This window comes from Callospermophilus lateralis, chromosome 1 (assembly GCF_048772815.1).
Source record: "Callospermophilus lateralis isolate mCalLat2 chromosome 1, mCalLat2.hap1, whole genome shotgun sequence".
In the NCBI taxonomy this organism is placed as follows: domain Eukaryota; kingdom Metazoa; phylum Chordata; class Mammalia; order Rodentia; family Sciuridae; genus Callospermophilus; species Callospermophilus lateralis.
Window position 1 is genome coordinate 224,330,506 of NC_135305.1, and position 264,631 is coordinate 224,595,136.

Genomic DNA, 264,631 nt, shown 5'->3' on the forward strand with positions numbered 1-264,631 from the left:
CCTCACACCAAGAGGGCTGGACTGGGGCTGCAGGAGAGGAGGAGGGCGGCTGGCGTGGCCAGGCTGGGGCCTCAGGGAAGAGGGTGGAAAGCAGAAGTGGTGAGGGGCCCCTGCAGGAAGGAGGGGCTCCCGGGGCTCGGGAATGCCTGGACTTTCCAGAATGGGGAGAAACAGGAAGTGGCTCCCGGCCCCTGCGGCTCCCCCCTGGCTGGGCCAGAAGTGCTCACCTGCCCCGCCTCACCTGGGGAACAGGCCAAGAGCTGCCTGCCAGCCCCAGCTCCTGCCCTCCCTGCCTCTGTCCCCCGGGGACTCAGAGTGGACAAAACCTCAAGTCCATCCTGCTGCCCAGGCGGGGCACTGAGGCTTGGGCGGGGCTCCTGCGTGGGGAAGCTGTGGCCTGACGCCTCCTTATCAGGCTGTTTGAGATGAAAGCTGAGCAGGGGCTCAGGGGCCAGTGCTCGCCTGGGAGGCACAGGCCCTGGGTTCCCTCCCAAGCACTGAAAATAGAAAAATAAAGACCACCAGGCCCCCTGCAGGTAGGAGTCTGGCACGCTGGCAGGGACCTAATGGGACTGCCCCGTCCTGGGTACGGGGAAGGTGCAGAGATGTGGACTCACTTTCCTGAGCACCAGAGCTCAGTCCCCACTGCTCTCCAGGCTGCGGTGACTCCTCGGAAACCCCCGGCTGACTAACTCCCCAGACATCCAGGACTTGGCAGGTTCCTGCCTGCTGCGAGGGCTGGACCTGCCCCAGCCTGGGCAGACATGCCACAGAGGCCCCGTGCTTTCCTGAGGGAGACGTGCAGGGTGGGCTCTGGACAGCCTGGGCCTTGGTTCCCCCGGGAAGAGCAGGGGATGTCAGCCTCCACCCACGGGCCCCAGGCAGGCACTGGCTGGCTCCTGCGGGGGCCTCGGGACCCCACAGGACTGTGGAAGTGGGAGGAGATGGGGACACCAGGAGACACCCCACATCCCCAGGTGGGCCCAGCACCCTGAGTCCTGAGTGCCGGGCCCCTCAGTACAGCTGCTGTCATTGGCTTTGGAACTGTACCCCCGCGCAGGGGGCCCCAGAGTCCATCCCAGCACCGCAAAAAAGAAGAAGGGAAAAGGAGACAGAGAGAAAGACAGTTTCAAGATCACAGCCCAAACTGCTGACGTCTGCGCATCCCCAGGTGGAGCCCCCGTCCCTCACTCCCTTCTGGCCCTCGTTTCCTCTGCTGCCTCCTGTCTTTCTGGTTTGATCACCAAGGACCCTTGGCCTGAATCCTGCAGGTCACACGAGTTTTGCTTTGATTTTCTCATTCTTTGGGTGGTGCATGATAGTTGGTACCTAATGATGGAAACCGTTCAGTATCTGGACAGGCACACCATATGACGACATAATGTGGCCCGTTTTCCTCTCAGCCCTGCCCTCCGTCCCGCCTCCCCGCCTCGCCCCTGTCTTTCACTGACCGCTCTTTGATTGCCGCCAGGTCCCTACCCCACTTTTCTTTTCCTTTTCCCTCTCTAGCTTCCACCTATGAAGGAAAGAAAACATGTGGCCCTTGGTCTTTGGAGTTTGGCTTATTTTGCTTAATATAATGTTCTCTAGTTCCGTCCATTTTCCCGCCAATGACTCGAATTCATTTTCCTTTATGGATGATAAAACTCCATCGTGGGTCTACACCACGTTCCCTTCGTCCATTCATCCGTGGGTGGACTCCTGGGCTGGTTCCACAGTTTGGCTGTTGTGAGTGGTGCTGCTATACACATGGGTGTGCGTGGGTCACTGTAGTGTGAGGACTAATTCTTCACGGTAAACGCCAAGGAGAGGCACGGTTGGGCCATGGTGGCCCATGCCTGGTCTTTTGAGGAGCCTCCATGTTCATTTACATAGTGGTTGTACTAATTTACAGTCCCTCTAACAGAGTAAAAGTGTCCCAGCATGGCAGCCACACCTGTAATCCCAGCAGCTCAGGAGGCTGAGGCAGGAGGATTTCAAGTTCACACGCAACCTCAGCATCAGTGAGACGCTAAGCAACTCAGTGAGACCCTGTCTCTAAATAAAATAAAAAACAGGGGGAGCTGGGGATGTGGCTCAGGCTGTAGCACGCTCGCCTGGCATGCGTGCGGCCCGGGTTCGATCCTCAGCACCACATACAAACAGAGATGTGTCCGCCGAAAACTAAAAAATAAATATTAAAAAATTCTCTCTCTCTCTCTCTCTCTCTTAAAAAAAAATTCTCTCTCTCTCTCTCTTAAAAAAAATAAAATGGGGGCTGGGGATGTGGCTCAAGCGGTAGCACTCTTGCCTGGCATGTGTGCGGCCCGGGTTCGATCCTCAGCACCACATACAGACAAAGATGTTGTGTCCGCCAAATACTAAAAAATAAATATTAAAAATAAAATAAAATAAAATTGTTTTCTCCACCCTTTAACAAAAATAAAAAATAAAATAAAAAACAGGGCGGGGATGTGGCTCAGTAGTCCGAGGGCCCCTGAGTTCAATCTCCAGCACCCCCAAAAAAGTGTCCCTTTTTAAAAAAAATTCTTTTGTAGTTGTAGATGGCCAGCATGCCTTTATTTTATTTATTTATTTATTTTTAATGCAGTACTGAGAATTGAACCCAGGGCCTTACACATGCTAGACAAGGGCTCCACACTGAGCCACAACCCCAGCCCCCAAAACTGCCCCTTTTCTTCATGTGCTCTGGAGCATTTACTATTGTTTGTATTCTTTTTTTTTTTTTTTTTAACTTTTTAAACTTTTTTTGGTAGTTGTGGATGGACAGCATGCCTTTATTTTATTTTATTTATTTATTTATTTTAATGTGGTGTTGAGGATCAAACCCAGTGCCTCCCACTGCAAGGCAAGCGTTTCACCACTGATGTACAGCCCCAGCTCTATTGTCTGTGTTCTGGATGACTGCCATTCTGACTGACGTGACATGAGATCATGAATTCTGTGTTTGATTTTTTTTTGAACTGGGGATTGAACCCAGAGGTGCTTAACCACTGAGCCACACCCTCAATCCTTTTCATTTTTTGAGGAAGGCCTCACTAAATTGCTGAGGCTGGCCTTGGACTAGAGACCCTCCTGCCTCAGCCTCTAGAGCCGCTGGGATGACAGGTGTGAGCCATGGTACCCCGCTCCGTGTAGTTTTGATTTGCATTTCCCTAATTGCTAACGATGTTGAACACTTTTAAAAAAATATTTGTTGGCCATTGTATTTCTTCTTTTGAGAACTGTCTGTTTAACTAATTTGCACACTTATCAATTTGGTTTTCTTTTTCTTTTTTTTTTAAAGAGAGAGGGGGAGAGAGAGAGAGAGAATTTTTAATACTTATTTTTTTTTAGTTATCAGCTGACACAACATCTTTGTTTGTATGTGGTGCTGAGGATTGAACCAGGGCTGCACGCATGCCAGGCGAGCGCACTACCGCTTGAGCCACATCCCCAGCCCCGGTTATTTGGTTTTCTGGTATTAAGATTTTGTTCTTTATATATTTGGATATTAATATTGTCAGAAGAGTAGCTGGCAAAGATTTTCTCCCTCTCTGTAGGTTGTCTCTTTACATTTTTAACTGTTTCCTTTGTTGTGCAAAAACTTTTTAATTTGATGCTGTCCTATTTATTAACTCTTGGCATTATCTTCTGAGGTTTGGGGTTCCTATTGAGAAAGTTGTTGGAAGCAAGGTGTGGTGGTGTATGACTGTCTTCTCAGCAACTCAGGAGGCTGAGGCAGGAGGGTTCAAAGCCAGACTGAGCAATTTAGCAAGGCCCTGAGCAATTTAGCAAGACCCTGTCTCTAAATAAAAAAGGGCTGGGGATGTGGCTCAGTGGTTAAGCCCCTGGGTTCAATCCCCAGTACAAAAATAAAAATCGTTGCCTGTGCCTATGCTGGAGGGTTGACCCTATGTTTTCTTCTAAGAGTTGCGTAGTTTCTGGTCTAATTCCAAAGTCTTTGATCCATTTTGAGTCGATTTCTGGGCAGGGTGAGAGATAAGGGTAGGGTTTCATTCTTCTACACACAAATGACCAGTTTTCCCAGCACCATTTGTTAAAAAGGTTATCTTTCCGCCAGTGGATGTTTTTGGCGCTGTTGTTCAGGATCAGATGGCTGGAGATGTGTTTATCCATGAACCTGAGAGGTCTTTCCATATTCTTGTATCTTCTTCAATTTCTTTCTTCAAGGTTCTATGTTTTCATTGTAGAAAACCTTCTTGGTTAGATCTATTCCTAGGTGTTTAATTTTTTTTTTTTTTTTTGAAGCTATCATGAATGAAATTGTTTTCCTGATTCCATTTTCAGCAGATTCATTGTTGGTTTTTAGGAAAGCTGTTGTTTTTTGTATGCTGATTTTGTTACCTGCTTCTTTGCTGAGTTTATTAGCTCCAGAAGTCTTAGGGTGGAGCTCTTTGGGTCTTCAAGTATAGGATCATATCATCTGCAAACCATGATATTTTTTTAACATATTTTTTAGGTGTAGTTGGACACAATGCCTTTATTTACTTATTTCTATATGGTGCTGAGGATTGAACCCAGGGCCTCACACGTGCTAGGTGAGCGCTCTACGGCTGAGCTACCACCCCAGCCAAACCATGATAATTTGACTTCTTCCCTTCCTATTTTTATCCTTTTACTTCCTTCTCTTGCCTACTTGGCCTGGCTAGACTCTCTAGTACTATACTGGATAAGAGTGGAGAAAGTGGACATCCTTGTCTTGTTCCAGAAAATGCTTCTGTTTTTCCCCATCCACTAAGACTGGGACTGGGGATGGGGCACAGGGACGCTCTACCACTGAGCTGCACCTCCAGCCATTTTTTTAAAATACTTCATTTTTTAGTTACAGTTAGACAGGATACCTTCATTTTATTTGTGGTGCTGAGGATTGAACCCAGGTCCCCACACGTGCTAGGCGAGCCCTACGCTGAGCCACAACCCTACCTCCAGGCATTTTTATTTTTTATGTTGAGACAGGGTCTTGTTGAGTCACCCTGGCCTTTAACTTGAACCCTCTCTCCTGGGCCTCCCCTCGTCACTGGGATCCCAGGCCAGACCAGGGCTCTGAACAGCTCAGAACTTGAGCTTCAGGATCCTCTCCAGGACGCAGCCATCCCTGAAGCCCTAGGCAGACTCCATCCTCTCCGGACTGGGTCAAGCATGTGGCAGTGCCTGGCACCGGCTCTCAGTCCCCCGACGGCGGCTTCCTCTGGCCCGGCTCCTCAGCTCCAGGCCGGCGCCCAGCAGCACCCACAACCTCTCAATGACTCCCCAGGCCCACGCCAGGGAACCCATCTCGGGGGCTGGATGGGTGCAGGGGCCTTTGGCTGGTGGTCCCTGAAACCCAGCTGTGGGGGCGCCTCCCACACGGATCTGCTGAATGGGCCGTGTCGCCCCCGTGGGTCCACTTCCCGCTGGAGTCCAGAACGCTGCCAGGACCACCTGGGCCCCGACCCGACCGGGTCCCCCACTCCTCCTTGCAGCGGAGCAAATGCCGACAGTCGTCTTCAGGCCCCTGGAAGGCTCGGTGCAGGGGAGCCAGAGGTTTATGGCCCTGCCGAAAAGATGCTGCTCCCTGAGGTGGCGCTGGCACTTAGGGACCCCGATGGCGTCCCCGGGTGGGCGCCTGGCACTGTACCTGGGGAGGGAGGCAGACGGCCAACAGGACTACGGGGCGAGGCAGTCAAGGTGGAGGGCAGAGCCGGCGGCCCGGGTGCGAGGGCCGTGCCGGGCGGGGCAGAGGCTGGAGCCCCCGCGCCCCGAGCTCTAGCAGTGGCCTCTGGGCCGCAAACCCGGGCGGCGGGATTCGCACTCAGGGCTCGAGGCCCCGCCCCTTCACCGGCCCCGCCCCTGGATCAGCCCACGTGCCCCGCCCCGCGGCGTGACCGGAAGTGCGCGGGTCCCAAAGATGGCGCCTGGAACCCGGAAGTGAGCGGCGGCCACTCAGAGGCTCGGGGAAACTGAGGCGTCGCGGGCTCCGCCCGGCCGCACTCGGGTCCGAGGTGAGGCGTCCGGCCGCGATCCCCGCCCCGGCCCCGCCGCGACCCGCGCCCGGCCAAGCGCGCTCCGCCCCGCGCGGCCCCGCGCTCCCCGCGTCCCGGGCCGGGAGCCAGAGGGGCCGGGGTCCCCGGGGCCGGGGGCTGCGCGGCGGTGACCCCCGTCCGGCCCCGCCCTCCGCGCGTCCCGGCCCCGCCCTGCGCCGCGACCCTGGATCCCTCCTCTCCACCTCCTCTTCCTGCGAGTGAAGTTTGACGCTGCGCCGCGCCGCGACCCGGTCCCCGGGGCGAACCCGGACCCTGCTCCCCGCCGCGAACTTTGACCCCGACCTTCTGCAACCCTTCAACCTCTTTCCCGCCCTTGTCGGTGCATCCCAAGCCCAGGCTCCGTGTTGACCCCTGACCTTCCCTTTCCTGGCGGCCCTTGTCACCGAGTCCTCCAGGTGGCCCTGAATCCGCTTTTCCCCAGCATCCTGACCCCTCTCTTCTTGTTTCTCTTAATTCTGGGTGCCTGGTGACCCCAAATTCTTGGTCTGGATGAGCTCTTTTCTCTACCAGCCCCATGACCCCAGGATTGTGCCCCCTCCTGCCCAGACCCAGACAGTCTTCCTGGGAGGGGGTCCTCAGCCCTCTAGTAGGGGCAGGCACACCTCTTCTTGGGTTTCCTTGGGTGGGTCCCCTGTTTGGATGGGGGTCACTGGTGTTAGCTGATCCCCAGGACAGCCTTACTGTGTCTGTCTGTGTGTGGGGATGTGTCTCCCCCAGAAACTGGGGGACTCCAAGGACCAGGGAGGTGGTGGGCAGAGATGTGAGATGAGCCAAGGGAGGGTGTGGGTGGACGAGGCAGGGGCGGCCTGGCAGGTAGGTCCTGCCCGGGTAGAGCTCTCTTCCCACCCCTCCAAGCTCTGGGAATGAGGCCACTGGGGCCTGGGGCCCAATCCAGACTGGCCTGGCTGCCCAGAGCCTTCAGAGATGTACAGATGTCTCCCTAAGTGACGTGATGAACATTCTGGAAAGAAAAAGGGTCTGTAAACTGTGTAGCTGGGGCATCCCCCAGCTCTGCTTCCTGGAATGCCTGTGGGTCTTGCCTGCTCCAAGTGTTCTTCCTGCTCAGGGATGTTTGGTGCTGTCTGTGCCCTGTGCCCTGTGAGTCGGTGCCTGGCCCTGAAGCCAGTTGGCCTTAGTGCTTGCTGGGAGATAGGGACAGTGAGGTTTTCCAGTATGGCAAGGGGGCAGTCTTGGGCTGATCTGAGTTTGGAACCTAGTTGACCCGCTGTCAGGTGAGGTGTCAGACTCTGGAACTTGGCATGGTGAGGGCCCTGCCTGTGACAGGTGTTAAGACTCCAGAGAGACTGAGGCAGGGCCTGAGAACCTGTAGGTTCCCTTCAGGTTGAGGCAGCTGTGTGCACCCTGTTGGGGACTGGCTTCAGAGTAGTAGGCCCTGGGCCCCAAGGAGGCTGGCAGCCCCACCCCTACTTCCCCAGTGCCCTCTTTCTCATAGGCTTCCTGATTGTCCTCGCCCTGGATTTTCCCAGGGGAGGCCCCAGAGGCAGGAGGAGTTGTCTGCCCTGGGTATCTGCAGAGACCTTTCAGAGAAAGCTGGAATGTGAGATCTGTACCACTGGTGGGTGGGACGGCTGAGGCAGGGGCTGATCATGGGGCCTCCGTTTGCAGGAGGGCTGGGCAGCCTGTGTCCCACCTGGGGATTCCAGTAGAAGTCTGCTCCCGCATACCTACCTGGAACAGCAGGGCCCCAGCAGGGAGAAGGGCTGTGGCAGAAGGGGGTGGGATCCCCAGGGCCTGGACTAGGGGCTGGGCTGGGTGGGGCCCCAGGTATATAGGAGACAGGAGCATCCTGCAGGTTTTCCAGCCACTTGACTAGGGCCTATCTCAGCTCTCCAGCCTGCTGGGGAAACTGAGAGGCAGAAGGTCTCTGCTGGCCATAGGCCACAATCCTGCCCCCTCCATGTGGCCAGCTTGCCCTTGCCCAGAGTCCCAGCAGTGTTACAGACGCCCCTCCTGCAGGGCCCACAGGAAATGCTGACAAAGCTCCCAGATAAAGAGGCAACTGTGTTGACCAGCATGCCTGGTCCCCAGGCTCCCATCAAGGGGTAGGGCCAGCTTCTTCCCGTTTTCTGGGGGGCATAACGTGATCTGAAATTGTAAACACACTGGAAGGTGGTATGCTGGACTGTGGAGGTGCCCCTGGCACCAGCCAGCCCAGGTCTGTGTACCTCTGTGGGGCACGTGTGTCTGAGTGCCTGTTCGCATGTGCATGTGCATTCTGTGAGGGATCGGGTCTGTGAGTGTGGGTTGCGTGTATAAGTGTGTTGCTCGTGTGTATGATTCACATGGGCAGGCTTGGAGCAACACTAGGCACTCTTCCCACAGCTGAGGGCCGTGTGGTCAGATGGCATGTTGGAGGGCGGGTGTGGTCTGAGGGTGAAGACACCAGACTGCCCCTGCCTGGCCCTGTGGGTAGGCCTCCCTGGCCTGTCTCTGGGGACGCTTGCTCCCATCCCCAGGTCAGACCCCCAGGTTACTCTCAGTGGATACTGCCCCTCTGTGGGTCCCCCTTTCCTTCTCACCCAGGAGGCATGGTCGCCTGTCCTGGGACTGCGATACAGGTGGGGACAGACCTGGCTCCAGCCAAGAGTCGATTTCAGTTCTCCTCATCTGCACGCCCAGAGCTCGCTGGGCGCTCTGGGAAGGTCAGACCCGCTGTTTGAGCTCTGTAGCATGATAAATCTCAAAGGCGTGCTCAGTGAGATTCAGAAGCAAAGTCAGTCACAGTGTGTGACTCTGCAGGCGGGAAATATCCAGAACAGGTGAATCCAGAGATGGGGAGGGGATCATGGGTGCAGGGGAGGGATGGGGTGACTGCTCTTAGGGACAAAGATTCCTTTTGGGGTGATGGAATGTTCTGGACCTAGATAGATGGGATTACTGTACAACATTCTAAGTTAGAAGGTGCTAAAACCCAGTGAGTTGTAGACTCTACAGGCAAATTTTTTGGTATGTGCAACTTCAGAAATAAGCCCCATTCATATGTTGTGACCAGAGGGCTGGAATTGGGCCACCACCTGACCCTGCAGCCAGCTCACACCAGGGATCTGGATACTTGGTTAGAACCTTGCCCTGGACCCCCAGGAGGCCAGAGATGGAGGGTCACCCCGGCCCCAGCTGTCCCCCAGGATGCTTCTGCTTCAGGGGACAAGGAGTGCCTCCTGCAGCAACTGACCTGGGGCTTAGGACTCTTAGTGAGGGGTGCCTGCCTTGGGCTCCTGCATTCAGGCACTGGCCTCAAAGAAGGCTGGGAGGCCCCTCTCTCAAAACTGGCCCACCCCAAGCCAGAACAATCCCTAAGTGAAACCAAAAGAGGTGGCGCCTCGGCCTTTGACCCGGGCCCTGCTGCATTTCGAAAGTGAGGTACACCGGGTTCCAGAAGGCGAGTCACTCTGGTTTCCTGGGAGGGCCACGCCCCACCAGGGCTGAAGGCCGGCCATGGGCTGGGGACCAGTGAGGGTCGGCAATAGGCCGTAAACTTTTATGGAACTGACTCACTGTTGCCGGGTGGAGCGGCCAGGGCAGGTGAGCCGACAAGTGAAGGAGAAAGTCCCTGCCCTGGGCAGTGGCCTGGCACTGGCTTGCCGTCCATCCCTGTGCTGCCCGTCCTGCCTGGTGCCAGAGGCTTCTCCCTTTGCAGGTCAGGTAAGCTGAGGGAGGGCTTGCCTACTTGGCAGCAGTTGCCCTGGCCACAGGTCAATCCTGGGCTCTTAGGTGCTGGTCCTGGGGCAGCAGGGCAGGACACTCAAGAGTTTGCTCACCACCACAGCAGCATTCTAAGTTAGAAGGTGCTAAAACCCAGTGAGTTGTGAAGGCCAGGGGTTCCATGGCAGTGGTCAGTGTCTACATCTGGAGGGCTCCTCAGGGCCTTTTCAGAGTGACTGGATTGTATTTGGTTGGGCCACAGAGGACTCTGTCCTGGTAGCTGTGAAGTGGGGTGTCTGGCGTCCCTGTTGCCCTGGCCTGGGATGGGTCTGCACAAAGTGCTGGCAGTGCTGGGTGAGGAAACCTGTTGGTGTCACCTGGGTAAAGGTGATGGCCAGGGGCATTTTGTGGGGGACTTGTCAGATTCAGGAAATTACTGGCCCCACAGTGCTTACTCCTACCTGAGCCCCTGCAGATGCTGGGGTCTCGGGGACGGCATTGGGGTGTGCCAGGTCATAGCCAGGGGCTGGGCATCTGTGCCCTGGCTCCATGGGGACCTGGCGGGAGGCAGCTGGCACTGGTTGGGGGGCTGGGCATGGCTGCCCTAGTGGCCTACTCTGAACAGCCAGGTAGGCCACACTCAAACCTAGACACATGGTTTCTCTGGAAAATCCCGGGTCACTTTCCCCTGTGGGAAGCCTCTGCTTGCCACCTCTCCCATGTGACCCATGCTTGCCCCAGGCTGACCCCACCCAGCTCCCTCCAAGAAGATGCTCTGGGACCTTGAGGCCTCCAGCTGCCTAAAGGGAGCAGGACCATGTCCCATAACATGTCACTTGTGCTCACCACCCTCGAGTCCCGTGCGGCCTGGCCGGTCATTTGGAAGCCTTGGTTTTGGTGCCTATGGCTTTTCTCTGGCCTGAGATCATGTGGCTGGTGCTGTGTGGTGCTTGGATTCTGGGGCTGGCCTCAGAGGTGCCCTGTCCGAATCCCTGGGGCCTGTGAATGTGGCCCTTTCTAGGCAAAGGGGGCTCTGCAGATGGGGTCAACTTAGGGCTCCTGGAGCATCTGAGTGACCCATGGCATCCTGCGGGTTCTACAGTCCCAGACCTCACCACCTGGAGGCAGAAGGGACCTGGCAGGGGACAAGTCAGAGACCGTGAGTGTGGGGCTGAGAGGAGAGGCAGTGTGAGGAGAGCTGTGCAGCCTCAGGAGGCTGCAGCCACCTGCTGTAGTCTGTAGTGGCCTGGGCTCCCTGGGAGATGAGAGCCCAGGCCACAGCCCCTGGTGTCATCTGTCTCCTGTGGGCGAGGGTGCCAGCCAGGAGGGCACATGTGTGGCTGAGGCTGCTAAGTTTGTGGTCACTTGTCAACGCAGGGTGAGACAGATCTAGGCTCTGTTGAACACCCTGGGCTCCTGCTGCTGTGTTTCGGTGCTGCTGGGAGCGCGTGTAGGCCTGGGATCTGGTCTCCTCGCGCTGGCTGGCCCTGCAACAGCCCTGAGCTTGGAGTGAGCCTCCTTCCTCCTCCAGAACATCCAGTGCCCTTTAGGCTGGGATGAAGTTCCCTGGAAATGTTCTCAGCACCAGGGTTGGACTGAAGGAGCCCGGGGACAGTGGTGACCATTGGTCACTCACTAAGGCCCATGTAGCCTGGCTATGGGAGCCCCAGCCTCTGTTCTTCTCAAAATTCTCCAAAAGATGCCAACAGTAGGTCGGTAGCAGCCAGGATGGGGTGGCAGAAATGCCTCTCCTCATAGGCCTTAGACAGACAAGGCCATGTAGTTTCAAAGGTCCATGACGTGGGAGTGGTATAGCTTACAATCCATTCAGGAAAAGGCAGCTGGGGTCAGAGAAGACCACCAGCTCAGAGTGTCAGATGCCCCTTAGAGATGACGCATCAGCACCAGACCTGAGCAGGTGCTTCCCTGACGAGGACACATGCATCAAAGACGCCTGGCCGCTGTAGGGGGCTGTTCTCACACGTCCCTGTGCAGAGAGGGTCACAAGTTCACGCACGTGCAGGCACTGCGTGTTCAGCTGGGGGCAGGAGTTAAGGCTGAGCCATACCTGGGAGTGGACAGAACCTAGTCTTGCACTCCCTGAGATTGAGGAGCCCCAGGCCAGGGGCATGGAGGTCTGTATGACTTGTCACCCACTGTAAATGTGGGTGCATCTTGCTCTGTGCAGCCCCTCCTCACCACATGACTGCGAGGGCACTATTCTGTGGGGGCTAGTTGGCTGGCACGTGCACGCCATGGCCAGCTGGTCCCCAGGTCACTGCCTCTGGAGCCTCTGGAGCCTGTCTCAGGGCCTCCTTTTCTGCATTGGTGCATTGCTCTAGGCATTGTCCCGGTCCCTCTGCACCTGCTAGGGTCTGGCATCTGGCCCTGGCTGCTCAGATGTAGCTCTCCTCAGGTGTCAGCATCTGTGGTATCTGGGGCTGAGTGTGGACAGCATCCCATACTTGCTCTGGCCTGGGTGAGGGGCTCTGGGAACAGTGGCCCAGTCTGGGGTAGCGTGTGATGGCATCTCAGCCCCTTTTCCTGACCTGGTTGCTACTCCAGCTCTCGGCATTAGGCTGGGGGACAGGCCATCGGGGGCCCTCACCAGGCCTCCCACTTGCAGTCCACTTCCTGGGCATTCATTTGGCCTCATGTGGACTGTGCCAGGCCCTGGCTGTGGAGTCAGCCAAGGGGCCCTGCCAGTTCCCCGTCTGTGAAGCCCTCGACAGGTCACACGTGGGGCTGCAGGCAGTGAGGCCTTGTGCTCACAGCTGCTGGGTGTGTCGGCCAAGCCATGCAGCTGGCATCAGAGCAGCATCTTCTTGCCGCCTTGGGCTGGCAGTCCTGCTGATTACCGAGATGGCTGGTCTGGTCCTCCCCACCCTCCTGGAGTAGGTGCATGTTCCCCCATCCCAGAGCCAGCCCTGTGGACCAGAAGCCTGGCAGTTGAGATGCCCACCTGGGGTTCTTCCCCTGCCCCTCTGCCTCTTGGAAGGTTCTGGAAGGGATAGATGGGGAATTCTGCTGTAAATGAGGGTGTACTGTGACCCCTTGAGTGCCCCCCTGGGTGGGCAGAGGAGGCTGTGAGGGACTGTAGCTGTTGGTCCCCAGGACCCTGGGAGTGGGCAGAATGCAGCAGGGGGGTGTCCTAGGGAGCCCCCAGCCAGGCCAGCCTTTCACTGTGGAAGAATCACCTGAGCTCAGCCAGGGTGGGGGCACCTGGGATGCAGTCCTGCTGGCTGGCCTGGCAGCAGCAGGCCTCTCCACAGAGGCGTGGCCTGGCCCAGGCTTCCTTGGAGGCCTGTAGGGCAGAACTGGACGTTGAAGAAAGGAGCCCACTTCTGGGACCCCTCCCTGCCTCCTGTTCCTCAGAGGGCCCACCTGATCTCATCCTGAAGGGATGGGCCTCCCCTAGCTCCAGTCTTCCCAGCCTCGCTGTGCCCATGCTGGGACTTGGTGGCCTCTGCCTGTGTTGGCACCCGGTGCTGTTGCATTCCACATGCCTCCTGGGGCTCTGGAAGCCCAAGGTCACAACCGGGGCCGTCACGTCCCGGAGCACCCTGGTCCTTGAACACTCCCAGCCACAGGGCTCCCAGGGAATGGGCTGAGGGTCAGGGCTGGCTTGTGCTGGAGCTTGGGCCCTCCCACCTGAGTGTCCCCGGCTGCTGTCACAGAGGTTCGGATCAACAGGAATTTACCCTCTTCTTAGCCTGGAGTCCAGAAGTCTGAGACCCAGGTCTGTGCAGGGCCAGGCTCCCTTAGGGAGGGTCCTTCCTGCTTCTCCCAGCGCCTTAGTTTGTGTCCTCTCACCCCAGTTTCTGCCTCTGTCTTCAAGTGCCCTTCTCTGAATTCATGTCCAAGCCTCTTGTCTTATAAGAACACAAGTCAGGCTGGGGGTGTGGCTCAGTGGAGAGCACTCGCCTCGCATGGCGCTGCCAACCAGAAGCCAAACAAGCACAAGCCACTCCAGGATGATGCACCTTAGCCAGCTGTAACTGCCAAGACCCTGTTCCAAATGGGGTCCCACAGTTGCCAAGTGGACAGGAATTATGGCCACCCCAGTGCCTTCTCTGTTCCCTCCCCACCATGGGGACCAGCCCTCCAAGCCCTCCCTGTCACTTGCCAGTCTCTCTGGGTCTGCTTCTGGCCCTATGGGTCAGCACAAACGTGCCCCTAGGCACATGTGCGGCCCTCACACACCTCAGGCCCAGCTGGGAGAACCCCAGCCCTGGTGCTCAGTACATTTGGACTCTGGAACGTGGGTGGAGGGTAGCAGTCACCGTGTTCATGCTGAGCCCTGCAGCTGGCCCAGGGTACACCTGGTGGGTTGGTCTGCAGAACCCTCACCTGGGTCAGAAGAGGCCAGCATCAGATTGCCAGCCCCAGTGCCCCTGTGTGTCAGATGAGGCTTGGTCAGCTCTGGGAGGTCCTGGGTAGGGCTGAGGGTGAGAGTGGCCTCTCTTTACCCATCCACTTTATTCTCAGGATCTACCTTATGTGGCTGGGAGATGGGTTTTGGGTCCAGAGAAGTGTGACCCCTGATTCTTCAGCCCAGTAGGCTGAGGAGGTGGATCACAATGGAGGCCAGCATGGGTGACTTAGCGAGTCTGTCTCAGAATAAAAAGGGCTGCTGAAATGTAGGCCCCATCCCTGGGGAGCACCCTGCAAAGGTACCCAGTCTGCTGTGTCCGGCACCTGCCAGGTCCACCTGGCAGAGGGCCCAGTTGAAGGGATGAGGGCAGGGGCAGAGCAGTCTCCAGCCCAGCTCCACCTGCCACCACTGGTGGTTCCAGTCAGAGTCGCCTCGCTGCCTGGTTAGGCCTGCTGTTAGGCAGAGAGGCAGGCCCCATGGCCTTGTTCATTGATGGGCAGCTCCAGGGGGACCTTGGGGAGGACATGCCCACTGCCAGCACTTGGGCTCCTGGGGGTACTTGTTGGTTGGATTTGTTGGTATCGTTGGCCCTGAGGTACCCTTGGAAAGGCCTGGCCCTGGTGGCACCCTTCTGTGAGGACATGGCTCTGCCAGGACCAGGATGGGCCTCTGGGGAAACAGAAGCCCAGAAAGAAGGGGCTGGTACTCAGTGGTGTGCAGGGCAGGGGGGGATACCTTTCTGGGGCTGGGGATCAGAGATACCGGTGGCAGTTGGTGAGTGTGCCGTGGTGTGCCTAGCCAGCCTCCCTCAGCCAGGTGAAGACTTAGGGCTGTCCAGGGCTGCAGCTTCTCCCACGGTCAGCAGAGGGGCTGGAGACGCGCTGTGGACCTGTGCCCAGCACCCTCGGCACTGTGTGGGTCAGGCAGCTGTGGCTATGCTGGGCCCTGGAGTGTGTGCAGAGGGACCAATGAGGCCCTTCTGAGTTGTGGTGTAGGTGGCCTGTGTAACTGTGCACAGGCTGTAGGGACATGGATCCCCGAGGGTTCCCCAGGGCTTGGACTTCTCTCAGAGCATGGTGCTCCCCAGAGCCTTCCGCAGCGTGCTTCAGGGGGCTCTTCTGGAACCTGCACCTTCCTAGATGATGGGAGCAGACAGTTCTCAGTTCTGGGCACTGCCTCTCAGGGGTCTGCGTTGGAGCCAGACCCCATCCACGCTGGTGGGCGCGCACACTCCCTTCTGCCAGTGTTGGCATTCTGGTTGACTGACTGTGCTGTGGGCTAACCCTGGACTCCCGTGCCAGGGGACCGGTGAGAGGAGCGCACACATGCTTCCCACGGGAGCGTCTGGTGAGGTGGGGTGTTCCTGCCAGGAGGACATCTCGGGGCTGCGTCTCGGGCTCCTGTGTGCTGCCCTGTGTGATTGCTGCTTGGTCGATGGTGTCTGAGGCCAGGGCCAAGGATGGTGGGCTGGAGGGAGCTGGGCATGGCCCAGGCAAAGCAGGTTTCACTCTTATTGCTGGTTGCCCGCCCCTACTGTTCTCATCCCAGCTTCTGAGGAGGAAAAAGCGCTGCTCTGAGAGGCTTCATCTCTGCCCCCATGTGGGGCAGGCCGTCTCTAGTGACTGTATCTCTGCATGGTGTCTCCCAGCCTCAGGCCTGCTCCTTCTGTGTCAGGACGTCCACCTGTCTCTCCGTTCTGAAGCGCCCAGCTCAGGGGAGGCTGTGAGCCTGGCTGCCTTGTCCTGCATTCTCCTGAGTTGTCCTGGGCTGGCTCCTGTGGCCCTGCAGCCCTAGAGAAAGGAGAGTGCAGGGGACCCAGGTGCACCCACCCTGTGGGCCTGGTGACTCCTTAATGAGCCTGTGGAGCTGCTGACACCCTCGGGGGGAGGAGGCTGGGCCTGGCTGGTTGTGTGGCTTGCAGCAGGCAGGTTCTCTGGGTAGCTCCCTGCTAACCTTTTTAGCAACCTCGAGATGTCACGTAGAGGTCTCGGGGCAGGAGTGGGCAGCGCCAGCTGACCCAGGAGGAGCCTCCCCACAGCCAGGTTCTTGCTGCCTGGCCTCAGTGAGGCGGGCAGGATGGGTCACTAGATAGAACTGTGGTCTTTCTGGAAAGACCCTTGGGGCCGGGTGTGGCACGCACCTGTCACCCCATGACTGGGGAGGCAGAGGCAGGAGGACGGCAAGTTCCGTGACAGCCTGGGGAACTTAGCCAGACTGTCTCAAAGTCGACAGGACTGGGTGTGGCTCAGGGGAGAGCCCTGGGTTACGTTCCTAGTACTGGGAAACTAAGAAGCAGAAAAACGAAGGAAGGGTCCCTCTGATGCACCCTTCCCTTTTCATCCTTGGGAACTGCCCATCACGGAGAGACTGCCCAGGGACCTGTCCCTGAAGGCCTGGGCGCCCCCCACGGCCACCCAGCACGTTACGACCATCTGTCTGGGGGAAGGTGGTCTCAGCCATGCAGCTGATGAAAGGGGTCCCAGGATGCTAGGGTGTCAGGGCCAGTGTCCTCCTGGGTCCACCAAGGGCCCTTGCCCTGCAGCACTCCTTGCAGGGGCCAGGCTCTCCCTGTAGCCCTTCAAGAGCTGTCTGTCAAGTGCTCACCACAGACCAGGCGTCTGCCCGCCCAGGGCCTAGCCTCAGGAGAGATAGGCAGTCACCCAGTGGACACAGTAGTCCTCCTGGAGGCTGGGAACGTGGCCGGGCGTGCCCTGAGGATGGGAGGGGCATGCCCTTCCGTGGGAAGGGGGCCAGCAGGCTGTCTCTACAGTGGGTTTGGGGACCCTGAGCAGCTGGATATGACCAGCCCAGGATTTTCAGGAACCCAGGCTAGTGGCTGGTCAATCTCAGGCCAGGCCAGGCTGAGTGGCCACTGATACCCGTGTGAAGAAGAGCAACTGGAAATGTGTGGGATGGCTCCTGGGGCCCTGTGGAAGGGGACCTGGAAAGGAGACCTTCCCTGTCCCCTGGTCAGCATCTCCCCATTTCCGTTGGTCTGACATTAGCACCTCCTCTGCCATCTCCAGGGGTCCAGGCTGTCTCTGTGGGGCCACCTCACTCAAGAAGTAGACAGATGTCTCATCGTGTCCCTGGCTTGTGCGCCTTTCTGGTCAGTCTCCTACTGGGGACAGAACCCTGTGGTTGAGGCCTCCCTGAAGCCTTGGCTATTCAGAGGAGGCCTCTGTGTAGAGGGACAGCAGCATTCTGTCTCCATGGCCTGGCATCCTGATGCCTGCGAGGGTCAGAGGTGCCCCTCCTGCACTAGATGGTCCTGGACAGCCAAGTGGGGCCCTGATCAGGTTTCTGGATTCTGTAGGACCCTGCCCCGTGTGGGCCTAGCCTTGTGAAATCACCGGCTTTTCCCACTGCCTGGTGCTGGGGTCCCGGGGATGTTCATTCAGTGGCTGCAGAAGCTTGAGAGTGCAGTGGTGGGTGTGAGCCGTCCTGAGCTTTTGCAGTGGTGGGTGTGAGCCGTCCTGAGCTTTTGCAGTGGTGGGTGAGCTGTCTTGAGAGTGCAGTGGAGGGTGATGAGCCCTCCTGAGTGTTCAGTGGTGGGTGTGAGCCGTCCTGAGCTTTTGCAGTGGTGGGTGAGCTGTCTTGAGAGTGCAGTGGTGGGTGATGAGCCCTCCTGAGTGTTCAGTGGTGGGTGTGAGCCATCCTGAGATTTTGCAGTGGTGGCTGATGAGCCCTCCTGAGCTTGTGCAGATGCCAGGTCATGGCTGAAAGGTGATCCATGGGCTGTGCATGGCCAGATCCCTTTCACAATGTGTCCCTTGGTCCCTCTGTGTCCACCATGGGTCCCAGGGTCCCTCTGTGTCCACCATGCTCCTTACCCTGCACCTCTTCCTACAGTGGCCTAGGTCACTCTCCTGGGCTGGTTTCTTCAGGCAGCAGATGTAGGCCATTGGCCACCTCATCCTGTGGTCTCTATGGGGACTACAGAACAGGTGGCTTGCAGCAGTGGATGGCCACCAGCCCTGAGAGCCCTTACGGGCCAGTCAGCAGTCTCCGCATGTGTCTGTCACTCCTTACCCAGGGCTTCTGCCTCTGAGTGCAGCTTTGGGGACTGGTCAGGGCTCCACCGAGGGGACTTTGTGTCCTTATCAGAAAGCGTTAGGGAGTCGGTCTGTGTGGTCAGAGGGTGGTGTGAGGATGTGGGTGCAGGCAGCCACAGGCCCCCCTTGCAGAGAGGCACTGGTTGGAGCTCAGAGGGCAGGGCTGGCAGCAGGTCACTGGGTCTCCTGCTGCCCCCTCCTTGCACCCCTCTTTTTGGATGGGAGCCATGGTGGTTCCTCTGTACTCAGAGAAGCAGCCTGGCCTCAAGGGCAGAAGCACCCCTGTAGACTCTGGGTCCGTCCCCCCCCGGAGCCCCAGCTGGGCCACAGGCCTGTCCAGAGGTGAGGAGGCTCGTCGTGTTCCTTTCGACTAGAACACTCAGGGTCCCTGGGGGAAGTGGGCTGCGTGAAATGACCACACAAGAGTCAGAGAGACCTTTTTCTTTGGGTCCTGCGATGGCTCCTCTTACCTTAAGGGTCCGTGGAAAGAGAGAGCGGGACACGTGTTGAGCCCTTTTATTGAGGAGAAGCCATTCTAATGAGGCCAGAGTCAGGTTTCGGGGGCTGATCTAGCTTCGTGATGTCCACTGACTGACATCAGGCTGACTGACACCTGGGTAGGCCACCCCAAGGGCAGAGCAGGAGAAGGGGACACACAAAGGGCATTTCCATGGAATATTCTGTGCCAAACAGGGCACAGGGGTAACATCACAAAGGAACAGGTGGGCATAGGTCAGTCCATGGGGCGACACGCCTACGTCTGGAGATGTGTCCTCAACCTCCGGGACCAGGGCAGTGTCCAGGTCACTATAGTGATGGTCAGAGCCTCTCCGCTCAGGGAAGGAGAATGCAAAATTATTCAGACTGGTGCCCACAGAGGCTGGCTGGAAGTGCCCACGTGGGGACACCATGTGACCTGTCCCGGGGCTCCCAGCTTCACACTGAGGTCTGGCTGGCCAGGAGAGCCCACAGGGTGTAGGAGCAAGGCTGCAGGCAGGTGCCAGTCGTGGTCCTGAGTGGTCCCTCGTCCCATGTTCTTTCCTTTTGCCTCATCTGGAAACTGGATTTCAGAAGGAAGCTAAGAACCCCTCCAGCTGTGAGCTGAGATCTGATCTGAGGTGCCCCCACGTGGGGACCAGGATCAACCTGTGCGCTCCTGACCTGAGGCGGGCACCTGACATAGACCGCAGGCTGAGAACAGGCTGAGTCCTGCTGGCCTCAGGCCTGGCTCTGTGGCCCAGGTGGTCTCTGTCCCCAAGGCTTGCACACTGCAGCTGCTGCCTGGAGCCCTGCCGGAGTTTGGTCTGGTGGCATCTATACACCCAGGGACTTGGCATGTCCTCGCAGTGCCATGAGGGGAGGGGGCGAAGACTGTAAGAAGGGGGTCCAGTGGGTGTAGGACCTTGGAGCCAGGAGCAGACAGGGACAAGCCCGAGCCTACCCTGGAGGGAGCGGGAGGGGCGGGGGGCTGCAGAGGGCCTGGGAGACACTAGCAGGGACTGGGGCCAGGGCCCTGCCCAGTGCCTCTGGAAGGAGCAATTGGGGAGAGAGGCCTGGGGCACTGGGACCTGTTGGTGAGGTGGGAAGGATGGGCACCACCCTGGCTAAGGTGGCCTGTGGGGAACCTGGGCACAGTGTTACCCACCCCCTGTCCCTCCCAAGCCCTGCACCCATGTCCATATCCTGTGCTGGCCTCTCCTGTCACTGTGTCACACACTGTGGCCTTGTCTGGCTCTCACTGAGCACGAGGTTCTCAGCTGCCTCTGTGCTGCAGCTGTGTCACCTTGCTCCCGCCGGTGGCTGTGACGCTTCAGGTGGATGCCTGTGCTGCTGTCTGTCTGAGCGCCCGCTGGCCGTGCAGCCCTCCTCAGGCTGGTGTGTGCACGCCTCTGTGTGCACCTGCCTTCCCGTCTCCGATGTGTGCTGGGGGGAGCCGCTAGGTCTGCTGGCACCTACTTCTCCTTTTGAGGTGCTGTGGGCTATTCTCCAAGGGCTGTGCCATTTTGCACTCACCTACAGTCTGTGGTGCCCAGTGGCTGTCTGGTCACATGGCCACGTTGCACCTCTCCCTGGACTCCCGCTCCAGCCCAGGTCTGGACTCCCTTCATGGTTAGAGAAGCCAGCTGGGGTCCCCAGATCACACACCTCCTTCATCGTGCCCCCTCCGGCTAAGTCTGAAGTCTTCCCTGCAGGTGACAAGGGCTCTTTCTTGTAACAGTATCCTTGAGCCTTGGCTGGCAGCGTGGGGCCTGAGACGCCTAGGGCTGCACTTGGAATGGGCATCCACCGGGCCTGGTGGCTGGGGTGGGTGGGCAGGGCTCTAACACCACCAGGGGGTGCCACTAGGTGCACTTCGGCCGGTGGAAAGGGTGCCGGGGAGCAGGCCCTGCTTGCTGCTGGGCCCTTGGATACAACCCACGTGCCCTAAGGACCACCTGAGGTCACTTGTGCACTGCCCAGGTGCCCCCTCCCCTGCAGTCCATAGCTGTCCTTGGAGCCAGTAAGCACCCCCACGTGTGGAAAGGGTCAGCTTGGGATTCTGCAGAGAGGGGTGCTGGCTGGCCTGCTCCTTGAAGCCCAGTGCCCTCCACAGCAACTGAGCCCTGATGAATGTAGATCCTGCCCAGGGGCCAGCACCCCCCGTGAGAGGGAAGCCAGCCAGCATGGTCGTGTCCGGACCTTGGGGAAGGATGCCTGCAGCAGCTGGAGTGTCTGGCAGCCTTGCCTACCTGCCCCCACACAGACCATTTCCCGGTGGGAAAACTGAGGCCCAGCAGAGCTTGGGTGCCAAGTCGTCTGAGGTTGGGTGGCCAGAGTCCTGATGGGGATGGCCAGGACCCTAGCTCACAAAGCATCCCTGTGTTCCTTGTGGGAGACGGTCACTGCTTAGGGCCCACAGGCGAGGAGGGCCTCCCAGAGTCCAGGCATTTGGCCACAGGAGGAAGTGACATCTCCACAGCAGGACTGAGCAGAGCAGAGGGTCGGCTGGCCTGGGGCTGGGACAGAGCACACATCCCTGTGCTTCCTGGCAGGCTGTGGGCCTTTCCCTGCTGTCCCCTGTGCTTGGAGCACAGCAGAAGGCAGCACCCCTCCCCCAGGGGGTTGCGTAAGCTGCTGCATGTGGCTGGACAGGGCTTACTGGAAGTCCTGCGGATTTCTTCACTCCAGAGCTTGGCCTCCGTGTGGCTGCCCTCCCCTTCCTGCCTGCCTGGGTGATTAAGGCTCCAGGCTGCTTGCCCATAGAGCACGCCCGCTGCCCTGCAGGCTGCCCTGGGGTCCCTGCTGTCTCCCAAAGGGGGGCTCTTGGCCCTTTAGTGGGACCAGCCAGGAGCCCCCTAGGAGAGTCAGATTTGTCCTCAGGCATCTGACAGCGTGGGAACTCAAGGTCCACCTGCCATCCAGACCATGGACATTTTCAGTGTTGTCACTAGTGCACCCTGACCTCAAAACCAGATCTGGGGCTCTTCCCAGATCAGCTGGGCCCCTCAGTACCCCCAGGAGTCCCCCTGGCGGTCTCATGTGGTGGCTGAGGGGCAGTGTTCCTCTGCAGCCTTGCGGACTGGAGGAGGGCTGTGAGCAGCAGGGAAGGTGGGTGGGGCGAGCCCAGCGGGAGGAGCCCCTGGAGGCTCCAGTGCCCAGCCCAGCAGCTCCCAGCCGCAGCCTGGCCTGCAGGTTGGGAGGGAGCAGTGAGTCTCAGGACAGCCTCAGGAAGAAGCCTCACTTCTTTCTCCACAGGACGTGATGCCGCCACCACGGAGCAAGAAGCCCAGATAGGTGCCTTGTGGCCCTGGGTCTCCCAGCCCTCACCTGCTGCCACCTGATGCTTGCAGTGGGGCCTGTCATGGATGGGGAGTGCCCTCAGCACGAGCCCCCGCCAGCGGGCAGCCTCCTCTGTCCCACGTCCCCACTGCAGGTGAGCCCCAGCACCCTGACCTCCTGGACTGCTTGAGCAGGACTCATTGGACACTGCGAGGTGAATGCTGACCGAGGTGGCCTTCATGTGGGACGCTGCACTGGGCAACCTGTCCATGACCCTGACCTCAATCTTCTCAGTCGGGAGCCTGGCTCCCCAGTTCCCCCGTGTCAGGAGAGGGTCCTGTGTGAGGGTAAGGGGTCTGCCCTGGCCTCCAGCTGTGTGCCTCCTGCTGGCCTCCAGCCTGCTGGGCAAGTGCTGTGCCTCCAGCCACACCCAGGCCCCCCCTCTGCTGGGGACTGAAACGGGGGCTCTTCCACTGAGCCACACCCAGCCCTTTTCCTTTTGCTTTGGGCTGGGGTCTCCCTAAGTGGCCCAGGCTAGCCTGGACCTCGCCCTCCTCCTGCTTCGGCCTCCCCAGTCTCTGGGTTTATATGTGTGGGCCATGGCATCCTAGACGTTTTCTTTCAAAACAGTTACTGGCCCTTTGGGAGAGCCGTTCCACGCTGCCCCTGCCCTGTCTGGCTGTCCCTTCCAGGGCAGCTCAAGTTGACCTGTGGGAGCCAGAGTGGATCACTTCATTGTTTTTTTCTTTCAATTTAATAGACAATTTCTTAAGCAGTGTTTGGTTTACAGGAACATTGTTCAGAAAGCCCTGTGTCCCTGTCACTGCGTCCTGTGTGAGTGTGGCAAGCCTGTCAGAACTGACGGGTCAAGGCTAATACACTGTCATGAACTCAAGTCAGAAGCCTACCTGAAGGTGACTCTGTGTTGGAGAGTCTGTGGCCTTGACATGGGAGTACCCCACAGTTTCCACGCCCTAGAAGTCCTCCAGGCTCTGCCTGCTGCCCTGCCCCGCCCCCCTGCTGGGCCGGGGGCACACTTCTGCCCTCTCCAGGATGTCAGGCTGGAGTTTTCTTTCCAGCACCACACACCATCCCCTGTTCTGGGTGGACCTCTGCAGACTCAGTTGCCCACCCAAGGACATCTTGTTGCTTCCAGTGTTTGGCCACTAAAGTGTCCCAAGACACAGAACACCAGGGTTCAGCTCTGCCCCTCATGTCAGAGCTGTGGGAAGTGCCAGGGTCCCTGGGAGGGAAGGGCCCTGAGCAGGGCTGGGGACTCACAGGGAGCTGGGAGTGGCCAGAGGCCCAGGTGGGGTGTGACTTGGGAGGCTGCCCCAGAGCGGGCAGGTGCCTCTGGCTGGGGCTGTTATGGGATCCACTCTTTAGTAAAACCTCACTACTTCCTTCTGCTGGGGTGGGCCAAGGCTGGTGCTTGTCCACCCAGAGCCAGCCTGACACAGATGGGGCTCTGGACATTGCTCCAGAGGACACAGGAGGTGAGGAAGGTTGGGCAGGAGGACGCAGCAAGAACAAGCCAGCTGTGGTTCCCGCAGAGCCAGGACACGGCTGCCTGTGTTCCAGAGCGTGGGAGGAGGTGCGGGCACCAGGGTTCCCCAGACCTGCTCTGGAAAGGCTTCAGGGGCCCACGAGCCCTCACCCTACACAGCTGTGCCACACCTCACCCTGCTGAGGCTGAATGTGGAGCTACGTTGCATAAAGACCCTGTGCACATCCCTGGGAGAGGAGCCGACTCTTCCGGAATGAAGGGCTGGGCTGGTGTCCCGCGCCTGCAGCCCAGGGCGACGTGCTCTGTGCCCAGCTCCTCTCTGTCCTCCCCTCCTGGGAAGCTGTTGAGCACCCACCTCCGCCTCCCTCAGCTGCCCACTAGTCTTGGCCATGGACACCTCCTCCTGGTGATTCCTCATCTGCACAGCCATCATTCGCTTAATTATTTCCCTGCTGCTAAGCCTTTGGGGAGAGGCCAGCTTTCCTCTGCTATGAACAGTGCTGCCGTATTTTCTGCCCCCTCATGGATTACTTCGGGTGGGGGGGTTGTATCCAAAATAGGATTCCTGGGTCAGAAGGAGAGCTGGCATTGTGTAGAGGATGGAGCTGTCCCTGCTGCCATGTGCCCTTTACTGTCTGAGCAGCTGTCAGGACTCAGAAATGCATCTGGGCAGGGCGGGGACGCAGTCCCTGGTGTGAGGTGTGGATGGAACCCTGACTGTCCCCAGCCCCCAGAGAGAAGGCTCCCTGGTGCTCTCCAAGCTTGGGCCAGCTATAGGCCATGCTGGGGACCTGGCCTGCCCTTCCTGCTTCAGAGAAAGCCAGACTGCCCTTCCCACTCCAGTAGAAAATCCCTGGACAAATTCTAATTGGAGCACAGCTGCCCAACTCTGGCCAGTTACACCCCAGGGCCTGCCCTCTGAAGATGGAGCCACCCCTGGTACCAGCACAAAGTTCCCAAGAAAGCTCTGATTGGCCAGCTATGTGGAGTCACCCTGTAAGGAGGATCAGGTGCCCCTGACTGGACAGAGGTTGGGGGCCTGGGTGGACAAGCCATTACTATCCCTCACCAGGTGGCGGCCCAGAGCCCGTGCTGCCTAGGGGTCCTCTGGTCCTGGGGCTCCTTCAGGGCAGCCTAGGCATAGGTGGAGCCTGCTGGGAGAGCTGGGCCTCAGTCCTCTCGCCCCTGCTTACCTGCCAGATGGCTCACTGTACTTCATCTTGAAGGCCACAAGTATGCTCTGGAAAGTTCGGCCTTGGGAAGGCCGGGCTGGGGCAGAAGGCGGAAGGCACTAGGCCAGGGCTCTGGGGAGAGGTGGGCTTGCCAGCAGACCCCACCTGGTCATGTGGCCCTGCCTCCTTCCCTTGTGGTCTTGAGGAGGGTAGGTACTGGAGCTGGAAGCCTAGGAGCCCCGGGCCCTGTGCTGGAGAGACGCTTCACTGTCCATTCTGATAGACTGCCTCGGCAGCCATGGAGCCCTGGAAGCCCAGAGGTCCGCTGTGGCTGGGCTGGGCTGGCTGGGCTGCTGGGGTCCTGCTCTGGAGGCTGGCAGACCCCAGGAGGTTGGGGCTGGGGTAGTGAGGATGCAAAGCTGGTGAGGGAGGCCGTGCAGCCGCCTGGGCTGGTGCCAACTAGCACCCTGGTACCAAGTCTGAGTGGACGCGGCTGGGCCCAGGGAACTGTCCAGCTCCACCGGGGTCTGGGGGAGGGCTTCCTTGCCAGGAGTGTGGCAAACAACCCCCTGCCCTGGTAGCTGATGTGACCCTCAGACCTGGCTGTGACAATAAGAGGGTGCCCAGCCAGTGGCCTCTCCTCAGTGACCACGGGGAATTCCCATCTGCCAGTCAAAAGAAGCCAGGGCCTCAGTAGGGGCTAACCCTGGGACACTACTGCGTGGCCCCCACACCTTGGGGAAGGCCTCGGTACCCCATGAGGCCCTGCTTTCACCTTGGATGGGGCTGAGCTAGGCACACACTCTGCCCCGGATCTCATCCACAGTCCCCCGCCACTCCAGGGGCCCTGGACTTGGTGGGGGAGCTCCCTGGGCGGGTGCCCTGGGCTCTCTTTCAGACAGGAAACCGAGGCCCGGTGAGGCTATAGTGCCTGGGTGGCCAGCAGGGAAGCCCTGGTTCCACCCCTTGTTCTGACCATGGCAGCAGCTGTGGCAGGGTGAGGCTGGGGTCTGGCCTCCCCTTCCTGCCTGTGCCTGATTCCACTCTCACTTCCAGAACCCCCTCCTGCACTATCCCTACCCCTGGTGGAACAGCTTCCCACAGGCACCGTATCCAGCCTTCTCCAGTGAAAGCCAGTAAGTGTCTGAGCCCTGGTCCTCACCCACCTGCCCTTGGGCCGCACTGGTTGCCCAAGGCTCTATTGAAATTAGAGCTCACAGCCCAGGTGTATGGGCCTGGCCAGCTCTGACCTGCGGGCTGGGCCTGGATGCGTAGGGCCGCAGAGGTGGTATTTACCTGAGGCCTGTACTGTGACCAGCTGGGGAGCATTAGGAAGACCTAGCCTAGGCCTAGTGGTGAGAGTGGGGAACCAGGCAGGGCTCTTGTGCAGAGGCTGGTCAGAAACTGGGAGGTGAGTAGAACCAGGAGGGAACCTTTCTCCAAAAGGCCACGGCTGAACTGGGTTTTGAAGGATCAGTAGGAGTTTGCCAGGGGAGTGGGCCTGAAAGTGGGCCTATTCATAGCAAGAACATTTGGGGATTCTAGAATACTTTGGAGTGAGCATGCTTGTCATCCCAGCAGCTTGGGAGGCTGGGGCAGGAGAATCGCCAGTTCGAGGTCAGTCTCAGCAAATTACTGAGGCCCTAAGCAACTTAGAGAGATCCTGTCTCAGAATGGGCTGTGATGTGGCTCAGTGGTCAAGCACCCCCAGGTTTGGTGATGACCCTGGAGTGGCTGGGGCAGGACGGGTGGGGTGGTTCCAAGGCACGGGGGAGGTGAGGGGCTCCTTTCATGCTCGTTTTCCAGGGGTGAGGGGTGGCAGTCCTGGGAGCCAAGGGGGCCCCAGAACTTGGGAGCTGGGAACAGGAAGGCTGAGGGGCACTGACCTCTTCCTCCCTGTCCCCAGCTCTGCACAGCCCACCTGAGGCTCAGCCTCCCAGCTGGGGTGGCCACGTTGGCCCTGCTACTCCTCATTTTGGGGTGAAAGGGCAGAAAGGTGTGGGGACAGTGACAGGATCCCACCTTGGAGGAAGGTGCTCCTGGGTCTCCGGGCTGTGCTTCTGTCTGCCCTGTCAGGGTGTAAGTTGGGCGTGAGGCCAGGGAGTCGTGTGCAAAGGGCCAGCAGAGCTTTCAGTGGGCTCTCCGACCTGCCTGCTCATGCAGGGCGGTCACCATCAGGAGTGGGTGCCGCACAGTGTCTGCCGGGAGCTGCTGCAGACATGCTGCTGAGCTCCAGTGTGGGGAGAGGAGGGAACCCCAGTGGTGAGCCCAGCAGACCGCCACGCCCCGCGGTCACCTCCTCCCATCTCTCTTTCCAGTCAGTTCATGAGCCCCACCTCCTTTGGCAGCCAGCCCTGCCCGGACACCAGCTACCCTACTGTGGCCACCGCCCCCAGCTTCCTGCCAAAGAGCAGCGACTTGCCTCAGGTAAGAGCCACAAACTCATCTGTGGCTGGTGTCCGAGGGCATCTCACTGGGACACTGTGGCCATAGGTCCTCCCAGAGACCCGATGACCTGGACTTGGCCGGGGGCCCCTGGTGCTGGTCAGGTGCTGCTAGCAGCAGGAGGTGTAGCTTGATTTCTGGGAGCAGCCTTGACTGCTGTGGGCAGGAGGAGCAACCTGCCTGGCCCTGGGGGCGTCACCTTGGGTCTGCGCACCAGTGTGCTGGGAGGCACTTCTTCAAGGCAGGGAGCTGTGCCAGATAGGGCACTGGATAGATTGCCTCCCCACAGAGGTGGCCCCCCGCCTGTCTAGCCCCACCTCACTGCTAAGCAGCAGCTCTGGGGGTGCAGCATGCCAGGTGACCCCCACAGGGAGCCCTGTGCTGGACTGCGAGCCAGCTTGTGCTTGCAGTGAGGGACCAAGGGGTGGCGGCGCTGCGGGATACTGGTGGCTTGGTGGGCCCAGCACGTGGGGCACACCTGTCTCCCCAGCTGCTGGGGGGCGGGGGCAGGAGTACCAGTTCCAGGGCAGCCTGGAAAGGGCTGGGTGGCGCAGTGTGGGGCTGCTCGTCTGGCGTGGGAGGGCCCTGGGGGCATCACGTCCACACCAGAAGGAACCAGCTGCGTCCTGGGGTGCCTTGGCTTGGCATCTGGTTTGGGAACCAGGCACGTTGGCTCCATCTCTGTCTGTGTCTCTCTGGATCTCTGTCTCTTCTCCGTGTCTGTCTGTCTGTTTCTGCTTGTCTCTCTCTGTCCATTTCTCCATGTCCTTCATTTCTTTGTCCCTGCCTCTCTCCCAGCCCTGCCAGGAGTGCAGGAGCCTGGGGTGGCTGTGCCCCTCTGGCTGCTGCACGTGTGAGCCTTGCTCATCTCAGCATGTGGTCTGGCAAGTGTGGGCCAGTGCCCGCCCCTTAGAGGGGGCCGTGCCATCCCGCCTATCCCGTGCATTGCGTGCCTACTGCACCCGAGGCCTGCTGGCGTGCTGGGGCTGGCACCCTGGTTGGGTCAGGTTGGACACAGGCCTCCCTGGGAGAGAGCCACACGCCTGGTCCCCGCCAGCCTCTCCCCTCCCAGGACCCCAGGCCTGTTGGCTGGGCCTCCGTCCTGTGATGCAGGAAGTTTAGCCTTGCCACACCACAGCCCCTGCTGCTGGCACACGGGGTGGCTGGCAGAGGAGCCCCGTCCTCCTTCCAGTGCAGAGGGCTCTGAGGTGGGATCAGGGGAGGCCCTGAGCTGGGGTCACCCAGGGTCACCTCAGGGTCCTCCTGAGAGGAGGCCGGAGGGTGAGAGGGAGCCTGGAAGACGCTGGGCTGCTGGCTCTGGAGCTGGAGAAGGGACCGGGGCTGCAGGGCCTCAGGAGCTGGAAGAGAGGGACGTGACTCTCCCTGGGCTTCGGGAGGGCCAGCCTGCACACCTGGTTCTGGCCAGGGTGGCCAGGTCGGCTGCGACCAGAGCTGAGACATTGCAGGTGCTTGTTGGCCGCTGTGGCACCTGCAGGGCTCTGCCTGGCAGCAAGAAGAAACTGGGCCTCCACACGGCTGGCGGCCAGCTGCTCTGCTCCAGGAATGGCTGCCACCGTCCTGCAGCTCAGAAGGAGCTGGGGCAGCGTGGAGCAGGGCTGGGTCCAGGATGGAACGACCAGGCTTTTCCTTGACAGCTGCCAGCCCTGGGTCTCCTGGCAGCTGGAACAAAGGAGAAAGGAGGCGAGCCCTGGGACCCCTGGCCTGTGGGAGAGAGCCCGCCCCTCTGTTGCTGAGTCCTCCCATGTGTCCTCCCTGTCCTGAGCTGGTTAGTCTGGGCTCCGGCCTCCCTGCCTGGATTCTGCAGAGCTGCCCGCTGGGTCCAGTACCAGAGGACTGGCTGCAGGAGGGGCTCTCTGGAGAGCTGGGCTCTGGCACACGGCGGCTCAGTGTGGGAGAGGCTTCCTGACCAACCGTGGAGTAAGACAGTCCAGATTCATGGAAATGTTGCAGGAACCGAGTCCCTGAGCACCGCCTCCCTCAGCCTCCCCCTGAGAGATGGCCTCAGGGCCGGGCCACCCTGGCACAGCACTGGTGCCCAGATGCCACCTGGCTCCTGTGGATGTCCTGCTGAACCTCACCAGCTGTTTGTGGACGCCCTTGTGCTGCGAGTGCTTGCCCCACGATGAGCTGGAGGTTCTGCAGTGCAGGCAGGAGTCCTGCAGCTGTGGTGGTGGGTCCTCCTGGGGACCCAGTTTGGAGGCCCCATGCGGACATCTCTGATGCTGAGGACCAGGCGCGACACTTGGCTAGGGGGTGTCTGCGGGCTCCTACGCGGGGAGCATGGGTGGTCCCCTGGATGCACAGCCTGGGCACCGTAGGAGCCTGCGTGGACCCGCCGTGCAGTGTGGCTGGGTGGCCGCCTCGTGCCTGCTCCTTCGTATTTGGAATTCTCTGTGGGGACAGGTGTCCCTTCTCCCTGCTGCTTAGTGTTCTTCTCATTGGGAGGCTCATGGGTGTTTATGCAATGCGTGGGTCACTGTAGATGGTGCAGTGACCAAGGCATGGCCGTGCTACAGGGCCACCAGAACGTTGGGGCCTGTCCTGAGAGCCGCTGCCCCCCTACTGCCCTGGGGGGGCACTACTGGACCGCCCACTAAGCCAACCTTGGAGAGGGGCTCCTTTCCTTACTAAGCCATCTGTCTCTAGGGTGGCATGGGGCCACCAGGCTTGCATGTCCCTGGGCAGTGGCCTGGAGCAGCTCTAGGGCTCCCCGAGGACTGCCCTACAGGGCTACAGGTGTGTGGGAGTACTGGACTGGTGGCTTTGCTTCCGTGGTTTTTATAAATTGAGATGATTCACAAAACAGAAAAGGCATCATCTCACCGGGCATGGTGGTGCGTGTCTGTCATCCCAACAGCTCTGGAGGCTGAGGCAGGAGGATCACGAGTTCAAGGCCAGCCTCAGCAAAAGCAAGGCACTAAGCAACTCAGTGAGACCCTGTCTCTAAATACAAAATAGGGCTGGGGAAGTGGCTTAGTGGCCGAGTGCCCCTCAGTTCAATCTCCAGTACCCCTCAAAAAAAAAAAAAAGAAAGAAAAGAAAAGAAGAGACACGACACCATGTCCGAGTGCCCAGCTCTGTGGTTCTTACTACATCCCCTGAGCTATGTACCCATCACACCAGCTCCAGGACGTCACCGGCTCGTGGCCCGGTGGCACTCCAGGTGAGCGAGGCCGCACCGTGTCCACCTGTCTGTGTGGGCTGTGCTGGCGTCCACCATCTCTGAAGCTCACTCGAGTGGAGTGGCTGCTGTGGTGAGCGCTGCTGCTGGGCGGAGCGGGGCTGGACAGTAGCTGGACATGTGTTCCAGATGAGGCTGGGTTGGATTGGGGTGCACTTGAGGACACACTGGGGCCAGCGGCGTCTGGAGCCCCGCTGGCCTGCTCCTCGTGCTGAGTGGGCTCTGTGCAGGCTCCCCCGGCCCCTCCTCTGGTCCCTCATCACCCGCTGCATTCCCCAGACCCACCCTTGGGCACTGCTGCCTCGAGGTCCCCGGGGTCCTGACTGCAGGCCACGGTTGTCGCCCCAGTGCCCACCCCACAGACACCCTGCAGTTCCAGGGTGGGTGCTTCTGGACCCCTCCTCCCAAAGCCACCTGGACCCCCACATCTGTGCCCTTCCCCCATATGGCCACTGGCCCTCCATCTGTGAGGACGCCTCCCAGGAGTGGTCAGCAGGCTGGGCCTGCACCCAGTGTCCCTCCGTGTTGCAGGACTGTCAGGAGGGTGTTTGTCCAGGGGCAGTGTGCTGTTGCCAGCCTGGGGGCTTCTGGGAAGCCAGGGATGAGCTCACCCCCGGGAGAGTGCCGCCTGAGCTGCCAGCCCCCACCACCACAGCAGCTGGCCTCCACTCTCCTGCTCTGCAGACGCAGCGCAGCAGGTCAGAGGCTTGGCCCACCCACGGCCAGCTTCCCAGTTACCGGCAATGGGTGGAAGGAGAGGGAGAGACAGGGAGAGGGAATCCTTACAGGAAGCCCGTAGTTCCCCAGCCACTCAGGTTGAGAAGACCCACCTCTGCCCTGTGGCCTGAGGAAACCCGGGAGCTGGAGGCTTCAAGGACCCCGGCAAGCAGATCTTCAGGGAGGGGGACCCCGCAAAAGCTGCTGGCCAGGGAGTGGCTGCAGGAAGGCAGGCCCTGGCTACAGCGTTAGACACACAGTGGCTGAGGCTGGGCCCGCCCCAGGCCTCTGGGCCCTGCAGGACTGTGCACAGACAGAGCAGAGTGTCCTGGGACTGCTGTCCCACAACGCCGGGGCCTTGCAGTCCTGGAGGCTGGTCTGGTGTCCAGTGTGTGTAGGGCCATGCTCCCTGCAGAGTCCACCTGTGTCTCTAGCTCCCGGGAGCACCAGCTGTCCCTTGGCTTTGGCCACTCGTCCCCAGCCTCTGTTGTCACTCAGCCACCTCCTCCATGCTCTGCTGTCTGTGTCCCTATGTCTCATGCGGACACCTGTCCTCAGATGAGGGCCCACCCTAATTGATGTGACCTCATTCTCATCAGTCACTTCTGTACAGACCCATTTCCAAATGAGGCACAGGATCAAAGGTGTCATTTTGGGAGACACAATCCCCACTCCACAGGAAGCCAGAGCTCTTCCCAGACATCCGAAGCAATGCCCCAGCAGCCTTCTCTGACCCGCGGCTTCCCAACTTGAGGGACAGAGCAGTCCCCTGCTCAGTCTGCTGCTGTGACTTGGAAGCTCACCCACTGCAGGGCTCTTCCAAGGGCCCAGCCAGGGCCACCATGCCCTTCCAGGGCTCAGTGAGGGCAAGAGGTGAGGAGGAGGCCCAGGACCTGGCAGGGGTCGGGTGGCCCCGGGCCTGTGTCCACATGGTCTAAGGATCAGTCTGTCCCACAGCATGGACACAGCCAGACAGGGCACAGCCCACCCAACCAGGTGCCACTGAACAGGTCCTCTGCCTGTCCCTGACACTCAGTCATCGTGCCTCCCTCCTCAACATCCACTCCAGGCCCAGTGTCCCTGGCACCAGCCACCTGTCATCCCAGCTGCAGTCTGCACCCCTGCAGCCCCTTGTCGCCATGCCCACCTGCCCCCAGGGCCCCTTTCCCAGTGGCTGCAGTGCTCTGGTGCCGGGTGGGCTCCGTTCCTGGTGTGGAACTAGTGGGCCCAGGCAGCTGTGGCCCTGTTCTTAACACTGCGCCAAGCCCTGGGCACAGATGTCCTCTGGTCCACACCGCCACACCTTCCTCAGGAAGTCAGGGGCAGTCTGGAGGCTGAGAGTGAGCAGAGAGGCTGGGGTGGAGTGGGTGATGGTCCCCAGGTAGGAGACCCCCTCTTGCTGCCCCTGGAAAATGAATCCCTGTAGCCTGAGTGCCCGTCCCCTGAGTGCCCACTCATTCTGGCCCTCACCTCCTCTACTGCACAGCAAGTTTCTGGAGACGGGAGTGGGGGCTGGGGTCAGAGTTCAGGTGGTCTGTAGGTGTCTCACAGCATGCATGCTGGTCAGCCTGATTTTAGTCTGCACTATACTTTGTGTGTCTTTTTATTTTAGTTTCCTAGTAACCCATTTAAAAATGAGAATCCATATAACTGCTGGATGTATTGGCAAAGCCTGTGATCCCAGCCACTCAGGAGGCTGAGGCAGGAGGATCTCAAGTTCGAGGCCAGCCTGAGCAACTTAGCAAGGCCCTTAGTGAGACCCTGTTGCAAAATAAAAAAACAAAAAGGGCTGGTGGTGTAGCTCAGTGGTAAAGTGCCCCTGGATTCAATCCCCAGTATTGGGGGCAAAAATTCACATTAAGTTCATCCTTTTAAAGTTCGATCATGGAGTTTTGCAATCACCGTGTCTATCTAATTCCAAACATTCCGCCAACCCAGAAGGAAGCCCTGTTTCCACGAGCAGTTACCCCATCCCCACCCAGCCCAGTACCCACAGGTCCACGTCCCGACTCTGGACTCCTGTCCTGGACGTCTCCTGTCACTGGGTCACACGCATGAGGTCCTCAGGTCCATGTAAGCTGTCCCCTCGCTCCTGCCTGGCTGAGGCCGCCCCGGGTGGCTGGGCTGGGCTGTTGGCATGTGTGGTCAGGGGAGCTGCTGTGCCTTGGACACTGGGCGTCCAGCCTGTGTGCGACCTGCCTCCCTCCTCTCAGGCTCCCTCCCGGGGTTCAGCTGCAGGTTGCACGTCGCTCTGTTGGGCTGGGTGTGGGCTGGTGGCCCCCAGTGGCTGGCTGCCCACACCCTGCCAGCCACGCGTGGCGTGGGTCCTTCTGCCAGCTGCTGGCCCTGGCTGTCATGCACTGTCTAGATCTAGCCACCCTGGGGCTGTGAGGTGGGGGCCCTTGCCCCAGCTGGTCTGCCGGCGTGGCCGAGGGGTGGTGACCTCGGTCTACGCTGTCTGCTGCTGGGCATTGAAGGTCTCAGGGTCTAGAACTGACAGCCCTTTGGGGGCCCTTGTGGGTGCTGCCTCTGGGGCCTCCTGGTTCCCTTGGAGCCCTGGGAGTGGCCCCACCACCTGGGCTCCATAGGCATCTGGGGGCACTGCTTCCCCGTGGGCCCCTCACCGTACAGGAGGGGGCAGTCTGGCACAGGCACGTGGGACTGCATCTGCTCCAGCTACTGAAATCCACAGTGGAGGCAGCCTCGCTCTGTCCCTCTAGTCCTGGGTCTTCAGCACCCAGCTCCGGTGCCATCAGGAATGCCCACGCAGGGCCTCATCCAGGTGCCTGCTATGATGCCCTGCCACCTTACAGTCTGGACCAGGGTCCCTGGCTGGGCAGGCAGAAGGATATTCCTCTGTTCAGAGTTCTCCTTCAGATTAGCTCTCCACCGCAGCTGAAACCCTCCTCTCGGCCACCACTGTTCCTGCAGGCTGTGCTGGGCACGGGGTGCAGGCCAGAGGGCAGGCCTGGTGGGGCCCAGGCTTGTGCCCACCCCCAGCTGTCGGGCAGCAGCCCTGTGCCCTGTCCTGCCTGTGGCCTCTAGCATGCCCCTCTAGGAACTGCTCTCCAAGAGGCAGCACACATCAGCAGCAGATGGAGAGGAGCTCCCGTGTGGGCAGGGGGTGTGTGGGGAGCGCAGGGGCTGGACCTCCGTTCCCAGAACCCTTGCCTCCCAGCAACTCTTGTGAGGACCCCAGAGCAGCAGCTGGCCCTGGCCAGGCCCAGGGAGCAGGCAGAACAGAACCTGGCACCTTAGCAACCTGGGGAAACAGACCTGTGCCCACTCGCCTTTGCCCCCACCCCAGTGCCCCAGAGGAGCCAGGCTAGGCTGGCAGGGCGCACCCAGACCAGGCAGCCCTGCGTTGTTGACAGCCCGTCTGTGGCTGGATTACGCCCCGTACAGTAATTCTCCTCGCTCTGCCAGTAATTGCCCTGACTTACCAGGCAGGCATCATTTCCTGAAAGTCAGCCGGCCTTAGAGGAAGTAGGCGCGAGGCCGTGACTAACCCAACATGCAAATGCAGCCGGCCTGAGACAGCGCAGTCCTCCCTCCGCCCCCGTCCGCCTGGGACGGACCAGTGCCGGGGCTGCCTCCACGGTCATGAGGGAGACTCTTAGGCGGCTCCTCCAGGGGACCCATCCAGCGGCCGGCACAGCCACGCTTCCCAGCCATGTCCCAACTGCGCTTCTGCCTACAGTTTGCAGCTCTCAGCGAGGTAACACTCCTGCTCCCTCGGGCGAATGGTGCCGGGGCTCAGGTGGGGGCCTGGAGAGTGAGACCCCACCTGTCCCTCCAAATGTCCCAAAGGGTAGGAGCACCCAGGCTGTGAGTGGCCCTTGGCCCTGCTGTTGTTCTTTGGCAGCGAGCGCGGATCTGAGAGGGTTCCTGGGAGAGCTCTGGGACCCCGGCAGGCCAGGCCAGAGCAGACACAGGAGGGGCTCAGTCCAGCCCCAGGGAGGGCCCCAGAGCCAGAGCTCCTGGGCTGGCGGGGCTGCCGTCCATCTATCCCTTTCCCGGCCCAGGGTGGGACTAGTATCAGAACCTCTTGTGGACCAGGGTGGGTACAATTTGAGACTGGCTCTGCTTGACTGGGTAGAGCCAGGTCCCCATCCTTCCCTTAGGCTCCCTGTGAATCTGGCAGGGCTGGGGCAGCACCTGTTTCTGGGGTCATTTCTGGGCTCAGCTTCCTGGACCAGGAGGGGGTGTGTCTAGTGTTCTGAATGTCCCCCCTGCAGCCTGGGAGACCCAGCCCGGGTCCTGCCTCCTTCCTGCCCACTCCAGGGGTCCTGGAATGCAGAGACTAAGACCATCCAGGTAGCCCCAGGCCCTCGTGGATCCTCACTGTTGGGCGTGGCCGCCAGCCGGCTCCCTCCTCCCTAAGGGAGGAGTACTGAGCACAGACATCGGAGGGCAGCCTGCGGGAGGCTCAGGACTCCCCGTCAGTGGGGCACACAGCACAGGCTGAGGTCACAGATGGTGGACGGGCAGGGCTGGGACAAGCACCAGGTGGACGGGCACTTGGGGAAGACTGGGGAGCAGCGGGGCAGCGAGGTGGGACCAGGCACTAGCCTTTGTGGAGTTCAGGGAACTCCCAGACCCACGTCCAGACAGAAGTAGGGCATGGGTGCCTATGGGGAGGGGTCTCTCTTAACCCCTCTTAGCCCACTCGTGGGACCAGACAGTGGATGAGACCTGGAGGGACCCTGGGCCTGTCTCTCCCCACCCCTGGGAAGTAGGGCCCAGTGCTCCAGGTGCCTGGTGGGGTATCCTGCTCTGGAAGGGGAAGGAAGGTGAGGGTGTGGGCTGGAGGCTGTGTCCAGGGCGCAGGAGAGCAGGCGTGGGCTCCGAGTTATGCAGGGGCCATGCCCCACACGCATGGTGACATGCCGTGCCCTCGTCACACTAGTGACCTACATAGATACGCTGTATCGTTGACAATTAGAGCCCACACTTCACCCAGGTTCCTCTGCTTCCCCTAGTGTCCTTCTCCTGCACTGGGACCCGATCAGGACCCCGTGTGTCACCGTCACCACACCCCCTCTGGGCTCCCTGGACAGTGTTGAGAGGAGTGGTGAGGCTTCATGGGCTGCCCCTCAGCTGGGACTGTCAGTTCTTGTTCTGTGACGGGGTGGGGCCACATGAGGACGCTCCAGGAGGGCCTGCCTCCGCCCCCTCCAGGTCTGTGCCCTCAACAGGCCCTGGCTGCTGCCCTGGCCTTGGTCTCCTGCCGAGTTGGGGCGTCTCCCCTTCCCCCACTGGAGGGCCCCTGAGTGCAGCCCACAGGGCATGAGAGCTCTGCTCTGTGTCCTGCAGACCCTTGTCAGGCCGGGCACGACCACCCCTCCCAGCCCTGAAGCAGGCTCCATGGTGGCAGCTCTCAGCCCCTGTGGCCACCTCCTGGACCCCCACCGGGCAGTGTCTACCTGCAGTGGGGTGTCCCTATTCCAGGCCCACCAAAGCCCCAGAGCTGGGGACAGGACAAGCTCCCTGGCATTGTCCCCTTCACCTGGACTCGGGCTGTCATGCCCAGAGATGGTCTGGGATAAGACTAGGGGATGGGTGGCCTGGGTCAGATAGGCTGGACCCACTGTCACCAAGTGGCCTCACGGGAGCAGCCAGTTCCTGAGACAGGGTCTGCGTGACTTGCTGATCCGTTGGGTCCCCAGCCTGGCGCTATGGGGCAGTGGACATCCCCCTTTGCTCCCGCTGCTATCCTCGGGCTCTTGGGCTGCTCTGCCTTCCAGAGCCCCCGCTCAGGCCCCTGAGGGCAGGAAGGGCCCCGGTCCTGCAGGCAGCTGCCTGCCTTCCCGCCAGCGCGCTGGGTTCTCCTCCAGGGACTTTCCTGCCAGTGGGCCGGGGGCGGGGGGGAGCCCGTGCTGAGGGTCTCGGATCTGCCCTCAGCCCCACCTCCTGCCCAGGGGGTTTAGGCTGGGCATGGAGGAGGAGTGGGGTGTGCAGAGCCCCCACCCCATCAGCTCAGCCAAGGGTGGCCTTGTCAGGACTTGCTCCCTGCGCTGGGCGGGAGGCAGCCTTGTGGCCCATAGCAAGCAGTGCCCCTCCTGCTTCCCAGGCGTCATTGGTGCTTCTGTCCACGGGGGACCAGGGGTCCTGGGGCAGGTAAGAGGAGGCCAATCCAGCCCTCCAAGGGGTCCCAGGGACGTTGCCAGCATGCTGGTGGCTGTGGGTGGCCCTGTGCGTCCATGGGTGCCCACAGGACTCCAATCTGTGTGTCCTGTTGGCTTGAGCAGCTGTCCTCAGGAGACCCTAGCCAGAGCCCAGCAGAGACCAGGTAGGGCCTGACCTGTCACAACGGGGACTGACAGGGCACACCTTGAGGAGGTCACCGACACTTGGGTCCCACCCCCACTCCTGCCTTCAGGAATCGGGATCTGAATGTCAGGCACATCACGTGGGGTGAGCCAGGGTGGCCCTCGGCAGGGAAGAGAGACCAGGCGTCTCCTGTCCTCTGTGCCCTCTGAGGGGCGGGGATGCTGGCCCAGCTAAGCCCTTGATGCCAGTCTGAGACCCCGGACCTGTGTCCTCTGGTCACTCCATCCTCCAGTGTCTGCCCGTTGATGGAACAGAGCTGACCTGGTCCCAGGAATGCTTCCCCAGAGCCCAGACCCCCATCTCAGCTGACAGGGCGACATTCTCTGGGCTTCTCAGTGGCCCCAGCCTGCCCTGCACCCTGCGGGCCTGCCCCCTCCCTAGCCTGCTGTCAGGGCTGAGTGTGGGGTCTTAGCAGCCCCCTGGGTCCCAGCCCTGCTGAAGAAGTGCTGCTGGCCCAGGGCAAGGCAGCAGGGCCTGGAGGTGCTGGGAGCGGGCACATGCCCTCCTCCTGAGCCAGGCTCTTGGGGTGCTGCCCTGGACCCAGGGCCTTGTCTGCAAAACAGGGAGGGGCAATGTGAGCGCCCCTGCGTTTGGGGCCCCTGGGCTGGGGCAGGCTCCCCGAGTGTCCCAGGTGCTAGTGGGGTGGTGGCAGGTGGCGGTGAAGACAGGCTACAGTGAGAGACTGCAGCACCCTCCGCTGGGTCTGCACCCCATCTCTTCACAGGTTGTAAATGACACAGTTCAACTCAGTGTGGCAGACGCCAGCCACAGGTGGCACCACCTGCACAGCAAGGGTCCCTTGGCCCCTCCCCACCCTGCCTGGCCTTTTACTTTAGTTTGAGACAAGTTCTTTCCAAGTTGCCAGGGCTGGCCTTGAACTTGCCATCCTGCCGCCTCCGCCCCCCGAGTGGCCGGGTCGGCAGGAAGAGCCAGGCTTCTTTTCCTGAGATGCCATCCGTCTGTGTGTGATCCACTCATTTCAAGGGCGCGGGTCAGTGGTGTCAGTCTGTCCTGATCGTGCAACCATGAGTTCTGGAGCGTTCCGTCACCCCAGTAGGAAACCCGATACCCTCGAGCAGCCCCCCTTGCCCCCGGCATTCCAGCCCTGCAACTGCAGGTCCGCGTCGTCTCTGGACCCTCCTGTCACGGGGCCACACACTTGGCCTCGTGTGACTGGCTCTCGTTGAGCACAAGGTCCTTGGGTCCCTCCACACTGCAGCTGTGTCACCTCGCTCCTGCTCGAGGCTGAGGGACTCTGCCCATGATGGACGTCTGTGTCCTCTGTTCGTTGGGCACACCTGGTGCTCCTCACCGGGCTTGTCTTCCAGGACGCCTCGTACCTCGAGGACCTGTCCAACGCCTCCCTCTTCTCCTCGTCCGTGGACTCCCTGTCCGACATCGCAGACACCCCCGACTTCCTGCCAGCAGACAGCCTCAGCCAGGTGCCCACCATCTGGGATGTGAACACCACCTCGTCCACCCACGACAAGGTCAGTGCCGGACTCCTCGAGCCCCTCGCCCCGCCCCAGGGCTGGGGCACCCTCTCCTCCCCTGCTCTGTCCCTGGAGACAGGCTCCTGCACGTGGATGTGAAGAGGGAGTCTGGATAGTGATTCTCACTCAGGGGACTCTGGGACCTCCAGAGACATTTGACTGTCACCCTGGGGAGCTACTGGTGTTGCTGGGTAGAGGTCAGGAACGCTGCTCAGCACCCTGCAGTGCCCAGGATACCCACCCCAGAGAACTCTCTGGCCCCTGATTTTAGTGGTGCCCAAAGGACCACACCCATCCAGCCCTTTCTAAGGTATTTGGCAAGAAAGAAGCTTCTAGACTGGGAGGGCAAGTTAGGAATGTGTCTGGGGGGCCTGAAGTGGAGGCTCCGACACCAGCCCCGCCCCTGGATGCTGACAGGCTGGGGCCAGTAAGGGGGACAGGCGGCTCCGAGAGCACCTGGCACTGACCCCACCCTCTACAACCATGTGGGGCCACTCAGGCCTGCTTCCCCTTGGGACCTGTGCCCAGCAGGCCTTGCCCACCCCTGGGGACCTGGCTGGCCTTCAGTGGGTGGCACAAGGCCATCTGTAGCCTAGTATGGCAGAGCTGCCCACCTGGGCTGCAGCGTGACCAGTCTTCTGGGAACCCGCGCAGGGTCTGCCTGGCTTTGTGTGGAGTAAAGAGAGCCAGAGGTTGAGTGGGAACTGTGACTCTCTGGACTTCCTTCACTTTTTCTTAAAAATCTCTGGTCGGGGCCGTACGGTGGCAGAGGTTGAGTGGGAACTGTGACTCTCTGGTCTTCCTTCACCTTTTCTTAAAAATCTCTGGTCGGGGCCGTACGGTGGCAGAGGTTGAGTGGGAACTGTGACTCTCTGGTCTTCCTTCACTTTTTCTTAAAAATCTCTGGTCGGGGCCGTACGGTGGCAGAGGTTGAGTGGGAACTGTGACTCTCTGGTCTTCCTTCACTTTTTCTTAAAAATCTCTGGTCGGGGCCGTACGGTGGCAGAGGTTGAGTGGGAACTGTGACTCTCTGGACTTCCTTCACCTTTTCTTAAAAATCTCTGGTCGGGGCCGTACGGTGGCAGAGGTTGAGTGGGAACTGTGACTCTCTGGTCTTCCTTCACCTTCTCTTAAAAATCTCTGGTCGGGGCCGTACGGTGGCAGAGGTTGAGTGGGAACTGTGACTCTCTGGTCTTCCTTCACCTTCTCTTAAAAATCTCTGGTCGGGGCCGTACGGTGGCAGAGGTTGAGTGGGAACTGTGACTCTCTGGTCTTCCTTCACCTTTTCTTAAAAATCTCTGGTCGGGGCCGTACGGTGGCAGAGGTTGAGTGGGAACTGTGACTCTCTGGTCTTCCTTCACCTTCTCTTAAAAACCTCTGGCCGGGCCGTACGGTGGCAGGGGCTATCACCCAGTCCTCGAGAGCAGAGGCCAGCCTGGGCAATCTGGGAGACCCTGTCTCAAAATGAAATACAGAGGATGGGCTGGGCCCGTGGGTCCCTGGAGAGGGCTCGCCAGCAGCGCGAGGCCCTGGGCGCCACCCTCGGCCCTGCAGATGTTAGAAGATCTGGGTGTCCCTCACCTCCGGGAAAACCAGGCTGTGAGAGTCGGCGCCTGGATGGGACCCAGGACCCTTCTTCCCCCATGAGCCTCCAGCTCTTCGTGGCCCTGGGGCTGGGGCAGCTCAGGGGCCAAGCCTGCTGGGTCCTAAGGTCAGGTGTGCTAGGGGTCGGCGTTGGCGGTCACTCCTGTTGGCTCTGTTGGCTCGCACACACGGTGTCCAGGCTGGGCTCACTGTGGCTGAGGTGAGAGCAAGGGTGCTTTAGAACCACACAGGCTCTTCTCGGGTCCTCTGCTCCTGGCTGTGTTCTGGGCCCACTGGGCTCAGTGTAGTGCTCTGCACAGTGGCCGCCACGCTGCTCGCCCAGGGTGGGCAGGTCAGGACAGGGTCCTCTCCCAGACCATTCACAACTCTGGTCAGTTCTCAGGCCCTGAGGAGGCCGTGAGTGACACACAGTCCAGAGGCCAGGCCTGGCTGCCAGCCCAGAGTCAGTGCCCCCTGGCCAGCTTTGCTGCCCTGCCCTCTGTCCATCAAGATGCAACTCAAAAAAAATGGGAGTTCATATCCCACTTGAATCAAAGTGTGAAATATGATATATCAAGAACTATGTAATGTTTTGAACAACCTACAATAAAAATTAATTTAAAAAAAAAAAGATGCAACTCAGGCAGTTTATCTGCCTCTCCAAAGTGAACCGTGGTCTGGTCATCCCTTCACCCTGGCCACTGCACAACGGGGCATTTCAATCTATTCACCCACAGAGAACCTGCTGTACCCCTCAAATACCATATCAAATGGCCTCCTGTACAGTCCTGCCAGGCTAGTATCACCAGTGACCTTGCCCAGGGGCCCAGCCGACATGCCGTGCAGCCCCGAGTTTTGTCTCATCTTCTTCCTGGAGAGGAGCGCCCCCCTCCCAGTGTCCCCTGTGCCCCTGTGGGCCTGTGTACCACCATGGTCTGATATGCACAAGGCCTCAAGCCACCAGACCCTGCCCAGCCTGTCAGCTATCCCACCAGCTCCTGTGAGACCAGGGCTAGGGCCGTTGTCCATGAAAACTAGTAAGTACCTTTCCCAGGTGGCAGGAGGAGGCAGAGCACTGGCCTAGAGGGTCCTTCGGGGCCAGGGTGGCCAAGGCCCAGCCCTTCAGGAGGCTCAGCTGACACCCTGTCTACCCTCCAGCTGCTCCTGCACAGTGGGCCCTTTTCAGGCCTCGAGGACCCCGTGACCTCCCTCCCTGTCACTCCGCTTCTCGTCAGCTACCAGGTGAGCCAGGCAGGCCAGGCCGGGGCTCCCTCTCTCCCCTTCCCAGATCTCCCGGGCACCCACCTAGGCAGGGATCTCAAAACCTCAGGCAACTCTGCAGTCAGTGCCCACTTTACAGATGAGGAAACTGAAGCCCAGGTGAGGTGCCACCTGGGGGTAAGGTCAGGCCACCCCCACCAGGCCATTGGGTGGCTTTGAGCCGCCAGGCTGCTATCCCCAGGGGAGGCTAGGCCAGATGTGGCAGCATGGGGCCTCTGGACTCTCATATGCACCTGCAGTCACAGAGCCAGCCCGAGGAGGAGGACGAGGCGGACGAAGAAGAGGAGGAGGCCGAAGAGCTGGGTCACGCAGAGACCTACGCAGACTATGTGCCGTCCAAATGTGAGTGGCTCGGCTGGGTTGGAGCACTCGGACACCCTCAGCCCCAGGACAAGACCCTGTGGACCCCAACTAGGGGTTGTGGGCCCAGGGCCACAGCCACAGGGCAAGGGCCAAAGTGCACCTGGTCCCCTTGCCCCAGGGGATTGGTGAGACTTTCCTGTCCCCAGCCTACTCTCCAGCCACTGAGGCCCGAGCCTGACTGCCCCTTGCCCCTTCCAGCCAAGCTCGGGAAGCAGCACCCAGACCGTGTGGTGGAGACCAGCACACTGTCTAGTGTCCCTCCACCGGACATCACCTACACCCTGGCACTGCCCACCGCAGACAGTGGGGCCCTGTCTGCCCTGCAGCTGGAGGCCATCACCTATGCCTGCCAGGTGACTCCCCAGACCCAGCTGCTGGGGGAGGGCTGGCCCAGGAGGGAAGCCCAGGCTCTAACCGCCATCCCGCCGCAGCAACACGAGGTCCTGCTGCCCAGCGGGCAACGCGCAGGATTCCTAATTGGAGACGGGGCTGGCGTGGGCAAGGGCCGGACAGTGGCTGGTATCATCGTGGAGAACTACCTGCGTGGCAGGAAGAAGGCCCTATGGTGAGCGCCTGCTCCGAGAGGGCAGGGAGTGGGCGGGGAGGGGGCAGGGACCGTCCCTGACCCGGCTGCCACCCCAGGTTCAGTGTCTCCAACGACCTCAAGTATGACGCAGAGCGGGACCTGCGGGACATTGAGGCTCCGGGCATCGCCGTGCACGCGCTGAGCAAGGTGCGGGGGGCGCAAGCCCACGCTGGAAGGGCGGGGGTCGCGGGGAGCAGCCCATTCCACAGGGGAACCCAAGCCGAGAAGGCCGTGGATCCCCACGCATGCACCTGCGCCTGTTGCAGATCAAGTATGGCGACAACACCACCTCAGAGGGCGTCCTCTTCGCCACCTACTCCGCCCTGATCGGGGAGAGCCAGGCTGGTGGGCAGCACCGCACGCGTCTGCGGCAGATTCTCCAGTGGTGCGGGCAGGCCTTTGAGGGCGTGGTATCCTGCAGGCATTACCAGGGCCAGCCTCCAGACCCCGCAGGCCTGGACTTCCCAGCAGGAGCAGGATTCCACAGCTCACCCTTGCCCCCCACCCCTGCCGAGACCTGGCCTGGCACTGGCCAGCCAAACAGTGACCGGAGACTCTGTGTTGGTGTTTGTGATGAGTCCTGAGGCGATGGCGGCCTCTGTGCAGCCTGCAGGCATGCAGGTGGTTCCCAGAGTCCCCGCCATCCTAGAGACAGGCCTGGAGCAGAGGCTGTGCCTTGCTGGGAGCCGTCAAGGGCCAGGGGGGCAGGCCCACAGGGTCACCTTATTTCGCATCAGTACCCGGGTTGAATCCAGAGGGTTGCCGCTGAGCTGCACCCCAGTCCTCTTGTTATCTCATTGTTTTGAGACAGGGAGCCTAGTGTGGTGGCCACGCCTGTCACAGTGACCAGGGGGGCTGAGGCAGGAGGACCCCACGTTCAAGCCCAGCCTTGGCGGCTTCATGAGACCTGGTCTCAGATTTAGATGGAAAAAAAAAAAAAATGAAACAGATCTCAGGATGTAGCTCAGAGGTGCAGTGGCCCTGGTTCTAACCCAGGTACAAAACGGGAAACCGAACTGCACCCAGGACGCAGAGGTGAGCACCTCGCCATCCCCGACCGACGGCAGCCGGGCCTGTGTGCCTGCCTGCACTTCCCCAGGCCTGCTGGAAGCTGTCACCCAGCAGCTGACAGATATGGCTCTGCCTGGCTCCCAGTTCCCAGGCCCGAGGGCTTTTGGCCTGGGCTGCCCACACCCCTTCTGGAACGCTCCTTAACCCTCGCCCACCCCAGATTGTGTTTGACGAGTGCCACAAGGCCAAGAACGCCAGCTCCACCAAGATGGGCAAGGCCGTGCTGGACCTGCAGAACAAGCTGCCTCTGGCCAGAGTGGTCTACGCCAGCGCTACAGGTGGAGCGTGGGGCCCCCGCCAGTCTTGGGGCAGCGGCAAGCCGGGTGGGCTGGCTGGGGCACAGGCTGGGCATGCTGCCCACAGTTCCTCAGGCCCAGCCACACCCAGCTTCTCCAGGCCTGGGGCAAAGGCTCTTGCTGTCCCTCGGCCACCATACCATCAGGGCCTCCCCTCTGCCAGCTGGCTCTGCCCAGTCTCAGCAGGCGCCCCAGGTCCCCTCACCCGGCCCTCCCTCCCTCCCGTGGTCATACCCGAGCCCCTGCACCCCACTGGCTTCTAGCTATCCCCTCCTGGATGGTCAGGAGGAGCTGATGGCTCCCCTCCCCAGGTGCCTCTGAGCCGCGAAACATGATCTACATGAGCCGCCTGGGCATTTGGGGTGAAGGCACGCCCTTCCGGACCTTTGAGGAATTCCTGCACGCCATTGAGAAGAGGTGAGCGCCTTCCGGGTGCTTGGTGGAGGCAGCTCCCTGGCCTCAGGCCTGTGTCCTGTGTTAAGGCACGAATCAGACCTTCCTCTGCCCAGTTCCCGCCAGGCCCTGGCCCTGCACAGCCTCTCTGCCTCCTCCAGGCAGGCTCCTGGGGACCCACAGGCCTAGCTGCAGGTCTGCCCGGGCTGGCCACACTCTCTGTGTACCTGCTCTTTCCCGTCCCAGTTTCCACCCCTCCCTAGAGTCACTCCATCTTCTGGTGGGACATGGTGCTGAGGAGGCCATGCCTGTCCCCAGGGGTGTAGGTGCCATGGAGATCGTAGCCATGGACATGAAGGTCAGCGGCATGTACATCGCACGCCAGCTCAGCTTCTCTGGAGTCACCTTCCGTATCGAGGAGATCCCGCTGCCCCCAGCCTTTGAGCATGTCTACAACCGCGCAGCCCTGTTGGTGAGCCAGGCCCCTCTGGGGCAGGGGTGGGCCTGATGCGGGGACCCTCCGTGTGTCTCCTCGGAGCTCTGGGCCCATCAGGGAAGCCCAGGCCTTCGTCCTGCTCCCCTGTTGGGAATGTCCTGTGGCTGTGACACAAGGGTGTCAGCCGGAGCCCCTGCCACCTTCCCAGGGTTCAGGAGCACTTTGTCCCAGGTGGTGGCTTGTTGGTGGCTGTGTCTGGATGAGTTCCATTCCTTAATGGCCTGGGCATAAACCCTTAACCATGCCCTGCTTGTGCCAGGTGACTTCTTTAGGTCAGACAATCCCAGGGTCCCCTTCTGCACTGCAGATGTGGGGTGGGGTCATCCTCTGGTGGCATCCTAGGCGCTGTAGGCCATTCCAGGCCAGGAGCTTCCAGGTGTCCCCAGAGGTGTCCTGGTGTCCTCTGGGGCTAAGGCATCAAGAGTGGCCTGGGGATGACCTCAGAGGCGGGCCTCAGCTGCCCCCGCCCTCCCCTGGGCTCTGTACCGCTGCAGCCCCAGCCCTGCTCCCCAGCCCGCTCCTTGAGCTCTGCCCGGCCTGTGCTGGCTCCTGGCCTCTTCCTGTGCAGATGATATGCCCTCTGTGCAGGCAGGCCTAGGCTCAGGACGCTCCTTGTCCTTGCAGTGGGCCGAGGCCCTGGGCGTGTTCCAGCAGGCGGCCGACTGGGTGGGCCTAGAGTCGCGCAAGTCCCTGTGGGGCCAGTTCTGGTCGGCCCACCAGCGCTTCTTCAAGTATCTGTGTGTCGCTGCCAAGGTGCGCCGGCTGGTAGAGCTGGCCCGCGAGGAGCTGGCCCGAGACAAGGTGTGCTGGCCCGGCCACTGTCCCCGCTGCTCACTCCTGCCCTGGACTCCTCTCACCCTCCCGAGAGCTGCTGGGGCATCAGCTGCATCGTGGGTGTGGCCATCAGAGGGGACCAGACTCTGTGGTCCATCCCGGTCACGCAGGCCCAAGGGTGGTGGGGTCTGAAATGTGCTGCTGAGGTAGATGGACTGGGCAGGGTCTGCAGGAAGGGACTTCTAGGCTGTGACTTTGTGGTAGGCAGGCTGGCCAGTCCTGAGATAAGAAGACTGCGGATCCCTTGCCCATCACTGCCCCTGGGGAGACTCCTGGCCACAGGGGAAGAGTGTGGATGGGAATGGCAGTCTCCCCACGCCCAGCTCAGAGCCACTGTCCCTGCAGTGTGTGGTCATCGGGCTACAGTCAACAGGCGAGGCGCGGACCCGTGAGGTGCTGGACGAGAACGAGGGGCACTTGGACTGCTTTGTGTCCGCTGCTGAGTGAGTGGGAGTGGGGGTCGGGCTCTCAGCTGGGCTCGCTAGGCTTCCCATGACCAGCCCGTGGCCCGGCCCTGCCCTTTGGTCCCTGTCAGCGGAGGATGGGGGTCGGGAAGCTATGTTCAGGCCACAGTGCCAACCCTGAGGCTCAGGGTCTGTGTGTGTTTTCTGGCTAGGAGGCTAGGAGGCTCACGCACGGGTGACCTCAGCCCCGGCAGGTGCGGAGGCTGTGGTGGGGTTCGTGGGTCTCGCGTGGCTCAGGCACCCGCCCCCCTCACGGGTTTCCAGGAATGGCACTATGGTCAGTCCCCACAGCGCCAGCCTCACTCCCACCCTGCTCAGGGTCTTCACCCCTCTGCTGGCTGCTCATCACCAGGCCCAGGGGCTCCCACAGCACCTCCCTCAGCCCCAGGCTGCAGGCTGCCCTCACTTGGAGGTGCTCAGCTACTCTGTCCAGGGTGCCTTCAGCAAGAACACTCCCGGGGCTCAGGCCCTTGCCCACGCTGCCCCTTGCCCATCTCTGAGCATGCCTGAGGTCCGTCACTGGGGCCAGTGCTGCCCTGGAGAGGCCAAGCTGTCCCCACACCCCCACTCCCCAGCAGCCTGCACCTGGGCCTGGTGGGAGCGCAGCCTCCTCTCCTTGCAGAGGTGTCTTCCTGTCGCTCATCCAGAAGCACTTCCCCTCCACCAGGAGGAAGCGGGACAGAGGCGCTGCCAAGCGGAGACGTAAGAAGTGCCCCTGCCTCAGGCCTCTGTGCCCGCTTTCGGCTTCCCACTCCCCTCCCCCTGCTCCCATCCTCCCTCCAGAGCCCGCAGGGCCTCTCTCCTGACTCAGGCCTGCCCTGCCTCATACGGGAGCCCCAGGACTGCCCCAGTGGGCATGGTCATCCCCCGTCCCACAAGGGGAGCTCAGGAGGCCGTCCTGGGGACACTGGCCCAGGCTCCCTGAGGAGCCCCGCAGGCACAGCCTCAGGCCCCTGCCCGCCCTGAGGAGCAGCCCAGGGCCCTGCCCAGCTGTCACACTAGCAGCACTGGTGCTGCCAGTGGCCATGGCCTGCAGCAGCCTCACCCTCACCAGGCAGGTGAGGCCTCCGGGTTCCCCAGGATCCTGCACTGCTCAGACAGCGAGCCCTGCTGGCTGCGCCAACCAGGCTGGGCCCCAGAAAGCTTCCAGACCCTGAAGTCACAATCAGCATGTGGGTGAGGGGCGGCCATTGTCCTGCAGGGCACCTGAGGAGCCAGGCCAAGAGAAGCCAGGCATGAGGGGACAGAGCTGGGATTGCAAGGGCTTTGTCACTCTGAGGCCCTCCATTGCCCACACCCACCCTCTCCTTCCACTCGCCAGGCCTCGGGTGGTCAGCCCTGAGGCAGCAGCAACACATAAAGCCCTTGTACTGCTGTCCCCTCTGGGGGCTCTCGGCTGTCCTTTGACCGACCCACAGGCCAGCGTTGCCTGGAAACCCAGGCTGCCTCGGGAGGAACACTAAGCTACGCATGTTCAAGGTGCCCCTTCCCCATGCCCCGGCCCAGCAACAGGGGACACGGGTTTCTGAGAAGGAAGACCCAAGAAAACAGCCAAAATCACGTGCACAGGGCTTCTGCCAAGGCACCCTTCACTCCAGAAGAGCAAGGGGCTCTAGCAAGGGCAGGGCAGTGGGCATGCAGGCAGGCCCTCCCCAGAAGGCCCCACCTGGCTTGGCACCTGGGAGTCCCCTGCGCCCGCTGCCCCAGCTCGGCCTGCCTTCCTGCCCACTGTCTGGCACCACATGACCCTAGCTCCTGCGCTGCAGGGCGGCCACGGGGCCGTGGGACCAAGGTCTCCAGGCTGGCGCTGGAGGGGGCTGGTGTGATCCACATCAGTGACGACAGCAGCACCGAGTCAGACGCTGGCCTGGACAGCGACTTCCACTCCTCCCCGGAGTCCCTGGTGGACGACGATGTGGTCATTGTGGACACCACAGGGCTCCCCACAGATGACCGAGGTAGGGGTCTACTTGGGTCAGGGTTGAGTGCAGTCCTGGTCCCGCCCCACCCTGGGCTCTGGTGGTGGGTGCAGCCTCCTGGTAGAGGGGGACACTGAGGCACAGAGCAGCCAGGGCAGGGCCACACGACCTGCCAGAGGGGACCTAGCTCTCTTATGCAGTTTGGGCCCAGAGGAGGCCAGGGCTGGCACCCCAGCTGGCCTGGGGGAAGACAGGTCTCAGACAGCGGCTCCCACTGTCCCTCAGGCTGGCCAGGCCCCTCACTGCCACCTTGTGCTAATCCAGAAGGGGTTTATGTCATGCGGGGCTGAGTCCCACCCTGACCCTCTGCCCTGCAGGCCCTGTGTGCTCCCTGCAGAGGGACCTGCATGGTCCTGGTGTCCTGGAACGGGTGGAGCGGCTGAAGCAGGACCTCCTGGCCAAGGTGCGAGCGCTGGGCCGGGAGCTGCCGGTCAACACCCTGGACGAGCTCATCGACCAGCTTGGGGGTCCTGAGCGAGTGGCGGAGGTGAGCAGAGCTGTGGTCAGCCTGGCTCTGGTTGACTCTGGGTAGCAGCCCCTGTGGTCACCCTGTGCCACTGCCAGACCGCAGGACAGTAACAGGGCCCTGGACACAGTGCCCAGATGGCAGCTGGCCTAGGAGATAGGCTGCCTGGTCAGGACCGTCCTCCAGCCCTGGCCTGGCCTGGCTCACCCACTATCTCTTGTCCCTCATCTACTGTCCCTTACCTGTGTACCAGGTAGCTAGAAATGTAGATCTTAAGATATGTCAAGACCAGGGCCAGCTGAGACCACGCTGCCCAGGTGCGGCAAGTCCCCACCATTCCCACACAGCCAGGACGCCAGGCCACCAGTGGGGAGGTAGGGACATCCTTGGGTGTCATACCACTGACAACCTGTCCCTGGGCTCCCTGCCTCCGCCGCAGATGACCGGCAGGAAAGGCCGTGTTGTGTCCAGGCCCGACGGGACGGTGGCCTTCGAGTCACGGGCAGAGCAGGGCCTGTCCATTGACCATGTGAACCTCAGGGAGAAGCAGCGCTTCATGAGTGGCGAGAAGGTGTGCGGCGGGAGGGCAGGGAGGGGCCTGGACCCAGCCAGGGCCGCAGACACCCTCCCTTTCAGGTGTCCCTCAAGGGGGACAGTGTGGGGTGGGGGTGCACCCTGTGCCTGTGCGGGTGGGTGTGTGAGTGCGCACCCCTGTGCCTGTGTGGGTGTGTGAGTGCGCACCCCTGTGCCTGTGCTGGTGGGTGTGTGAGTGCGCACCCCTGTGCCTGTGTGGGTGTGTGAGTGCGACCCCTGTGCCTGTGCGGGTGTGTGAGTGCGCACCCCTGTGCCTGTGTGGGTGTGTGAGTGCGCACCCCTGTGCCTGTGCGGGTGGGTGTGTGAGTGCGCACCCCTGTGCCTGTGTGGGTGTGTGAGTGCGACCCCTGTGCCTGTGCGGGTGTGTGAGTGCGCACCCCTGTGCCTGCGTGGGTGTGTGAGTGCGCACCCCTGTGCCTGCGTGGGTGTGTGAGTGCGACCCCTGTGCCTGTGTGGGTGTGTGAGTGCGCACCCCTGTGCCTGTGTGGGTGTGTGAGTGCGCACCCCTGTGTGGGTGAGTGCGACCCCTGTGCCTGTGCGGGTGGGTGAGGGTGCACCCCTGTGCCTACGTGGGTGTGTGAGTGCGCACCCCTGTGCCTGCGTGGGTGTGTGAGTGCGACCCCTGTGCCTGTGTGGGTGTGTGAGTGCGCACCTCTGTGCCTGTGTGGGTGTGTGAGTGCGCACCCCTGTGCCTGTGTGGGTGTGTGAGTGCGCACCCCTGTGCCTGTGTGGGTGTGTGAGTGCGCACCTCTGTGCCTGTGTGGGTGTGTGAGTGCGCACCCCTGTGTGGGTGAGTGCGACCCCTGTGCCTGTGCGGGTGGGTGAGGGTGCACCCCTGTGCCTACGTGGGTGTGTGAGTGCGCACCCCTGTGCGGGTGTGTGAGTGCGCACCCCTGTGCCTGTGCGGGTGTGTGAGTGCGACCCCTGTGCCTGTGCAGGTGGGTGAGTGCGCACCCCTGTGCCTGTGCGGGTGTGTGAGTGCGACCCCTGTGCCTGTGCAGGTGGGTGAGTGCGCACCCCTGTGCCTGTGCTGGTGGGTGAGTGCGCACCCCTGTGTGGGTGGGTGAGTGCACACCCCTGTGCCTGCGCGGGTGGGTGAGTGCGCACCCCTGTGCCTGTGTGGGTGTGTGAGTGTGCACCCCTGTGCCTGTGTGGGTGTGTGAGTGTGCACCCCTGTGCCTGCGCAGTGTGGGGGTGCACTCCTGTCTCTGCACGTGTGTCCGTATGTACATGAGTGGCCCCCACAGACCTCTTGTATCCCTGGATGTTCTTTGGACAATGCTGTCACATCTGTCCTGGTAACCCTGAGCTGAGTGGGTGGAAGGGGCTGGTGGCTGGACAGGGCAGCACAGGCCTGAGGCAGGGCCCATGCCCTGCTCCCAGCCTACTGACCCCTACCCACCTCCAGCTTGTGGCCATCATCTCTGAGGCTTCCAGCTCTGGCGTCTCGCTCCAAGCAGACCGCAGGGTCAGGAACCAACGGCGGCGTGTGCACATGACTCTGGAGCTGCCCTGGAGTGCTGACCGTGCCATCCAGCAGTTTGGTGAGCCCGGCCCCCAACAAGGCTGGCCCCTGCCCCAGTGTCCCCTCAGGCTGTTCCTGAGAGCCCTTCTGCTCCTAGGCCGCACCCACCGGTCCAACCAGGTCTCAGCGCCCGAGTATGTGTTCCTCATCTCCGAGCTGGCCGGGGAGCGCCGGTTCGCCTCCATCGTGGCCAAGCGGCTGGAGAGCCTGGTGAGCGGGGCCTAGGACTGGGGCCCAAGGCAGGCTGGGGAAGTCTCCTCCAGGAGCTGGGGGAGGTCCTCCTGGCAACAACAGATGGCCTCTCCAACCCTGGCAGGGCGCCCTAACCCACGGAGACCGCCGTGCCACTGAGTCCCGGGACCTGAGCAAGTACAACTTTGAAAACAAGGTACCTGGGGGAGGCCGAGGCAGGGAGGCCAGACTCCATTCTAGCTCTTCCCTACTCACTCCCTACCTTCTGCCCCCAGTATGGTGCCCGGGCCCTCAGCCGGGTCCTCAGCACCATCCTGAGCCAGACAGACAGCAAGGTGCCCCTGCCCCGCGGCTACCCTGGAGGGGATGCGGCCTTCTTCCGGGGTGAGCTGGGGATACACGGGGTCTTTCTGGGAGGGCAGCAGAGCAGCAGGGTTCAGCAATTTGGGGCACCAGTTCTGCAGGCTGGCTTTGTGTTGAAAGACTCCTCCCACACTCACACAAAGGGCTGTGGATGGCTGAGGAAGCCAGTGGCTCCCAGTAGCCCCCACCGGGCTGAGGCTGAGGGCATGGCGTCCATGCTTGTTCCCGGAACTCTTGTTTGGCTTCTGAGAGAGTACAGCTCCTGGCCCCAGGAGTTCAGCATCAGGGACTGCCCCCCACACCCACCCTCACATGGATGCCAGGCAGTGGTTGGGAGAGAAGCAAGGGCCTGAGAGGGCCTGGGGGGCTGGGGGGGCCTCCCAGGCTCCTCAGGATCAGCGTGCAAAGCCCCCTTCCTGCAGACATGAAGCAAGGCCTGCTGTCAGTCGGCATTGGCGGGCGGGAGTCTCGGTCCGGCTGCCTGGACGTGGAGAAGGGTGAGTCCCCATGGCACCTGGGCACAGGCAGGGGAGCAGGTGGCCCAGTGCAGCCTGAGACCTGGTCCCTCCTGCACCCAGACTGCTCCATCACCAAGTTCCTCAACCGCATCCTGGGGCTGGAGGTCCACAAGCAGAACGCACTGTTCCAGTACTTCTCAGACACCTTTGACCACCTCATCGAGATGGACAAGAAGGAGGGCAGATACGACATGGGCATCCTGGGTGAGCCTCTGCAGTGGGACTCCGGAGCTCGGAGGCGGTGCCCTCAGGAGGTCCTGGGAGGCGGGCCCACCCCGTGGCTGCTGCCCTGGGGATGCTGAAGCTCAGGTGGAAGCACTTGGTGCTAGCTGGATTCAAGGTCAGGCTGCCCTGGGCTCCTGTCTACCCTGCGGCCACCTAGTGCCCATGTGCCCCCACACTCCCGGCCTTCGAGAAGTTCCCCACAAGTGGTCGTAATCCCCCTCTGAGGGCAGGCAGGTGGCTGGTATCTGCCTTGCTGGCCAGTCTGCTGGCCACCTGGCGAGCACCCTGTGGATGAACACTGACAGCTGGGACTGTGCGGAGAGAACGTGGTTCACAAAGCACACGGGACCCTCAGAGCTGCGCAGCGCAGGGCACTGAGGCCCACAGGGCCTGCCTGGTCACATGTGAGGGACTGGCCCCCGGATGGCATCCAGATACTGAGTCATATCTGTCCCCTATGGTCACCTGGGGGTCGCCTCAGTGGTGTCATCAAGGGCTCCCAAAGCACAGGTCCAACTCGGCCTCCTGGGTTGGACCCATGGTGTAAGGGTCACGGGCCCAGCCCTGGGGCTCTTAGGCCTTGGCTCTGTTCACCACCCCACCCTGCCTTCTTCCCAGACCTGGCTCCTGGCATTGACGAGATCTACGAGGAAAGCCAGCAGGTGTTCCTGGCCCCCGGGCACCCGCAGGACGGGCAGGTGGTCTTCTATAAGGTGAGCAGGGTGCTGCCAGCTCCTAGCCTTCGCCTCTTGCTCTGCCCACTAATGCCCTACTTGCTGTGGTAGATCAGCGTGGACCGTGGCCTGAAGTGGGAGGAGGCGTTCGCCAAGTCGCTGGAGCTGACAGGCCCCTATGATGGCTTCTACCTCTCCTACAAGGTGGGCAGCCACCCGCACCATGCACCTGCCTGCTCCTCACACTCTGGAGCAAAACAGAGTGACTGTGGGTGGCCAGTGAGTCACTGTGGCTGGACAGGACGGCGACCTCCTGCCTGTGGGGCCCACTCCTGATGAGTAGGCTAGGAAGTCACGTGCTTGGAGACCCTGGAGGGCAGGGCCTCACCACTCCCCTTCCCAGGTTCGGGGCAACAAGCCTAGCTGCCTCCTGGCAGAACAGAACCATGGCAAGCAGTTCACCGTGTACAAGCCTAACATCGGCCGGCAGAGCCAGCTGGAGACCCTGGACAGCCTGTGCCGCAAGTTCCGGCGGGTAGGTGGTAGGGGGCAGCAAGCTCACTTCCCCAGACTGGAGGCCCCAGGCCAGCCCTTCGTCAGTAGCTCCCTGGCATCTGGGAGAAGCTGCAGAGCCAGCAGACCCCTCCTCTTGTGCCCTGCCTGGGCTGCAGGCCCTGGCTTATGGCTGTGTCCCCAGGTCACTGCAGAGGAGGCCCGGGAGCACTGGGAGAGCGGCTACGCCTTCTCGCTGACACACTGCAGCCACACTGCATGGTGAGAGTCCAGGCCAGGTGGGAGGGTGCACACTGGACACAGAGCCCTGCCCCACCCCTTGGCAGCCCGTTTGGGGCCAATCAGTCCCAAGGACTGGGCACCCCATCAGGCACCTGGGGCTGAGGGACCCCTGAGACAGCTTGCTGACCATGGTCACCCCACAGGAACCAGCACTGCCGGCTAGTGCAGGAGGGCAAGGACTGCACGCAGGGCCTGAGGCTGCGGCACCACTACATGCTGTGCGGGGCCCTGCTCCGCGTGTGGGGCCGCATTGCCGCCGTCATGGCTGACGTCAGCAGCAGCAGCTACTTGCAGATTGTGCGTCTCAAAACCAAGGACAAGAAGAAGCAAGTGGGTGAGTGGGCACATGCGTGGTAGGCCTCAGGGGCCACGAGGCGGGGCGCTGACCCGTTTGCCCACCCACCTACCCCACCTACCCACCTGCAGGCATCAAAATACCTGAGGGCTGCGTGCGCCGCGTGCTGCAGGAGCTACGGCAGATGGACGCAGATGTCAAGCGCAGGAGTGCTTGCGGCCCGGGCCTTGCCACTCCCACACAGAACATGCCGCGAGCGCTGGAGCTGCCCTACGGCCCTGGCGAGGTGTTGGACCTCACCTACAGCCCACCAGTGGAAGCCTTCCCACCACCTCTGCATTTCACCTTCCCTGCGCCACCCCCAGACCCTGGTGCACTGCTGCTGGGCACCCGGGACTCTGTGACCGACCCCGCTGCACTGGCGCACCAGGGCTGTGATATCAACTTCAAGGAGGTGCTGGAGGACATGCTGCGCTCCCTGAACGCTGGGCCTGCAGAGCCCTCGGGCCCGCTGGGTGCAGGCGCTGCAGGCCCAGAGCGGCAGAGTGTGATCCACTTCAGCCCACCTTTTCCCAACTCCTAGACTGCTGCCTGGCTGGCACCTCCTGAACGATGGCTGTCCAGCTGCTGCACTACAGCAGCTTCCCTGGGAGCCGGCAGGAGCCCCGGCGGACCCTGCGACCACTGAGGGCCCACCAGCACCCTGCAGTGCCTTCCCCACCGACTGGCACCCCCGTAGCGCCAGCACAGGCCCACTCAGGACTACCCGGGTGCAGGGCCCTCAGCCAGGCCCCACAGGACCACCCAGCCCAGGCCCTAAAGCTGCAAAGCTGGTGGTCCCAACTCAGGAAACCCCGGTGCTCAGGCCCCGCCACTCGGGGGCTCCGTGGGGCAGATCCCCATTAATATATATGCAATCCCTTCCCCTCGCTCCCTAAATTATTGCCTGGCCACCTCTCCCTGGCCCCAGATCTGGGGGCAGGTGGCCTCTAGTTTCTAAGTATTTATAATTAATTCTAGTGTATATATGTAAAGAGATCTTTTCTAAATACATGTGCCTTTTGCCTACTTCCCGCAGTCTGCTGCTCCTATGGCTGGGAGTGGGAGGGTGCCCCAGGCCAAACCACAGCTGAGGGCACTGACACCTGCTGGGGTGGACAGAGGCCACTGCAGGCCACGAAGGGAAACTACCAGCTCCTGCGCCAGTGCTGGGGAGGCCTCAGGGAAGCCATCTGGATGTCCCTGGGGACCCGCCCTGTGCTCTCAGGGCTCAGGACAGGCCTCTCTGCCCGAGGGACCCTGACAGCCCTTCTCTAAGGGCTCTGGCTTCTGAAGGAGCACACATGCTTTCCCCTCAGCAATGCCTGGTCTCTGGCCCCGGCGCTCAGGAGAGGGGAGGACAAACAGCAGGAGCCAGGAGACCTTGTAGGACAACTAAGGGTGCCTGGGTGGGCTTGGGACCCCTGATCCCCATTTTGTCAACCCTGAGTCCTCCAGCCTCTCCCTGACCCCAGTGGACTCATCCCCTGCTGCTGGCCTTTCCTGGAAGTATTCCAAGAAGGCAGGAGAGACCGGGGGACAGCTGGGCTCAGCCACCCTGCCAGCCCCTGGTCAGGCCCACTTTCCTCAAACTGCAGGCAGACAGCCAGCCAGCCTGGACCTCCCCAAACAGCAGCTTATGTTGGTCCACAGTTCCTTCCTGGCCACAGTCCATGCCCAGACCTCAGAGAAGACCATTTAGTGACACCCCCTAGGAACCCCAAGAAAGATGCAGCCCAGAGGGCAGGCATGGTCACCCTGACTAGTGTCCCTGGGCCCTGACCATCTTTGACTGCATGCAGCCTCCAAGAATTAGGGAGGACGGGCTCCTGCAGATCTCAAATGACTGCCTCCTAATGGGTTAACACCTTTGCCAAGAAGAACTGCAGCTTAGGAGAATTAACTTCTCTAGGAATCCTTTCCTAAGACCAGTTCCTGCCTGTGCCCTGGGGCCCGGCTTTGGGGATCAGCTAACCTAGATCCCACAGCAGCTCTCTGAACCCTGAGGGAGCCCCAGCCCCAGGCAGTACAACAGAGATGGATTTCTACATTTTATTCCCACAAGGTAGCCAAGGTGGGGCACCGAGCTAAGCCCGCGGAGCCACAGGACCTTCCTCTGGCAGGTGCACGCCAGGTTCTCAGGCCCGCCCCACCAGCAAGGCTGGTTTGCAGGCGGGCCGTCATAGTTGCCAGTAGAAGGCTCTGGGGGTGTGGGCAGAGGCTCGGCAGGGGCACAGCTTGTGGGGCTAGAGATAGCAGGGCAGGTCCTTCTCTATCACCTGTAGGGAAAGGTGGGTAAGGGGTGGCCCCTCCCAGGGCCCCCACCAGGCTGGCTCCCCAGAAGGCACCTACCAGGGGCTCCTCCATGGGACCATACCGCTTCACCACGCAGCCGTTCTTGTCTATGAGGAACTGAGAGAAGAGGCCTGTGTTGGTAGGGGCAGGGCCTGGCAAGCTACCAAGCCCCTTGTCCCCTCCCACTGCCCTCACCTTGGTGAAGTTCCACTTGATGGCACTACAACAGAAGCAAAAGAAGGTCAGGGATCAGCAAATGACCAGACTGCAGGCCCCACCCCCAGGTGCCACTCACTTTCCCAGCATGCCCCTCCCCTTGGGCTGGACTTTCATCCACTTCCACAGCGGGTGGGCATCCTCCCCATTCACGCAGATCTTGCTGTACATGTCGAATTTGACATTATAGCTAGCGGCAAACTCCTTGATCTCCTCGTTGGTCCCTGGCTCCTGCAGTGGTAACAGAGGTGTGGGCTACAGGCACCCCAGGCCCTGTCCAGGTCCGAAGTCTTCTGACAGGGGTTGGGCAGTGACGTACCTGCCTCCCAAACTGGTTGCAGGGAAAAGCCAGGATCCGTAAACCACACTCAGCATATCGGGCGTGCAGGTCGACTAGCTGAGTATAGTTTACGTCGGTTTTGCCTCACTGGGTGGCCACATTGGTGACGATGCACACAAAGCCCCTAGAGTGGGTGAGCAGTGGTCAGGAGAGGTCAGCAGCTCCTCTCTGGGTGGACCCTGCACCCCCAAGGGCAGGTACCCACTTGTACTTGTCCAGGCAAACCATATGCCCGTCGATGTCCTTGGCTGAGAAGTCATGCATGGACCGACAGCAGCGCCAGTCATCGTGGGACGCACACTGCAAGGCAAGGGGGGCTGAGCAGCATCAGGTCTGCGCAGCCAGAACCCACCGGGGTCCTCTCAGGAGGAAGGGATTCCCGACAGGCCAGTGCTGAGGAAACCGGGGGCCGGGGGCACGAAAAGGTCAGGGCTCCTTCTCCTCCATGGTGCTCACGAGGGGCTACAGGAGACTGACACTGAGGTGGGAGGACGGTTCGATACCCCAAAGTTGCCACGACAGCGACGGAGGGAAGTTCACATTCCTGGATGGGAGTCTGCACCTCCAGCTCAGGGCTGCAGGGACAGGGGTCCATCGACCGGAGGCGCGTTCTTCTTCGCCAGCATACGCCGGCCTAGCGCCGCCAGGGCGCCGGCCCTGCTGCCTACATACAGCAGCTTGGGGAGGGAGCCCCCGGCTGCAAAGCATACCTGGCAGTCTGGGCCCACCAACCGCCAGGCCAGGACAAAGGGCAGGTGGCCAGAGAGCCCCGCCACCGACTGTGACGCACTGCGCAGGCCGGGCGCAGGCCCGGCACTGGGCGGGCGGGGCGCGCGACGGAGCGTGACCTGACCCCAGCCCGTGGGGCGTCCCGTGGGCCCCGCCGCCGCTGCCCCTGCTCTGCCCGAGGGCGCCCGCCACCCGAGGCCCAAGCGGCCGAGCTCTTCCTCGTCCCAACACCTACACCCGCCAGAGCTGAATGCCCCCGCACCCTGGCCCCACCTCCAGCCCCGACATTGGCCCGCAGTCCCGGAAACTGACCCGACCCCGATCCGCCGTCCCGGACAGACCCCTCCCGGCGGACGCCCCCTACCCCGGCTGACGACGACCACCCGACGCTCCGGCCCGCGGCCGTGATCCCGCACGAACTCTAACGGCCCCGGCCGGCAGGCGGACGCGGCACTCACCATGGTACCGGCCAAGCCGGGAGCAGCCAAGGCACCGCACAGCAGCGCTGGCTTCAGCAGGCGGCTAAAGCGGCTCAGGCGGCCCAGGATCATCGCGGCGGCGGCCAGAGCCAGCGGCTCCTCCCCTCGCTCAGCCGGCCAATGGACGTGCGCCGGCCAATCTCGCCGGCCCACCCTCGGTCCCGCCCACCAGCACCCTCATTGGTCATTCGCATCGGCGCTGCAGACACGCGCCAGAACCAGCCAATGGCAGTCCGCAGTGAGGTGGAAGGGGGCGGGGCGGGGCCTGTGGGTGTTTGTTGCGGTCAGTGACTGCGCATGCTCGAAGGTTAGGGCTGGGGCAGGAGCCGCGTCCACGCGGGCTGCGGACAGTTATCCGGGCGGTTGCAGGTAGCGGGGCGCTTCGCCTTAGCGCTTGAGCATCCGCCAGTCCGGGGAATTCGAAATAGTAGAAAAGACACCCCCGAAAAAAGTCTTTCGGAAGCAGGGCATTTTAGTATGGACAAAGTCTAGCCGGTGCAGGGGCCCGGTCGGGCGGGGACGGGGTCGCGGGCCTCTCACGCGTGCGCACCGCGCCTGCCCCTTGAGGGCAGCGGCAGCTCCGCCCGGTCCTTGGGATTTGGGTGTGCTTTAAGCACGTGCCGCGGCATCAGCTGGGAGCGTTAACCCCAGAGATCTGAGGGAGAAGTCAGGAATGGCTGGAAAGGAGACGTCTAGAAAGGACAAGGAAATAAGATTTAGTTCAGAAGTTCCGCATACTTTTCCAGGCCTGCCACGCCCAAATTCCTGGGAAATTTGTAAATCTTAAATCATCTGTAAATCCATTTTTGCATACTTTGTGCACCGTTAATTAAACGCCAATATTTAGATTAAGAGAGGTATGTTAGGGGCTGGGGATGTGGCTCAAGTGGTAGCGCGCTCGCCTGGCATGCGTGCGGCCCGGGTTCGATCCTCAGCACCACATACAAACAAGTGTGTCTGCCGAAAACTAAAAAAAAGAAACAGACTTACATGTAAAGAATGATATTTTGAAAAAAAAAAAAAAAAAAGAGAGGTATGTTTTGAGCAACCTATAATTTTAAGGGACTTTCCAGTGTTGCCTATTGATAAGATAATGGAGGCTACTCCAGTCTAAGTGAAAGACCCTAGCCCAGTAACCCCGAGGCCTAGTTATAGAATAACCAGGGCATGTCACAAACCTGCGCAGGCACCAGAAGTGTTTTTAAAATCAGTTAAGTGTAACCGATTAAAAGGGAAAAACAGAATGGTTGAGAAAGAGCAGAAAAATAGATTCCAGGGCATGCCTGAATAAACAGGGGCTAATAAGCAGGAACAGAAAAATCAGAATGCTCATATGTAACTGTCATGTGGTATTGTTCCAGGAACATAAAGTGAAAAATAACTTTACCCTTTAGGTAACCTATATGCTGGGTTCAAAATAGCCAATAAGAAACCTGTTGCTTACCGCGCGCGAAACCTGCCCCTTGACCCTATAAAAAACCTGTACCCCAAAGCCCAGTGTGCCAGCTCACCAAAGCTCCGGCTGAGGTTTCGCTGAGCACCCGCAGGAGTCTGTGTCTGAATAAACCTCATGCGTTTGCAGCCAGTGCCTCGTGCGTCTTTCCTGGACAGGGAGTCGGTGGGTCTTTCATAAGGACCCTGAGAACTGCCGGACCCCAGAGTACCCCTTGTGATCACCCAACTGATGCCATCTCCACATTTCCCAAGCCCATCTTCACCAAGTTTCCTTTTAAAAGAAAAGCTGGGACCCAAAAAACGCCATCTGATGTGGGCGATGGCCTGCGTGCCCACAGCCTCTGGCCGTGATGAGGCTCCTTTCTCTCCAAGTCCTGTAAGTCAAAGACCCTACTGTCCTGAGCCAGCTCCAGCGTCTGCCCTGGGGCTGCTCAGGCAGCACAGTCCCCAGCTGTGGATACTGAGGACACTGGGCTGAGGCTCCTGCTCCAGTGCCTTGTCCCTGCTGGACAGTGTTGGCTGCTGCTACAAAGCAAGACCCAGCCCCTTCCTGGGCACCGAGCTGAGAGCTCCCTCAGCCAGCTTGTCCATCCCAGGACTGGCCACTGGCTTGTGGGTCCCTCGAGGTTTCACTTGAGCTGGTACTATTTGGGGGAGGCCAGGAGGCCTTTGACAGGCAGGGCATGGGGTCTTGGGAGACCTGGGCCTGCCAGCCAGATGCCAGAACCCGACTTGCACAAACTTTTCACCAGGCTCCCTCCAGCTAGGCCAGGAGTTTTGAGACTGTCCTAGTCCCTGTCTCACCAGCCACCTCCCTTCTCAGGAAGTCCCCATTTCCTCCAGCCCTGGGGAGTGCTGGGACACAGCAGGTGGCCACACTGTGAGAGCCTGGGCAGCTGTCTCCAGCTCTGCTCATTCACCATTACTCTACTATACTTTGCCATAAACACCCAGAGCTTGTTTACTTGTGGTTGCCAGAAAAACAGCTCAGGGCGGTGCCCTCCGGGTGGGGACCTGAGGGACTTCACTGTGTTCCTGACTTGGTGCCAACTGCAATAAGAGCAGGAGGTGGAAGAGGGGGTGTGGGGAGTGGAGGCCGGTGGCCGGGTCCTGGAGCTGCACCCCAGGCACAGGGATGGATTTGTGTCTGGAATTTCCCAGCTTCTCCCCTCGGATCTCACTTCACTGGTGAGGAAATGAGTCTTGGGATTGTCTCCAGGAAGTTCTTCTATAGCAGCAGAGTTCCTGGTGGTCCCACAGCAGCTCCAGGAGGAAGGACAGGGACTGTGGCCCAATGTGTGGGTTGACTTGGTAGTACTGGGGCTTAACCCAGGGGTGCTCTACCCCTGAGCCACATTCCCAGGCCTTTTTACTTGACAGGTTCTCACTAAGTCGCCCAGGCTGGCCTCAAACTTGTGATCCTCCTGCCTCAACCTCCAAAGTTGCTGGGATTCCAAGCATGTGCCAGCAAGCCTGATTAGCCCCAGCAACTTAACAAGGCCTTGTCTCAAAATGAAAGGGTTGGTGGTGTGGCTCAGTGGTAGAGTGCTGGCCTAACACATAATGAGACCCTGGATCCATCCCAGATCAACTGAAAAGAAAGTGACCATGACACTCTGCGTGACCAAGATATCTTTATTGTGGTGTTGTCTTGATTAACAGGGAAGGGAGAGAAAGAGAGCAGGGAAAGAGAGAGGAGGGAGAGAGCAAAGCAAGGCCGGGTGGCATTAGCACACGCACAAAGCCAGAGGGTTTTTTCCTAATTTTTTCTTAGTTGAAGATGGACGTAATACCTTTATTTTGTTTATTTATTTTTATGTGGTGCTGAGGATCAAACCCTGTGCCTCACATGGGCGAGGCAAGTGCTTTGCCACTGAGCCAACCCCAGCCCCAAGAGAGAGAGTTGTTTTTTTTTTTTTAAAGAGAGAGAGAGAATTTTTTTTTTAATATTTATTTTTTAGTTTTCGGCGGACACAACATCTTTGTTTGTATGTGGTGCTGAGGATCGAACCCAGGCCGCACTCATGCCAGGCGAGCGTGCTACCGCCTGAGCCACATCCCCAGCCTGAGAGAGAGTTTTTATAGCCAAAATCTAATGGGGTCTCTGGGTCTGCAAGCTGCCTTATTGGTGTCCAGTGATTGGCTCATACAGTAGTTGCTAAGGGTGTCATCTTCTGCGCTCAGGCAGACCGGAAAGGGGCTAGTTTCCCTTGCACCAAACAGGTGGGGGGTCAGGTGTTCAGCCCACCCTGCAGCTAACATCAACAAAAATTAAAAAAAAAAAAAAAAAAAGAAGAAGGCCTGTCCCCATGAACAGTTACCCTCAGCCCCTCCCAGCCCCAGGCACCCATGAATCCGCACCCTGTCTCTGGACTTGCCTGGACATTCCTATCCACGGAGTCACAAACTGTGTGACCTTGTATGTCCGGCCTCGTTCATGTCACTGCTGGACTGTGTTCTTATGTGACCCGCCACGCACTTACCGGTCATCTCTTGGCGGACCGTGCCTGCCAGCTGTGTGATGCTGCGTAAGGTTCTACGTGGGTCCACATGCTCCTGCTCTGGGTGTCCACCTGGTGTGGGGCTGCTGTGTCCTACAGGGACTCTGATCTCTGTTTAAGGGCATGCTGGACTGTCTTCCAAATGGCCTTGAGATCTCCTGTTCCCGCTGACCCTGGTGTGGATCTGTAATGCCAGATTCGTGGGACCCCATAGACCTCCAGGAACCGAATCCAATGCAGTCACACAAGAGTCTTTATTGCAAGCTCGAGCCTGGACTCACAACCGTTCCCGACACATCGGTCCCAGGGTGAGTTCCAACCCTTAGTTCAGTGAGGATTTATAGGTTTTTGGGGGGATACTCTGAGTCACAACATCATACAGCAAAGCATTTCATACCGTGGGAAAATCAACAAGTCTTAACATTGATTACCATATTCGCTGGAGGCAACAAGTTGGAGAGGGGTGATTGATTAGTTCACCTGGTGGATACATCTGAACTGATTGGTTTAGGCTGCGAGGGGTTGCAGGAGTATATATGCTCAACTGCAGGGTGTTATCAATCACCGAAACTAGGCCTCAAGCATTCTTGGTTGTAGTTGGACATAACACCTTTATTTTTATGTGGTGGTGAGGATGGAACCCAGGGCCTTGCTCCTGCTAGGCGAGCGCTCTACCGCTGAGCCACCACCCCAACCCTCCAGCATTCTTTTGGTCTTTTCAGGAACTTGCATTTGCTGAGTCCAGGACATATGACAGATGACTCAGCAGGGTGGCTATGTGCCTAGGAACGCTGGGTCATTCCCTCCCCGCCACCTTAGGACAGTGCGGCAGCCCGGCTGGGCTGGGTGGGCAAATAAGGGGGGGGTAAGGAGCAACTTGTGGACATTGATACAGCAGGAGTGGGAGCCCTTTATTGTAGGACGGAGCGGTATTTATACATCCCACACAGCCTATCTCAATGAGCATAAACTAATACAGCAGTCAACACTTAATGGCTCGCTTTTGTTACTTCACAAACCACTCCCTCTGGCATTTTGCCAGGCGCCATCCAGACTTGTTTACAGACTCTAACAGGACAGGCCCTCCTCTGAGGTAGTGGCTGTTTTTTTTAAAAATGGAGTCACATCCGTTTCTCAGAGACAGAGAGGGCAGGGGTGTGACGCACCAGGATGTGAGCTCAGGTCACTGTCATCTGTGTGGTGGGCCCTGTGGCCCACAGGCTCCTGGGGAACCCACCTCCGTTCCCAGTCCCGCTTCCTTGCCTCCTGATGTCCTGTAGGCCAGCAGGAGGACTCCTAAGGTGCCCCATTTCACACACTCCTGGCTCTCATCTGCTGCCCACCCCCACCCCCACCTTCTCCTCTCGCCCTGCTCCACTCTGCATCTGCCCACACAGGATTCCTTTCCTCCTGGAACCCCACCCTGGACCACCGGCTTGGAGCTCCTTCCTGGGAGCTGATGCCTGCTACCTGGCATCTCCCCTCAGGGTCCATAGGAGCCCCACATTCATCACACCATGCCCCCTTCCCGTGTCACGCCCATTTCCCATCTGTCCCTACACCTGTTCCCCAGGTCTGCCACCTGTCAGGGCAGCTTTGTCCTCCCCATCTCTCTCCCTCTCTCAAATCTCACTGCTCCATCCATCTGCAAACCCTGTGGGCTCTGAGGAACGTTCCCCTTGCTGATCCAAGTAGGAGCCACCCCTACCAATGGCCAGGATGCCTCCCTGGTCTCTGCTCCTGCCCTGGCTCCCACAGACCTGTTACCAGCACAGTAGCTCCAGACATTGCACGCTGAAAAGAAAACCCAGCTGTCCTTCCACCCTGAAGGGCTCCATCACCTGCCCACCAGAGCAGGACCTCCTCTACCCCTCCCTGCACAGGCCTCCAGGCTGCCAAGCAGACAGGTCCAGCCTCAGGGCCTTTGCCCATATTGTTCTCTGGCCTGACACACCCTCCTCCAGGCACCTGGGCTCCCGCCCACCGCCCACCGACCAGTGCTGGAATCTGTCCTCCACTGTTCTCTGGCCAGTGCTCCAGGCAGCCCCTTCTCTAGTTCCCTGAGCCTTCTCCACTTCCTCCCCACCACGGGCCCCAAAAAGGCTTCAGCATTTATCCAGCACATGCATGGCTCTTCCCTGGGCTCTTCCTGCAACACAAGGGGTGCAAGGTCCATTTTGTTCCCTGCCCCTGTGGCTGCTCAGCAAAGTAATTGAGAGGTCACTGACAGCTTCAAGGTGGAGGACACAGGAAGAGCGGGGGGTGCAGCCCTCCTTCACCACTGGGGTGGGTACAGGGTGTGTAAAGATGCAAACAAAACTGAGTTAAAACCTGAGTAAACCCTCCAGCTTCACTCACTGTGTTAGTTTCTATCACTGTGACAAAAACCCTGAGAAAAATAGCTTTGTGGAGGAAAGATTTTGGCTTGTTCTCAGAGGCTTCATTGCATGTTTGGATGGCTCCAAAGCAGAAACATCATGGTGGAAGGGCATGGCAGAGGAAGGCTGCTCATCTCATGGCAGCAGAGAGCAGACAGGGCCAGGGACAAGATATACCCTTCCAGCCAGGTGTGGTGGTGCATGCCTGCAATCTCAGTGACTTGGGAGGCTGAGGCAGGAAAACTGAAAATTCAAAGCCAGCCTCAGCAATTTAACAAGAACCTAAGTAACTTAACCAGACTCTGTCTCAAAAAAGTGCTAGGGTTGTGGCTCAGTGGTAAAGCACTCCTCAGTTAAATCTCTATTACCCCCCAAAATTATTATTTAAATATATATATTTAAATATGTGTGTGTGTATATATACATATATACATACGCGTATGTAAGTGTGCATGTATGGGTGCCCTTCCGAAACACATCCTGGTGACCTATTTTTCCTCCAACTAGGTCCCACCATCGATGGTTTCCACCACCTCCAACATTCCATTCAGTTATAAATCCCTCCATGGATTAATCTGGTGAAGCCAAAGCCTGCATGATCTGACTCTGACCACTTCCCAAAGCCTCACCTCTGGACACTGCTCACTGGGACCTCAGCTTCTGGGAGACTTTGCAGCTGAGCTATGTGGAACACCGCAACTCCCCCTGTTGGCCGCTCACCACGGCAGAGGTGGCCTAGGTGGTTTTCAGGAACTTAGAGGTAGTTTAAACTTGTTGAACCACTGCTCCTTCCTGTGGGTCTGTGCAGGTATATGACCTTCACCTTTTGACATCAGAAGGCCACACCTCCGCTCCAGTGGAGCATACTAATCCCACCACTGTCTGAACAGGCTTCCTCGGAGGAGCCATGACGTGGGTTTATTTTCCAGTGTCTTATCGTGGTGCTGGGGATGCTCTTATGCCGAGCCACATCCCCAGGCGAGCCATGAAGCCTGATTACAAGCAGAGACCACCCTCTACTTCACCTTTCCTTCCTCCAGGCTGCTGGGCGCCCCAGGCCACCCTGTGTCTTTATCCCGTCATAGCCCTAGCCCCAGCTTTGGGGAGGCAGCTTTGACTTGGGGCTCCGGCCTTATGTGTGGATGGCCTGCGAATGGACCCTTTTGCAAAACCCGTGCTTTCAGTGACTGGCGCGCCGCGCCGCGGGGAAACGTGCCTGCGGAGCAGGGAGGACGCGGCGCGGGGGCCGGGCTGGGCTAGGCGAGGGCTCCAGGACGGCCGAGCGGGAGCGCTTCACCAGCACCTGGGGCGACCCCGGGCCCTTCTCGGGGTGCTCAGTTCACCCCTAGGACAGGGACAGCCTATCACATCGCACCAAGAGGGAAACAGTGGGGACGTGGACGTCACACGAGCCCAACGAGGAAACCAAGTGCAGTTGGGTGCACGGATCGCTTGGAGCGCCTCCCCGAGCCGACCCGCGACCCTGCTCAGGCCTCGGTTTTCCGCCGGCTCCTGGGATTCTTTTTCTTTTTGGTACCGAGGATAGAACTCGGGGCACTCCACCACTGAGCCACACCCCTGCCCTGTTTAGTATTTTATTTAGAGACAGAGTCTCACTCAGCTGCTCAGCGCCTCGCTGATGCTGAGGCTGGCTTTGACCTCTGGATCCTCTTGCCGCAGCCTCCCGAGCAGCTGGCATTATGGGGCGAGCGCGCCCGCCCCGCTCCCCCGGGATCCTAAACGGCCGCCCCGGGCAGGAGTTGAGCGGAAACTCGCACTCCCAAGAGGCCTTGCGGCCAAAGCCACAGAACTCCTGAGGCGGGTCTCTGCGCAGCCAGCCACCGCCCTCGGGGGGCTCGGGCTGCCCTGAGCGCTGCCGGTCGCGCAGGTCTTTTCGTTCAGGCGTTCGCCGACGACAGCCCCGCGCGGGGACAGGCTGTGGGGCCTGCCCGGCGCTGGGCGCTGGCGGAGTTCGCGTGGGTCCTGCTGGGCGCATGCGCGGTGGGCTGGCCTGCGCGCGGCGGCGCCATGGACGACGAGGAAGAGACTTACCGGCTCTGGAAGATCCGGAAGACCATCATGCAGGCAAGCAGCGCGAGGACGCCCTGCCCTGCCCGCGTGCCCGCCGCTCCCTCGCCGTGGCGGCGCCCGCCCCCGTCCCTCGGAGACCCGCCTGGGGTGCCCGGAGGAGGACAGGGTGCGCGGGGACCGGAGCGGGCGCCGCCTGCGGAGTCCAGGCCGCGCTACCCGCGCTGGTCCCTCGGCGCCGGCTTGTTTTGCGGTCCTGGGCCTGAGCTCGGGCCGCACCGCGCCGCGCCCCTGCGTGGTTTCTCCGGCACCGGGGACCGTCGCGGCGGGAGCCGAGGCCAGGCCGGGAGGAGGGCGTTGCTGGGTTGGCCTGCGCGGACTCTGGTTTGGAAAGCAGGGGAAGACATCTTGCGTTTGCCTCCGAGTCGGGGAGTGCTTGCCCAGCGTGCAAGCGAAAGGAGGAAGTCGGGGCTGGAGCGGGAGTGCAGGCGGGACGAGCCCGCGATCCTGGGCCCCGCCGTTCCGGGTGAAGCCCCCTGCAGCCTTATGCCCTGTCAGCACGGTCGCATGAAGCCGCACCTGTCGCCTCCCTGCCTCACATGGCTTTGCAGACGGGTCAGGAGGACTGGCTGCAACCGCTTGGGTTGGTTCCCAGCCAGATTCCTGCCAGACTGGGTGATGGGGGTCAAGGCTGGAGGTCTCTGGGAGCCTCTGGGACTGCTCTGGTGACATCACAGGGGGTCGCAGTGGCTAGTTATGTGGCACCCTCTAAATGCTCAGCCAGTTTGCGACTATTACTATTGAGTGACTCAAGGCTGTGTGCACCTGTGCCACTGCCACATTCAGCTGTTTGGGTGTTTGTCCACTCAGGTCACGAGTTCTTGTTTGCTAAGATGCTTGGGCAGGCTCATCACTTGGCTCTTTCTCCTAGCAGCTGTGCCATGACCGTGGCTACCTGGTGACCCAGGATGAGCTGGACCAGACATTGGAGGAGTTCAAAGCCCAGTTTGGGGATAAGCCAAGTGAAGGGCGGCCGCGCCGCACAGACCTCACCGTGCTGGTGGCACACAATGATGACCCCACTGATCAGATGTTCGTCTTTTTCCCAGGTGGGGGCCTGTGCTGGTCCATGGCAAGTGTCCCCAAGGGGGTATGGTTCTGATGTAGTCACCTAGACACCACCTCAGGCACTGGTTCATAGCACCCTCTAAGTCCGTGTGGTTCCCATATGCCCCCCCCTCCCCATCTCTTTCTGAACTGTGTTCTCAACCCTTTAGGCCCCCAGCCCCCCGTGACATCAGCTCTGCATATGCCTTCCCCCTTCCCCACCTGGAGGGAAAGTGCAGGCCCAGCTCTCAGCCAGGCAGACAGGCCTCGTCCCTGGAGCCCATGTGCCACTTCCCTTTGTCCCACCCAGGTGCTGCAGGGCTCCTGCCCTGCCCGCCTTCCCACCAGTTCCCCTAGGACCCTTCCCTTAATGCTTTTTAAAATTTTTTTATGGTACTGGACCCAGGAGTGCTTAACCACTGACCTTTATCCTCTGGTGACAGGATCTCACTAAGTTACCCAGGCTTCCCTGAACTTGTTCCTCTAGCCTTAGTCTCCTGAGTAGCTGGATGCTGGGTATGTCATTCTGCCCAGCAGGGTGCCCCACAAGTTTTAGTCTCTTCCTAAGTGTGACTCAATACCCACTCTGATTACTTCACTGTATTCTAACCTCTTCTTTTAAAATGTTGATTCCAAGTACGGTTACAACTTTGAGGTTCTAGGGCTGGGGCTTTAGCATATGAAGGGGCACAGTCCAGTCCTATTGCTGCCATCAGTGGGTCAGGTGAGAGCAGAGGCTGTGGCTGGACAAAACATGGACAACCCTACGTCCCTGTGCCGATTGGCCCCTGGGCTCCTGGGCCTCCCAGTACTCAGGTGGCAGGCCTGTGCCCTGTCAGCAGACTCTCACCATGTGAACACCCAGCTTCTGTCTCTTGGGCTCCCAGAACCAAAGAATCTAGAGTCTCCCAAACTGTAAAACTGCTTGGGGCACCTGACTCCAAACGTCAGGAAGGGACCCGCCAGGTCCAGTGGGACTTGATGCCCTGGATCCTGCAGTTCAGGTCTTGCCTTGCAAGTGGGGACCTTGAGGCCCCAAAAGGAGCAGCGACTGGACTGAAGCCGGCTAGTCGGCGTGCCCTGGGCGGTGAGGGCAGGCTCCCAGCAGTGCCACTGCACATCTGTTTCAGAGGAGCCCAAGGTGGGGATCAAGACCATCAAGGTTTACTGCCAGCGCATGCAGGAGGAGAACATCACCCGGGCCCTCATCGTAGTGCAGCAGGGCATGACACCCTCTGCCAAGCAGGTAGGCGCCCCACCTTTGTACCACCCAGGGGCTGGGTCAGTTCAGTCCCATGGAGGAAGTGGCTGAGTTTACAACAAGTCCCAACCCTTTCTGCCTGCCTAGCACCTCATTGCCCCTGCCTGCCACACCCTTACTCCCTGCCAGTGGCAGGCTTCGCCTGGGCACCCCCAACCAGGGAGGCCTCCCATCCCCGCATCTGGGATTTCAGCCCGGAGTCCTGATGTGACTGTGGGAACCAGGTTCTGTGTCCTGCTTGGACAGGGGTGGGCTCATCAAGAGGGGCTTGGGCCCCTGTGGCCTGCACAGGTGCCCTCATTCCTGGCATTTGGGTTGAATTGAGCTGAGCAGGTTCATGGGGATCAGGTGGCCAGCGCACTGCCTTTGTCCAGCCCATGCTGTAGGGTTCGCATAGTCGCATGGTACCTCTTCAATGGGGAGAAGTTGCCACGCCAGCTCTGAAGACACCCAAGAGGCAGCTGGACAGGTTGGGAGGGACCGTGTCCTGTTGCAGCCGGCATAGGCCAGAGGACACCACCTGGGTGCAGTGTGGAGGCACCTGGGTAGACCCTGCAGCCTGAGGGGTGGGGTCAGGGCCGAGGCTGCTCATCCACAGCTGTGTGTGACAGCCCTGTCTCTTGCAGTCTCTGGTGGACATGGCCCCCAAGTACATCCTGGAGCAGTTCCTGCAGCAGGAATTGCTCATCAACATCACGGAGCACGAGGTGGGCCAGTGGGAGATGCAGGTGGGGTGCTGCTCATCAGCATGCTGGAGCAGGAGGTGGCCTGGTGGCGGGGAGTGGGGAGGATGGCAGGGTAGGCTTCCTACAGTGAGGCCTGGCCAGGGCAGCCTCTGCATCCAGGCTCCTGCTAAGGGTGTGGGTCCCAGGCCTGCCTGGGCCTGCAGGATAAGGGCTGGGAACAGGCATCTCTTTCTGGGGGCCCCTGGGCCCTGTGCTGACAGCATAGTAGAGAGAACCTAATGCAGCTGGGCATGGTGGCATACGCTTGTAATCCCAGCGGCTGTGCAGGCTGAGGCAGGAGGATCGCGGGTTCAAAGCCAGCCTCAGCAAAAAGCATGATGTGAAGCAACTCAGTGAGACCCTGTTTCTAAATAAAATTCAAAAAAAGACTGGGGATGTGGCTCAGTGGTGAAGTGCCCCTGAGTTCAATCTCCGGTATCAGGGGAAAAAAAAAAAGAGAGAACCTATTGCAGTGACCATTTCCCAGGTTGCCCACAGCTTCAGTGTGGGTTCTTCACCCCTCCCTGTGTGCTCAGGGTGGTGGTGGGCTTTGTCTGGGTCCTGAAGTCTGGCAGCCCTGGTGGTGACTGATGGGCTCCTCTCTCCACAGCTGGTCCCAGAGCATGTGGTCATGACCAAGGAGGAGGTGACTGAGCTGCTGGCCCGGTAGTATCCTTGCAGTCACACCCCCTGGCTCCTAGAGTCCCACCCCAACCCCAGATGGTCCTGCTGGGCTTTTCCTTGACCTGCTTCCCAGCAAACTCCGAGAGAACCAACTGCCCAGGATCCAGGCAGGGGACCCTGTGGCCCGCTACTTTGGGATAAAGCGAGGGCAGGTGAGAGACCTCTCGGGCAGGACGACCTTTGATGCTGCTCTGAACCTGCCTGCCGGGGACTTGGCTTTGTCCCTCCCACAGTCCTATCCCCTGCAGTCTGGAAGGGCCTTAGAACCACATTCCACACACCTTTTTAAAGCCACAGCAACTGGGGTCCAGAGAAGAGTAGTTGCCTGCCACTCTGTGCTGCCATGGTGAGGCCTGTTGTCCCCCAGCACCTGTCCCTGTGCTCCTGCAGGTGGTGAAGATCATCCGGCCCAGCGAGACTGCGGGCAGGTACATCACTTACCGGCTGGTGCAGTAGCCATGAAGCAGGTGAGAGGGGTGGGAAGGGCCAGAGGCAGGGGATTCTCCCTGTGCTGGCCTCCAGGAAGGCTGTCACTCTGTCCTGGGACAAATCCTGCCTACTGCCCCCAGCTCAGACCCTACCTGGGCCTGTTCACTCCTGTTGCCCCAGACGCCCAGGAATTCAGGGGTGAACTACCCCCATATCACTTCTCCCCTGAGCTGTCCACTGTCAGGACAGTTCACCTTCAGGGCAGGCAAGAGGCAGAGCTTTGCAGGGGGGTGTTGGCAATCCCACCAGGAGGGTGACTTCAGACCCACCTGAGGGCAGTGCTGAGACAGGAGAGCCCTCCCGAGCTCCCTGGGCTACCTGTGCGCATGCTCATGGAGCAGGCCTGCCAGAGGCCTTGTGCTGCCCAGCAGGCGCCCTGTGCTGCCCTGCATGCTCTCTTTGTTCCAGGTGCCTGACTCATTGAGGCCCTGGTTCTCCGTGCCCAGACCCCAGAGATGGCACCGGTGTATGTGACCACCGTCAGGGACACCCACCTACCTGCAGGGACCTGCCCTCCTGCGTTCTGAGGGCAGCAGTCTCTGCTTTATCTTACCTGGGGCGAGGACTCCTCTTCCATGGCCTGTCCGGCTCTGGCTGCGCCCCTATGTGCTCTGGGCCCATCCCCACCTGACATCTCCCGACTTCACCGAGGGCAAGGCTACGGCCAGCTCCTTGGCAGGTTTCCTCTGTCAGAATGCTGTATGGCCTAAAAATAAAGGATATTTTAAGTAAATTTGATTGTTTGAAAAGCCAAGATGAATTGCAAGGCTTATGCGGGTGGCCTGCTCTGGGTGGAGCCTGGGGGCAGATGCTGCCTGTCCTGACCCCTGTCCCTGCTGTGCGCCTCGGCTTGAGCACCGGGTGAACCTGTCTGCAGCGCCTGCACCTTGCTCGGCTGCTCCTCTCACCTGGAAACAGAAGGTCAGTCTTTGCCTTTCCCACTGACCTCGGGTGGCCTCTGCCCACACAGGTGGAAAGCAGGCATTGGTGAATCTTCCCGCTGTGTCTGCATTTGCATTGGGTTCCTCAGTGCTGGGGATGAGACCCTCAGCCTGAGCCTGCCCAGCATACGTGGTGCCGCTGAGGGCCTGGCTGCAGATGGTGGACTCACTACTTCGTGATGTGCCACCATCCCGTGTCTAGTTCTGAAACACTGTCACTCCAAAAAGAAACCCGTCCCCTCCCAGCCCTGCACCCACAGGTCTACATCCTGCCTCTGGACTCTCCTGCATTGGGGGTCTCTTGTCACTGGGTCACGCTCTGTGGCCTTGCGTGTCTGGTTCTCATAGGGCATAAGGTCCTCAGGTCCATCCACGCTGCAGCTGTCACCTCGCTCCTGCATGTGGCTGAGGACACTCCAGGTGTGCCTGAGCCAGGCTGGGTGTCCCTTCACCTGGGACATTGACCTTGGGCTGCGCTGGCGCTTGACTGTGGTGCACAGAGCTGCTGAGGCCATCTGTGGGCACATGTGTGGTGACAGGCTCTCTGGGTGACAGGTGCTCTGGGCATACACCAGGAGTGGCCGAGCTGGTCAGTGGGGCTCGGACCTGCTTGGTGGCTGCATGTCTCACCCTCACTGCTCACTGGCACCTCTTAATGTATACCTTTTATTTTTTAATGTATTTTACTTTTATTTTTTAAAATTTTTCTAACGTTTGTTTTTTTGGTTGTAACTGGACACACCTTTATTTTACATATTTATCTTTATGTGGTGCTGAGGATGGAACCCAGGGCCTTGCAGGTGCTGAGCAGGTGTTCTACCTCTGAGTCCAACCCCAGGCCCTTCTTTGAGTGAAGCTCTTGTGGTAGATGTGAAGTGACTTGTTTGTAGATTTTGGTTCCTTACCAGATACGAGATTTGCAAAAACTTGTTTTCATGGCCCTTAAGTACCCACATGGTTACTTGTTTACAAATGGGCCTTCCCATACATTTAGATGGGGCCTAATTGCCCTGGACGGAAGAGGGTCTGGACCGGTCAGAGGCAGGGCCTCTCCTGGCCACCCTGAAGTGCTATTATGTGAAAACCCAGACACACAGGGGTCTGTTTGGAGGTTCCCTCTTTTCCAGGGATCGATTATACTTTTAGCCTTATAGTAGTCTAACAGGTAGAGCAAGTGCCCCTTCTCTCCAAAAACAAACACGCTGCTTTTTAAAATCCCTTGCCTAATAGGAGCCCGTCACCACAGGAGGTCCCTGGAGCCCCCAGATCCAGAGGCAGGAAGCAGCAGGGGGTTACAGGAGTTGGGAGGCAGTATGAGTCTGAGAAGGTAGAACATTCCAGGGATGGATGGTGGGACAACATGCACCAGCTCAGATGCAGTCAGCCGCTGGGTGTGCCTCTTGATGCCAACAAGACAAGGTGGGCTGAGGTGACTCGGTGGTGGACACTTGTCTAGGCTGCACGAGACCCGGGGTCCATCCCCACTCAAGGGCCACAGGAAATGCTTCTGGCCTTGTGGGCCCGTTGGTTCCTGTCACCCTCCCTCGACTTGTGGCAGGAGTGGTGGCCGTGGTAACCTGGACCCTGGCCTGCTGCCTGCCAAGAAGACCCTGTGCCCTGTAGGCAGCTCAGTGCAGCTTCATGTAGGGTCTGGGGCTGCAGGTCCTGATGGCGGCTGCTGCATGGGGAAGGAGGGCTTCTCCCCCACACCTGCTGTGGAGCCCTGCCTGGAGTCAAAGCTCACCTCTTTCTGCCCAGGAAATTTGCCCTGGGTGAGCCTCAGGGCCTCACCCAGCAGTGACCTCCCGCACCATCCCTCAGGTGAGGGTCAGGACCAAGAAGCGGGTGGGCAGTGGCCACTCCTCCACTGGCCGTGACAGAGAGCAGGCTTAGTATGCGTGAGCTCCAGGTTCAGTCTCCAGAAGGTCACGAGTCGAATTTTGCCACAGCCTGGCCCCTGGCAGCCACGTGGGGTGGCAAGGGACCTTGCAGCGGAGAACATGCTCTCCATGTGGACCGCTCTGCAGGCCATCCCGGAGCTGTAGGCTACCTCCAGGACTCCCAGGCTCGCCAAACCACCGGGGCTGGCAGAGGGGACCTCCTCCCCATGGCCCTCCTTGGCCAGGAAGCCAAGGACACACCACGGGCCTGTGGCCCAGCTTCCCCCTTCCCCAGGGCCACAGCACATAGACCAGGTATGAGTTTATTTTAAGCAAAACAGACACATTTCCAAGAAGTACATGGTGACCTGAGAGGCTGCACTATGTACCTAGACCTAGGTGACCTGGACTCTAGGTGTCCAGAGCTTTCTGGAAAAGTGAGCAAATCCCAAAGTCAGAGCCTGGCCCTACTGACCCCAGCCTGGGCTTCAGTGTCAAGGCTGGCCTGCACCCCAGTTCCACAGCACCCAGAACAGCCTCAGCCCCGCAGTGGTGAGGAGCCATCAGTGCAGGGCCTAAGATTGAGAGCCCAGGGGCAGCGAGGGGACTTGGACAGGACTGCTCCACCCACACAGCCCTGTGGGCCGACCACAGATGGGGAGCTTCACCCAGAGCCAGGTCTCCAGCTCAGCTGAGCCGAGGTGAGAAGCTTCAGGAGGAGGCTGCCACCAAGTGGGCCAGCAGGACTGGGCCAGCACAGGTGCTCTCACCAAGGACAGGCCTGCGAGGCTAGTCCAGCCTTGAGATGCAGATAGCCCTAGACACAGACCAGGTATAAGAGAAGCTGGCAATTGTCCCCACCCACCACCCCAGCTCAGAGGAAATCTGGCTGTCGCCCCCAGCAGGTGCCTGCTGCCATCTGCCCGCCGCGGAGTCTCATGGTGGGCCGCTGGGCCTGCGCCATGTTGTTGGACTGGTTGGTGTTGTAGGTTGAGAGCTGCAGCACTTGGTCCTCCTCGTCCTCCTCCTCCCCCAGCTGCCCCTCACTGCCACTGCGGCTCCGGCGACCCTCCAGGCTGGCTTCACCCTCCTTCTCCAGAAAGCTGAGATGGTGCAGGGCGCTGGCGTCTGAGGATGACAAGGGATCCGAGCCCTCTTCCAGCTCTGAGTCAGAATCGTTAGATGCAACTCGGGATTCTAGGAAGGCCGGACAGAGAGGGAGAGAGAATGGAGTGGAGGACCTGGCTCAGTGGACACGGAGTGGACACTGGGCCATCTCCACCTGAGTCAAATCCCAGGGTCCCCACCCCAGCCTGGTCTCTCTCTCAGATACTACACTCCCCCCGGGAAGCATGTGGCCTGGCCTGATGTTGGCGCCTCAAAGACTCAAGGCCTGTGGGCATGGATCGTCATGGCTATTCCTCAGTGCAGATGGCCACCTTGGAAAGAAGGCACTGTTGGCTTGGTTACAACACTTGAAAGGACAGTGCTGAATACTGGGTACACGTGGTGTCCGTGGCAGACGACCCCACAGAAGTGCAGTCTTGGGCCCCGCGACTCCAACCTGTGCTGTGCACGCAGGCTCCACTGTGGACACACGTGCCCACTGGCACCAGGGCCTGGCCTCCCTGCAGCCCCACTCACCTCGGCCCCTGTCCTCTGCCTCCTCCTGCAGGGCATAGGCAGACTCCTCTCCAGCCTCCGGGTAGGGCATGGAGACCACCACCTCTGCCCGCTGACTGGGTGGCCCATCCTGCCAGGGGGAAGGGAGTCAGGGAGGCCCAGCTCCAGCCACCCCAGACCCTGAAAGTCAGGACTGCTGCTACTGAGGCTGTGCGATGTCCCAGGGTCCACTCCGTGGCCACTCCCACAGCTTGTGCAAATAGGCCTGCTCCTCCTGAAACAGCCACTGCACTCCTGCTCCCAGCCCACCCGTTCTGCCAGTCGGGCCAGGCCCAGCACAGCTCTTGGGGGCTCACTGGGGCTGGCGGGGGTAAGAGAAAACTCAGGAACACCACGAGATGCCAGGAGACGGGTGAAGAAATACAAGGAGGACTTGAAGAGAAGAGAGGAGCAGATGTTCTGAGGAAAGGGAACCAACTTAAAGAAACCAAAGCTAGGCCTCTGGCTGAAGTGGCCCAGCTGCCCATGGGCAGGAAGTGCCCCCCATAGGAGGGTGGAGGCCAGCAGTGCCTCTGTTTCCCCGGCACTCTGTCCCAGGGCTCAGACACACCTTGTACAGTCTCTGTCCCAAACAAGGGCTCCCCAGTGTTGTCCCCACCTGCTCGCACCCACACCCTCCCATGCACAGCTGTGGCTCCGACCCATGCCTCACCTGGCACCCTGGTGCCTCCTCAGGCTCCTCCTCAAAGATAAGGCTGTAGTGGACGATGAGGGTCTCAATGACACGGGCCTGGTGGGGATAGTCCACCAGAGAGGAGAGGGAGATGGTGGCCTCTGTGGGTCGCGGCCGTAGCAGTGTTGGCCCAAATACAATGCCCAGGTTCCCTGGGGTCATCTTGTTATCCTGTTCCACCTCCACTATCCTGGGGCATGGAGAGCACAGGGTGTGTGAGTGGCTCCTGGAGCCTGCCTGAAACCCTGGGCCCCAGCCCTATGACTTACCTGCGCAGGTGTCTCAGCAGATACTGCAGTGTGGCCAGGTTCTCCGGGGGCAGGTCCCGCAGCAGCTCCCGTAGGCGGCCCACCATAACAGCAGCTGCCGCCTCGCTCTCAGACCCATCCTGCCGGCCCCTGGACGCCGTCTTGGCCTCAGCCTCTGCCTTCAGGCTGTCCTTGGCCAGCCCCACGAGCTCGTGGTATAGGCGGAAAGATATGAGAGGCTCCGGCAGCTGCAGGAGGGTGTCAGGAGCAGAGTCAGAGGGCTGGTCTAGCCTGCCGCCATAGCCACGCCCAGCCACACCAGGGCCCCCCACTGCAGCCACCGACTCCGCCCCAGCCCTCCAGAGAGCGCCTGTGCCCACGCCCCTCCGCACTCCGGCCACGCCCAGCACAGTAGGACCCCACCCACTGTACACCTGCTCTGGCCACGCCCCTTCCAGTGCCCACCTCCAGGGCGCCTCACCTGGCGCAGGTAGAGCTTGAGGACGTTGCTGATGTCGTGCGGTAAGGCCTGCGACAGCTCCACCAGTTCCTTGCCGGTCTCGAAGGCCTGGCACAGCTTCTCCACGCGCGTCTTCACACCGTTGACCCGGTAGATGCCCTGCGGTGCCGCAGTCAGCCTCTGCCCGCCCTCCCAGGACCCGGGAATCCCACCAGTTCCCAGAGACACACCTTGACGCGCAGCGCGCGCCTTTCGATCTCGCAGACGCACTTCTTGACGATGAAAGGCACGCCATCCAGGGTACCGCGGGCTGCCCGGCTGAAGTCCTGGCCGAAGAGCTGCAGGCGGCCCTGCAGCTTCTTGTGGCCGCATTGAATAGCCAGGGTCTCCAGGCACTTCTTGTGGCAGGCTAGGCAGCACTGGGGGTCAGCAGGCAGTGAGCCTCGGCCGGGCAGGCGGGACTCCACCTGCACCCTCCTCCCTGGGGCCCTTGCAATTCCCATGACATCCTCTGAAGGCACAAGCCAGACTGCTCCTGGCAGGCAGACGCCCCTCTTGGGTGGAACTGCTGCTGCTTGGGGTTGGGGCTGGGATTTCTCTCTTCTTCTTCTTCTTCTTCTTTTTTTTTTTTTTTTGCAGTGCTAGTATTAGGGATTGAACTTAGGGGTTCTCTACCACCGAGCCACATCCCAGCCCTATTTTGTATTTTATTGAGAGACAGGATCACTGAGTTGCTTAGCACCTCACCATTGCTGAGGCTGGCTTTGAACTTGCGATCCTCCTGCCTCAGCCTCCCCAGCTGCTGGGATTACAGGTGTGTGCCACTGTACCCAGCTGAAAACTGGTGTTTCTATACCCCTGTCCTGCCGCCTTTCAACCCCTTGATTTTCCTGCCACAGCCCAGGGCTTCAACATTGGCTCTCACCCCCCGGGACACTCTGTCCACTTCTGGCCTGTCCAGCCCCCCTCTGCACTTCCCTGCAGCACTGCTGCCCCAATGGGCGAGGCGTGTACCTCCTCACACTCCGCTCCTTGGAAGTACACGTAGCTGTTACATTCCCTGCACTTGGCGGGCGTCCGGAGCTTCCGAAGCCGGTGGGTGCGGGCTGCCTTGGACAGCCCCACATGGCGAAAAGGGCCGCTGGGTACAGCCACGGGCAGCTCAGGAGCCATGCCATTGAGGTCAGCTGGGCGTGAGAGGGGCAGCCAGTGTCACAAGGCAGGAGGGGCAAAGCCCTGGACGTGTTCCAGAGCTCACCCTCCCCTCTCAGGTCACAGTTCCTCACCCTGCTCAAAGGCAGACACCTCTGGGCCACCTTCCTGCTCCACCAGCTCCTCACTGGGTGACGTGGCACCGCCAGATGACATGCGCTGAAACTTCTTAAAGTCCTCTATGTAGGACAGAGGACTATCAGACTTCCCAAGCCAGGATGACTAGCAGCTCCCTGCCCCAGCCCGCTGGGCAGGCCTCAGGCCTCACCTGAGCCCGGCCTAGGGTCCAGACTCCTGTCGGAGTCTGAGATGGAGATGGGCCAGGACTTGTGCACCTGGTGTCCCCGCACCCCTGGGGAAGAAGGAGGGTGTGTCCAGCACAGGCCTCAGGCAGCCTTGGGAACCAGTGTCCCCTGCTCTCACCAGACACTCACCCCTGGGCTCCTTGGCAGGCGCCCCTTCATTGGGCCCACCTTCTTCAGGGGAGCTGCCAGTGGCCTCTGTCCCCACTGTGTCCCCAACGTTGAAGCTGCCCTTCCGGGCACGCATGATGGGAGACCTGGTGGAAGGGTGAGGAGGAAGGGTCAGCAGGGGCCTCACAGCAGTTCTGCCCCTCCAGGTGGGAAGCCTGCCCCCCGAACGGGTGCATGTGCCCGGGAGCCGGCTGGGCAGGTGGGGTACCAGGAGCTGGAGGAGACGTGGGGCTCGAAGTCGTAGCGCACGTCGGGCTCCTCGCCACGCTGCAGCTGGCGCACGTGGGAGGCGTACTGCTGGCCGGGGTCGTAGAGCTTGCTGCTCTCGCACAGCATCTGGAAGTGCACCGGCAGGGGCGCCGTCTGCATGTGCATCAGCTGGTAGTAGGAGATGGTGGCCTGCGGGTAGCACCCACAGGTGAGCGGCCGCCCTGCACGCACCGCGGCCAGAGCCCCGCCCCCGCACGCACCGACTTGACGGTCTGGTCGCTCTGCCGGATGACCTCCTGGATCTGCCGCAGCGCTGTCACCTTGGTGTCCTCCAGCTCCTGCTTCTGTGTCTTAGCATCCGCAACACAGGTGCGGTAGGTGGCCATGGCTTCCTCGGCCTGAGGTGGGGGGGAGCGGCTCAGCCCTCAGCAGGACCCAGCCAAGCAATGCAGAAACCCGGGAGGAGCCAGGCAGGAGAGGGTGTGTGCTCGGCGCCTACAGGCCAAGTGCGGGAGATGCCGCCCTGGGTCCCCTCCTACCAGGCCCTCTGCTGCCCTCACCTTGTTCTTGGCTTCCTCCTCCAGCCGCCGCCTCTTGTCCAGGGTCTTGGAGGCTGCATTGCCGGCCCCAGGTCCTGAGCTGGCCTGCTCCTCCTCTGCCTTGGCCACCAGGAAGCGGGCCTTGTCATGGTCCTCGGAGCGCTGCATGTAGCCCTGCTTGGCCTTGCGCAGGTTGGCCTCCGCCTCCTGCTGGGTGTGAGAAGGCGAGGTGGGGCCGGATCCAGCTTCTCCTCCAGCCCTGGCCGCTCCCACCCTCTTCTCCAGCCCCAGCTCTGGCACCCAGCAGGACCAAGCCAAGCCACGCAGGAACCCACAGTCCCGTCTGGCACACAGTGGTCCCTGCCCAACAGCAGCAGAATCGGAGGTGACACCTGCAACCAGACCCTTCAAGGAGTGGGATAGCCTCTGGCAGAAACACAGGTGCGACTGGAGTAGGAGGCTGGCAGGAAGCCAGACACCCCTGAGCACCAGGAACCTGCTCAGAAGCCACCGGGCCTGGGAGGCCCCTCAGCCCAAACCATCAGAGGCCAAACGTGCAGAAAAGAACCAGGGGCTCAGCCACCACTCGCTGGTGGAACTCTTGCTCAGTCCTCAGCAAAAAAAAAAAAGGAAGAAGAAGAAGAAAAAGTACTGCAAGTATTAAGAGAACATTTCAAAATAACCCCATGTGTGGGAATCCCTTTGATGGACAACACAAAACTCCATGTAAAAAAGCCAGAGCTGTGGATGTACCCGTCATCCCAGCTTCTGGGGAAGCTTAGGCAGGAGGATCTCGACTTCCAGGCCAGCCTGGGCAACTTACTGAGACCCTGTCTCAAAATAAAATGAAGCTGGGCTTCAGTGGTGCACACCTGTAATCCCAGCGGCTGGGGAGGCTGAGGCAGGAGGATGGCAAGTTCAAAGCCAGCCTCAGCAACTTAGTGAGGCACTAAGCAACTCAGAGAGACCCTGTCTCTAAATAAGATATAAAATAGGGCTGGGGATGTGGCTCAGTGGCACAGCACTCCTGGCTCAGTCCGACAAAACACACAGACTACTGCGATCAACTGCCACCAGGGCTTCTTCCTGCAAAACCAGCAGGGCAGATCACATAAAGAAACATGAGGGCCTGGGGGCACGGCTCGGTGGACAGCGCATGCCTAGCTCCTGTGAGGTCTTGGGTTCCGTCCCTAGTACCGAAACAGCAACCAATAAAAGGATTGAAAGAAGAAACAAAGTCAAGCGGAAGGTGTCAGCCACACTTACAACCCCAGCGACAGCCTCAGCAACTCAGTGAGATCCTGTCTGAAAAGCCAGAAATCCAGAGGGCTGAGGAGAAGTACCAGGAAAAGGGCACAGGAAGGGCAGCTCGTATGAGAGAAGAATCTGCTCTATTTAGAAAATAAAAATGTCCAGAGCCACGGGCATCAGGCTAGGAGGAGAAGACCGTGCTTCGTTTTGAAGCGTCAGAGAACTGACTCATCTTCCTAACTGGTGGCTTTGAATTGACATGACTCAGTCAGTCTGAATCTTAGGAATTCTTTCAGTCCTCAGTTAATCTTAAATGGAATAAATCGAATACATACTTTAAAATGAATAAATAAATAGGACCGGGATGTAGTTCACTGGTGCCCCTGGGTTCAATCCCAGCAGCGGGAGGGGGGGGGGTCAAACGATCAAGTAGTAGGAGGAGTCTCTAATTCACAGTGTTGGGATCCGAGTTCTCCAATATGTGAAGAGCTCTATCAAACCAATACAAATAATAATAATAATAAGAAGAAGAAGGCACTGTCTGAGCCACACCAAGGAAAGGGTATAACCCGAGGTTTCACAAAGCTGAAAAGCATGGCCACGGTGTCGCAGCAAAGCCATCCTGTTCCTGTCTCAACCATGACATCTGTTTTGGAGCACTGATCTGAGATGAACCCCCACAAACTCTGGAGGTGGGAGCACAGGCTAAAGCAACTGCCCATCCACATACTGAGCCACAGAAGCCTCAGCTGAGTGCTGAGCTGCTGCAAAGGGACGAGGCTGCGTCGTGTGGACCCTATGGGGTGAACTCTCGGTGCAGGGGTCAGTGTAGAGACAAGTGCCAAAATGGTCCCCCAGGAGCTGCGGATCTGCTGGAGTTGGCTGGTATAGGCTGGAAGCCTCCAGGACGGGGCTTCTCGGCCCACGCGCTGCTAACTCCGCTAAAAAGGCGAACAATAGTCCACGGTGCTGCTGAAGCCACCCGAAAGGGAACTGGGGAGCAGACACCAGACTAGAGTGACTGGGCCTCAGTGTCCTCCTCTCGTGGGGACTAGCTCTCTGCAGCCTGAGGAAACATCGCTTCTCCCCATTTCTGAACCACCCGCGGTGGGAACCGGGGAGCAGAGGGCCTGAGGGGCCAGACGGTGCTGTGGCTGCGTTCCTCGCAGGCGCACAAAGGCGCAGGAGCACAGGCGCAGTGAAGGCGAAGTCCCGCGCCTGCTCCCCTACCAGCTTCCTCTGTGCCCGGTGCCAGGATTCCTTGATCTCCTTCCTGCGCCGCTCATGCTCCAGCCGCCGCAGGGTCAGGGGCTGGGGAGAGATGGCCCATCAGTGGGGGCCCTGGCCACACCCCACCAGCCCACCCTGGAGGCCCAGCCCACCTGCATGAAGGTCTGGGTCTGTAGCGTGCCCACCGCCTGCACCATGCCGTGGCCAAACTCCAGGTCCTGCTCCAGGGCCAGCGAGTAGATGGACAGGAGGGGCATGTGGGGCTGTGGGGGTGGGGCCAGTCACTGAGGTGGGGAGGATGGCCCAGGCAGCAGCCCCAGCTCTGGAACCCTGTCACCTCTCATAGTCCCTGCAGCCACAGCCCGCTCCTGTAGTACAGAAGGGAGGCCCTGTCCCAGCCCGCGAGGCCTACCTCGTGCATGACACTCTGTCTGCAGTTGTGGACGATCTTCTGTAGGCCTTTGGCAAACTCCATCTCTGCGGGGTGTGAGGTGCCAAGTGTTAGACAGGCGCAAGGTGCACCGACTCCCTGGGACCCTCTGGCCAGACCCCACAGGGCCCACCCTCACCCAGAGCAGTCCGCTTCTCCAGGTAGCCAATGAGGTCCTTCATGTACTTGGCCATGTTCTTGGCATACTGCAGTGCAGCGTCCACACCACCCTCACAGCGCTGCAGTAGCACGTCCACTTCCTCCGGGGGTGGGCAGCCTGTGGGGCACCTGCTCAGCCTGGAATGCCACCACCCAGCCATCTGGCCACTCTGCCCTCCCCGTCCGGCTCAGTGCAGGCCTCTGGTGCCCAGCCCACTCAGGCACCTGCCCCTGGGGCTCTGGGACACTTACCTTCCTCACAGTCCTCAGTGCTGGGCAGGGGGCCCTCACTGCCCTGTCCGTACAGGTTCTCCATGGACTGCACAGAGGGAGACGCAAGTGAGACCAGCCCTGGAGATCCTGCCCTGCAGGAGGTGGCCACCACCTGCCTGAGGGGGGAGCACACCCACAGGTGGATGCAGACCCGCCCCACCCCCGCTGCTCACCTGGCTAGGGTCCCCAGGGGGCACTGCCAGGAGCGTGCTGCTGTCCACTTCGCCCATGAGGAACTCGGACACACTGCAGGGCCAGAGGGTCAGCACCAGAGGCACCCGGCACCATGCCCCTCAGCCCGCCCCAGGGCTCCCGTGCGAGCTCACGTGCTGCTGAAGGACACAGCCATGGTCTCCAGGGCCTTTTCGAACTCCCTCTTGTCCGACTCATGGTGGGACTCATAATGGAAGGCTGGGAAGCAGAGGGCACTCTGAAGGCCGTCCTCCCTTAGCCCACTGACAGAGCCCTCCCCCAAGCATCAGGGAGCAGCTGTGCCTGCCAAAGGCCTGTGCACCCTCAGAACCCACTTCAGGGAGCGCCCCCTCCAGGAAGCCCTGCCTGGCAGACCGGCCTGGCTGCCCCCTGCCCATCTGCTGACCTTTGACCTTGGCAATGAGGGTGCCAGCAGCCGTGAGTGTCTCCACGGTGTTCAGCAGTGGGTACTTGGAGATGACCTGGCGCATCACACGCAGGGCCTCACCCAGGCACTCATGGGCCAGTGGCCGGCGGGCCTCCAGGAGATCTGCTGGCCAGAGTGGGTGTGAGCAGAGAAGAAGGGGCCAGTCCCGGGGGTCTGCTGTGTCCTCACAGCTCCTGTCCCCAGGTGAGCACACTGAGGCCGAGGTGGGAGAGGGCAGCCATGAGACCCAGGGGAGGGACTGACCCTCTCTGGGCTCCTGGTCTGCACAGACTGGTCCTCGGCCTAGACGGTCCCTTCCACTCAGAACCCCTGTGACCCTCGAGAAAACAAACTGCTGCTGTCCAAGGCCAAGTCCTGGCCCTCCTCCTCCAGGCAGCCCCCTGGTTCCTGCCTGCCTTCTGCCTACCTGAGCACAGGGCCGGCCACCCCTCACCTCCCACGGCGCGATCCTGGCAGCTACTGCAGTGGGCACCTCCACTCTGCACATGAGCAAGCCGAGGCCCGGGGACACTTCCACTCCACCGGCTCTGAGGGCGGGGACGGCAGGGAAGCACCTGTCTGGCTTTACTTCCTGGGCCACCAGGAGCCAAGGGCTGGGGACTAGTCGTGGTGTGCTGGGATAGGACTTCAATGCCCCCTCAAACGCTCTAAATCAGAAGATTTTCATAAAAATGGGGAGCTGGGGAATGTGGGCCACTGGTGGACCTCTTGTCTACCTGCCAACGAGGACTTGGGTTCCAGCCCCAGCACCCTCTCCCAGCAAAAGAAACCAAACAGAAGGAGTGTGGGTGGGCTGGCGGAGAGTCACAGGGACTCGTGGAAGGTCAAGACGGGACAGTGAGATCCGGGAGAGGACAGCTGGAGGGTGTCCCAAAAGCCAAGTGACCCTGAACATTGCTGCCCGTCCCTTCTCAGCACAAAGACCCCCAGACCCCCAGAGGGGGTTCCAGGAATCTCGGGAAGCCTGCTGGGAAGGTCACGCCCCTGCCCTCCACCACACTCCTCCCCCGGAGATGTGGGCTGCAGGAGGGGCACCTGCCAAGTGCCGAGATGCAGGTTGACGTGGCCAAGGCAAGTGGTCGGCAGCTGTGCATCCCCGGCGGCCAGCCCAGTGCCTGGAGCACCACTGCGGGGCGGGGCGGGGTGGGGCGGGGGCACCTTGCACCCCGCACTGTCCCTCACCTCCGGGTCCCACCAGGCAGCGCACGGGGCATCCTCCCACGCTGGGTGCACCCACCATCCGGCAGATGCACCTCGTGAGGCGGAACCCGGACGGCCAGCGTGCGCCTGGGAGCAGGTGCCTGACTGGTGGAGGTCTCTGTGGCTGGCCAGTCTCCAAGCCGGCTTTGGCCAGTATGGAAACCCTGCCCCGCAGAGGAGAGCCCCGCCCCTGCGTCCAGCTGCCCTTTGTTAGGGTCCTTGGCTCCTGGCTACACGGCACATAGCGCTGGAGGGATCCAAGGCTGTGCAGCTCCAAGAAGGACAGTCCAGGACGGGTGGGGAAACCAAGGCCCGGAGAAGAAATCCAAGGCGCGAGGCGGTCTCCATGTGCATAAACTACTCTGGTGACCTTTGCACTAATCCCATGGCGCCTGTGTCCTTGCCCCATTTTACAGAACCAGCGCCTGCACTGTAGACAGGGCAGTGGCTAGCCCAGAGTCTCCGGCCGGCAGGGGCGGCTCCAGGACTCCAACCCCCATCCTGCTTGCGCCAGGTTCTTCCCCGCGCAGGGCGTCCCTGGGACGCAGGGCTGTGAGTCTGCAAGATGTCCCCGGGCTGCGCCCAGCCCCTGCCGGACCTCCAAGGAAGCGCCAGGATCGGAAGGAACCAAGATTAGGGTTTCCCCAGGAAACTGGCTCTGGCCCCCGCCCCTGGGACCAGATAACCCGCGGGCTCCCACCCCTCTCGGCAGAGCCTAGGCCACAGAGCCCCTGTTATCCCCCAGAAAGCCGCGAAGCTGAGGTCCAGCCTGCTGGAACCTCGGTTTCCTCATCTGTGGGATGGGCTGCTTAGGGGAGCAGGTCAGGGCGCTCCAACGGCCCTGGCACTGCGGTTTAGTGTGGGGCTGAAGATGGTTCAGGAGGTGCTGTGCCCGCCCCAGTCGAAGTGCCCGCCTGAGCTGCCAGGGACAAACAGGAAGCAGATGAAAATAACTCGGCAGGAAGCAGGACTGTCAGCAGCCGCGTGGAGAAAACGGAACTGCTATCGCGCAGGCCTCACCCCCAGCACCTCCTGCTACCTTCATGGGCCCCACAGCCTCTCCACCCAGACCGCAGCCCACCTTCAGCCCACAGCCTCCAGAAAGCAGATGAACCCGCCCCTCCTCTGCAGGAACACCCTCTATGGCTCCCGTGGCCTCCAGGGTTATGCCCAGGGCCTTCAGACCCATGCCACAGCCTCGTTCTCACAGTGGGCACACCACGGCCCTCCACACCTTTGCATTTGTTCTCTGTTTCCATGTTTGAGCCTGTGCCCGGGGCGGTCCCTCCACTGAATTGCTTTTCCCTCCTCCTGGTCACCAAACTCCTTCACATCCCTCTGAATCCTGGTTGTCATGGCCTCCTCCAGGCAGCCTCTCTGCCAGCCCATTTGGACCTTCCCCAAGTCCCTCCCTGCTTCCTTTTTTGACCATGCCTGCGTCCACTCAGCCTTCCACCCTGGCCTCCCTGTCTCGGCTGACTCTCACCGTCATGCAGTACACACTCCTTCAGTTTTTCAAGACCCTCTGCGAAGCGGGCCACATCGGCCAGCAGGTTTGAGATGTCCTCCACTGCATCAGGGCCAGGCCCCTCGCTAGGCAGCTCGGCAGGGCTGGAGGCAGTCAGAGGGCTTCGGTAGCCCCGGCCTAGCGTCCAGGAGGCAGCGCCAGAGAGCGGGAAGCCAGCAGCACTGGCGTGGCGGCTCAGGCTGGTGGGCCGCTTGAGTGTGCCTGTGGTCTTGGCACCTGAGGACACAGCGGGGGGCTCCAGGCTGGGTCCAGGGAACACCACATCCACTCCATCTTTCTTGGGAAGCTCCTAGGGGGGCGGGAAAGAGGGTAAAGGGGAGGCTTCAGCTTTGACACTGCCTCGGTTTCCCCAGAAATGAAGTGTGACTCTGGAGAACCTTCAGCCTTGTTCCATGGGAGTCAAAGGCCAGAGGTCAGAGGGCTGAGATGGGGACCTGTGTCCCCCCCCTCCACGGCACCTGTTACCCAACATCCTCTTCCCTGGAGCTTCTCACAAACAACGGTCCCTGCCCAAACCACAGCCAGGGGTGGAGTGCGCAGAGGCACTTGGGGGAGGGGAACCCCACTTCCTGGTGGGGGTAGGGAGCACCAGAGACACCCTCAGCCTGAGTAGACCCCCGGCTCCTGCGGATGTGTCCTCTTCAGAAAAGGCTCCTCCAACAGTTCCTGTACCCCAAGGCTCTGGTAGACCTCTGAGTCCTAGGGACACCCCAAACCTTATAGACAGATGCCCCCAAACTCCTAAACTTGGAGATGCCCTCAGCCCCTGGGGACACTCCTTCTCCCAGACCACTGTGCCACACAGATCCATAGGACGACCTGCTATAAACACGCAACCCCTCCTTCAATAGCTCCTGGAGCCCCCAAGTTACCTGAGCCCCCCTCCTGCAGAGCTCCAGACCCACGTCCACTCTGGCACTGTCCCGACCAACTAGCCCTGAGGCCCCTACCATGAGCCGAATACCCAGGTCCTGGCCTGTTCGTGGTGACCTCTGCCATCCAGCCTGGTGGGGACTGTAGCTGGCGTGGGTGCCCCATCGCCGGCCCAGCATGGTGTGGCCAGTGCTGTACCTCAAGCCGCGGACGCGCCCCTGTGCCTCCAGCGGGTGTTGCCCCAGTTCCCCGCCGGCTCTGCCAGGACTCACCCCTGAGGGCTGCGGGCTGGGGCTTCCCGCCCGGTTCTTTTTGGAGATGGAAGGGGTTTTCATTAGCTCCCGTTTCTTCCTGGAGAACATGGTGGGGTCAGAGGGGTGACCCGGAGGTGGGGCTGGCAGGTCGGCACGCTGGGGGGTCTTGGAAATGCAGCTCCTAGCGCTGGCTGCCTGGAGACCACATTGCCAGGGGCCACCCCCCTCCCCAGCTGTCAGGCCCACGTGACAGGCCGGGCCCTCATTGGCGCACGGTCGCGGTACAGGAAAGGCCTCCAAGGCGACACCGCAGACCCGCCCCACAGCTGGAGCCTCAGCCTGCCGCCGGGCAGAGTGGGCGCGATCAGAGGTCGCAGGCCGCCCCGCCCCGCCCTGGCTTCCTCTTTCAGGAGCCGCGAAGTCCACACCCGCGCGGGTGGTGATGCGCTGTCAGTGTGCACAGCAAGGCACTCAGCAACGACCACAGGGATGCTGACCTTCAACTCAAACACACCCACCCAGCTGCCAGTAGGAGCACGGGATAGCTGGGGTACGGATTTTCACGAGCACCCAGATGAGGCAGAGGGCTGGAGCCTCAGGCCCGGAGGCGACAGAGGCACCCCCTCCACCTGCAGGTACACCCCTCCCCCACTTTTCTGGTCACTGGCCTCAGCTCAGCTCTCCGCCCTGTCTCCCATTCCTGCTTTCCAGGTCCTGAGCCCACAGCTGGTCCATCAGAACACCCAGGGGGCCACTGGAGATGCAGGGTGGGGTGTGCACCCACAGAGAGCCGGCAACAGCTTGAACCAGTGTCCACAGGGTACACCGATCTTCTCCCCAGCTGGCCCCCAGTCTGAGGTCTTTCTCCTTCCCAGTCAGCTCCCCTCTCTGAATTCTCCTGGTTATCTAAAAGCCCAACCCCTTTACCCTCTGCACCCCTCACTCCGACTCTCACTCTCACTGACCTCGGGTGGGAGAGGTGGCTCTTGGGCACCCAGGCCAGAAAGGCCACAACCCCTGGAGCCAGGTCTAGCTCTCCAGGCCCTGGGTCCAGCTGCAAGCCCAGTCAAGCAGCCCGTTGAGGACTTTCTGTCCACCACTCATTGTTCTGCTGGCTGGGGTCTGGAAGACCTGGTCCACTAGTTACGCAGGCTTTGGGTGGCAAAGGCGGGTACTCCTGCCTCCTCTAAGCTGCCGAGGGTATTCCCAAGCTCTGACCTCATACCCACTTCACGGTCAGTTGCCCTTAGGTGCTAGACCCATGTGGGCAGCCTGGTACCTGCGACCAGGCTTCTAGAAAGCCCATCCTGCATGCTTCATGCCCAGGATCACCAGCACTGAGTGGGTTCAAGCGTGTAAACGAGCTCACACATGCCCCACAAATCTCCTGTGATCACAAACACACACACTCCCCACTCACACTGCATGCGGCGGTCCTCATAGGGACCAGGGTGTATGTGTAGTCTGCCATAAAGACACAGAGGTTCACATCTTCTCGCTCTCTTTTTTAAAAATGTTTTTAGATGTATGGATCTTTATTTTATTCATTTATTTATATGTGGTGCTGAGAGTCGAACCCAGTGCCTCACCCATGCTAGGCAAGCGCTCTACCACTGAGCCACAGCCTCAGCCCCAGTTTTCTCTTTATTTGCTCCAGGGTAGTGGGTGCTCTGGGGGGCTGATGTTGGCTCCTGGGGCTCTCCTGCCCGCAGGGGAGGCAGGCTCAGAGCACAGTCTCCATCACTAGGGCGTCGGTCCTGGCCTGGCCAAGGCCTTTAGGATGCTCAGAGCCTGTTGCAGGCTCCGCCTCCACTCCTTCCTGGTCTTCCTCCTCCTTCCCCTGGTCCTCGGAGAAGTGCAGGAAGACCTGGCAGGTGGGTGGTCCAGAGAGGACAGGACGGACAGGAGGGGCTGTCAGCCCAGGACCCTGGCCCCAGCCCCTCCCCAGTCCCAGCCCGACACTGTGGTCACCTCCTCCAGTGTGGTCTGGCTCACAGAGAAGTCCTCCATGCCATGGTCTGAACCATGGGCTGCCAGCTCTCCAAAAATGTGTGCCAGGGCGCCGCGCTCTCCCTGTGGCAGCTGGAAGCGTAGGCGACCCCCATGCGCTTCTCGCAGCTCGGCCCCCGGGAATGCCGCCACCACAAAGGCCATCGCTCCCTCGTGCCGGTCCACGGGCACCCTCAGGGTCAGTGTGTGGCCAGCACCGAATCTGGAGTGGGTGGGGACACGGCTACCAGACAGGCCCCGGCCCTGCCCAGCCCAGCGCAGCGCACGACCCCGCCCCACCGGCTAGCCTCCAGCCTGGCCCCTTCTGCCTGGCCCCACCTGACACACATCCGCTCCCTGCGCGGCGCCCCGCCCGCACTCGTGCTCCTAGCCCCGCCCCTGCAGCCCCCCCACCCAGACCTCGCTTCCGGGCACCCGCGGCGCCTCCCACGCGCCACGGCCACGCCCACCTGCCGCCAGCGGCCCACCGCCCGCCCGGCTCTCCCTCGTCTCTGCTGGCTCCTTATCCTTCTAAACCCACCCGCAACCTGGCGCTCATCAATCGGATCAAGCGTCCCCTCGCCCCATACCGCGGCCCTCAGCAAACCCCGCCGGGCGCCCTTCCTCGTCCCTCCTGCTGTCTATAATCCCGGCCACTCTGCGGCTTTAGCCGCTGGGCTCCAGGTCTGAACACTCATCCCACCTTCCTGTCCTCACACCTGCCCAGAGGCCTCTCGCTCACCTGCGCTTGAGGTGCTGCGTGCTGCCCAGGCAGCGGAACCGCCCGTTCACCATGATGGCCAGGCGCGTGCAGAGCGCCTCGCACTCCTCCATGCTGTTGGCGGCCGGTTCGTGAGCTCCGACCCGCGCTGCGCTCTAGTGGCCAGGGCCCTCCCCTCCACCCTTTTCTGGACATTTTCGCTGGGCCCAAACTGCCTGGTTCCTGGGGCTGGGTACCACCACACCTGGGCTCGGCAGCTTCCTTCCCTCCCCCTGTCCCCCCGCCAGGGTCAGGACCTTCCCATCCGCTATGACCCTGTGCTCTGGACAGCCTTCTGAGGCACCTCCTCCACCTGGAGCCTGGGCCAGTCACCTGTGCGAGGTGAGCACCACGGAGCGGCCCTGGCGCACCACGGCCAGAAGGCTGTTCCAGAGGAAGCGCCGCGCGCTGGGGTCCATGCCCGTGGTGGGCTCATCCTGGGAAGGAGGAAAGACCCTAAGCCTGGTCCTGCCTGGGTCCCAGCCCTGCCCCACGCCAGATCCCGCCCCACGTACCAGGAAGACCACAGCGGGATCCCCAACGAGCGCCACGGCTGTGGCCAGCTTGCGTTTGTTGCCCCCACTGTAGGTGCCCGCGAGTCTGTCGGCGTAACGCGGGAGCCCCAGGCGCGCCAGGCCCAAACTGGCAGTCTGCGGAGCCCGGCAAGAGGGACACGTTGGGGGACCAGGCGAGCTGGGTGGTACCGGTGGTGGTGGGGTGGGGCCACAGTGGGTGAGCATGGGGCAGGGTCAGAGGAGGCTGGGATGGGGACCAAGTGGACATAGGGCAGGGCAGAGTGACCAGGGCCAGCGGTCGGGGAACGGGTACAGTGGCCATGGGATGGGGCCACAGTGGACATGAGTCGGGGCCAGGAGAAAAGAGCAGGGATGGGTGAAACCTGGGAGTGGACCGAGACACAAGAAGGGGACCTTAGGCGAAAGGCGAGAAGACCTAGGCCAGGGTCCCAGCCGGAGGCGTCAAGGAGGGAGAACACCAGGTGGGAAGGGGCCTGGGCCAGGTGGGCACAGCAGCTGGGAGCACTGTGCGGGGGGTGGGGTGGGCCCTCTGATCCTGACCGGATGCTGAAGGACCAAGCATGCGCACCTGAGTGCCCGGACCTGAGGGCGGGCAGCAGGGTGGGGCGGAGCCAAGAGTAAGAGCCAGGGGTGGGGTGGGGGGACCCAGGAGGGGGGCGGAGCTCACCCCTGCCACCAGGGCCTCAGGGACGCCTCGCAGGCGTGCAAACAGCTCTAGGTGTTCTCGGCCAGTCAGCAGCTCGAAGATGGCGTCTGACTGCGGGCAGTAGCCCATGTGGCAGTGCGCGGCAGCTGGTTCCTGGGCCACGCTGCAGGTGGGAGTAGAGGGCGCAGAACTGGCTAGTTACTGGTCACACTGGAGGCACACACAGGGGTCTCAGGGCCACCTCCCAGGACCACACTGGTAAGGGACAGGAGGGTCTCAGGGCCTCCTCCAAGAGCAGGTGTGGGAGGACCAGGAGCATAGCTGGTCGTGGGGGAGGTCCACACTGCCCCCACCTGGGGCCCCCACCTGGAGCCCCCTACCTGTGACCTGCCAGCACAGCCTCGCCCATGCTGGGCAGTATGTCCCCGGTCAGCAGGCGGAACGTGGTGGTTTTCCCCGCTCCATTCACACCGAGCAGTCCGAAACACTGCGGGATGCCGGGGAGATGGTGCTGGGGAGGCCCAGCCCTTACCCCCACCTGGGTTCCTCTGGCAGCAGCCCTAATGGCTCAGGGGGACCAGCCCTGTCCTTGTGTTTTTGGTGCCTGGTGGCAGCCTTGAGTTCCCGCGTGGGCGGCTGTGGGCCAGGTGGAGCCTGGGACAGACCCTGGGGTATGGGAGAGGCACGACTCTGTTCTTCAGCGGGGAATGTTTTTGCCTTCTGTTTACCGACTAGGGTAGGTATCCTACAAAGCCCATACACAGGTGTGGGCCCAACAGACTTCCAAATGTTTGCTGGCACGGGGTGAGCACAGTGATGCTTAATAAATGTAAGCGTGCAGGAGGTGCTTAATTAATGAGGCTATGTTGGCTCAAAACAGGAGTTCAAATCCTGGCACCCAGTAAGTGCTCAGTAAGCGGTGGTGGGCAGCAGGTTCCTAGAAGTGTCAGCCCCGCAGTGATGGGCAGCCTCCCACGGCCCCGGCACCAGGTCCTTCATGGGGACTCACCTCACCTGGGGGGATCCCCAGGCACAGGCGGTGGACAGCTGGCATCCTCTGCCCATGGTACACCTAGGAGGGGGCAGGTCCCTGAGAAAGGGGGTGGCCAGTGGGAGCCCCCGCCCGGCTCTCTGTGGCTCCACCTACCTTGGTCAGGTCCCTGAGAACCAACACATCCCCCTCGGTGGCCCCTCTGGCCACCCGCTGCCGCTCGTGGGCCACATCCTCATCCTCCTCTCCCAGGGGTGGCAGTGTCCTCAGCTTGGGTCTGAAGACAGAGACACGCGTGGGTCCCAGGTAGGTCCCTGGCCCTGCCACCCCACCCTGCCCCCCACTGACTGTGGCAGGAGGCGGCCGAGGTGCTGCAGCAGGAGCGTGAGCAGGAGGAAGAGGGGCCCTTGCACAGACATGGCCAGCAGGTTCTTGCCCACCACCTCCCAGCGCAGGGGCGACTGGAACTGCCTGTCTCCTGTGGGGACAGGAAGGAAGGAAGGACTCTGTCCCAGGGAGTTGTGTCCTCCCCAACCGGCTCACCTGGATTCTCCAGGTAAAAGTCAAAGAAGACCTGGACAGGCTACTCAGCTGGGGGTCTCGTGGGCATAGAAAATAGAGGTCGGCCACCCCCCTCCCTTATTTAGGTCATTAGATTTCTAGTGATGTGCCCCAAGATAAAGTCAACTTTTATGACTTCTTTTCTACACCTCTGACTGGGCCCAACCTTGAGGCCACCTAGGGCTCTTGGGTCTCTCCCTGGAGGCCGTTGGCTCCACTCTGGGTAACTGACTCTAGGATGGCACTTTTGAGGGTGCTGACCAGTCTCACAGGGCAGGAAGTTCTCACCCAGGCGCTCAAAAGCGTCAGCCATGGCCTGGTTCCGCACCATATCGATGAGCCCCCGGCCCAGGCAGAAGTGGGGGAAGACGAGGAAGATGCGTTTCAGGATGCGGCTCACCTCCTTCAGCTTCTGCTTGGGGGCAGGAAGAGGCAGTCGCGGTGGGAGCTGAGGCCACACTGCAGCCCAGCCCCACCCCGACCCCGCAGAGCCCAACCTGATCCGAGAAGAGCTCCAGCACGAAGGTAGCCATGCTGCCGTTGATGCCCACAAAGAGGTTGATGCAGGTGAGCACGACGTAAGCCGTGCTGGGCACGGAGAAGAAGAAGGAGGCCGGGTACATGAGTGGCGTGATTGACCAGCTGCAGGGCGACAGGACCTCACTGGGTATCCCTGGGAGGAGCAGGCCTCCCAGTGGGCCTCTGATCATGCAGATCCAGGTGGGCTGAGCTTTTAAGGCCACCGTGGAGATGACTGAATGGAAGGCTCCCAGTTTCCCACGAGCTCCGCCTCGGCCCTCAAGAGCTGCTGCAGGGTCCCGTCTCCCTCGGTGCAGGGGTGAGGGCATAAGAAGGAGCTTGAGGGACGGGGACCTCACCCATACAGTAGCAGCAACAGCAGGAGGGCAGGCAGGTTGGCAGGGGCCACGTAGGCCTTCTGCTGGAAGACCAGGAAGATGAGCACCACGATGCACACGGCCACCAAGTAGTTACACTGCACAGAGATGGGCGCCGCCCTCCTCAGCCACCCTCAGCCCTGTGACCCCCTGCTTCCTACTTTTTGGACAGGAGAACCTGATGTGTCCCAGGGTCCTCAAGACCTCACCCACGCGTGACAAGTCCCAGCCCAGAAGGGCCAAAGGGCAGCTAGCCCCCCACTCCTGGGCAGCCCCCGCACCATGTCCCAGACAAAGTTGCCCAGCCAGTAGAGGGCGGGGGGCAGGCCCCCGACGAGCTGCAGGTGTTTGGCTCGCGTGACACGCTCCTCAATGAGGACGAGGGTGAAGCTGGCCGGGACGAAGGACATGGCGAAGACCACACAGATGGAGACAAGCACGTCCACCGACGAGGCCATCCTGGGGGTGAGGGCACGAGGCTGCTCAGGGCACGGCCACGGGGCCCCGCAGGGACGAGGCTCCTGGGCCACCGAGGGTGGCGGAGAGGGCCTGAGCCACGTGGGGAGGGGTGGTCGAGCTGCTTGGCAGGAGACGTGGCACGGGAGGACGACGGGCGGGACAGGGACACGTGGAGTCTGGGGGGCTGGAGCGCGGGGGCTGGAGGTGGCCGTTACGCGGCCTCGGAGCAGGTCGCGGCCCTGGATGACAGAGTTCAAACCCGGCCACGCTGCCCCGCACCTCAGAGCCACGGAGGTGGGCGGGCGCGGACTCACAGGGCAGCCTCGGACAGCTGCTCCTTGGTCAGGTTCAGGGGGTGGTTGAACGTAGTGATGCTGTAGGCCTGGTGGGCGGTGCCCTGGGGCAGCTGGGCATGCAGGAGTGCATTGTTGGCTCGGTTGACAAAGGCCACCATGGAGTGCCAGCCCTTGTTGTTGAACCAGATCTGTGGAGGGGAGGCCACAGGGTCAGGGTGGCCAAGGCTGGACCCTCAGGGCCACCCAGCCGCCACCCTGGGTGCTCACCTTGAGGCTATGCTGAGCATCCAGGCTGTGAGCCCACGCTGAGAGGTTGTGCAGGACACGGTCCAGGGCCCCACCTGGCTGGGGACTCAGCAGGGCCCTCAGCTGCTCCACAGAATGGGCCACCTCCGTCCCTGAGGGCAGGTCTGGGTCTCGGCCCCCCAGTGAGAAGCCCCCATACCTGGGGGGCACAGAAAGAAGAGCTGAGGGCCAGGGGGGTGCACAGTGGGGCCAGCAACCCCAGGTCCCTCCTTACCTGACTTCATCCACCCACTTCTTAGTATTGAGGCTGTGGAGGACACAGACAGGGAGGGGGGATAGAGGTGCAGGGTCAGGCTGGGCAGCCGGACCTGCCCCAACACCCCTGCAGCAGGCCGGGTGCCATGTGGCGCTTACCCCTTGCGCACCAGGCTTGGGTAGGTCTTCACCAGGAAGTCGGACAGATTCCGGCCCGTCAAGTTTTGGACCACCTCCCCAGAGCTGGCCACTGCCTGGGGCGGTGGGAGGCCACCAGCCGCAGCCGGACAGTCGGGCAGCAGGCGGCGGGCACCAGGCTGGCTGCACTGGCAGGCTGGGGATGGAGACTCTAGGGTCCAGTTGCCACGGGCCATGACCCTGGCCACATCAGCAGTGGCCTCAGGGACTGAGAACAGGCAGGAGAGGGCCCCTGGGCACTCGGGCAGCCTGTGGGTCAGGGTGCAGGGCTGTGGGCACCCACTGCCTGTTCTCTGGAAGCACGGTGGCTCCCAGCTCCCATGTGCCATGGCAGGTGGGCATTCCCCACCACAGCCCCGAGGGGACCTGGGGACAGAGGGGTCCAGGTGGGCCTCACCTGTTGGAGGTGTTCTGCAGGAGGGGCTCCTCCAGTCCTGCCTGCCCCAGCAGCGCCTTGAGCAGGTGGCCGTACTTGGGGTCCCCCTGGGAGTCCTCACTGTGTGTGTGCAGGTCAGAGCTGTGTCCCCAGGTGGCAAGCCCTCCCTCCACCAGCCCCTCTCCTCTCACTCACCTGAAAAAGGACACCTGGGTGCCGTACATGGCAGGGCTGAGCCGCAGAGCCGGGTAATGCCCAAAAGGAGGCACGATGAGGCTGAACAGCAGGGCCAGGCCCACAAAGAGGGCGGGCAGCACAATCTGGAGGGGCATCCCATCAGCTGCCACTTCCACGACCCTCCAGGCTTGCTCATACCCTTCCCTGCTCCCGCTCTAGAACCACCCAGGGCTCCCTAGTGTCTTCAATAAATACGCACAGGATGAAGCTCTTGAAGCGAGTCACTGAGGGGATGGCCAGAGGAGTCACCAGGGACTCCCCAGCACCCTCCTTTGTCCCAGGGCCCCCTCACCTGTGCAAACAGGCCCCAGCGGCTACGGCAGGCCAGCAGACAGCGCTTGAGAAGTAGGGCTCGGAGCTGCTGACGGGTCAGTGCCCAGCCCTGTACTCGTCCTGCAGTGGCTGGCGCAGAACCCTGCAAGGCCTGGGTCTCTGGGGCCGACCCAGCTGTCGGGGATGGGAAGGTCAGTGCTCTGGTGGTGGGGGCCTGGGGGGATTATGGGGTGCGGGACTCACCCAGCTCCCCACTGTCCAGGGCTGACTCCTCTGGCCTGATGGTGGCCCCCAGGGTCCCATCTGGGACCGCCAGGTGCACACAGGCATGCGGCCCAGGGCTGCCATCTGTAGGGCCAAAGGGGAAGGGGTCGTGTCAGTGTTGTGGGGCCAGGGTCCAGGGTCATGGGTGGAAAGGTCAGGACTCGGCTTGGCACTGGGGCAGGCTCAGCCAGGTCAGGGGTACAGGCCACAAAGCTGCAGCCACACCTTCTGGGTCTGTGTCCCAGGCACAGTCCTCTGTCACCTTCAGGAAGATCTGGGGAGACAGCACAGGGGCTCAGAGTCGGGGCCTCAACACCGGGACCTGCCACCTCAAAGGGCTCCGAGCCGCCCCACTCCTGGCGCGGTCTCCCCCAGGAACGCCCCCCCCACTCCCTGGCGCAGCAAGCTCTTCTGCGTCCCCCAGGCTGCCCTCCTGGCCCCAGGACTCCCACTGGCCGGCACCTCCTCCAGGGTGGTGTCTGAGATCCCATAGCCACTGAGGCTCAGCGCCCCCAGCTGCTCATCCAGCTCCCGGAAGAGCCTGGCAAAGCCGCCATCCAGGGCGCCCACGTAGGGCAAGGCCAACACCAGCTCGTGGGGCAGTTCTTCCACCAGCCGTGCCCCAGGTACCCAGCGCCGCACCAGGGCCAGGAGCTGAGCGGCACCTGTGTGAATGAGGTGCATCTAGGCCCTGAGGCCCGGGAGCCCCTCTCCCACCCGTCTCCTAGGGGAGGGGCCGTCCCTAGGGGCGGAGGTCAGGGCCAAGAACTTGAGGGCAGGGCTGGCTCAGGGTCCTGGGTCAGGTGTCCGGCTCAGCCCAGGACAGGTCAAAGGTAAGGCCAGAGTGTGGCTGGCTCAGCCAAGTTCAGGCGCCTTCTGACAGCCCAGGTTGGGGCACTGGAGTCTTGTTGCCCTGAACCGGACTCTGCTGCCCCCTTCCTGCGCGGGGCCTCCCACCCAACTCACCCGCAGGGCTGCCCTGGCCAGAGCCCCTGCCGTCCTTCAAGTGGGTGTCCTCCTCATCCTGCAGACAGAGGGGCAGCCACAGATGTGGCCATCAGGCTGGACAGACCCATGGGGGTCAGGGCAGGGCCTAGCTCTTGTCCTCACCTTCACAGCACTGGCCCGGGGCTGGGGACTCTTCACCAGTGTCAAGTAGTAGCCAGAGCCCAAGTGACGGCGCAGGAAGAGTGGGGACCCACAGCAGCACAGGCGGCCACCTGCCACCATGGCCACCCGGTCTCCTAGGAGCTCGGCCTCATCCAGGTGGTGGGTAGAGAGGATCAGCGTGCGGCCTGCACACAGGGCCCAGCCCCAGGTGTTGCTCCAGCTGGGGTCTTGCTGGCGACCTCCTGCCCACGGCTCCAAGCTCCTGCCCACCTCTCAAAGCCCGGCCCGGCACCCCCGCGTCAGACCCTGGGCCCTGAAGCCCAGGGTTCCAGGTTCCAGGGGAACCTCAAGCCACCCCCACTCTCACCTTCCCGGTACTTGAGCAGCAGCTCCCAGATGCCTCGGCGGGATGTGGGGTCAACACCAGCTGTGGGCTCATCCAGGATGACCACCCGAGTGTGACCCACAAAGGCCATGGCCACGGACAGCTTCCGCTGCATCCCACCTGGTGGGTCGGAGGATCCTGGCGTGACCCTCCCTGCAGTGGGTATGGCTGCCTGTCCTCTCCACCCACAGAGACCTCAAGGCCTGGCTCCTCCTGGTCCCCAGATCTGTCCTTGGCTTCTCAAGACCTGGACCCTGTGGAGCTGGCCTCCCCCGTCTGGGCTCACCAGAGAGGTGGCGTGTCTGAGTCCACCGCTTGGGTCCGAGTCCCACGTCCTGCAGCAGACGCTCCTGCTCAGAGCCCACCACTGTGGCACGCGAGCCCTTGAGCTGCCCGTAGAACCACAGATGCTCCTCCACAGTCAGCCTGCGGCGAGGGGGGCCATGGCCACCACGGAGGTCCTGAAGCCGGCCCAGCCCACCCACAGGCACTCCAGGACATACATGTCAAACAGCACGTTATACTGCGGGCAGACCCCCAGGTGGGGCCGGATGGCCTCCATGCTGGACTGGACGTCATGGCCCAGGACAAAAGCTGAGCCACCACTGGGCGGGAAGAGGCCGCTCAGGATAGACCTGGGGGGATGCGGGAATCTGAGAGCAGCCTGTCACCAGGAGAGGGGCTGCAAGCGTTTACAGAGCACCTACCTGTGCTTACCCAAGGGGCACAATGTCTGCCCTTTACAGAGGATGCCTGTCCCAGGCCCATCCTGGGGGAGGGAACCGGGGTCTGTGGTGTGCACCGCCCCCACCCCATGCTGGCAGAAAACTCCGGCCCCAGACGCCTTCCCCACCGACAGACAGGGAAGGAGGAGGGAGGCCAGCTGCTCACAGAGTGGTGGTCTTGCCCGCCCCGTTGTGGCCCAGGAATGCAGTGATCTGGTCCTGGTAGAAGTCCAAGTCGAGCCCACGCAGGGCTGGCTGTGGGCAGCCGGGAAAGCGCTTCTCCAGCCCTCGAACAGAGACTCCAGGGCTCAGGCCCGGGGGCGCCTCCTCCACCAGCACTGAGGAGGGAGGCCGTCAGCTGAGGGCCCTGGGGGCCCCAACAGCAGGGTGAGGACTCAGGGAACTGTGAGGCTAGGGACGGTAGGAGGGGCCTGCGTGGTGTGCGGGGCTGGGGAGGATCTGGTCTGGGGGAACCTGGCTTTTCATGGGGAGGAGTGGGGAGTCCAAACTGGGAAGCAGCTGTTAAGCCTTGCAGGGCCTCACCCTTTGGGTCCCGAGGGGCAGGGATGGGGTCGGGACCCTTGGGGGGTCCAGGCCCACACCAGTAGCTCCTCCGAAAGGGAAAATTCCACGGTTCGGGGATCCCGTACTGGCCTGGGGGAGAGAGGCGGAGTCGTGCCAACTTCCAGCCACACACCTGGAGTCCAGACGTCCAGGTAGGTGGTGGCTCTGCCTTTACAGGCAGCTACCTGTGCGAAAGTGCCAGGAAACACCACCTCACCACCGGATGCACGCCTCCAAGTACTTCATGGCAGGGAGGCGCCACCCGAAGGGACAGTCTTTTGTGCTCAGGCCGCAGCCGGAGACGCGGCCCCACTCCGGACCTAACTAGGTGTCTCCAGGTAGATGACCCAGACCTCCCGTGGGCACCAGGGCCCCGTCTGAAGCCCCACCCACTATGGCCCACCTGGGCACACAGCCTCCAGGTACCAGATGATGAGGCCATAGAGGGTGGCGTCCAGCAGCAGGAGGCCTGAGACCTGCGCCAGGCTGAAGACATCTGCCGCCGGTCCACGGCCCAAGTTGTGCCACTGTGCGCCCTCCCCCTGCTCCTCCAGCAGGGCCAGGCTCTCGCACCCGAAGCCGAAGGCCACTGGCGACAGCAGGCTCTGTAGGGGAGTGGGTGGGTCAGAGGGTGGCCTGGTCCTTGGGTGTGCCCGCCAGGCCCGACCGGCCCTCACCGCGGCCACACGGCCACCCGTGGGCAGCCTGTCCCTCCAGGCAACACAGAGCACGTAGGGCAGGTACAGTGAGAAGTAGGCGAGGCCTCCACAGGCGGCCGCCAGGTTGGCTCGGGAGAAGAAGATGCTCAGCAGAAAACTCTGGACCACGGTGGCTACCGCGAAGGCTGCCAAGAACAGGAAGACCACGGCCGGGTGGCTGTAGGGAAGGATGTCCCCCACCTGTGGAAAGCAAAGGAGTCCAGGATTTGGCCCTGCCTCCTGCTTATAACCCTTGCACGCGCCCCTCCTGGGCCCAGAAGGCGGGGGCGCGCCCACCTTAAGCACCAGAACGAGCAGCGCAGCGCTGAACAGGAAGGGCCCCAGGCAGCTGAGAAACCAGCCGAGCCAGAGCACCGCGCGGCTGAGTCCCATGGCGCGCATGGTGTCGCGCAGCCGCGTCTCCTTCTCCCGCACCACGGCCTTGACGGTCAGCGCCACTGAGTAGATCCAAGCCAGCGTCAGGAACAGCGGCAGCGACCGGCTCAGCACACGCAGGAACCTGAGGAACGCGACATTGTGGTGGCTCTCAACACCGTGCGGGGCTCCCTCGTCCACCTGGCAGGATCGTTCGCCTGGGAACCCAAGGCCAGGCCCCCCCCTCCCCGGGACTGGCGCCTAGGAATTAAGTGGAGGGGCGAGGCGCTCACACGTCGTCCACGTAGCACGGGTAGGGCATCTGCTGCAGGTAGAGGCCAGCGCGGGGGTCCGTGCCGCTGAGCACGCGTACAGCAGCGCGCTCCAGCAGGTCCTGCAGATACACGAAGCCGCCCCACACATAGCGCAGGTCAGTCAGGGGGTCCGCGGCCGGGCCAGGGTCCCAAAACCTGCGAGAGGGGAGTGGCGGTCAGCTGTAGGGAAGTGCTGGAAACTCTAAGGACCCGCCTTTCACAGCTTGATCGGCACCTAGCGGTTCAGTTACGCACCAGCCACGCCCACCACTGCCCTCCGCCCGGACCTACTTCTGTCTCATCCCAGCCTGGGCCACGCCCACAGCGCCTAGGCGCCCAGGTTCTGTCTAGGCTGAAGGTCCATGGTTGGCCCCGTCCACCAAACTCTTGCTCCCTCCCACCTGTCCCTGATCTTATTGGTCCTGGTAACATCATCGATGTCCATGCGGATCTTGATTCGCACGTGGCCGTGGCCAGGGCCCAGGTCTGGGGCTGGCTTCTTTGAGGAGTCTGCCGGGTCCTCAGGCTCCAGGAAGACGATGCCGGCCCAGAAGCGGTGCTCCGCCAGCAGCTGCAGGGCCCGCGACACCAGGGCTGCCTCGGAAGGCAAGGCCTCCAGCTTGTCCAGGGACACACACTAGGGGTATGAATCCCAGGAGCTGGGGTCTGCCCAGCATGGTACGGAGGACCCCATCCGGGTCAAGGCAGACTCCTCCCCAGGACCTCCAACTACGTTCCCCCTCAGACCTCTGTGAAGCCCAGGGTATCTGGGACCGGGCCCTCTGCTGGACAGAGCCCACCTCCCCCAGGGCAAGATGTGCCTCCACCTTCGGATCCCCAGGTTGGCCTGGCCTCCTCTCAATGACTCAGACCCCCAGGCAGATGGCTCACTTCCATGACTTGGCCTAGTGTGCCCATCAGATGTCCCACATCAGCGTGGGCCTCGCGCCAGCTGTAGCCACCCACGCTGGGGTCCAGAAAGGACTGCAGGGCCTCCGTCGGGTCTGGGCCTCCTGGTCCTGGCTGCCACCCCGATTTGTCCTGCCTTTGAAGGAGCCTCTGGGGGGGGTCAGGTGAGGAAAGGTCTGTATCAGGCACCCCTTCCTGTCTGTGGGGGCCCATCTGCCCTCCCACCACAACTTTCAACTTCCACCTCCATGCCCTGACCCAGCATGGCACCCCCACACCATGGACCCTCACCCTAGCCCACCTGCAGAATAGCCACATTGGCACTGTTGTTCATGAAGTCAAAGAGTTGGGGTCCCAGCACCCCCCAGACCTCCTGGACATCCCTCAGCAGAGCCAGCTCCTCAAAGGTCCGGTTGACCTGCAGGGAGGCAGACAAGACCCTTCCTGGCCCTTCCCACTCACCACTTCCCACCCTCTGGGGGCCCTGCTTCCATCTGTGCCTCTGAGCCTGTACCTGCTGGTCTCTGACAAACTCAAACTTCTTCAGATTGCAGCTTCCGAGACCTTCTGGCCTGGCTGTGACACACCTGGCCAGATACTGGGTGGTGTCTGGCCACTTCCCTCCCGCCTGGCACCCAGTGCCCTCACCTGGGCCATGAGCTGCCGCGTGAAATTCGTGTCAGGTGCAAATAGCAGTTTCCCCAGGATCAGCGGTTTCAGGCGCCTCCAGAGCAGGCGGGACAGTGGGTGGTCTCCCAGAGCCCCCATCAGCTCAGAGCAGGCAGGGCCTGGGGTGGGGGTGCTGTGAGGCCTTGCCCTCTGCCCTCCGCCCCACTTCCCAGGTGGGGAAACAGGCCATTCACTTACTCAGGCCTTTGTCTGGCAGGTTTGGTGCTGGGTCCTGCCCCACCAGCTCCCTCAGGTCGCCAGCCTCGTACCAGTTGAGGGAGAGGCCCCCTGGGCTGCTAGGCCCCTTAGCACTGCAGAGGGCTTCTGACACCAGCTCCAGGGGGCCACCTGTCCCTCGGGGTCTCTGCAGCAGACTCCGAAGCTCCACCAGGCTGGGCAGCACCAGGAGCTAAGGCAAGGTCAGCAGAGAGCGCTGGCCATCCTCCCACAGCACCATCCATCTCCAAGCCTTACCCAGAGCAGGGACTCTGCCAGGAGCACCTGACCCTCAAGAAATGTGCCCAGGCCATCCATCACCACCCCAACCCGGCTGGGGTCAAGGCTGGGTGGAGCCCCACCTCCTGGGCCAGGTCTTTGACTGCTTCCACAAAGCTGTCCGTGGACTCCTGGTCATGACCCAGGGTGCCCCCCAGGGATTCCTGTGGAGGAGACGGCAAGAACACCAATGGCCTCCTCTCTTCGTCCACCAGGTCTGTAGAGGCCCAGACCAGCACTTTACAAACAGGGAACTGAGGCTCTGAGAGGTACAGAGCCCAAACTTCAGAAGGGCTTTTCCCAGCTCCCCGTCTCAAACCTCCCAAAGACAAAGTCAGGAGAGGCTGAGAGAGGGGGCGCACATTCAGGAGTGGACTTTTATTTGGGAAGATGCTGTTCTTAGAATGTTCTGTCCAGAAAAGGCAGAAGGGGTAGGATTACATGGGAGAACCCCAGTGGGTACGCCTCCACCTGCAGCCGCCCTTGCTATCCCGAGTTGGGACCACGCCCAAGTCACTAGGACACGTAGTGATTGGTCAGAGCCCTGTGCTTCTGGACTGGAAGGCGTGGTCATTCAGAGCGGCTTCCTACAGTACAGGACTTGTTCAGTGGCACCCTGGAGTCTCCACCACCGTGCTAGACAGGACAGGGGACACTGACTGCTCCAGGGGCCAGGCGCAGCCCTGGCAGGAGGCTGGAGTCAGGCCCCTGCGGGGTGAGCACTGGGGCTCCCTGAAACAATGCCCAGAGGCCGCTGCTCCCACCCAGCCCTGCCTCACCCCTGGCAGCAGCATCCCCAGAAGCTCAGCGGCCAGTGAAGGATGCTCCTGCTGCCAGTCCGTCTGTGGAGGCCAGGCTGGAGGAAGGACACACAGAAGCACAGGGTTGGCCAGCCTCTCCTGAAACACCCCACTCCACCAGGCAGGCAGCCAGGCTGGGGCTCAGCGCTCAGCCCTCTAGGGCCCTCCCTACCTTTGCTGCTCATTGCCCTCAGCAAGGGCATCAGCTTTCCCAGGCCAGTCAGTGTCCTGTGGGCACTGGAACCCCCCAGTACAGTGCGGGCATCGGCCAGGAGCCGAGAGACCCTGGGGACAGAGTAGGGGAAGGAGGTGGGGTTTCGGGGGCACTGCTGGAGCACCGAGCCCACGGGGCCCCACCCAGTGCCTCTTGCTCACAGGGAGTCATTGAAGTTGCTCAGGAGCCTGGGATTTTCACCAGGCGTGGGCTGCGGGAAGCAGGAGTTGTTCACATGGCAGATGAGGCCCTGGAGCCAGGGCACAGTGCCCGCGGATGGCAGTGGCTTGTTGGGGAAGTGGCCTGTGGGGAGATGCCAGCTCTGCCCACCTCTGCACCACCCCGCGACTGCACACCTCTAGCAACAGAGAGCTCGGCTGCAATCCTTGCAGCGGCTGCCCCTGGGCGGATGGGGTGGCCCATCGCTCCTCCCCAGACAGTGTCTGGCCGCGGGGACTCACATTCGTGGTGCTCCAGCGGGGGGTGGGAGTGGCGGACAGCCACCAGGATGAAGAAGAGGAAGAGGGGCCACAGCAACTCGACCAGGAGCTGTATCTGAGCAGAGAATGGGTGGGAGATCGTGGGCCCACGGGGGACACCTGCCCACCCCGCCCTGTTCCGCACCTCGGGGCAGTAGCGTACCGGCTGTCTCTTGCGATACAAGAAATTCTTCCAAAGCAGCAACATCAGCTGTGTCCGGAAAGCCATGGTGAGACTGAACAGGGACGGAGGGCTCGGGACAGAGGTCTGAAGGGTCAGTCTGAGGACGTGCTGTGTGGCTGCCGGCAACTGCCTGCTCCTCTTTGAACCCGTCTCCCATTCGACCCTGCAGGGCTCCCAGAAGTTCGGACCGAGCCAGGTGAATTGCGGGTACGAGATCTAGGGACACTCCTCGACCCAGAGGGAGTAAGCCAATGGGAACCCTGCCCGAAGCCGTCTTCGCCGCCGATTGGTTGCCAGGGCTGTCGCTCTTAGCGGGCTACCGGCTGGGGTCTGAGAAGACCCTCCTGAATTCTTAAGGGGCGGAGCCTCGGCTTAACGCTTTCACGCCCCGGCTTTTTGCCGGTCCCATCTCCGCCCCTCCCCTAGACCTTGGCCAGGGTTCCCTTTGGCCCTGTCGCCCAGTGATAACAGCAACGGATCCTCACTGTGTTGGGCATGTCACACGCCCGGCTGGAGTACTAGATTCGGCTTCGTCTGAGCTCCAGCCGCGGCACGTACAGCGGGAGGCCGAGCCCAGCTCCCCACGGCCTCACGCAGCACCCCGCTCCCAGAGGGGGGGGCTCCGGCAACACCTGACCAGCATTTCTCTAGGGCCCGTTCAGCTCTGGGCTCCTTTCTCGCACAAATGGGGAAACTAAGGCGCCCAGAAAGGCGGGAAGTTGCCAAAGGCCAACATCCATCTGGGGACTAGGACCTAGGACCGCCACCTCCACCTCCTCGCCAGGATTCTTTCTTACGCAAGTGGCTTTGGGGATCTCTGGGGACCAACTCATTTACAAAGGGGTGGGGCTGGGGATCTCTAAGTGGGAAAGGCACTGCAGGTGTATGTTGGCAAAGGTCCCCTCAAGTGACCCCCATGCCCACTTCTTCCTACTGAGCTTTAGTGGTCAATTCAGCGCCCCCAACACTCACAGGAAGGGAAGGAAGGGTGAGTGGGATCGGAGCTCAGCCAGTACCTCTAATTCCCAGGGAGATCTGCCTTCCTCCCACCCCCCCACCCCCGCATTCTCGACTGTCCCCCTCACCGATCCGGCCTTCAGTTCTGGCCCGCCTTCCCTCCGCTGCCAGGGGGCGTGGCCCCTTTAAGAGAAGTCCCCCCCGGCAGGCTCAGCGCCCCCCCCCTCCCTGTGGTTTACCGCCTTTTGCATCCCGGTGCTCACGGCCGCGCCCTACACGCCCCGGCCCCGACCACTGCCATTGGCCGCTGTGCCCGCCAGTCACTGGCCGGCCCCACCATAGCCCCGCACGCTGAGGGTTAGGGCGGGATCACCGCGGGGCTCCCCAGCCGGCTTTCTTAAAGGAGCCGCGCGCCTCTTGCTGCATCACTTGCGGGTGGCAACGCCGCCACTCGTTCTTCCCACGGGGCCGGGCCGGACTGTCCCTGGGGAGCCTGGCTGTCTGTCACGTTGCATAGTCCCCTGTAATACCAAGGCCCCCAGTGCAGGAGACCCTCTTCCCGTCTCCTGGAGTTCTGGGTTCCCAAGGTGGTGCTGGCTGGCTGGAGGGTGTGGATCCGCAGCCAGGAGGTGGCCTTGGGCCGGAGAGTGAAGCTGTAAACCCCACCCTTACCACCCAACTCTCAGCACCCTCTTTTCTTACAAACAGAGGTTTTTATTGCTTTTGGTCCGCACTGGCATTTCACATTATCTCGATGTCCAGGGCCCCTGGGTGGGGGCATGTGCAGTAGGAGGTGAGGGATACTAGCTGGTGGACCCAGAAGGGGAAGAGCTGCAGGGGGAGGTCTTTAAAACTGCAGGACCTGAGGGGAGGGGGCCCTTGGTGAGGGGCTCTGGTTTTCCTCAACCACCGAGATTCAATGTCCTGTCGGGGCCTTCATTTAAGGGCTGCAGCCTGGACCCCTCCAAGGGGGCCCATTTCTGAGCACTCCCCTCTACCATCCCCTCCCCATCCTCCTGAAAAAAAATAAAAAATATCGTTTTCTTTGGTTAAAACTTCCTGAAACTTCAGCCAGTACAAAACCACAGGTGTAGGGGGAAGAGATGAGGAAACCGGAAGCCACTGGGGGCCACCGTCCCGGCTGCCCCTCTCCCCCCTCCCCCTCCCCCTCCCCCCCTCCCCCATAAAGCTAGGTCCACTGCCCCTGAGAAATCTGCTCCGGGGTGTCCCAAGGACCCCCACCGCTGCACAGGCACTGCCTCCCCCCGGCTCAGTCTGTGAACCCAAGCAGGGAGGAAAAGCCCTGGCCCCCCCAGCTGCCCAACCTGCCTGGCAATGCTTTAAAAAAGAAGCAGGAACCCAGAAACCCCCCAGAGCCCAGGTGGGTGCTGCTGCGGGCAGGGGACCCAGCACACGGGGCCTCAGCAGCCAGCCTCTTCCAGGTAGGGGGGACGTTCCGGGGCCTCCCCGGGGCAGTCGCTGGTGCCCACTGCACCACCATCTGCCACAGGGCCTTGTGGGCAGTACTTGGGGTCGTATATCTGGCGGCCCAGGCCAAAGACCTGGCCACTCTGGCTGGCCCCCTGTGTGTAGCCCATCTGCAAGGACATGGAGGAGCTGTCACACCTGTGCGTCCCCAGCTTGGTGTCATAGATGTGCCGCCGGGTCCCAGGCGCAGTCATGCCCACCTGCAGAGGGGGAGCGGGCCTCAGGGGAGGAAGGAGGGCCTTCCCATGGTCTCCCCCTGCTGCCCATCCAGGCCCAGGACCCCCACTGGGCCCCCCACCTCTGCAGACACCTCTGACTATGAGAAGGGATTCTAGGCAGCCCGGGACCCTGTCCCTTACTCAGCCCTGACTACTTAAAACCAGGAATGTCTGCCTTCCCCGACAGCCTCCGGCTGGGACTCAGGCCTGCTAGGACCTGCGGGCGCCAAACCCATCACAGGGACAGGTGGGACTGACTGGGCAGAACCCATGAGAGTCCCAGATCTAAGAGGGGCAGAACTGCCAGCAGGGCCACCTGGACCTAGGGCACAGAGCGGGGCTGTCACTTCCCCAGGCACACACTGCAAGGGGACAGCGGGGGTGCAGCAGGCAGGAGGGACAGGGGAGAAGGCTGGGCTGGCCGGCAGGGGGCCGGCTGAGGCTGCGGGATGGCCCACCTGGCTGGCACACTTGTTGGTGCCCATCTGCAGGCTGATGGTGGAGTGGTCCAGGGGTGGCAGGATGTGGTTCTTGGGGTCATAGAGATGCCTCCTGGTGCCATACGCTGTCATGCCTGACTGACTGGCGCACTTGTTGGTGCCCATCTGCAGGAAGTGGCTGGAGAGGTCAGTGGTCCCTGACAGGCCTCCAGACCCTCAGGAGGTCAGGACCTTGGGGGACATCTGGTGCCTACCTGCAGCCCGATGACGCACTGGCCAGCCTTCATGGTCGCATCATCAAAGTTCCGCTGCTGCCTCTCCGAGTACTTGACCCCGATGTCCACACTGCTCTGCAGCCCTTTTGTCTTGGCCTGGGGTGAGGGGAGCTGGGAGCCTCAGGAGGGGCAGGCACAGGGACACAGACACCCTGCCCAGCTCTACCTCCTCCTGCCCAGCCTCCTCCCCTCAGAGACCCCAAGCCCCTTCCCACACAGGAGCCTGGCCTCAGGCTCAGCTTCCAGACCACCGGCTCCTGGACACTGAGGACAGGTCTGCAGCAGGTCCAGGACTGTAGGACCCCTTGGCTGCCCCGGCACCAGACTGTGTCTCTGGCCGAAGGGGGACAGTGCTGGAGCCTCAGGGCTGCTCAGAACCAAGTGCAAACCCAGAAAACAAAGAGCCCCCCCCCCCAGAGCCCCCCCACGGTCCCCTCCAGCCTCACCTTCCCAGCCAGTGCCAGCAGGGCCACCTGGACCTGCGTGATGTTCCCACTCTCAAAGAGGTCGTTGGCCTCGAACAGGTCCACGGGGTTCATGCCGTAGCTGACCATGGCCTTGATGAAGTTGGAGAGGTTTTCTAGCTGGGAGGAGCCAGGGGAAGGACAGTGAGTGGGCCCGACCCTCTGACATGGCCCCTGCCCAGCCCCTCCACCAGCCAGCCCTCACCTGGTGCCAGTTCTGCATGGAGTGGTTGATCTTGGGGACAGAGCCCGGCTGGAGCTTGTTCATGAGCCTGAGAGGAGGGACACGGTGGGGCAGGAAGGCCGCTAGGTGAGTGGTCACCTTCCTGGGCAGCTTCAGTCCCTTTCTTACCAGACCACACCTCTGCCCAGCAAGCCCAGCTGCTATAGGAGAGCCCTGGTGATACAGCCTGAAGCCTGGGGTTGGGGAGGGAATCTGGGAACTGCCATTACAATTTGTGGTGTGCAAATCTGGAGATCTGAAGGGGACAAACAGGGTGCTGGGAGCCAAGGCCCTGCAGCCCTACCCCGGGGTCACAGCAGGATGCCTGGCCACACACCTGTCAGCCCAGCTGCCCAAGCGACTGAGGCAGGAGGCACGAGTCTCAGTCCAGCTCAGCCGGGACCCATCTGCTCAGTGCCGGGCGCCTGCCTGGGGGGGGGGGGGCGGGTTTGCCCGGCACCAAGAGACCTGGCCCCCAAAACAAGAGGAAGAGAAGCAGGAGCAACTCGGACCCTTAGGAGGGCAGCTTGGGCCGCTCGGGGTGCCCCGGCAGGGTGCACTCACGTGCATAAGATGACCCCATCCTTCAGACCCTTCTGGAAGTCGGGGCCGATGGAGAGGCCCGTGAGACCCTCGATCCAGGTGCGAAGCTCTGCCTCTTTCTGAGGGTCGTATTTAGACAGGAGCTGGAGGAGCAGAGGGCACTGGGCTGAGCCGGCGAGGACGCCCTGCAGAAGCCTCCAGATGGGGCAAGGACAGGGACTCCAAGGGAAAAAGAGACAGAGGGGCCTGGAGGTTCCCACCCTATGGGAGCAGACATGTCCAGACTCCCCTGGTGACAGTGGCCCTGGCTCCACCTCCAGGCTCCGGACCGGCAGGTCCAACCCCCACATCTCACCACCTCACACTTTCCAGTCACCACACCCAGGATGCTCACAATGGTGTGCAGCCATCACCACAGTCGATTCCAGAACATTTCATCACCCAAAAATAACCCTGTCCCCCATGCCCCCCGGCTGGCTCCCACAAGTCCACTTCCAAAGTCTTGGACTTTCCTATCCTAGCATCATCTGGCACTGAGTCACACGCTTGCATCTAGCTCTCACCAAGCAGAGGACCTCAGGTCCACCACGCTTCAGCGCATCACCTGGCTCTCGATCGTGGCGGAGGGACACTCCAGGGGGATGGACCATTGTATGCGTCCATCCATCTACTGGTGGACATTTGAGCTGCTGCCTTTCAGCTGTGTGGATATGGCTGCTGGAGACATGGTGCGGTTCCTTTGGCCACCTGTCCTCACACTCCTGGGTGTGCACCAGGAGAGGAGCTACCTGTCTGGGTCACTTATTGGGGAACGACTGGATTCTGTTTCTGGAACCAGCTGTGCCAGCTCCTGCCCCAGGGCCTTTGTACGGACTGCTATGCTGACTCAGGTGCTTTGTGGCCAGGCTTGAAACGTCCATGACGGCCCAGCTGCCATGCCACGCCACGACCCTGCCTTCCCTGCTTGCTTCATGACCAACCAGCCTTCACCTCCGCCTCCCTCCCTGGGCACAGCTCCTGGCTCTCTGGTCCTCCCCCTTGATGCCTGCTGTCAGCCCGGGGCTGCACAGCAGGACAGAAAAGCTCCAACTCCACACGCACCGCTCTCCCCACGGGCTCACAGCCCTCCACCCAGGGCAGCACCTCAGACCAAGAGAAAAGCCGGGAGAGAGGCCGGCAGATCCAGGCAGGTGTGTGGCAGATGCCGCCAGCACCAGGGCAGCTCCTGAGAAGCTGATGCTGGCCCTTGGTCAGGACTGTCCAGCTGGATGGTTTGTGCTACAGATGCCCTGTCCTCCTTTCTCAAGAAAGAAAAGGGCCCCTTTCTTTCCTTTGCTCCTACACCCCCAGGGGTCCAGGAGGATGGCATGTGTCCTTTGACCTGACTTCCAGGTGACCGTGGGCAGATGTCCCCTCCCAGCCTCAGTTTCTGCCTCTTAGCATGGGACAAGCTGCATAAGGGTCCTCTGCGATGCGCCCCCCTTCCTGGCTCCTGCCTCAAGCCCTGTGACTGGGATCAGGACCTGGCTGCACAGGGCAGTCAGCAGGAGGCCTGTGAGTCCACCTGCCTGCCCCCGCCCCTGGTCTCCAGGTTCCCACGCCCTGGGGCAGCCTTTGGAAGGGGGGCGGCTGCAGGCGGTGATCTCCAGGCCTGGGGGGCACCAGGCACGCCCTACCCAGCTGGGCCCGTCCCTGACCACTCTGGTGACCAGGGCTCCAGGTCCGGCCCTGCCCACAGTGGCCTTCCTCCCTGGCCACGGGCCTCCTACAGCACAAACTTCTCACCACAAACTGCCAGGAATGTGGCTGTGCCGCCCTGCTAAATCAGGACCAGCTGTTCCAGGCAGTCCCGACCTCGTGGCCAGCTGGGGTCCTAGGGCACAGCTGGTCAGAGACACACTGGATGCTCGCCTGCCCCAGCACTGTCTGGTCAGGGTGGACGAGGCATGGGGATCATCCCTGGGTGGACGGTGGGTGCTGAAGCCTCAGCCAGTTTGCCTCGGGGTGGACCCTTCAGTGCCCTGTAGCCTGGTCAGCGCAGCGCCCATCCTCCAGTCCAACAAACTGAGGGCTGGTCACAGGGAGCCGCAGGCTGCTCCTTTGGCCTGCGGCCTCACCCCTCCAGAGCAGTGCTGAGCTGCCCCAGCCCACGGTCTCAGAGGACTGCGGCTCCCCTCTGCTCGGTCCACGTCAGACCGCCCAGGAGAACCAGGAGTCCAGGGTCCACTTGTGCCTGGGCAGCAGGAGCAGTCTCTCAGGGCCTTGCCGGGCCTCTGCACCCACAGACTGCACAGGTGGGGACCCCAGAGTTGGCACAGGTGTGCGGTGAGCCTGTTGTGAAGAGCAGGGGAGGACTGGAGACCCCGCGACGGCTGGAGGCTGGTGGGGGCTCCGCTGGCCTGCCCAGGCAGATTCCTGGCCCGGGCCGGGGGCAGGGAAGACAGCTTCCTCCAGCTGACAGGCCCAGAGCCTCAGGCCAGGTGGGTCCGGTCACCAGCCACGCGCTACCCTCCTCCTTCGGAGCCCTGCTGTGTGACCCTCTAATGGCGTCTGCCCCTCTGAGCCCAAACTAGAAGCGTGTCTTAAGGTGACCTCGGGCCCCACTCGGGGTTTCCAGGGGATGAGGCCCACACATTTGGGGCCGGTGCAGGAGATCTAGCTGCCTCGGGTGGCTCCTGGGCCCCAACTTCCTCCTTTGCCCCCCTCCCAGGTGTTGGAGGCCTGGAAATTCCTGGGGGGCTCCTGGGGGGGCCCCGCCCCCTTCCGGAGCCCGGCAGAGGAGGGGCTGGGGGTCCCCGCGGACCCAAGGGCCTTCTCGGCGGGGCGCGGGGCGCGGGGCGCTGTTCCCCGGACGTCGGCGCCCCGCGGCCGCCCGCGCGACCCTGCCCGACGGCGCGGCCACTCACCCGGCTGCGGACCTCGGCCGAGAGCCCGTACGCGGGCCCCTTGTTGAACTGCGAGGAGCTCATGGCTGCACGGCCACCGCGGGACTGGTCGGCGCCGCCCCTCCGCCCGGGCCGCCCACTGGGCGCCGCGCCTGCCCTTATAAGGCCGTCACCGCCGTCCGCCCCGTCCGCCCCGCCCGCCCGCGGGAAACTGAGGCCCGAGGCCGGCGCCTGGAGGAGTCGGCCAGCCCTGGGGCGACCCGGGGGGAGAGGAGCAGATGGGCAGGTGGGCAGCTCCCGGAGGCCAACGGCCGGCCGGGGCGCCCCGTAGGAGGAGGGCCTTCGCACGGGCTGCGAGGGAGCGGGCAGGTGGCAGAGCGGAGCGGGGACCGGGCTGAGGTCCCCCCCCCCCCTCGGGACCCCCGCGGGCCGGGTGCTTGCGCTGTCCAGTGGACAACAGAACGCACAGACTCGGCGCTGTTGGCTTCCTCACCCCTGAGTGTTTGCCAGAGGACCCCTGTCTTCAGGGACAGCCCCTCAATAGGCCAGAAGCAGCCAGGCACCCTACCCACCCTCTCCCCTTTGAGACGCAGCGGAAGGCAGGGCGTGGGTCTGGAGGAGTCTGGAAGGAGAGCGGGGACCATAAAGAAAGGGCTGACAGGGGCGTGGAACGTGGGGCTTTGAGGCACTAGTAGGAGTTGGACACATCTGATAAGTGACAGGTTGGCCTTCCTGAGTGACCCCTTCCCATTCCCAGGAGGGGACTCCCCCATGATGCTCTGCTCCCTGGATGTCTGTCCCCTCTTTTTCCATCTGTCATTGTCCCATTTCATCTGAGTTTGGCTCCTTGCCAGGTGGTTTCGACAAATCCTTTCCTTCCTGGGTGTCAGTCTGATCGTCTGTAAAACGGGGACCAGTGGACAGTGGGGGGCTCAGCAGGCAGCTCTGAGCCGGGAACAGCCTAGTTTATTGGTGTCCAGACAGGGCATGGACTGTGAGGGTGGCCCTGTGCACGTCGGCCTGTACCCTACGATCCGTGGCTTCCCGGTGCTGTGGTTGCAGGCCCAGGAGAGGCGTGGACAGCATCTGCCCAGCGTGTGCCCCTCAGGCACGACAGCTCCCGGGCCCCCCGGGTCTCCTCACGACGCAAGGCCACCTCCCAGGCACCCAGAGGCACCCAGATACAGTGAGAGGCTTAGCCCCTCCTGCCTTGTGTGCCCTGGGGCCGCCGGCGCTGAGGGCAGCTGGGTCTGGCTGTGTCCTGGCAATGCCCGGCCTGAGCTCCCGGGGGCCACAGGGCACCCCCAGCTGGATGTCCCAGGCAGCCCTGACTGTGAGTGACAAGGCCCACCTGGGTCCTGCCTGGGTCTCCTCTCCCTGTGAGTTCTATGAACCCTAAACAGGCGGGGGAAACCGGGGTGCACTGTGCGTGGGGGCGCGGGTTCTGAAGGCTGGACCAGCCCTTGGCTGACTGCACGCGGTGGTGAGGGCCTGATGTGCCAGCCACAGACATTCTTGGCGTGGTGCTGGGGACGGGCCCAGGGCCTCTGGGGGGCTGGGTGACGCTGTCCGCGGAGCCACGCGCCAGCCCTGAAGTGGGTCATCCGGGCCGCTCACCTCGCCTCAGTCCTTCCTGTGGGCCTCCCCGAAGGCAGGGGGGGGGGGGCTGCCCAGCGCTGGAAGCTCTGCTCTGCTTCCTGGGGCCTGTGCACTCAGCATGGCCTCTACAGTCAGTCCTCCAAGGAAATCAAAGGTGGGAAGGGCTCTGCCAGGCTGAGCAGGCTGGGCACCGCGGCAGGCAGCCTCGCAGGCAGAGCCCGCCTGGCCACTTGTGGGGCTGAAGACACCACCTGGCTGATTGTGTAGAGGGCAGCCTGCCTGCCGCCCCGGCCAGGCACTCGGCGTGCCTGACCCCGGCCGTCAGGACTCGGCCGTCCCAGAGCTGGAGGTCCTGGGGTCCTGGCACTTCAGAAAGCTACCACTCTAGAAACGGAGACCTCAGACTTACCAAGGACACTATCCTGTGTGATCTCCAGACTCCGAAGCTTTCTAGTCATGGAACCCAAAGCCTGGGTTCCACTCCTGCTCCCCACTTGACTGTGTGACTTTACAAAATCACTCCACCTCTCTGTGCCTCCCCTTCTGTAGAAGGGGTGTGATAACAACTGCTTGCGGGGCTGTTGTCAACATGCGGTGGGTCATTGGTGAAGCCCTCAGAAGGCGCCCAGTGGGGCGAGAGGGCTTGTGGAGTCCGTAGCTGTCCAAAATCTCGGCAACACCGGCCAAAGAAACCTGGCAGGGCCCAGGCACTTCCCGGCTTTCTCTCTGGGGACTCTGTGGCCACCTTATTCACCTTAACCCCAACCTGTGCTGCTACCCTGTGGGGCTGGCGCTGTAGGTGGCAGTGTGGTGACCCTGCAGCAGCCACTCCAGGGACAGCTGGTGCCTGCGCTGCGGGGGCCTGGGTGCGCTCAGAGCAGCCTGCGCTGGCCTGGCCACCGGCTGTGCCTGCTCCCTCCAGTCTGTCAGTGGCAGAGGCCCTTCTGGGCACACGGGCAGGAGAGCCCCAGAATAACAGTGGGCGTGGCCAAGGCGCAGGAAGCCGCCCGCCCTCGAGGCCAAGCGGTGGAGGCCAGCCTGGGCAGGTGAGGGGCTCTGTCTCAAGGTGAAGGAAGACACCAAGCGCTAGGGATGCAGCTCCTGCTGTGGCTGCCCTGGTTTCCTCCTCCCCTGTCCCAGACCCCAACCCAAACCGGTCGATGGTCACAGGAGCCCCAGAGGGCGCTCCCCACCAGGGAGGCATGGAAGGCCACCTTCCGCGGTCGGCCCCGAGGCTGAGGAACCCCCACCGCACCCTGAGACCTGGCACCCCTCGGATCTCCTCCCGGCGGACTGCGCCCTGTCCCTGCAGGTCCCAGAGCTCTGTGAGGGCCCCAGAGGCCTGCAGTGGTCACAACTGTGTCCCCGATAGGAGCACAGGCCTGGGTGGCAAGTTGTCCCACGGGGGACAAGCGCTTGAGTGGCTCTTCCTCCTCCCGTGCTGGTCTGGGCCACCTATGGTGGCCAACTGCCTGGCTTTGGAGGGTGGGGTGGAATAACTGGCATACAGTAGGCACTCAGTGAATGCTAGGTCCAAGGTGTCTCCAGGATGCCTGAGGTGTCCACCAGGCTGGGACACTAGTCCGTGCGGGAACAGGGTGGAGTTGGGGCGGTGCAGGTGAGGCCCAGTGGGCGTGTTCCAGCGCTAAAAAACGCCTGGACTCTGCAGCACGTCCAGGGCCAGCTCAGCGCAGCCCCGTATGCACCCCCAGACCGCCTGACCAGGGGAAGAGGCCAGGGGAAGGTTTCTACACCCTGTAAGGGGCAGAGTTGGAATTGGGAAACGCAGCAGGGTCCGGGTAACACAACTTTATTCTCAGGCATGCAGCAGGCGCTAGATAATTGCTTCTGCCAAGCATTGTTGCGCCAAAGGACGCAGCACGTAGCTCATCCTATTCGCGGATGTAGACGTGAAGGCGGGGCAGCCCCTATGACGCTCTCGCCCTATGACGACATGGCATCCTCACAGGAGGAGGATATTCAAAAATATGGAACGCTTCACGAATTTGCGTGTCATCCTTGCGCAGGGGCCATGCTAATCTTCTCTGTATCGTTCCAATTTTAGTATATGTGCTGCCGAAGCGAGCACAAACCACGGTGTGGTGCTTCCGTTATTTAAAGCCCCCAAAGCAAAATTACTTTACAGTTAGGTGATTTTTTATAGTTTATGCGTACCACGACTTCTCAGAATGGCCTTTGGAAAGATATTAGTTGTGATCATGTTTACTTTGCGTTTCTCGGATCATGTCCCAAAGTCGTCACAAGTGGACTAACTTAACCGACCGAGAGAGGCCTGGTAGCCGCGGAGGCTTGTGGGAGGGCCCATGCAAAAGAACTCGGGCGGGGCCTCCCCGGGCGGCCACGGGCATCCCAGGATGCCCCGCGCACGCGGCGGCGCTCTGGCCTGTGTGCTCGCTGGCGTCGCAGGCCCCGGCGGACGCGCGGGTGAAGGCTAAGGCGGCGGCGGCCGTGGGCGGCGCGGCGAGGGCGGCGGCGGCCGGGACGCGCCTTGGGCACCCGCCGGCCGCTAGGGCGACGCGGGCGGCATGTCGGAGCACGCGGCGCCCGCGGCCCCGGGGCCCGGGCCCAACGGCGGCGGCGGCGGCGGCCCGGCCCCCGCGCGCGGCCCGCGCACCCCCAACCTGAACCCCAACCCCCTCATCAACGTGCGCGACCGGCTCTTCCACGCGCTCTTCTTCAAGATGGCTGTCACCTACTCGCGGCTCTTCCCGCCCGCCTTCCGCCGCCTCTTCGAGTTCTTCGTGCTGCTCAAGGTGACCGGCCTCGACCCCCGACCCCGACCCTTGACCCCGCTGCCCGCCGGCCCCCTTCTGCACCCCGAGGCCTAACCCTGCTGCCTGCGACCTCTGACCCCGGTCGCCTGCCGGTGGTGCCCTGGGGCCGCCATAGTAAGCCGAGTGTGGTGGTCGCTGGCCCTGGCCGCCCCCAGCCCCAGGCCTGGAGCCCCGCCTGACCAGCCGCGGCTTTTTCCCCGCCCTTTGACCCCTGACTTTGCATCTGGGATACTCAGCCCTAGGACCCCTCCTGGCAGGTCCTGGGTCTCCCCTGGAGACAGTCTGCTGGGCGTCCACTGGTGTCTTCCCCCTGATGGGGTCTCCCTGTTCTAGGACCTTCTGCTCAGCTTCACAGGGTAGTGTGTGGACTTGGCTGGGGTCACTGCTAGGGTTAGTGCCTAAGTCATGGCCACCACTCCTCGGGCCTGCTTAGGGAGCTCTGGGCTGGCTGATGGCACCTCCTGTGACCACTTGTTCCTCCGGTGACCGGGAGACCTGAGGGCCTTTGGGAAGGACAGGCTGCAGCCTGGGGCCCTCTAGGAAGGAGCCTTTGGTGAAGGAGCCAGCCATGCCCCTGGTTCCAGGTTTCTGACTCGTCCTGGGAAATGGAGAAGTGGCGGGGCACACTGAGGTAGCTCAACCAGCAAGCTTCTCCTTCCTGTCTATTGAAACGGGCTGATGCTGTTGGACGGGGCGGGCGAGGTTGTGAGCCGGTTCCCAGCCATCTGGCAGACCTGGGACCTGGCCCTGCCACAGCCTTCAGGGGAGTGCCCCAGAGCCTGCAGTCTCTGGTCTGCAGATGGGCTGGTGTGCCCAGGCCTGAAGAGCTGACTTCCCCAGGCTGGCACTCAACCCGATGTCCTTCGCCCCTCTTCCCTGCAGCGCCCAGAAGGGCTTGGTCTTGTGGGTACAGCTCCACAATCAGGTTGTGGAGGGCTACTGAACTGGGGTCCTTTATCAGGCTCTGTGTTTAGGTGTGTGTTTTCCTTGGGACACGATAGAGTGGCAGTCTCGTCACTGCAGGTGTGCGTCCAATGCTCGGTCCCCTGTCGGCATGGGCCTGGTGGCTCAGCTGTGTCCTTCCCTTTCTGGGTCTATGTTTGGCCGTCCCTGAAGACCCAGCACCCTTTGCAGGCAGTGGCACTCGGGTAGGCCGTGGGGCTGGGCCACAGCCGGAGGTCTTCCTTGTCCTGCCTAGTTAGAGTGCTGGAAGCTGAGGGCCCGGGGATGCTGGGTTATGGGAACCCTGATTTAGACAGACCAGACCCACACTTCTATCTTGTTTGCAAAGCCTGTCTGGGACCAGCTGGTCCTGAGGCTGCATTAGCTTCCCGGAAGCTCCACTCCTCTGCTTCCTGCGCCCCCGCCTGCCCTGCTTCCCCACACTGCTGCAGGGGGAGGGGGGACCTGATGCCTACCTGTGCAGCCCGTGCCTCTGACATTCAGTCCCCTGTGCCTGAATCTGGGGTTGTTGTCAAAATGGTCCTGTAGTACCAGACTCTGGGTAGAGGTGGCAACTGGACCATTGTTCAGTGGGGCCCCCTGGAGGGTCACTCTGCTGGCCTCAACATCCACCTCTGCTGGTTTCATGGCCCCAAAGCCAGAAAAGCAGAGACCGGTTAGACCTGGAGCGGCAGGCACCAGGTGCCCGGGCCTGTCCACTTGGCTTCTAGCCCCAGCAGCCTGACCCCGACAGCCAGTGAGTGGATGCCTACAGGGTCAAGGTGTTCTGACATGTGGTGCCTGTCAGTGGGCAGTTACTGTCCCTGTGGTTGTGGGAGTAACAGGCTACCCCTTAGGGTCACTGAGGATCAGGAGGACTGTAGAGGTTCACGTCTACAGAGCTCTGAATTGGAGACCTATCCCATTGGCTGTCACCATAGAAGGCAGTACCCCTGGGATGCTAAGAGTAGTAGGGAGGGCGGGGACCCCATGAAGGTTTTCCTGGCTGGGGCTGAGGGGCTCTCTTCGCCCTTCCTGGGGAGGAAGTTGTGGCTTATCATTTGATCAACAGAGACGTGGACTGCAAACAGAGAACGGCCTGCCTGGTGGCAGTGTGTGGGGTTCCCTGAGAACCTGGGGGGTGTGCACTGAGAAGGCTTCCTGGAGGAGGTCTCAGCATAGCCTTGGCAAGCTGTGTGTCTCTGACCCTCACCCAGGGCTCTGGGGCAGTGCTGAGTGGGCAGACCCAGAGGGAGAGCAATGCCAGGAGCATGGGAAGATGCAGTGGGCAGGGTCTGCAGGTGAATTGCCGGAGCATCTCCCCAAGGTGGGGAGCAGGGTGTCCAGGATGCAGGGCTGGAGGGCCCTGGTGTGCTGGCGGGGAGCCTGGAGGCTGCTTGTGGGGTGGCCGAGGCAGACTGTAGAGCAGAGGGTGGGCAGTGCGGGGATGAGGTGGCCGGTGATAGGCCCAGGGGTGTGTGGTCAGTCTGGCTGGGCATTGACTGTTCTTTGCTCTGCAGTGGAGAAACGGAGGCCTGGATGGGAGGCAGGCACTTGCAAGTGGGACGGAGAGTCCTGGCTCTGCTCAGTGAAGGAGGCCACTGGGGCTCACGCTGGGAGCTCCCTGGGCCTGGCCAGTGTGCAGTGGTGGTGGTAGGGGGGTGTGGCCCCTGTAAGGTTGCAGGAGAGGGCACCAGGGTGATGTCTGAGTCACAGCGTTTGGGGCTTGGAGGCACTCAGCTGAGTTCATGCACATTTGTGTGTAAATGCCAGCCTCATTGTCAGGTCCTGTCCCCAGAGAGCTAGTCACTAGAACCTGTGTGGGGTGTGGCAGGGCTTTCATCCAGCAGTCCTCTGCCCCTGCCTCCCACACTGACTGAGATCCTCCTGAGGTCACCCGTCTGCTCATGGTCAGAGGTCAGGTGGAGTCCTCAGTAGTGTAGCTCATGACTGCTCCCAGCTGCTTCTACTGGCCCTGTGACGTCAGCAGATCTGTGACCTCTGTGCCTCAGTTTCCTCATCTGTAAGGGGGGTGTCAAGAAGTGTGTCTCACGGGAAGTGTTGGGAGCCCTGGCTCTGGGCTTGCTGTGTCAGTGCCCTTTGTCACGTGCCAGCCTAGCATCCAGTGCGTCCTGTGGCTAGAAGGGCATCCCAGGCAGAGCTTCTGTGCATGTTTGGGCCTGAAGAGCAGAGTGTGGCTGCCAGAGACCCATCAAGGGCCAAGTAGACCCCAAGGTTCAGCTCTGGCTGGCCCCTCCTGTGCAGGAGGCTAAGCAGAGGAACAGGTCAGCTCCTTTGGCCACCTCCGCTGCCTCACTGCCCTCTCCAGGCCCGCACCAGGCTCAGTTCCAGGTACTAGAACCCTGGGGCAGGGCTGCTCCTGTCCACTTTAGCTGCTGGACCTGTCTCCATGGTGCCCATGGCTGCAGGTGATGGCAGCTCTGTTCCCAGTTGGCCCGGAAGGAGATGATATGCAGCTTGCTTGCTCCTGGAGCCTCACTCTCCAATTGTGACCCTTTCGGGTCCCAGCCACTGTGGGTGCTGTGCTGAGCCAGCCCTATGCCCGGTCTGCAGGGACTGCAGAGGTCCTGCCTTTGGCGGTATGCAGCAGGAGGCCACCACAGCCTGCACCTCAGCTTTCCATGATCTGGGCCTCTGTGGGCTGTGGTTTCGTCCAGTCAGCTCTCCCCTGGAGAATCTGGGGCTTGTGTGGCAATACCTAGGCATGGGGGGTGTTGGAGCCTGTGTGGCCCCACCGGCAGGACCCTGCCTTGTGCACCTGGAGTGGGGCAGGGCTGAGTGGTTCTCACCAGGCCCTGCAGGGGGTGCCAGGGTTGGTGCTGTGGCACAGCAACCAGGCTGGCAGTGTGCTGTGAGCAGAACTGTCAGGTATTGGGGGAGCTCCCTGGAAGAGGGCCTCCTGTGTGTCAGGGCTCTCCCCTCAGCGCCATGGACACTGGGATGTGCAGCAGTGTCCTTGGCCTCTACCACTCCATACCAGTTGTGACAGCCACAAATATCCCCAGATGTTGCCCAGTATCCCCTGGGTCAGGAGAGCCCATGAACCCCCCCAAAAGGCTCTGCACCTTCAAATTGGCCCTGTTGAGTCCCTGCAATGCTGCCCACATGGAAACCCACTCAGTGGGGAGGGGTAGAGGGGACAGTCCAGACCCTCCCTGCTCTGTACCCTCTGCCTCCTCAGGAGTCCACCCTGGTGTCTACTGAGAGCAGGAAGTGGACTTTTTTTTTTTTTTTTTTTGAGATGGGGTCTTATTAAGTTGCTGAGGTTGACCTCAAACTTGTAATTCTCCTGCGTGGGCCTCCTGAGCCTCTAGAATCAACAGGTGTGCGTCACTGCACCAGGCCCTCCTCAAGTGTTTTTCCGCGGTGTCAGTACTTAGCATTGGTACGTTGGACATTCTGGGCCAGATCATGCTCTGCTCTGTCCTGGGCATTGCAGAGTGCTGAGCAGCACTCCTGGCAGCCACCAGTCACCCCTGGGGTAGTCACCCCATGAGAGTGGCTGCTCCTATTGTTTTATTTATTTATTTATTTATTTTTAATATTTTATTTACATTTTAGTTTTCGGCAGACACAACATCTTTGTTTGTATGTGGTGCTGAGGATTAAACCCGGGCCGCACACATGCCAGGCGAGCACGCTACCGCTTGAGCCACATTCCCAGCCCCGCTCCTATTGTTTTAAATTTTTTTTTTAATATTTATTTTTTAGCATTTGGCGGACACAACATCTTTCTTTGTTTGTGGTGCTGAGGATCGAACCCAGGCCGCACGCATGCCAGGCGAGCGCGCTACCGCTTGAGCCAAATCTCCAGCCCTGTTTTAAAAATTTTTAATATACATTTTATAGTTGTAGATGGACACAGTGCCTTTATTGTGTTTGTTTATTTCAATGCGGTGCTGAGGATGGAACCCAGGGCCTCACACGTGCGAGGCAAGCGCTCCACCACTGAGCCCCGCCCCGCCCTGGTTGCTCCTCTGTTTCCCAGGCAGAGCAGCCTGGCCTTGTCCGCACGCACCTGTGTCCTGTGTCCTTGCAGCTGCTGGACCTGGGAGAGGTGCAGAGGGCTCTTTACAGGGAGGGGAGTCTATTTTTGGCTGGTGAGGTCAGGGGCTCTGAGGACACAGCAGAGTGGGAGGCAGGAAACAGTTTTGTGCAGCCTTGGGGAGCTAAGCTGTGCTGGCGCCTGGACCCCGCAGGTGGCCTGGGGGCTGCAACACCTGGTCTGGGCCTTGAGTGTTGAGAGCGAGTTGGTCAGTGGTGCTGGTTGCTCTGTGCAGTGGTCCCAGCCCAGCCCAGCTCCTCCCAGTGGGGGCCCTGTAGACAGCCATGAGGGCCCCACCTCTCACCCCCGGGGGACCATGCCCCAGGACCCCTCAGCCTTTCCTGGGCTGGGGGGCAGGTCATGACCTGGGACAGTGATGTCCCCAAGAGTTCTCCTCAGTCTCTCCACTTCCTGGGGGTGGCCGGCAGCTGGGAGCATGGATGGCCGGCGTGGGCTGACGGCTGGCTGGCGCCCCCAGGCCCTGTTCGTGCTGTTCGTGCTGGCCTACATCCACATCGTCTTCTCCCGCTCACCCATCAACTGCCTGGAGCACGTGCGGGACAAGTGGCCACGGGAGGGCATCCTGCGTGTGGAGGTGCGCCACAACTCCAGCCGGGCGCCCGTCTTCCTGCAGTTCTGTGAGGGCAGCCGTGGGAGCTTCCCGGGCCTGGCTGTGGAGCCAGGTGGCCTGGAGCTGGAGGAGGAGGAGGAGGAGGAGCTGACCATGGAGATGTTCAGGAACAGCTCTGTCAAGGTGAGCTGCCTGGGAGGGCTCAGCAGACCCCGCGACTGCAGAGGTGGGGGTGGTGGCTGCCTGGGAGGCCCTTGGGCCTCCAGGGCTTGGCACAGGCGACCTCTGCCTGCTGCAGCTGGTGTAGCCCTTGGTGACCTTTCCTGCATCCCTACTGGAAGCAGGGCTGGGGCACTGGGTGCTAGGGTTTCCCTGTGGTCACATGGGGACAGCAGCCAATTGGGGGTGCTGCAAGCAGCCAGGGGCTGAGCCAGGGCTCAGTCTAAACTGAAGGCACAGCTGCTGTGGGGTGCGTCCCCGCCGTCACACTTCAGCAGCTGGGGCTTGGGGCTTGAATGGGCCTGGGCCCTGTGACCTCTGCAGTGTTCAGCTTTGCCTGTGTCCTGCCCTGTCCCTAGCTTCAGAGGTCGGACCCCTCCTGGAGAGGACCACATCAGGGCAGGCTTGGTGTCAGGGTGGGGGTCATCAGCCCCCAGCCCTGGAGATGGTAGATGCCCCAGCGGGACCTGCTAACGCTCTGGTGCCTGGTTGCCTGCAGTTTGAGCTGGACATTGAGCCCAAGGTGTTCAAGCCTCCAGGTGGTTCTGAGGCCTTGAATGACAGCCAGGACTTCCCCTTCCCCGAGACACCCACCAAAGGTACGCACTGAGGCCATGTTCAGGGTGGGTGCCGAAGCCCTCCCCCACCCAGGAGAGTGGGTGTGGAGTGGACTGCCTGACCAGCTGTCCCCGCAGTGTGGCCCCAGGATGAGTACATCGTGGAGTACTCATTGGAGTACGGCTTCCTGCGGCTGTCACAAGCCACCAGACAGCGCCTGAGCATCCCGGTCATGGTCGTCACCCTGGGTGAGCCCGACTGCACAGCTGGGGCTGGGGTACCCAGGCCTGTCCGGGTGGGCCCGCCTTCCTCCATCCCAGCAGGCCCTCGGAGGCTTGTCCACACTGATCCTTACCCACCCACAGACCCAACACGGGACCAGTGCTTTGGAGACCGCTTCAGCCGCCTCCTCCTGGATGAGTTCTTGGGCTACGATGACATCCTCATGTCCAGCGTGAAGGGCCTGGCAGAGAATGAGGAGAACAAGGGTGGGCCCCGTGGGGTGTGGGGGGTGGCGGGAGGGGTTTGGGCAGCACCTGCGCTCACTGCCACGCCCCCAGGCTTCCTGCGGAATGTGGTGTCCGGGGAGCATTACCGCTTCGTCAGTATGTGGATGGCCCGCACGTCCTACCTGGCCGCCTTCGTCATCATGGTCATTTTTGTGAGTGCTGCGGGGCTTTGAGGGAGGGCGGGAGCCTGCTGGCGGAACCGCAGGGACAGCCCCTGACGTGCGGGGGCCTCACTTGCAGACCCTCAGCGTCTCCATGCTGCTCCGCTACTCCCACCACCAGATCTTCGTCTTCATCGGTGAGTCTCACCCGGCCGCGGGGGGCGGGGCGGGCTCGCCCCCAGGCCCTCACGGGTGGCCCCCGCACCCTGTGCCCGCAGTGGACCTGCTGCAGATGCTGGAGATGAACATGGCCATCGCCTTCCCTGCAGCGCCCCTGCTGACGGTCATCCTGGCCCTCGTTGGTGAGGACCCTACCCGGCATCCCCCGCCCCACACCCTCCCCACCCACTCCAACCTGGCGCCACCTGTCCCTGCAGGGATGGAGGCCATCATGTCTGAGTTCTTCAACGACACCACCACGGCCTTCTACATCATCCTTATCGTGTGGCTGGCTGACCAGTACGACGCCATCTGCTGCCACACCAACACCAGCAAGCGTCACTGGCTGCGGTGAGCTGGGCCCCGACCAACAGGGTCCTGGGGTCACCGTGGCGGCCTCCTTAGCTCACTGCTTGCCCCCTCCAGGTTCTTCTACCTGTACCACTTCGCCTTCTACGCGTACCACTACCGCTTCAACGGGCAGTACAGCAGCCTGGCCCTGGTCACCTCCTGGCTGTTCATCCAGGTGGGGCCTGGGTCAAGTTGTTGTCCTTTGAGGAGGGCTGAGCCTGGGCGGTGGGCAGTGTGGGCCCCTGTACCACCCAGCTTTCCCTGCCTTGGAGTCCCCTGGGTGGACTGGTCCCAGTAACTCATTTTTCTTCCCAGTGAGTCAGGGTGGGCGGCAGAGGGGCCTTTCCTGGGTTGTAGTGTGGACAGAGGCCCCCCCACCCCGCTCCAGTGTGGGCAGGGTCTTCCAGCTCCAATCTTGTGTGGCTGTGGGCAGCCGGCTGACCCTGCCCTCCACCCGCAGCACTCCATGATCTACTTCTTCCACCACTATGAGTTGCCCGCCATCCTGCAGCAGGTCCGCATCCAGGAGTTGCTGCTGCAGGCGCCGCCCCTGGGCCCCGGGGCCCCCACGGCGCTGCCCGAAGACCTCAACAACAACTCAGGCCCCCAGGCGGCCGCCCCTGGCCCTACAGGCCAGCCCCTTGCTCTGGGCCCTGGCTCGACTGGAGCTGCTGCGGGGCCTGGGCCCGGGGCTGCAGCGCCCAGTTCACTGGGGGCCGTAGCCGCCTCGGTAGCCGCGGCCACTGGGGGTGACCTGGGCTGGATGGCAGAGACAGCAGCCATCATCACGGACGCTTCTTTCCTGTCCGGCTTGAGTGCCACCCTCTTGGAGCGGAGGCCCGCTGGACCCTTGAGCCCCAGTGGAGGACTCTCCCATGCCCCCCAGGACAGTGCTCCCCAGAGTGACCCCGTGGCAGCTGACACAGCCTCCCCCACAGACGCGGGGGCTGAGCCCAGCCCTGCATCCACGGTCCCAGGAGAGGCACCCTCCGAGGTCGGGTCCTGAGCCCCACAACCGCTGAGCCGCCTGTCAGGGCTTCCCCCGGGGAGCTATTGGGCACCTTGCAGCAGCCCCTCGGGGCGGGGCAGGTTGTCCCCGTGGGGCACCAGGGCCCCCCCCTGGGTTGCCCCTTCGCTCCGGTTGGGGTTTCATCAGGTTTGTGGAAGGTGGGTCCCTGTCTCCCAAGCGCGGGGCCTGGCCAAGGGTTGTCCTGGTAGTGAGCTTGTTTGTGGTGGTCTGCGAGGACAGGGGCCGGGGGCTCCCGGAAGTTCTGAAGGGGGCTTGGTGTGAGGTCTGGAGTGCACCGTGCCAGGGGCAGCGCAGGGCACCAGTCGGGCAGGTCTGAACCAGGTAACCAGATGGGAGTGGGCTGGGCAGCTTCACTCTCATGCCCCCGCCCAGGGGCCGTCGGGCCCAGCCCTGCCTGGTGCTCCCTGTGCAGTGCCTTCTCCACGGCTGGCCCTCCCCGTGTGCACAGGCCTGGGGTCCCCAAGAGGGCAGAGCTGTGTCTGGGGCACGGGTGCCAACATGAGTGCCTGGGGTGCCAGGGTCCAGCCGTGCTCAGGGCGGGAGTGGGCCAGGCGGCCAAGCCAATCACTCGGTGAGGAGTGCAGAGCAGCGCTCATTCCATTCTATTTAATTGCAGTGTACAAAATTGTGTTTGTATATAGAATAAACTCCGTGAGCAGGGTCGGGTCTGCCCTCGCATGTGCGCGGGGGAGGGGTCTGCGGCTGGATCACGGGGCGTCCTCAGGTGCGGCTTGGGCTTGGAGCAGGCGCAGTGGCCTGTGGCGAGCGCCGTCCCCAAGTCGAACCAGGAGCTCCCCGCGCCGCATCAGAGCTCGGCGGAGTCTTTCGCGGACAGCCTCTATGTGCCGCTCCAGCTCCTCCAGCTCGCCACTCGGCGAGGTCACTGGCATAGCAGTGGGTGGTGGCCCGTTGGAACAAATCCAGACTGGACTTTCGGGGGTCCCAGGCTCCGCCTCCGCCCCTCCCTGGGCGGCTGCCATCCCTGGCTCCAGCAGGAAGCGCACCCTACGCTCCTTGCCCACAGCCCGGCGCACTCGTTTCCAGCGCCCTGGACCCTCGGGGTCAGCTGAGGTGTCTTGCTGCTCCTGCTGCTGCTCCGAGCCACTGGGGATGGGACAGGGCTAGGTAATGAACCCGGGCAGCCGCGGCCCTCTGCCGTCCGGGGGTGCGAGGACTTGTGAAGGGGCCTTCGACAAGACCTGGAAGTACGTGAAGAGACCCCCGCCCCCCACGTCGGGGTCCCCGCTGGCGGGCGCAGCCGTTCTTTACCTGGGCTCCGGCTCCAGCCTCTCCCTTTGCCCTTCCGGCCGTTCTGTGTTGAGAGCCCGGTGAATTTTCTAAGACCCCAGACAAGCCCGGTTGGTGGTGGGGTCTGCGGCAGGTGCAGTCCCCGCTGTGCCCACGCACCGACGGCCCTCACCTGGCTGGTGTGCAGCCAGTACTGCAGCCTGCTGCCCCTGCGGATGCGCGGCAGCACCAGGCGGAAGAAGACGTGCTCGCACAGCGAGCTGAGCAGGGCGCTGCCCAGGCCCAGGCAGAGCAGCACGAAGAGACCCGAGAAGTGGTAGATTCCCATCTGGAGGGTCTGCAGCAGGACACAGGATGCTCTCACCGCCACGAGAGCAGACCGCTGGGGAGTCCTCACGTGGCGCCAGAGCCAGGCTGGGCGCACGTGAGGGCTCGCGGAGGCGGGCGTGGAGGGGGTGTGGGAAGGGCACCCACGCAGATGGACATCTTGGGGGTGAGCAGGGGTCGAGCGCTTCGCCCGCCAAGCTGTCACGCACTCCGGGGTCCTGCCTCACCTCAGTAACCGCGAAAACCCGCTTCCCGCAAGGCACCATCTTGTACCACTTGTCGTGGAGCAGGTCGATGAACCCCGAGGACTTGTAGCGGCTGATGAACTCGGACAGGTTGGAGGTGAGCGGGGAGTTCTGGGGCAGGCCGATGCCGTAGCCTGGGGGAGCGGGCCAGCACCCGGCCCCGGGAAATTGTACCCAGCACGTCGGACCTGGCCCTGCCCCCTGGCGCCCCCGTGGCTCTCCACCGGCGCGACCCCTCCCATGCCCTCACCCTCGATGGCGAAAGGTTTGCCCACGGTCAGCAATTTGCAGTCGGCGTCGATGGAGACCTCATAGTCCAGGAGCGACTTGTCCATGATGAAGGCGTTGAGCTTGGGGGGGTCGCTCCTGTGGGACCAGGTGGAGTCAGCAGGCCGCCGGCTCCGCGGCCGCCCCGACCCGGCGGGCCCTGCCCCCGCCCCCGCCTCACGTGAGCATGGCGACGCCGTCGGGCGTGGTGGACGCGCTGTGGCGCCGCATGTGCGCGTGCATCTCGGGGAAGCTGGCCTTGATGTAGGCCTCAGCGCTGCTCTCCCGCACGGTGCCGAAGCGGAAGCCCTGCGACGGGTGGTGCAGCTGCGCGGAGAGGCGTCGGGCCTGAGCTCCCCGCGGCCCTGGCCCTGCCCTCTCTTCGCAGAGCTCCCGCAGCCCGACAACCACAGATGCCCCCAGGCCCTGCCCAGGGTTGGGGCGTAGCATCTCGCCAGGTTGAGACCCTTTTGGACACCCACATGTTTGTCTTTACAAGTTGGACCAGATTTCCACTCATATCCCACTTAGAATCCCATAGGATCCCCGAACACCCATCTCTTCCCAACAGCCCCCTGCACCTGCTCCTTGGGCTTCCCACCCACCCTGCTTCTCCTGTCTCACAGCCCACTGCCTTCTCCATCTGCAGAACACCTGACCTGGACCCTCCCATTTTCCTTTCCATCCTCAACTACATGCCCCAGAGTCAAAGCCCAAGTCTTCCCTGCAGCCCATAGGACCTCAAATAAGCTTCCCTGTCCTCCCTGCCTCCCATCCTCCTCTCCCCACCCTTCATCTTCTGTCTCCCTCCTGCCTTGCTCCAGCCACACTGGCTTTTAGCTGAGCTGTGGGGCCCTGCCTGCCCCAGGGCCTTTGCACAGCTGTGTCCCCTAACTGGATAACTTAACCACAGACATCACAAGACCATTTGCTCAAGCAGGAGGATGTCATGTGAGGACTCTGCTTATCTGTCAGGATTCTCTGCCTGTTTTGTCCACAGAGCATGGAACATACTAGGTGCTCAATAAATGTCTTTGGGGACTGTGGCATAGTTTAGTGCGTACCTGGGTTCCTCTCCCAGCAGCAAAAAATAAACATATCTGCCCTGAGATCCACCTTGCCATGCACCATGAGCCCCAATGAAGCCCCTGGAGCCCTGGTACCCAGGCTGCCCACCTTGGGGTCGTGGATCCCTGACAGCTCCTCGAAGGTCTTGTCCCCAACCATGACCGCGGCCAGGTTGGCCGTGTAGCTGGACAGCACCAGCAGGCAGAAGATGGCCCAGAGGTTCATGAGGAAGCGCCCTGTGGGGCACTTGGGGGTCTTGCTGGAGACAGTGCGTCCGAAAAGGATGGCGTAGCACAGGTTGAGGGCAGAGGAGTAGGAGAACACCGTGCCCCGGTTGCGCCCACGGGGCGTGAGCCCGTAGGGGCTGCGCCACTCATACAGGGTGAGGAAGAGCGCCGTGAGGTGCAGAGCCGCGAAGACCCCCAGCCACATGGACCAGTGCAGCGGCCACATGAAGGCACCGATGGGTGAGGCCGTGTCCCGCGCCCGCACCAGGATGCCCAGGCTGGTAGAGAAGAAAGGGCTGGTGAAGTCCATGACCTGCGAGCGTGCCGAGTTGATGCTGAAGCTGGTGACCGCCATGTGGGCCCTGCCAGCCAGCAGGTCACCCACCAGGCCGGTCCAGCGGCCGTCCCGCAGGGCGCCATATTTGCCATCGCCCACGATGTACAGCTCAAAGTCGAAGGGTGCGTCCTCGGCCAGCCGCTCCAGGAGGTCAATGCAGTAGCCGTAGCAGCATTTGCGCAGGGTGTGAGGCACTGAGCCGTTGGCTAGCGCTGCAAACAGAGTGTCCAGGACAGCCGAGTCATTGGTGCCAGGGTCCAGGCACAGCTGCCCTGCCGGGCACTGCCCGTCCTCGTCCGGCTCACGGGCAAACACAAACGGGTGCTCCACCAGTGTCACCACACGCAACTTGGGTCGGGCCCTGGCGCCTGTTGGGGGTGGGAGCTGGGAAGCAGTGCCCCCTGGCTCCAAATCCAGCTGCCCGTCCCGCCAGCTGCCCACCGTGGCCCAGGCTGGGGCGCCCAGTGGGTCCCGGAGAAGGCTCCACACCTTGAAGCTGCGAGAGAGGTGCACCTGCGAGGTGCTGGTCACCCACACGGGCCCCGTGCGGCCCTGGAAGGATGTGTTGGCCAGGAACCTGGGGGAGGGGCTCAGGAGGTCAGCTGCCCACCCGGGGAGTGTGGCCAGCTCTGCTTCCAGAGGGTGTCCTCACAAAACTTGGCCTCTGAGGTTTGGGCGGGGGGTGTTGCCTTCCTTGGTACTGAGGGCTGAACCCAGGGACACTCTACCACTGACCACGTCCACGGCCCTCCACACTTCACTTTGAGACAGGGTCTCTCTAAGTTGCTGAGGCTGGCCTGGAGTTTGCGACCCTCCCTCCTCAGCCTCTGGAGCGGCTGGGAAGTGTGCGCACGTCGCTGGGCTGTGGTCGCAGGGGTCTTGGAGAAGTAGAGCTGGTGCGAGTGGCCGACAGGAGGCTGGCAGGCCGCCCAGTGCCCTAGCTGCCTGCTCCTGGATTGGCTTTGGGTGACAGGAGGTGCCTGGGGGTGCAAGGCTGAGATGCACCCCTCCTGCAGGGCTGTCCTGCAGGCCACCAGTCCCTAGTGAGTCCTCTCACCCCGGCCCCCTTCTTGGTCTCTCTGCTTCCACCTGAGACAAAACCCACTGTGTCCTCAGGCCTTGCACACAGCAAGCACACGATAATGGTGCAGGGCGACCCTACGGGGCGGACAGCCTTCCCAAAGCAGGGTCCCTACTCACTGAGCCAAGAAGCGCCCGGGGGACTCTGGTCCTGCTGGCTCCCGGTCCTCGCAGTTCGCCATGGCCAGGAGGAGTGCCCGCTCTGGCTGCACACGGGCTGCACTACCCAGGGCCCGGGCCACCAGCTCCACGGCGTCGTGGATAGTGGCCTCCAGTGAGGGCCGGGCCACCTCGCCCAGTGCCAGCAGCCCAGGTGGCAGGCCAGCCGTGGGCAGGGCCTCGGCAGGCAGTGGCGTGCCCAGCAGCCAGCGCGGCCCAGGAGGGGCAGCCTGCAGCACCTGTGGAGCGTGGGTGGTGTCACAGCCCAGGAGGACGGCCACGGGCACTGGGGACTCACCTCCCCCTGGTGTCCCCAGTGGGGCCAGGCGTGTGCGCAGCCCCACATCCCCCACGTCAGGCCGACTCAGGTCCAGCAGGATCCTCGGTGCCCAGCCAGCCCGGCTTGTCCAGAGGGCCACCAGGCCAGCGGGGTCCCGGACACGGCAGAGCACCAGGCCGACGTCCTCCCAGCCGTGCGCCTGCAGCAGGGACACCAGCACCTCCAGCAGCGTCTCCAGGGGGCTGGCCCAGTCCAGCTGCAGGTGGAACGGGGTCTGGGACAGGAGTGCTGCTGTCAAGGCCGGCAGCCGCCTTGTCCCCTGCACCTGCCTCCTGTCACTGACGGGCAGGCTGGCCGCCCCTCCCCAGATGGCCCCTGCGCCAGGCCTTCCGGGCCGACCCCCTCCCGCAGGCTTGACCTTCACCTGAGAGTTGCAGGGGCACTCAGCCTGGCCACCCGGTCACGGCTCACTCTGGGATTCCCCCCGGTCACCCCGAGCAGGCAGGCTCTTCTCTCTTAAGGGAGGTGCCTCCTTCAGACCCCCCTCGGTGGCTCCCCTCTTCACCCCGTCCTCGGGCCCTCCCTCTCTGCACTGGGCTGGCCTGCCCCCCCCCCCCCCCGGAGCTCCTCCAGGGCTGAGGGCAGGGACTCCACGGCTCAGAGCCCAGCCTCCGCTAGGAGCCCTCCTCACACATTACCGCGGGTGCCCGGGGCTCTGAGGGAGGGCAGGACTGCTTACCAGACACCTAGGGTGGGCAGGACACTGCCTGGGTGGACAGGGTGCTAACTGGCCAGGGTTGAACTGGGAGACCTAACTCAGTCCCTGGGGGACCAGACCAGTCCCAAGCCCAGGACCCCAGTAGCAATGCATGGACGCAGTTTCTGGAAGTGGCAGCAGAGGGCGCCACACAGCTGGGTTTGGGCCTGGAGGGCTGGTTAGTGACCTGCTCTCCCGTCAGGGTCTCCCTTCCCCCAGGAGAGGGAAGCAGGCCGGGTGTCTCCAAGATGGGTCTGGAAGGAGTGAGGAGACCCGCTGGGAGCCAGTCCTGAGGTTGGCCCTTTCTGCTGGTCCCAAAAGGGGCATCTTCCTCTGGGTACAGTGGGCCCTGTTGGGGGCCTGGGGCCCTACCAGCCACCCTGCTCTCCTCCTGGAATCTGGGGCTGGGATCAAGAAGAGAATAAGTCCAAGGAGGTGTGAGGGTTCAAAATGACTCCAGGTCAGCAGGAGCCTACGAGGTGGGGGCTGCCTGGCCTCCAGGGTCTCTGGAGGGAAGGAGAGGACCATGGAGAATGGAGGTCTGAACCTGCACCCCTGAAACTGCACGTTGCAGGTGAGGAGGGAGACCCCTGCCCTCCCAGCCTAGGGACATCAGGAGCCCTTGATCCAGGGTGCCTGGATCCACCTGGCAGGAATGGGGCAGGGTTCTGCCTCCATCACCCCGGGAATGGTCTTCCCAGGAACCCTGCGCCTCAAAGGACAGGCCGTCTTCTGGGGCCAGGCCTCCAGATCGGGTGCCCTGGGGCTCCAGTCGCCTGTCCGGTTCCTGCCCTCCGGGGCAACCCGGGTCTTCCATGTCTCAGTCCCCACCCCGGTGCCCTGGGTCAGGCGGCGTCCAGGGGTTCGGTTCCGCGGGCGCGCCCTCGAGCAGCCCCAGCCACCCCAGCTCCCGACCCACTGGCGGTTGTCCGCGAGTACCGGGGCGCCGAGGGGCGCGCGCGCCTCCCGCCGCAGCACGCTGAGCACCGGGGTCTCCGTGGCAGCGGCCAGGAAGTGCAGCTGCAGCAACTCGGGTCGCGACTCGGGGAAGGCCAGCAAGGCTGCCACGCCCGGCGAGGCCAGCGTCTGGCACAGGACGCGGGCCATCGAGGCGGGGTCGCGGGCAGGGGGCGCGGCGGCCACCAGCTCCAGGCTGAGGTTGTGCGGCAGCGGCGGCTCCAGGGCAGCCCGGGCCAGCGCGGTGCGGGCGCGGGCGCGGGCAACGGATGCACGAGGCAGGAGGGCGCCCAGGCGCACTGAGCCCCCCAGGCGCGCCAGAACACCACACGGCTGCGGGTGGCCGCGGGCGGACCCGGGCGCCAGCCCCAGCGCCAGGCCGAGCCACAGCGCCCGCACGAACTCCATGGCAAAGTTGCCAGTGGAGGGTGGAGCCGCGGTGCCACCGCACGGGAGGGTTCCTGCTCCTGCCGGCGGCGCGCCCTCCCGCCGCCTGCGTGCCCAGCCCAGCAGCCCGCCAGTGAGCACGGGCCGGCCGCGGGGCTGGCCGATGACTGGCGGCCCACTAGGGAGCGGACTGTGCCTGGCAGGGCTGGGTACCTGCCAGCCAGTCATTTCCCATCCTACCGATGAGGAAACCACCAGGGAGGGAGTTTGGGCCCCAGAATTGGCTCACACCCCCACCGATCTCAGGATCCTGGATCTCCCTGGCCTCCCAGCCTGGGACGTTTCCCCTTGATCAGGTGGGAAGACTGAGTCCCAGGAGGGGCCAGACCCACCCACTTCCAGAGAGCAGCTTCCACCCTGACAAGGGAAAGCACCATCAACGAGTGTATCCTGGGGAGTCAGGCCCACGTCAGTGATGCAGAGCTGTTGAGTGGGTCTGCTCTCCAGCCCTGGGCGGGCAACTGGGACCAGAGAGCTACTGTCCATCCTTTAAAAGCCAGTACCAGATGCCCCACTGAAACATCCCCTCCTTCCACCCAGGAACTTGCAGAAGCCCCCTCACCCCTGTCTCCCCCCCAGGCTCTCCCCCTCCAGCTCCTCAGACACCTGCTGCTGTGTTTGAGACCTTCTCTCCCACTCTGCTCTGGGAGGGCAGAGGGGTCTGACTCGGTCACTCCTGTCTCCAGCAGGACTCAGACAAGGACGCTCGGTGCCCTCGCCCTCCCTCAGGTTCCTGTCCTCAGCCCCCCGTGTCGGCGGGGCCAGACCTTGGTTGGCAACACGCCCAACAGGGGCTTGGTGGACAGTCAGAGACTCAGGGCCAAGGACGCCGGCTCAGGCAGCAGCCTTCCAGGAACGCACTCTTCCTCCTGGTGGGGGCAGACAGAGACCCCAGACTAGGGAAGACCCCACTCTCCAGACCCCTCAGGTGGCAGGCAATGTGCCACCAAGTTGGCCAGCTCACTGAGCAGATCTGCACGGGTTATCCATGTACACACATACACACATGCACCTCCTTTTGGAGCCAAAATTAAAGAAGAAAAAACTCCATTAAATGAACAAAAATGCCAAATGTCAGCCATTTCCAGCCAGCAAATGAGCTGAATTTTGAGTGACTCTAATGAGGGTTTGGTGGCTCCATCTGAGTGTTCAGGGACCCCTTGTCCAGCTGCCTGGCCAGGCATCCCAAGAGAGCAATTTGGTCCTCAAGGGTTCTGGATCCCAGGTCCCTGCCCTCCCAAGACCAGCCACAGTCACAGCAGGGAGCCCCCCTGGCCCTCAGGGGGTCCCCAGGCCACCCATTCCCTGTGCTGTGACTGCCCAGTCACAACATCCTAGAGTTGCCAGGTCTCCTCCTCTCTGGGCAGGAGACTCAGAGAGGGGCAGGTTCCAGGACCAGGACATCAGCTGGTTTCAGGCTAGTGGACATTTCCATGAGCTGGTTCTAGGAGGCCGCAAGACGCAGGCCACGCCCCAGGCCTGCTTCCCATCTGCACAGGGCAGACTGCTTTCCTCCAGGGGCCATGAGCCCCACCAGCCAACACCGGGAAGCTTTTTAATTATGGTAAAATATACATAACCAACTGCCATTTCTAACACTTGTAAGCACACGACTCAGTGGTATGAAGCAGTCATAGGGCGGTATGCTGACCCCATGTCCATCTCCAGAACTTTCCATCCCCCCAAGCAGAAGCTCTGCCCACTCAGCAGCAGCTCCTACCCTTCCTGCCTGTGTGGCTGAGACTCCAGGGACCTCCTGGGGGTGACCCTGCAGCACAGCACTGTGCAGTGGGGGTCAAGGCACCCTCTCTCTTCACAACTTGTGTGTGTGCGCTTGCTGGGCACTGGGCCACCTGTGCCATGGTGTCCCCATCTCGGCCAGGTGGCTGGCCTGGCTGTGGGCACGGGGTTCAGGACCCCGCTGCTGGCCTCATGACCTGCCCCTGTCCTTCAGGAGCCACAGGCATCTTGCAGATAGATGCCCCGCCTCATATTCCCACCAGCTGCATGGGTCACGCTGGTTTGGATGACAGCTATGCCGCAGGGAGGGAAGTGACAGCTCCCTGGTCTCCATGAAGAGCCTTGAGCCAGCCAAGCACGGAAGCCAGGCCTGTCACTCCAGCCCGGGGAGGCTGCAGCAGGAGGGCTGCAAGTTCAAGGCTGGCCTCAGCAAGGTAGGGAGACCCTGCCTCAAAATACAATACCACCAGAGCTGGGGTGTGGCTCAGCGGCCGAGCACCACTCAGCCACTCTGGGCTCAGCCCCCGACCAGAGTCCTCCCAGACAGTGGCCTCTTTCTTCCTGGGCCTGCCTCCCACGCCTGTGCCAAGGGTCTATAGGGCCCTGTGGACCCCTGATCCTGCCGTTGTCACCGGGGACAGGTCTCCATCATCCGGCTCTCACCCAACCCCAGAACGAGACCTGAAGGGGGTGCAGGAGAGCATCTGGGCAGGGAGGGGACAGAGCAGAGGAGGGTGTGTCCGAGGACGCTGTGGAGAGCGCCCTGCTCCACACCTGACTTCACACATCAGCCTGGCCCTGGAGGGCTCCCCGAGGTCAGCCAGGGACACCCCTTCTGCAGATGAGGGAGCTGAGCCAGAGCCCGGTGTGGTTTATGAGGTCAGTTTCCGTTTCATGAGTCAGCTGGGCCCCATCTCTTGCTGCCCGGACCCTCACCCCAGTCTATGGTGTGCAGAAGGCAGCGTTCCTTCAGTCCAGTGGCTGCAGGCGGGCAGCCAAGGGCAGTGTGAGCACAAAAGCCACCATGCACAGCCGTTTGCTCAACGCCAGGATCTCCATGGGCTCCTGCTGCCAGAGGCAGTGGCGTCTGGTTGGGATGGCCACCATCCACAGCTGCCCTCACAGGCCTGCCTCCACCTGCCACCCTTGTCCCCAGTCATGGGTGGGGTGGCCACACCAAGGACTTCCAGATGCTGGCTGGGGCCCTCTGGCCACAGGAACCCTTGGGGGCTGCAGGGGAGAGCTCTGACTCCCAGGGACCCTCAGCTCCCTCAGCCCCTCCCTGTGGCTCCAGGCCTCCCAGCCTCACCCCTGCAAAGGGGTGTGGTGAGCAGCTGAAAGGTGGTGGCCAGGGGTGGGCATGGGTGCCAGGGAGCACCGCCAGAGACCTCGGAGCCATGGGGCTGCCAGCCCAACACTCCAACCCTCCAGGCCCAGCTCAAGGTAGACAGGCCTGGGCGCTGCCGGAGCTGGAGCCCGGCTGGGCAGAGGCTGGCCTGCACAGGGCCTGCCCCTTGAGGTTCCTGGGGGGAAGCGGCTTGAGGGCCCCACACAGCACCTGCAGGATGGGGCAGTGGGGGTAGCAGGAGAGGGACCAGGCCAGTCTGCCAGCAGCGAGGAGAGCCCTAAAGAGGTCAGCCGCACTGCGCTGGCGTGGCCAGGGCATGACGGCACCAGCTAAGTCACATGGGTTTTCTGGACCATTAAACAGAGGTGTCAGTTAGGGAAGCCTTCTGGAAAGTTCCTGGGGCATCTGGGCTGGGCGCCAGGGACTGGCTGGCGGCTGGCAGCATTCCTGGGACAGTGGGGTGGGGAGAGTGGCCTCCTTCAGCCCCGATGCTGGCCAGCACGGTCAGGTGGCCAGAGCGTATCCCGCTAGGGAGCTGGTCTAGAATCGTCCCCACAGGGCTGCCCTCCCAGGTGGGAGGTCTGAAGAGCCCGTCCACAGCATGCCTTTGCCAGGCAGGGGACTTGGGCGAGGCCCTTCAGGTGACCATGTCATCTCCCAAGATGAAGCAGCCACGGGGGCTGGTCCTGGTCCTGGTGCCCACCACTGCGTAGGGACAGAGCAGCCAGTGTTGAGCCTGAGCCCACCCCACCATGGCCATCCCCATGTCCCAGCAGGGGTCAAGCAACTGGTTGGGCCCCATGCCTGGACATAGTTCCCTCTGCCCTGGGGGCACCCTTACTCCTGGCAGCTGGCCCTGTCCCAATGTCCCCATGGCTAGCAGAGACCCCCTGACTGGGCTGTTGGCTCCTTCTGCAACCCCTGGGCCTCCACACTTGCCTGCCTGCTGCATGGGGCTGGCCACCTCCAGGCCAGAGGGGCCTTAGCCTGAGACCCGCTGACCACAGTCCCCCTACTGCGGCATTGGGTCTGGAGGGCCCAGTTTGGCCACTGGGTCTGGCAGGGACACATGGCAACAGAAAGTGGCTTTTAGACCATCTTTTGTTAAAAACAGAACAGCACCGTGGGACACGACCCACACCAGTGGACCAAAACCCAGACAAAACGGCCCTAAAACGGAGTAAAAAATCCAAACGAAACACAAAACTGGCCCAAGCGCCTGAGCCCGGCCCTTGAGGGCGCTAGGGCGCTGGTCCGCCGGAGGCTTCTCCCAGCGCAGCCCTCACTTGGCTGGCCGCGTGATGATGCGCGTGGAGAAGTCGAAGAGATCGCGGTTGATCTTGCGCAGGTTTCGCACTTGGTCCTCCAGCTCCGTCACGCGCACGCGCAGCTGGTCCTGGCCGCCTAGCACGTTCTAGGGAGGGGTGGGGGTCAGAGGGCGAAGAGGATCAGCACCCCCTCCCAGCACTCGCTCCCGCTGGGGAGCCCCGCCCCGCCCCGCCCACCTTCTCCATGGTGCTGCACATGACCTTGTGCAGTTGCTCCAAGCGCTCCAGGTAGCTGGGCTCCGATCCCTGCAACACAAGGGCACCCGTGACCCCGGGGCTGTGCCACACTGCCAGGCCACATCACCTGGAATGCTGCCCACAGCTCGGCCAGGTAGGTGCCCTTGCCGACAAGTGACAAGACAGGAGACCGCGGCTCAGAGGCCAGGTGGCCGCTAGGAGGCAAGGTGCTCTTTCCAATGTGTCACTGTCCAAGACTGCCTGGGAGTGTCCTGGGGACAGCAACAGGAATGGAACAGGCACAGTGCAGAAGTGGTACCTGGGCAGGGCAAGAAGGCTCAGGACCTGGAGTGGGATCAAGTTGCTGCCCAGGAGGGGGGCCAGCCAGCCTGCAGGGTCAGCTCCACCCATAAAGCTGTCCAGTGGCAGCCGCAATGGCCAGGCCTGGCCATGGGCCGTGAGCCAGAGGCCTGCAGTGGTGAATGGAGCAGGCCCAGTGTGGCCAGGCCCAAGACAGTCACGTGGATGCCAGGCAGGGGTTTGAGGGTCGTGACACCACCTGGGGCCTGAGCGGGGACCCTCAGCAGAACCATCTGGAAACACCACTGCCCACCGAGATGGCTGTGGAGGGTCAGAGCACTGCGTGGTCAGGTGTTGGCAGGACACCCCTACCCGCAAGGCCTGCAGCCACCCTAGAAGTTCTGGCGTTTCCTGGACCCAGGATGCCTGGCTCCTAAAGCCACAGTGGCCAGTCAGCTGGTGCTGTTTCAGGGAGACACCGAGAGGCACTGACCTTCCAGCTGGAGGGGATGCTGAGGGTGTGGGCCTGTGAGAAGAGGCTGCAGTCCAGCAGGAAAGAAGCCCAGGAAAAGGTGCAGAGGCACCCTGCAGAGCAGGTGGGGGCCTACCTGCTGGTGGCGGCCTAGGCGCACAGGCAGGCCTCCTCCTTGAGGCTCGTCCCCATGCTCGGCGCCCAGTAGGTGCTTGTTGAATCGGGGCAACGGCAGACTGGGTTTGAAGTCGGAGCTCAGCATGCCCACTGGCGCCAGCAGGATGGATGCGTTGGTCACGGGGCCTGGGGGACACCAACAGTCAGCCCCACAAACCCAGGGCCTGAAGCCTGGGCTGGCCAGGCCCGCAGGCCCAGGAGGCCACTGGCCCTCATGCTGTGCCGGTTCCTTGTGTGGATTCCTGCGGCCACCCACCTCTGAGGGCCATGGTCCGGATGCACTGCTTGCTCTGAACGTCCCAGAGACGCACTGTCTCGTCGTGGGAGCCTGAGAGCAGCACGCTGCCGTCAGTGGACACCGACAGGCAGGTCACCTGGTTCCTAGGAGATGGACCCAAACAGGGTTAAGGAAGATCAGTGGAAACCCTTGGTCCAGGCCGCGCCTCAGCCCCTCCCCGTCCCCACCTGTGCCCTCTGAAGACCTTCCCAGGGTCCTGCTCTGGCTGGAAGCTCCTCTCCCTCTCCGTGGGCTGTGGAGGCCAAGGCGGGTTGTGAGCACCAGGGAGCCACCAGCTGCTGCCCGCAGCCCCCAGCCCCCACAGAGCTGCCCGCCCTCCTGCCACCCACTCACCCGAGCACAGAGGTCCACTTGGAATATGGAGCCATCACTGCCACCACAGAACACGTGGTGTTCGGCCAGGTCCATGGTCACAGCCATGATGCCCACATCAAACAGGACGGACAGCAGCAACTCACCAGAAGAGATCTCCCACAGCTGGGAGGGGCAGCGGGGGGTGGGGGGTGTGGGCACAGGGCTCTGGGTGGGGGCTCTGGGAAGGTCAGGGGTTGGTGGTCCTCAACCTGGCACCTTGGCCCTGGGGTCCCACTCAGTGGGAGCTGTCAGGGTCCAGGAGACTCGGCCTTCCCTGGCATGGAGCTTGTTCTCCTGCAGGAGAGCCCCTGCCCCCTCCAGTGAAGTCTCAAGGGCAGCGATGCCCTCAAACCTGCACAGGCCTGGCCCAGGGCCTTGGCCAGGCACGGCAGGCCGAGTGGGAATTTCCAGGAGACAGGCTGGGCTGTCCACCCTGGCTGGATGTCCTTGGGGCTCAAAGCACCAGGGGATTACAAGCTGTCTGGCACTGACGGCTGGGGGAGGAGATGGCTCGATCAAGCCACCGGGAACCCAGTCTGTGAGCCAGCGGGGGGCTCTACCTTCACTGTCTGGTCCAGCGAGGCGGTGGCCACCCGGGCCAGGGGGCCCCCAAAGCCGCAGTGCAGGTCTGTGATGGGGAGCGTGTGCTGAGACCAGACGTGCCGGGGCGCAGGGATTCTGGAGGGGTCCACCTGCAGCACACTGGGGGCAGGAGGGCCCTGGAGTCGCCCCAGCACTTGGAATACCCGTACTCCCCGTCCTACCAGCCCTGCCTGGGCCCCTGGGTGGGCATGCTACCTGCAGAGGCTCCAGGTCAGCACCAGGCAGTCCCTGCCCCCAGAGAGGAAGTGGCTGCTGTCACCAGTGAACTTGAGGCACGAGAGATCCTGGTAGTGGCGGTTCAGGATGACCAAGAGGTTCCCGGTGGAGACCTGGGAGTGAACAGGGCACCCAGGTCGGGAGGAAGCTGGGCTACTGGTCCACTCCCTGGCTGCAGGATGCCAGGGGCACACCACAGGAGTCCTATCCACCCGTCCTGGGGCCAGAGCAAACCCCCAAGGACAGGGTGGGTGGCTTTGTAGTCCTGGGCAAAGGAAGGCCCCGCTACACCCCCGACTGAGCTTCATGGATGGCACACTGCCGGCTGTCCTGCCAGTGCCCCCTTGTCCCCATCTGCACAACAAAAGGAAAGGGGGACACATCTCCTGCCACCAAGAGGGCACCTCCTCTGCTTCCGCCCTGGACTGGTGGCCAGCCCTAGGGAAGGCATGGGGCTGCCGCGGGGCTCCTGAGGAGGCTGGCTGGGGACTGGGCCGCTCGGGACTTGGCTACAGTGGAAATCTCTTTGGAAATCTGCGGCTGGGCATGCAGAAGGCCCATCTCAAGCAGAGGAAGTGGGGGCAGCTGGTGGCAGAGACGCGCCCACTTGCATGGCACCCGAGAGGGGCTAAGCTGAAATGTGCCCTGCCAAAGTATGTTCCAGCCCTGACCCCCTCCCCAGGACCTGTAAATGGGACCTTATTCAGAAGTAGGGTCAAACTGGGTGCAGCCCAGAGGTACAGAGCTTGCCCAGCACCATGAGGCCCTGGACTCAATCCCCAGCACTGCAGAGAAGGAAGGAGGGGGTGGGGCCTCTGCAGATGTGGTCAGTTGAGAGGAGGGCACAGTGCAGCAGGATGGGCCCTCAGTCCGGCAGCGGTCATCCTCATGAGGAGAGGAGATGGGGTGACGGCAGAGATGACAGCATGCAGCCACAGCAGGGGCACTGGCGCCCCAGATCTGGAGGCAGCAGGAAGGACCCTACTGTGGGCATCCAGGCCCTGCCCAACCTGCACACCTGCAGCCTGGACTTCTTGGCTTCAGGGCTGGGAGGGCGATTTTCTGTCGTCTGAAGCTGCCCGTCCACGGTGCTTTCCAGGGCCTCCTCAGGAGGCCCACCCAGCAAGCCAGGCCCTCCTCTGGCCTCTATTTCCCCACCTGCACCCAGGGCTCTCCCAGAGCAGAGAAGGACTGTGATGTTGTTTGCACCATCCAGCTCAGAAGTGGACAAGGGCAGCTCTCACGGGGCTGGGCAGATGGGGCCACACCGTGTCTCCTGGGAGATCCAGTCCCTGGGAGCCAGCAGCACGAAGGGAAGGCCCAGGACTCGGAGCTGCTCAGACCAGCCACTGACCCACGACCTGCTCTAGGGCTTGTAGTCCCTCCTCACACACCCTCACTCACCCACGGGCCGTCAGACCACCACTCCCTACCCTCAGCAAGAAGGGAGCCTCTGGTGCCCCCCCAGGGGGAAGGACCACCAAACTTCTGCCCACGTGCAGCCCACCCTGGGCGGCGGGCAAGCAGGGCAGACAGCCTGGAGCCGTGCCACGTCTCCCTCTCTGCCTCAGCAACTTCTCAGCATCTCGGGCTGAGGGTGAAGTTCCAGGGTGACAGGATGTCCCCAGCACCTCTGGGAGGAGGGGACAAGATCAGGGAGGGGAGAGATGCAGCTCTTGGGCCTGGAACCCTGTACTGCCTTGCATCTCCTGCTCCAAGTGGGTGCACACCACCCTGAACAGGTGACAGCACGTAACAGACTCTGGGCCAAAGCCAGCTGAGGCCTGACTCTGTAGGTTCAGTTCCAATGGCACGTCACCAAGCTGTGCCCACTGTTACAGGTTGTCTAGGGCCACTTCCCTGCCAGGCCAGAGCTGAGCACTTGGCCTAAACATGAAGTTCAAAATGCAGGCCCTTGGCAGAAACGGATGAGTGTGGCAGGGACTGGATGGCCTGAGGAGCCATCACCTGATTTTCCCAAAGATAAGAAAAAGAGAGGCTGAACAACATCACCTGTCCCCTTTATAACTTAGAGTCAGACGATGTCCGCTGCTGGGAAGAGATGCTCTGCCAACGTGGGGATGGCCCCGAAAGTCGACAGTGTGCCCCGCCTAGACTGCACTATGGTCTACGGAGGAGGACTCAGGCAGAATGAAGACATTCAAAGGCTCCCTGGGACTCAAGAACCTCAAGGGACCGAGGAAGGCAGAGCAGGGCTGAGACCCCACAGCAGTCTCCAGCTGCTCCCCATGGGCACTCTGGGTGCCTTCTCACCTCCCATAAGTAGATGCTTTCTGCAATTCCTGCCAGGACATAGAGGCCATTGGGTGATGTGGTCAGACAGGTGACAGGTCCAGGGCACATGATCTTTTGCTGGAGCTGGTCCTGGGGACACACAACAGAACCCTGAGCATCTGGTGAGAGGCAGGGGAGGGTGAGTGGAGGGGACACCCAGGCAACTGGTAAATTCAGAGTGCTAGAGAAGCAGGGCCGGGCGCCGTGGCAACGCCTGTAATCCCAGCAACTCAGGAGGCTGAGGCAGGAGAATCAAGAGTTCAAAGCCAGCCTCAGTAAAAGCCAGGTGCTAAGCAACTCAATGAGACCCTGTCTCTAAATAACTGAAATACAAAATAGAAAGATGACCCGGGCACAGGGCTGGACTGAATGCAGTCCAGCAAGGTAGCTCCTGGGGTATAAGCATGCTTTCTCTGGAGAGGAGAAGAGCAGCAAAGCAAAAGGGTCTGTGAGGGCCCTGGATCCAGAGCCCAACAGCCAGTAGGCCTGCACTCCAATCCAGCTCACCCTACTGTGACTCTGAACCAGGTAACATGGAGTAGTGGTCGCCCAGGGTGATCTTAGCAAGTCCACGGGGCGGCAAGCAGATTTGGGGGCTGCATACTGGGGCTACTAATGGAGAAGAAACGGTAGGAAAGGCTCTGATACTGAAGGTGTCTTTGGGGGATAAATGCATGAGTCTCTGGGACTATCCTTCCAGGGGGCCTCCCAGAGATCTCGGACCCTCTCCGTCCTTATGCAAGATCACAAGATTCAAAGGACCCTATTCACCCCCTTTAATCAAATTTAGCGCTCCCGAGCTCGCACATGCGAGCAAGAAACCTCCCCCACAAGCTCAGCATGTGCAAGGCCCGCTATCCAGGACCCGACCTGGACTCCCACGCATGCGCAGAGTGCTCTAACGCGCCCACCGCCCGCGCATGCGGTCTAACTCGACACCCCCACCCCGTTCCCCTCTAGGACTCCGGACGCGTGGGACTCTTTCGCGTCCCCGCTCCCTCTCGAAGCCCCACGCGCCACCCCGTGTCCCGAGCCCGCGTTTCGCACCTTCCGCTGCAGCTCCCAGGCGCTGATGTAATTCTTGCCCAGCTGAGCCGCCAGGAGGTACTCGCCATTGAGCAGCGCCAGGCCGCGGGGCCCAGCCTGGCCGCCGCGGTAGGTGAGCAGGTTGGCGCCCGAGTGCAGCTCCCACACGACACAGCTCCACAGCTGCGCCGCCGAGTCCGTACACACGGCTACCTCCATGGGCGCCGCCATCTTCCCCAGCCGCCACGTCCCGGAAGTGTGTCATCCCCAGCGAGACGCGGACCCTGGCAACTCGCAAGCTAGAGCGGCACCTACTCGCTCTTGGGCGGGGTTGGCGGACCCGCGCAGGCGTACAGGCCTCAGGTGGACCTGCGGCGGCGGGCCTTCAGCAGGGAGTCGTGGGTCGCACGGCTCGGTTAGAGTTGTTGGATAGCGACCTCTTCCGAGTCGGAGGGTTTCTTTTGAGCAGTTAGGGTGATCTGACCATTTCCTTCTGTTCGCTTTTGCCCAAGTGACCATTCTTTTGGTACAAGGGTTGAATCCAGGGGTGCTTAACCACTGAGCCACATCCTTACAACCCCAGGCCTGGTAATTCTTTTTGAGAGAGAGGTCTGAGCTGCTGAGGCTGGTTTTGAGCTTGCGATCCTCCGGTCTCAGCCTCCCAAGCTTCTGGGATTTCAGGTTGCACCCACTGCGCCTGGCTTCGGATTTTTTTTGTGTGTGTTCAAATATAAAGTACCCACCTCACGGTCCTACACGAGACACTGCACGGAGAACAGACTACACACCCTACAGCAGCGGGTGGAGGGCGGCGGCGGTCTCAGTGGGGCGAGCTTGCCCGGCCGGCAGGAGATGCTGGGTTCCATCCAGGATGGAACCAGCCCACAAAGTAGCCCTCCGCCACAGCCCTAGGTGGCCTAGTGCTTGGGATCAAACGCTGACTTTATCCATCAGTGTCCACCTCCCCTTTGGCCTTACCGCTTTGGGGCCCGTGGGTTCACGCCCAGCGCGCCGCAGCTCTGAGTAGCACGAGTTTCGGGCCAGAGCTGCCCACGTCCGGCCACGTCTCTAAACCGAGTTCCTTCCTTCCTTCCTTCCTTCCTCCCTTCCTTCTTTCCTTCCTTCCTTCCTTCCTTCCTCCCTTCCTTCTTTCCTTCCTTCCTTCCTTCCTTCCTTCCTTCTGTGCTGGGAAAGCAACCCAGCCTCCCGCATGCCGGGCGAGCGCCGGGCCACTGGGCCGCATCCCAGCCCTAACCAGCAGCAGGGTACAGCGTGGGGCAGCGGCTCGCGGAGCAGGGAGAACTCGCGGGTCTCCGGGCTCAGGGGCCTGCGGGGCGGAGGCCGGGCCCGGCTCAGGGGCCTGCGGGGCGGAGGCCGGGCCGCGACGCGCGACCCCACCCGGGGGAGGGTCGCGATGCGGCCGCCAGGGGGCAGGCGCGAGCCGCGGCGGGAGCGGGACGGCGCACCTGGCGGGGTCTGGGGCGACCTTCAGCGAGGTGTCCGCGGCGAGCCCGGCGGGAGCGCAGCGGGAGGGCGCTGGGCGGGAAGGGCCTCGTCGTGCAGCTTGTCTGTATTTGGTCCCGAGCGGCTCCGGTCCCCTTCCCAGAATGTGGTGGGGTGTTTGCGGGGGCTTGAGCCCAGGGGCGCCCTACCTCTGAGCTGCGACCAGGCCTTGTAAATTTTTAAGACAGGGCCTGGCTCAGTTGGGGAGGCTGGCCCTGAACTTGCTGTCCCCTGCCCCCTAGGAGAGGTGGGATGACAAGCGGCCACCGCGGTGTTTTTGCGGTGCCGGATGCTCCCCAGGCCTTCCTCCCTGCCTTCTTAGTCACTGTAGGAAACTAGAAAGATAGATAAGAAAGAGCAGTCAGAGGCCGGGGTGGGCTCCGGGGTCGGGGTCCCAGGGCACAGCAGGGGCAGAGTCCCCTCCAGTGCGACTTCATGTTCAGACACCAGCTGGAGGGAGGCCCGGGCTGGTTTGCCTCCTTTGTACCTGGGGCAGGTCACTGCCTGGCTCTGGGCCTCAGATCCCCTCCTGTGTAGGGGTGCTGCTGTTCTTGGGGTGCTGCTTAGTTCTGTGAGGGCCAGGATGCACCCTGGCCGCGTCCCCAGGGAGTCTGAACTGGAAGCCTCTGAGTTCCTGGGTTCCAGGATCTTAGGCAGGCCCTGTGGGTGTCCAAAAGAGGCCCTTGTGGTAGATGGTCTGGCAGGGCAGGCTGGGCAGCTGGACTGCGGTCATCCCCCTCACAGGCCAGGCAAGTGTGGCCCTCCCTTCTTCCCTGGGGGGGGGGGACCTGCTGGCTGGACTGCCTTGCAGGGTCAGAGGTCACCCCACCCCCAGCCTGGCTCCTGGAATGAGGACTGACCAGTTGTCAGAGCTGCTGGATAAAGCCACACTTGGGGGCGTCCCGGACCACCCAGTTACTAGATCTTGGTGCCAGCTGGGCGCCTGTCCTCCATCTGAGGCTGGGAGTGTGGGGGGTGGGGCAGCCTCCCAGGAAACTGGAGCCCTGAGACCCACACCCTCCCTCTGGCCCGCCCCTACCCTGACCGCAGACCACACCAGCAAGGTCCAGCTGTCCTCAGGGCAGCCCCTGGTCCACACTGAGGGCAGAGGGAGGACAGGTGACTCAGTCACCACCCCCTCCTTGAGACCAAGCCAGCCCTTGGCCTCTGCTGACCCATGTGGGCTGGGGAGGATGGGGGCTGGATCCTGGCTGTGTCCCCAGGGCTGTGTGGCCTCAGGGCCCCTCAGCTCCCTCCCTGAGGCACCTGGCTGAGGAATGAAGCGGCAGGACTGGACCGTCCACTTTGCTGGAGAGGGGCCTTTTGTTTTTGATCCCTGTCCTTATCTCCCTGGGGGTCCAGGGACTGATGGGCCAGCCTCTTCTGGGAGCTGGTGGCAGATGGACTTGTGGCAGGGGTGTTTCTCTTTAGCAGGCTTTGGATACAGGGCCTCAGGTGACCGCGGGAGCCAGGGCTCTGGGGGTAGAGAGGGAGTTGTTTTTCTCTCCAACAGGCAGCCTGGAGAGGGAGCAGCCCAGGCCAGCCCTGGCCAGCACTTTGGGGCAGGGGAACCAGGTGGCCAGTCTGCGCCTGCCCACCCAGCCATGCTGCCCTTGAGTGTGAACAGGGAGGTCAGCCGGGCACTTCTTTCCTCTGGCTCCAGGGCGCTGCTCCCTGGTTGTACCTGCTGTACCTGGACCCCGAGGCCTGGTCTCCAGCAGGACCCTGGGGTCAGGCTGGCAATGAGCCCTTTGAGGGAAAGCCAGCCCCAGGGGAGGCCCAGGGAGCAGGGAGCCCCAGCTGTGTCAGCCGGCTTCTGCTGGGCTGTCCCTGAGGGCAGGGGCAGGAGTCACGTGCCCTGGCCCAGAGGACCCAGATGACGTCCTGGTGGGTGGGTCTCGGGAGGGGGCTGTATGTGTCTGGGTCACGCAGGACGAAAAGCAGACAGGACTGTTGCTCCAGTCAGCATGACCCAGGGTCACCCAGCACCCCCCAGGCAGGGAGCCTCTTGGGGCTGGGGGCCAGAAGCTATGGCCGGCCCTGCACCCTGCTGACCAGGTGAAAGCTCAGGGGGAGGCCAGGGAGTCACCTCTGAGCCATGGCTTAAACCAGGGGTCCCCTCAGCACAGTGGATTGTAGGCCTGAATGGGGTCCTGGGCCTTGTGGGGGGCTGAGCAGCGTCTGTGGCCTGCACCTACCCGGGGGGGATGCCAAACCCCTGTCATGGCCCAGGATCCCTGGGGTACAGGCCCCAGTTCAGGACTCCCCTTCAGCAGGCACCTTCTACCTGCTGGCACCAACCTGAGACTCAAGGTGGATGTGGCTAGACTGCCCGCCCTAGGACGGCCCACCCCACATGGCCTGGCCAAGGGTGCTGCTCCCCAAAAAACAGTACAGGAGACATTTTTCTGTTAAAGTCAGAAGAGTTTGTCTTGTTTTAATATCTCATCAGCTTTACATGGTTACAATTGTCTTAAATATTTCTGAAGTTTAAATACAATCTGCATAATAATGTTATAAAATGTAAACTTTCAGTGTTCTTTTAAATTTCAAAATCACACTTTTTTGGGGGGTCTTTTTGTCTTTTGCCTTTTTTTTTTTTTTTTTTTCCTTTTAATACCTGAATGTTCTGCAAAAACTGAGATTGGTGCAGGTCACCCTGCCCTGGCCGCAGTGTGACAGGGGCCCAGCCAGAGGTAGACAGCAGTTTAAACTTTTTTTTTTTTTTTTAATTTTTTTCCCCTTTACCTGAGTTTGGGCGTGATCTGCACGCCATCTGACAAGCCCCCGAGAAACTGAAATTTTGACCTTCGAGATGAAAGGCTGAGCTTGTGTTTGCCAAGAAAAAATGCAAAAGCCAAAATTCAACGGAAAGCAATGAAGGAAGGTGGGCCAAATGGTCAGAGAAAGATGTGACTGTAGGACCACAACTCTAAACACCGCCTGGAGGCCCCATGCCCCCCAACCTCGTCCACAGTGGACAGGGGGACAGCCCTGCCCAGGGCCCCACTCACTTCCAAGACCCTGCTAGCCCCTGCACCCTGAGTTTGGGAGCCTGCCGGCTGTGCCCACCCAAGACCCAAGGTGCCAGTGGACAGTACACACACCCAAGTCCCCTGGGCCTGGCAGGTCACCCCTTCCATATGTTTGCATAATGGGGTGCTGAGCTGTGCCCCAGAAAGACACTCCTTGGAACCCCTACCAGCAGACTGGCCAGGAGACAGGCAGGCCACTCAGGGCCCACCGCTCCTGCCTGTTGGGACACAGGGTCCCAGAGACTCCCACTCATGGCTGCCAGGGCTCCAGGGTCCTATAAGCATTGAGCAGCCGGCAGGCCAGGTCCCTGAGTCAGGATCCAGTCCTCGTGCAAAGCTGGCCCGCCACACACCCCGAAGTGGGTCCCCACAAGCACACCACACATGCGTCACCTGAGGGGGCAGGTGGGGGTGGCCCTGGCCCTGCGCACTGAGTACCTGGGTGGCCACTGGGCCAGTTTTTGGCATCAAAAGTCAGACCTGAGGTAGAAAGAAATGTGCAGTGGACAGTCCCCACACGGGGCCCTCGTACAGGACAAGGGGCTGCAGCCCCCAAGGCAGCTGGCTGCAGAGTTGAGGCTGAAGAAGCAGATTTTGGACGGAGTCCAGATGGTTCTCGGAGAGGGGGCGAGATTGAGTCTTGGGACAAAAAGACCCCCACTCCCAGGAATGATTGTGCTGCTAAGATGCCTGCCCCCAAGATGAGGCAGGCAGAACCTTCCAGAAGAAAAGCCTAGAAGAGCTCTGGAGGGCCCCACCCCTCCTGGGAGGGGGGGCCTGTGGAAGGCCCTGAGACCTAGGAAGAAAAGGATTCCCTCCCCCCAGACAGGAAAGGACTCTGCCAGGCCAGGAGCCTGCCTGAGGTCTGGGGGGCCAGCAGGCCAGGTGCCCTGGGCCCAATTAGCGCTCCCAGGCTCACCTGGGCCTAGCGAGCCCGCAGGCTCCAGGGACAACAGGAGCTGAGCTCAGCCCAGGGGCATTCCCTGAACCCAGGCTGGGGAGGGTGAGTTTCTGCCCCAGGGGCTGTGGCAGAAATGAGGACACCTACTGACCTGGGTGGACTGGTCCTCCATGGCCTCTATTCACTGTCCCTGTAAAACCATGGGGAGCCCCAGCCCCTTGCAAACGGGGTGAAGAGAAGACAAAGGAAAGAGATGAGAATGTGGGGTGGGGTGCTGGGGATCCGTGGCCCCAAAATCCTCACCCTGAGCTAGGCCCGGCTGCACCACATTCCCCCACATCGATAGTCCCCCAAGTAGCCCTTTTAGGCAAGAGAGTCCAGCATATTCGTCCCTGAGTCAGAAGCCTGGGGCTGCCACCGTGAGGTCCCCTCCCAAGCTCCAGGCCCTTTCTACTTCCTGGCTGAGATTTCCAGGTCCCTGAATTGAGGCCCGGCAGCTGGAGCCAGCACCAGAGAGGGCGTCCCGGGAACCCCAAGTGGACCCGCGAACGGCGCATGCGCAGGCCTGCCAGCTGCTCGCACCCGAGTGGCCGGGCCAGCGGTGCGTGGCCACGGGATGGGGCGGGAGCCCCGCGTCCCGGGAGAATACAGTTATGACCGGGTCGGTGTGTTTGCTTTCAAGTCCGTTTCCCTGAATGAACACAAATATATAGATATATAGATATATAGATATTCCTCTTCCTAAAGTCTGACCCCCCTCCCCAAGAATAAAATAGAGTATTTACAAACAAACCCGGAAACCTTTAAAAACCTATAGAATTTGAACATCGCTATTTTTTTTTTTTTAAAGAAAGAAAGTTTCCAAAGCATCAGGAAAAAACAAATTCAGTGGCTGTGGCTCAGGGGTCCCGCTGGGCGCGGGCGCAGGCTGGCGAGGGAGCGGAGCGCACGGAGCGCACAGCGCGCCCGGCGCCGGGGCTGGCTCCGCGTGGTCCTGGCGGCTCCTCTCGGGGTCTGAAACCTGAGACTTCCCCGTGTTCTCCGTTCTCCCTGTTTTATTAAATTTGCTTTATATATATATATATTTATATATGTATATATTTTCTTTCCTTTTTGGCGTCGGCTGGCTTCCTGGGGGCCGCACCCTCCCGCGCACCGCGCACCCTCCTGGTGCGCAGGGCCCCGCAGGGCGTGCTCCGTGGGTGGCGGCGGCGCTGGTGGCGGCAGGGGCGGCTAAGGCAGCGAGGTATCTGAGGTAGAGGTGGGGGGCCCGGGCAGTCCTGCAGGCCCGGCCTGGCCGCCCGCGCCGCCGCTGGTCCCGCCCGATGCTCCCCGGCTGCCGCCGCCGGAGTTGCTGCCGCCGCCGCCCTTACTGGGGGCCGCGGGTGGCGTGGGGGCCGGCGGCTGGGCAAACAGCACTCCTGACAGGGACGGAAAGAGAGTCATGCAGGACGGCCGCCTCCGCGCTCTGACCCGGGCCTCTCTGGGGTGCTCTGGACCCCGCCAGAGCCCCGCCCTGCAGCTCCCCACAGCTACCCCGGCCTGCCTTCCGGGGCTGGGGGTGCAGCCCAGTGCTTAGCGCCCCCACGGGAGGCCCTGGGTTCCCATTCCAGCACCAAAAGAAAAAAGGAAATAAAGAGGAGATTGGTGGGTGTGGTGGGAAGCCCCTGTCCAGCCGCCAGGAGGCTGAGACCCAACAAAGTGGGACCCCCATCTCAAAGAAAGAGGACACCACATTGGGGCCCTCCCTTGGGAAGACCCTGCCTTTACAACCCCCCCACACAAACAGCTGAGGCACTGGGCCCACTTGGGGTGCCCATGGCCGGGGCAAGCAGTGGCCAGGTGGTGCAAGGCCGGGACTCACCTGTGTACATGATGCCGTTGATCTCCACCGACATACTAATACTGTTGCTGCCATTGGAGCCAGTCAGGTTCACAGCCGAGTCCTGGCGACTCTCAGAGGCTGTGGGGAGAAGAAACCTGTCAGGATGACCACAAGTACGTGGGCAGCGTCCTCCTCGGCCCCCCTTGAGCTTCTCAGGGCCTGTGTGCGCCACACTTAAGCTACCAATACGACTGCATTTGTCAAGCAGAAACAAAAAGGTAAAAACTGTCCAAAGTTAGCTTTTTCCATGACTCTGAATCTTAGGAGACACCAGAAGATCCAATCGGCTCACTTTAGGGTGACCACAACACACACCCTGACATGTCCTTGGCCCTCTGTCTCCACAGGTTCTGCACCTGCAGACCCAACAACTGTGCATGGAAAACAGTGGGAAGAACAGCACACTGGAGCCAGGCCCTTGGGAGGCTGAGGCAGGAGGATGGTCAAGGCCAACTTCTGCAATTTAGTGAGACCCTGTCTCAAAATATTTTTTTTTTTCCAAAGGGCTGTGGCATAGCTCAGTAATTAAGAGTGTCCCTGGATTCCATCTCCAGCACTAGAAAAAAATTATGCCTGGACAGACTCTGAACAATACAGTGTAACAACTACATACCCAGCATTTACATTGTATTAGGTGTTATAAGTCATCCCCACAGGGTTCGACGCCTGCAGGGGACGCGGGTAGGGGTAGGTGTGAGCAGGGCCTGAGCCTGCAAGCCCAGGAGCCGTCTTGTCACGCTGGGCAGCTGCTTGTGCACTTGCACAAGTCCCTGCTCTGGATACCAGCAGGCAGCTCTGGGTCACGGGGCAAGGACATGTTCTATTGTAGAAGGGATTGCCAAATAGTCAGTCACCTTTTCACACTCCCACCAGCAGGACCAAGGGGGCCATGTCCCCATATCCTGGTCAGTGCTCCATAGGAATCAACTCTGGCAGGTGGTGACATCTCTGTGTTCACTTGCAGATCCCCAGTGAGAAGGAAGCCAGCAGCGGCGTTTCATGTGACTTCACCGGCTAGCTGCCCCTCCCCCACCGGTCCCTTGGCCTTTTTCTTAGGGACTTGCCGACACTCTGCGTGCCTTGGCTCAGAGGGTCTGGGTGCTGGGTTGGTACCTTGGCTGTTGATCCGGATGCTCATGGGCAGCTGCGCCGTCATGGCCAGGAAGTTCTGCTGCAGAGCTCGCTGCATGAGCCGCTGCTGCTCATCAGTTACCAGGGCCATCTTCTTCTCAGGAGGCTCCCCAGATTCCAGCTTCTCCCGAAGCTGCTCCAGAGCAGCTGCCTGGGCTGCCACGGCGGCCTGGGCTGCCGCGGCCTGCACTGCGGCGGCCTGGGCAGCCACCACCGGGTGGCCCGCCAGGGACACAGGCAGGCGGCCAGGGACCGTGATGGGGATGGCCAAGTCCTCCTCTAGACAGAGAGGAGAGCAGTCGGTGGTCAGAAGGACCTGGGCTGCCTAGCGCTCCACCCAGGCAGGGTGTGGACAGACACCTCACAGAGGAGGTGCTCAGCCTCCCCAGGAAGACAGACGCCAGAGGGCCACGTCGGCAGGTCCCCTGCGCCGGGACAGTGGGCTGCCGGCTCCAGTGCCAGCCCTGCAGTCGTATGTGACCATGAACAAAGGGCAGGGGCTCCCTAGTGTCCCAAGCGCCTTCCAACGTCCACGGAGGAAACCCACTTAGCACGGACAGAAGCTCTCCCAAAGCCGCAGAGCCCAGGAGGGCTCGGCTGGCAGTCCAGGCGCAGCCCGGCTCCAGCACCAGCTGGCCAACATTCCCTCATCCCACACAAGGGTGCCACTCTGACCCTTGGCATCTTCTCCCTGAACGTGTCTTTCCAAGTCTCCACCTGGTGCTGCCTCCACTGCTGGCTCTCCACTCTGGACCCTGGTGACAGATTTCTGCCTCAGAAGTCTCTGCTCTCAACACAGACGCTGCCTTCCCAGGAGCGCCCTGCCCTCTCCCCCCGTGTCTGCAGACCTCCCGGGTCAGAACCGCCATCTTTGCCTTTGTCTCCCTGACCCCAGGCATGGGGCCTTGACATGGCGCTCAGCAGCCATCGTGGGTATCGCTGGGACCCCCAGAGGCTGCGAGGGTCAGGAGCTAGGGTCAGCCCAGCTCACTCTTGGGCTGTGAGGACGACCCTGGGAGGAGAGGGTCCCCAGCCTGAGTGGCAGGAGGGAAACGGGAACTGATGGGGTCCCGAGGCCCCGGGAGGCGTGAGGAGGGACTCTGGGGTCTGCATAATGGGGAGGGCTCAGCCCCAGGCCCGTGCGCCTCGCCCGCTGTCCCAAGCCCTTGCACACCACACGCTCCTGACGACCCCACAAAGATCCATTTCCCTTTCTTTCCACCTGAGGAAAGCCAGCTCAGAAAGGGACAGTGACCTGCCCAGGGGCATCTAGCAACAGCTTCCCAGACGGTTTAAGGGTCAAGGTGACGGATGACACGTCCCTTTGCATATGTCTGCTGGGACAGTGTCGAGAAGGACTCCAAAGCTCAGAGGGAAAAAATACAGTGATCACCTAGTAACGTCCGCCCCGGGCAAGTACCAAGGCTGCCCTGACGAGGGGTGTGCGAGCTCAGCGTCTGCCTCGGCGTGGGCCAGGAGGAGCCCGCTCTGTTGGTAATGTCTGCCGTGGGCCAGGAGGAGCCCGCTCTGTTGGTAATGTCTGCCGTGGGCAGAGATGAGAAAACCGTGCTCCATGTGTAACGTCTGCTTTGGCAGAGAACTGGGAGGTCGGGACTGACTAGAGACGGCCGTGGGCTGGGTGTGGGTCTGCCCTGGGCACTGCACGTGAGGACAGCAGCCCTCTTCCGTGTCCGTGTTGGGGTTCGTCACGGCTCTCCTGAGGGCAGAGACCCCCAGGTGCAGCTGGATAGAGCCCCAGGTGGCCCCTACCTTTCTTGATCTTGGGGGCCGGGGTGATGGAGCTGCCATTGGTGCTGGCCGCCAGGCCCAGGGAGGGCACGGGCAGCTTGGGCGAGGACAGCGTGCTGTGGGCCCCGCCCGGAGAGTAGGTGAAGAGCGAGCCCCCGAAGCTCTGGCGCCGGCCCTCTCTGCGGTTGCTGTCGATGGCGGCCTGGAGCTCGCTGGGGCTGCTGAGGCCCCGCCTCTCGCACTCGTAGGGGTACAGGTACTTCATGTACCTGTGGGCAGGGGACAGGGTGGCACCTCCGCCGAGGCCCCGGGGCCCTGGGATGGCTGCCCACAGGCCCCCCGCGCAGGGCAGCCCACTCACTGGGTCCGCAGGGTGAAGGCGGCACTGGTGATGGAGGTGGGCAGGTTGAGGCCCTTGGTGATCTCGCGCCACAGCTTCTTGTTGATGACCTCCACCAGGCCGCCCTTCTCCGTGACCAGCACGTACAGCATGAACAGGTCCAGCACCTGCTTGGCCATGATGGGGATGCGGTTCACCGGCGTGCCTGTAGGTGGGCGCGTGGTGAGCTGGGCGGCCACGGTCACACCCCGGGCACCGGGGCCAGGCACCCTCACGGCTCCAGGCCAGGAGCACCCCGGTCCCAACGGCCACACAGGTCGCCGACCTGGCCCAAGGTCCCCCAGGGACTGTCGCCTCTGGCGAGACCCCTGCAGCACAGGGGACAGCTGTGCCTCGGCTCTGGGGCAGCACTGATCTCCTGAGGCCACAGGCCAACCTGGGGGACGTGTGAGGGTCGCAGACTCCTCTCCAGCCATAATAACTGGGCCTGGGTCCCCAGGGGCCCTCCCACCTGGTAGATGGCAGAACTACAGGTGAGGTGGCGGGTGAGGGAGGCCAGCCAGCCCGGTCTGCGCGCAGAGGAGGAGGGGCAAGCCCAGGGAGGGTCCACTGCCTGCCCCAACCTCCTCTGCCCACAGCCTGCTGCAGACTGGCCCCTGCTGCCCTCCGCCCACCTGGCTGCTCAGGGCTTTGCACATACTCCAGCTTCAAGCCTGGCTTGCCCCCAGCCCCGGGGCAGGCAAAGCCCCTCATATCCCACCCACCTCTGGAACTGGGCTGGGGAGAGGTCATCTCTGCTGGGGCCTGCTGGCTGTCCTGCCTTACGGGGTCACTCAGCCTAGCACCCAGCAGGGACTCAGTGACCAGCAGCCCCACGGCAGGGCATGACCCCCTTTGAGTCAGGGGCCAGCCCACCCGCCCTGGGCACACACTAGCACCCTGTCTCCTGGCCCAGCATTTCCCAGGCCTTTCTAAGTCACAAACTCCCAGTGACGCTGCACATCGCGGGACACGTCTGCTGACCAGCAACTCAGGAGGCTGAGGCAGAAGGTCCCCAAGTTTGAGGCCAGCCTGAGCAACTTAACGAGACCCTGTCTCAGAATTTAAAAATTTTAAAAAGGGCTGGGGCTCAGTGGTAGGGCACTTCCTACCACGTGTGGAGCACTGGGTTCGATTCTCAGCCCAACATAAAAATCAAAACCCACTGACAACCAAAAATACAGGAAAAAAAGTGGGATGGGAGCACCTGGCTGGAGGAGGGGGGCCCTAGAGGCACCATGGCACCCAAATTCCATTTTTCAGCCCAAAAGGGAGGTAAGAGGGCAAGCCGAGTCCCAGCCGCCCTGCTCAGGGCCTCACGGGCCAAGCAAGGAAGCCCACACCAAGCACCGCGAGGCCACCCTCGTCTCCGCCGCAGAACACCAGGAGCACCACGGAGGCCCAGCAGAGGCCGGCCAGGGAGGCGGCAGGGTGCAGACAGGACTCCCCCCTCCCTTTCAGCCCCCAGTAAATTCTGGGAGAAATTCGGTTGGAGGTTTTTCCTTTCTGATGCAGGAAAATAAATATGCTTGCTCTGATTGGAGTAAAGAAGGGGCGGGAGATCCAGGTCACGCTATCCAGGGTGCAGAGTGGGGGAAAGTCTGCCCGGGCACTGGGGATGGGCACTAGGGCCGGGGCAGAGTGGTGGTTCTGGGTCTGGGGACCCGAGCCCCTGGGGTGTGGGGGTGGGGCAAGGCAGGTGTGAAGGGGGTGATAAGACCCAGGGGCCATCTCTCTGGCCAGAGACGGCAAAGCTGGCCTCAGATAACGCACAGGGCTCCCACCCCAGGACCACCCTGAGTTCCCAGCCGGCACAGGAGGGGTTAACCCAAGGCTGCTGGGCAGTGAGGTCTGAGGCTGCGGCCCCCCTTCCCCTGCCCTTCCGGTGGCAGGGCCTGGTGGCCTGTGTTTACAGAAGCCGGCAGAGGCCCACACAAAGCCAGTGCTGGGCAACAGCCCTGAACGGGAGCCGGCGGAACTCTCTGGGCCTTTCTTCCCCTGAAAAGCAGGGGCTGTCCAGGGGTCCAGGAGGCTTGCGAGAGCCAGCCCCACCCTGTGGCAGGACCCCATTCAGCTGACCAGGGCTCAGGGGGCAAGAGCAGGTTCTGCCTGCCCACTGGCCACTTTAGGCTGAGGGTCAGGCTGTGGAGGCCGCTGCTGGAGACACTTAGTCCCCCCACTCCTGTCCCCAGGCCTGAGCCTGGAGCTGAGGAGCCGCTGGTCAGGGTCTCTGCCTCCCCACCGGGACGCCAGCCCAGAACTGCCCGTGGCTGGCCCTCCCATCTCGTCACCCCTGTTCTCAGGGCTGAGGTCAAAGGCCCTTCGCAGGTGGGCGTCCACCCAGGAGGCATCAGGGGACATGGCTGCAGAGGCACTTGGGCCATGCCCAGGGGTGTGAGTGAGACGCAGGCTTTATCATGCCCGCTGCTTCCCGGCCAGACCCCAGGGGGCCACCTGCAGCCCCGGAACTCTCGAGGGCCGGGCGGGGACTCACCTCGCTTCTGCATAAAGGTGAACAAGTCGTCCAGGAACTCCTTCCTCTTGGGGTCCCCGTCCAGTTCATAGAGCTGCAAGGGCAGAGGGCGGCTAGTGGGCGCCCGAGAGCAGGAGAGGGACCAGTCCCCTGCAGGGCTGTCCTAGACAGCTGGGGGCCCTGGTTCCAGGAGGGGGACGCACATGAGCAGGCGGCCCCAGCTCACCTGGGGCTGGAAACGGGAATCCCCTCCCACAGCCCTGCAGGCAGTGACCCTTGGCCATGTTGGCACACCCCCTGCGTCCCCATCTCTCCTCTGCATTCAGGGTTAGGTCACCTGTCTCCTGCCATTCCCAAGGTCCCTTCATCACCACCAGAGCTCACAGGGGTCACAAGACACCACCCAGGGACCCTTCCCGCGGCCTGGGCACCCTGTGCACTCTGCTCCCCAGAGGCATCTGATTGGCGCCAGGAAAACCGAGGCCTGCACACGGGCGAGGGGCACAGACAGCCTGGGAGTGCCGGGGCCTGCTGGCCCAGAGACCATCCCGCTCCATCCTGCTGCTTCGGCCAGGGAGGAACCAACGTGGGGGATCCTCTGGGACATGGGGGTCCCTGGCCCCACTGGCCAGCCAGTGGGGTTTTGTGAGTGGGCAGGGGTACGCGCTATGCGGGGGCAGTAGGCAGACATGGTCAGAAGGTGCAGTGCGAGGGGGCCAATTTGCTGAGGAGGGGCAGAAGCAAATACCAGGCTTCACATTCAGCTTGGGAATGTGCGGGGGGCCTTGAAACTACCCATTAGGCCCAGGGAGGATAATCTGTCCTTAGGTCCCAAGAGCATGGCCAAAGCACAGTGCTGTCCCCAGGCCATCCCTGGCCACCCTTCTGCAAACCTACACCTCTCTGGGCCTCAGTTTCCCCACCTGTATAATGGAGATGAGGGGGGCCTTCTGGAAAGGGGTGGTGGTGCCACGAGCCCAGACCTCTGCCCTGGGTGGCGGAGGCCCAGCAGAGGGCCAGCAGCTGGGCCTTTGTCTACGCCCCACCCCGGCCAGCGCCAGACTGGCCGGCCCGCATTCCTGTGCTGATTTATGGTGGCCAGGGAGGCCCATTTCCCTCTGGCTGCCTGAGGGGTACAGGGCCTGCAGGTAGACGTGGCTGGCTACAGTGGGACGATCCTGGGGATGTGCACATGTCCACGTGGGGCTGGGCCTATAAGCTGGGCTGGTCCTGGGTCTGGGGTCCGGTCTGCCTGGCCCAGTGTCCGGATGGGCCCAGAACACAGCAGTGGCCCGTGAACACCCAAGTGGACGGGGTTTCTCCGCTGCGACATTGCAAGCTGAGCCAAGATGCACGGAGGCCGAGGGGCCTGAGCACCGTGCTCCCCAAAGCTCATGGCCCCCGCCACCTCATGGGGCTTTATTTCGAAAAGGAGCTTATACAGAGGTCACTGCATACGATGGGGCCACACTGGCCTGCCCTGGTCCTAACACAGGCCACAGGCCAGGACCCTGGAGCCCCGGGGCTGGGCAAGGCAGGAAGGGCTCCCTGGAGCCTGGGAGGCCGCCCAGCCCCGCCCAGCACTGGACCCCAGACTTCAGCCTCCCGAACTGAGGAAAAAGAAATTCCTGCTGCTGTGAGCCCCCAGGTTGTGGTCACCTGCCACCACAGCCCCGGGACACTAGAGGCCCTTCCTAGTCAGGGGGGGGCCTACCCCCGAAGGCCCCTCTGGGCCCAGCCCCCACAGAGGCAAAGCCTCCTTCCTCAGTTTCCTCATTTTTCTTGAAGAAAAGCACGCAATAAAAACTCAGTGGCTTAGGGCCAGTGGACAGCACCAGCTGGCACGCAGAGCCCCGGGTGCACCCCCAGCACCGCGAAGGCCGGAACACAAGCCCCTGCCCTGGGCTTGGGGGCAGCCCTGGACCTCACACCCCAGGCGTGGAAACAGCGTCAGGCGCGCAGCAGCTCGGGGGGTGCAGGAGGGGCAGGGCCATCAGCCTGCAGGCCACCCGGCAGGCAAGTGGTCAGCGGCAGGGCAGTCAGACCCCCATGGAGCTGGGCATTGATTCAAGGCATTGATAAAGGGAACATGCAGACCCCCAGCTGCCCATGGGGGGTCTTTAAAAGGTTGTTGCTGTGGGCAGTCAACAAAGCGGGCAGTAAGGCTGCTGCCCCAGCCTTACAGGGTTCTGGCCCCTAGTTCCACTCCCCGGCTGGGCATGTCCGCCTGGGTCAGCTGGTGGGGACCCAGGGGACAGTGTCCAGGGCACCCTCCTGGCCCGTGGGTCCAGCAGCCCCCTGGAAAGGTACAAGGCGACAGTGCCAAGCGGACACCTAGGCTGAGGTGGACCTGCCCCTCTGGAAAGGCCGGAAGTTGGCGGTGGCCCCTCCAGAGCCCACAACCCCGTTGGAGGGAGGCTGGGCAGGCGCTGGAGCCTCTTCCAGGCAGAGGCTGAGATAAGCAGCACCACCCAAGCTGCAGCTGGACCTCGCGGGCCTCACCCCAGGCTGCTGACCCAGAGACAAGCCTCCACCCACAGCTGCCCCCACACCTGCTCCTCCCAAGTCCAGCAGGAGTGTCACAGGGCTCACAGCCCCTTCCTGGCCCCTGACGAGCTCATGTGCCTGGTTTCTGGCCCAACCTCCCCAGGACACCAGGAACCTCTGTCTGCTTCCCTGGGTCCAGTCTCAGGCCGCCCGCAAGGGTGCTCAGGATGCTCACTAAACGAGCCCCATCGCTCCACAGCGGGGCCTCTCCTAGACCGCTCTGGGCTGCAGGTGACCCTGGGCCCTCCTGCCCTGCCCCAGGAGGCTCAAAGCCTGGAGGGCCGGGCAGAGGCCACTGGGGGTGTGCACTGACTGCAGGGCGCCCGTCTCTACTGTCCTGGGGATGGGGTGGCCCTCCCCGCCTGGCTCCTTGTGGGCCACATGGTCCCCACAGGCATCTCCTGCCTGGGGTGGCTTTCTCCCTCCTTAAGGGCATGGGTGGGCCAATAATTACCTACAGTGTCCCCAGCTCCACCCGCTTCACAGAAGGACAGCTGAGGACAGGAGTGAGGCTGAGTGCCCTCCCCACTTCAGACCCTCCTCCACTCAGCAGCCCCGGGGCCCTTCCCTGTTCTCTGGCCCTTCCCAGCTCCCATTGGCCCCCCCTCTGCTCCTCCTGCAGGACCTTTGCAATAGTTATTGCCGCAGTCTGGAATGCCGGTCTCAGACCTCCAGGCTCCCTCCTTCCCACTCCTCAGAGGCAGGCTGCCCATCTCCTGGCCCCTCCTTGGCCTGACCCTTCCTCTGCTTAAGTGTCCCTCTGGGTACTTGCACAAGGGACTCAGACACACAGACAGGGCCTGTGAAGAGCCAACGCTCCTCTCTCCTGACACCCCTGCCCTGGGCGCGTGGGGAGGAGGCGGGGGCTGGAAAGCAGTCCCAGAGCTCAGGTGTGGCCTGGAGGACAGGCAGGGGAGACAGCCCTTGCCCAGAAAGCAGGAAGGTCCTGCTCAGGTCACTTAAGTTGTTGGCCTGGCTGACCACCCCCTCAGCCACCTCACAGTGGGCAGAGTGGGGCTCAGCTGCTGCAGGAGGGGCCTCCAGGGAGTCCCAGGCTCAGTCCTGGCTCGGAAGCCCCCAGCCCCCTGGCCCCCAGGCCTGGGGTGCAGAAGGAAAGTCCCGGGACAGACCCCTGAGACTTGCAGAAAACCCACAAAGTGACCAAGGCAAGTGCAGGGCCGGCAACCTGAGGTCGCCCAGCAGAATGGCGCCAAATCAGTCCCCAGCGGGGCCCCACCTGGGCAGCTGTGCCAGTTCCCAGCCTCCAAGGGACCTGGGCGGCTCCAAAGGAGGGGGCGGGCTGTAAAGAACCGGCAGACCGCAGGGCCCCCACAGAACCTTTGCCCCCCGCAGTGTCTGCTCAGCCCCCTTGCCGTTCCCCAAAGGCTCCAAAGTCCATGGGGCCCTGCTTGGGGGCAGGCCTTGGCCAGGAGGGTGGACCCCAGAGACTGATCCCCTTCAGCCACCAGAATCAGGGAAAACCAAGAAGCGGCCCAATGTCCCCGGTCAGAGCTCCCAGGAGGACGGCTCGCAAACGTCCAGGGTGGGAGGCCTGGGGCGGAGGCTGGGCGTGGGAGAGGGGGATCTTTAACAAGGTGCCTTTCACACGGTTCCGGTGGCTGGCGGGAAAGCAAAGACCACTTCCCACCCAGGCAGAGAAGGTTGAAAACGCTCAGAGAGAACGTGGACCAAGATCAGATCTGACTCGGCTGCCCCCACCCGGCCATGCTCAGTGCCCGGACAGCGTCAGGACCAGGACCCCAGGGCAGGCAGGGAGCTCCGCAAACCCAGGGGACACTGAGCACAGCAGAGAAGCTCACTGCAGGGGGCTGGGCCTCGCTTCTGAGAATAAACGTGCTGATGTGAAACCCAGCCCAGCCAGACCCACTGTCCACGGGGCCTCTCGGCGGCCTTCCCCGCCCCAGGCCAGGACGCCATTGCAGACAGTTTTCATGGGGCCTTCTTTCTCCCTCTGGCTTCCCCACCTGCCCGCCCACCCAGACGGGAGCCGCCAAGCCAGCCTCGGGGTTGGGGGGTGCCCACCAGAGGAAGGAGAGGGAGCCCCCACCTTTCCCAGCACCCAGTCCATGGGCACCTGGTGCAGGGGTGAGGCCCCGGGCAGCCCACACCACAGTGGGAGGGACGTCAGGCCCACACCCTGGTGCCCACGTTACCTCAGGGAAACCGAGACGCAGTCCCTGGTGTCTGGCAACCGGGTTGAGGGACGTGGCCAGGGGACACCCCTCGAAGAATGAATGGCGGCGGGGGGGGGGGGCAGGCCCTGCAGCCCCTCCTGCCTGTCCCTGGGTTTACCATGGAGGGTCGGGTCCATGAGATCAAGGGACAGAAGCTGGCACTGTGGTCCCCAGGTCCCTACCGCGCAGGCCAGGAGTCCAGCTGCAGGCCCAGCCGGGACTTGGGGATTCCACGTCTGGGGGTTTCTTCCCATTTTGGAAACTCCCAGGAGGGGCAGGGACCAGTGAGGGCCACTGGCCGCAGTGACTGCTGGCCGCAGGGCTGGGCCAGGAGGGCCACAAACTGCCTCTCTGCAGTCTCTTCAGAGCACTTCTGTGTGTTGAGGCTGACACTGGGCACACAAGGTGTCCACGGCAGACCAGGTGGCCATGAAGGAGCCCAGGCCGCAGGGGACGCAGAAATCAAACAGGCTGTGGGGAACTGACAGCCAGGCTGGGGGTCCGCAGAGAAGCCGAACATGGAGGAACGGGGCGGCTGAGCTGGGTTCAGAACAGCAGGGGGACCTTGGGGCCGGCCGCCCTCTCGGGCTCTGCCTGGCCACAGGTCTGCCTCTGGATGCACCTGACCATCAGGGGCTTCCCCACCCAGCGTGGGCCAAGGGCCCTTTCGCTTCCCGTCAGCTCTGCACCCAGCGTGGCCTCCTCGGGCTTGCAGGAAATTGGGGAAGTGATTCTGGGCAGGGCAGAAACATCTGGCTGCCCGCCACCCCCACCCCCACAGGCCCGAGGCCCCGTGAACACACAGGGCGCCCCACCCACGAGGCAGATATTAATAGTGCTCCTGAAATGACCGTGCCACCTGACACATGGAGACGGCGCTTCCAGGGGCTCCTCTGGGTTTCCGGGTCACAAGATCTGGGGGAGTGCATCGACCCCAGACGCTTCTTTCTTTCCTGGTCATCAGGAACCACCCTGGAACCTCAGTCTCCTCATCTGTGAAGGGCCAGAGGGTGCACCTGGAGCACCCAGGTGGGAGACAGGGACAGATGAGAGCACTAAACGCTGTGGCGGGTTCGGTTCAAGGAAGATGGATAGGTAGAGGCCGGGGTGGCCAGCCCACTCCACAGCCAGAGATGCTGAGCCCACGCGGCGGCACCTGGACGGCAGGGCCAGACACTCCTAGGAAGACTGTGCCGAGGAGGAGGGTATTATCCCCTGGGTAGCACACAGTGACACCCAAAGCTGGTGGCCGGGGAAGCCCCCGCCCCTGAGCAGCCCCTGGGCTGAGGGCTCCCTTCTGTAGGTGCTGACCCAGAGGCACCACGAGATCCGAGCCCCTGGCTTCCTGGTGGGCTCGGGAACAGACGCCCCGGGCCGGTGCCTACTCACGCAGCAGTTTCATGCTTCAAGGAGGGAGAGACCAACCCAGAACCCCTCTTCCAAGCTGCTTCCGGGACACACTACACAGGGGTCCCGGGCCCCCCCAGCTGTGGGGACTTCCCCCACGCCTCTCTCCCCCCAGAAACGGAGCCCAGAGCTTCTGTAGGGTCCAACGTTCTGTCCACATGTGTGAGGCCCGGGCTCCCACCTAGCGGCCCAGAGAACCCTGCCCTGAAGAGCCGTCCACTTCCCTCCAACGACCCGCACAGCCCCAGAGGGAGTGGTCGGTGAGTCCTGAACGTCTGTCATAGAGTCACAGCGGTCCCAGCCCCTGCCCCCGCCACCAGTCACGTCCCCAGGACGGGGCAGGCACAGCAGCCCTCAAGGCGTGGCCTGGGCCAGGGGCTTCTCCACCAGATCCCAACTCAGGGGAGCTGCCGGGGCGCAGCCAGCACCCAGCCCCCCGCCAGGACCCCGGGGCAACAACGTCACAGGGCAGGCAGAGGACAGGAACCAGGTACAGTGGCCACTGGGCAGGGGCTGATGCCCAGCTGCCTGGCCCTTCCGTACCGGAGCTAAAGCTGGGGCAGACGATTGGAAAGTGGCAGTTACCCAGAGTGACAGTGGCACCACCGTGACAGCGGCCGGCAGGCCTCCTGGCGTCATCCCATTTACAGGTGGGGAGACTCGAGTCCTCGAAGGGGGACGTGATGGCCAGGGGCCTGGGGCAGCACTGGGCACCAGGATGGGCTGGAGGGGGAAAGGGAGGGACAGCCAAGTGCCCAGGTAGGGCCTTGGAAGGGCAGGGAGGCTGTGTGCCACCCACCGGCAGAGCCACCTGCCTGAGAAAATGGCAGTGTGGAAGGACTGTGGTGACGTGGTACCTGTGAGGCCTTGGGCAGCCGCCCAGTCTCCAGCCCCGCCAGGGAACCCGGGACCCAGCCTGAGACTGGAGAGGGCTGGCGGCTGGCCGTGAGGGAAGGCCCAAGACAAGGCAGAGCAGACGAGGGTGGCCGGCCCAGGGCAGGCGGGGGTGGGAGGTGCTCAGAAGCCCAGCAGACTCACAACCGAAGACGGGCCCGGGGGGAGGCTGGGCGCCACACCATGGCCACAGGGCCACAGATGGCCCGTCCAGAGACTCCAGGCATAGCACGTGGGCACTCAGACAAACAGGACCACGCCCGTCCACCCAGACACAGGCACACCCTGGGAGATAATGGCCGGAGACAGTCCCGCCCTCTGCCTGGCTCGACACGGCCCTGCAGAGGCTGGCCCTCTGGCCTGGCTTGTTCGCAGACATGTCCCCGCTGTCCCCAGCAAGAGCACACAGCCCACGCTCCAAGTCGCTTGTGGAAGGGTGAGGCTGAGACACACGTGGGCACCGACACAGCACCAGCAGCTCTGCCCTAGCCCCTGCAGCACACTGGCAGAGGGGGGGTCCCTGTCCCTAACCAACCCCAACAAGGGCCCGCAGAGGCCTCCGGCGGCCTGTGGCCTCGAGGTGTGCAGAGCCCCCACACACTCACCCCAGGGCCAGCTCCCTGAGCATCTGTGGCTGCAAGGCCCTCTAAATCTTTGTGTGACAAGTGACCAAAACCTGGAGCTTGAAACCCCAGAGCTGTCCTTTCCCCATCCCGGGGGGCGGGGCAGTGTCCAGTCCTGCTGAGTGTGGGCCGACGCTCCCCCAAGGCTCCAGGGAGCCTGCTTCCTGCATCCCCAAGCGTCAGGGACCCAAGGACCCTGGCTGGTGGCCACGTCACCCCGTCTGCTCCTTGGTCCCTGTAAGCTGCCACTGCACCAGGCCACCCTGCGCCTGCATCTTAACGTGCACATCTACAGAGAGCCTGTCACCAGAGGAGGCCCACGTGGGGGTGGGGCTGGTCACCCAGGACATGAGGGCCTAAGTGTGGCCACTCTGCTGGGCATGGCCTGCAAGGGCAGTGGGAGGTGCCAGCCCACCTGCTCCCTGCCATCCCTCTGAGCCCCACAGACCCGGGCCCAGCCCTGTATAGGGGGCAAGGCCGCGGCCCTGCGCCAAACCTTCAATGGTCAGAGATTAGTTACCGTTTAACCCTGTGACCCCAATTGTCCTGTTGCCGTGCACAGCCCAGCAAGTGAAGAAGGGGCGGGCCGCCCCCTGCCCCGTGTGCCCACCCACCAGGCCGGCACCCGCCCTGCCCCCCGGAGAAGCGGGCAGCTAGATGGGGCCTGGCCCAGGCCTCCCAGCCACAGATGGGGTCGCTGGGCAGCTGCAGAGGTTCAGGCCCCCCTCGCAGCCCAGCGTCTGCTCCAGGCGGCTTCTGGGGCCATGTGGCTTGGAACCGAGAGTCAGAGAATCTAGAAGCTGGACAGTTTCAGAGGTGGGTCCTGTGTGGGGGCAAACCTGGCCCAGCTGGACACCCCACATGGGCAGGAGAAAGGCTATCAGGGCCCTGTGTGACGCCCGTTTCTCAGGCCAAACACTGGTCGGGCACACCAGGGGCACGTGAGCACATGTACACCCAGACAGGGGCACCAAGGGCCCGAGCTACGCCAGGTGGCCACAGAGGTCTACACCCTCTGAGTGGGCACCGCCATGACCCAAGGAGACAGGCGCACGCTAAGGACCTGGCACACGCAGAGACATGTGCCCGAGACCCGCACAGCCAGCACGTTTGGGGTGGGGTGGGAAGGCCTGGGGAGGCTCCGGCTGCCCATCACATCCACTGCCCGCTGGGCACCGCTCCCTCGGTGCCCGCGTGTGTTATTAGAAAGCGTGGGGTGGGTGGGGCCAGGCGCTTGGCAGCAGCCACAGAACAGGGAGCCAGGCCTCGGCAGTGACCCTGCGGCGGTGACCCAGTGGCCGGGTGGTGGCTCAGGGGCAGATAAGGTGCTTCCGGCTGAGTCAGTGCGGTTCCCAGGGCTGGCACGGGCCAGGGCACTGTGCCAGGGGCTGGTGGGCGGGCATCCTCCCCGTGCCCGCCACAGCCCAGCTGGCCCTATGCCAGCAGCCACAGCAGCTTTGATGAGGCAGACGCTGCCCGCTGAGGGGCTCCCTGACACCTGCCCTGCCGGTCTCCCGGGCTGGCCCAGCCTGCGGGAAGCTGCACCCGGTTCTCACCAGTTCCTGCCTAGTACCCGGTGCCCAGCGCCCAGACCTCTGCCTCAGCCTGCCCCTGGAAAACGCCCACCGTACCCCGCCCACAGGCTGCTTCAGCCAGCCTTCCCTGCCGCTGCTGACCACGAGTCCAAGGAGGCTCCACGCCCCTCCCTCCCGAGCGCGGACCCCGCCCAGGAGCCCCGTCTCACTCTTTCCCAATTTTCCCCTTTTCCCAGTGCCTTACCCACCTCACGTCTAGCCCTGCCCTGCTTTGTCCAGCTGGGGCACTCCAACACCCTATCCTCCACCCCAGCCCTGGCCCCAGGCTGTGTCCAGCTCTGGCTCCTTCGAGCCCCAGGTCACCCGTCCACCTGCCTCCCAGCTCTGCCCCACCCAGGCCTGTAACTCTGCTGAGCATGGAGAGAGGCTCCCGCAGTCCTGAGGACGGCCATCGGCAGGGCAGCAGGCTCCTGTGCCGGCCCAGCCCCACAGCCAGCAGCTGGGGACCTAAGGAGAGGACCAGGCTCAGACACAGGCTGGAGCCCAGGCCAGAGGGCAGCAGAGGCCAGGAGGGAAAGTTCCGTTTTCCCCTTGAAGAATGCCGTTGGGGGCTGGGGACGCGGCTCAGCTGGTAGAGTGCTCGCCTCACACGCACAGACCCTGGCTCGGTCCCCAGCACCGCCAAAAAGACAAAGACCTTACAACCGTACCACCGAAGTAGGACAGTGCCTCTCCTGTCATCGGAGCGGGTCCGGAGGCTGAGGCAGGAGGATCACAAAATGAGATCAAAGGGGTTAGGATGCGCCCAGTGCCTGGCGCTGATCAGTGTGCGCTCTGCCTCACACGCACAGCCTCTAAACGGCCAGATGCCAGGCGGGACCCTCGGGGCTACCCCTTGCTGTGGTCACAGTCACAGCCTTCCCTCCAAGCTGCCGCAGCCTGTGGCTGAGCCAAGACCCGTGAGGGCAACAGAGGACAGGCTGCGAGTCAGACAGGTCACGGGACACCAGGGTGCCACAGCCAGGGTCCCAGACTCTCAGGGCGGGGCCCACCTGGCCCGTCCAGCTTTCAGCTCCAGGGGGTGTCTGGTGCCGGGTCCTGAGGTCTGAACGTGAGGGTGACGCGGCATGCAGCCCCTGTCCTTGACAGAACAGGGACTCGGCTCACCACTACCTACGTGTCAGTGCTGTGCACAGTACTGGCCTTACTGAGTCTGTGTGGATGGCAAACAGGGGGAAGAACCCGACGTACCACACAAATCAAAACCACAGTGAGGACGGGGCTGGGGCTCAGCGGTAGAGCTCGCCTAGCACGTGCGAGGCCCTGGGTTCGATCCTCAGCTCCTCATAAAGATTCATAAAATAAAGGCATTGGGGGAAAAACAGGATTAACCAACAAACAAATAAAAAAACACGGCGAGATGCCACGTGACCCCGCCAGGGCAGCTAGAACCCTCTCTGGAAATCAAAGCCGCTGACAGCGGTGCGGGTGAGGCCCGGAGTCTCACTTGGGGCTGGGGAGGCAGCCTCCCCTCACTGCCCTCCCCACCGCAGACAGAATCGCCCCCACACCCAGCAACTTGACGCCGGCACACACCCAAGAGAAACGGACACAGCATCACCAAGCCAGGGCAGGTCAGCTTGAGTGCACTGGGTGAAGGCCACAGCCCGTCCACCCGGAACATCCTTGGCCAGGGCGGGGGCAAAGGGACAGTGGAACGTGGACGGACCTGAGGACCTCACGCTCGGTGAGCACCAGGCACACAAGGCCCCTGTGGGACCCAGTGACGGGGGGTCCAGAGATGGACGTGGACCCACGGTGCAGGGCTGGGGCAGGATGGTGACATTGGGGACAGCAGCTAAGGGTACAAGGCCCATTTTGGGGCGATGGAGCTGCACACGGAGGAGTGAGTTGTCTCTCTGGAAATCAAATCCCAACAAAGCTGCGTCAGTTTCCCTGTTTGGGGAATCGATTCAGCCTCCGCAGGAGTTGCTGGGACTCAAGGTTCAAACCTTGAAGTGGCTAAAGATCGGGAACCAAGGTCTGCCCGTGTAAAATGGCCACCTGGGTGACCGGAGGCCACCCAACATGCGTCCAATGCCAAGGGGCTGAGATCCTAATCTCAAGTCGGTGACGCAGCCCAATCCGCAGCAGCTCTGGCCAGCGCGCCTCCCTCGGGGCACGTCACCGGGCTGTGGCAGCCAGGCTCCTAGTTTTCAAGGAACCGCCCTCCCCCGCCTGGCCGCCCCCCAGACCCACAGGCCCCGGCAGACCAGCAGCTGTCGAGGATCTGCAGGCAGAGTCTGCCCCAGGCCCTGCCAAGACCCGAGGAAGAAGCAGACCGGTGCCAAGCGGCGGCCAGCCGGCCAGGGCTGCCACGTGCCAGGAAGGGAGTGGGGCGGATGCCAGAGTCAACACGGCCGGCGGGACCCAACATCTGTTGGGCCAGCGGGGCCTGGGCTGCTGTGGACACGAGCTGTGCAGGTGCCCAGCGGCTGGGCAGGAGGCTGCACCAGCCCCTGGGCCTGCCACAGACGGGCGGAGGCCGAGGTCCCAGGACTGCAGGGCCGGCCCGGTGTGCCCCACACCCCCCAGTTCCATCTCCCACAGGAGCCAGCCAGGTTGTGGCACCTCACCCCTCACACGCCACACCCGGCCTCTGCCTGGGGACCTCTCGTGTGCACGCCCAGCTCCTGGTGTCCCCCCGGCTCAGGCCAAGCGTCATCTCCTGAGGGGTCAACGCCAGGAGCAGTCCCACACCCCCTGCCACCTTGGTGCCCACAGACTTGTCACTGAGCACCTCCACCTGAACACTGTCCTGAGGACAGTCCCCGGTACCTGCCATGTAGCAGGCCCAGTCGGCCCGTGGGCCTGAGATGCTGAGCGCCTCCCCGTCAGGCCTCGGGCCCCCTCAGCAGCTTTCTGCTACGGGACCCAGACTGGGTTGTCCCGCAGACAAGCAAGACGACGGCTCTGGTGGTCAGCTCCGCTCCCAGCTCACTGAGGGCTCCGGGGTCAGGGAACGTGACCCTCGGCCTCAGTGCCCCCGCACAGAGCAGCCTGGCTGTCCAAAAACGCCCCCTTCAGCATGGAGCCCGGGGCCATCTGGGTGGCGTGCAGGGGTCCAATGGGCCCTGTGGACATCCGACCCCATGGGCCGACAGGCCATCCCGCAGCGTGACCTTGAGGGGTGGAGGTGCCTGACCAGGGCACACTGGCCCAGGCTCCCCAGGGGCCAGACCCAGAGCACCCAGAGACCCTCCCTCAGTTCTCAGCAGAGTCCCCCTGCCCTGGGGAGGCACTGCTCAGCGAGGGGCACCTCAGGGGCCAGCTGACCTCCTGGTCCCAGGGCCCAGTGTCTCTGGGATACCCCGACACCCTGAGGGCCCCTGAGCAGGTACCAGGCGGGTGGGGCCTGGTCACACCAAGAGTGACCTCCACCAGGACCAAGAGCTGAGGGCAAGGACACCCCGCCAGTGAGGAGGTGGGGCAGGGCCTTCCCAGGCTGCCACCCGGCTCATCTGCCAGCTTCCTGACCACCGGACCTGCCTGGGGCTCTCCTGCCACGCTCACAGTGGGCCTGGCCAGGAGAGCCCCCAGGCCCCTCGTGGCCCTGAGGCCTCCAGGGCAGGCCGCCTGGTGTTGGGAGGGTGAGGTCACCTCCTGTGGTGGCCCCTGCTTGGAGCCCAGGGTTTGGGTTCCACTGGACGCACCCGGAGGTCGGGGCAAGGCCCAGCTGGCCAAGGGCCGGAATGCAAGCCCAGCCGGCAGCCGGCCGCCATCTGGTTTCCATCTGCCCAGCCCAGCGTGGCCCAACTTCAAAGGACCCCTGCAGGCCACTTCCTCTGGCCCCGTCGCCTGGCCTGCGGGAAGGGCCAGGGCCGCCCCTGCTTCCTCCACCCCTCGCAGGGCCCAGGAGAGCCCCTGTCAGCTCAGCCCCAGGCCTGACTGTCCACACGATCACTGCACGTGTTGACTCCCCACCACACACCCACTGTCCGGGTCACCCAGCCCACGGCTACACCCCAATGCTCACTGACAACAGAGGCTGCCAGCCTCGACCAGCTGCCCACTCTGCCCATGCTGGGCCCCCAGGGGCGTGTCTGTCGGGGAAAGTGGAGTTTGCAGAGCTCCCAGACAGCTCCCCACATCTGGTGCCCACGTCCACGGCACTGGCCCAACCACTTGGCCACGCAGAGGAATCTGGGTGGTGGCACCCACAGGATCCCTAGAGCCCAGGGGGCCTGACCATGGTGTCATGGCCAACCCGAAGGCCCGTGGCACCCCACACACGCGCACTTAGCCGCAGAGCCCACCTGCTTGAACTGCTCCTCGTAGGTCCAGTCCCCGGGGTCTGGCGGCTGCAGCTGGGGCCCTAAGTGGGCGGCCCCTCCAGGGTGGGCTGGGCCAGGCCCCTGCCGCTCAGGGCCGCCTAGTGCCCTGGGAGCACCCTCCCCGCGGAAGGCCTGGGCTGGCTGGGCCTTGCGTGGAAACAGACCGGCCGAGCCCGGGCCCACGGGACCTGGGGGGCCCAGCCCCTCCTCCTCCTCATCTCCCTCATCCTCGTAGTCGTCCTCGTCCTCGTCCTCGTCAGCCAGGTCTTCCTCCAGCTCTTCCTCCTCCTCCCACTTCGGCTTCCTGGGGGGCACAGGGCACAGGTCAGAGAGCAGGACATGGCTCCTTCCCTCCGCCCAACCTTGTCTCCCCGCTGAAAGTGGGAGGGAAGGCCCCTGCCCGTAGGGCCTGCACCGTCTGCGGGCGCCCAGGATGCCCACGAAGTTGCCAGCTCCAGGAGAACCTGAGCGGCTGCTCCTTCTGCTGGGCCTGCCTGACCCTGGCTCTCCCCCTGCCTGGGGAGCATTACTCCTGCCCAAGGCTGGCCCTGGCACCCGCCTGCCTTCCCACATCCCTGGCATGGCCTGGCACCATCTCCTCTGCCCATTGTAAGGACCCCAGTACACTGTGGGCTCCCTGAGACCAACAGGGTCTCAGAGACACCTCCCTGCCAGGAGTGGGCCCTGCGGAGACCCGGGCAGTGTGTTCCACACAGGCCAGCCTGGCTGCAGATTTTATCTGCCCCATGGCTGAGATGCTCCAGCCACACCCAGGCCCTCAGTCACACTGGACACGCGTCCAGTGTCCAGCTCCAGGTGTGACAGCACCCCCCACACTGAGGGTGCACACCGCCAGGGTCTGCGCCCAGGACGACAGGAGGACAGTGGTCGCTCCTTCAAGCCTGCCCCCCCAGCACAGGCATGTGCTCAACAACCCCTGCTCAATGACGGAACCCCAGGGTGCCCTCCCTGCAGGAGGTGAGGCTCAGGGATGACAGCGCCGGACACCACTCACAGGTCTTCATCGGAGCCCAAGTCCTCCAAGTGTGTGGCATCTTCAGTGTGTCTGGAGCCTTCCCCGCCTGGCCCAGGCAGGGCTGGTGAGCCCGGAGCCCCCTCCTGGGCCGAGTCCTCATCCTCTGAGCCTGGGGGCCCGTCCTCAGAGCCCCCAGGGCTGGGTGGATGTCCCAGGCCTGCTGCAGCAGCCCGCATGGCAGCCAGTGCGGCCATCTGTGCCCGCTGCATATGGGCATTCTCAGGTTCTCTGTCCTCATCTAGGGGGGCCCGAGCCCGGGGTCCAGTGGGGGGCTCGGGCAGCGGCTGCTGCCGGGCCTCCAGCTCCTGGCGTGCCCGCTGCTGCCGCTGCAACAGGGTCTCCATCACCGCCTGCAGCTTCATGGCCCTGCGGGCCAGACCGCCACCACCCCGGGCACCAGGGGTGGGTGGCGGGGGTGGCCCCTGCGGGGAGGGGGCCCGGCCACACTGCAGCGTGGGGGCCTCGGGGGAGCCGGGACAGTGCAGGGTGGCGGGGGACGGGGGCGGGGGCCGCCGGCTCAGGCTGAAGGCTGGTGGGGCATGCCAGTGGTGGGTTGGGGGGTCCCGGGTACAAAGGCTGGTGAGCGGCTCATTCACGTGTGTTCAGAAACCTGGGGGTTATCGAGACAGCGGGTGAGACTGTGTCTGAGCTCCTCTGGCCCCATTCTTCCCAAGACGCTGCTCTCCCAGCTCTGGTCTCACCAGGGTGCAACCCTGGGGGCCAGGGAACACGCCCATCTTTCCCATCTTCCCTCTTGCAGGCCTGGCTCCCAGGGTCACCCACACCGGACTCCAGGGGTCTCAGGGACCCCTCCTGTCCCAGCCACAAGAAACACACTGTCCCCAACTGTGTCCACCTGGAGACCTGGGTTATTGCTTCATAAGCAGAGCAGAGGGGACTAGGCATTCCTGGCCTCTGATTGGCTATAACCAGCTCCAGACCCCAGAGTCCAGGCAGGTTCTGGGTTCTGGTTCTGAGTTCCAGGTGCTGCCCACGCCCAGAGGGGCCCCAGCATCCCAGTTCTCAGATTAACAGAGACAACAGCTGGCCCAGATGGAGTGCTGCCGTCCAGCAGCCCAGCCCAGCCTCCCACGCCTGCTCCCACGGCCTCCCCATCAGCACCCCAGCCCCTCCACCTGAGAACACTGTGGCAACAGTGCCCAGCTCACTGGCTGCCCTCACGTGGGCAGAAGTGGGGCCACCCAGGTGCCAGAGGAGGAGCCAGGAGTTCTGTGTGACAAATGAGGGCAGCAGAGGCTCAGCAACGCTGTGCCGCAGACACCAAGCACAGGGTCTGGACCCGTGTCCAGGTGACGACATCAGAGCCTTCCCTGGTGCCATGCTCGCTGCAGGGGTAAGGGGTCTGAAGGTCCCAGTCCCCGGAGGCTCCAAGTGGGGCCAATGTCCCAGAATGCCACACGTCTGCCCAGCTCCCCTCCCAGGGGTCCTGCTGCCCCTCCACCAACTCTTAATTGTGAGGGCTCCTGCAGGGATGTCCCAGGACCCGGCAGTGGTGAGCACCAGGACCCAGGTCCCACCTTGGCCCCTCACCCACCAGGCCACACCCCACCCGCCCAAGCCTCCAATAAAACACCAGGCAGAACCCAACAGGCCCTGATGGCGCATCACCGGGACAGGGCGGGGACAGAGCTCCAACCTCCTTTCAGGATGGGGTACAGAAGGCACAGCTCTACACCCTCTCCCCCAGGTCCACACGCAGCTCAGGGGCAGGTGGGCCCAGGGGTGAGGCCCGGGCAGCCCCCAGGCCAACAGGGGTCCCAGCAGCTGGTGCATCTGGTGAGCTGCTACCTCCTCGGTCACCAGGAGCCCAGCACCCCTCCTCGGGCATCCTTCACTCAGACCCCTGGGATCCCGGGAGAGGGGTACAAAGGCCAAGGGGGAAGGGTCCATGGAAAAGGGAAGGCCACATCTCCAAAGGGCCAAGATATCCCTGTCAGTCCCTTGAGGGCAGGGGTCCAGGTCACAAGGACCTTCTCAGAGTCTGGTCCTCCAGAGGCAGCAAATGCAGCACCCCCCACCCCCAGGGCTGCTGGCCACCCCCACCTGACCCAAGAAGTGCTGAGGGGACATTTCTGGCACGGACTGGTCTGGTCCCTGACCCTTCCCCCACCCTCCACAACTTCAAGATGAGCCCCTCCCCACGGAAATGCTCCAGGCAACGCCCCTCTGGGGGGGGCAGAAGGAAGAGGCCAGAGGAAGCCACTCCTCCCCATAACCCCCCTCTGCAGGCCTCCTGGGTTTAATGACCCTTCCGGGTCCTCCATGGGTGGGGGAGGGGATCAGGACCGGCTTCCAGGCTGGGGCTTGAGGAGGGGGCAGGTGGGAACCCCGGAGCGCCCCTGAGCCAGGCCTGTGTCCCCTGATGCGCTCCATTAACCCTACCCCGATGACGCCCACCCCTGCAGACCCCTCCCCCAGGAGTTCTTTGTCCTCGGCCCCCACCCCCACTTTATGACAGGCCCAGGGACAGACATTCCTAGACGGGGATGGGGTGCAGGGTGGTCGCAGGGGTCTGGTGGGGTGGGGGGCGGGGATCAACCAGGGACCACACCCTCCCCCCCTGCGTCGGGAGAGAGGTCACCAGCTCCGCGGGGCCTTGCAAAACACGGTTATTTAAAGAGTTGTGCAAGGCTGGGGCCCGCGGGTGGCGAAAGGGGCCCCTCAGTCTGCAGAAGGAAGAGCAGGGGGAGGGGAGGAGCAGAGAGCTGGGGAGGGGGCTGAGAAAGTGGGGAGGGGGGCCGGAGGAAGTGAAAAAAGCAAAACCAAAGACGACTACAAAAACCCCGTCCGGATTTCAAAGGCTTCTTGGAAAGCGACCGATTTGCATGGGGGGGGAGTGGGTACGCTTGCGGCCCCAGCGGCTAAAAACGGAAGATATTTGACAAACCCGCCGCCGGCCGGCGCGAACGTTGGAGTTGACACACGCGCGCGCGCCCCGCGCTTCCTGCGCCCGCTTTTGTGTCTGGGGTGCGCTGTAACTCGGGAAGGGGCTCTTCCCGAGGACCCCTGCCAGAGACCCAGGGACCCGGACCGAGCGCACTCCGGGGCACAGGGCCCCTATCTGCATTGGAGTGGACACTATAAGTAAACGTACTAGGCTGGACAGGGTCGCCGGGAACTCTCGGGATTCGTGAATACACACCGGTTTCGAGTAAGAAAAATGAAATAAAACCCCAGAGCGCAGCCCCCTGCGCGCGCGCGGAGCCCATTTCCTTCCGCCAGGTCCAGGGGAGCGCGCACTCACGACCCTCAATTGCCCCGCACACCCCGGTTTGGGCAAGAGCATGAATTTCACCCACTTTATACGGAGTGAGGTCTCCTAGTCCGACGCAGGGGCAAACGCCCAAACCGAGACCAACAAGGGTCGCCTGCCCAGTCCTAGACCCTCACCGCACCTCTACCTAACTTTGGGAACCCCTCCTAAGCTTCCACCGCGCACTGCGCGCAGCCGGAGGCCAGAACCCGCGCAGCAGAAGGCCTTACCGCGCGGGGCAGTTTGGGGGGCGCATGCCCGCGGCCGGGCGTCCGGCCTGCCTGGCCCCGCCCGGCCCCGCCTGGCCTCCCTGGCCTCCCCGGCCTCCCCGGCCTCCCGGGCGCCGGTGCGCGCTGCAGGCTCCCGGCCGCCCGCGGGGCTAGTGCCGCGCGCCTACTCACCGACTCTCCAGCAGCGTCCGTGTCTACACCCCCATCCGCCCGGATTGGTACGAGGCTCCCGGCGCGCGGCCGGCCCCCCGCCCCGCCCCTCCCCCACCCGGCTCTCACCGCCCCGCAGACAAATCACCGGGTGACAAATCGCTCTCAGATGCAAATACCTCGCCGGTGATTCAGCGCCGGCCCGGGACGCGGGAGGGGTCTCTCGAGGCCCCCTCCCCCTTCCCCGGACGCCCCCCAGCCCTCCGCGCTCAGTCCTTCAACTCACAACTAGCCTGGGGGGGGGGTAGGGGAGGGGGAGAGAGTGGACGAAAATTTTCTGGTCCCGGCCCCTTTAAATGATAATAAATAATAAAAGGGAAGGGGAACAGAGCCACGGGACGCCCCGCCCTCTGCCTAGGGACAGTGGGCAAAGTGCGCGTCGCGGCCCCGAGCGCAGAGAGCTCTGAGGGCGAGGCGGGGCTCTGAGAGCGACTGAGGTGGAGGGACGGGGTTGGGCTCGGCTCCAGCCCCGGGTGTGCTGTAGCTGGGGGACCCCAAACCACCCGAGTCCGCGAGCTTTCCCCATGTTACCTGGCAATGGGCATGGACCTACCCGCCCCGGAGTTGCACCTTCGCCCCTTAGGCTGAGCCGTCGGCGACTGTAACTTCACCCTAGAGCGTTGGTTTCCCCGTCTGCGTGTGAAACGGGGTTGGAGACCCGGGAAGGAGCGAGCTGCGGTGACCCGGACGAGAGTCGAGACCTGCGGGGTCGCACGGAGGGCGCCCGCCCGCGGGCAACCTGGCCCGGAGGCGGGACGCCAGGTCCTGGAGCTGCGAGCAGCGATCCCGTGCGCCCCGCCGCAGGCCTCGGAGCCCAGCGGGCAGCTGGCCGGGACCCGCACCTGGGGATCGGCGCCCTTCCCCTCCCGGCTCGGGCGGGGCCCGTGGCCAGGCGCTCGCCCTGCCGGCCTGGCCCCACCGAACTGCGCCCCGGCCCGGGGAGGGCGAGCGGGAAACACTCCCGGGAAGGGTGCGAGCCGCCCCCCGCGTCGCAGTTTCTGCCCCTGTAGGAACCCCTGTTAACTCAGCCCGCCGCTGAAGGAGGAGGCAGCATGGGGGGTTGGTTACCCGAAGGTCAGGAGGGGAAGCTGCTTCCCCCAGCTGGGTGCAGCATCCCCCGGCTAGGGGCCCGGAGGGCGAGGGGCTGCAGCAGCCACAGCTGCCTGCTGGGAGGGGGCTCCTATTTTTAGCCCGGGAGGGAGCTGGGAATTTACACCCAGACTTGCTGGCTCCCGTGTATCCTGGGATGCCCAGTGATGGGGGAGGGGGACCTGGCAGCCAAGGGAGAGTGTGAATTTAGGTCAATGCAAGCCATGAAGTGGGTACCCCAGCCCTACAAGATTTGGACAGACCATTTCGTGGGGCCCCTATGAGTCTGGGACACCCCCCAAAGCTTTAGCCTGATACCCACCCAATCCTGGTCACTCATTCTATTCTCACTCTCTATTTAGGGGTGGATCTTACAAATTCACCCAGGCCTGGTTCTCAAGCTTCTCCAAGTTAAACCAGAAGTGCCCACCTCCCCACATGTATTCCTTCTCAAGCAAGTTTGCACCTCTGTGCCTTTGCCCTGGCCCCTGCCTGGCCTGCCCTTCCCCAGAGGGCCCCTTGGCCTGTGTTCATATTGGCGACCTCCTCAGGTTCCTGCTCTGGCCTCTCTTCACACCCCCACCATGCCTCAGATCTTCATTGAAGCCTTTTTCTATTTTGAAATAGCTATTTGTTTAACCCCTGTATCTGGCCTCCAGTAGGGCCCTCAAGCCCCGAGGACTACGATGTCAGATGAAGTTGGTTAAATGTTACCTCTCTGGCTTGCTCTTCCCCCAGGACTTTCAGTGTGTGTCTGCACAGGGGACTCCAAAATGATCATTTTTAAAATCTGAAGGAGACTGTTGGCCCTCACCTCAAAGCCCGACCCCCCATTGCCATCCATACATATTTGGATACTGAATTTATTGACATTAGGCAGAGAAGCCAGGGTCCACAAAATGTTTGCTTATTTATTTACTTTTATAAAAAATATCTCTGAATCATCAATAGATATTTGTTTTATTCGTTTATATGTGGTGCTGAGAATCGAACCCAGTGCCTCGAATCTGCTAGGCAAGTGCTCTACCCCTGCACTACAAACCCAGCCCACTATTTACTTTTATTTAATAAGGAGGCTTTAGGGATGCGGCTCATTGGTAGAATACTTGCCGCCCATGGCTCTGGGTTCAATGCCCAGCACAGTTAAAAAGTAAAAAAGGAAATACCCCTGAACATAATAATGTAGGCTACATTCATAATGAATCCAGCCCGAATTGTTTTCAACATCTTTTCACGGACAGGACCCTCAAAACAAGTGCCTAGGACATGGGAAATGCATGATGTGACTGTGTTTGTCCCTTTTCACAGCGGGTACATTTCCTGCTGGGGTTCCGGGTTGGGTGCGAATGAGCGACCCCTGGGCGTCCAGCAATCATTTGTGGGGTGAAAAGAGCGAGATGGATTCGTGAGACACGCGCGCCACTACCTGGGCGCCGGCGGGGCTGCTGCCTAATACCTACTGGGCGAGGCTTCGTACGAGAGGGTGGAGCCCTGTCGGGGGCCGCTAGGTGGCGCCGTCTTACCTTAGAAAATGGGATTCCCAGGTTGGACTTGGGGAAACTGAGGCCCACAAACCATTTCTCCTCTACTTTTCTTTTGCTTTATTTTTGTAGTACTGGCAATGGAACCCAGGTCCTTGAACATGCTAGGCCAGTGCTCTATCACTAAGGTACATCACCAGCTCTTTTGAGACAGAGTCTTCCTAATTTGCTGGAATTTGTGATCCTCATCCCTTCTCGGTTACTGGGATCGCGGTATGTATCACCACCATGGCTTTTTAAAACTTTTTTATTTTGAGAGAATTATAAATTCACATGCATTCCTAAGACATCATGCAGCGAGATCTAGTGTAAGCTTACCAAGCGTTCCTAGTAACATCTGGCAAAACTATAATCCAGTATCACATTATGACATTGACATCAATATAATCCACTATCTTATTCAGATTTTCCATTTTACAAGGGTGTATGTGTGACTCTGTAAAGATGTATCACCCATTTATCCCCCTGTCAAGTTCAGGGTTCTCCCCCGCCCCCCGGAAATCCCTGACCCCATTTCCCATGTTCTGTCCTTTCAAGAGTTATTAGATCATGGAATCCTGCATCTTGTGTGCTTGGAGTATGCTTTCTTCACTCAGCGCTCTGTTCATGGAGGTCCAGCCTGTGGCCCATGTCAGCACTGTCCTTGCCCTGTGGCCTCTGTGTGAACAAGGCACTGTTTGCATACAGGCCACTAACTGGAGGACATCCGACTGTTTCCAGTTTGAGGCTCTCACAAATAAAACTATGAGGATTGGGGGACCCACTTCTGTGAGGACTTGGGTCTTGTTTCTCTGTGATGGGTACCTGAGCTCCCTGCTGGTGGGTGCACCTGTGTTTATTCTCACAGGAAATTCCTGCAGCTCCCTGTGCACATACCACAACACACTTGGTGTTCAGGCCTACTGTGTACTGGGTCTTGGAGACACAGTGGGAAGCAGGTCACACAGGAACCCAGTGGGTTCAGCCCAAGAGGATCAGACCCATAGTGGCATCAGCACTGATTAAGCCTAGGGGGTGCACCTGACCCAAAATGAATTATTTTGGGAGGCCTGGAGCCCTGAGGGTGCTTGTTCTGCGGGGTGACTGAGCTCTGCAGCTCCCACAAAGAACCAGGGCTCTCCCTGCCTTTATGAGTGGGAGTTGTGGGGCTCCTGAATTGACAATCCTGGTTTCCTTCCGGAAGTTTCTGCCAAAGAAGCCTGCCATGCAGGGAGGAGGCCCAAGCAGCCAGATGAGGAGTACTTGCCCCGGTCTGCCAGAAGACCAAGCACCCCCGAGCTTCCAGGTCTGCCCAGAGTCTTCCGCTGAGCCTATTTCACATGTTTCCAAGATGCACACTGTTTTCACATTTTAATATCACTAAAGTTGAATGGCTCTTACATGTCACAGTCAGCCACATGATAGGGTGTGAAAACATCTGACCCTTTGTGGAAAGATGGAGAAACTACCACTGTTAGCACATCCTCAGTCGCAGGAATAACAAGCCACAGTTGGAGTATCATAGGCAGACCTATGGGAAGGTAGCGACATTTTCACCAATTATCTGGGATGAGGATAAAAATATTAATAATAGAATATTCGCTGCTGCTGAAGCACACCCTGCTCCAGAGGGGCCACGCGAATCCCAGCGAGTGAAGGAAGTGGCTCAGAGAAGGAGCAGTGTGCTCCCCTAGTCTGCACAGCCCCTCCCTGCTGCCCCACTGCTCCTGGGTTTTGGCGTCCTGGTGGGGGCTGGGCGTGCAGCCAAGCAGTGCAGCTCCATGTTGGGGGCCTGGAGATCCGAGGGTACAGGCCCACGGGGCCCGCGTTGGCGTCGAGGAGCACAAGGGCACACGCGTCGGAAGGCCTGTCGGAAGTGAGAACCCAGGAAGGCATAGAGCACCGGGTTCAGCGCCGAGTTGCTGTAGGACATGCAGTGTGCCCAGATCTTGAGCGCGTAGGCGGCATAGCTGCGGGGGTGCCAGGCGCCCGTGGGGCCCAGCGCCTGCAGCACCAGAAATAACTGGATGGGACCCCAGCAAGCAGCAAAGAGCAGAACCACCGCCGCCACCAGCCTGGAGACCTTGGCGCGCACAGCTCCCGCCCGCTCAGCCAGCAGCTGACCCTGAGGGCGGGGAGCTGGTTAGAGGAAAGGACTGGGCTAACCCCTCAGAGATCCCCCACCCGACCTCCTGGGTTCAAGTTCCCCCAGCTCGCCTCGCGCGCCGCCGCCACCCAGCTCCATCGCGCACCTGCAGGGTGCCATCGGTGGGCGCTGGTCGCACGGCGGCCCGGCCCAGGTGGCGCAGCATGGCCCCGTAGCAGGCGCAGGTCGCGAGCAGGGGCAATAGGTAGAGAGCAAGCAGATTGTAGAGTGCAAAGGCGCGCTCAAGAGTGCGGCTGGGAAAGGCCTCGCTGCAGTAGGTGCGTGGTCCCGGCGACAGGCGATGTAGGGCGAGCACCGGCGCAGATACTGCCGCAGAGCCTGTGCCACAGGCGGGGAAGAAGACCAGCCCCTGGGAGGAGGGGCGCGGCGGCTCGGGCTCCCGCCCCCTTTCCCCAGGTGTCTTCAGGTGTTGCGTTCACTGAAGGCCGACTAAGGGCCGATCGAGCCTTCCAGACCCTGGGTGTCCCTCTTTCAGGTAGACCCGGTGGGCTCGCATTTCAGATGCCCAACAGAGGCCAAGAGGGGGAAGGAGGGTCCTGGATAACCCGGGCATGCATACATTTCCCCCGCCCCTGCTCGCACCCCTTATGGCACTCACCCACCCAGATGCTGAGGCTCACGACCAGGGCCAGGCGAGGCGTGCGCCGATGGAGGGCACGCAGCGGGAAGACCGTCACGTACCAGCGGTCCACGCTCATAGCAGTCAGAGTGGCGCAAGTGGCCTGCACAGAGACCTGGAAAAGCCGGGAGTCAGGCATGTGCCCTAACCTTCGGTCCTGCCTGTCTCCCCACGTGAGTGGGAACTAGGAGAGGAGAGATGCTGAGCGACGGGGAGTGAGGGAGCCACTGGGGAGTTGCCTGATAACCCAAGTCTGAACCCCGATGGTGGGGAAACCGACAGGGAGCTGCAGAGGCCAGCTGCCACACCCCAACCACTTGTTCCTCCACCCCATGACTCCAGGACCTCCTCCTGCTGTTCCGCTGCACCCCTCCGCGCCCAGGCCCGCTCACTCCCACTCACTCGGGTGCACTGCAGGCTGCCCACCTCCCGTGGTTGTGCAAACCCTCCACCCAGAGCACCTGCTGAATGTAGTTGACGAACTTGCACATGAAGTCGCCCAGGACCCAGGCAGGCAACGGGTAGAGCAGGGCCGTGAAGGGCACGCAGCACAGCAAGAAAGTCACATCGGTGGCTGCCAGGTTGGCTGGGGGCCAGGGAGGAGTGGACACTAGTCTCGGGGCTCAGCTTCTTGACTCAGCCCCTGGCCCCCAACCTTATCCAAGGACCCCCCACATCGTTATCTGGAGATATTGGGGTGCTCTCCGTTCCCAGAACGGGCGCGTGGTCATTCTGGCGGGAAACATTCTGCTCTCCTCCGAGCAGGCCTTTGCCCCTGTTTCCTAGTCTCCAAATTGGAGACAGTGGTGTAGCCCCCAAAGCCACCATAGTAGGAACCCTGGGCACACACCTGTGCCAGGTAGTGCACCCCTGAGGAGAGGTCGCGAACAGACCGCAGGCTCAGCCCCTCCTTTACTTTGGAAAGACACCAGGCAGCGGAACAATGTGACTTCCGCCAGCGGCAAGGCTCTCTCGAGATCACTGCTCAACGCCCCCTTTAATTTCTCAGCCCACAGGGGAACTGCAATTCTGGAGTTTGTTCAGCTTAAAGTCCAGGGACCCAAGGGAAAGGACGCCAGGGAGGTGGGGTCCCTGCAGAAAGAAGCTGGGTCTGTAACGCAGCCAACGCGCCTCTGGGGGCGCCCCTGGCCACTCGGCCCTAACAGCGAGCGACCTGGGGACCTGTGGGCAGGCACCCAGCGGCGCCAGACACTCACCGATGTAGAAGTTAGTCACCGTACGCATCTGCTTGTGGCGGCAGATTACGTAGATGACCAACGAGTTCCCCACCAGGCCAAGCAACATCAGTGCAGCAAAGAAGAGCGGCACGAGCCAGGCGTCCAGGAGCCACGGCGCAGGGGTCAGGCCGTCTGAGGTGTTGACACCGCAGCCCGGGCAGCCCGACGCATTGGCCGGCGCCCACCACGATTCATTGGGCCCCGACGTAGCCGCGACGCTCATGCCTCACGGTCCTCTTCCTCTCCACCGCCCGCGGGGGTGGCGTCCCGCGACTGCCGCGCGGACCCTCCTCTCGACTGGCGGCCTGCGGGGGCGCGCGCGCGGAATCCGGAATCAGGGAAGGGTCTCGGCTGGAGGCGCTAGTGCTAGTGGGCGGCTCCGCTGGGTTCGCCGGCTCCTGTGTTCTCAGCGCAGCTGCTGCACGTTTATACCCTGCACCCCCCACCTTGTCCCCGCCTTCGCTCCTCTCCTGCAGCCGCCCGTCTCCTTGCTCGTTCCACTGCGTGCGCGCCCACCATCCACCCGCGCAGCAACCTTCCCCCAGTGCCCTCCTGCCCGCGCACCGCCAGGGCTAGAGCGCTGGAGGGATGGGCTGAAGCACTGTGTTGGCGGTGGAGCCCGGGAAAGGAGGCTGTGTGGAGGCTGAAGGACCGACCTCACCCACAGGTAGACTCACCACCAGAGAGATTGGGGCTCCAGGAACCTGGGCCAAGCTGACTGTGACCCAGCTTTCAGGAGAAGCCTGGATGGGGGTGAGAGGGTTTGTCCACAGGAGATTAGGAGCCATGGAAGTTTTGGGGCAGGTGAGGGATATGCCAGATCTGACTGGTTTCTGATGTTGCAAATCGGATCTTATTGACTGTCTTCTCCCACCCGTCTGGCAGCAGTTGCCTAAGAGCTGCTGGGACTTAGGTGTTCTTTTCCAATGGCAACAGGAACCAGGTGGAGGGCACTTTACAAAGGCAGCAATCATGACCCCAAATCCCACAAATGTCCACAGAAATTTACCCAGGACTCCATCAATGTCTTGGGTTTCTGGGATGTTCCAGCTACCATAGAGACAGACCAAAATGGGCAAAGCTCAATAGCTAGTTCTTTTTTTTTTTAATATTTATTTTTTAGTTTTCAGCGGACACAACATTTTTGTTTGTATGTGGTGCTGAGGATCGAACCTGGGCTGCACGCCTGCCAGGCGAGCGCGCTACCGCTTGAGCCACATCCCCAGCCCAATAGCTAGTTCTTGTACAGTGTGCATGATCCCCAGTACCCACAGGGAAGACCCACAAGGGGATCAAAGAATAAATATGTGGCTCATAAGTGCATCAAATATCTCCAGAAAGCTGAGCCTTGTGGATAACAGATGCTTTCCTGTTTCACCCTGTTACACCTTTAAAAATTATTTTTAACTAGGCGTAGTGCTGTTCACCTGTAATCCCAGCTATGAAGGAGGCCAAGGCACAAGTTTGAGGTCAATTTAGTAAACCCTGCCTCAAAAAGAGTGTGGGTGTGGGTGTGGGTGTGTGCACAGGCTGGGGATGACCCAGGGCCTCATACATGCTAGGCAAACACTCTAACACTGAGCTACATCCCCAGTCCTCAAAAAATCGAAAACTTTAAAAAAGGGCTGGGAGTATAGGTCATAGGTCAGTCGTAGAGCTACATCTTTGGGTTCAATCCCGAGTACCACACAAAAAATTATTCTTGGTGATGGCTTGAAAAATCAGAAAAGGAAGTGCAATTCCTTTGAGGCAAAAATGAGAGAAGGGTTAGGATGAGGGGCTGAAGATACTAGGTGGTTGTGGGGGCCTGTTTGGGGAAAGCTGGCCTGGGAATGGTCCACCAGGGGACGGATGGCTGGTGATTCTGGAGTGTGGCAGCTCATGCACTGACTTTGGGGTCAGGGAGCTGGTGGTTTGGGGGCCAGGGAAGGTTGAGGAGGTACAGGACAGGTGTCCTGGGAGAAAGACCCCTCCTTCACATGCATTTATTAAGCAGCTTCCTCCTAGGAAATCCACCTTCTGGTGCCTGCCCCCTCCCAGTCCCTCCCCCTGGCGCCACCAGTTCTTTGGCCTGTTTCCACATTAATCTCCAGGAGGGCTCAGCGTAAGTGCTCTGTGAGACTTTCAGCAGATTCTCCTTTTTTTCTTATTCCCCCTAGCTCTTGGTTAAAGCAATCAGGTCTTTGTCCCACCCCATGTCCCCCTGGGCAGGACCTAACAAGGTCCTCTGCTCCCTGCACGTCTTAAGGATTGGAAGATGGACTCCAGGCTCTACAGCCATTGTCTTCTTACCCTGACACTCTCCCAGGGCTCCCTACTACCTCGGGACAAAACCCCCACAGACCCATCACCACAGGGTACGTGGCGCCCCTCCCCGCGACTCTGGATGCCCCGGGGCCTTCCCACTTCCAGAGTCACTTCTGCAGGCCACTGGTCCAGTCGCGGCCCTGACCCTCCCGGGTAGCGCCCCCCTAGGGGGTGGGCGTCTGGTCACTGCAGGTCTCCGCCGCGCACCACCGCGCGCAGTCCCCCGCGGGCCTCGGTCCAGGAAGAAAGCCCCAGAGGCGGAAGGCGTGTGGCCGGCGGCGTCCGCGTCTCAGAGACGGTAAACTGAGGTCGAGCCTGGGACCGGCATGGGCGCCCTGGACGCTGGGAGGCGGAGGCGGCGGGGAAGCTGGTGCGGCCCGTGTCGCCCCCTCGCCGCCCCCATCTCGGGAAGGAACCGCTCCCAGGCCCGGGCCCGCGGGGGACGAGGCTGTCCCCGCCCCGTGCCGCCCGCGACTCCGCCCCGGCCCGCCCCCCGCGGCCGTCACTTCCGCCCGGCCCGAGCAGGCCCGGCGGCGGCGTCCGCGGAGGCGCGAGCCATGGTCGCGCTGGAGAACCCGGAGGGCGGCCCGGAGGCGGCGGCGGGGGACGCCCCGGGCGGGCGGCCGATGCTGTGAGCGCCGGCGGGCGGGGGGGTCGGGCCCGCGGCTCCCGCGACCCCCTACGCTCCTGCTCCCCCCGGGCTCGGCCCCGCGCCCCCTGCCCTGCTGCCCGCCTCGGCTCCCCTGCTGGTCCCTGCTCCCTCCCCGCTTCTCTCCCTCGGGGCTCGGCGCCCCGTTCCCCGCTCCCCCCGCCCCTCCCCCTCCCCCCCCCCCCCCCCCCCCCCGGCTTACCCCCTTCCTTCAGCTCGCGTGCTCTCCCGTCCCTGCCCTTTGGTTCGCGGTTTACTCCTAGACGTGGCGGTCCTGTTGTCACCAGGTGCTAAGTCCCTGGACACACCTGCCCCGCTCGCTGGGTGTTTGCTGGGGGACACACCTTATGCCCGTACTTATTCCCGGAGCTGGGAGTTTGCCCCAGGGTCCTCTGCCTGCTTGGGCCCCGCTGAACCAGGTGGAGGCGAGTGCCGGGAAGGCTGCTGTGGGTGGGTGAGCTTTTGCCCACCTGCGCGGGTCTCGCTGGCGTCTGGGTGCTCACCTGTGTGGCGGGTTCTCTGCGCACCGTCGGGTTACCTGCTCCCACCTTCCTGGTCGACAGGCCTCGTGGTGGTTTCCCTCTGGGTAAATTCCCATATTAAGTGGGGATGGGGGCTTATTCTGCCCCCCAATAGGAGCCTATCCATCTGTCAGCAGAGTGCACCCGGACGCCTGCAGCGTAACCATGTGTGGTGGACTTTCCCAGGGCGCTGGACTCTGAAACAGGCCTCCTAGAAACCCGTGAAGTCTGCTGTGTGGTCCCCACTCTTCCCATCGGCGGGCCCTGTGTCAGCCTGGGTTCTGTCTCGGCCTCCTGCTGGTGTGGCCTCTCCACCTGGCTCAGCGCTTCTGTGCCCAGGTTTCCCTGTCTCTAAAGTGGGATAGTGACCGTGGCCTCTTCCAGGAGCCACTGGGGTTAGTGACCAGACACTCCAGAAGTGCCCAGCAAATGGGTGTATCCTTTCCGTGAATTTTATTTTCCCTCTGTGTGTGGAAGGACCCTGAGGTCCGGTGCCTGCTAGGCAAGTGCTCTACCACTGAGCCCCAGCCATTATGGTTTTTGGGGACAAGGTCTCAGTTACCCAGATTGACCTGGAATTTTTGATCCTCCTCCTTGGACTTTTGAGTAGCTGGGATTACCTGGACCGGCAACACCTGTGTTTAATGGTCGTACTAACGTCTTGATAGTGGGTATTACTTTTTTTTTTTTTTTTGGTCCTGGGGATTGAACTCAGGCACTCAACCACTGAGCCACATCCCAGCTCTACTTTGTATTTTATTTAGAGACAGGTTCTCACTGAGTTTCTTTTTTTTCTTTCTTTTTTTTTTTTTTTAGTTACACATGGACACAATATTTTTATTTTCTTTCTTTCTTTTATGTGGTGCTGAGGATCGAAACCCAGGGTCTCACGCGTGAGAGGGGAGCGCTGTACCACTGAGCCACAACCCCAGTCCTCACTGAGTTTCTTAACCCCTCACTTTTTGCTGAGGCTGGCTTTGAACTTGTGATCCTCCTGCCTCAGCCTCCCAGGCCTCTGGTGTTACAGGCCTGTGCCACTGCGCCCAACAGTGGACCTTACTTTTAAGTGGATTCCTCTCTGCGTCTCTCTTCCTTCTGCCACTACTGCTCTGTTGTTTTAAGGCTGTTGTTACTGTTGGCATCTCCTGGGGGCATTTGGGACCCAGAGAAGGCTTTTGCTTCCACTGGCTCCAGGCTCCTCTCCACGGATGTTTTTAAAACTGGGGTGTAGATACCTGCGGTGTAGATGGGTAAACTCCTGTGCATTTCAGGGACAGTCACGGTCCCTGGCTGGCCTGTGCCTACCTGCCTGGGGCTCTGCCCTGCAGCTGGTGCTGGGGCCTGTCACACCCGCTGAGTCACCTACACTTCCTGCTGGAGGAAGTGGTTCCTCCCCATGGGGGAAGGGTGGGTGCCAGGAAGGAGTGTTTCTGTCCAGGGCAGTGGCTGCCAGCAGGTCCCCTCACTGAATGCTGGAGCCAGGGAGGGGGATGGGTGCAGGTGTTTCTACAAACTCACCTGCTCCGGCACCTCACCTGTCTCCCTCTGGGTGCTGGTAATGCCCAGTGTACACGTGGGCTGAGGCTGCTGGGTCTAGGAGCCGCAGATACCACTCCAGGCTCTCAGTTTCCTCCTCTGCAGAGGGGTCTCCTTGAGGGGCTGGGGAAGCCCAGCAGCTGCCTCTGAGTGCGTGGACACCTTGCGGTGGGCTGGGGCAGGGACTCAGTGGCAGAACTCTTGCCTCAAAAGTAGGAGGCCCTGGGTTTGATCCTCAGCACCACATAAAAATAAACAAACAAAATAAAGGTATTGTGTCCACCTGCAACTAAGACAATATTAAAAAACAAAGAAAGGCGTGGTGAGCCCCACTGTGGGCCCCTGCTTGGGAATCAGTGAGGCCAGGGTCAGGCAGTGAACAGGCGAAACGGGCCAGCTGGGAAGGCAGAAGGGTTGATGAGCCAGGTGGGGACAGGCCGTTTCTCCAGGGAGTGGACATGGAAGAGAGGCTGGGCTTGTGCAGACGTCTGGGTAGACTCTCCTGGCCACACTGAGGCAGCCCTGGTGGGTGTCAGTGGCTGTGCCCCTCAATCAGAGCCCCAAGGGACCATGTTTATCTTTCCCTTTTTTTTTTTTTTTTATGGCTCTGGGCATTGAGCCAGGACACTGAACGTCCAGTTACCCCTCCAGTGCTCAGCTCGGCCCTCAGTGAGTCGCGGTGAGCCCTGGTCCCCATGGAACCAGGTCGGGCTGCCAGGTCTGCCACAGGCACGTGGGAGCAAGGGAAGGCCCAGGAGCCCTTGGCACCTTCAGGGAAAACCTGGCGGGTGAGGGGGAACAGGGAGGCTGTGGCCCAAGGCCAGCCCAGGCTCACGTCCACGTGTTGCTGGGGGCACTGGAGAGGCCTGCTTTCTGGGGCCTCAGAGCCCCCATCTGTGAAGTGGGGGTGACGCAGGTCTTGCTGCATGTTATCAGCCTTGACCAGCTGCCAGGGTGGGGCTTGGGGCTGGGCAGCGTTGCCCAGGACTGTGGCCTGGCTGCCCAGGGGCTCACTGGGTGCCAGCAAGCAGCCATGCTGAGGACTTGGTTTGCTGTGTCCTTGAAGCCGAGGGACTTGGGATGGCGACTGTACCTTGGCTGACTGAGATATGGGTGGGCTTGCCCCTTGGAGTGGCTGGTCAGGGGAAGGGAAGTAAGCCCAATGCGGAGGAAAGTCTAGGGAGCATCATCAGGAATGCTGCATGTGGAATGAGATCCCTGTCACAGGAGGAAACCAAGCAGTGTCCAGCCCCTCTTGACTGAATGCCCCTCCCAGACCCCAGGGGACTACAGGGACCTTTCTTACCCCACGGGCTAGAGTTCCAAAGAGCTGTGCCCATGTGTCCACCTGCCCTCTGCGCTTCACCAGAGGTCATTCTATAAGGAGCACAGACTGGATCCTGGGGGCCCAGTGGGCCCTGGCCTCACTCCTGACCCCACAGAAGTGTCCTATCCCAAAGGTCCTGGATTCTCCTGTGTTTGATCTGTGTCCTGGAGACTCTGGGTACTGGGGCTGGTGGGACTTGCTACTCCATCATGGAGTCCTGCTATTCTTTTGAGCACCCATGTGTGGCAGGTGGGGCTGTGAGTGAGGCCAGCTCTGCCCAGTCTGGGGACCAATGGCCATGGGGCCTGGGGCCCAGAGTGAGCAGGGGAGGTCAGAAGTGGTCAATCCTGGTCCCCTGGACCCCAGAGGCCACCCTTGGCAGGTGCAGGCGCCATGAAGTTCTGAGCCTGGGGCCTGGGGTGGGTCGGAGGCTGACCAAGCAGGCTGTGCTGCAGTGTCTTCTCACCCCAGAGGCCCCAGCGTCTCCCTGGACAGCTGCTGTATCTTCTGTGCCCCTGGGAGCCCCCTCAGGAGGCCTGGCCACCATAGCTCATCTGTTCTTGCAATTAGTGCCTCAAGAGGAGGGCCATTAGCTCCCAGGGTCACTCCTTGGCCCTGGCTCCTGGGAGTCACTCTGGGGCCATCGTAGGTGGGCCCTGGCATGGCCTTGAGCTCCTGGGAGCTGCTCCCTGGAATGCTTGCTGTCCAGGGTGGGGTACTGATGAAGTCAAGTTTCTCAGTGTCCAGAGGGGCTACATTCGGGTCCCAGAGGCTGTGGGCCTCCCTGGCCTGTAACTAGAATCAGGCAGGCTTGGGGTGAGGGGCTGCAGCTTTTCCTGGCCACCACGTGGCTTGGCCCTGGCCAGGCCTGCTTCCTGCCCGCTGTCCTGGTGCACTGGCTGCCTGTGTAGTGAGGACTGAGGGGCCCGGGGGACGGGGGCTGCTCACCCTGGGGGAGATGGGCAGGTGGTGGTGCAGTGGGTTCTGCCTGGGAGTTGCTGTGTTCCTGAGGGTTCCCTGCCTGCCACAGGCCCCTCCAGGGCTGCCTGCCCGCTCTGGCTGGCTCCCAGGTGAAGAGACTGCCTGCCTCCCGGCGGAAGCAGCACTTCATCAACCAGGCCGTGCGGAACTCAGACCTGGTGCCCAGGGCCAAGGGGCGCAAGAGCCGACAGCGCCTGCAGAACAGTGAGCAGGGGGCAGGGGCCTTCCAGGGGATGCCCAGCCTCAGATGGGAATGCTGTGCATGCTGCCCAGCCCTGAGCTCAGCACTGGGCCCTCAAAGCAGGAAGCAGAGCCAGACACAGACCCCTCACACCAGAGGATCAGGGCTGGGGCCGAGGGAGTTCTGGGCATTGGAGCTGGGGCTCTAAAGGGTGTGTAGGAGTTCCATAAGGCAGGGCTCTGGAGGCCGGATGGTCCTTGTACATTTGGGGAGAAACAGTGGGAGAATAGAGTGAAAGGCTGGGAAACAGGGAGGGTGGTCATGGCGTTCCTGAATGCCACTGTCAGCCCAGAGGCTGCCTCTCCCCACGCAGCCCAGCACCTCCTGACTCTGCTGGAGACGCATGGGGACCCGCCTGGCCTGGAGGACGTGGACCCGACGCCCTCTGCAGCGCCGGGCATCTTCGCAGAGGCCTGCAGCAACTCTACCTACGTGGAGGTGAGGCTGCGCCTGGGCACCCCGCCTGAGCCGCTGCATGGCAGAAGCGCCTCCTGCCCTGGGCTCTTGATGAGACCCCGCCGTTTCCCTCGCGGTTCTCAGACGGGCAGAGTCCCAGCCCTCTCCCAAGGCTCCCAGCATCCTGCCCACCTGCTCCTCATGCTGAAATTAAGGACTAGCTTGTGCAGTGCTGCCCCAGAGCAGGCGCCCGGGGGTGTCCTGGCAGTGGCTTCCCCTAGCTCTCAGCTCAGGCCCACACATCCGCGTGGGCAGTCCAGTGAACAGGCATCTGCAGAGGACTCCCCTGGTGCGTGGCCCTCGGTGCCCCTTTGCTGAGCAGGGAGACAGGCTCGAGGCCCTCAGTCGTCGCCGCGGTCTCAGGGCCAGCCTGCCTGCTCATCCAGGTCTGGAACGACTTCATGAACCGCTCCGGGGAGGAGCAGGAGCGGGTGCTCCGCTACCTGGAGGACGAGGGCCACAGCAGGGCCCGGAGGAGAGGGCCTGCCCGCGGGGAGGACCGGCGGAGAGGTGGGGCCTGGGTCCAGGGGGCGGGCCCTGGGGAGCTGGCGGAGGCAGGCCTCCCTGCGACCCCGCCCGTGGCGGAGGGGTGTGGCTTGTCGGGTGGGCGGGGCCTGCAGCTAGCCTCAGCACCCCTGGGCCCTGCAGAGGACCCTGCCTACACACCCCGGGAGTGCTTCCAGCGCATCAGCCGGCGCCTGCGAGCCGTCCTCAAGCGGAGCCGCATCCCCATGGTGAGTCTAGTGTCCAGTGCCGGCCTCCGGCCCAACCCCCTCCCTGGGCTGAGAATCAACCCAGGGCCTCACACAAGGCTGCCACTGAGCCACACCCGCAGACCCTCCCGGGACTTTTTATGGCCTTTTCTACATGAGTTTCTCGTTTGAGGATGGGGTGAAGGGAGGCCTGTGACCCAGGGCACGGAGGTGGTGGGAGGTGGTGGGATACTCCCGTGATCATCAACACTGCAGGACCCAGAGGTGGACAGGGTGCCTCTGGGAAGGAGGAGTTCACTAAGCAGGAGGCCTAGGCTGGACGGTGTGTCGATATGTAAGTGCCTGGTGTCTCTGGAGAGCAGGTGGCCTCATGAGTGTGTCAGACGCAGCATTTGAACCCAGGGCTTTGGGCTCTGACCTTCCAGTCTTGGGTGTTCTGGCCCTTGGGCAGCAGGGCCCCATGGTGGCTTGAGCTCTGGGCCCCATTTTTCCACAGGAGACACTGGAAACCTGGGAAGAACGACTGCTGGGATTCTTCTCTGTGTCCCCCCAGGCCGTGTACACAGCCATGCTGGACAACAGGTCAGGGTGGCGGGCAGCAGACTGAGTGCGTGCGTGCATGTGTTTGTGTGTGTGTGTGTGTGTGTGTGTGTGAGAGAGAGGGGGAGGGTGGTGAGTGGAACTCCTGCCCTGGCCACTCACTGCCCATGTGTCCATAGCTTCGAGAGGCTGCTGCTCCACGCTGTCTGCCAGTACATGGACCTCATCTCAGCCAGTGAGTGCCCAGTCCCCAACCCCACATGGTCAGCCAGGAAGCAGCCTGGGTGGCAGGAAGGTGTCCTGGGTGGGTGCCGCTCAACCAAAGGGTTGGCTCTAGGATGCTGCCTTCACTCACTCGTCAGAAATGCCCTGTGTGCCAGCCCCCTGCTGGATAGAGCTGGGCAAATGGTCAGACGTCCTCCATCCACACCCCCAGGGCAGGAGAGAGGGCCTGGCGGGGGTGTCCAAGCCTGGCTTCGAGGGACTGTGCACCCTGAAAGCGAGCCCAGCTTAGTCTGTGTCTATAGGCGCCCTCCCCAGGCCCAATGGGATGGTCTCAGGACAGCCCTTCCCTGGGAGGGGCACAGCAGGCCCTTGCCAGCCCCAGGTGCCCCTGGTGGTCCTGGCTTCCCACCCCTGTTTGCCTCCTGCCTGGAGTTGTTGCAGCGGTTTCCTGGCAACCCTGGACGGCCCCTCCCCTGTGCTCTCCTGGACTAAGCTCCCTTGTTCCCCAGTCTGAGGGTGGAGGGGCTTGATGGGTGGGGCCCTGCTCGGCAGGGGTCAAGCTGTGTCCAGGTCTTGGAGGAGAGGCCCTAGAGACCCAGGGCAAGGGAGAAGGGCTCCCAGACCCGCTCCAGGAGGGGCCAACCTGGTGTTCCAGGCCGGGAGACCCACAGGAGACCCACAGGAGACCCACAGGAGACCAAACACTCAGTGAGAGTGTCCACTTGGCCTTGAGCCCTGTGTGCTCAGTGTCTCCGCCTGAGAAACGGAGTTATTAACAGCGAATGCTGAAGTGGCCCAGGCAGAGGCACTCAGGGCAGGTCTCGTCCTTGTGAGTCCAGCCCGGGGCCCGGGGCTGTGGCATCCAGCCTGTAGCAGCCCGTGGCCCCTCCATCCACACTCTCCACATGCAGGGGCTGGAGTCCATTAATTCCCGCCTGCTTGTCACTGCCACAGGTGCGGACCTGGAGGGCAGGCGGCAGATGAAGGTCAGCAACCGGCACCTACAGTTCCTGCCTCCCGGCCTGCTTCTGTCTGCCTACCTGGAGCAGCACAGCTGATGGAGGCCACTCAGTGCCCACCTGCCACCTTGCCCAGCGCCAAGACATTGTGCCATCTGCTAAAATGCCTACCATGTTTTTAGAATTTGTCTTTAACAACTGCTGTCCCCGTGGGTGGCTCTCTCACCTTTGCCCTAACCGTCCTCTCTCCTTCAGATGAACATCGGGGCTTGAGCTGCCCAAACTGTCCCAACCCTGCAGTGCCCCACCCCTGACTTGTATTTGGGTAGGGAGTTCTGACCTGGGTACTTCCATGTTTCTTTGGTTATTAGCTTTCTTGGCCCAGTTTAAAGCTCAGATGAGGTAGGAGAGGCTGGGTTTTTATCACTTTTTATGAATTTGGCATGATTTGTTGTAGATTTTTAAATTTCCTTTTTGAAGAAAAACAAAAACACTTGTCCCACCTGGTAAATAGTGGGCTTGGTCACAGCTTTTGCTTGACTTTTCCTAGTTTTTAGCTCTTTGGTGGGGGGTGGGGGTGGGGGTGGGGGTGGGGTGGGGTGGGGTGGTTCTCTGCCCCTCACCCCAGGAGCATTTTCTGTGTGTGTGTGTGTGTGTGTGTGTGTGTGTGTACGTGTGTACGCATGTTTGGGCCCTGCACCCCAGGACACCGCTGCATCTCAAGGGCTGGTTTTATGCTTCCTGATATGTCTGTGTCGTGTCCCATCCCGCCCTCCCCTTTATACTAGGGATCCAGGACTTCCAGCCAGAAGCCGCTGTCCTCAGCTACCCCGTCCCTCCATGACCCAGCATCCTCTGCCCCAGCCCGGCTCTGGCCCAGGGCTCCAGAGTATCCTCATGTGGTGGGCCCTGCCCTCCTGTGTGCCTGTGCGTGGCTAGTTGTGCTTGGAGGACAGGGGAGTGTTTAATAAATTCCTGGTGCTCTGGCTGCAGGCTGAATGGTGTCTTTTAAGGTCCTGGTCAGAGGGTTCAGGCCTCATCCAGGCTCTGTGGTGAGACATACTGCCCGTGTTCTCTGAGACACCGCTAGCCGTCAGTGCTCTGCCATGCTGGCTGTGCCCACTGGTGCCAGCTGCGTGGCCTCAGGGAGTCACTGTATGCATGTCCTGCAGCTGCAGTGACGGAGAACTGTGGGTCCCAGAGTGTCTCCTCCCTGGGCCTGGGTCAGGTCAGGTGTGTGCCGGCAGCCGCCCCAGAGGCGGCCTCTCCTGGATCGGTGGCTGGTGGCTGCGTCACCTGCCTGCCTTGGCTCTGGCAGGCTCCTCCTGGTGTGTCTTCACGGGGTCCCCCTCTGCGTGTCTGGGTCTGAACGTACATGTTTGGCAGGGACACTGGCCACAGGAGTTGGGGCCTCTCACCACTACGGTTTAACCTGTGCTTCTCTAAGGACCCATTCCATCAAGGCACACCCTGCGCTGGTGGGGCTAGGACTTCCATATGCCTTTTGGGGGGGACCCAATTCAGCCTATTACAGCCCTTAATCCTGCCTCAGTTTCCCTGAGAAACGGGTCAGTACATGAAGTAGGTAACCGGTCCCTGTGAGGTAGCTTGCTCCTTTATGGAAGACCTCTTGCTTCTGGCTTCTGATTATAATCTAGCATTTCCCCCCAATTTCCTTTATTCTTTCTTTTGGGTACCAGGGGTTTAGTGGAGGGGTGCTTTACCACTGAGCCGCATCCCCAGTCCTTTCTATTACTTTGAGACAGCATCTTGCTATAGTCTGCGGGTGGGCTGCGCGCCAGGGTGCGGCCCGGGCTCCCGCCGATTCGGGGGCCTGCAGGACGCTGCACTTCTCCGGGGAGCTGCTCCCGCCGAGCTCTCCTTGCCGGACGGAGGGAGGCAGCGGGTCTGCGCCCAGGCTGGTCTGGGCCCTAGGTCTTCGCCGCTCGCCGGGGACGCCGGCCTTCTGCCCTGGCGGGGTGATCGACACCCCTGGTGTCCTGGAGGAGCTCCCACGGGGCTCCGGGAGCGCGCCCCTCGCCCGGGGCCTAGGGCAGGAAGCCGAGCCCGCGCCCACGCAGCTCGCAGGGCGAACCCTCCAGTAAAAGGTCGGAAGCGCCGGGGAACTAAGCCCCGGGCCAGCGCGGGCTGGAGCGCCGCAGCTCGGGCGGTTCTTCGCTGCCCTCCAGGCTTGGCCACACCCGGAGGGTCCTGCTGGAGGGTCCTGTTGAGATGAGGCTTGAGGGTGCAAGAGCTTCACTTTAAGAGGTCACCCGGCTTAACGGGTTCCCCATTGAGACCTCCAACGGAGCCTCGGTTCCCCACCGAGACAGAGAAGGAAAGGAAAGAGCTGAGACCGCCTGTAAGGGAGCTTCGGGTTCCCTGCCCCTGAACATCAGGCACCAAAAATATGGAACGCTTCACGAATTTGCGTGTCATCCTTGCGCAGGGGCCATGCTAATCTTCTCTGTATCGTTCCAATTTTAGTATATGTGCTGCCGAAGCGAGCACGGTCACAGCTCCCTCCATCTCGGTATTTACAGAGCAGATATGCAGACACTTTACAGTGAAGGTGAATGTTCCTAAAACAACTTTAACAATTATTCAATCCTTTTAGTATATTACATCGAAATCAGCGCAACCAAATGAAATTATGGTCAAGATATGACAAAATATCTTTTTGTTAACTAAATATAATATTTTTCGGACTAAATTCAGCACAAGGCCTACTAGGAATACATTATGCAAATAAGCCGGAAGCGGGGCGGAGCCAGAGCCTTCGCCGTCCCAGAAGTCTCCGCGAAGCGCTCTTGGGTGCCTGGAGCCGGCGGCGGGCGGCCGCACGTAGCGTGAGGCGGGCGGAGCGGAAGCCGGTGGGCGCAGGTAGCGGGGGCCGGCGGGGCCTGGAGGTCGGGGGCGGGGCCTGCGGGGTCAGAGGGCGGGCTGGAGGTGAAGGGTGCTAGGTCCCCGGGCTGCGGGGGAACTCTGGGGCGGTGTCCACCATGCCACGGGGGCGGGGTCCTCCTCGCATCCCGAGGGTGCGCCGGGCAGGCTCCCGGGCCTGAAGTCAAATGGAGTTGGGGGCAGGGCTGAAAGACTGTTAAGGGTGTGTGGGTGCCTCTCGGTGGAGCAGAGGGAGCGCTAGAGGAAAATGGGGTGGTGGTCATTCCGCTCTCCTGGGCTCCACCGCGGGTGCCAGGCACGGCAGAGCCTAGGAGCGCTGGCTCCGCAGCCCTGCTGCCCAGCCCCTCCCCCAGCTCGTGCGTCCCTGGGTCAGCCTTTACGACACAGGGTCCACTCACTTCCCAGCGTCTACACCCCTGTTCTTGCTTACCTGGACCAGCCCAGTCACCCGACCTGTCCAGGGCTGCACCTTGGGCCTCCAAGTCTGCCCCTAGAAGGCCCCTGTGGGCCTGTTGAAACCTACATAGGTCACAGGCCTCCTGGCACCCACAAGGCGCAGGAGCAGCCCCCTGCTCTCCTGCTCTCATCCCACAGGTGTGATCCAGCCCCAGGGCCTTTGCCCTGGCTACTCCTGCCAGCTGAACCCTCCTCCCTCTGGTGTGCCTCACTCAGGTACTGCTTCCCCAGGAGGCCTACCTTGCTGTTGAAACCTGAGTCCTAAGCCAGGTGCTGCTGCACACCTGTCACTACTGGGGGAGAAGCTGAGGCAGAAGGATCACTAGAGCCCAGGGGTTTGAGACTAGCCTGGGCAGCATAGAGATCCTGTCTGAATGAAACGGAGAATTACATTCCTCCGGTGCTCACGTTGAAGCCAAGTTCAGGGACCTGGCCATCTCAGTCCCAGGACCACTCAGTTGGAGCCCTTGGCAAGCCCGACCTCCTTTCTGCAGGAGCAGTGAGTGTACCTGCACAGTGGGCACGATGGACCTGGCCTACGTCTGTGAGTGGGAGAAGTGGCCCAAGAGCACCCACTGCCCATCAGTGCCCCTGGCCTGTGCCTGGTCCTGCCGCAACCTCATTGCCTTCACCACGGACCTCCGCAGCGATGACCAGGGTGTGCCCCTGCCCACCCACCTGCACACTGTCACCCTTGCTCCCAGCACATGGCCTCAGGCTCTCTGCTGACCAGACCTGGCAGAGAGCCCTTCCCCTGCCCTGCTATAGTCTGCACTTGGGGTCCAGAGGGTTATTGGTGCCACACCTGGTGCAGGGGCTGCCCTCCCCCATGAGTGGAAGGACGGAACTTGGGCTGGGATCACTGAAGGACACTTGTGGGACACTCAGCCCTGGTTCTGGGCTGAGTGTCCTGACATGGCTGTGGATAGCTTCTGAGGTGTGCGGTGACTTTCCCCCACTGTCTGTTGTTCTGGCCATGTGCTCTTGTGGGGGGAAGTCACAGAAGCACGGGTTCAGGGCATTGAAAAAGACCCACCTAGTACTTTTGACGCGAGACACCCACTGTTAGCTCCTGTGGTCCTGTGTTTCCCGTCCAGTTCTCTGGGGTTCCCCACAGGGTCTCCACCCAGCCCCAGGCCACAGGTCCCGTAAGCTGGCTGCTGGCTGGAGGAGGCCAAGTGGGACCTGCCCTTCATGTTCTCACCCTCAGACCTGACCCGCACGATTCACATCCTGGACACAGAGCACCCCTGGGACGTGCACTCCGTCAGCTCCCAGCACCGCGAGGCCATCACCTGCCTGGAGTGGGACCAGTCAGGTGAGCACCAGGGAGGGGGCACTGCTGGCCCGGCCAGTCCCAGAGTATCTACCACTCTTCCCATAGGCCTTCTGTGCCCTTACTGTGGGCCCGGCTGCTCAGCTATGCCTTCTCGAACCCTTGTCGCTGTGGAGGGCTCCTGACGCCCTGTTCCCACAGGCTCCCGGCTCCTCTCCGCTGATGCCGACGGGCAGATCAAGTGCTGGAGCATGGCGGACCACCTGGCCAACAGCTGGGAGAGCTGCCTGGGCAGCATGGTGGAGGGGGACCCCATCGTGGCCCTGTCCTGGCTGCACAATGGTGTGAAGCTGGCGCTGCACGTGGAGAAGGTGGGTGTCCTGAGCGAATGAGCAGCATCAGCCCCTGGGCTCAAACCTCTGGTGTGTTCTGAGCCTGCAGCCCTGGTCCTCAGCAGGCTACTTGTTAGCCAATGGCCGCTGTCCTCAGTGAGCCACCTTCCCGGGTGGCCATGTCCTGAAAACCCAGCCCACCCTTGACCTTTGATCAGTAACGTTCTGAATTCTGTATTCTATGCTTTAGCCAGTCAGGAGTGGGGCCGCTGGGGCCCGGGATGTTCTAGTCATTCCTCGCTCCATGCTTCTGTGCCAGTTGCCTCCTGGTTGGCAGAATCGTCCTGGGGATATGGTGAGGAGGCTGGCCAGGGTCTGTGCTCGGCCGCTTCCTGAGTCTGTCCTGGCTGCGCGAGACTTTTAAGCCCTCTTTGACCTGTTTAGAAAAGTTTTGTTGAGGCACGATCCTCACAGTCAGTAACTCACCTGTGTAAAAAGTAAAGTCCAGAGATGTTTCATGTTTCCACAAAGTGCATCCATTCCCTCTGATTCCAGAACATTCTGCCTCCCACAAGGAACCCTGTCCCCTCAAGCAGCCCCATCCGTCTCCAGCCCTGCACCCAGATCCATCTCTAAACTTTGCTGTCCTTGACTCCTGTCACTGGGTCACTGTGACCTGTATGTCTGGGTCTCACCAGGTCCTCAGGCCCAGCCACGCTGCAGCTGGGGCCATCCTCACGTGGTTACCTGCCTTAGTGTATCCAATAGGCAGATTGGCCATCTGATCTGGAGTCCGGCTGCACCCAGGGCCCACGGTTCCCAGAGCACACCGCCCGAGCCAGAAGGTGGATGTCATACCAGTACAGGTGGTATGCCCAGGGCTGTGGACCACACGTGGACTGGTTGTACCCGGTGACCTGTGAACTCTTTTTCTTTCTTTCTTTTTTTTTTTTTTTTTGCAGTACTAGGAATTGAACCTAGGGCCTTATACATCACAGGCAAGCAGTCTACCACTGAGCCTCATCCCCAGCCCTTTTTGAAGAATTCTTATTTTATTTTGAGACAGGGTCTTGCTAAGTTGGACTTGGGATCCTCCTGCTCCGCCTCCTGAGTGGCTGGGGTAGCAGGAGGTACCACTGTGCTGGGCTCCCTACCTGCCTCTCTAGATGAAGCTTTGCTGGCACACAGCCACACCTGTTTGTGGACAGTGTCTGTCTGTGGCTTTTCCTGCCCTACACAGGCAGAAACAGCCCGGGGGCTACAGCAGGGACTGTCTGGCCTTTTACAGAGATAAGTCATGATGTTGTGTGTACATTCACCTGTTTCCTCCCCACAGCGGTTCTCCAAAGACTTGTTCTGCTTCTGTCAGCAGCAGAGGACCCTGAGGCTCAGAGAGGCCCATATCATGCAGTGCTCCAGTGGCTAGGCAGCAGCGGGCTCAGGCCCAGGACTCTTTGGCCACTTTCCAGTGTGCTGGTGTTTCTGTGGGTGCAGTTACCAGAGGGGCTTGTCAGGTCAGGAAAGGCAGACCCCAGGCTGAGCAGGCCTTTCGCCTCTCCCTTACAGTCAGGTGCCTCTAGCTTCGGTGAGAAGTTCTCCCGCGTCAAGTTCTCGCCGTCACTCACGCTGTTTGGTGGCAAGCCCATGGAGGGCTGGATCGCAGTGACCGTCAGCGGCCTGGTCACAGTGTCCCTGCTCAAACCCAGCGGGCAGGTGTTGACGTCCACCGAGAGCCTGTGCCGGCTGCGTGGCCGCGTGGCCCTGGCTGACATTGCCTTCACGGGCGGTGGCAATATTGTGGTAGCCACCGCGGATGGCAGCAGTGCCTCGCCCGTGCAGTTCTACAAGGTGTGCGTGAGCGTGGTCAGTGAGAAGTGCCGCATTGACACAGAGATCCTGCCCTCGCTCTTCATGCGCTGCACCACAGACCTCAGTCGCAAGGACAAGTTCCCCGCCATCACCCACCTCAAGTTCCTGGCCCGGGACATGTCCGAGCAGGTGAGGAGCCCCCACCGTGCTCACTGGCCTAAGCAGCCTGGCTCTTTCCCTCGGGTTGAGTCCGGAGCTGACTGGGGCCTTCCTGCCCAGATCTCGGTGCAGCAGACCGGGTCTCCCAAGGAGAGTCCTCATCCCCCTCTTTCAGCTGCTGAGGCCCAGGGAAGGACAGTCCTGGTCCCCTCCTCCAGCTCCTGAGGCCTCGCAGCCCTCGGCCTCGCAGTCCCCGGCCCCAGCCCCTCCTCCAGCCCCAGAGCCAGCAGCCCAGCGTCTTCCAGGCTCCCTGATTCTGACCCTCCTGCCTCCTCTCAGGAGGTCCCTGTGGTGACCCTGGTGACCCCAGCTCAGGGCCTCCCATGTGGCCACCTCAGAGCCCTCTGCACAGGCCCCAGGGACGAGGATGCGTGTTTCGCTCCCCCAGGTCACCTGAGTTCCCTGTGGGCCCCAAAAGTCTGGGAGCCCCTGTGTGGTTCCTTGTGCCCTCCTCAGGGAGGTCCTGTGCTGTGCGACCTCGCTCCAGGGGGTGGGCCCAGGTCACAGGCCTGTGAGGTGCCGGGGCTGGGACGGGCGCTCGGAAGGCCCTGTCCCCATGCCTGACCCAGCCGCGCCCCAGGTGCTCCTGTGTGCGTCCAGCCCGACGAGCAGCCTCGTGGAGTGCTGGTCCTTGCGCAAGGAGGGGCTCCCCGTGAACAACATCTTTCAGCAGATCTCTCCCGCTGGTGAGTCTTCTCGGGCCCTGGGCAAGTCTGGCCTTGGCCTTTCGCAGCCCTCAACTCTGTCCTCTCACACCACATCGAGGCAGGGCCTTCATCCTGGTCTCTGGGGAAGGAAACAGGCTAAGAGGCAGAGCTGTCCACCCGTTGCCTGCAGAGGCAGCAGGCACCTGGTCTCAGGATGCAGAGTGCGGAGGTCCTGGGGGGATGTGGGGGTGGGCAGGAACGGCGCAGGGCAATGAGCAGCATACATGGGCCTGTAGCCACAGGAGACTATATTTTGAATGTCATGGAATCTTCCAGAGACCCTGGTTTGCCGAGGCTTGGGCTTGCTGTTTGTCCAGGACACACGACCCAGCCTCCTGCTGCCTGGCCCTCCCAGGGGAGCCCTCCCAGCACAGCCCCGGGGAGCCACAGATGTCCACACCACCCACCCAGTCAGCCCTAGGTTCCAGGCTCACCTGCCCTGGAGGGAGATGAGTTCCCGTTGGCCTTAGTGGACCCTAGAGTGGTCGGCCTTGAGTGTGCCGAGCAGAAGCTGCTAATGAGACCATCCTGGCTCCTGCCAGACTGGGAGGTGGTCATGTGCCTCCTTGCTGTGGCCAGGTGTCTGAGGGTGCAGGCAGCCTGGGCACTTGGGCAGTGGCTGACACCACGTCACCTGGCGGGCAGGGCTACCAGGGCCATGCTGGGCCTCTGGCAGAGCTCAGCTGGCCCCTGCCCCTCTCCTGCCCCTTGTCCTCCAAGGAGCCTTGTAGGGCACTTGCAGGCAGGCCAGGCAGACCTGCTGCCCCGTGCCCGAGGCACCTCCCCACAGCGGGCCTGCCTGCTGTCCTTGTCCCTCTTTCCTGCGGCCCTGAGGTCCCACTCTTCCCTCACCACCTGCTGCAGTCCAGCCCATGGCCAAGGCCGTCCTGGCTCAGGGCAGACCAGAATGGGGACTGGGGGGACGGGTGGCTCAGCCCCTTCCAGCTGTGCCCTGTGGTTTAGACTGGGGACCATGGCCAGCACCTGGGGAGCAGGCAGGTCTTCCAGCACTAGGTGACATTCCACAGGGTGGACGGCCACAGGCAGACTGACCTCTGGCAGTCTTGGCCACTCTGGGCCTAGCACTCCCTGGGTACAGTGCTGGCCTGAACTCCCCGCCAGCCTGGGGCGGTTCAGAGGTCAGGGCCAGACACACCGTGCAGCCCAGTGAGCTGCGGGCCCTGGATGCAGGAGGACTGGGTCCCCTTGTGCAGCCTTTTGGTCTCCTGTCCCCTCCCCGAGTCTGTGACCAGTGGCTGTCCTGGGCCCCTGACTTCTCCAAGCCCCAGGCCTCCAGTCCCTGGGGCCCTGCCCTGGAGGGTGGTGGGCTCTGTGGCGTGTTCTGGTCCCACAGCATCGAGGAGTAAAAGACCCAGCTCGGCTGGTCTGTGCCCAGCTCTGGGGTGGTGGTCAGCTTCTCTGCTGCATTAGTCCCATCTGGGGACAGATGCGTGTCCCCACCACCAGCTGTGCGCTCCTGTGTGCAGTCCCAGAAGTGCATCCTGTCTGGGCAGAACCCAGGCTGGAGGAGGCGCCTGCGCCAGCCACAGGCCTCGGACCTGCTTGGACGTGCTTCCTCGGGTCTCAACTTTCCTCCTCCACTTTCCCATCCCCAAATGCTCCAGTTGGTGAAAAGCAGCCCATGATCCTCAAGTGGCGGATCCTGTCAGCCACCAATGACCTGGACCGTGTGTCGGCTGTGGCACTGCCCAAGCTGCCCATCTCTCTCACCAACACTGACCTCAAGGTGGCCAGCGACACCCAGTTCTACCCTGGCCTTGGTATGCTGAGCTTGGGAGGGTCTGGGGGAGACTGGCCTCCTGGCTCTGCTCCCGTGGAGAGGCCAGCCCTCGGCAAGGTGGCAGGGTCTGAGCGCTCAGTGGCCAGAGGCTGTGGCTGAGCCTGCACTGCCAGTGTGTGGGACATCTGACGTTGAGGACCTGCCCGTGACGGGGGCAGGGAAGTCCCAGGCCAGACCAGCCACACTAGCAAGCCTGCTTGTGGTTGTGGGTACACACCTGTGGGCCTGCCACAAGCAGTTGGGCTCACTGTCCAGCACAAGCCCGTGTGCTCAGCTCTGAGGTGAAGACCTGTCCACCAGCTCCTTCTGTTTTCCAATTTGCTGGGAAGAAGAGCACTTACCACAGTTTGCACTGGTCGCTGGACATGGTGGCCATGCCATTGTTCCACAAGCGGGACGTGGAGCAGGAGCACGGCAAGTTCAAGGCCAGCCTGTGCGGTTTTGCCGGTTCCTGTTCTAAAACAAATGCCAAAATGGTGTGGTAGAATCAGTTCAGTCCCCAGTTCCAAAGATAGTAACGATGATGATTTCTGCATCAGTCTCACGGCCTTTTATTTAGAGCTGAGAGGACAGACAGAATCTTTGTTTTCCATCCATGCCACCTCCAGGGACCCTGTTGTCAGCTCTTATCGATAAGCCTATGGGTGTGGAACTGCCTGCCCTCCTCATGGGCAGGGCCAGGACTGGCTGTGGGCAAACCTCTGGTTTCCCTAAGACAGCTGCAGGTGACAGGCACGGAGGGCCCCAGCTTGCCTCCACCATGGACGGCTCCCTCCAGGGCTCCAGGGACCTCCACGAGGCTCTGTGTCTGGTTCCTGCAGGTCCAGGAGCTCCCAAGTCCCATCTAGTGGAGGCCTCCTGCCTCGTCCCTGGAAGGCGCTGGCAGCCATGCCAGCCCAGGTGCTACCTGGCGCAGGGCCTCGGGGCTTGAGCCCAAAGCCTGACTCTTGGGATTTAGTAGCAAGAGGTGGGGAGAGCAGCTGCCAGGGGTAGGCTGGACACCAGCAGCAGCTCTCAGCCCAGTTCCTGGCTCCTTGCCCTTGTGTCCCTGATGCCACCTGTGTTCCCAGGGCTGGCCTTGGCCTTCCACGACGGCAGCGTCCACATAGTGCACCGCCTCTCGCTGCAGACCATGGTGGTCTTCTACAGCTCCGCGACCCCGCGCTCTGTGGACGAGCCGGCCATCAAGCGCCCTCGCACCACAGGCCCTGCAGTGCACTTCAAGGCCATGCAGCTCTCCTGGACTTCCCTGGCCCTCGTGGGCATCGACAACCACGGGAAGGTAAGTGCCTCAGGACGCCTGCAGAGCTGGGGATGTGATGACCAGAGCACCAGGGCTCCTGCCCTCCGCAGGTGTGGGTCCCCTTGCTGTTCTCACCGTTGCTGGTAAGTCCTTCAGCCTCCAGCGTGCCCTGCCCCATCATCAGGTGACCTGGAAAAGGCCCCAGCCTAGTATGGGCATGTAGTGGGCACCCAGGGAGCAGAAGCGGTCAGACTGCCTGTCCCGAGGCCTCAGGGTCCAGTGGTGCCCCCCAAGCCTGGCAGGCATCGGCCCCCACCCAAGACGAGTGTGTGCTCAGCTCAGAGAGGTCTGGGAGCCTCCTGGACATCCAGCTGTGCCCGAGGCTTCAGCAGCCTCGAGGGAGCGCCTGGCTGAGGCCAGCCTGTGGGGCCTGGAGTGTGGGGTGGCCAGGGTGAGCCACACCCCCGCTGCCTGCAGCCCAGCCTGGAAGGCACAGGCCGACCCTCCCTGTCCCCTCCTGTCCCCTCCTGGCAGCTAAGCATGCTGCGCATCTCGCCCTCCATGGGCCACGCACTGGAGGTGTCCCTGGCCCTGCGGCACCTGCTGTTCCTGCTGGAGTACTGCATGGTGACAGGCTACGACTGGTGGGACATCCTGCTGCACGTGCAGCCCGGCATGGTGCAGAGCCTGGTGGAGAAGCTGCACGAGGAGTACACACGCCAGAGCGCAGCCCTGCAGCAGGTGGGCTCCCTGGGGCACGAGGTGGGGCTCACCTGGGGCAGGTGGGGCTCACCTGGGGCAGGTCATCTGGGGGACCTCAGCCTGGAGCAGTGAGGCTGCGTCTGCAGTTCAAGGCAGGTGAGGCGCTATAGATAGGGTAATGTGGGGCCCTGCACCTGGGAAAAGCTCTCTGGCCCTCCTCCTCAGTTTGGGGGCTTTTTTGGTGTGGGGTCTGGTGGTCAGATCCAGGGCCTTGGTCTGCCTGAGCTATATCCCGGTCCTTCACAAGTTTCTTGTGAAAGTGAAACACTGCAAGTAGGTCTTGAGCCTTCTTGGACCTCCCTCCTGACACTGCTAACAGCCGGGTCTCCGGACCTCCCCCAGAACTCACCAGGTCCGAGGTGTGCCATTGGCAACCTCAGACATGGCAACAGGAGCGGGGACGCTTGGAGCAGGAGGCTGTGGTCTCACCAGAGCCCAGGGGGGCAGCGGGGCAGGTCAGCCCTGTCGTGCAGGAGGCCCTGGGTTTCCTCCCCAGCACCAAGAAAAACATCCTGGTCTTCTCATCCCAGTAGTAACCAGAGGAGGTCAGCAGGGTCCCCCTCGCAGCGGGATCTGGTGGGAAGCGGGTCAGGTTGTCTTGGAGGCTGGGGCCGGAGGGCATCTTGTGGCTGGTACACACAGCCCTGGGTTCCATCCCAGCACCAAAACAGAGTGGAGGAAGCTGGGATGGAACCCAGACATCGGGTGGCACTGGAGACTGGCCAGCAGCTGACCGCTCACTCGCCAGTGTGCTAAGCACTTGGGTACTTTGACTCTGCTCCCCCTCGGGGGTCTCTTCCTTGCCACTGAGTCTCCTGTCGAGCAGTGAACCTGGCTTCGCCCACTTGTTGCTAGAATCATGCTCTGTCATAACCATCACTGAGTGCCCACTGGGGACAGAACTGTCCCAGGCCGACCCCGTGAGGCAGGTCCTCCTACTGTTCAGTTGGCCTTGAGGGGAGTGAGGCCCAGAAAGGCTAGTGGGCAAGCCAAGGTGCTACAGCCTGCCAACTGGCTTGCTCTGGGGTGTGTCCACCCCAGGTCCAGGTGGGATCCTCAGCCCACCTGCCCTCCTGCACACGTTCCCCAGGTGCTCTCCACCCGGATCCTGGCCATGAAGGCCTCACTCTGCAGGCTCTCGCCGTGTACGGTGACACGCGTGTGCGACTACCACACAAAGCTTTTCCTGATGGCTGTCAGCTCCACGCTCAAGTCTCTGCTGTGTCCACATTTCCTCAACACCCCTGATAAGAGCCCTGGCGACCGGCTGACCGAGATCTGCGCCAAGATCACTGACGTCGGTGGGTGAGACTCTGGGACAGGGCCTGTGGCCTGTTTTGTTTCTCATGGGTAACGTTATTCAGGTTCTTGTGGAAAGTTTAGACAAAACCCAGTGATAGGTACTTGCAAAGGAAAAGCAAATGTGCTTGTGTGTGTGTTGCTGGAGATGGAACCCAGGAGGGCTCACCACTGATCTTCATCCCAGCCATTTTTATTTTTATTTTTGAGACAGTCTTGCTAAGTTGATGAAGCTAGTCTTGAACTTGAAATCCTCCAGCCTCAGCCTCTTGAGTTGCTGGGATGACAGGTGTGTGCCATGCACCCAGCTAACATTTCCCTTCTAAAACTCCAGGCTTCCCAGGCCAGGGCTGGGGCTCAGTGGGGCTCAGCAGTAGATCCTGGTGTGCACAGGGCCTTGGATTCCACACCCAGGACTGCCCCAAACAATCAGGTTTCGACTTACTGCTGAGTACACAGTATGTGTGGCCATGTGGCCCTCAGAGGAAATGGGAACTACCTACAAGAAAAGTTCCCCATCACCCCGTGGCACATCAGGGACACCACCCAGCAGGGAAGGGGCTGCTGTTGTAATGTGGTGGCACAGAGGTATGACCAACTGCCCCAGCAGCCTCGGTCTCCCAGGCCTCCCTAGGGGATGGGGGCACTGTCTCCTGCCCGCCACCTTTCCACATGGCAATACCCAGGCCTGGCCTCTTCAGTCAGGCCTTTTTCTGTGAGTGGCAACCCCAGGAACCCCGTGCACACACCCGCCCCCAGGTGCCAGTGCATCACACAAGCTCACACTACAGATATGGTGGGAAGTGGAAAAGAGGCTTTTCCTCCTGGTATTATCAGTGTTATTGATACCAGGGACTGAATCCAGGGGTGCTTAGCTGCTGAGCCACATCCCAGCCCTTTCTGTTTTATATTTCAAGACAGTCTTGCTAAATTGTTGAGGCTGACCTTGAACTTGTTATCCTCCTGCTCAGCCTCCTGAGTCATTGGGATAACGGTGTGGCCACCATGCCTGGCTCCTGGTGTTATTTTAAGTACCTTGTGGTGACTGTTCAGTGATCCCTCTGCAGGGGCACAGTGGGTTAGCCAGCAACCCCTGCTGCTTCATGCAGAGTGGCTGTGATTGCCCTGGTCTGCTCATGGCCAGTCCGTCCTGACAGAGGGAGTCATGTGTGTCTGTGACTGTGGTGTAGGACCACCCTGGGACCCACCTGAGAAACACCTGTGGGGTGTAAATAGGTGCTAGGCCACCACTGACCAGGTGGATGCCTCCCTTGCTGGTGGCCCTTACTGTGAGCCCAGACGATGTTCCCCACAGGGCCAGGTCTGCGTTTGCAATGTCCCAAGTGTGTGGAGGCGTGGAGGCCAAGAGCAGCTGAGAGGCGGCCCAAGTGGGCAGGCAGCTGGTGCTGGCTCCTCTCCAGCCGCCTCCTTGAAGCCCCTGCTGTGCTGCACTGATGTCCGTGTTGGCATGGGCTCCTACCAGGGCCAGAGCAGTGGGTGCTCGTCTGTGCAGGGTGCAGGGCCTGAATGGTAGCAGGCAAAGCGTGCACAATGCGGACTGGCCACCCTGACTGCTCTGACCTTGTTCTTTTTAGACATCGACAAGGTCATGATCAACCTCAAGACTGAGGAGTTTGTCCTAGACATGAACACGCTGCAGGCGCTGCAGCAGCTTCTGCAGTGGGTGGGCGACTTTGTGCTTTATCTCCTGGCTAGCCTGCCCAACCAGGTATGTCGAGGCCCCACCTCCAGGTCACCTCTTCCACTCCCCACCTTCCCTCCTCCAAGCCCCGCCTCCTCCCAGCCACGCCTCTGCCTCCCCTCCTCAAGCCCCGCCTCCTCCCAGCCACGCCTCTGCCTCCCCTCCTCAAGCCCCGCCTCCTCCCAGCCACGCCTCTGCCTCCCCTCCAAGCCCCGCCTCCTCCCAGCCACACCTCTGCCTCCCCTCCCCAGGCCCCGCCTCCTCCCCAGCCACGCCTCTGCCTCCCCTCCCCCAAGCCCCGCCTCCTCCCCAGCCACGCCTCTGCCTCCCCTCCAAGCCCCGCCTCCTCCCAGCCACACCTCTGCCTCCCCTCCCCAGGCCCCGCCTCCTCCCCAGCCACGCCTCTGCCTCCCCTCCCCAAGCCCCGCCTCCTCCCCAGCCACGCCTCTGCCTCCCCTCCCCCAAGCCCCGCCTCCTCCCCAGCCACGCCTCTGCCTCCCCTCCCCCAAGCCCCGCCTCCTCCCCAGCCACGCCTCTGCCTCCCCTCCCCCAAGCCCCGCCTCCTCCCCAGCCACACCTCTGCCTCCCCTCCCCCAAGCCCCGCCTCCTCCCCAGCCACGCCTCTGCCTCCCCTCCCCCAGGCCCCGCCTCCTCCCCAGCAACGCCTCTGCCTCCCCTCTTCCAAGCCACAGCTCCAACCCAATTTTTCCTACTCTTCTTCCCTTTGCTCCTCCCTAGTCTCCTCATCCACCAGCACCCTAATCCTAACTAACTCCTGGTGTCCTTTGGGCTTCAACATCAGTCCAAGCCCCAGCTGGTCGCATGCAGCTGCTGCTCTGTGGATTTGGGGGTCTGCCCTCACTGCAGGGGAGCACAGCGGGAGGCCCCCCTGCCCTGGGGTGCTGTAACCACCTACAGGTTGAGCAGCCTACCTTCCCCTCCCCAGCAAGGCATCAGGCTCCCCAGGAACCCCAGAGCTGGCTCCTCTGTGGGGTCTGCCTCCTCAGGGCTCCTGCTCAGCACAGTGGGCACCCGGGCTGGTCGCTCTCGGGTGGGTGCCCAGTAGCCTCACCTGCTCGTCTCTACAGCCACGCTGCTCAGGGGCCTCAGGTGCCCCACTGCCTACTGGGGATGCACAGGTCTGGTGGTCACGCCCAGTACCTCTGTCCGGCAGGGCTCCCCACTGCGGCCAGGCCACAGCTTCCTGCGGGATGGCACCTCACTGGGCATGCTGCGGGAGCTGATGGTGGTCATTCGCATCTGGGGCCTGCTGAAGCCCAGCTGCCTGCCCGTGTACACAGCCACCTCGGACACCCAGGACAGCATGTCCCTGCTCTTCCGCCTGCTCACCAAGCTCTGGATCTGTTGTGAGGCACCCCCAACTACTAGTCCTGTCTCCCTACCACAGTCCAACCCCTAGTTGAGATGCTCCGCCAGAGTATAAGCTCCTGGAGGCAGAAAGGTGCCTTGCGTCCCACGGGTAGCCAGCCCAGCCCTGCCAGGTCCAGTTGGGCTGGGCAGCCCTTGGCGCCAGCCATCAGGCGGCTGTACTGGTTCTGCTCCCAGGGCCTGGGAAGGGCACTGGTGCTTGCAGAGGAGTTCTTTGGAGAGTACTTGGCAGTCCTTGCCCCACAGAGGAGGCTAGTGAGGCCAGGGGCACGAAGGAGCTTTCCAGGTCACCCTGAATGTCCCTTGGGCCTTGTGGGCCCAAGGAGGCTGTTGTGTGCCAACCGGTCACTGAGACCACTTCCCCACAGGCCGGGACGAGGGCCCATCTAGTGAGCCAGATGAGGCACTAGTGGACGAGTGCTGCCTGCTGCCCAGCCAGCTGCTGGTCCCCAGCCTGGACTGGCTGCCCGTCAGCGATGGTCTGGTCAGCCGCCTGCAGCCCAAGCAACCCCTGCGCCTGTATTTCGGCAGGGCACCCACGCTGCCAGGCAGTGCCACCACTTTGCAGCTAGACAGCCTCGCCAGGTGAGTGGCAGCCCTGCCTGCCGGTCACACCCTTGCACCCTTCTTGGGCTTGCGATCACGCTGTGTGCAGGATGCCACCCTGGCTGGCCTCTGGGGTGTGTGGGGTCCAACCTGGTGCTGAGCCAGCCCTGTCCTGGACAGTGGCACCCAGGGGGCCTCCTGACTCCATGAGTAGGTGAGAGGACCAAGCCTCTGAAGTCACTGGGTGGGGACCCAGACCACTCAGAGGCCCCACCCAAGTCCTGGTCACCGCAGAAGCTGTGAGGCTGCCTGAGCAATAGTGCTGGGGACTGAGCAGCATGGGGGTGGACAGGGCGGCTCCTGCTGCCCTGCTGGCCAGGCAGGGCACAGGTACATCCTAGGACTGGACAGGAAGCAACGCAGATTGACAGGTTGTCGGTATGTCAGTGTCTTGGAGATGGACCCCTACTTTTCTCTTTAATAGACATAAAATTGGAGGGTTTTTTCCAGCATAAAAAATATGTAGAAATAGAAACAAAGCCCAGGACGTGACAGGGAGGCGATGCTGTGGCCACCCTGGGAAGCTGCCAGGCTTGGCCAGCCCTCTTGTGGTCCTCTGGTGCTCACAGTGGGGAGTCTGGAGCTTGGCTTTGGGTTTCAGGGAAAGGCAAGGGTGGGGCTGGGAGAAAGGGGCGGGGCTGTGCCGGGCAATGCAGGGGCAGGCTGCCACACAGTCCCTTCTGGAGCTCTGTTCTAGAGAATTTAACCCAGCTCTGCCGAAGCCACTTGAAGGGCTGTCCCAGCCCCTCAGGCAGTGCTGCTCCCAGGCTCTTGTGGCTGCGGGGTCCTGGCCTTGTGGCCTGCGTGCCTGGGCAGATGTGTGCACTGCCCCCCCCCCCCCCCCCCGTTGCCTATCTTGCCCTCTGTGGGTACCACCAGTGCCCTGCCCCAGGCTTCAGACCCCTCTCAGCCGGGTTCTTGTCAGCATGCACCTGACTCCCCTGCCCCAGTGGCTCCCGGTGCCCTTCCCAGCCCAGATGGTCTGTGCCAAATGGCCCCGCAGCCATCCTCCCAGCCTAGACCTCCAAGGGGTACAGGCCAAGGCCTGTCACGTGGCGGATGCCTCTTGAGGGTCTGAGACTCTGACTCTCCTGCCTCAGTCTCCCCAGATGCAGGGTGACAGGCTCCTGACCTGGGAAACTGAGGCAGGAGGGTCACAAGTTCCAGGCCTGGTTCAATCCCCAGCAAGGAGGAGGGGAAAGGAGGGGGACAGCAATGGCCACAGCCTCTGGGTGGTGGGCCCGTGTACTAGTGTTCTTGTTCTCAGGGAGGTCATTGTGCTCCACCTGTGTGCATGCCATCCCATGCCACCAAGTGCAGGGCCACCCACTTGGGAAGGCCACGGGTGCTGGCCTTTTCCTGTGCTCAGGGCACTTGGCCACTGGCAGAAGCTGGTGTCCCAGGGTTGATACCTGATGGTGGGAGGAGATCCACTGTCCACCTGTGGACTGACCCTCCTGCCCAGTTTGGCCCTGTGCCCCAGCCCTCATGCCTCCCCTCCCGTCCCCAGAGCACCAGGCCAGCCTAAGATGGACCATCTGCGGCGGTTGCACCTGGGCGCCTACCCCACAGAGGAGTGCAAGGCCTGCACCAGGTGAGCGCCAGGCCTGCATCCTGGCTTCCCTCTTGGGCTGCTGGGTCCCAGCCAGTGGCCTCTGGAGGTCCTACCTGGCCGTAGGGTGGCGAGCACAGCCTTCAGCATGACCATATCACCAAGTGACCAGAAAGAAGGTCTAAGTGCTCTGGGACCCTTGGATCACCCATGGGCACCGGCCAGGCCTTGGGCTGCTGGGAAGGCCGACGACGGGCCCCCTATAGCCGGCCTGTGCTTGCCCCCAGGTGCGGCTGCGTCACGATGCTCAGGTCCCCCAACAAGACCACGGCGGTCAAGCAGTGGGAGCAGCGCTGGATCAAGAACTGCCTGTGTGGGGGGCTCTGGCGGCGGACACCCCCCAGCTGCCCCTGAGTGGTGCTGCCCAGTGGGCTGGATAGAGACTGGGTGGACTCAATGGTGCTGGCCCCACAGGGTCCTAGAGCTGGACACCCTTCCTTCCCTGCCTGTCTTGGGGGCTGTCGGAGGCACGAGGCCCCTCACCCGTCAGCGGGCCCCTCAGCATCAGGCCGTGGCTTCTGGGACCGCCCACCCCGCACCTCCTCAGCCAGCACCCAGACTGCCTGGTCCCTGCCCAAGGACTAGTGGGCTACAGGCCCTGTCCTGGGGACTTGCTGGCCACCAGCCAGTTGCTGCAGGCCACATGCTGCCTCCGTTTCCCTCCTGTTCTTGAAGGCCATTCCAAGCAGGGGTTGGGACAGGGCTGAGCCGGGCCTTCTGTCCCCGGGCCCGGTTGTCACTGTGGGCCCCTGCACCGCACTGGGGCATCTCGCTTGCTCTGACGTGAGGTCAGCCAGCATTTGCGGGCATCAAATGGACACCCAGCAGGCCCTGGCATCTGTGTTGGCCGGAAGGGGCAGAGGGTGGAGGGAAGGCCGGGAGCCTCTCCTCTCCATCCCTGTGTGTCCTGCCCTCGCTCTGCCCTCCTGTCCCCAGCCCCTCCCCCGTGTGTCCTGCCCTCGCTCTGCCCTCCTGTCCCCAGCCCCTCCCCCGCACCGGTGTTGCTAGCCCAAGGCCCTGGTTCCCAGTGCTCTGCCTCAGGCCCCAGGGGTCTGCCTTCTGGCAAGGAACATTTCTGTCCATTATGTGCTCTGGGCCAGCTGCCCCCAGGTGGGCAGGCCCTGCAGACATGCTGCCTGCTGAGTGATAATTGGTTTGCTTGTTTTCTTTCTGGAAGGCTCCAGGAGGGCAGCAGCTAACTCAGCATGGCTGTCTGCACTTGATCCTGGCCTGCCCCTCGCCTGGCAGGGTTCCTGAGCCTGGTGCTAGGCAACCTGTCGTGCCTTCCACAGGGCCTCCACCTGGCCCCTCCCTCCAGCAGGCATCCTCCCTGGCCTGGGCCAGGGAGCAGACACCTGCAGATGATACCAGAGGCCTGGGTGCAGTGGGTGGGGCTAGCATGGGCCACCCCCTCTCTCCTGGCTCCTCCCCTGCCCACAGTCAGGAGCCCTAAGCCCAAGAGAGTTGATGTCCCTGGATGAACAACTGCCATTTCATGTTGCTGTGTCAAGCCTGTCTGTCCTGGGCACCTGGCCCAGTATCGGCAAGGAGGTGGGGTGGGAGAGCACTGTGGGGCCTGACCCCTGGGGCTCTTTCTGGAATGTTCCATGAGCTAAGACTGGTGGCAGGATGGGACTAAGGTGCCAGGGAGTCTAGAGCTGGACAGGCTGGCCCTGTCTATGTTGTGATTCAGGGCTGTGGCCACAGGCCACCGGGCTGACGCTGGCCCTGGGGCACAGCCAGTCCCTGGGAACAGGGCCTGTAGCAGTGGCAGCATGTCGCAGGGTGCTCCCTTGCTGGGCTTCAGTTGGTTTGGCCTACGAAAGCCTCCTTGTGCCAGGAGGAGAGGCGGGCTCTGAAGGCCCCTGAGCCCCAGGGCTGCTTTGTAAGACCTCCCAGGCCACCCTGCCCGGTGTTCACTTCTCAGCTCCGCCCAGCGCCACAAGGTGTAAGGGAGTTCAGGGGAAGTGAGTCTCAGACCACCACCCCTTATAGCATGTGTCCAGGAGGGGGCTTGCAGGCTGTGGGCTGCGTGCACACTGTAACAAGGGTTTGTCTTCCCAAGTCCCCTTAGGCTGGGCAGCTTCTTTGGGAGACTTAGTCCTGTCTGCTGCCACCCATGCTGGGTTGACTGCTGGACAGCTGCAGGGCCAGCCATGTTAATGACATGCACACAGTGGGGGACTTGCCAAGCCCCTCAGGAGCAGGCCCAGACCTCAGCTGTGTCTCTGGCCCCATCCCAGGGCTGGCACACAGTAGGTGCTCAACAGATACTGGTGTAGGGCTCTAATTCTTGGGTGAACATTCCATAGAATCAATAAGCCAAGACACGGATTCCAATATTATCTTCCCGTTCCCAGTGCGGTCCGGGATTTCCCCACAGACCCTGGTCTTTTCAACAAAAGGGAAACCATACAATCTTCCTTTTAGATATCCAGCTTGCTGCTGTGGGCCTCACTCACCTCTCCTCTAGGGGGCCTGAGTTCTGTCCTGTCACCTCCCCGTTGTCTACAGAGGTGCAGGCTGTGTAGAGCTGCCAGCTACACGGGCCCCAGTAGACGTGCTGCTCTGGACACCCCAGCTTCGTCATCACGCGGCTTCTAAGCCATGCCTCCTCCTGGGTTTGTGTGACCCCTGAGCCTGTTTCCCGTTTGGGACGCGCAGCAGGTCGTGAGGCAACAACTGTAGAGGGCTCTGAGTCACCGCCACCTAACTACCCTGCGCGTTTCGCTGGAAAGCGGAGGGCCGGCCGGATGGGAGCTGGTTGGAGAGGGGTACCCCACCACTGGGCTTCCCGGGAGGGGCGAGGGCGCCACCGTGTGGTCGGTGCCGGAACAACACCCGACAGCTTCCGTGCTGGAAGAGCCTCCGGGATTGGGAGACGCCCCTTAGCGTCTCCCTTGGGGCAGGTGCTCAATAAAGACGCTGGACGTAGAAACGAACGTCTTTATTACCATCTCCTCGTGCCCCGCGCCGTAGGTCCCGCTCAGGCCTCCGCGCCCTCTGCCAGCACGCCGTCGATCCAGGCCGTGTAGCTCGCCACGCGCGTGTAGATGCCCGGCTTCTTGCGGTTGCCGCACACGCGCGCGCCCGAGGTGACCACGCCCTCGACCACGCCCCGGCACACCAGCGGACCTCCGGAGTCGCCCTGCCGGGCGGGCGGAGCCGTGAATGCCGGGGGCCCGCCCTCCCTCCGCCCTCCCTCCGCGCTCCCTCCGCGCTCCCTCCGCGCTCCCCACCGCCAGCCACACTCCTGCCGCGTCGCTGCCGCTCCTCCCTCCCCGTACGCCCTTCAGTCCCGGGTCTCACTCGTCGGTCCCTCGACTCCCGTCCCGGACCCCACCTCTCTCCTAACCCGCCCCTTCCCGCGCACCCTGCAGCTGTCGCGGCGGTTGCTCTCCGCGCACATCATTCGCGGGGTGATGGCGCCGTCGTGGTACGTGCGCAGGTTGCAGGTGGCGCGGTCCAGCACCGGCAAGAGCACGTGCTGCAGGCGGTCAGGCCGGCGGCCAGCGTGGCTGACCACGCCCCAGCCGGCCACGTCGCAGAGTGTGCCGGGCGCCACGTCGCGGTCCTCGCGCTGCAGGGCCAGGGGCTGTACGGCCGGGCCTAGTGCCGCCTTCTCCGACAGCTGGAATGGGGCAGAGGTGGACGTCAGGGCCGCGCACGGGCGGGAAGCGAGAGGCTGCGGCTAAGACGCGACGGGGGCGCGCAGCGGAGTGGGTTTCAGCGCCACCGAGAGACGGTGACTGGAGTGGGGATGGGGAAGCGGGTCAGAGCGGGGTGGGACACCGTCCCAGCGCAGCAGCAGAGACCGTGGCTGGCCTGCGCCGACCTGCAGCAGGAGGAGGTCGTGGTCCATGGTGTCAGGCCTGCTGTCCGGGTGGGGCACCGCTCGGCGCACGTCGTACAGGCGCTTGGAGGGCTCGGGCTGTGACAGGGAGTGCGCGCCTAGGAGCACCTGCACCTTCCCTCCGGCCCTGGGGGCGCGGGACCAGGTCAGCGCTGCGGCCGCCCCTCCGGGGCCCGCCCGCAAACCCGTCCCGGGGCCCGCGGGCGGTGGCTGCTCACGCGTCGTCCAGGCAGTGCGCAGCGCTCAGCACCCACTGCTCGGTGACCAAGACGCCGCCGCACCGGTGCTGGCCGTTCACCTGCACGGACGCCAGGTAGGGCCGCGCATGCGCCTCGGCTTCCCGGCCGCCCAGGATCCGACCGCGAGGCTGGGCCGCTATGGGGGCGAGAGGACATGAGCACGGCGCCCCAGAGCGGCCCAGCCTCCGACGCCCGCACCCATGGACGCCTCGACGGAAATCTCATCTCTGGCATGTGGGGCCCCAGGAGCAGCAGAGTGCCCAAGGCAGAACCCTACGGAGTGAGGGGGTCTGGGGCAACTTCCGGCCCCACACCCTGGACCCGAGGGCTTGAAATTAAACCTGAGAAAGGAGCTGGCCAGCGCTATCCCCGTGGCGGCCGCCGGCCGGCACTAAGGACTCGTTTTCGCTGCAGAATTTCAGCCTCACTGGACGGAGGCGGCTCAGACCAGACCCAGTGCTCGGCGAGTCCTTGGCCCCACCTCCAGGGTTCTCCCCCAGGCCTGGTGGGCTCCCCATAGGCAGCTGGGCACATCCCCAGGTCCACTCACCACACACTGCGGCCCCCAGGAGGACCAGAGACGCCAGGCACGCAGAGCCTGGCATGATGACACCACTGTGGCCTGAACACTGACCCCGGCAGGGGCCCCCGGGCCCTTTTATGAGGGTGGAGGGGCGGAGCTGACCATCTGCCAGCTGGGCTGCGGCCCAGCAGGGAAAGGGGAACTTGCCCTCTGGAACCTCACCCTCCCCAGACCCAGAGCACAGAGCCTTGCCGACTCTGCAGGGGGCTGGCCCCTAGGGTGGGCAGGAGGAGGAGAGGAGGGATGGACCCTCAGCCCCTGTCCCCTGAACCCCTGTCCCTTCAACCCATGACCCGTGTCCTTCCAGCCCCAGATTTCACAATAGCACCCCGAGGCTGTGGTTTGTAAACAACCCACTTCATCTCTCCAACCCTCCCCTTTCTTCCTCCTTCAACTTGGAGAGAAGGTCAGGAAGGTCAGGTGTGGGGGGTGGAGGTCACCCAACAGTCCTGTCCCATCCCTGTGGCCTTGGGGCCTAAAACCCCAAAAAGTGGACTATTAGAAAGGTGGCACATATGAAGCCGATGAAAAGACCATTGGGTATGAGTGACAGAAAAACCAAGTCAAACTGGGCACAGCTTTCATTAAGAAGAGTAAATGGAAAATTCACGGTCTGCCTTCAGGTGTGACGTGATCCAGGTGCCTGACCAACATCAGGTGTCTGCTTCTGGCTTCTCCTCTCTTTGATGTCTTTTCTCCTCACCAGACTCTCCTGTTGTGGTCCCAGGGTCCCCAGACTTACTCCAGAAGCTCCCTGGGCCCTTCTAAATCATCAGGACAGCCACAGTCTCAGGGCTGCCTCTGGTTGACTGAGCATGGATCTCGAGCTCCCTCCTCAGCTACTCTCTGTGGGTATGTTCTGCTGAGCAAGCCCTGAGCTGTGTCCTCTGGAGCAGGGTGGTGGTCAACCTCTGGGCAGAGACTGGGGTGTGTCGCTGCCCCCTGCCTGCTCCTCCTGGACACAGGCTGTTGCAGACATGGGGTACAGTGTGACCTGCCCATGCATTGGGAACTGCAACTGAGCCTGGGACAGTGGGCCCAGGGGAAGGGGCAGGGTGAGGACCCCCACTGCCTGGCCAGGAAGGCTGGCCAGGGAGGGGCAGGCCCTGAGTCCACAGGGGTGGCTGGGGGGTTGCTTGTCGGGCACACACCAGCCCCAGGTCCCAGGTCCCTGCACCAAGAAGAAAGGAAGGGAGCTGGGCTGGGTTCGAGTCTCAGCCCACACATGAGTAAATAAAATAAAGTCCACTGACAAGTGAGAAAGTGTGTGTTAACTTGTGGTGCTGGGGATTGAGCCCAGGGCCTGGTGCCTACAAGGCACACGCTCTACCAACTTAGTTGTACCCTTAACCCCTAAGAAAATGTTTTTTTAAAGAAGAGGGAAGGTCCCCAACATAGGGCACTGGACCAGGGACAGAGGGAGGGGAGCTGTCCCCACCTCGCGGGCACTTCTCTCCTCTGCCCGCTGGATGGGGTGTCCTCCCTCCTGGACTTCCAGCCGGAGCCCAGTCCTGGCTGCCCAGGGCTCCTCTGCAGACTCCCCAGAGGGAGGTGCTCCGCTGTCCTGGGAACCCGGAAGCCAGCCAGGGTGAGAGCAGGGCCCAGCTCCACTGCCCTGACACCACCCAGCCTCAGCCCCAGCAATCAGGCTCAGAGGACCGTGACCACGTGTCCCGCGTCACAGAGCAGGAGAGCACAGCCCGGCTCTGCCCCTGGTCTCTGCCCCTCCACCCGGCAGTGGCCTGGAGGCTGGAGAGCCTGCTGCCCTGCTGTGACCCCTGCCTGAGCCTCCAACAGGTGGGTGCCTAGCAGGGACAGCGGAGCCCCTGACGGATCCTGGCTGGGAAGCAGGCGTTTCCTGCCACCCCTGGAGGCCGAGCCCACTCCCACCTCCCCGACTGCTTTCTCCCAGGCTGCAGGGCCAGACGCCTTCCACAGACAGGACTTTTATTTTGCCGGATGAGGAAATGTGGTGGGGTGGCCCTCTTAGCAGGTCCTGCTCACAGGGTCCCTGGGGTGGGGAAGCGGGCCGTCGTGGGGCCGCGGATAACAGAGTTGATCCAGTCTGCGAATTTTGCCACTGGGGCAAAGGCGTCGGGGTAGAGCCCAGAGCCACAGCCCCCCCGGATGAAGGAGTCGATGCCCTGGACCAGCCCGTTGCAGACCAGGGGGCCGCCAGAGTCCCCCTGTGGAGAAGATGAAGTCAGGAGGCTGGACTGCAGGCCTCTGGCCCTCCCACTGCCCTTCCGGGCGGGAAGTGGCCCAGGCAGTGTGGGGTGGTGGGCAGAGCAGCACGGGGCACCTACGAAGCAGATGCCGGCCCGCCGGCGCGGCACAAGTGTGCACACGTTGACACGGCGGCGGCACAGGGTCGTCACCACCGTCACGTTGAGTTCCTGTAGGACGCTGGGTGCCCGTCGGTTCGTGCCCAGCCTGCCCCAGCCCATGGCAAGGCAGGGCGTCCCGTTGCCCACACCGCGATCCTGGGCTGGCAGCTGGGCCACCTGCACGTGGGCATTGATGGTGGCCAACCCACTGAGCTGCCGCAGGGACAGAACACAAGGTGTCAAGGAGGCCGGACAGAGGTCCCCACCTGGGGCTGCGCGGTGGCTCCTCCACCCAGCACGCTGCCCTGCCCTGCGCTCGGTGCTCCCAGCTAGGAAGTGAGACCACAGTAAACAGTAGGTGCTCAGTATGGCAAGCCGGGCACCATCATGACAGCTCCCCAGGGAGCAACCCGAGCTGTTCCCTCTGCCACTGCCCCGCTCCAGCAGACGGGCTGGAGAGCCAGGCGCTGACATGCTTGCTGAAGCTGCCCGGGGCCGTGCTCCTGTACAGGGCAAGGCTGGGCAGGGCCAGTGCCCTGCTGGGGCGGGCCCATCACTCTGGGCCCTGGCTGGCCCGTGACTTGTCCGTCCTCGGCGCCTCGAGCCTCGGCACCTGTCCTGCCGGGTTACCTGGAGAATCACGATGTCGTTCAGCAGGCGCGTGGCATCAAAGCCGTTCTCAAAGACCCGCTGGACAGAGAAGACCTGCCGGGAGGGCTCGCGCTGCCCCAGGTCGTGGGCCCCCAGCACCACCTGCACCGACCGGAAGTTCCTGCAGCGGGCGGGGGGGGGGGGGGGGAGCAGCAGGCCGCAGGTGGGTGGCTGTGGGACCTCAGCCCTGCCTGGGCACGGGAGGGCCTGAGGAGCCCAGCCTGGCCTCACTGCCCGTCCCGGGGTGGACACTCACAGGCCATTCACACAGTGCGCCGCAGACATGACGAAGTTCCTGGCAATCAGGGTGGCGCCACAGAAGTGGCCTCTCCGTCTCTGCAGAGACACCATGAAGGGCCACGCGTGGGGCCGGGCTGGCCGGCCACCCACGATCTCCGAGGCCAGCACTGGGCCTGGAGACACATGGGGTGGGAGCAGGAGTGGCCGGCCGTGAGTCCCTTCCACCTGGCCACTCTGCCCTCTGGACCCCACAGATGAGGACACTGAGGCCCAGCGGGGGACTGTGGGCCCAGGTGCAGTCAGGCCTGGACCTGAGCTCAGCTGCTGCACCCCGCAGGGTGTCTGTTCACCCCGGATTCACAGATCCTGGCTCTGGGCACCAGGCGTGACTTCTCCACTGAGAACTTCTGTCTCCTTTTCTGGGATTCTAGTCCCAACTTTTACCACCCCGTGAGGATGAGGAGACCCCAGGTTTGGTGCCCAGTGAAAAGGTGGTAAAGGACATCCAGGGTCAGATGGCCCCACTCACCGCCCAGCAGCAAGGCCAGCAGGACTGAAGTGAGGGCAGGGCTGTGGGCTCCGCAGCTGTGGGTCATGGTGGGCCAGGGCTGCCGGTCTCTGTCCCACCAGACCCCCTGCCCTCTTATAGGCCCACACAGGGAGGCCGTTGTGTTGCCCAACTTCCTGTCCTGGGCACCAGGGCTGAGGGGGAGGGCCTGGCCCAGACGGCGGTGGCTGGGCAAGGCTCAGGCTGTGCCTGTCACCCTGCCACCTGGAGGCTGAGGCAGGAGGGTCACAAGCTCAAGGCCAGCCTGGACAACTCGCTGAGACCCTCTCTCAAAACAGAAAACACGGTGCTGGGGTGCAGCCCGTGTGGAGCCCCTGGATTCGGCCCCCGACCCCACAATTTGTCGAATGTACACACCATCCTTTTTACGTCACAGGGACATACTGTTCACAAAGGGTGTAGCTGTGTCCCTGGCCTGGAAGTCCGCCTGGCCCTGGACCTGGTGGGCCCACGGGTGAGGAGGGGGCCTGCGGAGGGACAGCAGCTCCGCTCTCCACCAGGTCCAGGCCAGCCTTTCCTGGCCGCCTGGCTGGGCTGCGTGGGAGGACTCCGCTCCAGGAGGCCGGCCCCCACTTCCTCCCCTCCCGGGGCCACAGCCCAGGCTGTTGCAAGACCAACGTCTCCTGGCTGGGGAGGTGTTGGCACCAGTGCCCAGGACACCCGCCCGCCCCTGGGTGGGGACCCCTTATCTCTGGGAGCTGCTGTCCTGTCTCCCAGAGCCTGCACACAGCTGGCGCTCAATCAGTGCCCCTGGCTGGGTCTTGCCCCTCCCTTCAAGTCCCCACCCTGTTTCCTTGACATGACTGGAGAGCATGGGGAGCACCAACTGTATACACAACCCTGTATCTTGCTGGAGGCTGGGGTAAACCCAGGGCCTCGTGCATGTGGAGGCCATGTCTGGGGAGTTTGGCAGGGAAAAAAGAACCACGGTACACTTATTGAGCACCATTTGTATACTATGTTCGCATATGCTCTGGTGGATAAGTGTGTCGATGCTGGGTTTAGCCACCAAGATGACTGCTCTGTGACCCAGTGTTCTCCTCTGTAAAGTGGCTTCATAGTAACAGGTTCAGCTTTGGGGACGTCATCACCACATTTCCCTGAGACTCTTGCCTGATAAAGTGCAGTCTCCCTCTCCTCTGTCTCCTCCTCTCCTCCTCTTCCTCTCCTCCTCCTCTCTCCCTCTCTCCCTCTCTCTCTCTCTCCCCCTCTCCCCCTCTCTCTCTCTCTCCTCCTCTTCCTCTCCTCCTCCCTCTCTCCTCTTCCATCTTCTCTTCCTCCCCTCCTCTCTCTCTCCCCCTTCTCCCCCTCTCCTCCTCTTCCTCTCCTCCTCCTCTCTCCCTCTCTCTCTCCCCTCCTCTCCCCCTCTTTCCCCCTCTCTCCCCCTCTCCGCTCCTCTCTCTCTCTCTCCCCCTCTCCCCTCCTCTCTCCCTCTCTCTCCCCTTCCCTCTCCCCTCCTCTCTCTCCCTCTCCCCTCCTCTCTCTCTCCTCCTCTCTCTCCCTCTCCCTCCTCTCTCTCCTCCTCTCTCCCTCTCTCCCTCTCTCTCCCCTCCTCTCCCCTCCTCTCTCCCTCTCTCCCCCTCTCCCCTCCTCTCTCCCCCTCTCCCCTCCTCTCTCCCCTCTCTCTCCCTCTCTCTCCCCTTCCCTCTCCCCTCCTCTCTCTCCTCCTCTCTCTCCCTCTCCCCTCCTCTCTCCTTCTCTCTCTCCTCTCTCCCCCTCTCCCCTCCTCTCTCCTCCTCTCTCCCTCTCTCCCTCTCTCTCCCCTCCTCTCTCCCTCTCTCCCCCTCTCTCCTTCTCTCTCTCCTCTCTCCCCCTCTCTCCTCCTCTCTCCCCTCCTCTCTCCCTCTCTCTCCCCTTCCCTCTCCCCTCCTCTCTCTCCTCCTCTCTCTCCCTCTCCCCTCCTCTCTCCTTCTCTTTCCCCTCTCTCCCCCTCTCTCCTCCTCTCTCTCTCCTCTCTCCCCTCTCCCCTCCTCTCCCCTCCTCTCTCCCTCTCTCCTCTCTCCCCCTCTCCCCTCCTCTCTCCCCCCTCTCTCCCTCTCTCTCCCCTCCTCTCCCCTCCTCTCTCCCTCTCTCCCCCTCTCCCCTCCTCTCTCCCCCTCTCCCCCTCTCCCCTCCTCTCTCCCCCTCTCCCCTCCTCTCTCCCCTCCTCTCTCCCTCTCTCTCCCCTTCCCTCTCCCCTCCTCTCTCTCTCCTCCTCTCTCTCCCTCTCCCCTCCTCTCTCCCTCTCTCCTTCTCTCTCTCCCCCTCTCCCTCTCCCTCTCCCTCTCTCTCCCCTCTCCCCCCTCCCTCTCCTCCTCTTTCCCCTCCTCCTCCCCCCCTCTCTCTCCCCCCCCTTCTCCAGGGCCTCCCAGAGCCCAGATGGACATCCACACTGAGCACACCCCAGCCCAGGGACCCCGCCGTGAGCTGCCCCTTGTCATAGGAGGGTGGGGTCCGCACAGTGAGGGGCTGCTGGAGGCTGCAAGTGGTGAGTTCAGGACAGAGGGGCAGACTGGGGGTTCGCTTAGAGAGTGACTGACTTGCAGCCAGAGCTGAACTGTCCCTGGCCAGCCCCAGCAGGGACCTCGCTGCGAGGCCCCAGCCTCCTGTGCCAGCGTCCTGTTTCCTGAGTGTGCCTCGTCCCGGGTTCTACTGCCTTGGCAGGTCCCTAGCAATGGGCTAGACCCCAGCCACAACCCCTCCTGGGTCTGGGCTGAGCCGCCCTTCCCCCGGAACACGTCTCTCCCAGGCCATCCTCCCAGGGCTCCTCCGGCGACCCTCGGCAACCCTGTGCTGGGCACTAACAGTCCCTCTGAAGCTCCCACGGAAACCACTGCAGCCCCCGGACACCCACCGCGGGCACCCGGGACTTGGTCCTGCCAACAGTGACCGCTCCTCTGCTGGGTGGTCAAGGAGCATTTCCAGAGCCCCAAAGGGCACAGGTCTGGTTCTCCCCCCGCCTGGATCGGCATGCGCCACCAGGGGGCGGCAGAGCGCGCCTCGGAGGCAGGCGCCAGCCGCTCCTCCTGCAGGGCTCCCCGGGAGGTCTCGGTTTCCCGCCACTTAGGCTCTCTGCGTTGACCTTGCCTGCTTCTCCCGTGAGCTCACCCCAGTCCATTTCTCATGCTGCCACCAGGGAACCCCCGCTGCCTGCCCCTCTAATGAGAGGTAGAGTCCCCTAACCACTGCTGTGCAGGCCCAGGGGGTGACCCCACCTGCTCCACTCCAGCCACTGCAAGACTCCGTTCCTGGCACCGCAGGGCCTTGGTACTGGCTGTCCCTGCCTCAACCCATTTCCGGTTTCCATGCACAGCCTGACACTTGGCTCCCCACTGCCCTCCCCACGGGACCTTGCTTTCTGCTTGAGCTGGACCAGGCCCAGGGTGTCTGAGGCCCCAGATGAGGAAACAGACCCAGACATGAGAAGTGACCCTCCCAGAGCCACACAGGAGGGGCTGTGCCCAGCCCTCCTCCGTGGGGTTAGGAGTGAGACCTGCGATCCATTGGTCCCCATCCACCGTCCTGAGTGTGGGCCTAGGGCCTTGGGCACCTGGTTCTGGACAGGTGTCCACTCTCCAGGAGGGAAGGACAGGAGGCGGTGGGACTTTTAACGTTTATTGATGTCACAGGAGCTGGGAGCCCAGTGGCCTGGTTCCCCAGAGCCCCATGGGGACGGAAACAGGTGGGGAGCTGCCAGACTCTCTGTGGACCGGGGTTCTGAGGAGGGGCCTTTGGAAAGGCCTCAGCCCAGAGTCCTTCCTCAGGGCTTGCTGCCGGCGGAGCCCCTGGGCGGGGCAGCACCGGATGGATCCAGTCCACCTACAGGGACACACGAGCGCGAAGAAGTCGGGTACTGGCGGATGGCACGTTCTGGGATCACAAAGGAGTCCACGCCCTGGAGGACGCCTCGCAGACCAGGGGCCACCTGAGTCTCCCTGGGAGGAAAGGGCCGGTCAGTCCCCAAGGCCAGTGGGAGGTGCCCAGGATGAGGCTGTGTGGGACAGGGCCTGGGGGCAGCGGCCTCCTGCTGGATACCTGGGACGCTGGATTCTGGTGGAAGCCCCTCCCGGCGGCACAGCGAGGGGTGCGTGGGAGCCACCCCTCCGCCCGCCAACGCCCGCCCAGGGTGTACGAAGCAGATGCCGCGCTGCAGCGGGGCGCCAGCGGGCACAGGAAGGTGACCACGGTGGGTCGTGTAGAGCTCCTGCAGGGCGCGGGGCGTCGGCGCGCAGGTACCCAAGGGGCCCCATCCCATGGCCAGGCACTGGGTGCCCTGGTCAGCGGGTCAGCGGCTGGTCCTGTCGGGGAAGCAGCGCCACGGCCACCTCGGCGCCCAGGGAGGCGGGACGGTCCAGCCGCCACCCCCACCACGCCGCAAGGGCCTCCGTTCTCCGCAGAGCACATGTTGAGCGCCCATTGTATGCCTGCCCATTTAAGTACCAGGCTCTAGGGGTGACTGATTTCGACAGGATTGATTTCCATCTTGCTGAGGAGGTGGGGTATTGGGGAGCAGTACCCTGGCCCTGGACGAAGGCTGGGCAGAATGCCCTGTGAGTCCTGCAGCCACGGGTGCAGGGGACCGAGGGGAGGAAGGTCTCTCCCGACCAAAGCTCCACAGGGCCGGGCTGAGTACACAGTAGGTGCTCAATGAGAGCTGGCAGCAGGATGCAGCCTGCCCACCTGGATGAGCAGCACCTCGTTGAGGGCGGAGGTTCTCCTGGGCCTCGGAGTTGTTCTGGAGACCTGGCTGATGCTGAGCCTCTGCCACGTGGGCTCCGGGCTCTGCGGGTCGTGTGCCCAAGCACCACCCTCACCAGGTGTCGGGGGCTGGGGAGGTCAGCATGCCTTCTCTCAGCGGGTGTCCACTGGTCCCCCCATGCCTTCCCAGAACTCCAGGAGGCTGTCCCACCATTGCCAATATGAGGGCCGCGGGGCCTGAGATCAGTAGCTGACCCCCTGGAGCAGAGGAGCAGGCAGGCGGCCGAGGCTACACAAGGGCCTGAGGGTGGGGAGGCCCTGCCTGTGCTGGAGCGGGGGACTCACGTCCTGCAGGCCTGGGCAGCAGTCCGCACAAGCTGGCTGGATGATGTGCCTCCGCCAAAGTGGCTGCCCCGGGTCCAGTTCAGCTGCAGAGACGCGGTGTGGGGCCGGGCCTCCCGCCCTCCCACCATCTCCGCGGCCCTGGGGAGGCAGGAAGGCCAGTGTGAGGGCGGTGGCCCCGTCCCCTGGGGCCACCGGACCTTGTGCCGGCCTGTCCCCACCTGCAGCAGCTCTGCCCTGAGAGGAGGCGTGGAGAAAACCAAGCACCCGGCAGAGAGCAGCAGCCCAGCAGCCCCTCCCAGGGGAGCAGGGGACCCACCTGGGGATCCCTCGCCCAGCGTCCAGCCCGGCAGCCACCTGCCAGTCTCCCCAGCAGCACTGAGAGGGCCATGGGCAGGACCCTGTGGGCAGACACGGGGTGCCCAGGGATCTGGCCCTCACCCACAGCAGCAAGGCCAGCAGCGTGGCAGGGGGCAGCCTAGGTGTCCCATGGGGCGGTGACATGGTCAGGCTCAGGCCCCCCGCCAAGCTCCTCTTACAGCCCTGGCCATGGAGCCAGGTGGGCAGCAGTGCCACAGCCTCAGAGGGACATCCACCCTGCCACACCCCCAAGGAGACACCTCACCCACCAGGTCCCTGTGGCCCCAGCCAAGTGGATATGGCTGCATGACTCCTGACAGGAAGGGGACAGGCGGGGACACGGTGCCTTGGGAGACCCCCGGATGCCCCCGCCCCTCCCTCTCCCTGCCCAGCCTTGGTCAAGGGGATTTTCCCCCAAGGCAGTGGCTCTAAATCAGGGGCAGCACTGCCCCCATGGACACTGGATGGCATCTGGGGACACTGATGATTATCATAACTGAAGAACTGCTGACCATGGTGGATGGAGGCCGGGGACACTGCCCAGTACCCTGTAGTACCCAGGACACCAGGGAAAATCCTGTGTCCCCAAGCGAGCGCATGGCTGCAGGGAGAGGCTGAGGGGAAGGACAAAGGCCGTCCATCAAGTGAGCCCTGAAACAGAGAGGGCACTCAGCACGGGAACAGCAGCAGCAGAATTCTTCTACCGTTCCTTTTCTTTTCTTTTTTGGCTGCTGGGGCACTCTACCCCTGAGCTACAGCCTCAACCCATTTCATGTTTTTCAAAAATTATTATTATGAGACCGGGTGTTGCTAAGTTGCACGGAGTCTTACTGAGTGGCTGAGGCTGGTTTTGAACTCTGAATCCTCCTGCCTCAGCCTCCCAAAACTACTGGGATCACAGGTGTGCCCCACCGCACCCAGCTCTAACATTTAGTCTTTAAGTATCTCAGGCTCACAGAGTGCAAGGCACCTGATATCCTGGCCACTCGGGAATGGCCTGGCCACGTGGCAGGGTACAAGCCACGGGCCAATCTCTGCAACTTAGCAAGGTCCTGCTCAGAATGAAAGTTCTGAGGAGCAGCTGGGTGGCAGAGCCCCCTGGATGCAGTCCCCAGCACCACACAGAACAAAACACGGCCGTAAAGTCAGAGTGCAGCAGCCCAGGCGTCCATCCACAGGGGAAGGGACATACGTGGCCCATGCCCCTGGAGTGTCCTCAGGGCAGGAGCGAGGTGACCCAGCTGCAGGGTGGAGGGACCTGAGGACCTGGTGCTCCATGACAGCCTGACACACAGGGCACAGCGTGTGACCCAGTGACAGGAGGGTCCAGGTCAGGGGAGCCCAGAGTTGGACCTGGACCTGTGGGACAGAGGCTGCTCATGGGGACAGGCTTCCCTGTGGGGCGATGGAATGTTCTGGAATTAGATGGGAGTTGGCTCCACAATTCTGCTGTGGATGTGGTTGAGCTGTTAAAGGGTGAGTTGCGTGGTGTGTGGAGCTTCTCCATCGAGCTGCTGAGGACAGAGAATGGCCCAAACCGATGGGCAGAGGTGGGTCAGGGCCCAGTTTTGCCTCCTCTGTCAGCTGTTTCCACAGGGGACACGTGGGGTTCCCGTGAGGTCACCAGTTGAGCCTGGGTGGCGCCTGGTGAGCAGTAGGTTCTGGGGCAGGATGGGACAGGGGTGGGTGCAGAGTGGGACCCTGGGCTGCAGGTTAAGTGCTGGGCTTTCACGGGCAGGTTGAGGGCCGGGGCTTTGGGGCCCAGGGAGATGAAGGCAAGAGGCCCCGGGCTTGGCTGTGGTGGCCGTCTCTCTGGAGTGACGGGAAGGCGCACCCTGCCCACGTGCAGTCGGATGCCCGTCCTGGACAATGACCTGCTGTAGGATCCTGCAAAGTCACCTCACCTCTCTGGTGGTTCGCTCCTGCCCCGTAGAAAAAGAACAAGTAACTCTTGCCACAAATGTGACTGGGAGGGTCCAACAAGGTCCAGAAGGCGGCGGAGAGGAAGGGCAGCAGGACAGGACAGACGTGATGATCGATGTCTGGATACAGGTGACTCTGCCATCAGTACAGTTAGAAAAATGAGAAATCTGCCCCAATGATTCAGATGTAGGAACTGCCGAGATCACTGCATGTCACGTGTTGACAAAAAAAAAAAAAAAGATCCGGAAGGCCCAGGGCTTCCTCAGGAAGGCCCTGAGTTGGATCCCGACCTCACAAAGCCAAAACCAGAGCAGGTCGCCTCTTCCCATCCCACCAGCAAAATCTCCAAGACCAGCATCAGGGACGAGGCGGGGGACGGGAAAGGCCCCGATGTGTGGGGCCAGGCAGCCCTGGGGGAGGACAGGCCAGATCCTCCAGTAGAGGGGTCCACTGCACTTCTGCCGGCGGAGGCCCCGAGACGGAGGCCCATGCAAGGCTGCCTCCTGGGAGAGGGGACCACGGCCAGCTGGGCCTGTCTTTCTCTTATCTATTTGCTTATCTGTCCACCTCTGCAGTGCTGGGGGGACCCAGGGTGGTCTACTGTGGAGCCACCTCCCCAACAGGGTCTGGTTAAGGTCCCCAGACTGGCCTCCAACTCCCGATCCAGCCTCAGCCTCAAGGCCTTGGGAGGCAGATGTGCACCTCCATACCCCACTTTTATCCCTAAATAACCAAAAGGCTGGGGGCACTCTCAGGGACAGACCCCTCTGTGCCCCAAGAGGAGCCCAAACTTGGACCTAGGCCTAATCTAAGCCTAACTTTAACCCTTAATATGAAAACTAGCCCTGACCTTGCGGCTGGGGCTGGGGCTGAGCGGCAGAGCGCTCGCCTAGCCCGTGCGAGGCCCCGGGTCCCCTCCTCAGCACAAGGTAAAAATGACCTTGACCGTAACCCCAACCTAAGCCATGCCTACCCCTGACCCTGACCCTGCCACCCCAGCCCAAAGCACAGCCCCACGGGGGTCTCACCAGGCCCCTCAGATCCGCCGGGGGCTGCGCAGGCTGGTTGCTGACTCGGGGGTCTCCCTGTCCCCCCTCAGTGAGCAGCTGCAGACGCAGCTGGCTTTGGCCAGCAGGCACAGGGTGCCACACCTGAGTGGGTCCCGCCAGCACCCGGGGACAGGCAGGGGCAGCCCTTTTGAGCCCCCAAAGGCCGCTCCCTCCAACTCCAGGCCCCTCCTGCCCGCCCTGGGAGACCCCCGGTCTCACCCACCCTGCTGCTCCATGATGGGACAGGGTCCCACCTCTGCCCTGGCGCAGTCCTACAGGGCTGGGTGGCTGGGTGGCCCTGACCAATCACAGTCCTTCTCTGTCCCCCACCAGCGACCTCAGCCCCCTCAGCTGGATCTCAGCCCAGATGGGGGACACTGGGAGGGTCAGGCATTGCCACCCTGTGGGCCACAGCAGGTGGGACTTACCAGGCAGCTCTGGTGACCGCGACGCCCACCAGGCCACAAGGCCCCATGGCAGAACATCGGAAGTTGGCCAATCTCCACCAAACTGCTCCTGGTCCCGCTGCCCCCGGCTGTTTCCTGCTGTGAAACAAACAGATCTGCAGGTGTGGGTGGGGACATGAGCCAAGGGCCCCCATGGTCAGCAGATAGGCAAAGGGTAAGACGCTGAGCCCAGCACAGGGCCTGGGGTGCAGCCTGGCGCTGCGTCCTATTATTATTATTTTTTTTTTAAATATTTATTTTTTAGTTTTTTCGGCAAACACAACATCTTTGTTTGTATGTGGTGCTGAGGATCGAACCCGGGCCGCGCGCATGCCAGGCGAGCGCGCTACCGCTTGAGCCACATCCCCAGCCCCCCTATTATTTTTAAACATTTTTCTTTTTGCTGTCAGCATTGGGGGTTGAACCCAGGGGTGCTCTACCACTGAACTACCCGGCTCTTTTTGTTTTGAGACAGGGTCTCATTCAGTTACTTAGCCTGGCCTTGAACTTGCGTCCTCTGCATTAGTGCGAAGTCACTGGGATTAGAGGGAGGGGGTGTCTCGCTGTTTACACGGTTTCATGGGGATGCAATGCACACCTAAGACCCCCCCCACCCCCAGGGTGCAGTGGCTTCACACTCACACAGCTCTGCGGGCATCAGTTTGGGGATAGTCTCATCAGCCCCTAAAGAAGCCCTCTGCACATGAACAGTGAGCAGTCCTGTCTGCCCCCGCCCCGCCCCACACACCCACGTCCCTGTCTGCACCTGTCTTTGGACTCTGATTCTGGATTTGTCGGGCTGTTTCCAGCCGGTGAAGCTGCAGGCTGTGTGGCCTTTCCCCTCTGGTCCCCTGAGCACCCTGTGGAGATGCTGGGTCCCTGCCTGAGCTGCCAGTGCCCGGTCTCAGAGGATTCCCCTGCCCTTCCAGTCTGCAGAGGCCCAGGGCACTCAGGACTGGGGCCAGCAATGTGGACCTGGAAGTTGGAAGTCGGAAGTGAGTCTCCTGAGTTCAGACTCTTGTAGTTCAAAAACAAAGACAAACAACCAAATTAAAACAGGGCTGAAGGGCTGGGGATGTGGCTCCAGCGGTAGCGCGCTCGCCTGGCAGGCGTGCGGCCCGGGTTCGATCCTCAGCACCACAGACAGACAAAGATGTTGTGTCCGCCGAGAACTGAAAATAAATATTAAAAAAAATTCTCAAAAAAAAAAACAACAGGGCTGAAGACTGGAACAGAGAGCTCTGGAGGGAAAATACACAAATCGCCAGCAAGCACACAAAAACACAGTGACTTCCTTAGTCATGTGAGATGCCAGTCAAGGCCCAGGTACCCTTCACACCCCTGGGACAACTCTGAGGGAGTGCCGGGCAGGACCCCCCAAAAGGTGCCCTCCTCCACTGTGGGCAGGAACGGGACCCTGCTGCCGAGCAAAACAGCCCAGCAACTTCCCGGGACCCGGCCATGCTGAGTTGCTGAGGCTGGCCTCAAACTTGCAATCCTCCTGCCTCAGGCTTGTGGGGAGCTGGGGATGCAGGTGTGGCCACTGCGCCTCACTTCTGAGGTAAGAGTGGGGAGGTGGGGGTGGCTGTGGCCCTTGGGGACACTGGTTCATGTCTGGGGCTCCCCAGAGTGGTTCACCCGGGAGGGGGGTCAGGTAGATTTTGGGGTCCTCTGTTCAGCCCTAGTATTGGGGTCCTGAGCTCAGTCAGGTCTCTGCTGAGCCTCCAGGTCCAGTCACCTAGCAGCATCCACGGCACAGCCCCCAGGTGCCACCCTGACCCTGCTCTCCTGAGTGTCCCCCCACCTGGCCCTCCTCTCTCCTGAACCCAGCAGCAGTCCACCACATTGCTGGCCAAGCTCGGGCCTCGTCTCTCCCAGGGCAGACCAACTTGCCTGGAGCACAGTGCTACCTGTGGACTTGGGCCCAAGGACCATTCCTTCCCGTTGGGTGACCCCTGGGTAGCCCCGCTCTATGCCTCAGTTTTCCTGTCTCTGCAGAGGGGACATGGGCTGGACCTTCTCAAAGGACTGCGCACGCACCAAGCAGGGCTGGTTTGAACTTGCAGGTGGCTCCCAGGGCCAGACTGACCTGACCCTCGGCCAGCACTGTGTGCACTGTGGACGTCTGCCCCCTCTCCACCATCGGGGTCAACAGAGGAATGGCTCCCCACCCTGGGGGTCCTGCAAGCTGCCAGGAGGCCCAGGGTGGGTCCCCTCTCTCCCCACCCGAGACCAGGGATTGCCACACCTCCCCTCTTCCTCCTTCCTCCCGAGGGCCGTTTGTGGCCACCTTTCAACACCAGGATTCCCAACCGCCTTCCCGGCTCGGTGCCTAGACAGGCAGGGGACCAGGGCCTAGCTGAGAGATGGGCCCGACCCTCCCAGGCTGCCTGCGGGTCTCAGTCCCCTTGGGTCACTTCTCTGTCACCCACGCCAGGCAGCAGGTGGTGTGCTTGCTAACACAGGCCCCTGTGCCCACTTACAGCCAGGAAACCAGGCCCCAGGCTGACACCCACCATGCGTCATCAGAAAGACCTGAGCCGTGGCTCAGAGGAACAGAGTTCACTGACCGGAAGGAAGGGGAAAGGGGGCTCCAGGGGAGAGAAGGGTCCACTTGGACCAAAGAAGTTTCCAGGAAGTCCCGCCCAGGTCCACCTTGGCATTTGACAGACAGCAGGGTGACATCGGACCTTCAAGTCCCCACTGCCTTGGCAACTCGAGGTCACCTTGCCCATGTAATTGGGATTTTTTTTTTGGTACCAGGGGTGCTTAACCACTGAGTCACACCCCAGCACCCCCCCTTTGATTTTAATACAGGGTCTCACTAAGTCGCTTGAAGCCTTGGAAAGTTGCTGAAGCTCCCTTTGAACTCGTAGCCCCTGCCTCAGCCTCCCAGGTCACTGGGATCACAGGCCTGTGGCACTAGGCCCAGCTTCTAATTGGATTCTTTAAAAACAAACAAAAAAAACCCAGTTTAAAAATTTTATTTTTTTTTTTCAGTTTGACGTACCTTTATTTTATGTACTTATTTATATGCAGTGCTGAGAATTAAACCCAGGGCCTCACACATTTGAGGCAAGTGCTCTACCGCTGACCTACAACTCTAGCCCCTCTAATTGGATTCTTTTTTTTTTTTTTAAACTTCTTTTTTTTTTTTTTTTTAAAGAGAGAGAGAGAGAGAGAGAGAGAATTTTAATATTTATTTATTTAGTTAGTTAGTTTTTGGCGGACACAACATCTTTGTTTGTATGTGGTGCTGAGGATGGAACCCGGCCGCACGCCTGCCAGGAGAGCGCACTACCACTTGAGCCACATCCCCAAACCCTCTAATTGGACTCGTAACCACACATTCTTACAGATTTCATGGGTAGGAGGAACTATGCTTATCTCCCAGAGTTTCAGGATCTGGACACAAAAATCTCCTGGGTTCCTCCCATCAGCATGATCTCGGGCCTGCACTTCTCCTGCAGTGAACAGGTAGTTTGCTGAGGAATGTGACGTGCCCTGTCCACTGAGGCCAGGCCGGGCTGTGGTCAATTTCTTCTTTTTTTGGTAAATATTTTTTAGTCGTAGTTGGACACAATACCGTGGCTTATTTGTTTTCTGTGGTGTGGAGGATGGAACCCAGGGCCTCTCACTGCAGGCGAGTGCTCTGCCGCTGAGCCACCCCGCAGCCCCAAGGTCAGTTCCTCCTTGGTAAGAAGCACGTGGGAGTCAGCGGCGGCCCGTTTTATGGAATCATTCCCTTACCCTCGTGTTCCCACCACCCGCACCTGTCTCTCCACTAACACGACCACACGGACATTCTTCGAAAAACGCATTTGGGTCTCAAGACAGGAGAAAACTATTGTGACTAACAGGACAGACGGGGAGGGCGGGAGCCAGCAGGGTGGACAGCGGAGAAGGGGGCCGCACACTGGGCGCCCGTGGGCGCAGCCCTTCAATGGAGAGAAAACCGCGGGACTGTCAGGGTATGTCCCTGTTGGCAGCAGGTCAGGGGCAACTGTCCAGGCCCAGGCGGAGCCAGGGAATCAGTGCACAGAGTGGCTCCCGCCAGGTGGGCCTGGCGACTTTGGGAAGTGGCCTCAGCTCCTCGGGTCTGCGGTGAAACGTGGGGTCAGCAGCCCTCACCCCACAGGCGGTGTGCGCCCAGGCTGCCCGCCGCCCCCGCACCTCCAGGCGCCGCACCTGACCGCGGTGGCTGAGAGGCCCCTGCAGGCCGACGGGCTCCGGCCGCGGGCAGCACGGAGGGCGAGCCTCCCCGCCTCCGGGCCAGGCAGCTTTGTCTCCGGGCGCCCGGGGAACTCGCCATGGAAACGGGCGCCGGCGAGCGGCGGGTGTCCCGCACCGGGGGCCGCGAACTGGGCAGGGGGCGGGCGCCGGGGAGGTGGTGAGAGACAGGGCAGACGCAGGCCCGCGCCCACCGTGCGTCCCGGGGTGGGGGGCCCCCAGGAGGCCAGGCGGGAGTGAGCGCCCGCGAGAGGCCGCGGGGGCGCGCAGACCGGGCCCCAGCCCCGCAGTCCCGCTGTCCCCCAGCCCCGCAGTCTCGCTGCACCCCAGCCCCGCAGTCCCGCAGGCCCCCAGCCCCGCAGCCCCCCAGTCCCGCAGGCCCCCAGCCCCGCAGCCCCGCAGTCCCGCTGCCCCGCAGTCCCGCTGCCCCCCAGCTCCCCAGCCCCGCTGCCCCCCAACCCCCCAGCCCCGCTGCCCCCCAGCCCCCCAGCCCCCCAGCCCCGCAGCCCCCCAGCCCCGCAGTCCCGGAGGGACGGCAGCCCGGCGAGGGGCGGGGCGGGGTGGCCCCGCGGTGGACGCGCGCTGCGCCTAGGAGCGCGCAGACAAAGAGCCCGCGCCCCGGCCGCCGCGGGTCTCCGCGGGACCCTCCCTCCGGCCCCGCCCCCGCGGGGAGGGGCCGCGCTTTGTGCTCGCGACGCCGCAGCCCCTGCCGCCGCCAGCTCCGCCGCTCCGCTCCTGCCGCCAGGTGAGGGGGCTGCGGACGCGGGCGGACCCCACCCCGCCGCGCCCGCGACCCCAAGCCCGGGCTGCGCCGCCCTGGCGAGAGGAGCAGCCCCCGGCCGCCTCGCTGGCTCCTTGGACCCGGCTCCCGGTGCAGGGTGCCCAGAAGCCTGTGAAGCCGGGCCGGGGTCGCCCTCGGCTCCAGCCTGTTTCCCTGGGCCGTTCTTGCGCATCCTGGCCTGACCCTTCCCCGCTGGCCACCGGGTACCCGCAGGGATCAGTCTGCACGTCTCCCCTCTAGTGTGGCTTTGTTCCTCTCGGACCTCGGCCTGCGGTGCCCGCGACACCATGATCACCGCCAAGGAGAAGAGTAAAACCCCCAAGGACAGCATGACGCTTCTGCCCTGTTTCTACTTCGTGGAGGTGCGTCGGGGTCGCGCTGGTGAGGCCGCAGTTCCGCCTACCTTCAGAGACCCCTGTCTGGGGAGGCCGAGTGGGCCCTGCTGCCAGTGGCCGCCTTGGGCGGGGCAGACCCGGGTATCCGGGGCTGGGTGGGACCTGGGAAGTGGGTCGGAAGAGATGGGCTCTGCAGGTTGAGTAGGAGTGCTAGAGGCACCCAGGGGACAGTGATGGCACATGCTGGGAGGTGGGGCCTTTAGTCAGGGGTGCAGGTCAGTAGCTGGCCTGGAGGGGCTAGTGGCTTGGAAGCCAGAGGAGGTGGGGCTGGAGCCTGAGGTTGGAGTTCAAGCCCTCCCTTGCTAATCATTTGGCAGGTGCGGCACCCCTGTCTCAGTGGGAGCCCCCCCACACTTCTAGAGTGGCGTGGATGGGAATTATCTACAAAAGACGCCCAGCCCTAGGAAGGGTCTGGTGGGGGTCTCCCAGGCGCCCTGTGGGGCGCTGCCCCGTGTTGTAGAATATCTGCTCGTCTGTCTTTCTTTTTTGGTACCAGGGATTGAACTCAGGGGCACTCAACCGCTGAGCCACATCCCAGCCCTTTTTTTGTATTTTACTTAGGGACAGGGCCTCACTGAGGTGTGTAACGCCTCGCTTTTGCTGAGGCTGGCTTTGAACTCGCAATCCTCCGGCCTCAGCCTCGAGAGCTGCTGGCATGATAGGTGTGTGCCACCACGCCCGGCTGTGCTTGTTGTTCAAGATGAGGTTGGTGGAGCTGGGGCCCAGTGGCAGAGCACCTGCCTACCTGCATGTGTGAGGCTCTAGGTTCCACCCTCAGCACCACACAAAGATGAATAAATAAAGGTATTCTGTCTGTCCATAACTGAGAAAAAGAAAGGACTGATGGGTGGACTGCAGCAGGTCCAGGCTCCAGGGCCAGGCGAGCCTGCTGCCCTCGGCTCCCCTCGCCCCTCCTCTCATTTCTAACCTCTGGAAGCTGCCTTCAGACCTGGTTCCTCCCTATTTCACCCTCACTCTTACTCACCTGCAGTGCTGGGATGGAGCAGGACGTCCTGACACAGGCAGGCCCACCATGGAGCTGCACCCCAGCCCCTGTGTTTCATTGTGAGCCAGGGTCTCACCCAGGCTGGCCCCGACCTCTGGAGCTGTTGAGGTCCGGCGATGTCCCTTCTTCCTTTCTGTCTCAGCAGCCCTTTGGCAGGACACCCTTGGTGGCAGCAGCCCCTCCTCTGGGCTACTGTGTGCTTTTTGATTTCTTTATTTTTTAAAATATGGTGCTGAGGCTCGAACCCAGGGCCTCGAACGTGCTAGGTGCTGTGATGTTCAGCCGAGGGTCACCCGAGTGAGTGAGGGGTGGGAGGCCACCTCCCCATACCCTGCTTGCCCTCTGTTAGCCTGCTGGTGAGCAGGGCGTTGAAGTCAACTTGCCCGAGACGCCCAGCATCACAGAGAACTTCAGAGCAGCCTTTGGTTTGCAGCCTCAGGACTTGATGGGCCCCTCCCGTGCAGGCGAGCACTCTGCTCCCGAGCTCCAGGCTTGCCGAAGGGTTTGGTGTGGCAGGGCTGTCCTCAGGCCAGCCTCACGCAGAGTGGTGACAAGAGACAAGGCAGGCCTCGCAGGGCCCGCCCAAGCACCATGCGCTTTTCACCCACTCAGACTGGGGAGACCGCGTGCAGCCAGACCAGGTCCCTGCCCAGGAAGAGGCTGTGCCTGCCTCCTGCCTGGGCCTTACACCTGCAGGCAGAGGTGTTCAGGGATGCCCCTTGGACGGGAGCCCAGCTCCTCAACACAGCGTCCCCTAGGACCTTCAGTTTCAGTTTGGCCCTGACCTTTGCCCTGGGAGTCTGTCTGCAGGTTGGAGTAAGGGCCAAGGCCACAGGTGGGCTTCACCAGGTGGCCAGGCCCCTGAGACACATACTCTGTCCCCTGGCGGGGAGACCTGTGAGCTCTGCCTAGGCTGCTGCTGCGTGCACCTATGACTGTCGGCCCTGCAGGGGGCGAACGAGCAGGCCCTGCCCTGTCCTCCTGCCCCTGGTCTCCAGGAGACCTGCTGCCCCATGGCTCTGGGCCTGGCTGTCCCGGCCTGCCCACCTGCCCTCTGCAGAGGGTGGAGAGAGCGACAGGAATACCTTGTGCTTCGAATGTAGGTTACATGCTGGGCTGTGGGGACGGCAGAAGCTGGACAGCCACTCCATGCATCCTCTGGAGGCCATTCTTGGGGCTGTGTGGTGTAGGTGGCTCCTGGGGGAGGGGCCTGAGAGAATGAGGCAGACAGGGAGGCCGCCCCAGGGAGGGCTGGCAAGATGGGGTATCTAAGGGAAGCGCTTCCCAGGTGGGGGCAGGAGTGTCTGAGATTCCTGTGCTGAGAAAACAGGCTGGCCGGCCATAGGAACGGACGAAGGGTGGATGGACAGATGGGCGTGTGGGTGGTGGATGGGTGGATGGGTGGGCGTGTGGGTGGTGGATGGGTGGCCGGGTGGGCATGTGGATGGTGGATGGTGGATGGTGGATGGCGGACGGGTGGGCATGTGGATGGTGGATGGTGGACGGGTGGGCGTGTAGATGGTAGATGGGTGGCCGGGTGGGCGTGTGGGTGGTGGATGGTGGCCGGGTGGGCGTGTAGATGGTAGATGGGTGGCCGGGTGGGCGTGTGGGTGGTGGATGGTGGCCGGGTGGGCGTGTAGATGGTAGATGGGTGGCCGGGTGGGCGTGTGGGTGGTGGATGGTGGCCGGGTGGGCGTGTGGATGGTGGATGGTGGATGGGTGGGCGTGTGGATGGTGGATGGTGGATGGGTGGGCGTGTGGATGGTGGATGGTGGATGGGTGGGCGTGTGGATGGTGGATGGTGGATGGGTGGGCGTGTGGATGGTGGATGGGTGGCCGGGTGGGCGTGTGGGTGGTGGATGGTGGCCGGGTGGGCGTGGGGATGGTGGGCGTGTGGGTGGATGGGTAGGTGGAGGGTGGGTGGGTGGCAGTGGAGAGACCTGGCTTGAGGAGCTGGTTTCTGGGTGCTGGAATGACAGGCCAGCTGGACCAGGGTGGTTGTGCGGCTGGGCAGGTGGACAGTGACCTGCCGTGTCTGCTGCAGCTCCCCATCGTGGCGTCCTCCCTGGTGTCGCTGTACTTCCTGGAGCTGACCGACCTCTTCAGGCCCGCGCAGGTGGGCTTCCAGTGCTACGACCGCGCGCTGTCCATGCCCTACGTGGAGACCAGCGAGGAGCTCATCCCCCTGCTCATGCTGCTCAGCCTGGCCTTCGCGGCCCCCGCTGCCTCGGTGAGTGCGCCTGGGCTGGCCGTGGGGCCGAGGGGCCGTGGGGTCGTGGGGCCGTGGGGTGCGGCCCCAGCCCGCCTGACCCCTCCCTGTCGGGCAGATCATGGCCGGCGAGGGGCTGCTCTACTGCCTTCAGGCCCGGCTGTGGGGCCGCGGTGGGGCCGCTGGCGGGGCTGAGGGCAGCATCAGCGCTGGCGGCTGCAACTTCAACTCCTTCCTGCGGCGCACCGTGCGGTTTGTGGGTGAGTGCTGGCATCTCCCCTGCTGCCCGGAGGGCCCATCCAGGGGGTAGTTGTGCCTGCTGTCCCAGCCCTGACCCCCTGACCCCGCAGGCGTCCACGTGTTCGGCCTGTGTGCCACAGCCCTGGTGACTGACATCATCCAGCTGGCCACTGGCTACCACGCACCCTTCTTCCTGACCGTCTGCAAGCCCAACTACACTCTACTGGGCACGTCCTGCGAGGCCAACCCCTACATCACACAGGACATCTGCTCTGGCCACGATGCCCACGCCATCCTGTCGGCACGGTGAGCCACCACCCTCCACCACCCCCTGCGCCCCCGTGGGGACCCCGTGGGGGCCCCGTGGGGGCTCACAGGTCGCTCTTGCAGGAAGACCTTCCCGTCCCAGCACGCCACGCTGTCTGCCTTCGCCGCCGTCTACGTGTCGGTGAGTGCTCCCCAGCCCTCGCGGCTCCCGGGCACTGGCCAGGCCTGACCCTGCCCACCCCCCAGATGTACTTCAACTCCGTCATCTCGGACGCCACGAAGCTGCTCAAGCCCGTCCTGGTGTTCGCCTTCGCCATGGCCGCCGGCGTCTGCGGGCTCACCCAGATCACCCAGCACCGCAGCCACGCAGTGGACGTCTACGCGGGCTTTCTCATCGGGGCGGGCATCGCTGCCTACCTGGTGAGCTACCGCGGAGCGCGAGGGCCAGCCCTGCGAGGGGGGAGGGGCACGTCCTGCCAGGGGGAGGCCGCCCCTGTCCTGGGGTCCTGGGGACCCAGAGGGACTAGGACCTGCAGAGCCTACAGTGCTGAGGCCAGGAAGGCCCTGCATCCCTGGGTCCCTGGTTCCCAGGCAGGTGCGTCACCGGCCAGGCCGTCACTGGCAGGAGGCTCACGCTCCCTGTGTCCTCCCAGGCCTGCCACGCGGTGGGCAACTTCCAGGCCCCACCCGCAGAGAAACCCGTGGCTCCCCCACCCGCCAAGGACGCGTTGCGGGCCCTGACCCAGCGGGGCCATGACTCAGTCTACCAGCAGAATAAGTCCGTGAGCACAGATGAGCTGGGCCCGCCAGGGCGTCTGGAGGGCGTGCCGCGTCCGGTGGCCCGAGAGAAGACGTCACTGGGCAGCCTGAAGAGGGCCAGCGTGGATGTGGACCTGCTGGCCCCCCGCAGCCCCATGGGCAAGGAGCACTTGGTGACCTTTAGCAACACGCTGCCCCGAGTCAGCACACCCTCGCTGGACGACCCTGCCCGCCGCCACATGACCATCCACGTGCCACTGGACGCCTCACGCTCCAAGCAGCTCATCAGTGAGTGGAAGCAGAAGTCCCTGGAGGGCCGTGGCCTGGGGCTGCCTGAGGAGGCCAGCCCTGCCCACCTGCGTGCGCCCGCAGAGCCCATGGCAGAGGAGGAGGAGGAGGACGAGGAGGAGGAGGAGGAGGAGGACGAGGAGGAGGAGGACGAGGGGGAGGAGGAGGGCCCCATCCCACCCTCACTCTACCCCACGGTGCAGGCGCGGCCAGGGCTGGGGCCACGTGTCCTGCTCCCGCCACGGTCGGGGCCTCAGCCGCTGGTGCACATCCCCGAGGAGGGGGCACAGGCAGGCGCGGGCCTGTCCCCCAAGAGCAGCGCTGCCGTGCGTGCCAAGTGGCTCATGATGGCCGAGAAGGGCGGGGCCCCCGTGGCCCCCTCGCAGCCCCGCGTGGCCAACCCCCCTCGGCTGCTGCAGGTCATTGCCATGTCCAAGGCCCCGGGCGGGCCGGGACCCAAGGCAGCAGAGACAGCCTCGTCCTCCAGCGCCAGCTCTGACTCCTCGCAGTACCGCTCGCCCTCGGACCGCGACTCGGCCAGTATCGTCACCATCGATGCTCACGCACCCCACCACCCTGTGGTCCACCTGTCGGCGGGTAACGCGCCCTGGGAGTGGAAGGCAGCGGGCGGTGGGCCCCGGGGGACGGAGGGTGAGGCGGGGTACGAGCTGGGGGACCTGGCGCGTGGCTTCCGCATGGGGTCCAAGCCACCAGGCGTGTCCCCCGGCTCATCAGTCAGCGACGTGGACCAAGAGGAGCCGCGCTTCGGGGCCGTGGCCACTGTCAACCTGGCCACGGGAGAGGGGCTGCCCCCACAGGGCGCAGCGGACGGAGTGCTGGGGCCAGCCAGCCGCGAGTCCACACTGCGGCGGCAGGGCGGCAGCCTGGTGCTGGGCGAGCGGGAGGCCAGCGAGGCGGAGGCCGAGAGCTATTTCCGGAGGATGCAGGCCCGCAGGCTCCAGGACTGAGGCGCTCCTCTCCAGGGCAGAGGCCACCTAAGGCCAGGATGGGTGGGAGGCTGAGGGCTGGGGCATCTCATGACCGCATCAATAAAGAAGGCGATGGCCGACATCAGATCCGGAGTCGTCTGGTCTGTGCGGGCCCAAGGCCAGTGGGCAGCAGGGTCTGGTTCTTTGCCCCCGCAGCACCTCTGAAGGAGGGGCGTGGGTCTCAGTCCCCAGCCCAGGGAAAAGGAGGGAAGCAGGTGGCTGGATTCAGAGAGGAGACAAAACATGCCCCAAAAAAGAGGGAGATCAGAGCGCAGGGTAGAGAAGAGATTTATTCACGTCCAGTACAGACCCGCCAGCTGCCTTCCACAGCCTGACAGCAAAGAAGAGGTCTACAGGAAGGCAGGTGTTATAAAACGGCTTTAATCGAGTTCTCTCCCATGACAAGCCCGGGACGGGCAATGGAATGTGCTCGTGGCCACTGCGCTCCACGTACAATACTGAGCCCGCGGTCGCTGTTATCAAAATACACGTCACCGTGAAAACCCGACGCGCCCTCCACATCTCTACAGGTATAAAAAATCATAAATATTTACACCCTTGTCACACTCTATGAAACTGGGGATCCGAGGAGACCGGCCCTGCTGCTGGCGCGGTGGGACCAAGGCGTCCCCCAGGGTAGGAGGGTGGTCAGGACCTGGAGGGTCCCACCGCCTGGAGTCCCAGCATCAGAGCAGACAGGAACAGAAACACGACTTTGGTCCAAAATTTGAAGGAAAAGGGGAAAAAACAACAAACCCTGAAAGTTCTAGAGCTGGTCTTCCTAGGCAGATCTGGGGGGCTGAGTAAGGCCACTGAGGCGGGCGGTGCACGGCCGGGCCCTGCCACGGAGGCTGGGTCCTGCCTGTGACTGAATTGATTACAAAGAATAAAATAGAAAGTACAGCATACAAAGTAATACCAAGAGAAAGCTCACACTCATACCACTGGATCCTCTTGCTATAAAAAGGTACTTAAAACTATTTCTTTTGCATATAAATGAAAAAAGATTAGGATATTTGGTCAACTGGAAATATTGCTAGGCACAGATGTCTGCAACCACATCAGAATATGATACAAAGATTATAACAAAAGGCTAAAAGCTCAAGGAGGCTGGGTTGGTGCCCTCTGGGCCTGGCCGGGCGAGGGGGACCTGGGTGGCTGGAGGACACGGGGAGAATCATGTCACTTGATTACATTGGGGGGGGGTGCCAGCCAGCCCTGCTGGCACCTCGGTCTCCACTCCCTCCCAGCATTGGGCACATGATCCGTGGGAGCAGGAGGCCGCTCTGCGTTTGCCTGGAGCAGATCCCGGGCCCCGGGTCCCCGGGTCCCCGGGTCCCCTTGGGTGGGCGTGCGGCTGCAAGGCAGGCAGGTTTAAGGCACGAGGAAGCCACGTCGTGGTGGGGGCGCCCCCCGTGGGCCGCACGCCCTGCAAGGCAGGGTGAGGGGTCTGGCCTGGCCTGGCCCCGGGCAGGTGGGGGACCCCTGCCGCAGTCCCCGAGCGCCCGAGCCGTCAGTCACCGCAAGGTCAGCAAGGTGAGCTAGATTTAATTTTTTTAAAAACAGGTAAACTGATTTCTCTTTAAAAAAATAAAATCTCTGGTCTGTTAAGGTCACTTCAGCTGCTTCTTAAAGTGGCTTTTCTCTGGAATGACGGAAGCGGCTCCGGAGCCCGGCCAGGGGCTGGGCCCTAGATGGTGGACTTGGAGAAGGAGACTCGCAGGTGGTGGTTTTCCCCCAGGTCGTGGTTGTGCAGGTCGATGAGCGCCTGCACCGCCTCCTCCACGGAGCCCATCTGGATCAGCGCCATCTTGCGGTCCTTCCTACAGCACAGCAGGCCAGCTGGTGGGCACGGGCGGTGGGTATGGTGGGGAGGGGAGGCAGGGTGGGGAAGCCCCTACTCACTGGAAGAATTTGAACCCCTTGACCACGCCCCCGTTGCTGGAGAACAGGACCTTGAGGTCTTCCTCCGTGATGGAAGGCCTGTGGGGAGGAGGGGTGTGAGCAGGCACCTGCAGGGACCTCCTGCATCAGAGGCCAGGGCACATGGGACCCTCAGAGACCAAGGGGAGAAGTGATGACCACGGGGCCGGAAATGGCCTTGAGAAGACCAAGAGGCTCTGCGTCCCACGCCTGCACTTGGAGGGGCCGCTGAGCAGGATGGGGGCGCCTGGACTCACGGGATGTTGGAGAGGTGCAGGGTGGCGGAGGGCGGGAAGATGTTCTGGAAGTTCTTGGAGCCGGGCTTCTTGAAGCGGTGCAGGGGGGAGTTGCCGTAGTCCTTGGTGAGGCCCTGGTCCTCCTGGCCCTCCCGCGGCAGCTGCACGTTCTGGTGCTTGGACAGCGTGATGCGGATGGGCTTCCCGTGCAGCTTGTGCCCGTTCAGGTGGCTCATGGCTGGAAACACAGGGCACGTGACCAGGGGCCCAGCAGGCACCCCCACCCCCACCCTGTGCCTGCCCCGGGGCCTGGGCCTCTTACCCAGCTGGGCCTGGCTGCCATCTGCCATCTGCACCAGCGCGTTCTCCTTCTTGTTGAACAAGATCTTCACCCGCTGCACGTCCCCATAGACGCCTTCGGGACCCAGGGACAAGGCCGTGAGCGCCCGGCCCCGCCCGCCCTCCAGCCCCTGTGCACCCCTTAAGGCTTGCTCAGCCTGCCGGGGAGCCTGCGCCTAGCAGCCCAGGGCCCGCTAACAGGAGCGCCCACGTCCAGCCAGGTCCTAATGTCCGGGACAGGCCAGCTGTCAAGAAGGACCACGTTCGCATGCTACTGACACGCTTAACTCTTGGAGAAGCATGCAGGGCGGTAACCATGCGCGACTACGGGTGAGACGGTTGCAACCGGAAGCAAACCACGTAAGGAGGCAGAAGGCCAAACGCAAACTCAGGGCACATCTCAGGGCGTAAAACCATCAATTAAATGAAAACAAGGTAATAAAAGTGGGAATAACATACCGAAGAGAATAAAGAGGCTTTGGGGTGTGACTCTCTTTAGAGGACAGCAGAGCAAGGCAGCGAAGGGACAGGGGGAAGGGAGAGGTCAAGGGGGCGAGTTGCCATCGTCCACCACGAGGAAGACAGTCCCCGCAGGCGTGCAGGTTGATGGTGATGAGTTGCCAGGATGTTAATATTCAAGGGCGGGTTGTTTCCGGAGAGCAGGGTTTGAGAGGGGAGTTTGTTTTTATTTATTTATGTTTTGTTTGTTTCAAGCAACAACAGGAAGCAGAAGAACCGTGCAGTCAGTTGGCAAAGAAATTCCGGATCAGGGCAAGAAAAAAAATAGGGAAAGGGGAGAAAAGAAAAAAGTAGCAAAAAACACAGGTCAGTAAATACGTAAGGAAACCAGGCAGTGTCCCAGTCACTCGCGCACACGCAACGTTCCACCTGGGGAGACGGCAGGGAGAGGCTAGGCACGGGCTGTGTTGGGAGGTCTCTGCAGCCACAGGCAGCGGGCAGCAGCGGCTGCTGGTCCACCCCCACGTGCCCTGGCTCAGGACAGCTGCAGGGACGTGGAGCACACGAGTAGGGACTGTGGGGACGCCAGTCCTGCCCTGCCTGGAGCCCAGGAAGCCAACAGAAGCACCACAGACGAGGAGTGCTCTGAGATGCCGACTAGGTCCTGTCCACCAAACTTAACACCCTGAGCCCCGGGCATCTTGGCCCAGCCCCAGCTGTGTGGACACATTCACACTGGCAGCTGAGGTCTGTGTGCAGGGCGTACATGGCCAAGCACCCCGGGCGCCGGCAGGCCCAGGGTCCCCTGCTGCACCTGCTGGGCGCACGCCTAGCCTAGCCCTCCTCGATGAGTGACAGGAGGTATTTCAACTCAGAGCATCATCAAATTGAAAATGCAAATGGAGACGGCAGGGAAGACAGGAAACTCAGAGGACCCTGGGAAAGGCGGTAAGCAGGAGTGATGTCGCGACACACAGCAGACTCCAGCAGAGTGAGGCGGCACGCGGAGCCTGAGGAGGCCGCTGCTAGGGGCTCTGAGTTGGAGACTCAGGCCCCGCCCGCATGCCGCAAGGCCACTGACCCTAGGGCCCAGCATACCCAGCTCACGCTCTGGGAGAAGCGGCCTGGGAGGGACCCACGTACCTCGGGGTTGAGGTTGCTGACCAGCAGGACGGAGTTCCCAGCCCCCGCCAGGCCTGGGATGGTGATGCGGCCTGCAGCAGCCGCGGCAGCTGCAGCTGATGGAATGGCCAATGGGGCCAGGGCTCCGTGCACGTTAGGGACAGACAGGCCTGGAAGGGAAGAGGCAGTCAGGAAGTGAGCACAGGCCCTCCACCGGCCACCAATGGGGCACAGAGGCCCCCTCCTCATGCACAAGGAGCCACGGGAGGCGGCGCCAGGCTCGAGCCCTGTGAGGGATGCCCGTGGGCTCCTCCGGGGCCAGGTGCAGCCACACGGCCCCTGGGCCCTCTGCATGCGCCACAGCACGGAAGCCTGGGTCCGAAAACGCAGACATGGGCCTCGCAGGCAGGCCCGACAGGACACGGCGTGCGTGCAAGCCACGCCGTCCTCCATGCAGACGCAGCACGCACTGCTCGCACGCGGCCACGATGGCCGGAACGACGCACACGTGTGCCGGCCGCCGGCTCATGCTCCTCAGCGGAGGCCATCGCTTACCAGGCCACTCAACAACTACTAGGGACACATCCCTCCAGTTCGTCCTCGTCCTCGCCCGAGTGCTTGAAGGGAACCAGACCACAAGACTGACCGGTTAGCGGCTTTCGCCAACTCCAAGGCCCGACTCACGGGCTGCCGCCCTGCCCTGCCCTGCCCTGCCTCTCCGCTGCCCTGTCGAGCCGCCTCTGCGGACGCGACTGCCCCTGCGGCTCCCTTCCCCTCTCCCCGGCACTCGCCAGGGACCAGCCGGCCACGCTGGCTGCCGTGGAAGCAGAGCTGCGTGGAAAGGGTGAGGCATGCAGTCGCTGGGGCGGCCGAGTTGAGTACCTGTGGCTGGAGGAATTGCAAAGGTGGGAGGGAACCCAGCTCCTGCATACGGAGAGGCTGAGATTATACCAGGTGCACCTAGAAACAAAGAGACACTAATCACTGCACCCACAACCTGCACCCGAGAGGGGCAAGAGCCTCGCGGGCAGGTCCGCTGCTCTGCAGGGCTGGCGTGCCAGCGGGAGCTGCTCCCGGGGGCCTGAGGGCGCTGACTGAACTACACATCCCACCCAGCCTGTGGCCTGCACGCGTTGTGCAGGGTCAGGACGGCGTCTCACCGAAGGCCGCGGCCATGGTCTGGTCCAGCGAGGGCTGGCTATCCCCAGAGGGCAGGTCTGGGCGCGTGTAGTCGCGGCTCTTGTCGTTGTTGTATTTGACGTTAAGGCTGGTGAGCTTGGAGAAGTCGATGCGCAGCGTGCAGCAGGCGTTGTAGATGTTCTGCCCATCCAGCGACTGCAGGGAAAGGCGGGTCAGCCGTGGCCAGGCCCCAGGGCAAGCCTCCCCAGGAGGCCACTCACCAGCTTGGCGTGCTGGGCGCTCACAGGGTCCGCGTACTGCAGCAGCGCCTGGAACTGGCTGTTTTTGGTGAACGTGATGATCTTCAGGACGGTGCCGAACTTGGAGAAGATCTGCGGGCAGAGCGGCATGAGCCTCTGCACCCCAGGGAGGTGGCCCCCACCCCGGCTCCTGCAGCCTCACCTGGTGCAGCACGTCCAGGGTCACGGGGTAGAAGAGGTTCTCCACGATGATCCTGAGCACGGGGCTCTGCCCAGCCATTGCCATCCCAGCGTCCACGGCAGCGGCCGAGGCGGCCAAGGCCAGGTTCCCCGACTGGACTGAGTTCACGGCCTGCAGGGCCGCCTGGGCCCGCTGTGGAGGCAGCACTGTGAGCCCCCTGGGGTGGGGCCCCCAGGATCACAGGCCCCGCCCCGCCCCGCCCTCCACAGACGCATACCGCTTGGTTGGGGGAGCTGTCAGTCTTGAGCTCCTTGTGGTTGGAGAACTGGATGTAGATGGGCTGGCCGCGCAGCACGGGTGTCACTGAGGTGTAGTAGTTGACCATGGTGTTGGCCGCCTCCTCTGTGTTCATCTCGATGAAGGCCTGGTTTTTGCCCTTCAGCATCAGGAGGTTGGTGACTTTCCCAAAGGGCAACCCCAAGGAGATGACCTCGCCCTCTGTGACATCGCTGGGCAGCTTGCGGATATGGATCACTCGGGAGGGGACACCCGCACTCCTGCTGTCACCTTTAAACTTCTTACTGTCGTTTCCATTTGCTGAAAGGGGCGGGGGTGGGGGGGCTTCGGGTTGCAGCAGGAGTCTGTCCTCCCCTGCAGCCTCCTCCCTCTCTGGCCAAGGCCAGAACTCCCAGGCCCTAGCCTGGAGAGTCCCCTCCTGCTCCCAGGGAAGCTGGGTGAGCTGGAAGCTAAGGTCAGGACTGCCAGGACCCAGTTCTACGCACCCATCTGCCTCTCCCTCCAGGAGGAGCTGGCAGTCAACCATGGCCTAGGAATTCTGGGCCACACCTGGCCTTGGATCTGCAGTGTGGACCCCAGCCACAGGGTATGAACTGTGGAAGGAGCAAGCTCCAGTCCAGCTAGGACAGGCCCAGCACGACCTTAACCAGAGCCACCCCCAGCCAGCCGGCTGCGGTGGGCACTCTGAATGTGGGGTTACCTGCGGAGGCGGAGTTGCTGCTCATGATAAAGGGTCCGTTAGTGACACACGTAGAGAAAAGCTCGTCAGATCCCCGCTGGAAAACAAGAGCAACACCCGAGCTGCACTCCCTCAGACCCCTCCTCACACCACCCCAGCCCCACCCAAGAAGGCAGCTGCCCCCGAGCCTGTCTGCTACTCCCCCTGCACCAGGAAGCCCAGGGCTCTCAGTGGGCAGGTATGTGGGCTACAGGCCTGGGCAACCCCACTGGCACCCTCACCATGGGCCTGGGGCACATGCCAGCAGCCACAGGGAGGGGACAGACTGCACAGCCCCCCACGCGTCTGCCCACGAGCACACAGCTGCAGCCCTGCAGCAAACGACTGGCGGACGCCTCGCTCCCAGCTGAGCTGCTGGCAGCTTCCGGGGAGACAAAGCTGAGCTGCCCACTGTGCTCCAGCCCCCAAGCCTGTCCTATTTTCCAGCTGCCTGAGGAAATCCAACCCTCGGCCTCAGCACACTTTTGCAGCAGTAGAGACACTGCCCCTTTATGCGTCAGGCAGGCAGTGCTACCCCATGGCGGGCAGCGGGGTGACTGACCAACCCTCAGGAATCACTAGGAGACCGCTCTTCAGTTGGAAAAGCAGTTGTCTACCTGATGCGGGGCTCAGATTCAAAACGTGAAACTGGAGATGACCTGGAGACAGTCCTTAAATTGGTTACCCAGGAAACGAAAACAGGCCTGAGGACCCCGAAGACAACACTACCAGCAAACCTTGGCCTTGGCCCTTCTGTCTTTGAAGCTGGCCCACTGCACTCTGGCCAGCCTGTGGTTATTTGGGGGCACTTTGGGTTGGAGAAGCGGATTGCTCTTCCTGCTCGCTCCACACAGGACTCGTATCTCCCCTCCTCCAGACTGCCTACAGAGCCACTGCTCTGAAGGAGACCAGCGCCGACGCCCAGACAAGCACCAGGTCCTGGCCACTGCCCAGTGCCCCCAGGAGCTGTTCTGGAAGTGATCACCCTTCAGACACTCATGCCTCCTCACCAGGTCCACTCTGAGTAAGCAGATATGGAGACCAGGAAGAAACTACAGCCATGAGAAGAGGCCAAGGCACAGCCACCGCCAACCCCAAGCATCGTACAAAGGCAGCCACCAGGGGCCACCAGCCAGACCCTCGGGCCCTTTGTCTACCAAGAAGGCCTACTGGTCCCCAAGGCAGTGTCAGGGCCAAGGAACAATGCAGAACCAAGCAGAGCTAAGGCCCAGGTTTGCGCGAATGAAGTGCAGATCAGGCAAACCCTGGGGCTTCAGCCTGACCAGTCCAGTAAGCAAAAGCGGAGTCACAAGGCGGCTCAGGAGGACTGGGTTGTGCCTGCTGAGCATCAGTGGCCACAGGGGGGGAAACAGAGTCAGAAAAGGAGTACCACAGCAGGTACTTCTAAAATGTAAAGCTCCACCCACCCCCAGACACCCCTCAGGAAGTTACTCCCTGCCCACGGCACACCCTCCTGGAGGTCTAGGGCCATGCTGGGGGCTCAAGGGACATCTTTCACCTGAGCTGCAGTAGCGGGCAGAGCAGCACTTCCTAGTAGTGGCCTCCTGGCTGAGCCCTAACGGTCTTCCCACAGGCAGGGGGCAGGAGCACCCACAACTGTCTGGGGCAGACAATTCCACGCCCACTGGGGCCACGGGCTGTCTGAGCAGCACCGCACATAACAGAGGCTTGGCCAGGCAGCCCAGGGTCTCCATGGAGGGCCTCTCCCAGCAAATGTGCCTTAGTCAAGCACCAAGGGAAAAACCCACGCTTGAGGAGGCTCAAGACCTCCTGCACCAGCACACCCAGGCCCAGCCTTCACCAAGCACCTCCTGGGGCGTGCCTTTCCATTGGCCAGAGGCCTCACACCCCAGAGCCCTGCCTCTATCCTGTCCAGGTTGGCTTTGGTGCCATCAGGGAAACCAGATGCTCTTGAGCAGGAGTGGATGGTCCCCCAGGAAACCTCGAGCAGAGAGCCTCAGGCAGAAAGTGGCTCCCGCAGAAGCCAGGAGTCACTTCCAGCCAGACCATACCCAAGTGAGCACCTCAGAGGCCAAGCCCCACTCCCTCTCCTGCACTGAAAGAACACATCTATCTGCAGAGAGACCCAACACGTAGACAACAGCCCACCAGGGAAATGAAGCCAGTCCAGGAACACCAATCGGTTGCTCTGCATGCCACAGTAGCCTCTCCAGGAATGAGCCAAGGACAGGACAACTCCCAGCTTTCTGTCACAGCCAAACAGGCAAGTGACACAGCTGCTCTGCTTTGCACACCAAGGACAGGCTGGTCCTCAAGTGGTAGGCTGCTTCCTTCTTAGAGAGCCCTGCAGCTCTGGACCTGAGCAACACCTGACCCACTAAACACCCATCTGCCAGCTGGGCAAGGTGGCTCTCACCTGCCATCCTGGCTATTTGGAAGCTGAGGCAAGAGGATCATGAGTTTGCGGCCAGCCTGGGCCACTAAATGAGACCCTGTTTCAAAACACATCCAACCACCCAAAACTATTGTGAAGCATCAGTTCCTCCACTTCTTTCATCAGGACATACTGAGATGGTCTCAGGACAAAAATCACCTTATAACTGACAACAAGTCCCTTCCTGGATCACAACGCCAACCGAGACACCCTGCCTCAACTACAAGAACTCTGCCACTGGACCTCACTCACTCCCACCGCAGCGCTCTGGACACATCAGACAGCTCCCTCCACAGCGCAGGGGCTTTCCTGAATCCAGAGACTGATTCCCAACAAAGAAGTACAGAGTCCTCAGAGTGTTTCACTGAAACACACAGAGCTGGGAGCCACACAGTGCCAAACCATCAAACCTGCTGGCTGAGAACTCACACCATGGCCTACACCTTGACAATCTGATGTGGACAGGGGTCAAAAACTCCTGCCTGTAAACCCTACCAGCCGATCCAGCTTGTGAACCCGTAGGAGTTGCTTTAGAAACACAGCCCTCCACTCTAAGCCAGCAGGGGACAGGGCAAGCCCAGAGCTCGGCACAGTGTAACCAAGAAGAAAGTGAGCTGTGCCTACCTTCGTGCCAACTGCTATGTCTGGGACGATGCTGTGGAGAGAAAAGAAGAGATGTCAGCAAGATGTGCAGCCAGGGGCAGAGGCCAGCTGGGCCAGCCAGGAAGCTTGAAGGGGCTGGGAAGTGAGCGGTCCACTTACTCTCAACTTGAAAGGGGCCACCATTGTCCTTCAGCGCCCCTCCCTCCCAGCAGGACCCCAGGCCCCGCCTCTGGACGGTGCCCAGAGGTAGAGACAAAAGACACTCCCTCCAGAGCCGGGGCTGGCCTTTAAAGCTCACGGCTGCTGTTTGCTCTCTGTAAAAATGGAAGCGCTGGGAAAGGCCGCCGGCTTCCGCCCCGGCGGGGCAGGGGGGCCCCGCAGAGGCCGCGGCCGCCGGTTCCAAGTAGCCAACTTAACAGGCGAGCCCCAACGCAACCCGAGTTACTCATCAACCCGCTCCGCGTGACTGGACTTTCTCCCTCGCCTCCACCACGGCCCAGAGCCGGCGCCCGCACGCCCGCCCGGGCCCCCGCGAGTCCCGCCGTCCGCCCCGGGAGGGAACCCCGGCCTCCCCACCAGGCTGAGCACCGAGGCCGGCTTCGACACACTCCCCGCGACGCAGCAAGGCACCACTTCCCAGACGCGCCGGGAGCGCTGTGCAGCGGCCCGCCGGCAGCCGGCCCGCGAGGTTGAGACCCTGGCCACGCGCGCCCCCGGCCCCGGGACCCCGCCCGACCCGGGATAGAGCCCGCGCGGCGGGAAAGGCGCGCGTCCCCGCCGAGAGCCGCGCACGCGCACCGGAGCCCATGGTGCCCGGGCGCACGCGCGCGCGGCGCCGGACGGGGCGTGCTAAGGGACTTCCGCGCGCCCGGAGGCAGCGCATGCGCGCATGGGGGACGGGAAGCGAGTAGGGCCGCACGACGTCGTGGCGGATCGGACACGGCACACCGGGGCCGCGCGCGCGCGGAAGGGCGGGGAGAGGGCGCGGGGCAGCATGAGCTCAGAGCCCGGCGCGCCGAAGCCGGAAGTCCACCAAGAGGCGATCCGGAGACAGGCCTCGGAGCCAGGGCGCGGCCCATCCTTCCCCGCAGCCCAGGTCCCGCGCGTGCCACGCGGACCAGAGACCCCGCGCGCACACCAGCCCGGGTGGCAGCGGAGAAAGTCCGGGTGGGGACGAAGGAAGGGCCGGAGCGCGAAGAGAATGGCGGGCGCGGGCGCGGCGCGACTTACCCGTCCATGGCACACAGAGCAGACCCGCAGGGGACGGAGTGGAGGCGCCGGAATAGCAGGAACCGACCCAACGGCTCCGAGTTATAGACTCACAAGATGGCGGAGACGCCCGCACACGTCCCCCGCGCGCACTGCCCATTGGCTCCCGCCGCGGCCAGGGGCGGGGACAGTCCCGCTGGCCTCCGCTAGTGCCTCTCAATGGCCAGGAAGCCGCTCAGGGGGGTGGGGTTGAGAGAGGTAGCAGGCGGCTATTGGAGGAAATGGCCGTCCTTCAGGGAAGAAGGCGGAAACGACCTGTGAAGTAGGGATAGGGCGAGAAAGGGTGGGAGCACGTGATGGCTTTTGAGCCAATGGGCGGCCTGCCACCCGGCGTGTGGCTTTGCGGAAGAAGCCATCTTGAGAGTGGGTACGTGGCGTGTCAGGCGGCGAGAAGCGTGCTTGCCTTCGGCTGCTGCCATCTTTCAAACGGGCAGGGGCCGTACGCTCTCTGCGTGAGGGCAAGGGGAGGTGTGTCGCCATCTTGGAGTTGGGCAGGAAACCTGCAGTGCTCCATCTTGCCTGTGGGCACGGAGCCAAAACGTTGGATTCAAACCGAACCTTTGCTAGGGGACTGGCGCGGGGACCTTGGAACCTGCGGGCGCGGCGTGATCCTGGGATCACCGCCGACTCTCCTCAGTTCGCCCCAAAGCAACCAAGTCCGACCGCGAGTGCAGGGGTGGGGAAACTGAGGCCTGGAAGCAGGGTGGGCAGCGGCAGCTGGGGAGACGGGCCCCGACGCACGCTCGGCCAGAGTGGAGTCCCGCCCTCCGGGCCCCCGCCCGGCGGAACGCCCAGAGCCAAGCCCGGGCCCCGCGGGAGCCCGCCTGCCCCGGCGCTGCTGCCCTGTGGCGGGCCTGGCCGCGGCCCAGCTGCCTGCGGGCCCGCTGCCAGAGGATTCCAGCCGGGATTAGGGGCGGCTGCCGATTTCCACGGAGGCCCCCCCGGCCGGCGGCCGGCCGGACCCCGGAATCGCTAATCAGGAACGTCCCGGTGGATTTAGGAGAAGCCGCGGTGCACGCCCGTGGATTTGCGCGCCCCGGGACGCCCGTCCGGGCCCTGGCTGGGGCCACCAGGGCCGGCTGCTCGTCTTTGTTCCCTGTGAGGCTGGTGCCAGGGAGGGCTCCACCCTCGCAGACAGGCCGAGGCGGGAGCCCAGGTGGCAGCCAACGTGGGTGGAGACCAAGCGCCATGCCCAGGTCTCAACCGTCAGAAGCGCATTGAAACCCACTTATGGCCCTCCCGGGGCTCCGTGTTGCTCACGATGCAAGCCCACCCCACTTCAGCGCCCTCCAGGGTTCCCGAGGCCTTTCACACAGGCCTCGCAGGCTCTTCCGTAGACTTGCCAGGCTCCCTCTGCGCCCGTCCTGGGGCCTTCACACGAAGCTCCCCGGGCCAGGTGCGGGCTTCTCCTCCCCAGCTCTGCTGGAGCTCCTGACCACGTGAATCAGGCCAGCTTGCCAGGGGTGGCCTTAACCAGTTCAGCCAGGGGTCACCTTGTGTCTCCTGCGACCCTGAGTCCTGCCACTCAGAACTCCCGCAGGGAGGGGGCCACTAGCCCACCCTGATCCAAATTCCAGGTATCTGCTCCTCACTAAGGGAGGGCAGGCGGGTCCTGGACTCGGACCAAGTGCCAGGATCCTGTTCTGTTTTTGGTCCTAAGAATTTGACCCCCAAGTCACATCCTCAGCCCTTGTCTTGCCAAGTTGCGGGGACTGGCCTGGAACCTGTGAGGCTGCCTCAGCCTCCTGCATCACTGGGGTGACAGGCCACCATGCCTGCTCTCAGTTCCTCCTATGGACTGTTGGCATTGCCGTCAAGGGCCCACCTGGGTGATCCAGAAGTGGCCTCATCTTGAGGCCCTAAGTTGGGTCTGCAAAGACCTTTCCCAGTGCACATGTGCTCCACCTGCGGGGAACGAGTGGGAAGGGGCTGTGGCTGGCCCTCCATCATGGCAATGGGAGCCTGGACCAGGGCCCCCAGGTGTCCTGAGGCCAGGTGTCCTCCTAGCTGCATGGGCCTGGACAGGACAAGCCTGGGACCAGCCCTTGCACAGATGAGCTGGCCTGGTGCAGAGCATGGAGGCAGATTGTAGGGCTGCTGTCTGCACCTGGGGCATTGGGCCAGCAGGCCCGGCCTGACCAGCTGCTGCCTTCATTAATGATTCAGGGTCTGGACCAGCTCACCTTGTCTTTGAGAGTGTGGTGGCATGCTTGTCACCACAGGAAGAGGATACTGTCCTCGCTGCGGGAGGGTGTGCCCCAGGCCCATCAGGAGCCACTCCAGTTCTTACAGGGAGAGAGAAGAGCCATGCCTCAGTTTACCCTTTCATCAAAATGAGGGCCAGGGGCTGGGCTTGGGCAGAGCTCGCAGGCCCTCCTGAGGCCCTGGGTTCCATCCTCACCACCACATAAAAATAAATAAATGCATACATAAGTAAAGTAGAGGTCTTTTAAAAAATGAGGGGCAGGGGAGGCTGGTGCCTCTCCATGGGCTTTCCTGGACGTCACACGCCACAGTGGCCGGTTGGAGGATGTCCACTTGTTGCCCAGCACCGTGCCGCACACCCTACTCACCCCACAGGCTGAGACAGAAGGATCACAGGTTCCAGGCCAGCCTCAGCAACTTAGCAAGACCCTGTTACAAAATAAAATTTTAAAAGGGCTGGGGATGTGGCTCTGGTAAAGCCACCCTGGTTTATTTCCCATTACCACCAAAAAAAAAAAAAATTTTTTTTTTGTTTTTTGTTGTTGTTAATCTGTTTACTGCCTTGATTACGAAATCCACAGGGCAGGGATCCAGGGCAGGGCCGCAGGGGACCTCCCAGCCTCCTTGACCCATTTCCCACATTTCTGTTGGACTAAGCTTAGGGTGGGGATGGGTGGGGCCACACCTAAACTCTCCACGCTGGGGGCTGGGCTGACCAGGTAGTCTGCGAACAAGTGGCCTTCAGGCCTCAGAGCCAGGCCAGCCCCACCCCTGCAGTGTGGTGCAGGGGTGAGCTTGGTGGACTTCTGGAGAGGCCCAGGCCCTTACCCTGCACTGCCAAGGCCACCTTTGTAGCCCTCCCACACCAGCACCCTAGACCAGCCTCACCCCTCCTCAGGCCCGGGTGCCCCTGAAGATGCCCAACCCTCCCCCCAGTGTCCTCCCCATCCCAACTTGGCCACACCTTGTGGGAGTCCAGCCAGCCAGGCAGCTCCCAGAGGACTTCCTACCCCAATACCCTCCAGCCCTCTGAGCAGGGTACTGCCCCCTCCCTGGGGGTCCCTGAGAGCAGCAGGGGGACAAGCTCAGACCAATAGCCTTTGCTGTTGCACAGATGGTCCGGGAGGTGGACCTGTGGGCAGCAAGGAGTCTGGCTGTCCTCAGAGGGTTGAGTGGAGGTAGCTCAAGACCGGTGCTGGGCACGATGGCCAGGTCAGTCATCCCAGCAGCCTGGGAGGCCGAGGCCGCAGGATTGCAAGTTCCAGGGCAGCTTGGGCAGCCTAGACAGATCCTGCCTCAAAATAAAGTAGGAAGGGCAGGGCGGAGACTGCACTGTTGGGGAGGGCGCTGGGCCCTATGGCTGGGTCTGCAGTATCCAGAGGCTCTTGTGCCCAGGGCTTGGGCTGGTAATGGGGGGGGGGGGCTTCAAGTATGGGGCAGACCCTGGGGGGAATGGCTGGGTGGACTCCCGATAGGATGTCGGCGTTTTCATACGAGATGTCCCCTAAAAGCTCACGAGGCCAAAGCAAGGAAGAACGTGCAGAGGCAGGTGACGCAGCTGAGGCCTGGGTGGCTGGAGGTGTCCCTGGGCCGTGCCTTGGGTCCCCTCCTCCACCCTCCTCCCCTTGGTGTCTTGCCTCATCTGGGCCCAGAGCAAGAGTGGGCCATCTGCGGACGGAGGCCTCCAACGCTGAGCCCCAGGCAAGCCGGTCCTGTCCAGGTGGCCCTCTTCTTTTGGTCACAGGGTGAAGAGCTGACTAGGGCAGGAGGTGGAGGCTGCAGGAGCAGGACCCAGTAGGAGGGACAGGTCCCCAGGGCTTCCCTGGGGGGCACTGCTGTCCAGCCCCTTCCTCCCCTCCTGGGTTTGGCTTCTCTCTGCCACCCCTCCTGCTATGGCCTCCCCTCTCACCTGGGCCCAGAGTGACAGTGTCAGCTGACCATGGCCTAAAATCTCTGAAACCAGGAGCCAAATAAACCTTTCTACCCCAAGTCAGTTTTCTCAGGTATTTTGTTACAGTGACGAAAGCCCTGAAGAAGGCCTCCCTCAGCCTGTGCTGGGGCCGGACCTAGGGCACCATACCGCCACCCCGCCATGGGCACGTGCAGTCTGTCCTGTGCTGCCGGGGAGAGGCCATCCTGGTGCTGCTCTGTGGGGCTCTGAGGGGACAGCACTTTTTGCATATTTTTCCATTTCTTTATGGGACCCCAGGGTCTAGCTGCCCTTGTCAATGCCCCTTCAGATTTCCTGAGCCACACCATGCACCTGAGCAGCCTTGGCCAGAATCTGCATCTGAGGAGCTCCCAGGACCTGCCCTGTGCCAGCAGCGCTGCAGGGCACACTCATGGGCTGCAGGCCCACGGCAGGGAGGACCCCTGAGCGCAGGTCCCTGGTAGGAGCCAGCCCTGGAGGCTGCCAACGGGGAGAAGCACGTGAACCTGCAGAAGCCTGCAACCCTGGCCAGTGCTGGGCATGGGCAGCACGGAGACTGGTGGACACACCGTGGGGAAGCGTCGGGGCCAGGAAGCCAGCTATGGGAGGACAGACTGCTGGACGGGGACGGAGCCAGCTGCTGGGTCTGTCTGCTCTAGGAGTCTGAGAGAGTCAAGCAGCTGCAGAGAGATGTTCTGGAACCCTGTCGCAGTGCAGCGCCACGCCGCACGAAGCCCCCAACTCACACGCGTGGTTTCAGCATGACCAGAGGCCACCTGTTCACTGTGGTCCCGGCCGTCACCCCGACCAGTGCAGGCAAAGTCTAGCCTCTAGAAGGAGCCGGTCCCCCAGCCTCCATCCCCATCCCTGCACCCGCGGGTTCACGGCTGGTCTCTGGACCTCCTGACACTGGGCCACACGCTGTAGCCTGAGTCTGGCTCTCACTGAGCACAAGTCCCCCGGTGGGTCTGCGTGGCACCTCGTTCCTGCCCTGGCTGAGGGCTGTCCAGTTGTGTGTGGTCATGCTGGTCTCCCTTCACCCACGGGCCGATGCCCAGGCTGGCCGCCCCCCACCTTCTCCACTGCCTTGGTGCCTCCGCCCCCGTAGAGCTGGGTCTGTCCCCAGGCTCCCTCCTCCTCCAGGGAGGACGCGGGTCATTCTGGACCAGGGTCCATGCCTTGGTGGATTCCGGGGAAGACGGTTTCCAAGCAGGACCTCACTCTGAGCGGTGGGGTCGGACGTCACCGAGACCCCTGAGCGCGGAACTGCTGGGTCCCCTGCTCTTTCTGGGTGCCACCCTTCAAGAAACCTGGGATGGACCTGCAGCCCAGGTGGGACTTCTGGTCCCTCCACATCCTGCCAACGCTTGTGACCAGGTTCCTGCTTCCCCTAGTGTCCCTCTCCTGCCCTGGGACCCGATCAGGACCCCGTGTGTCACCGTCACCACACCCCCTCTGGGCTCCCTGGACGGTGTTGAGAGGAGTGGTGAGGCTTCATGGGCTGCCCCTCAGCTAGGACTGTCAGTCCTTGTTCTGTGACGGGGTGGGGCCACATGAGGACGCTCCAGGAGGGCCTGCCTCCGCCCCCTCCAGGTCTGTGCCCTCAACAGGCCCTGGCTGCTGCCCTGGCCTTGGTCTCCTGCCGAGTTGGGGCGTCTCCCCTTCCCCCACTGGACAGCAAGTGTCCACCTGCCATGGTTTTTGAGGGGTTTGTGGGGCCTGTGGGCAGTGCAGGAAGCCTGGGCCTCTGAGGAAGACAGACAATGGAAACATGGAGGGGACAGGCCACCACTGGCAGCTGGGCAGGAAACAGCCACAGAGAGAAGACAGGAAGTCCCCAGGAGAAAGGAGTGAATGGGGTAAGAGGGCCGGCCACTCTGGGAGCCAGGCCAGGTGCAGGAGGGACCTAACTGGGCATTGAGATGTGTGGCCGGACATGTCCACTGGTTGGCCCGGGCACTGCAATGGGCGCTTGGACTCAGGTCTGTGACATAAGCAGGTTAGCTGGGTGCACACAGTGGCAGGTCCCGGCACAGGGCCGTGGGCGGACACCAAGGGAGCTGCTGTGGAAGGTGGTCAGGGCTACAAGGCCAGGCCAGCAGAGCAGGGTGGGAGGACGCGAGCCCGCTGCCAGCTTGCCTTCGAGGCCCTGCAAAATTCATTAAAGGGAGTGTCCCGTCGGGGCAGGGAATGTGAGCTGGGCTGAAAGTGATCTGTGGCCATCTGCTTGCTGTGCGTCCCCAGGGTCATCCACAGGGGCTTCGGTGGGCACCCAGAGGCTGCAGCCCCAGATGCACAAGGAGACCCACCTGGCCTCAGTCATGGCTGCCCGCTCTGTGCTGACTGGGCTCTGGTCAGGCCCACTCTGTCCTTGGCTGCAGACCTTGACTTTTATAATTGACAGGTATGAGGCCCTCAGTAGAACCACAAGCCACATGGAAAGTGGGTCCCTGCAGGGGTGCCGGGAGGCCTGCCGCCTCCTGGTGACTGCCCGGGGACCCTGGCCAGGCCACGGACCGTGCCAGCTGATCAACTGGGGGAGATCCTGGCATGGGTGGGTGGAGACCAGGAAAGCTGCCCAGCTCCCTCCAGCCCAAGACACCACCGAAAAATGACTCAGCCACATGTCCGTGGTCCTCAGGGTGGCCCCACTGTCCCCTGGGTGGGGCCCCGCCCAGTGAGTTCTGGAGGAGCCTGGTCCAGAAGGCCTGTGTCCCATAGGAAGCCCAGCAGGTCCCGTGGAGTCCAGGGCAGGATGAGCAGACAGCCCAGGTTTCATCACAGGCGACACAGGAAACCAGAGACAGGGCTCTCCGTGGTGACGCCACCGTCATCAATAGTTTACAGCAGGTAATGGACACTCGACCTGGGCCTCAGGCTCAGGTGGCCACAGTACAGCTGCCAACCTGGGGCTGTGTCAGAATAGGAGGGCCCCAAAGACCCAGAAGCCAGCAGCGCACTTTCTGATGGGCCTGGTCTCAGCTGAAGGAGGCCCCAAGGCCCTTCCTGCACTGGCCAGGGCTGGGGCCTCTGCTCACAGCCAGGGCAGACAGGGCAGAGTTGGGAGGACGGTGGGGAAGGGGGCAGAGCCAGCCATGGCTATACATGTTGCACTCCGACCAAGAGACAGGGAGAGACACTCAGCCCCTTTGACCACGGGAGGGGCCAGGTGCAGGGGCCACGCCTCCTACCTCAGCGACCCAGGGGGCTGCGGCAGGGCATGCAAGGTCCAGGCCAGTCTGGGCAATGCAGCCAGAAGGCATCCCCAACTCAATATGGCTGGGATGCAGTCCAGGGGAAGAGCCCCCGGGTTTAGCCCCAGGGAGACACGTGCACGGGGGTGACTATGACCAAAAGATGTCACGAGGGAGAGCTGCCAGCTCTGTGCAGAGGTCAGCAGCCTCAGGACCACCAAGGTGAAATGCAGTCACCACCAGGGCCAGCAACCCCTCCTAGTGGATGCCTGAGTCCAGATCACACAGCCACACAAAAGTGGTGCACAGAAGCTGGTAGCAACGTCATCCACAGTCACCAACACACGGAAACCGCCAACCTCCACGAACAGGAGGTGGACACACAGCCTGGCCATGCACACTGGAGCGACTTGGCCAGGGCAGGAGCGCGGTGACACACTGCAGCGTGGATGGACCTGGGGGCCACGTGCTCAGTGACAGCCAGACACACAGGCCCAGTGACAGAGGAGTCCAGGGCAGGAGAGTGCAGAAATCGACGTGGACCCGCGGGTGTGACGGGCTGGCTTTTTCCCTGAAGCTTTCATGAATGTGTCTCTCTAGAGATCGTGACTATTAAACGCCATTGTCACAACTGCATAGCCCGCTGGAAGGGAGCTGAACACCCAGCAGACACCCAATGTCCCTCTTTCTTTCAGAGTATTTCCTATGGAAAGTAAGTCCATCTGCAGAGGTGTGTGTGAGTGTGTGAGTGTGTGTGTCTCTGTGTGTCTATGTGTGTGAGTGTGTGTGTGTCTGTGTGTGTATGAGTGTGTCTCTGTGTGTCTGTGTGTGTGAGTGTGTGAGAGTGTGTCTCTGTGTTGTGTGTGTGTGTGTGTGTCTGTGTGTGTATGAGTGTGTCTCTGTGTGTCTGTGTGTGTGAGTGTGTGAGAGTGTGTCTCTGTGTTGTGTGTGTGTGTGTGTCTATGTGTGTATGAGTGTGTCTCTGTGTGTCTGTGTGTGTGAGTGTGTGAGAGTGTGTGAGAGTGTGTGTCTGTGTGTGTGAGTGTGTGAGAGTGTGTCTCTGTGTTGTGTGTGTGTCTGTGTGTGTGTCTATGTGTGTGTGTGTGTGTCTGTGTGTGTGAGAGTGTGTCTATGTGTGTGTGAGAGTGTCTCTGTGTATGTGTGAGTGTGAGTGTGTGAGAGTGTGTGTCTGTGTGTGTGAGTGTGAGTGACAGGGCTCCACTTTACTATACCCCTGGAGGCTTTGAAACTTACAAGGTTTCTCTTTTTCCCTGATCTCCTCCCTGATCTCTCCTCCCTGGTCTCTCCTCCCTGATCTCCTCCCTGATCTCTCCTCCCTGGTCTCTCCTCCCTGGTCTCTCCTCCCTGGTCTCATTTTCTCTGAGTCGCCTCCGTGAAAACCTCCCGGGTCGGCGAGGGGCAGAACCACAGCCTTGGGAATCGGCGTCCCCTGTGTTTCTTCTTTGCTATCAAAGCAATAAACCCTCCTTTTCCTTTTTCTCAAGAGCCTGTCTTGGTATTGAAGTGGCGTTGAGGACGAGGACCAAGCTCTGGTTACGTGTGTAGGTGTGTGCGTTTGGTGGGACTGTGCACCTTCTCCTAAGGGTGGCCCCTGTCGCAGTTTCCTGCCGGCTGGTGACAGCAGTGCTGGAGAGGGAGCCTCGCCCTGCGCCCTGTGCCCGGCTCTTCCTGCCCTCCCGCAGGCCCTTCATTGGTTCGCTTGATACATTTAAAAACAAATCCCAAGCCTCCCAGCTGCTAGAAGACATTCAAAATTAGAAGGGGCTACAAAGGAGAAGCCACCACCCCAGTGCCCCAGGCCACAAGTGTTAATACTGGGTGTGGATACATTGTACAGGTTTTTACATTTTTATTTTGTAGCTTTAGATTATTCTTTTTCACCCAAATGCTGTTTCCTATTTTTATTTTCCCTTTTTGTCCTGGGAATTGAATCAGAATGCTCTACCACTGAGCTGTACCCCCAACCCTGTTTGAGACAGGGTCTCTGAAGTTGCTGAGGCTGGCCTTGAACTTGCAACCTCCTGCCTCAGCCTCCCCCCATGGATAGGACAGCAGGCGTGGCCACCCTGCCTGGCCTACTTATTTCACTTTTAAAAAAAATGTATTAATTGTTTTAGGTGTAGATGGACACAACACAGGGCCTTTGATTTTATGTACTGCTGAGGATGGAACCTGGGTCCCGCCCGTGCCAGACAGGGCTCTACCACTGAGCACAATCCCAGCCCCCTTATTTCACTGTTTAAAATAAAAGTCAAGCCACACTGAGCTCTTTCCTCCCCACACCCCAAGCTTCGCTGTGGAGCCACAGGGTCGAATTCCTGGACGTCACCCTGGAGGACAGCCGGGGGATCACCCCTGTGGCCAGCCGGCCAACTTCCCTCAGCACCACCCCTCCCTGTTTCCCAGACAACTTCCTCTTTTTCTCAAGATAAAATAGGTCCCAACAATGAAAACAAACACTCGGAGATGTGCACATTCATCTCCACAGCCGGGCCTCTGGCACGCCCTGGTCACTTCCAGATATTGTGGGGGATTCCGGTCAGGCACCCAGGCAGCCGGACCCGCTCACTTGTTTCAATCCAGTACTTTTCCAGCCATCTGCAAAGTGCCACAGTCCTGTCTGAGCCTGTCCCTGGGGGTCCCTGCTCCCCCCTGGCCCCGAGAAGTCAAAGCCAGCAGGGTCTACCCAGAGTCCCTCAGGCTCTCTGGAGCCCTCTTTGATATCCCGCCTCCCGGCTGAGGAACCAGTGGTAAGGCCAGAGCCCCAGAGGGGCAGCCCTCCACACCGGCTCCTGGCTCTGGCCCCTGCTTGGTTCCCAGGTCCCTGCATCCCAGGCGACTGGAAGGGTCTGTGGTCCTGGGCGGAGCAGGGAGGCCAGCATTCCTCAGATGGTTTATTTGTGTGTTTAAACTGGACTGGGCCAGGACCTCCTCCCTGTCTGCATTGCTGGTATCTGGATTCTTGCTGCAGCCCAGAGCCCCTGCCCTGGGTTTCCCTGCTGGGCCCTGGGTGGTGCCCTACTCCAGATGCACACTGGTGGCTACTGAGCTTTCTCCCCGCCCCCCCACCCCCGTGCTGGGCTGACCTAGGGCCTCACAAATGCTGGACAGTGCTGACCACTGAGTGCTACAGCCCTGTGTGCTTGTGTTCCACACATTCAGTCCCTAAGTCCCTAGGCCTCCCAGCCTTGCCCTGTGGCCCCTATGACCCTCTGCAGACCCTCCCAAGCTCAAAGTCACCTACCATGTAGGACAACCACTGTCCAGCCAGCACACTGCTCCTGTCCCCCCCAACTTGGTGGCAGAGGATGACCGAGATGGGAAGATGAGATTCCTGCTGCCGGCAGCCAGGTTGGATGTCTGTGGACCCTGAGGTCTGGATGTCAGGAGGGCCAGGGAGGCAGAACCCCGGGCAGTGGGCACCACTGAGACTAATGTCCCTCACTCGATGAAGCACTCACAGGGGCCAGCCATCGGGTCCCCAGAGCCTGTGCTTGGGTCCAACACTGCCCTGGAGGGTCCCAGCAGGTGGCCTGCGTGGGAACCACCCAAAGGGCTGAGCTTGTGGAATCCTGGGATGGTAGCAGCAGGTGTGCCTTCCTGGGTGGCGCCCACACCCAGACACCGTGCCTCTGGTGGAGTCATGCACATCGAGGCCTGGGCTGCCCCGGGAGGGAGGCTGAGGTGCCCGCTGTGGCCGCGGAGGGGTTGGGGAGTGGATCCCCTACCTGCAGGGTTCCCTGGGAAGTTAGGGTCAGGCCGAGAGCCAGAGCTCGGCCTCCGCCTGTCGGCTGACCTGTCCTCCTCCTGGAGCGGGCTGGGGCCGCGTAGGGTGGTGGGACGTCCCCCCCCATGCTCCTGCTCTGAGGTCTGCCCAGCCCTGCAGAAAAAGAGAAGCAGAGCAGGTCCTCAGGGGACTGGGGCCTAGGACCCCCTCCACCCTCCCCAGGTCTGAGCACTTCCAGGGCCAGCATCGTGTCCCCAGAACATGACCCCGGCTCGTCACCCCTGGGCGACACTCAGCCCCTGACCCGCCCGGGATGGCCAGCCAGACCTGAGCCCACACCCTGCTGCCTGGTCATGGTCAACTGGACACAGACTGGAACCTCAGAACCTGAGCCAAAGAAACCCTTCTTCCTCTGCCTTGATTTTCTTTCTTTCTTTCTGAAAATAGAATTTCATTGTATCTTTTAAGTAACTGTGGTACAGGGTGGGCCAGCGGCAGAGCGCTCTCCTGGCTCGTGCGAGGCCCTGGGTTCGATCCTCAGCGCCACATAGAAATAAATAAATAAAGGTGTTGTGTCCAACTCAAACTGAAAAAATTAATATAAAAAAGTAACCGTGGTACAGGATTGTGCTCAGAGGTAGAGCACTCGCCTAGCATGCTAAGGGTTCGACCCTTAGCACCACATTGAAAATAAAATAAAATAGAGATATTGTGTCCACCTATAACTAAAAAAAAAAATAAAAAAAAATAACTGTTGTACAAAGAAACTACAAAATATGAACTCCAGAATGATTCCAAATAATTTATTTTCACATGAATTGTTTTTTTTTAAATCTACTACACAGTAAGTATTATTGTCTTTTTTTTTTTTTTAAGAGAGAGAGAGAGAGAGAATTTTAATATTTATTTTTCAGTTCTCGGCGGACACCACATCTTTGTTTGTATGTGGTGCTGAGGATCGAACCCGGGCCGCACGCCTGCCAGGCGAGCGCGCTACCGCTGGAGCCACATCCCCAGCCCATGATTTGGTTTTTTATCAAACCAATTTTCTTTGCAAATCTTTATTTATATATTTGTTGTTATTTTTAGTGAACTGTAGCTCTATGTAATAGTGGAGTTCATTTGACATATTTATAAATCCGTGTAAAATAGTTTTGCCCATTTCCATTCCCATCACTCTCCCTTCCCTCCCTTTCACCCTTCACCTGAGAAGCTGATTTTCTTTTTATTTGTTTTCTCTTGTTTCTAAGCTGATTTTCTCATGTATTTTGTCACAGTGATGGAACTGACTGACACTGTTAGTGAACAGAGGAGCCACTGAATCCAGGGTCCATCTGAGCAAAGCTGTAAGCATGACCTCAGATGAGACGGTCAGATGATAGGTCTTAGGTGACCCTAGTTGGCACAGTCCAGGGCACTTGGTACATTCAGAGGTGCAGGAATCACCTCTACCTGATTCCAGAACATTCTTGTCACCACAAAGGGAAGACTCCTGCCTCTGAGCAGCCCCTGTCCCTCCCAGCCCTGCACCCACAGGTCCACGTCCTGGACTCTCCTGTCAGGGGCTCACACTGGCTCTCTCTGAGCATGAGGTCCTCGGGTCCCTCCACACTGCAGCTGTCCCCTGGCTCTTGCTGGTGTTCCAGGATGCTCCAGGTGGATGAGCAGTATCTCTCCACCTATGTGTGGGCAGCCGGGCCACCCCCTCCATGTGTGGGCTTTGGTGGACATCTGTTTTCAGCACCTGCAGCCAGGGAGCTGGGAGGGAGACCTGGGGGGTCTTGGGTAGCAGCACATGGTCTACCTGGGTCCTGCTAGCAAGTACCGTCCTGGACCCTGAGGACAGAGCCTGGAGCCAGGGCTCTAACAGAAGGCCTCAGCTGCCACCTGGGTCCCCATCCCCACTGCCCCCTCCTAGAGCCGTCAGGGACGCCCTCAGAGCTGCGAAGGGCCCAGCAAGTCTCCATCATGGCCCAGCAGGGGGTTGAGAGATCCCAGCAAGTCCAGGCAGCCTCTGGCGAGCTCCGCCCTGGGGAGACCTCCTGGGGCTGTCTGCTCTGATGCTGAGTCTGGAGGTTCGAGCTCCTGAGGACCGTGAGCTTCCGTCTGGGGCCTGCATGGCTTCTGGCTGGTGCTTTCCGCCTAGAATGGGAGAGAGGAAGGGGAGGGTCCTGGGGCGCTTGCTCCTGCCCCCTCAGGCCTCCCTGCAACTGGGGAGACTGAGGCTGGGCCAGTCTCTCGGAAGCTTAGGGGCAGTGGGCACAGGGCTGCAGCAGCCCACCTGGACCTCCGTCGGCCTGCGGGGCTGGAATGAGCAGCACAGGAGACCCTCAGCAAGGCAGTGTGCTCCAGAGGTGGACCCAGATGGAGGTGCCCACACAGCGACCGCACGGGGTGCCTCCATGGCCTTGTCTACAGCAGCCCAAACCTGGGGACATCTGAGACTCCCGGTGGGTGAGACAGATGGGCCCAGACGGACGGCAGCTTTCACCGGCTGGAAAGAAAGAGCTCCCGAGCCATGAGACGGGGGCACCCCAAAGGCAGCTACCAGGGAGGCCCCAGGCTCAGAGGCCACGCCCTGGGCAGCTCCAGCTGACATCCTGGAGAGGGCAGAAGTGTGCCGCGGCCCAGCAGGGGGGCCGGCGGGGGCCAGGATGGCAGGCAGAGCCTGGAGGACTTCTCAGGCCCTGGAAGGTCTGACTCAGTCTGGGGACAGGTGTCATCGTTCATTGGTCAAGATCCCAGCAATGTGCGGCTCCCGAGGGAACCTCAAGTAAACTGTGAGTGTTGCTGATGACCACGCGTCCAGGTTGGCTCACCACAGGTGGGGCGGCCGGACACTTCCCGTTCCCTGCCCCGCTTTTCTGTCCACTTAGGGCTGCTCAGGAAATAGTCTCTTGGGCAGGGCTGGGGCTCAGTGCAGAGCGCTTGCCTAGCACGTGTGAGGCACTGGATCCGACTCTCAGCACCACCTATGAAACAGACAGACAGACAGACAAGTGAAATAAAGGTCCATGAACAACTCCAAAATCTAAAAAGTAAATGAAGTCTCAAAGGGACTGCGGGTGAGGCCCAGTGTGGGCGGGACCTGGGCTCGGTCCCTCGCACTGCAGAGGCCACCGAGGTCCATCTGTGGCCGCGGGGTGGGGGCCGGCCGCTCTGGGTCACCGATGCTGGACTGTGGCCTGCAGCCCTGCACACTGGTGGGCACCGGCACTCCCTCTGCCCTGGGTCAGCAGGACTCTGGAGGCTTTTCTCTGCTCTTGGGCAGCCCCTCGAGGTCCTGCCGGCCATTGGCTACGTCACAGGAAGGGGGGGCTTCAGTGAGACACTTTGCCCTCCCACGCATGACTGATGAGGCCTTCGCGGCACCTGGAGAACTTTCCAGGGCCCCTGTTATAAATGGGGCCAGGTGACTGTGCCCAGCTGCCAGGTGGCCAGGTCTGGGCTCCCAGGCTCCAGCTGTCACTGTGGTTCCAGCGCCTTCCAGCTGCCTAAGCAGGGGTCCAGGCACCTGGAGGCCCCCAGCCCTCTCCCCAGGGCCTCCCCTGGGAGAGCCCTCTGCCAGCCTTCTGTGGACCCTCCCCCTCTAAGGGGTCCTGGGCATTGGCCTTGGAGCAGAGCAGGGCTGACCTTGACCCTGGGCCTTGCCCTGCCTTTGCTCTGCCCAGTGGCCAGGGGCTCACTGAACCCCAGCCTGGGGCTCCTGAGGGCCAGGCCCAGGCTCTTTGGCTCTGAAAGAAGTCTTTAAACCCTGAGCCAAGGGCTGGTGGAGTCTTAGTACAAAGCAGGCCACCTGGGGCGGCCTCCGCTTGGGGAGGACTTGGCTGTCGGCCAGAGCCTGGGAGGTGGGCCACGCCTGGCTGCTGCCCAGCACCCACCAGCCCAGAGCAGCGAGCCTGCACCCTGGGCACTGGTCCAGCTGGGCACTCCACAGGCCAGCAAGCTGAGGCCCGGCAAGACCAGGGGTCGACACTGCCCTTTGGCCTCAGATTCCTCTGGAAGCTGAGGGACGAGGGGCCTCACTGGGGGGGGGGGGTCCCAGGAGCAGTGTCCCTAGCCTGGGCACTTCATTCCCGGGTGCTCTGAGCGGCCTTCCCGGCTGTGGGCGACCGGGCTGCCCTGGGTCGGGAGCAGCAGCGGGGCCTGGTGGGGTCCTGCCTGTCCTGGCCCAGAGGGAGCCAACCGTGGGAGTCCGCTGCTTACCTGGCTGGGGTCTGGACCCCGGGTCTGTCAGCTGAGGCCCTGTCTGCCCTCCCCTTGTCCTCTGGGTCTGTCTGGACAGTTCTCAGGCCTGTACCTGGGTGTTCTTCCTTGACACACATGTGTTTTCAGTCCTTTTAAATCAGGGACAACAGTGACTGTCCCACAATACCCCAGGGCCTTCTCCCTGTCTGTCAAATGGGGTCCCGCTGTCAGTCCTTAGAGGGCTTCCTGGGGGTCTCCACGCGGTGTCCTGGGCCCCTCTCCCTCCAGCCCCTGCCTCAGTTTCCCCAGGTGCACCCCTGGAAGGCAGGACGTGGACCAGGCAGAGCAGAGCGAGATGGTGCAAGTGGAGCCCGTTTGGGGAGTAGACCAAACAGCGCCAGGTGCTGTCCCAGCGACTCGGGAGCCCAGACAGGAGCCGGCAGCCGCTCAGTAAAGCTGCTGGACAAGGGCGCGAGAACTCACCAGAGAGGAAAGCACCGGAAATCACGGCCTGCCGGGTGGACCAGGGCCCTCGGGCTGCGGGGCCCTGGAAGAGAATGAAAGATCTTGAATATTTTTAGTTGCCTGTTAAAATTCACTGTCATTGTATGAAACTCCAGATATTTAATGCTTAGAAGGGCTGGGCACTAGCTGCCCAGTGTGGACACCATAATCAAAGCTGTCCACTATGGCTGTCCACTGTCTGGCACCTGGTGCAATGCAAAGGAGCCCCCTTGACTTCGAGGTGCTCCTTCCGACCTTCAGAGCCCCAGAAGTGGCTGGCCTCCCAGAGCCACCAGCGAGAGTGGTCCCAGCCTGAACAGTGACTGCCCTGTCCCCTGCCTGTTCTACTTGGCTTGGCAGGAAATGGAGTTTTGCAACTTCAGATTAAGGGTTTCATCCAAACTGACAGATTTGTTCAGAAATATCCTGATATGGGCTGGGGTGTGTCTTCCGGAAACATCCCTCCCAGGCTCATGCTTGAGCCAGGGGTCGGAGCTGGAATCCCAACTCTGGCTCCGATGTCACTGTGTAAGACTCAGGTCAAGTGAGGGTGCTTCTGGGAACCTCAGTCTCTTTTACTGTGGGTGAAGCCAAGCTCACTCCTTTGCCCTCCACGTGGGAAAGCTGATGCTGCTGTTGGCAGATGAACTCCTTGGGGGACTAGGCTCCGAGCCCCTTGCCTAGGTCACTCACTCCTAACGAAAAATCTAGTGCTTTATTTTAAACAAATTCTCTTCTCCAAATGCACCAGAAAGAGACTCAAAAGACAAACCGCGGGTGGGAGGACACTGCAGTGCAGGCACAGCAGGGCTCAGGCCCAGAACTCGCACAGCTCCCCACCAGCTGGTCAACAGCACCTGGACAGCCAGGCGTGGTGGGCTGCAGGGGTCTCAGCTCAAGGCAGCCTGCGAAGCCCAGCAAGGCCAGGAAGGCTCCCCGTGCAGCCCCTGGTCACTCCTGGGTCAGTGGCGGTACAACAAAGGGAAAGGCCCCAGGCTCAGACAGACCGACCCTGCAGACACTGCGTGGCCAGCGTGCTCACCTACCCACCGGTCAGCAGGGCAATGAGGTGAAAACCCAGTGAGGAGCCCCGAGGAACCGCAGCCTTTAACGTGCGGGCAGCGTTCTGTGGCAGCAGGGCCTGGGGGCAGGTGCGCTGACCTGGAGCCCCTCCATAAAGGGAATGAGCTTGTCTCCAGTTGCTGACCACATGCCCTAACGTCCACTCGCTTGTGCTG

The 264,631-nt window shown here is 61.9% G+C and overlaps 17 protein-coding genes and 2 non-coding genes across 36 annotated transcripts; 6 read left to right on the forward strand and 13 right to left on the reverse strand.

Moving 5' to 3' along the window:
* Positions 1–5,891: 5,891 nt before the first annotated feature.
* On the forward strand, positions 5,892–54,809 carry Sbno2 (strawberry notch homolog 2). 3 transcript variants are annotated; one of them, XM_077109869.1, is made up of 32 exons: positions 5,892–5,984; positions 21,855–22,032; positions 25,614–25,693; positions 26,876–26,984; positions 38,583–38,744; positions 41,490–41,573; positions 41,852–41,954; positions 42,174–42,328; positions 42,407–42,540; positions 42,618–42,708; positions 42,828–42,971; positions 43,793–43,910; positions 44,240–44,345; positions 44,640–44,793; positions 45,442–45,618; positions 45,997–46,094; positions 46,738–46,817; positions 47,882–48,073; positions 48,412–48,581; positions 49,000–49,131; positions 50,563–50,698; positions 50,777–50,889; positions 50,996–51,067; positions 51,147–51,255; positions 51,657–51,731; positions 51,813–51,956; positions 52,596–52,690; positions 52,763–52,855; positions 53,055–53,186; positions 53,349–53,425; positions 53,590–53,780; positions 53,873–54,809. In XM_077109869.1, exons 2-32 carry the CDS (start codon positions 21,940–21,942, stop codon positions 54,322–54,324), a joined length of 4,071 nt encoding a protein of 1,356 aa, XP_076965984.1. In that variant the 5' UTR covers positions 5,892–5,984; positions 21,855–21,939; the 3' UTR covers positions 54,325–54,809. The 3 variants fall into 3 exon arrangements, with proteins under 3 accessions (XP_076965984.1, XP_076965985.1, XP_076965986.1); XM_077109870.1 differs by lacking the exon at positions 25,614–25,693; XM_077109871.1 differs by lacking the exons at positions 25,614–25,693; positions 26,876–26,984.
* Positions 54,810–55,818: 1,009 nt separating this feature from the next.
* On the reverse strand, positions 55,819–57,947 carry Gpx4 (glutathione peroxidase 4). Of its 2 annotated transcripts, none has more exons than XM_076872442.1 (7): positions 57,819–57,947; positions 56,837–56,931; positions 56,611–56,755; positions 56,371–56,522; positions 56,271–56,295; positions 56,133–56,235; positions 55,819–56,059 (listed from the first exon to the last, which is right to left on the reverse strand). In XM_076872442.1, exons 1-7 carry the CDS (start codon positions 57,909–57,911, stop codon positions 55,833–55,835), a joined length of 840 nt encoding a protein of 279 aa, XP_076728557.1. In that variant the 5' UTR covers positions 57,912–57,947; the 3' UTR covers positions 55,819–55,832. The 2 variants fall into 2 exon arrangements, with proteins under 2 accessions (XP_076728557.1, XP_076728550.1); XM_076872435.1 differs by having other exon boundaries at positions 56,133–56,192; positions 57,819–57,940.
* Positions 57,948–65,998: 8,051 nt separating this feature from the next.
* Polr2e (RNA polymerase II, I and III subunit E) lies at positions 65,999–71,200 on the forward strand. Of its 2 annotated transcripts, XM_076872452.1 has the most exons (8): positions 66,006–66,258; positions 67,136–67,310; positions 68,439–68,554; positions 69,196–69,276; positions 69,905–69,963; positions 70,052–70,130; positions 70,369–70,445; positions 70,876–71,200. In XM_076872452.1, the coding sequence occupies exons 1-7, from the start codon at positions 66,202–66,204 to the stop codon at positions 70,432–70,434; spliced, it is 633 nt and encodes a 210-aa protein (XP_076728567.1). In that variant the 5' UTR covers positions 66,006–66,201; the 3' UTR covers positions 70,435–70,445; positions 70,876–71,200. The 2 variants fall into 2 exon arrangements, with proteins under 2 accessions (XP_076728568.1, XP_076728567.1); XM_076872453.2 differs by lacking the exon at positions 69,196–69,276 and having other exon boundaries at positions 65,999–66,258.
* A 2,407-nt stretch (positions 71,201–73,607) lies between these two features.
* On the reverse strand, positions 73,608–86,814 carry Arhgap45 (Rho GTPase activating protein 45). Of its 3 annotated transcripts, none has more exons than XM_076872471.1 (23): positions 86,643–86,814; positions 85,456–85,786; positions 82,728–82,871; positions 82,456–82,540; positions 82,303–82,375; positions 82,109–82,175; positions 81,837–81,974; positions 81,680–81,744; positions 81,420–81,530; positions 81,268–81,348; positions 78,808–78,993; positions 78,508–78,645; positions 78,246–78,436; positions 77,999–78,123; positions 77,833–77,916; positions 77,639–77,743; positions 77,367–77,539; positions 76,583–76,771; positions 76,374–76,511; positions 75,914–76,140; positions 75,624–75,834; positions 74,933–75,041; positions 73,608–74,485 (listed from the first exon to the last, which is right to left on the reverse strand). In XM_076872471.1, exons 1-23 carry the CDS (start codon positions 86,730–86,732, stop codon positions 74,163–74,165), a joined length of 3,384 nt encoding a protein of 1,127 aa, XP_076728586.1. In that variant the 5' UTR covers positions 86,733–86,814; the 3' UTR covers positions 73,608–74,162. The 3 variants fall into 3 exon arrangements, with proteins under 3 accessions (XP_076728586.1, XP_076728580.1, XP_076728594.1); XM_076872465.1 differs by having other exon boundaries at positions 78,808–78,996; XM_076872479.1 differs by lacking the exon at positions 75,624–75,834 and having other exon boundaries at positions 78,808–78,996.
* Positions 86,815–88,176: 1,362 nt separating this feature from the next.
* Positions 88,177–104,680, reverse strand: Abca7 (ATP binding cassette subfamily A member 7). Of its 2 annotated transcripts, none has more exons than XM_076852465.1 (47): positions 104,614–104,680; positions 103,508–103,691; positions 103,327–103,420; positions 103,027–103,168; positions 102,824–102,936; positions 102,631–102,707; positions 101,935–102,015; positions 101,555–101,765; positions 101,336–101,475; positions 100,989–101,105; positions 100,670–100,837; positions 100,180–100,415; positions 99,758–99,934; positions 99,387–99,609; positions 99,069–99,290; positions 98,795–98,996; positions 98,371–98,481; positions 97,994–98,165; positions 97,606–97,737; positions 97,389–97,528; positions 97,085–97,222; positions 96,718–96,902; positions 96,574–96,631; positions 96,070–96,272; positions 95,833–95,881; positions 95,587–95,691; positions 95,363–95,517; positions 95,029–95,153; positions 94,855–94,953; positions 94,419–94,706; positions 94,279–94,311; positions 94,026–94,203; positions 93,777–93,946; positions 93,285–93,462; positions 92,986–93,101; positions 92,605–92,749; positions 92,396–92,519; positions 91,895–92,024; positions 91,703–91,823; positions 91,565–91,627; positions 90,936–91,042; positions 90,577–90,718; positions 89,889–90,023; positions 89,707–89,810; positions 89,356–89,448; positions 88,596–88,836; positions 88,177–88,491 (listed from the first exon to the last, which is right to left on the reverse strand). In XM_076852465.1, the coding sequence occupies exons 2-47, from the start codon at positions 103,571–103,573 to the stop codon at positions 88,348–88,350; spliced, it is 6,453 nt and encodes a 2,150-aa protein (XP_076708580.1). In that variant the 5' UTR covers positions 103,574–103,691; positions 104,614–104,680; the 3' UTR covers positions 88,177–88,347. The 2 variants fall into 2 exon arrangements, with proteins under 2 accessions (XP_076708580.1, XP_076708573.1); XM_076852458.1 differs by having other exon boundaries at positions 103,508–103,756; positions 104,614–104,662.
* A 528-nt stretch (positions 104,681–105,208) lies between these two features.
* Positions 105,209–111,116, reverse strand: Cnn2 (calponin 2). 2 transcript variants are annotated; one of them, XM_076872498.2, is made up of 8 exons: positions 111,043–111,116; positions 108,158–108,279; positions 107,576–107,642; positions 107,353–107,490; positions 106,886–107,002; positions 106,650–106,796; positions 106,112–106,173; positions 105,209–105,347 (listed from the first exon to the last, which is right to left on the reverse strand). In XM_076872498.2, exons 1-8 carry the CDS (start codon positions 111,103–111,105, stop codon positions 105,227–105,229), a joined length of 837 nt encoding a protein of 278 aa, XP_076728613.2. In that variant the 5' UTR covers positions 111,106–111,116; the 3' UTR covers positions 105,209–105,226. The 2 variants fall into 2 exon arrangements, with proteins under 2 accessions (XP_076728613.2, XP_076728606.1); XM_076872491.2 differs by lacking the exon at positions 105,209–105,347 and having other exon boundaries at positions 105,693–106,173.
* A 3,486-nt stretch (positions 111,117–114,602) lies between these two features.
* Positions 114,603–114,709, reverse strand: LOC143384441 (U6 spliceosomal RNA). The gene has a single exon (XR_013089327.1). It is a non-coding gene; the product is annotated as a U6 spliceosomal RNA (small nuclear RNA).
* A 457-nt stretch (positions 114,710–115,166) lies between these two features.
* On the forward strand, positions 115,167–124,641 carry Tmem259 (transmembrane protein 259). Of its 2 annotated transcripts, XM_076852489.2 has the most exons (11): positions 115,167–115,394; positions 120,902–121,177; positions 121,713–121,812; positions 121,909–122,019; positions 122,137–122,259; positions 122,332–122,432; positions 122,521–122,578; positions 122,660–122,743; positions 122,819–122,951; positions 123,027–123,126; positions 123,412–124,641. In XM_076852489.2, the coding sequence occupies exons 1-11, from the start codon at positions 115,167–115,169 to the stop codon at positions 123,955–123,957; spliced, it is 1,860 nt and encodes a 619-aa protein (XP_076708604.2). In that variant the 3' UTR covers positions 123,958–124,641. The 2 variants fall into 2 exon arrangements, with proteins under 2 accessions (XP_076708604.2, XP_076708598.2); XM_076852483.2 differs by having other exon boundaries at positions 122,521–122,743.
* Positions 124,642–124,688: 47 nt separating this feature from the next.
* Positions 124,689–131,341, reverse strand: Grin3b (glutamate ionotropic receptor NMDA type subunit 3B). Its single transcript, XM_076852473.2, has 9 exons — positions 130,916–131,341; positions 128,901–129,493; positions 127,245–128,277; positions 126,250–126,395; positions 126,052–126,167; positions 125,784–125,935; positions 125,402–125,566; positions 125,251–125,318; positions 124,689–125,085 (listed from the first exon to the last, which is right to left on the reverse strand). Exons 1-9 carry the CDS (start codon positions 131,339–131,341, stop codon positions 124,689–124,691), a joined length of 3,096 nt encoding a protein of 1,031 aa, XP_076708588.2.
* Positions 131,342–135,551: 4,210 nt separating this feature from the next.
* Wdr18 (WD repeat domain 18) lies at positions 135,552–142,792 on the reverse strand. The gene is made up of 10 exons (XM_076872511.2): positions 141,736–142,792; positions 140,668–140,778; positions 138,373–138,506; positions 138,135–138,276; positions 137,554–137,697; positions 137,388–137,452; positions 137,179–137,303; positions 136,882–137,048; positions 135,974–136,042; positions 135,552–135,882 (listed from the first exon to the last, which is right to left on the reverse strand). The coding sequence occupies exons 1-10, from the start codon at positions 141,943–141,945 to the stop codon at positions 135,751–135,753; spliced, it is 1,299 nt and encodes a 432-aa protein (XP_076728626.1). The 5' UTR covers positions 141,946–142,792; the 3' UTR covers positions 135,552–135,750.
* A 5,077-nt stretch (positions 142,793–147,869) lies between these two features.
* On the reverse strand, positions 147,870–173,050 carry Arid3a (AT-rich interaction domain 3A). Its single transcript, XM_076852504.2, has 9 exons — positions 173,017–173,050; positions 169,321–169,951; positions 168,288–168,609; positions 154,792–154,864; positions 152,280–152,463; positions 151,940–152,187; positions 150,152–150,448; positions 149,018–149,116; positions 147,870–148,574 (listed from the first exon to the last, which is right to left on the reverse strand). The coding sequence occupies exons 2-9, from the start codon at positions 169,701–169,703 to the stop codon at positions 148,387–148,389; spliced, it is 1,794 nt and encodes a 597-aa protein (XP_076708619.1). The 5' UTR covers positions 169,704–169,951; positions 173,017–173,050; the 3' UTR covers positions 147,870–148,386.
* Positions 173,051–177,354: 4,304 nt separating this feature from the next.
* Kiss1r (KISS1 receptor) lies at positions 177,355–179,911 on the reverse strand. The gene is made up of 5 exons (XM_076859263.2): positions 179,668–179,911; positions 178,912–179,036; positions 178,430–178,565; positions 177,917–178,149; positions 177,355–177,789 (listed from the first exon to the last, which is right to left on the reverse strand). Exons 1-5 carry the CDS (start codon positions 179,909–179,911, stop codon positions 177,355–177,357), a joined length of 1,173 nt encoding a protein of 390 aa, XP_076715378.1.
* Positions 179,912–182,515: 2,604 nt separating this feature from the next.
* On the forward strand, positions 182,516–190,674 carry R3hdm4 (R3H domain containing 4). Its single transcript, XM_076852515.2, has 8 exons — positions 182,516–182,626; positions 187,059–187,213; positions 187,564–187,688; positions 188,093–188,216; positions 188,355–188,440; positions 188,916–189,001; positions 189,139–189,194; positions 190,139–190,674. Exons 1-8 carry the CDS (start codon positions 182,553–182,555, stop codon positions 190,240–190,242), a joined length of 810 nt encoding a protein of 269 aa, XP_076708630.2. The 5' UTR covers positions 182,516–182,552; the 3' UTR covers positions 190,243–190,674.
* A 1,873-nt stretch (positions 190,675–192,547) lies between these two features.
* LOC143384447 (U6 spliceosomal RNA) lies at positions 192,548–192,654 on the reverse strand. The gene has a single exon (XR_013089331.1). It is a non-coding gene; the product is annotated as a U6 spliceosomal RNA (small nuclear RNA).
* Positions 192,655–192,956: 302 nt separating this feature from the next.
* Med16 (mediator complex subunit 16) lies at positions 192,957–211,294 on the forward strand. Of its 3 annotated transcripts, XM_076852528.2 has the most exons (16): positions 192,957–193,026; positions 193,642–193,719; positions 193,998–194,161; positions 194,714–194,821; positions 194,981–195,150; positions 196,678–197,109; positions 197,720–197,825; positions 199,472–199,627; positions 200,718–200,929; positions 201,425–201,631; positions 202,743–202,953; positions 204,547–204,680; positions 205,828–206,020; positions 206,411–206,627; positions 208,159–208,242; positions 208,488–211,294. In XM_076852528.2, exons 3-16 carry the CDS (start codon positions 194,029–194,031, stop codon positions 208,612–208,614), a joined length of 2,490 nt encoding a protein of 829 aa, XP_076708643.1. In that variant the 5' UTR covers positions 192,957–193,026; positions 193,642–193,719; positions 193,998–194,028; the 3' UTR covers positions 208,615–211,294. The 3 variants fall into 3 exon arrangements, with proteins under 3 accessions (XP_076708643.1, XP_076708640.1, XP_076708656.1); XM_076852525.2 differs by lacking the exon at positions 193,642–193,719; XM_076852541.2 differs by lacking the exons at positions 193,642–193,719; positions 208,159–208,242; positions 208,488–211,294 and having other exon boundaries at positions 205,828–206,470.
* Positions 211,193–213,012, reverse strand: Cfd (complement factor D). The gene is made up of 5 exons (XM_076852550.2): positions 212,903–213,012; positions 212,332–212,488; positions 212,096–212,240; positions 211,634–211,891; positions 211,193–211,408 (listed from the first exon to the last, which is right to left on the reverse strand). The coding sequence occupies exons 1-5, from the start codon at positions 212,955–212,957 to the stop codon at positions 211,247–211,249; spliced, it is 777 nt and encodes a 258-aa protein (XP_076708665.1). The 5' UTR covers positions 212,958–213,012; the 3' UTR covers positions 211,193–211,246.
* A 1,902-nt stretch (positions 213,013–214,914) lies between these two features.
* Positions 214,915–216,839, reverse strand: LOC143411658 (neutrophil elastase-like). The gene is made up of 5 exons (XM_076872521.2): positions 216,683–216,839; positions 216,170–216,326; positions 215,893–216,034; positions 215,242–215,475; positions 214,915–215,121 (listed from the first exon to the last, which is right to left on the reverse strand). Exons 1-5 carry the CDS (start codon positions 216,747–216,749, stop codon positions 214,936–214,938), a joined length of 786 nt encoding a protein of 261 aa, XP_076728636.2. The 5' UTR covers positions 216,750–216,839; the 3' UTR covers positions 214,915–214,935.
* Positions 216,840–230,816: 13,977 nt separating this feature from the next.
* On the forward strand, positions 230,817–239,967 carry Plppr3 (phospholipid phosphatase related 3). 6 transcript variants are annotated; one of them, XM_076852604.2, is made up of 9 exons: positions 230,817–230,891; positions 233,975–234,160; positions 234,258–234,399; positions 234,490–234,685; positions 234,770–234,827; positions 234,893–235,066; positions 235,300–235,697; positions 239,226–239,279; positions 239,895–239,967. In XM_076852604.2, the coding sequence occupies exons 1-9, from the start codon at positions 230,817–230,819 to the stop codon at positions 239,965–239,967; spliced, it is 1,356 nt and encodes a 451-aa protein (XP_076708719.1). The 6 variants fall into 6 exon arrangements, with proteins under 6 accessions (XP_076708719.1, XP_076708683.1, XP_076708676.1 ...); XM_076852568.2 differs by lacking the exons at positions 239,226–239,279; positions 239,895–239,967 and adding an exon at positions 234,443–234,445 and having other exon boundaries at positions 235,300–236,661; XM_076852561.2 differs by lacking the exons at positions 239,226–239,279; positions 239,895–239,967 and having other exon boundaries at positions 235,300–236,661.
* On the reverse strand, positions 237,043–247,715 carry Ptbp1 (polypyrimidine tract binding protein 1). Of its 2 annotated transcripts, XM_076852614.2 has the most exons (14): positions 247,586–247,714; positions 246,377–246,407; positions 243,319–243,394; positions 242,599–242,918; positions 242,343–242,513; positions 242,162–242,272; positions 241,922–242,096; positions 241,644–241,721; positions 240,783–240,931; positions 239,640–239,673; positions 239,164–239,256; positions 238,863–239,079; positions 238,588–238,665; positions 237,043–238,505 (listed from the first exon to the last, which is right to left on the reverse strand). In XM_076852614.2, exons 1-14 carry the CDS (start codon positions 247,591–247,593, stop codon positions 238,373–238,375), a joined length of 1,674 nt encoding a protein of 557 aa, XP_076708729.1. In that variant the 5' UTR covers positions 247,594–247,714; the 3' UTR covers positions 237,043–238,372. The 2 variants fall into 2 exon arrangements, with proteins under 2 accessions (XP_076708729.1, XP_076708733.1); XM_076852618.2 differs by lacking the exon at positions 241,644–241,721 and having other exon boundaries at positions 247,586–247,715.
* Between the last annotated feature and the right edge of the window lie 16,916 nt (positions 247,716–264,631).

What these genes read in the sequence shown, in the direction of transcription:
- Kiss1r (XM_076859263.2), bottom strand. Translation starts at nt 179,911, where the DNA reads ATGAGCGTCGCGGCTACGTCGGGGCCCAATGAATCGTGGTGGGCGCCG. An exon ending in GGTGACTAACTTCTACATCG is followed by an intron (nt 179,037 to 179,667) that starts GTGAGTGTCTGG and finishes CCTGGCCCCCAG; the next exon opens with CCAACCTGGCAGCCACCGAT. An exon ending in GAGCCTCAGCATCTGGGTGG is followed by an intron (nt 178,150 to 178,429) that starts GTGAGTGCCATA and finishes CCTGTGGCACAG; the next exon opens with GCTCTGCGGCAGTATCTGCG.
- R3hdm4 (XM_076852515.2), top strand. Translation starts at nt 182,553, where the DNA reads ATGGTCGCGCTGGAGAACCCGGAGGGCGGCCCGGAGGCGGCGGCGGGG. An exon ending in AGCGGAGCCGCATCCCCATG is followed by an intron (nt 188,441 to 188,915) that starts GTGAGTCTAGTG and finishes ATTTTTCCACAG; the next exon opens with GAGACACTGGAAACCTGGGA. An exon ending in CATGGACCTCATCTCAGCCA is followed by an intron (nt 189,195 to 190,138) that starts GTGAGTGCCCAG and finishes TCACTGCCACAG; the next exon opens with GTGCGGACCTGGAGGGCAGG.
- Cfd (XM_076852550.2), bottom strand. Translation starts at nt 212,957, where the DNA reads ATGCCAGGCTCTGCGTGCCTGGCGTCTCTGGTCCTCCTGGGGGCCGCA. An exon ending in CCTGGGGGCCGCAGTGTGTG is followed by an intron (nt 212,489 to 212,902) that starts GTGAGTGGACCT and finishes TCGCCCCCATAG; the next exon opens with CGGCCCAGCCTCGCGGTCGG. An exon ending in ACGACCTCCTCCTGCTGCAG is followed by an intron (nt 211,892 to 212,095) that starts GTCGGCGCAGGC and finishes GCCCCATTCCAG; the next exon opens with CTGTCGGAGAAGGCGGCACT.
- Grin3b (XM_076852473.2), bottom strand. Translation starts at nt 131,341, where the DNA reads ATGGAGTTCGTGCGGGCGCTGTGGCTCGGCCTGGCGCTGGGGCTGGCG. An exon ending in ACTGGCTGCACACCAGCCAG is followed by an intron (nt 125,319 to 125,401) that starts GTGAGGGCCGTC and finishes CTGGGGTCTTAG; the next exon opens with AAAATTCACCGGGCTCTCAA. An exon ending in AGGCTGGAGCCGGAGCCCAG is followed by an intron (nt 125,086 to 125,250) that starts GTAAAGAACGGC and finishes TCCCATCCCCAG; the next exon opens with TGGCTCGGAGCAGCAGCAGG.
- Ptbp1 (XM_076852614.2), bottom strand. An exon ending in CTGCACCTCTCCAACATCCC is followed by an intron (nt 238,666 to 238,862) that starts GTGAGTCCAGGC and finishes TCCTCCCCACAG; the next exon opens with GCCTTCCATCACGGAGGAAG. An exon ending in AAGGGGTTCAAATTCTTCCA is followed by an intron (nt 238,506 to 238,587) that starts GTGAGTAGGGGC and finishes GCTGTGCTGTAG; the next exon opens with GAAGGACCGCAAGATGGCGC.
- Arhgap45 (XM_076872465.1), bottom strand. Translation starts at nt 86,732, where the DNA reads ATGTTCTCCAGGAAGAAACGGGAGCTAATGAAAACCCCTTCCATCTCC. An exon ending in GCCTGCCAAGGAGCCCAGGG is followed by an intron (nt 77,917 to 77,998) that starts GTGAGTGTCTGG and finishes CTTCTTCCCCAG; the next exon opens with GGGTGCGGGGACACCAGGTG. An exon ending in AGGAGGCACCAGGGTGCCAG is followed by an intron (nt 75,042 to 75,623) that starts GTGAGGCATGGG and finishes TCCCCCTGGCAG; the next exon opens with GATGGGCCACCCAGTCAGCG.
- Polr2e (XM_076872452.1), top strand. Translation starts at nt 66,202, where the DNA reads ATGGACGACGAGGAAGAGACTTACCGGCTCTGGAAGATCCGGAAGACC. An exon ending in TCAACATCACGGAGCACGAG is followed by an intron (nt 69,277 to 69,904) that starts GTGGGCCAGTGG and finishes CTCTCTCCACAG; the next exon opens with CTGGTCCCAGAGCATGTGGT. An exon ending in TTGGGATAAAGCGAGGGCAG is followed by an intron (nt 70,131 to 70,368) that starts GTGAGAGACCTC and finishes GTGCTCCTGCAG; the next exon opens with GTGGTGAAGATCATCCGGCC.
- Plppr3 (XM_076852568.2), top strand. Translation starts at nt 230,817, where the DNA reads ATGATCACCGCCAAGGAGAAGAGTAAAACCCCCAAGGACAGCATGACG. An exon ending in CCTGTTTCTACTTCGTGGAG is followed by an intron (nt 230,892 to 233,974) that starts GTGCGTCGGGGT and finishes TGTCTGCTGCAG; the next exon opens with CTCCCCATCGTGGCGTCCTC. An exon ending in CACGCCATCCTGTCGGCACG is followed by an intron (nt 234,686 to 234,769) that starts GTGAGCCACCAC and finishes TCGCTCTTGCAG; the next exon opens with GAAGACCTTCCCGTCCCAGC.
- Tmem259 (XM_076852483.2), top strand. Translation starts at nt 115,167, where the DNA reads ATGTCGGAGCACGCGGCGCCCGCGGCCCCGGGGCCCGGGCCCAACGGC. An exon ending in CCCCGAGACACCCACCAAAG is followed by an intron (nt 121,813 to 121,908) that starts GTACGCACTGAG and finishes CTGTCCCCGCAG; the next exon opens with TGTGGCCCCAGGATGAGTAC. An exon ending in AGCAAGCGTCACTGGCTGCG is followed by an intron (nt 122,952 to 123,026) that starts GTGAGCTGGGCC and finishes TGCCCCCTCCAG; the next exon opens with GTTCTTCTACCTGTACCACT.
- Cnn2 (XM_076872491.2), bottom strand. Translation starts at nt 111,105, where the DNA reads ATGAGCTCCTCGCAGTTCAACAAGGGGCCCGCGTACGGGCTCTCGGCC. An exon ending in CGGCCGAGGTCCGCAGCCGG is followed by an intron (nt 108,280 to 111,042) that starts GTGAGTGGCCGC and finishes CTGCTCCTCCAG; the next exon opens with CTCCTGTCTAAATACGACCC. An exon ending in CCATGCAGAACTGGCACCAG is followed by an intron (nt 107,491 to 107,575) that starts GTGAGGGCTGGC and finishes GGCTCCTCCCAG; the next exon opens with CTAGAAAACCTCTCCAACTT.
- LOC143411658 (XM_076872521.2), bottom strand. Translation starts at nt 216,749, where the DNA reads ATGACCCACAGCTGCGGAGCCCACAGCCCTGCCCTCACTTCAGTCCTG. An exon ending in GCTGGCCTTGCTGCTGGGCG is followed by an intron (nt 216,327 to 216,682) that starts GTGAGTGGGGCC and finishes ATGTGTCTCCAG; the next exon opens with GCCCAGTGCTGGCCTCGGAG. An exon ending in ACGACATCGTGATTCTCCAG is followed by an intron (nt 215,476 to 215,892) that starts GTAACCCGGCAG and finishes TCCCTGCGGCAG; the next exon opens with CTCAGTGGGTTGGCCACCAT.
- Sbno2 (XM_077109869.1), top strand. Translation starts at nt 21,940, where the DNA reads ATGCTTGCAGTGGGGCCTGTCATGGATGGGGAGTGCCCTCAGCACGAG. An exon ending in AGACTATGTGCCGTCCAAAT is followed by an intron (nt 41,955 to 42,173) that starts GTGAGTGGCTCG and finishes TGCCCCTTCCAG; the next exon opens with CCAAGCTCGGGAAGCAGCAC. An exon ending in CTGCCTGGACGTGGAGAAGG is followed by an intron (nt 51,732 to 51,812) that starts GTGAGTCCCCAT and finishes TCCTGCACCCAG; the next exon opens with ACTGCTCCATCACCAAGTTC.
- Abca7 (XM_076852465.1), bottom strand. Translation starts at nt 103,573, where the DNA reads ATGGCTTTCCGGACACAGCTGATGTTGCTGCTTTGGAAGAATTTCTTG. An exon ending in TGCTCGTTCTGGTGCTTAAG is followed by an intron (nt 99,291 to 99,386) that starts GTGGGCGCGCCC and finishes TGCTTTCCACAG; the next exon opens with GTGGGGGACATCCTTCCCTA. An exon ending in CGGGTGGCCGTGTGGCCGCG is followed by an intron (nt 98,997 to 99,068) that starts GTGAGGGCCGGT and finishes ACTCCCCTACAG; the next exon opens with AGCCTGCTGTCGCCAGTGGC.
- Wdr18 (XM_076872511.2), bottom strand. Translation starts at nt 141,945, where the DNA reads ATGGCGGCGCCCATGGAGGTAGCCGTGTGTACGGACTCGGCGGCGCAG. An exon ending in CTGACCTGGAGCCTCTGCAG is followed by an intron (nt 138,277 to 138,372) that starts GTAGCATGCCCA and finishes TCCTGCCCCCAG; the next exon opens with TGTGCTGCAGGTGGACCCCT. An exon ending in AAGTGGACCTCTGTGCTCGG is followed by an intron (nt 137,453 to 137,553) that starts GTGAGTGGGTGG and finishes TGGCCTCCACAG; the next exon opens with CCCACGGAGAGGGAGAGGAG.
- Arid3a (XM_076852504.2), bottom strand. Translation starts at nt 169,703, where the DNA reads ATGAAGCTGCAGGCGGTGATGGAGACCCTGTTGCAGCGGCAGCAGCGG. An exon ending in ACGAGGAGCAGTTCAAGCAG is followed by an intron (nt 154,865 to 168,287) that starts GTGGGCTCTGCG and finishes CTGCCCTTGCAG; the next exon opens with CTCTATGAACTGGACGGGGA. An exon ending in CATCCGGATCAACAGCCAAG is followed by an intron (nt 149,117 to 150,151) that starts GTACCAACCCAG and finishes TTCTCCCCACAG; the next exon opens with CCTCTGAGAGTCGCCAGGAC.
- Med16 (XM_076852528.2), top strand. Translation starts at nt 194,029, where the DNA reads ATGGACCTGGCCTACGTCTGTGAGTGGGAGAAGTGGCCCAAGAGCACC. An exon ending in CCTCCGCAGCGATGACCAGG is followed by an intron (nt 194,162 to 194,713) that starts GTGTGCCCCTGC and finishes TCTCACCCTCAG; the next exon opens with ACCTGACCCGCACGATTCAC. An exon ending in GAGTGCAAGGCCTGCACCAG is followed by an intron (nt 208,243 to 208,487) that starts GTGAGCGCCAGG and finishes GCTTGCCCCCAG; the next exon opens with GTGCGGCTGCGTCACGATGC.